Source organism: Orcinus orca, chromosome X (genome assembly GCF_937001465.1).
Source record: "Orcinus orca chromosome X, mOrcOrc1.1, whole genome shotgun sequence".
Lineage (NCBI taxonomy): Eukaryota > Metazoa > Chordata > Mammalia > Artiodactyla > Delphinidae > Orcinus > Orcinus orca.
This window is the reverse complement of record NC_064580.1, coordinates 73,717,662-74,006,019: the sequence shown is the minus strand read 5'-3', so window position 1 is coordinate 74,006,019 and position 288,358 is coordinate 73,717,662.

The following is a 288,358-nucleotide window of genomic DNA, read 5'->3' as shown; positions in this document are numbered from 1 at the left end:
ATATTTGTGTCTATGTTCATCAGTGTTATTGGCCTCTAATTCTTAATTTTATCTTTTACAACATATTTAAAATCTATAGGCATGTGGTCCATGTATCCACTTTCCATTTAACATTAAAATGTTATGATGGAGTTTTATTAAACATATGCCAAGGATAATAGTTATATTTTATGATTGCTGATTTCTTCTCTCATTTTTTTCAAGTTTCATTCTTCCATGAGAGCCTAAAAATAAAACATAAAAAAATACTCCTCTTCCCTAAGAAATCACTTTCTATTCAGAGCCTGTCACCTGACCACTTTTTCTGTTTGATTATTTCCAGCTCACATTCTCTTGAGCACTTCCCTTCTAACAGAATTATGATTGTTCTATCCTGGAATCTCCAGATGTCCAGTTAAGATATGATATGATACATGGCTCATTTTCAGAATTTGAGTCAGAAATAACCCTACTAAAAGTCATTACTCAACCAGTTACATAAAAACACATCTCTCTATGACCCCTAAAAACCTATGTTCCTTTTCAGTTTGATATTATAAAATATTACCAGAACCCATGCCTTAGGGACCATATAGACTTATATAATACCATATTTCATTGGAGGAGGAGAGGTTTTCGTACTATAAAATCTCTAAAATCAGGGTGCAATTGCTTATCCACGTGCAGAGAAAGCATTGGACTAGCTTAATTGTTAGCATTATTTTCTATCATAGTGGTAAATGAAATCATGGCACACCTCAACAATAGCATCTTAAATTCAATGAAATACAGTTTATAGCTTGGCTACTTAGATATAAAATCTTTAGTCAGACAGATCCCACACAAGAAAAACATAGTCATGGAACATTTAGAGGGTATAGTTTTTTAAGATCTTCAAGTTTATATATACCTCAAAAAACTTGACAGATGTACCAATGTATGCATTACAAATCTCTTTTCCTTTTTCATCAAAGGAAGCTCCTTTGAAACACGCTGCTTGGGGTGGGTAATATGATAACATAATCACAAAAATTAATTTATGAGATTTTCTAAGAACAAGGAACAATTGAGTTTTGATGCCAAGGTATTCTAGAGAATGGCTGGCTAACGGAGAAATTGATACTGTTAGAGTTTTTCCCTCATCACATGTTTTCAAATGATATTCTGCTCTGTAGGGAACAACTACTTGAACTCTCAATGTAATCAATAGTCTCTAGTATAAGCCTTCCATATATAAATAAACTGGTGTTTAAATAATCTAAGTGCTTGTTGTTAAAACTGAGATCTTTTTGGACTGCCCCGCAGTTTGTTCAGGCAGTGTGCAAGGATTCTCATGGTGTTTGTTAGGTAATAGTCTCAGTTGAATTCGTAACTTAATAGGATACAAAGTGTAATCAAATACACATATTGTCATAGTCTTGTAAAGTCTAACTAGAATATGAAGGAGAAGATACACAGAGACTTTATTTTTAAAAGGAGTACACACTCTGCTTACAGAAAAAGTGGAAGGATAAAATTCACCCAAAAGAGATATGGCATATTAGAATATTTAAAAATCTCTTAGAAATAAATTGTTTTTAAGCCTGTCAAATGAAACTCATTAGACACAATTAAACATATAACATTACTTGAGTTACTCAAGTAATCAAATGTCCACAATAAATATTTGTTGAATTGATGGGTGGATTTTAGCATATTCACAGGCCTGAAATAATGAAAAACTCCAAGCTTTCTTTATCTTTGTTAAATAGTTATAGGTTTGCCCTTTGTATTTATTAGTGAGTTTTTGGTTGACTTGACTATTATATAAAATGGCAATTCTATTTCTAAATGCAAAAACAGCTGTCTGGAATATCATATCTGGCCTTGATAACTCCCTCATTATTCTTTTGTTCATTGTGAGCCTCAGTAGATATAGCTGCCTTTTTCATCCTTTGATCTTATAGGAATTTTTAAGCTAATTTCCAAGATCCTCCATCTCTGACATTCATTTCTGGGAGAAAGTATCTTTATGAAGATGATCCTTGAGTTTTCCCAAGAATGATGGGACACATCCTCCTCAAGGAAGAGCAAGAAACAGCAACCTCTTCAGAGAGTGCCATGATTCAAATATAGGAATGAAAGGGGCCCACAGAATTCTTAAGCAGAGTAATTAGAGACCATATCAGTCACAATTACTTTTGAACTGGAAAGGCAGAAAAACTGAAATTTACTATAAACCATGTAGCACACTTCTTCCATTTAATTCAATTTTTTCTGAACTAAAAAGACAGGCAATAATAGTACAGTGCTATACTCACCTTTTTATAAATATTAGCGACTGCTTTTAATATGATACCCCGGTGGTCAGTCCGGATTATGCCGAGTTCATTAAGTTTTTGCCAGGTGATGTTAAGTAGTTTCTCCCCATTTATTACTACTCTTTCAAAGTTTTCTCCATATACAAGAAAACTATAATCCAACTCTGAAATAAGACACAAAAGAGTTTTAGAAGATGTCAAGGAAAGTAGAGACTATACATCCTTGTGAAGATAACTACACAATTCTACTGGAATAGACTTGCTTGTGGATCTTTTGTCATTATCAATGAGCTGTTTACACTTTCTATTCCACCACTCTATTTTAAATTCAGCATCTTTAGTGAGAAAGGCTTAGGAGGGACAAAGTTTTGTAGGTCTTTACAGAAATGCTTAGGTACAAAATTTAACTAACAAAAGAGACCCTATTAAATATGCAAGTACAGTCAGAGAGGATAACTGAAACATATTTAGAATCTGTTATAATACTACATAAAAAGGACTTAATTGAAATGAGATAAAATATAGTTTTTGATTTGTGAGTGCTTTAATATTTGGAATTTTATCAACAACAAATCTATATAGTTAATATATGTAGGGGCTTCCCTGGTGGCGCAGTGGTTGAGAATCTGCCTGCCAATGCAGGGGACACGGTTTTGAGCACTGGTCTGGGAAGATCCCACATGCTGCGGAGCAGCTAGGCCCGTGAGCCACAACTACTGAGCCTGCACGTCTGGAGCCTGTGCTCAGCAACAAGCGAGGCTGCGATAGTGAGAGGCCCACGCACCGTGATGAAGAGTGGGTCCCGCTTGCCGCAACTAGAGAAAGCCCTTGCACAGAAAAGAAGACCCAACACAGCCAAAAATAAATAAATGTGAACAATTTTGGGAGGGTACAACCTCTTGGGTAAATGGCTTCAAAACTATATTCAAAACAGAAAAAATATCCAAACTTCTCAGATATATGTTTTAGTGAACTGCTTCTGCCATATCTATTTAGATCTATTTAGAGAGAAGAAATTAGAGGAACGAGAAATAACATGATACAATGTATTATATGTTGGAGAAAATAAATAATATAACCTGACATGAAAGGTTGCTGAGCTATGAATCAAGTCATCAGAAGTCTAAATAAATTATGAAATTATCATGCTTATCCACATTAACAGTAGGAGTTTAGTGGAAATAGTAAAATATTAACTTATAATTTGTTTGAAATTCGATATTGAACATCCCTGTGATAGTGAGCATGGCTAGTTAATATTCTGGGAAATAATAGTATAAGCTAATGAATACAGATTTCATTACTTTGTTTTTTAAAAATTATTAAGTCAGGGGAATGTTTACCTTTACAACACCTTTAGAAAATTTGCTAACTAATAAGATAATGTAAATAAGATTTCATGAGGAATAGTTAAACTGCTTTTAAAAACTTGTCAAGTACTTTACAAGTATATATTTAATTATGCTGATATGCTAATTAAATCATGTTTACATTCTTATCTATTTATTAAAGCAAAGCTTACTAATAACCTCTATTAATTTACTTTGTTAGCTTCATTCTCATTATAATCTGCCCTTTAAAGGCATACAAGTATATTTCTTTTATTTTAAATTTGTATAATTCTCTACTGCTACATATTCAGGCAGGCCTTACCCTTGATTACTCGTAAATTAGCAAGGTTTCTTATTGCATTTTAAGTTTAAAGAAATGAAATCACCTGGAGTAACCCAACTCCTATCAGTGTAGATATGTATTCAGATTTCCCATTTCCCCCACTTGGAGCTTCATAATAGAGAAAACTTCTCTGCTCCAATGTAGAAAATAACCAGCAATATTATTCAGACATGTGCAAAGTATCTACCTAAACTTGAGTGTCTTTCTCTAAGTTTATTGTTCAAGCTTATGATTTCTTTTCATTAAAGGAAGAAAAATAAATGTTTGATTACTAGATTAGAAATATCAAGGGGAAACTGTGTAACTATGTCAAAGAAATTTGAAAGCTAAATTACTCACGGTAATATTCCTATTAATTTATAGAAGACTTTAGTGAACTTATTTCATTACAGTGATTAAGTATGATAAAATGATAAACTGAAATTTGTATGGGTAAGTTTTAATAGTAGCAATTGTCTAGGGTAAAATTATATATAGTTATGTTCAGTAGAATGAGATAACCATTCTTATGGATGGTGTTCATGTGTACTTAAAACGTCACTCAGTAACTATACTTGAAAGATTGATGACTTACCAGAGAGGATTTTGGCTTTCCTTTACTCCTCATATATGTATGAGAGTAAATTATATTGCTCAGAATATTACATACACACCACGTTTCACATTCTATTTTATGAACCACAGCAGGTATTTGCACTAGAATATAATATACTGTCAACAAGACTGTAAAAATAAATTAAGGAATTGTGATGTATACAAATTTATTAAACTAACTTGCTTTCTGTAGGTGACTTAGTATTTGTTATAGTAAATGACACTTATTTCTACTAGGTTACTTTGCCTTTGCTTTTTCAAACCCTTTCATTAAAACTTACTTAGAAAGGATATGGACCAGATAATGGCTATGGACCTCAAACAAGTTCCATAGTTTCACTAGCCAATAGCCTGCATCCTTAGATCACTAGATTTTGGATGAAGTCCATATATATCATTTCGGGCTTCATTTATACATGTGACATTTTGACCCATTAATGACATAAATAACAAGCTTGTTGGATTAACATATGTCAGGCTATAAGCATGAAAACTTTGTGTGTGAAAACTTTGCTAATCAGAGACATGGTCATTTCTTTAAGGAAGCATGAAGGCTAAATAGGCTAAATGCCATGATGTATAAAATCCATTGCAAATATCCAAGGAGATATTTAGGAAGCCTAAGAATTGATTAAAATTCCACAATCAGCATGTCCCTTCAAAATGAGACCATAGATTAAAGACAGAAAGCTCATTCTCAATATTTGTCACACAACCTTCTAGGTTTTAAAACCATCTGTACTTTTATATACATTATTGCAGACATAGTGGTGATGTTCACTGTATCTCAACCAGAGGCAGCCCTTAATTCTGCCAGTGTAGTATGGAAATATATAGGGGCATCGTTGTTTATCAAAACAACTGTAAAGCACCACTGGTATTTAGTGGGAAGGAGTCAGCCATGCTAAACATTCTGCACTGTTCAGAGCAGTCCCTCAGAAGGTAGATTCATGTCACCCCGTCTACACCCACATTCCCCCTCTTTAGAAACATTGGCTATGTTCTTGGATATTTGGATGGTAATTTTGTCCTAAAAATTAAATTTTGTAGAAACCAATGGTTAACACTGATAGAAAACTTCAAGATGTATGTGACATTATTGGTACTACTAGAGACTATCCAACTTAAAGTCATGAGCCTCTCTAAACTAGAAGAGTTGTTACACATTTGCCTTTACTCTATTGATGAATAAATCACCATACAGGGACTCAGCAACTACAGTATTGTTTTAAGTACTGTATTAACCACTGAGGAGACATGCAGGGACAAATGAAAGATTGTTCCCAAGGAACAGAGAACTTTTTCAAGAAAGAGAACATGTCCACTGAGAGTCTAACAATAACAAGAAAGCACCAGCAGACATCATGTCCCAGAACAAACTATATATTTGTAAAGAGTAGACCTCTCTAACCTTGTATATTATTGAGACATTTGTGCCATAACCTTAGGGGCATCTTATGATTTCCCTATTGAAGGTCAGAAGATAGAACATTTTCATGCACATCTTGTTGTTTTTTCCCAGAAAAAATTTCTCAAACTCTTTTGAAAAACACTATGCTCTAACCAGTTAGTAATCACCCACCTTATGAAGGTGAATTTCAATGGTTCTTTTAGACTGTTATTTAGTGTACTGAAATAGCACTTTGTGTCTGAGACTAGGTGAGTTTCACTGGTCTAAAGCTGGCAATATGAAATTGTCACTACACACATTGCACTGCTATGAGCCACTTATACCAACAATTTATATTTCAGTTGTCACTGTGGAATCTAGGAATTCTGTAAGAAAATTGCCCACTATATTTTCCCGAAGTGCAATATGAGGAATTGAGATGTCTCTCAGGGTGTCCTCAGTACAGTCTGACTGGTCCATAAATTAATGAACTTAGAAAGAAAATCCATTATTCTGGCCTCAGTGTCACAAATGTTAATAATTTACTCTTAATTTCTGTTCTGCAGAGTTTATATATTCCCACAAAGGAGACAAGTTCACAGTTTTTCACAACTAAAATTCACTTTAATGTTAAAGTTTTTATATACTTTAAAAAAAAACTATGCCTCTAAACACTTTCAAGAAAAAATAGGAAAAAAACTATGCTTCTAGACACTTTTAAGAAAAAATAAGATGCTATTTTAAAAGTGTCCTGAACACAGGCACATTAGCAAAGGTTCTTAATTTCTGTCTAACACATAAGTAGATTTACATTTACTCTTGACTCTAATACAGAGGCATAGATAGCACTCTAATCCCATTTCAGCTCACAGATTCTATTCTTTCACTAATCAAGTAACCTAGTAATAACTTTAACCTTTTTACTTTGTTTGAATTCTTTTCACTTTTTGCATTGACACTTAACTGAAAATGATAAATAAATAGGAAATGAAGTAGACAACCTTGTAGATTATTTCGAAGTATTTCTGTCATTCCAAAAGATGAATAGAAGTGCAACATCACAATGTATGATTTTGCAATTGAGCAAAGGTGAACAGGATATACAGCAAATGGGAATTAAAATTCAGTTGTACTCTGCCTTTTAAGCTATGGTCCCATGTAAGGCTATATTTCCTTTGGTGGAAATGGCTCCTATTTCTTCACCTAAAGACATACATAGTCGGTTCTCTAAGTTGTGCTCCCAAGGGGCTTATGTCTGCTCAGGAGAGCCTATTATTTCTAAATTCCCAAAGGGGGCAACTTGTAATACACATCAAGGTGCCCTAAAGGTTAGCTGTGCTTTGCAGAGAGGAGCCTTAATCCGATATTGGGCAGTTGATATTGCAATTAACACCCATCATATACATTCTTTAGCTGTAAACTGTTAGTTTTATTTTCATCTCTGCATGCTTTATTTACCCAGCTCATATGCATTATAACTGTTTTTCACAGTATTCCCCTACAGCATCTAGCTATGTACACAATTAGCACTAAATAAATATCTGTTTATTGACTGAAAACACTAAATTTAGATTTATGCCTCAGATGAGAATAGGGGCATGGGAAGTAGGACAACTCTCATGCCTCCAGTAACTACAAATCCATCAAAAGTGTTACTTTCTTGAGTTTTTAAATGTGTTTTGACTTTTTTTTTGTGAGGTGAGGCTAGAGATACTCCTTAATTAAGTGAGCTTCAAATCTCATCTATTTAGGGGATAGTTATTTGGAATCAAGTACTGCAAAAGCATTCTAGATCTCTTAATGGGGTAAATTGTGTCCTCTGTGATTAATTTATGTTGGTAGTGTGTAGATAACCCTATTTCAACATGAAATCTTAATAAATAATGTTGCAAAATAGAAAATACACATGATTCTTAAAGGGAAATATTTACACTAAAAAATAAAACACAGAATTTCTCATTCAAGCTGGAGATGTAGGACACACTGAATCTACAGCTACACATGGAATAATTTCCTCTGGGGACTTGGGGAGGAACTAGCTGAGTGACTCCTATACATTGAGCAAATGAGAAAAAACCCACATCAAAGCAGGTAAAAGAGGATGAGACACAGTCTTTCCATAAACCTCACTCCTAGTGAAGTGACCCATAATCTGAAGGGAAGTCACAGCTCTGAGCTTCTCCCTGAGGAGCAAAGGTATTTAACCCCACATCTGGTACCCTAACATTTAAGACCTGCACCTGAGAGATGAGCCTCCAAACATCTACCTTTGAAATACAACAGGCCTTGTGTCCAGGAGATCTGCAAGTCTATAACAAACTGAGAAACAGTTCTTAAAGAGCTTACACAGACTCACTTACCCCAAGGCCCAGCACAGAGGCAGCCACTGAAAAGTATCCAGACTTTCTGTGAAAGAGCCTTATTTGCTTATATTAAATCATCAGTCTGATGGCTAGGCATCTAATTTAACACACATCTGGGGGCCTAGTGAAATACTTTCCAAAGGTGGTTGCCAATTTTGCACTCTCCCTCTGCCTCACTTTAGGTCACTGCCATCTCCCAAAAAGGAGCTTGTACACTCATCTAATACCCCAATTGTTGAAGGTGTCAGCAAGAGAACACCTCTAGATGGCCTGGCTCTAGTGGCCAGTGGGGCATAAGTTCATAAGTCCCACAGGAGCATTATAAATGGAGAAAGAGTTCTTAACTCTCTATAACCTCCAGGATACAACAGAGAGGCAACAGACTGAGGCACCCAGTCTTTTATTGAACGATGCTTATATCTTCATAGCTGTGGCCTGAGAGACAGGCTTCTAATTAAACACACAGTAAGGGGCTCATTACAGTCCTCTTTAGAAACTGGGGAGGCTAGTGGATACCGTCTTTGTGGTCTCTCTCCACCCTACTCCAGGATTTCAGTGTCTCCAAGAAAGCAGCTTGTGTACACATCTGGTACCCATCTTTTGTATCTGCCACACAGAGGACACATCCCTTGAGAGCCTGGCTCTTATGGCCAGTGGGGTTTATATTTGCAAGTATAGTGGGACAGTAGTAAAGAAAGAAACAGTTCTTAACTGGCTATTACCCCAGGCCTCAGGGAAGAGGGAGCAGACATAAATGCTCATCTCCCAGTCTTCCTTTAAAAGAGGTATACTTGTGTACTTTAAAGCTGCTGCCTGAGCATCTGGCTTCCAATCAGCCTAAATCTAGGTGCTAATTGACATCGTCACCTTTGAGCCAATGACATGTCTTGCCACACACTCAACTAATGGGGCCAACAAAAAATAAAGTCAGCTGCTTGGACAATCTTAAAGGTTGGGGAAAAACAAAAGCTAGGTCAGGGTTGAATGAAAAGGTTAAGAGCCTACAATGAATCCACTCCTTCAAGACTGGGAGAAGTGGCTGTTTTATCTAATGCACAAAAACCAACATAGAGAGTCAAAGAAAATGAAGAAAGAGAAGAATATGTTCCAAAAGAAAGAACAAGATAAAACCTCAGAAAAAAACCTCAATGAAATAGAGATGAATAATTTACCTAAGGAAGAAATCAAAATGATGGCCATAAAGATGCTCACTGAGCTCAGGAGAACAAGGAAAACACAAACTGACAATTGCAACAAAGACATAGAAAATATAAGAAAATAACAAATAGAAAGTCACAGAGTTAAAGAAATTAACTGAACTGAAAAATACAGTAGAAGAGTTCAACAACAGACTAGATGAATCAGGAGAAAGCGTTAATGAACCCAAAGACAGGGCAGTAAAACCTACTCAATCAAAGTAGTAAAAAGGAAGAAGAAAAAAAGAAACTAAAACAGGGAAGATAGCTGGAGACACTTATGGGACAACATTAAATGGACCAGCAATTGTATTATATGAGTCCCAGAGCTGAAGAAAGAGAGAAAGGGGTGGTAAATTTATTTGAAGAAATAATGGCTAAAAACTCCCCTAACCTGTGAAAGGAAACAGACATCCAGAGAGTTTCAAATAAGATGAACTCAAAGAGAACCACACTGAGACATATTATAATTAAAGTGCCAAAAATTAAAGACAAGGAGAGACTTAAAATCAGCGAGAATAAAACAACTTGTAACATACAAGGGAACCCTCAAAGAATATGAGCAGATTTTCCTGCAGAAACTTTCCAGGCCAGAAAAGAGTGTCACAATGTATTCAAAGTGCTGAAATAAAGAAAAAAAATGTCAACCAAAAATATTCTACCCAACAGAATTGAGGAGAAATAAAGAATTTTCCAGACAAGCAAAAGCTAAAGGAATTCATCACCACTAGACTGGAGTTACAAGAAATGTTAAAAAGTTTCTTCAAGCTGAAACAAAATAAAATTAATTACTAACAGGAAAACAAAAGAAGGTATAAATATCACAAAAAAGGTAAATGTATAATGAAATAAAAAATAATCTAATGTTGTAAAGGCAGTGGATTAATCACTTATAAAGCTAGTATGAAAGTTAAAAATCAAAAGTAGTAAAAATAACTACAGTAATTTAAAGGATAAAATAAATGAGATGTAACTTGTGACATCAAAAACATAAAAGTTGGGGGAGGGAGTAAAAATGTAGAGCTTTAAAATGCATTCAAACATAAACTGTCACTAGTGTAGAATAAACTGTTACAAATATATATATATATATATTTATAAGCCACATGAGAACCTCTTTAATTTGTGTACAGTAGATAAACAAAAGATAAAGAGAAATGACCTAAAACATACTATTACATAATATCATCAAATCACAAAGTAAGACAGCAAGAGAAGAACAGAACAGAAAAATTACAAACAGCCAGAAAATAATTAACAAAATGGAAGGTCATATCTATAAATAATTAATTTAAATGTAAATGGAACAAATGATCCAATCAAAAGACAAAGAGTGACTGAATGGATAAAAACATAAGAACCATTTATATGCTGCCTGGAAGAGACACACTTCAAATCTAAGGACACACACAGAGTGAGAGTGGAAGGATGATAAAAGATATTTCATGTAAATAGAAACCAAAAATAAGCTGGGGTAGCTATACTTATATCAGACAAAATATACCTTAAGATAAAGATTGAAATTAGAGTCAAAGGAGGTCATTATATAATGATAAAGTGGTCACACAAACAAAAGGAAATAAAATTTATAAATATGTATGCACCCAACGTAGGAGCACCTAAGTATATAAAGGAAATGTTAACAGATATAAAGGTAGAAATAGAGAGTAGTATGATAATTTTAAGGGGAATTAATACCCAACTTTCTTCAATGGACAGATAATACAGTCAGAAAATCAGTAAGGAAACATTGGCAATAAATGACACATTAACCCAAATAAACTTAACAGAAACGTACAGAATATTCCAACCAAATGCAATAGAATACACATTCTTCTCTGGCATATATGGAACATTTTTCAGGATAGATCATATGTTAGACCACAAAATGAATTTTTGGTCTAAAAAATGGTCATTTTGGTCATTAAATTTGGCCATTAAATTTAAGATTTAAGTCATATCAAGCATCTTTTCTGACCATGGTAGTATGAAACTAATAATGAATTATAAAAGAAAACTGGAAAATTCACAAGTATGTGGAGATTTACTACTATGTGACTGAACAACCAGTGGGTCAAAGAAAAAAACAAAAGAGAAGCTAAAAAATGCCTTGAGATAAATGAAAATGGAAATGCAACATAAAATGTATGCAGTGAAGTAAAAGAAACTAAGAGGGAAGTTCATAATGATAAATGCCTATATCAAGGGACAAGAAAGATCTCAAATAAACAACATAGCTTTGCACTGCAGAACAAGAAGAAAAAAAAATGAAGCCTAAAATTAGTAGAAGGAAGGAAATAACAAAGATCAGCGCAGAAATGACTTAGAGACTAAAAAGATAACAGAAAAGATCAATGAAACTACCAGGTAGCTTTTGGAAAGATAAACAAAATTGATAAAACTTTAGGTAGACAAACCAGGAGAAAAAAAGAGAAGACTCAGATAAATATAAATGGCAATGAAATAGGAGACACTACAACTGATATCACAGAAATACAAAGGACCAAGAGACTTACACCAGTAAACTGAACAACCTACAAGAAATGGATAAATTCCTAGAAATACAGCCCTCCATGACTGAATAATGAAGAAATAGAAAATCTAAACAGACTTATTAATAGTAATGAGATTGAATCACTAATCAAAAACCTCCCAACAAACAAAAATCCAGAACCAGATGGCTTTCTTGGTGAGTTCCACCAGACATTCAAAGAGTTAGTACCAATCATTCTCAAACTATACCAAAAATAGAAAAGGAGAGAAAACGTACAAACTCATTTTATGAAGCCAGCATTACCTGGATAACAAGACTAGACAAGGATACCATGAGAAAGACAACTACAGGTAAATATCCCTGATAAACATACATGGAAAAATCCTCAACCAAACATTAGCAAACCAATTCAATATCACATTAAAAGGATCATACATCATGATCAAGGGGGATTTATTTCAAGTATGCAAAGATGCTCCAACATCCTCAAATCAATCAATTGATACACCACATTAACAAACAGAAGGATAAAAAAATCATGTGATCATCTCAATCGTTGCAGAAAAATCATTTAAAAAAATTCAACTTCCATTTATGATAAAAACCCTCACCAGGATGTGTATAGAGTGAAATCTTAAAATGAAGGCCCTATTGAAAGGGAGAACAGGCAGGCATGCCACATGAAGATTAACCTTTAATAAGGTATAAGAAATGGCAGACAGACTTGTTGCTTCAAAACTTTTCTCAGGGCCAGATCTGCCTATTTTCTATGTTGAAATAATAAAACATAAATATTAATTATATGGTTGTATGATTATATAATACTTAAATTGAAAGACACAAGTACATGTGTTCATGCATATACTCAAACATGGCACATTGTAGGTATGTCTTAATTTATGTCATAGATTGTATAATAAGACACTTGGTTATGAACACTAGTCATGTAAACTGAATATTATTTTGCAACCAGATTCCATGAAAAAAACTGAGGGTGTGCACACTTAGGAAAAAAAGTACTTCCAGAGATTAAGTGATAAACAACTGGTGTGGGGGTAATCTCTAATGTATATTAGATATTGAATTACAGATTCTATGCCAAAACTGCAAGGAACTGTATTTCCTTTGGGGCACCTTCCCAGTTTGGGACTTACATTGGGTGAACCTGATAAATAAGACACCAGATGTTTTCTGATTTAAAGCTCGATAAGGTGGGGTTGTGACCAAGATTGAAGAGTAGGAAATCCTGAGCTCACCTCCTCCATGGGCACACAAAAATTACAACTATTTACAGAGAAAGTATTGATGAGAACTACTTGAAAATTAGCACAAAAATATTTTCCACGACAAAAGATTAAAAAATGAAAACACAACAAGAAGGATGAGAAGGGCAGATATGTAGTATAGTCAGACCCACACTCCTGGGTAGGTGACCTATAAATGGGAAGATAATCACAGTTGAAGAGCTTCTCCCAGAGGATCTAGGTGTCCAAGCCCCACTTAGGGTTACCCAGCTAAGGGATCCTGCACCTGGAAGACAAACATCCAGAATATCTGTCTTGGAAGATCAGTGGGGCTTACATATAGGAGAGCCAGAGGGCTGTAGGAAATAGGCTCTGCTCTTAAAGGTTTCATGGAAAAGATCACACACTCTGAGGCCCAGCATGGAAGCAATAAGTGGAAAGGAGTATGAGTCCAATACACTTGTTGATTTTGGAGATCCTCTAAGAGAGGCAGAAGGCAACTGGAACTCCCTATGAGGATAGATGTTAGTGGCAGCCATTTTGAAGATCATTCTATCACGAAGACACTGGTGCTGCAAGTGCCACTTTGGACTGCTCACTCTAGCCCATTACACATGGGTATTGCCCACCTACAAGCCAGCCAGCACTAGTCCCAGGACACACCAGGCCCAGGACACACCAGGACAGGAAGGTAGAAATGTGGGGACACAACCCCATCCACTAGTGGTCCAGCAACAGCCCAGGAATTACCTGGTGCCTGCAAACAGCTGTCCTGAGACTGGTCACAACCACCAGTGGGCTAGTGCCTCGGCAGGAGGCAGAGGATGGCAGCCAACTGGGCCGGGGAACATTTCCACCTACTGGCATGTCCGCAGTAGTCAGCCCTGCCACAACAGAAGAGCCCACATAGGGGGAACCACTAGAGCATATAGTTTTGGTGACCAGAGGGCAGTGTGATGCTGGGCCTCATAAGACCTCTCTTACATAAAGCCACTTCTCCAAGACTGGGAAAAGTAACTGCCCTAGTTAATATATAGAAATAAAAACGAAGAATTAGACAAAATGAGGTAACAATGGAATATGTTCCAATGCGGGAACAAGATGAAATCCCAGAAGAACTAAGCATAGTGGAGATAAGCAATCTAACCAACAAAGAGTTCAATTTAATGATTATAAAGATGCTCAAAAAACTTGGGATGAGTGAAAATTTCACATAGAGTAAGAAAACATAAAGAGGAACAAAACAGATACAAAGAATGAAATGAATAACTAAAATAAAATAACTAGAAGGAATATGCAATAGATCAGATAATTCAAAGGAATGGCTCAGCAAACTGGAAGACAGACCGGTGGAACTCAACTAAGCTGAATAGAAAGAAAAAAAGATTTTTAAAAACTGAGGATAGTTTAAGAGACTTTTGTGACAACATCAAGCATACTAACATTTGCATTATAGGGGGTCTCAGAAGGAGAAGAAAGAGAGAAAGAGGGCAGAGAATATATATCAAGAGATAATAGCTGAAAACTTCTCTAACTTGGAAAGGAAGATGGACAGCCAGCCCCAGGAAGCACAGAGTCAAACAAGATGAAACCAAAGAGATCCACACCAAGACACATTGTAATTAAAATGACAAAAATTAAAGATAAAAAGAAAATCTTAAAAGTAGCAAGGGAAAAGCAACTAGTTACATGGAAGGGAACTCCCATAAGGCAATCAGTGGACTTTTCAGCAGCAACTTTGCGGGCCAGAAGGAAGTGACATGGTATATTCAAGATGATGAAAGGAAAAACCTAACACCAAGAATACTCTGTCAGGCAAGACTATCATTCATATTTGAAGTATAAATAAAGAGTTTCCCTGACAACAAAAGCTAAAAGAGTTCAGCACCACTAAATTGGCTTTCCAAGAAATGTTAAAGGAACTTCTTTAAGTATAAAGGTTAAAAGACAAAAATCAGTAAAATTATCTACACCCACAATAAGGGCTTAAGTATGCACAAAACAAGAAGATGTAAAATATGATGTCAAAAACATTAAATGTGGAGAGCGGAATGAAAAGGCAGTTTTTAGAATGTGTTTGAACTTAAAGGATCATCAACTTAAATATATATACCTCATGCAATCAAAAAACAAATATCTATAATAGATACATGCAGAAGAAGAAAAAATAATCATCCAAGCATAACAGTAAAGTCAGTCATCAAATCACAAGGGAAGAGAGCAAAGAAGAAAGGCACAAAAGAGAACCACAAAACTCCATGAAAACAATAACCAAAATGGCAATAACTACATACCTATCTATAATTATTTTAAATGTAGATGAACTAAATGCTCCAATTAAAAGACACAGAGTGGTTGAATGGATAAAATAACAAGGACCATCTATATGCTGCCTACAAGAGACTCACTTCAGATCTAAAGCACCCACAGACTGATAGTGAGGGGATGGAAAAAGGTATTCCATACAAATGTAAATGAAAAGAAAGCTGGAGTAGCAATACTTATTATCAGGAAATCTAGACTTTAAAACAAATAACTTAGCAAGAGACAACAAAGGACATTACAAAATGAAAAAGGGATCAATTCAATAAGAAACTATAAGAATTGTAAATATATTTGCACCCAAGGTAGAAGTATGTAAATACATACAGTAAATATTAACAAACCTAAAGGGAAAAATTGAAAGTAACACAACAATACTAGGGGACTTTAGCACCCCATTCACACCAATAAACAGATCATCAAGACAGAAAATCAATAAGGAAGCACTGGTCTTAACTGACACATTAGACAAGATAGATTTAATAAGTATATATAAAACATTCCATCCAGAACAACATAATACACATTTAGCACTATAAAAAGGCACCAGTCAGAGCTGAATAATGCAGTAAATGAAATGAAAGACATACTAGAAGGAATTAACAGCAGGTGATACAGAAGAATGCATAAGTGATCTGGAAAATGGAATGCTGGAAATCAACCAATCAGAAGAGCAAAAAGAAAAACAAATAAAAAATGAGAACAGTTTAAGAGACCTCTAAGACAACATCAAGTGTACCAATGTTGACATTATATGGGAACCAGAGGGAGAAGAGAGAAAGCCACCAAAAATGTATTTGATGAAATTATTGTAGAAAACTTCCCAAACCTGAAGAAGGAAAGAGATGTCCAGGCACAGGAAGCACAGAGAATCCCAAACAAGATGAACCCAAAGAGACCCACCCCAAGATAAATCATAATTAAAATGGCAAATGATAAGGTAAAGGGAAAATTCTAAAGGAAGCAAGAATAAAACAAAGAGTCATATAAAAGGGAACCTGTATAAGGATATCAGCTGATTTTTCTGAAGAAACTTTGCAGGCCAGAAGGGAGCAGAAAGGTATATTTAAAGTAATGAAAGGGAAAAAAACCCTGCAATGTTAGGAAACTCTAACCAGTAAGATTATCACATAGAATTGAAGGAGACATAAATAATTTCTCAGACAAGAAAACCTAAGAGTTCATCAAATACTAAACCTACCCTAAAAGAAATGTTAAAGTGTCCTCTCTATGTGGAAAACAAAAAAGGCTAGAACAAGAAATAAGAATTTATAGAAAAGGAAAAATCCCACTATTAAAGCAAATATATAGTAAAGGCTGTGGTACAACCACTTAAATAAGCTAGCAAGAATATTAAAAGACAAAAATTGTAAAAACAATTATAACTACAATAATCAGTGAAGTGATAAACATGAAGATATAAAAGATGACATCAAATGGTGGAGAAGGGGATCTGTAGCTTTTCTATACAGTAATAATGAACTATCAAAAAGAGAAAGTAAAAAAAAACCCAAAACAATCTCATTCAAAACCACATCAAAATGAATAAAATATCTAGGAATAAATTTAATCAATGAGGTGAAAAACCTATACTCTGTAAACTATAAAACATTGATGAAGGAGATTGAAGATGATATAAGGAAATTGAAAGATATCCCATGTTCTTGGATTGGAAGAATTAATATTTTTAAAATGTCCATACACCCATGACATTTTTCAAAGAACTAAAAAAAAAACAAAAATCCTAAAATTTATACATAACCACATAAGACTCCAAATTTCCAAAGAAATCTTGAGGGGAAAAAAAAAAGCAAAGCTGGAATTATCATGCTCCCTGACTTCAGACTATGCTACAAAGCTACAGTGATCAAAACAGCATGGTACTGGCACAAAAGCAGACTCATATATTGATGGAACAGAATTGAGAGCCCAGAAATAAACCCACATGTCTATGGTCAATTAATCTATGAAAAAGGAGGCAAGAATATACAATGGAGAAAAGACAATCTCTTCAACAAGTGGTTCTAGGAAAACAGGAAAGCTACTTATAAAAGAATAAGATTAGAACATTTCCTCACACTATATACAAAAATATACTCAGAATGGATTAAAGACCTAACTGTAAGACCTGAAACCATAAAACTCTTAGAAGAGAACATAGGCAGGACACTCTATGACATAAATCACAGTAACATTTTCTTGGATCAGTTTCCTAAGGCAAAAGAAATAGAAGCAAAAATGAACAAATGGGACCTAACTAGCTGAAAACTTTTTGCACAGGAAAGGAAACGATCAACAAAATGAAAAAACAACCTATGGAATGGGAGAAAGTATTTGCAAATGATGAGACTGACAAGGGGTTAATATCCAAAATATATAAATAGCTCAAAAAACTCAAACACCCCAATTAAAAAATGGGCAGAAGACCTTAATAGACAGTTTTCCAAAGAAGATATACAGATGGCTGACAGGCACATGAAGGATGCTCATCATTGCTAAGTATCAGAGAAATGCAAATCAAAACCACAAGGGTATACTGCCTCAGATCTGTCAGAATGGCTATCATCAAAATATTTACAAATAACAAATGTTGGACAGGATATGGAGAAAAGGGAACCCTTTTACACTGTTGGTGGGAATGTAAATTGGTGCAGCCATTATTGAAAACAGCATGGAGGTCCCTCAAAAGCTAAAAATAGAACTGTCATATGACCCAGCAATTCCACTCCTAGATGCATATACAAAGAAAATGAAAACACTAATTCAAAAAGATACACGTACCCCATTGTTCATAGCAGCACTATTACAATAGCCAAGACTTGGTAGCCACCCAAGTGCCCATCAACTAATGAATGGATAAAGAAGATGTGAGATATATATATGATGGAAAACTACTCAGCCATAAAGGAAAATGAAATTCAGTCAATTGCAACAACATGGATATACCTGTAGGATATTATGCTTAGTGAAATAAGTCAGAGAAAGACAAATACTGTATGTTATCACGTATATATAAACAATAAAACAAAGGAAATGAATATAAAAAACAGAAACAGATTCACAGATATAGAGAACAAACTAGTACTTACCAGTGGAGAGAGGGATGGAGGAGGGGAAAAATAAGGGTAGGGGATTATGATGTACAAATTACTATGTATAAAATAAATAAGCTACAAAGATATTTTGTACAGCAGAGGGAATATAGCCAATATTTTATATTAACTTTAAATTGAGTTTAATCTATAAAAATAGTGTCACAATGTTTACATCTGAAACTAATATAATATTGTAAATCAACTATACTTCAATTTAAAAAATTAAGAAAACAGCAGAGTGAGGATAAGAACCTAGATCATTTGTTTACATTTTGGCACTCTCCATTTCAACAAGCTTCTACTCCACTGTTCCCATTTAATTTTGAAAGCACTGTGTGTTTCTAAATTTTTACTAAGTAGTCTCAATCATGTAGTGAAGAGTGGCCTTAAGAATGGACAGAAACTTAAGCATATTTTTGTTGTTGTTTTTCTTAGAACTAGCAAGTGATACAATCAAATTATGTCTCTGGAGTCTTATTTAAGAGAGGAGGTGTGATATTAGATTTTGATAATATCTGTAGTTTTCAAGCCTGAAATTATGAGGGCTCAAGCAATCACACACACCACCAGCAGCTGCTGACCCTAGTTCAGAAATGTTTTTTGCTCAACATATATTAAACAGGTTCCATTTATAATAGCTGCTTGCTGATGCTTAAGGAAAAATGAAAGCGGTTCAATGGTTATCATAGTTGAGGTTGCAAAGGCAACACTCAATTAAGTCTCCTCCATGTAAGGCATTATTCCTAAAAGCTTATAAAAAACATAAGGGGTAATCAATCATCCTGTAAGGCAAGACATGCCAATTCACCTCCAAAACCTAAGATTTCATAAGAGATATAATTTGCTTTGAGATCTTCTCTGGACTTGCTCTACTTGGTTAGTGCCCCTTCTAAAATATAGTATCCAGAAGTGAAATAGTACTATAGTTATGATCTTCTCAGTGCAGAGTAGTGGAGCTATCATCTCTGTCATCGGGACTCTTTCCTCCCAGTGGTAAAGCCCAACTCCTCTTTTTCTTGCTACGGAGGAAGAGAGGTATAACAACTACCTTCTTCAATTTTACAGAGATGTATAAATGAAAATTAATAGTGTCCTACTCAAGATGACAGAGCATGTAATGCCTGTGGAATTTACTCTTTAAGTTGACATTCAAAGTCTTCCACAATCTGGCACCAACCTACGTTTACAACCTTGTCACTCGCAAACATACTCTCCCCTTCCAGGTAAGCAGGTCTATTTATTCACTGACCTCAAACACACATTACTTCTTATCTGCATGATTGTTCACACATCATTTGCTTTCATCAGAACATCATTCCTCCTTCTCTCCCTCTATTCAATTATACTTATTGAATTAAAAAAATTATACTTATTAAGTCCTAGCTATGCCATGAAGCTCTGCCTGAATAATGTAGCATAAAATAATCTTTCCCTTCTGTGGAAACTTATAGTTTCCATGACTTAACTGGTACTTTATACTTTCTTCTGACATTATGCACTGATTATATAATTTTGTTAAATCATTATATTTATTCTTGCCTCCCCCTATTAGACTGTAGAATTTTGAGATGAAGAGGCCATAAATATTTTATTGAAAATTGGTAAATAGGAGAAGGTACCTAAAATGCTGCTAGTCTATTAATTAATGATTCCCCCATTGTGTGTACACAGATGCTTCTGACTGGTCTTAACCCTTTAGACCAATATATGGGTACATAATAGAAAGAAAACTCCTGACTTGCTTAAGGAAGGATTCAAAGGATTTGAAGTGGTTTAGATACCCTTGATATTCTGGATCCATAAAAAATTAAACAGCAGACATTTTTTCCCAGTATCTAGACAAGGAAGGGGCAAAAAGATTCTTCTTTTGGACTATAGCAAGTCCTACTTTCCTGAAATATAACTTTGAAAGCCTCCTTCTCTCACTTTTTTAACCATCATTTCATTGGGTTTATGGATCTAAGTGATCAAAAAGTTATGACACTCCATGATTGTGAAAATAAAATATAGTTGAAAGTTGTATTATTATTTTTCTATTGCTGGATAACAAATTACCACAAAACAACAACCATTTATTATCTTACAGCTTCTGTGGTTTGGAACTCCATGCACAGTGTAGCTGGATTCCCTCCTAAGAGTCTCACAACGTTGAAATCAAGGAGTTTGACAAGGCTGAAATCTCATCTAAGGCCCAGGGTCCTTTTTCCAGCTCACTGGTTGTTAGCAGAATACTGTGTCATGTGGTTGTAGGACTGAGGTTCCAACTTTCCTTCTGGCTGTCAACTGGGTGTTATTCTCATCTTCTACAAGCTATTCACCACCTCTAGAAGACGGTAGTATTCTTCTTCAAGATGAGCAGGAGAATCTTTATAATGTTTTACCTTTTAGTAAAGGCTCATGTTATTAGGCCAGGCCTACTTAGGATAACCTTGTTTAAAAGGTAAATGATTAGCAATCATGGGAGTCACTGTGCATCATATTCACAGGCCTTATACACAACTCAAAGGATTATACAAAAGCATGCATCATTGGTGGTTATTACAGAATTCTTTCTACCACAAAAGTATATAGTCCTACATTACATAGAATAAGACAAAGGACCTAACAATATGGCTCCTTCAAAAGGCATAACTTCCTGATTATGGATAGAACCTGTCTCTACAGCCTTGGCTAATTACAGAAGACAGAGATTATCATAAGAATCAAAGTCAGGGCAAGAACCAACCCTACCACCAGGAAGCCTGCATAAGCCTCTTAGACAGCCTTATCCACCAGAGGACAGACAGCAGAAGCAAGAACTACAGTCCTGTAGCCTGTGGAACAGAAACCACAATCACAGAAACTTAGACAAAATGAAATGGTAGAGGAATATGTCCCAGATGAAGGAACAAGATAAAATCCCCAAAGAAAAACTAAGTGAAGTGGAGATAGGCAACCTACTAGAAAAAGAAGTCAGAGTAATGACACTGATGATAATACAAGATGTCAGAAAAAGAATGGAAGCACAGATTCAGACTATACAAGAAATGTTTAACAAAGTCCTAGAAGAACTAAAGAACAAACAGAGATGAACAACACAATAACTGAAGTGAAAAATATACTAGAAGGAGTTTTTCAAACATGGTGGAGGAATAAGACATGGAGATCACCTTCCTCCCAACAAATGCATCAAAAATACATCCACATGTAGAACAACTCCTACAAAACAACTACTGAATGCTGGCAGAAAACCTCAGACTGCCAAAAAGGCAAGAAAATCTCCATGTAACTAGATAGTGCAAAAGAAAAAAAAAGGAGACAATGGAATCAGGATGAGACCTGCACTTCTAGAAAAGAGCTGTGAAGGAGGAAAAGTTTCCACACACTAGGAAGCCCTTTCACTGGCAGGAATTGAAGGGGGGGAGCTGCAAAGCCTCAGAGAGAGCAGCAACAGGGGTGCAGAGGGCAAAGTGGAGAGATTCCCGCATAGGGGATTGGTGCCAACTAGCATTCACCAGCATGAGATGATTGTCTGCTCACCCACTGGGAGGGGTGGCGGCTGGGTGCTAAGGCTTCAGAAGTCAGACCCCAAGGAGAGGACTGGGTCAAACCCCAGGGAGAGGACTGGGATTGGCTGCGTGAAGACAGCCTGAGGGGGTTAGTGCACCACAGTTAGCTGGGAGGGAGTCCAGAAAAATGCCTGGGCCTTCCAGAGAGGCAAGAGACTGTTATTGCAGGATGCGCGAGGAGAGGGACAGGCCTGCCATAGGAGCTTCCTGCTCCTTGCACTCACAGATGGCAAGGCATTGCCTATGCAAGCTCCAAAGGTGGGCATGAGCCATGGTTGTTATCTCAGTCCCCAGAAGAGGGCAACTGCTGTCACCACTGCCACCAAGGGTCCTATGTGCAAGTGGAGGTCACTGCCCTCACCTTGCACCTTGTGCAACCTGCCACTGCCAAGTGTCCCACGATCCAGGGCCAACTTCCCCAGGAGCACAAACAGCATGCTTCAGGCTGTTGAAACTTCCTGCTAGCCTGTGCTGTCACAGGCACTCCCCACACATCCCAAATGTGAATGCCGTATCCCTCCACCTCTCCAGCCTGAGTGAGCAAGTGAGCCCTAATTAGCCACTGCTTTTGCACCTTCTTGCCTGGGTAGGAAACAGATGCCTAAGTGTGGCTGACATGCAGAGGCAGGGCCAAAAGCAAAGCTGAACTCCAGAGGCTGTGTGACCAAAGAAGAGGAAGGGACTCTCTCTGTGCAGCCACAGGAGCACTGGATTAATCATCACAGTTGACTTGGTAAACCCTGCATCTATGGAATATCTGAAGAGACAATGAGTATTCCCACAATTGAGGCTGTGGAAGTTGGGGGCAACTGTGGACTTTGCAGGTAAGTACATGCAGGAGTAAGGCCAGGTCAGAGTCTGAGCTGGCCCCACAGTGCCCACAGCATGTCCAGAGACTTACCTAGAAGTATTGGAAGACTTCCTGTGTAGGCAGGGATTGGCTGTGGCTCACTGTAGGAGCCAGGACACAGAGCTGAGGCCACAGGAAAATATTATTACCAATTTTTTTGCTTTGTTCTGTTGCTACTCTTTAAATTATTCTTATAATTGTTATTTTTACTGACTTTTCTTTTTTATGCTTTTATTTTTAATATATTTTTATTTCAGTTATTAATTTTCCTATTTCTACTGTAATTCTTCATTACATTTTTCCTTGTTTTTGTTTTTTCCTTTGTTTTGCTTTATCTTATTTTTACCTATATTTTATATTTTTCTGTTTCTACTTCTTTGTTGTTTTGTATTTTTCCTTTTGTTTTCATCTTTCCTTTGTTTACTTTTTTTCATCATTTTTGTGTTTTTTTATGCTTTCTTTGCCTTTTTTTACTTTGCTTTCTGCATTTGATTTGTTTTGGGGTATTTTGTTTTTGTTAGTTTATTTTTTACTGTCTGTTTTAAATTTGGGGTTTGTTTATTGGTTCGATTGCTCTCATCTTTTTTGTTTTCTCTTTCTTTTCTTTTTATTTTCTTTTCCTTTTGTGAGTGTGCGTGTAAGTTTCTTTGTGTGATTTTACCTGTTTAGTTTTGCTTTTACCATTCGCCTTGGGGTTTTGTCTGTTCATTTTTAATTTTTCTTTCTCTTGCACACAGTGCAGCTTGCAGGACCTTGGTGCTCCAACCAGGATATGGACCTGAGCCTCCAAGGTAGGAGAGCCAAGTCCAGGATATTGGACCACCAGAGAACTCTTGACACCATGGAATATTAAGTGGTGAAAATCTCCCAGTGGTCTCCATCTCAACACTAAGACCTGGCTCCACCTAACGGCAAGCAAGCCCCACTGCTAGACACCTCACACAAAACAACTAGCAAGACAGGACCATAAACCAACACAGTATCAGACAGGTTGCCTAAAGTCATACCATGCTCACAAACACTGCAAAACACCCCACTGGATGTGGCCCTGACCTTCAGAGGGACAAGATCCACTTCGACCCACAGGAACAGAGACACAACACCTCCCACCAGGAAGCCTACATAAACCACCAGATGAACCTAACCTACTGGGGGAAGGCAACAGAAATAAGAGGAACTACGACCCTGAAGCCTATGGAAAAGAGACCACAAACACAGTAATTTAAGCAAAATGAGAAGACAGAGAAATATGCAGCAGATGAAGGAGAAAGGTAAAAATCCACAAGACCAAACAAATGAAGAGGGAAGAGGCAACTTCCATAAACAAGAATTCAGAGTAATTATAGTAAAGATGATCCAAAATCTTGGAAACAGAATGGAGAAAACACAAGAAACAGTTTAAAAGGACCTGGAAGAACTAAAGAGCAAACAAACAGTGATGAAAAACACAATAAATGAAATTAAAAGAACTCAAGAAGGAATTAATAGCAGAATAACTGAGGCAGAAGAACAGATAAGTGAGGTAGAAGATAGAATGGTAGAAATAACTACCAAGAAGCAGAATAAAGAAAAAATAATGAAAAGAATTGAGAACAGTCTCAGAGACCACTGGGACAACAATAAATGCACCAACATTCAAATTATAGGGGCCAAAAATAAGAAGAGAAAAAGCAATGGTCTCACAAAATATTTGAAGAGACTATAGTCGAAAACCTCCCTAACATGGGAAATGAAAGTCAATCAAGTCCAGGAAGTGCAGAGAGTCATACACAGGATAAACCCAAAGAGAAACATGCCAAGACACATAATCAAACTATCAAAAATTAAATACAAAGAAAAAATATTAAGAGCAGCAAGGGAAAAGCAACAAATAATATACAAGGGAATCCCCATAAGGTTGTCAGCCAATTTTTCAGCAGAAACTGCAGGCGAGAAGGGAGTGGCAAGATATATTTAAAAGGATGAAAGGGAAAAACCTACAACCAAGATTACTCTACTTAGCAAGGATCTGATACAGATATGATGGAGAAATTAAAACCTTTACAGATAAGCAAAAGCTAAGAGAATTCAGCACCACCAAACCACCTCTACAGCAAATGCTAAAGGAACTTCTCTAAGGGGAAAAACAAGACGAGAAAAGGACCTACAAAAACAAACCTAAAACAATTAAGAAAATGGTAATAGGAACATACATGTCAAAAATTACCTTAAATATGAATGGATTAAATGCTCCAAACAAAAGACATAGACTGGCTGAATGGATACATAAACAAGACTCATATATATGCTGTCTACAAGAGACCCACTTCAGACATAGGGACACATACAGATTGAAAGTGAGGGAATGGAAAAAGGTATTCCATGCAAATGGAAATCAAAAGAAAGCTGGAGTAGCAATTCTCATGTCAGGTAAAATAGACTTTAAAATAAAGAAGATTACAACAGACAAAGAAGGACACTACATAATGATGAAGGGATAAATCCAAGAAGAATATATAACAATTATAAACATATTTCACCCAACATAGGAACACCTCAATAGATAAGGCAAATACTAACAGTTATAAACGGGGAAAATGACAGTAACACAATGATAGGGGGCCTTTAACATCTCACTTACACCAATTTGCACAGAAAATTAATTAGGAAACACAGCTTTAAATGACACAGTAGACCAGAGAGATTTAATTGATATTGATATGACATTCCATCTGAAAACAACAGAATATACATTCTTCTCAAGTGCACATGGAACATTCTCCAGGATAGATCATATCTTGGATAACAAATCAAGCCTTGGTAATTTTAAGAAAATTGAAATCATATCAAGCATCTTTTCAGATGAAAGGCAATGAGATTAGAAATCAACTGCAGAAAAAAAAATGTAAAATATACAAACACATGGAGGCTAAACAATATGCTCCTAAATAACAAAGAAATCACTGAAGAAATCAAGGAGGAAATCAAAAAATTCCTAGAAACAAATCACAACAAAAACAAAATGACCCAAAATCTCTGTGATGCAGCAAAAGCAATTCTAAGAGGGAAGTTAATAGCAATACAAACCTACTTCAACAAACAAGAAAAATCTCAAATAAGCAATCTAAGTTTACACGTAAAGCAACTAGAGAAAGAAGAAAAAAAGAAAAACTGAAAGTCAGTTTGAGGAAAGAAATCATAAAAATCAAGGCAGAATTTTTGAAATAGAAACAAAGAAAACACTAGCAAAGATCAATAAAACTAAAAGCTGGTTCTTTGAGAAGAGAAACAAAACTGTTAAAACTTTAGACAAACTCATGAAGAAAAAGTGGGAGAAGACTCAAATCAATAAAATTAGAAATGAAAAAGAAGTTACAACAGACACTGCAGAAGTATAGAGCATCACAAGAGACTATTACAGGCAACTATATGCCAATAAAATGGAAAACCTGGAAGAAATGGACAAATTCTTAGAAAGGCACAACCTTCCAAGACTGAACCAGGAAGAAATAGAAAACATGAACAGAAATCACAAGTAATGAAATTGAAACTGATTAAAAATCTTACAAGAAAAAAAGTTCCAGGACCAGATGACTTCACAGGTGAATTCTATGAAACATTTAGAGAAGCACTAACACCCATCCTTCTCAAATTCTTCCAAAAAATTATAGAGGAAGGAACACTTCCAGACTCATTCTATTAGGTCATCAACACCGTGATACCAAAACCAGGAAAAGATATTATAAAAAAAGAAAATTACAGACCAATAACAATGATAAACATAGACGAAAAAATCCTCAACAAAATACTAGCAAAGAGAATCCAACAACTCATTAAAGGGATCATACATCATGAGCAAGTTGGATTTATCCAGGGGATGCAAGTGTTCTACAATATACGCAAATCAATCAATGTGATACACCATATAAACAAATTAAAGAATAAAAACCTTATGATCAACTCAATAGATGTAGAAAATGCTTGTGACAAATTTCAAAATCCATTTATGAAAAAACTCTCCAGAAAGTGGGCATAACGCGAATATAATTCAACATAATAAAAGCCATATACAACACACCCACAGCAAACATCATTCTCAATGGTGAAAAATTGAAAGCATTTCCTCTAAGATCAAGAACAAGACAATGATGTCCACTATCACCTCTATTATTGAACATAGTTTTGCAAGTCCTAACCATGGCAATCAGAGAATAAAAATAAATAAAATTATCCACATAAGAAAAGAAGAAGTAAAACCGTCACTGTTTGCAGATGACATGACATTATACATAGAAAATCCTAAAGATGCCACTAGAAAACCATAGAGCTCATCAATGAATTTGGCAAAGTTGCAGGATATGAAATTAATGCACAGAAAGCTCTTGCACTCCTATACACTAACAACAAAAGATCAGAAAGAGAAATTAAAGAAACAATCTCATTCAGCATTGCAATAAAAAGAATAGGATACCTAGGAATAAACCTACCTAAGGAGGTAAAACACCTGTACTCAGAAAACTATAAGACACTGATGAAAGAAAACAAAGACAACAAAAACAGATGGAGAGATATACCATGTTCTTGGATTGGAAGACTGAATATTATGAAAATCACTCTACTATCGAAAGCAATCTAAAGATTCGATGCAATCCCTAGAAAATTACCAGTGGTCTTTTTCACAGAACTAGAACAAAATAATCTTAAAGTTTGTATGGAGACACAAAAGACACCGAAAAACAACAACAACCTTGAGGAAAAAAAACAAAACAAAACAAAAAATGGAGCTGGAGGAATCAGACTCCCTGACATGAGACTATACTAACCTGGAAGCTACACAAAGCTTTACAAAGCGACAGTAATCAAGACAGTGTGGTACTGGCACAAAAACAGAAATATAGATCAGTGGAAAATGATACAAAGCCCAAAGAAAAACCCATGCACCTATGGCTAACTAATCTTTGACAAAAGAAGCAAGGATATACAATGGAGAAAAGACAGTTTCTTCAATAAGCGGTGCTTGGAAAACTGGACAGCTACATGTAAAAAAATGAAACTAGAACACTCCCTAATGCCATGCACAAAAATAAAATCAAAATGGATTAAAGACCTAAATTTAAGGCCAGACACTATAAAACCCTTAGAGGAAAACATAGGCAGAACACTCTATAACATAAATCACAGCAAGATCCTTTTTGACCCACCTCTTAAAGAAATGGAAATAAAAACAAACAAACAAACAAAAAAACAAATGAGATCTAATGAAACTTAAAATCTTTTGCACAGCAAAGGAAACCATAAACAGGATGAAAAGACAACGTTCAGAATGGGAGAAAGTATTTGCAAATGAATCAATGGACAAAGGATTAATCTCCAAAATATATAAACAGCTCACGCAGCTCAATATAAAAACAGCAAACAACCCTATCAAAAAATGGATGGAAGACCTAAATAGACATTTTTCCAAAGAAGGTATATATATGACGAAGAAGCACATGAAAACATGCTCAACGTCAGTAATTATTAGAGAAATGCAAATCAAAACTACAATGAGGTATCAGCTCACACCAGTTAGAATAGTCATCATTAGAAAATTTACAAACTACAAATGCTGGAGAGGATGTGGAGAAAAGGGAGTTCTCTTGCACTTTTTGTGGGACTGTAAATTGATATACACCCTATGGAGAAAAGCATTAAGGCTCCTCAGAAAACTGAAAATAGAATTACCATATGACCCAGAAATCCCACTACTGGACATATACCCAGAGAAAACCATAATTCCAAAAGACACATGCACCCCAATGTTCACTGCAGCATTATTTACAATAGCCAGGTCATGGAAGCAACATAAATGTCCATTACAGACAAATGGATAAAGAAGATGTGGTACATATATACAATGGAATATTGCTCAGCCATAGAAAAGAATGAAATTGGGTCATTTGTAGAGAGGTGGATGGACCTAGAGACTGTCATACATAGTGAAGTAAGTCAGAAAGAGAAAAACCAATATCCTATATTAATGCATACATGTGGATTCTAGAAGAATGGTACAAATGAACAAGTTTGTAAGGCAGAAATAGAGACACAGATGTAGAGAATAAACCTATGGACACCAAGGGAGGAAAGAGGGGTGGTGGGAAGAATTGGGAGATTGGGATTGACATATATACACTCATATGTATTAAATAGATAACTAATGAGAACCTGCTGTATAACACAGGGAACTCCACTTCACTGTACAGTAGAAACTAACAGAACATTGTAAAAAACTACACCCCAGTAAAAAAAAGAAAAAAATAGGAAAAGAAAAAAAAAGAAAAAAATACACTAGAAGGAATCAATAGCACAATAACTGAGGCAGAAAAATGGATAAGTGAGCTGGATGACAAAGTGGTTTAAATCACTGCCATGGAAGATAATAAAGAATAAAAATGAAAAGAAATGAGGACAGACTAAGAGACCTTTGGGACAACATTAAAGGTACCAACATTTGCTTTATACTGGTTCCAGAAGGAGGAGAGAGAGAGAAAGGATCTGAGAAAATATTTGAAGAGATAAAAGCTGAAAATTTTCCTAACATGGGAAAGGAAACAGTCTCTCATGTCCAGAAGTGGAGAGAGTCCAAGGCAGGATAAAACCATGATGGAATAAGCTGAGACATATAGTAATCAAATTGACAAAACTTAAATACAAAGGAAAAATATTAAGAGCAACAAATAACATATGAGGGAACTCCCATAAGGTTACCTGCTGTTTTCTACTCCCATAAGGTTATCAGCTGTTTTCTCAGCAGAAACTCTACAGGCAAGAAGGGAGTGGCACAATATATTTGAAGTGATGAAAGGGAAGAACCTACAACCAAGATTACCCTATGCAGCAAGGCTCTCATTCAGATTCAATGGAGAAATCAAAAGCTTTACAGACACGAAAAAGCTAAGAGTATTCAACACCACCAGGCCAGCTTTGCAATAAATGCTAAAGGAACTTCTCTAAGTGGAAAAGAAAAGGTCACTACAAGAAACCATAAACTTATGAATGGAAAAGCTCACCTGTAATGGCAAATGTAAAGGAAAGGTAGGAAATCACCCACACACAAACATTATTTTAAAACCAGCAATTGTGAGAAGAGGAGAGCACAAATGCAGGTTATTGGAAATTCATTTGAAATGAAAAGACCAGCAATGTAAAACAATCTTGTTTATTTACAGACTTCTATATTAAAACCTCCTGGTAACTGAAATCAAAAATGTACAATAGCTACAGACACAAGAAAAGAAAATGTAAACCAGACACAACACTAAAGTTAGTCATCAAACCACAAGAAAAGAGAACAGAAGAGGAAAGGACCTATAAAAACAAATAGAAAACAATTAACAAAATGGCAATAGGAACATACATATCGATAATTACTTTAATGTAAATGGATTAAATGCTTCAATGAAAAGACAAACATTGGCTGAATAGATACTAAAACAAGACCCATATATGTGCTGTCTACAAGAGACCCACTTCAGATCTAGGAACACGTGCAAACTGAACGTGAGGGGATGGAAAAAGGTATTCCATGCAAATGGAAATCAAAAGAAAGCTGGAGTAGCAATACTCATATCAGACAAAATAGACATTCAAATAAAGACTGTTAACAAGAGACAAAGAAGGGCACTCCATAATGATCAAGGGATCAATCCAAGAAGAAAATAAAACAATTGTAAATATATATGCACCCAACATAGGAGCACCTCAATATATAGGGCAAATGCTAACAGCCATAAAGGGGAAATCAATAGTAAAACAATAGTGAGGGACTTAATCACCCCAATTTCATCACTGGAGAGATCATCCAGACTGAAGATCAGTAAGGAATCACAGGCCTTAAATGACACATTACATCAGACGGATTTGATATTTATAGAACATTCTATCCAAAAGCAGAAGAATACACTTTCTTCTCAAATGCACCTGGAACATTCTTCAGGATTGATCACATGCTGGGCCATAAGGCAGGCCTTAGTAAATTTAAGAAAATTGAAATCATATCAAGCATCTTTTCTTAGCACCATGCTATGAGATTAAAAATCAACTATAAGGAAAAAAATGTAGAAAACACAAACACATGGAGGTAAAAAATATATACTGCTAAACAACCAAGGGATCACTGAAGAAATCAAAGTGGAAATCAAAAAATACCAGAAGCAAATGAAAACAAAAGCACAACAATCCAAATACCTATGGGACGTGTCAAAAGCCATCCTAAGAGGGAAGTTTGTAGCAATAAATTCTTACCTCAGGAAACAATAAAAAGCACAAGTGAACATCCTAAGCTTACACCTAAAACAACAAGAGAAAGAAAAACAAACAAAACTGAAAGTAAGTAGAAGGAAAGAAATCATAAATATCAGAGCATAAATAAATGAAATGGATTGAATAAAATAATAGAAAAGATCAATGAAACTAAAAGTTGCTTTTTTGAAAAGATAAGCAAAGATGATAAACCTTTAGCCAGACTCATCAAGAAAAAAAGCGAGAGGGCTCAAATCAATAAAATTAGAAATTAAAAAGAAGTTACAGGGACTTCCCTGTGACACAGTGGTTATGACTCCATGCTCCCAATGCAGGGGACCCAGGTTTGATCCCTGGTCAGGGAACTAGATCCCACATGCATGCAGCAACTAAGAGTTTGCATGCTACAACTAAGGATCCAGTGTGCCACAACTAAGGAGATGGTGAGCTGCAATGCAGAAGCCCACAAGCTGCAACTAAGGAGCCTGCCTGCTACAATTAAGACCGGGTGCAACCAAATAAATAAATACTACAAAAAAAAGGAAAAATCACAACAGACACCAGAGAAATATAAACGATCATTAGGGACTACTACAAGAAACTATATGTCAATAAAATGGACAACCTAGAAGAAATGTACAAATACCTAGAAATGTACAATCTCCCAAGACTGAACCAAGAGAAACAGAAAATATGAACAGCCCAATCACAAGTACTAAAATTGAAACTGATTTAAAAACGCCCAAAAAACAAGAGTCGAGGGTCAGATGGCTTCACAGGCAAATTCTATCAAACATTTAGAGAAGAGTTAACACCTATCCTTGTGAAACTATACCAAAAATTTGCAGATGAAGGAATAATCTGAAACACATTCTATGAGGCCACCCTAACCTTGATACCAAAACCAGAAAAAGATACCACAAAAAAAGAAAAATTACAGCCCACTATCACTGATGAACATAGATGCAAAAATCCTCAAAAAATATTAGCACTCTAAATCCAGCAATACATTAAAAGGATCATACAGCATGATCAAGGGGGATTTATCCAAGGGATGCAAGGATTTTTCAATATTGGCAAATAAGTCAGTGTGATACATCACAACAAATTGAAAAATAAAAACCATATGATCACCTCAACAGATGCAGAAAAAGCTTGTGGCAAAATTCAACACCCATTTATGATAAAACTTCTCCAGAGGGCTTCCCTGGTGGTTCAGTGGTTGAGAGTCCACCTGCCAATGCAGGGGACACGGGTTCGTGCCCTGGTCCAGAAAATCCCGCATGCCGCGGAGTGGCCAGGCCTGTGAGCCTGCGCATCCGGAGCCTGTGCTCCATAGCAGGAGAGGCCACAACAGTGAGAGGCCTGCATACCACAAAAAACAAACAAAGGAAACCCCAAAACTCTCCAGGAAGTGGGCACAGAGGAAACATAACTCAATATAATAAAGGCCATATATGACAAACCTTCATGTAATATCATACTCTATGGTGAAAAGCTGAAAGCATTTCCTCCAAGATCAGGAATAAGACAATGATGTCCACCCTTGCCACTTTTATTCAACACACTTTTGGAAGTTCTAGCAATGGCAATCAGAGAAGAAAAAGAAATAAAAGGAATCCAAATTGGAGAATAAGAAGTAAAACTCTCACTGTTTGCAGATGACATGATATTACATATAGAAAATCCTAAAGATGCTACCAATTACTAGAGCTCATCAATGAGTTTGGGAAAGTTGCAGCATACAAAATAAATACACAGAAATCTGTTGCATTTCTATACACTAACAATGAAAGATCAGAAAGATAAATTAATGAAACACTCCTATTTACCATCTCATCAAAAAGAATAAAATACCCAGGAATAAACCTACCTAAGGAGACAAAAGACCTGTACTCTGAAAACAATAAGACATTGATGACAGAAATTGAACATGACACCAACAGATGGAAAGATAGACCATGTTCTTGGATTGGAAGAATCAATATTGTCAAAATGGCTATACTACCCAAGACAATCTACAGACTCAATGCAATCCCTATCAAATTACCAATGGCATTTTACACAGAACTATAACCAAAAATCTTAAAATTTGTATGGACATACAAAAGACCCCCAAATAGCTAAACCAATCTTGAGAAAGAAAAATAGAGCTAGAGGAATCAGGCTCCCTGGCTTCAGACTATACTACAAAACTACAGTAATCAAAACAGTATTATATGGCACAAAACCAGAAATATAGATCAATGGAACAGGATAGAAAGCCCAGAAATGAACCCATGCACCTATGGTCAATTAATCTATGACAAAGGAGGCAAGACTATACAATGGAGAAGAAACAGTATTTTCAATAAATTATGCTAGGAACACTACACAGCTACATGTAAAAAAATAAAATTAGAACATTCTTTAGCACCATACACAAAAATAAATTCAAATGGATTAAAGACCTAAATGTAAGACTAGAAACTATAAAACTCTTAGGGGAAAACATAGGCAGAACACTCTTTGATATAAATCCCAGCAATATCTTTTTCAATCTGTCTCCTAGAGTAATGGAAATAAAATCAACAATTAAAAATTGGACCTAATTAGACTCAAAAGCTTTTGCACAACAAAGGAAACCATAAACAGACAAAAAGATAACCCACAGAATGGAAGATAATATTTGCAAATGTTGCAACTCTTAAGAAATTAATCTGCAAAATTTGTAAACAGCTCATGCAGCTCTATGTCAGAAAAACAACCCAATCAAAAACTGGGCAGAAGACCTAAATAGACATTTCTCCAAAGAAGACATAAAGATGGCCAAAAAGTACATGAAAAGATGCTAAGCACCACTAATTATTAGAGAAATGCCAATCAAAACTACAATGAGGTATCACCTCACAGCAGTCAGAATGGCCATCATCAAAAAAATCTACAAACAGTAAATCCTGGAGAGGCTGTGGAGAAAAGGGAACACTCCTACACTGTTGGTGGGAATATAAGTTGGTACAGTCACTATGGAGAACAGTATGGAGGTTTCTTAAAAAACTAAAAATAGAGCTACCATATGATCCAGCAATCACACTCCTGGGCATATATTCAGAGAAATCCATAATTCAAAAATATACATGCACACCAATGTTCATTGAAGCACTATTTACAATAGTCAGGACATAAAAGCAACCTAAATGTCCATCAACAAAGGAATGGATAGAGAAGATGTGGTACATATATACAGTGGAATACTACTCAGACATTAAAAAGAATGAAATAATGCCATATGCAGGAACATGGAGATTGTCATACTGAGTGAAGTCAGGCAGATAGAGAAAGACAATATCATATGATATTGCTTTATGTGCAGAATCTATAAAAAAAGGTACAAATGAACTTGTTTACAAAACAAAATCAGACTCACAGACTTAAGACTATGAACTTATGGGTACCAGGGGGAAGGGTGGGAGGGATAGATTGGGAGTTTGGGACTGACATGTAAACACTTCTATATTTAAAATAGATAACCAATAAGGACCTTCTGTATAACACAGGGAATGCTGCCCAATACTCTGAAATAATCTAAATGATAAAGGAATTTGAAGAAGACTAGATATGTGTATAAGTATTACTGAATCACTTTGCTGTACACTTGAAACTAACACAATATTGTTAATCAACTATGCTCCAATATAAAATAAAAATTTAAAACAATTGACTGGAGGAAAAGAGAATTAACTATGTGGTAAATGATGCTGGGCATACCCATATGGCAAAAAGAAAAAAAAAATTATAGTAAGTCTCTTAATCATACCAAACAGAAAAATACATTCCAGGTATATTACAGAACTAAATCTGAAAGACAAAACTTTAAATATGCAGAAGAAAACATAGATATCAGTGTAGGCAAGAATTTCTTAAAACAAAAATTATAAAACATTTTGAAAATGACATATGTATTTATTCATCTCTGTTCCAGACCTTATGCTTGATGATAAAGTATATAGAGATTAAAAATATACACTCGGAAATCTCTGTACCTTCTGCTTAATTTTTTTGTGGACCTAAACCTGCTGTAAAAAATAAATTTTATTAAAAAAAAGAAGAATCAAAGTCAACACCGACCAACATAGAAAACAACTTATGTTTATCAGAGAGTATAGCGGAGTGGGGGGAGTAAATTAGGAGTTTGGAATTAACATATACACACTACTATGTATAAAATAAATAAACAAAAACCTACTGTATAGTATAGGGAACTATATTCAATTCCTTGCAATAACCTATAAGAGAAAATAATCTGGAAAAGAATATATATATATATATAAAACTGTATCACGTTGCTGTACACCTGAAGCTAACACAACATTGTAAATTAGCTATACTTCAATTTTTTTAAATGGTAAAAATAGTAATAATAATAATGAATTTTCCATCATACCTAAAAAAGTGAATCAAAGTCAAAATGGGAGAAAATAGAATGTTCTTGTTATTTGACTGAGAAAATACAATGCTGGGGCTCAAAAACTTTTGCAAGGTATCTTTATAGTAATCATAGTGGTAAATCATAGTGGTAATCATAGTGGTAAATATATGCTTTTCTTCTAGGAAAGAAGAGCACAATAGGTAATAAGACATGCAGCAAAACTTCCCTTTTATCTTGTGCAAATAATTAGCTTTTGAACTTGATGTCATGTCATTTAACTATGAGAAAAAAACAAAATTACTAATGACCACATTCTTAATCATGTTTCTTTTTCAACAAAGTGTTCTATAGACAATAAAATAACATGCTGTCAAGGAAATATGACACTAAAATGGGAAGTGTTGCACAAGCGTATTCACACCAGTTACTTTCTTGATTTATGCTTAAATGTGGAAATAAAGTGAGAAGACCAAGAGTCTTCAGCTAATTTTATTTTAGGTGCAATCAAAAAGTACACATAGGGCTTCCCTTGTGGCGCAGTGGTTGAGAGTCCGCCTGCCGATGCAGGGCACACGGGTTCATGCCCTGCTCTGGGAAGATCCCACATGCCGTGGAGCGGCTGGGCCTGTAAGCCATGGCCGCTGAGCCTGTGCATCCGGAGCCTGTGCTCCACAACGGGAGAGGCCACAACAGTGAGAGGCCCAGGTACCGTAAAAAAAAATAAATAAGTAAATAAAATAAAAATAAAAAATACACATAGAAATTTTCCTTGAAGCATGGATTTTATATTTGAAATTTAGCTCTGTGAAATCAAAGAAATTTAGAGCTGTATGGAAGCCTAGCAAACCTGGTAACACAGCTCGTTAGTAACATTTTTAGGACTAGAACTAGTGTTCTAACTCTGGCCAAGGATCTTTCTATTTTGTAATATTATACTATATCTGGTGGTATTACACTAGATTCAAATACTTCCATAAGGTTTCAAAAGCTCTCATAAATTTAACAAATTAAAAATGAACATCTGATAAGGATGCTTTTACAAGATATAGAACTAAAGAAAAATAGAACAATATATTCCAAACAGACTGGGAATTAGTCCCATGATGCCAGACCCTTAGCACATAGGAAGAACCTCTCGTAGTAAGAAAGCAACAGACTAAAAAAGTTATAATATTCTCCATACTCATTCACATTAATAATGCAAACTTTTCATATAAATTTATAAGCACATATTGGTTGATAGGTGTCAAATTTAGATCACCTGTAAGCACAAAAAGGAAACTGATGCAAGTAGTATTGATTTTTGAATCCTTAATTTTATTTAGAAGCTTTTCAGAAATTATCTTAGATAAAATAATTGCCTTTCTGCTCTTTCTTGAAAGGAAATTGTAGAATGGAAACTGTCTTCAGAGTCCTTTCCCTCTTTTATTTTCTTGTAATGCCCTGGATTTTCTATAATGGCAACCTACCAGACTACATGGTATCAAGCATTACTCTCCTTTCCCTTTTCTTGTCTTCAAAATGGACCAGTCCCATTCTCTTACATGAACAGGAAATGACCAGAGTGATCTTTCTTAAAGGCAAATCAGATTAGGTTATTCTCTTGCCTAATATATTTCAGTATTTCTCTATGATGAACCCAAGATAATATCAGTTATGAGTGAGAAAATAATTAGGGATTAGGCTTTATCATAAGCTTCTTTAGGTCATAGCATTAAAATAGGTGTCCTATCCAACTAATCTAAGATTTGTTCCATTAATGGGCTTTTAAATTCATAGACCACATTCTTGGTAAGCCCTATAACATTTCTAGTATAAGCTATTTTCCTTCCTATGAAGTGTTAAGGTCTTCCCTAATTTTCAGATTGAAAACCATTTATTAGGTTATGAAAAATTAACTTTACATCTCATTTCCACCTAAACTAATTTTCCAAATGTCATTAATACTTACATCTAATAAACTGATCAATTATGATTCCAAAACTGTTTTGTGATAAAAGTATGAGAATTACAGCTAATGAAACAAATTACTGAAATGATACACATAAGAAGCAATAACATAGAATTCAAAATTATACAGAAATAATGTCCATGCCCTTCTCTCTACTACCACTACTGCTGTGTGGTTGTTCTTTTTTAGACTCAATTTGATCTTAAGTAATAAATAATAAAATTCGACTAACTGAAGTCATAATTTAAGGTGAACTTAAAGTGGCCAAAATGATAAAATCATTTGTGATTTATCAGACAGTAAAAATCTGAGCTTATTTGGAGAAATTTAGGTACTGAAGGAAATGAAGAGTTCACTTTTAAAACATCTCTCTTTTTCCAAGAGAGAACTTGATAGAAAGAATGTAGATAATCACTTTCTGAAGATCAACCTATAGAAGCCCTGAGTATGTTCAAGACCACCTTTTCCACGCACCCAACTACATCTTGAAAAGTGTCCCCCAAGTTTTAAAACATCTCTCAGCTTCTCACTGCATGGAAATTGAAAATAAATGATTATTTATTTATTCCAGGATTTTTTTTTTATTCCAGGATTTTAGGCCTTCCTACTTTTATGTTTGGCATTTTATTTTTATGGACATAGTTTTCTACCTTTACATGTTGAATGAGGCAGAAAATCTATATACCACACGACATCAGAAAATATTCAATTTATTTTGTCCTTTCCTAAAAGAAATTGCTTACTTTGTGCTTTAATTTTCAACTGACCAATACATGGCTATCAAGCACTGAAGTAAATACAAAATGTAGGGCTCAATCCTTACCCTTAAGGATAGATAGATATAGATATATAGATACAGATATGATAGGGGCCCAAGTATTGTTGCCTGCTGAACCTGCCGAACCTATGAGTGGAGATTGGGTGGAGGAAGGGAGCTCCTAATCTCATGGCTGCACCTATGCCAAATATTTTTCACGGAATGAAAAATGCTTCCCTTTTTGGTGCCATATTGCTTGACTGGGAGCTGAAGGGAGAAGGAGTTCAATCTTTATGTCCACATCAGCTGAAGTGGAGCTTCCATCATCCGGAGTTGGTTAGGGGGAAGGAAGAGTGGGTCATGCATAGCTCAAGTGTTTCTCACTGTTCTTCCCAAGATTTAGTATATTTTCTTGAACAAATGTTTCTTAATTTGCTCTATGCCATTAGAACAACTTCCAGATAATTTAAATGTAATTTAAATGGTTTTGTTTTGTCTCACAATTATTATTAGTTATGATTATTTGTCTGGGGAATGGGTCTGTGGAGCTCCTCACACTGACTTTCTGGAAATGGAACCTACATGTTTTATATAGTATCAGAAAATAATTTTAGCCATGGTGTTCACAACTTTGAACAAATGAACATTCACTTATATGAATACATGTATTTGTGAATACAATGTGAATAAAAATATTCACTTACATAAATAACTTGTAATACAAATTTTTATTTCAGCCATACTAGTTAAAGATTACTCCAGAGTTTGGCTCTTGGACATATTTTACCTCCTGCTGCAAGAGGCATTTTGACTTTTAGCCCAGACATAAATACAAGCAATTTTGGAAACTATGTCAATCAAATTTCCAGAAATATTCTCTAACTCTGAAATCTACCATAGAAACCAGAATCTATTTCACATAAAATTTGGGCTGACATTTTAATTCATGGTGTTAGAGCAACAAGCCAATGGATATTTTTCATTCAGAGAGGAGTAAATGTATTTGAAAGCTCAAAAATAAATAAGGTGGAGGAGAATGAAAGAAGGAAACATGCCATTCTTCTTTGCACGTGTAGCAACAAAAATGTATCCAGAAATCCAATTTCTGGAAACATATTTTCTTGGGCAGAAAAGCACAGTTTTTTAGAAAATCAGTTAGAAAATACTATTTGACAGCGAAGATTGAAAGTATGTAAATGAACTAGGACCATCATGTATTCAAAGAGAATTAGGGATCTAGCAGTTTTACATACCAACTATATTGGATTATGAATTCACTTGATATTAACAGGTTTTTCTTTGTTCCCTTGAACATATGTATGGGCAAAAAAATAGAAATATTTTAAATGAATTTCTCATATTGGCAGATAAGTGAAATCATTCATATTACATTTTATATATATATATATATATATATATATATATATATATATTTCCAGGATTTTAGGCCCTCCTACTTTTATGTTTGGTATTTTATTTTTACAGATCTAGTTTTCTACTTTTTCCTGTTGCATCTGCCAACTTTCTGGAGAATTTAATTCATTTTCATATCAGTAAACATTCATTTTAATAAATGCCATTTCAATAGAAGGACCCATTTACGGAAGCAAATTCCATATCTTGGCAGAATATCCATAGTAGTGGGATTTTACTGGTATCAAAGTCTCAATAACTCCATTAAACAACAAAACAAGTGTAGAAATTCTTATATTTATGATCATTATGGTCATTTGATTTTTGACAAATGTGCCAAGACAATTCAATGCACAGAGAATATTTTTTCAACAAATGGTCTTGAGACAATTGGATAGCCATGTGCAAAATAATAAAAATAGACCTCTATATCTCACCATATGCAAAAATTAACTAACAATGGGTCAGAGACCAGAATATAAGGGCTAAGACTATAAAACTTTTAGAAGAAAACAAGTAAATCTTCATGGCCACAGATTAGGCAATGATTTCTTACATATGACATCAAAACCACAGAGGCAAAATAAACAGAATAGATAAAATGGACTACCAAAATTAAAAACTTGTGTTTCAAAGGACACTATCAACAAATTGAAAAGACAAGCCACAAAGTGGGAGAAAATATTTTCAAATCATGTATCTGGTAAGGGGCTTGGATCTAGAATCTGTAAAGTACTCCTACAACTCAACAATAAAATGACAAGTAATCTAGGTATTTTTTTTAATGGACAAAAGACATGAATAGACATTTCTCCAGAGATGATACACAAATGGCTAATAGACACCAGAAAAGGTGCTCAAAATGATTCATCATTAGGGAAAAACAAATCAAACCTACAATGAGATACCATTTCATACCCAGTAGAATAGCTATAATAAAAGACAATAATTAAATTATATAAATCAATAAAAGCATTTAATTAAATCTGACAGTAAAATTAATACACATTGAGAAGGATATGGTGTAATTGGAACCCTCATACACTGCTGGTGGGAATTTTAAATGGTGCAGCTACTTTGGAAAACAGTTTGACAGTTCCTTAAAAAGTTAAACATGGAATGACTATATGACACAGCAGTACCACTCCTAGCTATATACCCGAGAGAATTGAAAATATACATACACAGAAAAACTTGTAGAAGTGTATTTATAACAGCATCATTGATAATAGCCAAAAAGTAGAAACCACCTAAAAGTATATCACAGACTAAGCGGGAAAAAATAAAAGGTAGAGATATGGGAGGTCATAACCAAAAATTGACTAAACAATGGGCTTGGAATTTATGAAAGAGGTAGAGCAAAAAGTGGAATCACTCATATAACAACATTTATTACTCTCCTTTCCCCAGGATGCAGAGACATTTGTCTATTACTTTAGGAAGCCTTATCATCCTCCTGACTCTGCAAAAGTACACTTCAATCTCCAAAGGGAAGGTGTTGTTTCCAAATATGACTTAACTAAAGCATATGCTTGTTTACATCAAAAAGCAACTATCCTGGGAAAGAAAACAGGAGCTGGAGGAATCAAACTCCCTGACTTCAGACTATACTACAAAGCTACAATAATCAAAACAGTTACTGGCACAAAAACAGAAGTATAAACCAACAGATCGGAATAGAAAGCCCAGAAATAAACCCATGCAACTATGGTTAATTAGGTCAATTAATCTATGACAAAAGAGGCAAGAATATAAAATGAAGAAAAGAAAGTCTCTTCAATTAGTGGCACTGGGAAAACTGGACAGCTACATGTAAAATAATGAAATTAGAATATTCTCTAACTCCATACACAAAAATAAACTCAAAATGGATCAAAGACCTAAATGTAAGGACAAACACTATAAAACCCTTAAAGCAAAACATAGGCAGAACGCTCTTTGACATAAATTGCAGCAAGATCTTTTCTGATCCACCACGTAGAGAAATGGAAATAAAAACAAAAATAAACAAATGGCACTTAATTAAACTCAAAAAGCTTCTGCATAGCAAAGGAAACCATAAACAAAGTGAAAAGACACCCCACAGAATGGGACAAAATATTTGCAAATAAAGTGACTGACAAGGGATATATCTCCAAAATTTACAAACAGCTCATGCAGCTCTATATAAAAAAACAACAGAACAAACAACCCAATCAAAAAATGAGCAGAAGATCTAAATAGACACTTTTCCAAAGAAGATATACAGATTGCCAAAAAAGCACATGAAAAAAATGTTCAATATCACTAATTATCAGAGAAATGCAAATCGAAACTACAGTGATGTATCACCTCACACCAGTCAAAATGGCCATCATAAAAAGTCTACAAACAATAAATGCTGGAGAGGCTGTGGAGGAAAGGGAACATTCGTACACTGTTGGTGGGAATGTAAGTTGCTATAGCCACTATGGAGAACAGTATGGATGTTCCTTAAAAGAAAAACTAAAAATAGAGCTACCATATGATCCAGCAATCCCACTCCTGGACATATATCCAGAGAAAACCATACTTCAAAAGGATACATGCGGGTTTCCCTGGTGGCGCAGTGGGTGAGAGTCTGCCTGCCAATGCAGGGGACACGGGAAGATCCCACATGCCACGGAGCGGCCGGGCCCGTGAGCCATGGTCGCTGAGCCTGTGTGTCCAGAGCCTGTACTCTGCAATGGGAGAGGCCACAACAGTGAGAGGCCCACATACCACAAAAAAAAAATTAAAAAATATAAAAAATGATACAAATGAACTTATTTACAAAACAGAAACAGACTTACAGTTATTGAAAACAAACTTATGGTTACCAAAGGGGAAACATGGGCAGGGGGATAAATCAGGAGCTTGGGCTGAACATACACATACTACTATATATAAGATAGATAACCACCAAGGACCTACTGTATAGCACAGCAAACTCTACCCAATATTCTGTAATAACCTATATGAGAAAAGAATCTAAAAAAGAATGAATATATGTATATGTATAACTGAATCACTTTGCTGTACACCTGAAACTAAGAAAACATTGTAAATCTACTATACTCCAATAAAATTAAAATGAAAAAATGTAACTAACAAGAGGCTACTATTTCAACAGTATTAGTTTTAACATGTAACTAATGATGTCTGGTCAAATTTCCAAAATTGTTGGCTTAATCTCTGTATTGGAATCTAAGTCATGAATTCATTATATGAAAGTATCTGCATATGTATGCATTCTGCTCTTTTGTGGGCTTCTCCTCCCCCACCCCACCCCCCCAAAAAAACCCTAGAGCTTGAAATAGAAGAGAATGGTATCCAAACTTTCATCTTTTAAAAAAACACTGAGAAAGTTTTGGGTTCAAATCTTAATCATTTGCAATTTGCAAACTAACACCACACTACATTCACAGAGAAATTCATCTACAGGTCATCCATTTTCACAAGATTTCATATCAGGATCACAAGATTTCTTGGAAAAAGACCTGCTTAAGAGCATGTTTTTTTTCAATCTTTCCTCAACTGATGATCGATAACATGGTTTAATTGAATCAACACAAATATCTAATAACAACAAAAAATGAAGTCCTCCAATATGCAAATTTGACTCAGACTCTTAATTCCCACTACCTAATACCAGTTTTAGGAGAAACGGCTTAATCAATAATAATGTTTAATATTACTCAATTATTAGTTCATTATTATGTTTTCAAGTGATTTCATAAAGATCCCATAATTTCTGTGTCTGTGGATCCAGATAGCTAATCCATGAGAATGAGGCTAGCAACCTACTGAAAATGAATGAGAAAAAAAATATTTCCTTTACTTTGTGGCTTACATACTAGACTAAGAGAATAGACACATGCACACATATATAAACCCTAAGTAATTGTGCCTGCAACCAAGACTAGTCCAGGATACAGAATGGAAGGTTATGAAATTATGTATGTTGATGGAACACTGATAATGAATCATAAGGGCTGAACCAGGGAGAGGGAGTAAGGTCAATGAAAAGCCAGGCAAAAAGGAGATAGAAAGTTTCTCTATTTCACAATTTTTGGATAATTCAGCCATTTTATGGGCCAGCACTCCTGACTTGATTACTAATGATCCCATTTTTAGTGTAAAAGAGAAAATACTAAAGTATTCTTGCTAGGGATTTCTTGAGCATACCTTTAGCCTCTAGTTTTTATACCTCAATATAAATCACCAGACTTCCCCTATGTGATGTGTTCTCTTTATAATTTTTATACTAAGAATAAGGTTCAATTAACTTTATCCATATTCTTATTTTCCCACTTATAATAACTAATTTTCTTCATATCAAACTACAAAATATCAATTCTTAATTATCAAAAGACTACAAATTGTTTTAAACAATATAAAAAAAACAAATTATTTTTTTAAGTTCAAAAAACTAATAATTCCTCAAGATACCTCATGTACAAGTGTTGCATTCATTGTCAAAACTCTCAGTGTTGTTCACTGGTAACTTCATGCCCATGACAGAACTACATCTGAGAAAGATCAGAATGTTCCCTTGAAGCTAGCCTGGCACAAAGGACTGAAAAGGATGAATATTGAAGAGACTGTTCTTTGAAGCAAGCCAATAAAGCCAAACAGATCTTCCTCTGACTGTATTGATTCCTTTCTCTCCTTTCATGATTTTTTCCTTTTATGTTTTCACCAAATCCATAAGTCTACCCTGCCCTGATGCATCCTCATTATAGTGGTAATTGGCTAAAAAAATCTTGAGTCAAATTGAGTCAAATCTTGTGTCAAACCACACAATTGTCTCTTCAGATATTGAATCAAAATACCATTTTCTCTTTTTTTGTGAAGCTCTTTTAGATGTTAGCCAGCAGGAGTGGCCATCATAGCCCTTAGAATGATAACATAAAAGTGGAGGCCATATATTTTATTTTCTCTATCTATATATAGGTCTACATATTCCTAGAATCAATTATATGAAATTTCTCCTTTTTAAATGTCAAATATTCCGGGTAAAAGAGGGTTAGCTTTTGAAACTAATGAAGCCAAGGACATTGTGACCCTCTTTGTACTAAAACGCTTATTTGTTATTAAAAAATTCTTAATTTCAAAACGTTAAATAAAATGGAGCTTTAAAAAATAGAATTCTAGCTGGTTAAGTTAAAGTACTGAATGTTCCTAAAATATATGTCCTCTAGTCCTATAACATTTGATTGTGCATTAGAATATTTTTATTCATTATGAGTCTTCATCTCTCTGCATTTTCTCCTGATATAATGAAACCAATTATATTAGACTCAGAGTAACTAAATGCAATTTTAATCATCTGTCTATAGCACTTGTATTTCTGCCAGTTTAAAATGACTTTATGCAAAAACAGTTGATGCTTTTAATAAAATACTGATTTATCATATGTAAACCTAGTCTTCTATCACTACTATAATGAAATGGGTTCCAAACTTCAGAAAACTATCTAAGTGACTGCTTCAGTACATGTACTAAGCAAAAGGCTATCAATGGACATTCCTATGGTCTGAGGTTTTACAAAATGGTCTCTTCCCAAAGGAAATACAGCATAACACATTACTTTCTTCTGGCAATCATATTATTTGTCATATTAGTGCTTCAAGAAAGAAAGTCCAAAGTCAATACTATACAACCTTACTAGAAATTTGGCATTGCTTTGTAAAATGTAACACAAAAATGGGAAAAGAATTACAAAAAGTATCTGAAAGGATAAGGGATAGAAAATTCTATAAACTGAAAGAAAGAATGATAGCTTATTATAGTAAATCAGAGAGTAATAAATACTCAGAAAATAAAAGCATAATAACTGTAGAAATATTTTCTTTATTTCAAACAAACCAAAAATACACAATTTGTTTTTATCTAAAGTTTAATAGTTTCCAGAATATGTCCAATTTATCAGGAAAAACCAAACATGTCCCTGTATGAAAATATTAGGATTTAAACACTTTTTAGTAATAGATCTTTGAGAATTGGAACCTTGATATCCTCACTCTTTTGAGCAATTCATTCTAGCACTATGCAATGAACGTGATCCAGAAGAAGCACTAGACCACAAGTCAGAAAATGAGACTAGTTCTAGCATATGCTACTTTTGTTATAAAGAAAAATCACTGATTTCTCTTGTGTCAGTTTGCTTATTTATATAATAAGTGTGTATGTGTGAAAATATATGCATACATATATATTCTCTTGCTCTCTACTAGACTTTTATGAATGGTTCTATAAGGAACAGTGGAGTGAACATAGAAGATGGAATAAGATGTCATTTTTAATAGTGCTGCCATTACGAGTACAGGAAAATAGCTCCTCTCACCACCCCCATATGTGACTTAAATAGTCAACAAACATTTCAATTGTTCAGGCCTGTGAAGGAAAACCTGGGTAAAAATGCAAAGCCACTGTGCCTAGGCACCTAGTTATGCCAGATTACATTTAGAGCTTATTGATTCCATATGCACGCTTGTGGGAATATAACATACAGGGATAATGGAAAAAGGAGTGGGGTACTGCCCTATGAAAGCATGTCAGACCACTGGCTAAATTATTTTGCTTTTCATTAATGTGTACTTCAAGGAAAGAACCTTGAAAGAGAACTCCTTAGAAATTACTTTAATCCTACCTGTGCCAACAAATTACTAAATGCAATGTGATAAAATAACCAGCACTTTCCAAAAAAAATGATGAAGACTGTATTCTTTAGGTAATAGACCAGATCTTCTATTCACTTATTAATTCATTATTCTCAATTTTGTTAAAAAAGAGGGAAAAAAAGAAAAGAAAAAAAGCTTCATGTAGTCAAGAAAAGAAAGATTACTGACTTCTTTTCAAATGTTTTAACTGAGAGTGAAATAGCTACCTTACCACCAGATATATTTTTTAAAATAATTTTTTATCAAGAGTTAATTCAGGGGACTTCCTTGTGGTTAAGACTTCACCTTCCCATGTGGGCAGTGTGGGTTAGATCCCTGGTTGGGGAGCTGGGCTCCCACATGTCTTGTGGCCAAAAAACCAAAACATAAAACAGAAACAATATTGTAACAAATTCAATAAAGACTGTAAAATTGTCCACAAAAAAAAAAAACTTTAAAAAAAAGTAAAGGAGTTAATTCAGGACTTTCCAAGATGGCAGAGGAGTAGGAGGACATGGAGTTCATCTCTCCCCACAAACGGATCAAGAATACATCTACAAATGGAACAATTCTCACAGAGTACCTGATAAACACCAGCAGATGACTTCAGACACCTAAAATGACAAGAAAGATCCCCACGTAAGCAGGTAGGATGAAAGAAAGAAGAAGAGAAAAGGAAGAGGAGAGGAAGTGGGTTGGGACCTGAACCCCTGGTGGGGAGCTGAAAGTGAGGAGAGGTTCCCACATCTGGGGAAGCTCCCTCACCAGTGGGATCAACTGGGACAGAAGGGGAATTTGGGGGGCTTGGAGGAAAGCCCAGAAACTGTACTGCAGCAGGCAGGACAGCATGAGACCTATACAGATAGTCTGTGCCACAGCCCCGTGCACCTCAGCCTGATACAGGTGTCCACTGTTGTGCATGGGGGCGGGTGCTGGAACGTGGGCTTTGGAGAGCAGACCCGGGTAGGGGACTACTGTTGGCTGTGAGGAGACAGCTAGAGGGGATGGGAGTTAGGAGCTCTGCAACAAGGTATGCACATGGAGGAAGCCTGAACTGCCGCAGAAGCAAAGTGCCATTGTTGAGTGAAGCACAAAGGGAAGGGCCAACATTGCAGTCTCTCACCTCATGTGCTGCTCCTGCCTCCACAGGCACTGGGGAGGGCTCTGGCTAGAGCCAGATGGCATGCACCTCCCATCACCTTCTCCACCACCCCCATCCCCGGCTGGGTGACCGGCTCACCCCAATTGTCACCTGATTGGCTTGTGCATTCCAATCACTACCCCAGCACCCTCCCACCTGGGTGGCCTGCTCACTGCAATCATTGCCTCAGCTTCTTCTTGCCTGACAGGCTCATGTGCTACAGAAAATTCTGGAGCAGACTACGGTGGGAGGAAAATATGCAGAGGTGGGGATGAAAGCACAACTGAGCACCAGGGGCCATATAACTAAAGAAGAAGAGCAGAAATCTCTCCTCATGACTGCATGAACCATGGAGTTACACCTCCACTGACAGCTTGCTAAATTCACCACCTATGAGATATCGAAAAGGACAACAAGTACTTCTGAAGTTGGGACAGGTCTGGCTTTAGCAGCTTTGGGCTTTGTGGACACATTCATGGAGAGGTTGGGCCAGGTCAGAATCTGAGCTTCCTCCATAGCTCCCACAGTGGGTCCAGGTGCATGACTACTGCAGACCCTGGGACCTGACCTCAGTGGATCTGTGCTACTGGCTTGGTGTAAACAATGCCTGAGTGTCACAAGGGCCAACTGTTGGCATATGCATAGGTAAGGTGGGACCAGGAGCAGTGCCAACAACACTGTACTTTGTGAGCCCACACAGTGAGCGAAATGGGACACAACAGGGCACATTCACAAGTAAACAGCTCCAGAGAAGGAATAGCCAGTGACTTCTCTCCCAGTGGGAGTGCTCAAATCCCAACTACCTCACACCAAAAATCAGAAACACAGGTAAGAATCAGATCTTGGGTGCTCTACTCCAACAAATGGGAAGCAGACCCTACCCCTGATAGGGCATTAACAACCACAGAGAAAAGGGGAAGCCCCACTCAATATCCAGAGCAGGCTTTGGTCACCACAACACCAGTCAGCCCCCAAATATGAGGATAACAGCACAAGTCTCAGGAACAATCTCACCCACCAGTGGGCAGATACCAGAAGCAAGAGGAACAATGATCCTGCAGCCTGTAGAAAGGAAGCCACAAACACAGTAAGTTAGACAAAATGAAATGACAAAGAAATATGTTGCAGATAAAGGAGCAAGAAACAAACATACAAGAACAACTAAATGAAAATGAGATAGGCAATCTACCTGAAAAAGAATTCAGAGTAATGACAGTAAAGATTATCCAAGATCTCAGAAAAAGAATGGAAGCACCAATCAAGAAGACACAAGAGAGGAGCTTCAAGATGGCAGAAGAGTAAGATGTGGAGATCATCTTCCTCCTGACAGATACATCAGAAATACATCTAATGTGGAACTGCTCCTATAGAACACCTACTGAACACTGAAAGAAGACCTCAGACCTCCCAAAAGGCAAGAAACTCCCCACGTACCTGGGTAGGGCAAAAGAAAAAAGAAAAAACAGAGACAAAGAATAGGGATGGGACCTGCACCAGTGGGAGAGAGCTGTGAAGGAGGAAAAGTTTCCACACACTAGGAAGATCCTTCATGGGTGGAGACTGTGGGTGGCGGAGTGGGGAAGCTTCAGAGCCATGGAGGAGAGCACAGCAACAGGGGTGCAGAGGGCAAAGCAGAGAGATTCCTGCACAGAGGATCCACGCAGACCAGCACTCAACAGGCCGAGAGGCTTGTCTGCTCACCCGCCGGGATGGACGGGAGCTGGGAGCTGAGGCTCAGACTTTGGTCGGATCGCAGGGAGAGGACTGGGGTTGGCTGCTTGAAAACAGCCGGAAAGTGTTAGTGCACCACTGCTAGCGGGGAGGGAGTCCAGGAAAAGTTCTGGAACTACCGAAGAGGCAAGAGACATTTTCTTCCCTCTTTGTTTCCTGGTGCATTAGGAGAAGGGATTAAGAGCACTGCTTAAAGAAGCTCCAGAGACTGCCGTGAGCTGCAGCTATCAGCGCGGACCCCAGAGATAGGCATGAGATGCTAAGGCTGCTGCTACCGCCAACAAGAAGCCTGTGTGTGAGGATAAGTCACTATCCACACCTCCCCTCCTGGGAACCTGTGCAGCCCGCCACTGCCAGATTCCCGTGATCCAGGGACAATTTACCCAGGAGAACACACTGAGCACCTCAGGGTGGTGCAACGTCACAATGGCCTCTGCCACTGCAGGTTCACCCCGCATCCATACCCTGTCTTCTCGCCGGCCTGAGTGAGCCAGAGCTCCCGAATTAGCTGTTCCTTTAACTCCATCCTGTCTGAGCGAAGAACAGATGCCCTCAGGTGACCTAAACGCAGAGGTGGGTCCAAATCCAAAGCTGAATGCCCAGAGCTGTGCAAACAAAGAAGAGAAAGGGAAATTTCTCCCAGCAGCCTCAGGAGCAGTGAATTAAAGCTCCACAATCAACATGATGTACCCTGCATCTGTGGAATACCTTAATAGTCAACAAATCATCCCAAATTGAGGAGGTGGACTTCAGGAGCAAAGATATATTATTTTTTCCCTATTTTTCTCTTTTTGTGAGTGTGTATGTGTATGCTTCTGTGTGCGATTTTGTCTGTATAGATTTGCTTTCACCATTTGTCCTAGTGTTCTGTCTGCCCTTTTTTTTTTAGGTTTTTTTTTTTAATTTTCAAAATATTTTTCTTAATAATTATCATTTAATGTTCCTTTTAATAACTTTATTTTATCCTCTTTCTTTCTTTCTTTCTTTCTATTGTTTCACCCTTTTATTCTGAGCTGTGTGGATGAAAGGCTGTTGGTGCTCAAGCCAGGACTGAGTGTTGTGCCTCTGAGGTGGGAGAGCCAACTTCAGGACACTGGTCCACAAGAGGACTCCCATCTCCACATAGTGTCAAACAGCAAAAATCTCCCAGATATCTTGATCTCAACACCAAGACCCAGCTTCACTCAATGACCAGCAAGCTACAGTGATGGACATCCTATGCCAAACAACTAGCAAGACAGGAACACAGTACCATCCATTAGCAGAGAGGCTGCCAAAAATCATAATAATGCCAGAGAAACCTCAAAACACACCAGCAGACATGGACCTGCCCACCAGAAATACAAGATCCAGCCTCATCCACAAGAACACAGGCACTAGTCCCCTCCACCAGGAAGCCTAAACAACACACTGAACCAACCTTAGCCACTGGAGAGAGACACCAAAAACTACAAGAACTACGAACCTGTGACCTGTGAAAAGGAGACCCCAAACACAGTAAGTGAAACAAAATGAGAAGACACAAAAACACATAGCAGATGAAGGAGCAAGGTAAAAACCCACCAGACCTAATAAATGAAGAGGAAATAGGCAGTCTACCTGAAAAATAATTCAGAATAATGATAGCAAAGATGATCCAAAATCTTGGAAATAGAATAGAGAAAATACAAGAAACGCTTAACAAGGAACTAGAAGAACTAAAGAGCAAACAGTGATGAAGAACACAATAAATGAAATTAAATATCCTCTAGAAGGGATCAATAGCAGAATAACTGAGGCAGAAGAACGGATAAGGGACCTGGAAGAAAAAATAGTGGAAATAACTATGGCAGAGCAGAACAAAGAAAAAAGAATGAAAAGAAATGTGGACGTTCTCACAGACCTCTGGGACAATGTTAAAGGCACCAACATTCGAATTATAGGGGTTCCAGAAGAAGAAGAGAAAAAGAAAGGGACTGAGAAAATATTTGAAGACATTATAGTTGAAAACTTCACGAATATGGGAAAGGAAATTGTTAATCAAGTCTGGGAAGCACAGAGAGTCCCATACAGGAGAAACCCAAGGAGAAACATGGCAAGAAAAATATTAATAAAACTATCAAAAATTAAATACAAAGAAAACATATTAAAAGCAGCAAGGGAAAAACAACAAATAGCACACAAGGGAATCCCCACATGGTTAACAGCTGATCTTTCAGCAGAAATTCTACAATTCAGAAGGGAGTGGCAGGGCATATTTAAGGGGATGAAGGAGAAAAACGTGCAACCAAGATTATTCTACCCAGCAAGGATATCATTCAGACTTGATGGAGAAACTAAAACCTTTACAGACAAGCAAAAGTTGAGAGAGTTCAGCACCACCAGGCCAGCTTTACAACAAATGCTAAAGGAACTTCTCTAGGCAGGAAACACAAGAGAAGGAAAAGACCTACAATAACGAACAAAAAAAAAAAACAGTTAAGAAAATGGGAATAGGGACATACATATCAATAATTACATTAAATGTAAATAGATTAAATGTTCCCACAAAAAGACACAGACTCACTGAATGGATTGAAAGAAGACTCGTATATATGCTGTCTACAAGAGACCCACTTCAGACCTAGGGACATATACAGACTGAAAGTGAGGGGATGGAAAAAGATATTCTATGCAAATGGAAAACAAAAGAAAGCTGGAGTAGCAATTCTCATATGAGACAAAATAGATATTAAAATAAAGACTATTTCAGGAGACAAAGAAGGATACTACATAATGATCAAGGGATCGATCCAAGAAGAATATATAAAAATTATAAACATATTTCACCCAATATAGGAGCCCATCAGTACATAAGGCTAATACTAACAGCTACAAAAGGGGAAATCGACAGTAACACAATCATAGTAGGGGACATTTAACCCCACTTTCACCAATGGACAGATCATCCAAAATGAAAATAAATAAGGAAACACAAGCTTTAAATGATACATTAAACAAGATGGACTTAATTGATATTTAAAGGACATTCCATACAAAAACAACAGAATTAACATTCTTTTCAAGTGCTCATGGAACATTCTCCTGGATAGATCATATCTTGGGTCACAAATCAAGCCTTGGTAAATTTAAGAAAATTGAAATTGTATCAAGAATCTTCTCCGACCACAATGCTATGAGACTAGATATTAATTACAGGAAAAGATCAGTAAAAAGTACAAACATATGGAGGCTAAACAATACACTACCTAATAACCAAGTGATCACTGAAGAAATCAGAGAGGAAATCAAAAACTACATAGAAACAAATGACAATGGAGACACAACATCCCAAAACCTATGGGGTGCAGCAAAAGCTGTTCTAAGAGGGAAGATTATAGCAATACAATCCTAACTTAAGAAACAGGAAACATCTCAAATAAACAACCTAACCTTGCACCTAAAGCAGTTAGAGAAAGAAGAAAAAAACAAACAAACAAAATTAGCAGAAGGAAGGAAATCATAAAAATCAGGTCAGAATTAATGAAAAAGAAATGAAGGAAATGATAGCAAAGTTCAATAAATCTAAACGCTGGTACTTTGAGAATGTAAACAAAATTGATAAACCATTAGCCAGACTCATCACAAAAAAAGGGAGAACACTCAAATCAATAGAATTAGAAATGAAAAAGAAGTAAGAACTAACACTGCAGGAATACAAAGGATCATGAGAGATTACTACAAGCAAATCTATGCCAATAAAATGGACAACCTGGAAGAAATGAACAAATACTTAGAAATGCACAACTTGCTGAGACTGAACCAGGAAGAAATAGAAAATATGAACAAACCAATCACAAGCACTGAAATTGAAAGTGTGAATAAAAATCTCACAACAAACAAAAGCCCAGGACCAGATGGCTTCACAGGCGAATTCTATCAAACATTTAGAGAAGAGCTAACACCTATCCTTCTCAAACTCTTCCAAAATATAGGAGAGGTAGGAACACTCCCAAACTCATTCTATGATGCCACCATCACCCTGATACCAAAACCAGACAAAGATGCTACAAAGGAATAAACCTACAGGCCAATATCACTGATGAACATAGATGCAAAAATCCTCAACAAAATACTAGCAAACAGAATCCAACAGCACATTAAAAGGATCATACACCATGATCAAGTGGGGTTTATTCCCGGAATGCAAGGATTCTTCAATATATGCAAATAAATCAATGTGATACACCATATTAACAAATTGAAGGAGAAAAAACATATGATCATCTCAATCGATGCAGAGAAGTCTTTCAACAAAATTCACCACCCATTTATGTTAGAAATCCTGAAGAAAGTAAGCAAAGAGGGAACATTCCTCAACATAATAAAGGCCATATATGACCAACCCACAGCCAACATCGTCCTCAATGGTGAAAAACTGAAATCATTTCCACTAAGATCAGGTGCAAGACAAGGTTGCCCACTCTCACCACTATTATTTAACATAGTTTTGGAAATTTTAGCCACAGCAATCAGAGAAGAAAAAGAAATAAAAGGAATCCAAATTGGAAAATAAGTAAAACTGTCACTGTTTGCAGATGTCATGATACTAAACATATAGAATCCTAAAGATGCTACCAGAAAACTATGAGAGCATAATTTAAAAAATACATGAGCCCCCATATTCACTGAAGCACTATTTACAATAGCCAGGACATGTAAGCAACTTAAATGTCCATCGACAGATGAATGGATAAAGAAGATGTGGTATATATATATATATATATATATATATATATATATATATATATATATATATATATAATGGAATATTACACAACCATAAAAAAGAATGAAGTAATGCCATTTGCAGCAACATGGATGGAACTAGAGATTGTCATTCTGAGTGAAGTAAGTAACAGAAAGACATATATCATATGATATCGCTTTTATGTGGAATCTAAGAAAAGTGTACAAATGAACTTATCTACAAAACAGAAATAGAATTACAGAGAAAAAACAAACTTATGGTTACTGGGGGTAAGGTGATTGGAGGGATAAATTGGAAGGTTGGGATTGATATATACACACAATTATGTATAGAATAGATTACTAAGAGGACCTATTATACAGCACAGTGACTTCTACGCAATAGTCTGTAATGGCCTATATGGGGAAAGTATCTAAAGAGTGGATATATATATATATAATATATATATATTATATATATATATATTTATATAATATATATATGTATATCGGAATCATTTTTCTGCACATCTGAAACTAACACAACATTGAAATCAACTATACTCCAATAAAAATTAAAAATGAAATAAAACGAACAAAAAAAGAGTTAATTCAGTTGGCTTAGTTCAGCTGTACATATATCATCCATCACTTGTATCACTATATAACATCAGTCAATACATAATAACTTACATTATAAAAAGCGTGGCTTTACAACCATTTTCAACAATGCTTAAATACTAAAAATAGAGCAATTTTTTTAACTATGTGGTTACAACTATGTTATATCCTCAGTACCTTATATTTTCTTCACCCTTGTGAAATAAACCCACAAACCCTGAGGAGTACTTACTGCATCTTACTCTTCTGCCACCTTCCTCCTAAAGTAAGGAATTGTACCACTTTCTAAATGTATTACTACAAATTTAATGTGATGCTTAAAGATACTACAGCTAGATCCTTTCTGTGTGCAGATTTATAAACAGCCTAGTCATTGTCAGGGTAGGAAGATAAATGTTACTACACATCAGTACCTCAAATAAGTTAATCATGACATTTGTAAGTGTGTTGGTGAGGGGAAAATGCTCTAGAGTTTAAGACCACGCACTTTGCTTTTAAATATTTGATATGTTCCTGCTTTGGGGAACAAGTGAGTGAAAATTCTAATAAAAGTTTGTGTATAGTCGTCTATGCAAAGAGCAACACCATTATGAGTCTATAATTTCCTGACTACAGAACCCTGAGCAAGTAAATCATTCATCTACAATCACAGTTACTAGAAGACTAGTACACTTGCTCACCATCAGCATCACTAATAATTAGAGAAATGCAAATCAAACCTACAATAAGTTATCACCTCACACTGGTTAGAATGGCCATCATCAAAAAATCTACAAACAATAAATGCTGGAGAGGGTGTGGAGAAAAGGGACCCCTCTTGCACTGTTAGTGGGAATGTAATTTGATACAGCCACTATGGACAACAGTATGGAGGTTCCTTAAAAAACTAAAAATAGAACTGCCATACGACCCAGCAGTCCCACTATTGGTCATATACCCTGAGAAAACCATAATTCAAAAAGAGTCATGTACTACAATATTCATTGCAGCACTATTCACAATAGCCAGAACATGGAAGCAACCTAAATATCCATCATCAGATGAATGGATAAAGAAGATGTGGTACATATATACAATGCAATATTACTCAGCCATCAAAAGAAACGAAATTGAGTTATTTGTAGTGAGGTGGATGGACCTAGAGTCTGTCATACAGAGTGAAGTAAGTCAGAAAGAGAAAAAGAAATACAGTATGCTAACACACATATATATAGAATCTAAAAAAAATGGTCCTGAAGAACCGAGGGGTAAGACAGGATTAAAGACACAGATGTAGAGAATGGACTTGTGGACATTGGGAGGGGGAATGGTAATCTGGGATGAAGGGAGTGAGTGGCATGGACATATATTCACTACCAAATGTAAATTAGATAGCTAGTGGGAAGCAGCCTCATAGCTCAGGGAGATCAGCTCTGTGCTTTGTGGCCACCTACAGGGGTGGATTGGGGAGGGTGGCAGGGAAACACAAGAGGGAGGGGATATGGGGATATATGTATACATATAGATGATTCACTTTTTTAAACAGCAGAAACTAACAACATTTTAAGGCATTTATATGCAAATAAAGATATTAAGAAACAACAAAAAAATGATTAGTACGGAGGAAAGAATACTATCTAGGGAGTCAGAAAATTTGATCTTTAGTCCAATTTCTTCAGAACCTAGTCACTATGTATGCATCTCATTTTTCTCATCTATGTAATTAGGGTTGAATACTAACATAGGAATAATTCTAAACTTTAATCTTTGCGGTATTATAAATATATATATAATTCCTGCAAAGTGTTGCACATTGCTCATTTTCAATTTGTACCATGAAGAAAGGCAAATTGATAGCCAGAGCTATGGAGACATGAGATCTGAAGTCCCTATTTCTGCCTTTTAAAAATTAGACCAGGAGAGAGGAGGAAGGTGGCAGAAGAGTAAGATGCAGAGATCACCATCCTCCCCACAGATATATCACAAATACATCTAAACATGGAACAACTCCTACAGAACACCCACTGAACGCTGGCAGAAGACCTCAGACCTCCCAAAAGACAAGAAACTCCCCACGTACCTGGGTAGGGCAAAAGAAAAAAGAATAAACAGAGACAAAATAATAGGGACGGGACCTGCACCAGTGGGAGGGAGCTGTGAAGGAGGAAATGTTTCCACACACTAGGAGCCACTTCGTGGGCAGAGACTGCGGGTGGCAGAGGGGGGAAACTTTGGAGCCGTGGAGGAGAGCACAGCAAGAGGGGTGCAGAGGGCAAAGCAGAGAGATTCCCGCACAGAGGATTGGTGTCGACTGGCATTCACCAGCCTGAGAGGCTTGTCTGCTCACCTGCCGGTGTGGGTGGGGGCTGGGAGCTGAGGCTCCGGCTTTGGTCAGATCGCAGGGAGAGGACAGGCAGCATGAGTACAGCCTGAATGAGTTAGTGCACCACGGCTAGCCGGGAGGGAGTCCAGGCAAAAGTCTGGACCTGCCGAAGAGGCAAGAGACTTTTCGTCCCTCTTTGTTTCCTGGTGCACGAGGAGAGGGGATTAAGAGTGCTGCTTAAATGGGCTCCAGAGATAGTCGGGAGCCACGGCTATCAGCACAGACCCCAGAGACGGGCATGAGACACTAAGGCGGCGGCTGCTGCCACCAAAAAGCCTGTGTCTGAGCACAGGTCACTAACCACACCTCCCCTCCTGGGAGATTGTGCAGCCTGCCACTGCCAGGGTCCCATAATCCAGGGACAACTTCCCCGGGAGAACACACAGAGCGCCTCAGGCTGGTGCAATGTCATGCCGGCTTCTGCCACCGCAGGCTCGCCCCGCACTCCATGCCCCTCCTCCCACCAGGCCTGAGTGAGCCAGAGTCACAGAGTCAGCTGCTCCTTTAACCCCATCCTGTCTGAGTGAAGAGGAGACACCCTCAGGTGATCTACAAACAGCGGTGGGGCCAAATCCAAAGCTGAACTCAGGGAGCTGTGCGAACAAAGAAGAGAAAGGGAAATTACTCCCAGCAGCCTCAGGAGCAGCGGATTAAATCTCCACAATCAAATTGATGTACCCTGCAGAATTGGAATACCTGAATAGACAACGAATCATCTCAAATTGAGGAGGTGGACTTTGAGAGCAAGATACATAATTTTTCCCCTTTTCTTCTTATTGTGAGTGTGTATGTGTATGCTTCTGTGTGAGATTTTGTCTGTGTAGCTTGGCTTTCACCGTTTGTCCTAGGGTTCTGTCTGTCCATTTTTTTTTTCTTCTAAATAACAATTTTGTTTCTTAATAATTATTTTTTATATTAATAACTTTATTTATTTTATCTTACTTTATTGTATTTTATCCCCTTTCTTTCTTTCTTTCTTTCTTTCTTTCTTTCTTTCTTTCTTTCTTTCTTTCTTTCTTTCTTTCTTTCTTTCTTTCTACTTTTCTCCTTTTTATTCTGAGCCGTGTGGATGAAAGGCCCTTGGTGCTGCAGCCAGGAGTTAGTGGTGTGCCTCTGACGTGGGAGAGCCAACTTCAGGACAGTGGTCCACAACAGACCGCCCAGCTCCACGTAGTATCAAATGGTGAAAATTTCCCAGAGATCTCCATGTCAACACAAACACCCAGCTTCACTCAACGACCACCAAGCTACAGTTCTGGACACCATATGCCACACAACTAGCAAGACAGGAACAAAGCCCCAACCATTAGCAGAGAGGCTGCCTAAAATCATAATAAGGACACAGACACCCCCAAACACACCACCAGATGTGGAACTGCACATCAGAAAGAAAAGATCCAGCCTCATCCACGAGAAACCAGTCACTAGTCCCCTCAACCAGGAAGCATACACAAACCACTTAACCAACATAAGCCACTGGGGACAGACACCAAAAAGAATGGGAACTATGAACCTGCAGCCTGCATAAAGGAGACCACAAACACAGTAAGATAAGCAAAATGAGAAGACAGAGAAACACACAGCAGATGAAAGAGCAAGATAAAACCCCACCAGACCTAACAAATGAAGAGGAAATAGGCAGTCTACCTGAAAAAGAATTCAGAATAATGATAGTAAAGATGATCCAAAATCTTGGAAATAGAATAGAGAAAATGCAAGAAACATTTAATAAGGACCTAGAAGAACTAAAGAGGAAACAAGCAACGATGACCAACACAATAAATGAATTTAAAAATACTGTAGAAGGGATCAACAGCAGAATAACTGAGGCAGAAGAACGGATAAGTGACCTGGAAGATAAAATAGTGGCAGTAACTACTGCAGAGCAGAATAAAGAAAAAAGAAATAGGGGAACTGAGGACAGTCTCACAGACCTCTGGGACAACATTAAACACCACAACATTCGAATTATAGGGGTCCAGGAAGAAGAAGAGAAAAGAAAGGGACTGAAAAATTATTTAAAGAGATTATAGTTGAAAACTTCCCTAATATGGGGAAGGAAATAGTTAATCAAATCCAGGAAGCACAGAGAGTCCAATACAGGATAAATCCAAGGACAAACATGCCAAGACATATTAATCAAACTGTCAAAAATTAAATACAAACAAATATATTAAAAGCAGCAAGGGAAAAGTAACAAATAACACACAAGGGAATCCCCAAAAAGTTAACAGCTGATCTTTCAACAGAAACTCTGCAAGCCAGAAGGGAGTGGCAGGACATATTTAAAGTCATGAAGGAGAAAGACCTACAACCAAGAGTATTCTAACCAGTGAGGATCTCATTCAGATTTGATGGAGAAATTAAAACTTTTACACACAAGGAAAAGCTGAGAGAGTTTAACACCACAAAACCAGCTTTACAACAAATGCTAAAGGAACTTCTCTAGGCAAGAAAAACAGGAGAAGGAAAAGGCCTACAATAAGAAAACTAAAATAATTAAGAAAAAGGGAATAGGTACATACTTATCAATAATTACCATAAATGTAAATGGATTAAATGCTCCCACCAAAAGACACAGACTGACTGAATGGGTAAAAAAAAACAAGACCCATATACATGCTGTCTACAAGAGACCCACTTCAGACCTAGGGACATATACAGACTGAAAGTGAGGGGATGGAAAAAGATATTCCATGCAAATGGAAATCAAAAGAAATTTGGAGTAGTAATTCTCATATAAGACAAAATAGACATTCAAATAAAGACTATTAGAAGAGACAAAGAGGGACACTACATAATGTTAAAGGGATTGATCCAAGAAGAAGATATAAAAATTGTAAATATTTATGCACCCATCATAGGAGCACCTCAGTACATAAGGCTAATACTAACAGCCATAAAAAGATAAATCAACAGTAACATATTCATAGTAGGGGACTTTAACACTCCACTTTCCCCAATGGATAGATCATCCAAAATGAAAATAAATAAGGAAACACAAACTTTAAATGATACATTGAACAAGATGGACTTAATTGATATTTATAGGACATTCCATTAAAAAAAAAAGAACACAATACACATCTTTCTAAAGTACTCATGGAATATTCTCCAGAATAGATCATATCTTGGGTCACAAATCAAGCCTTGGTAAATTTAAGAAAATTGAAATTGTATCAAGTATGTTTTCTGATCACAATGCTATGAGATTAGATATCAGTTAATCTGTAAAAGATCTGAAAATATCTGTAATAAGTATAAACACATGGAGGCAAAACAACACACTATTTAATAATGAAGTGATCAATGAAGAAATAAAAGGGAAAATCAAAAAATACCTAGAAAGAAAACACAATGAAGACACAATGACTCAAAACCTATGGGATGCAGCAAAAGTAGTTCTAAGAGAGAAATTTATAGCAATACAATCCTACCTGCCAAAACAGGAAAAATCTCGAATAAACAACCTAACCTTGCACCTAAAACAATTAGAGAAAGAAGAACAAAAAACCCCAAAGTTAGCAGAAGGAAAGAAATCATAAAGCCCAGATCTGAAATAAATGAAAAAGAAATGAAGGAAACGATAGCAAAGATCAATAAAACTAAAAGCTGGTTCTCTGAGAAGATAAAAAAAAAAATGATAAAGCATTAGCCACACTCAAGAAGAAAAAAAGGGAGAAGACTCACATCAATAGAATTAGAAATGAAAAAGGAGAAGTAACAACTGACACTGCAGAAATACAAAAGATCATGAGAGATTACTAGAAGCAACTCTATGCCAATAAAATGAACAACCTGGAAAAAATGGAAAATTCTTAGAAATGCACAACCTGCCAAGACAGAATCAGGAAGAAATATAAAATATGAACAGATCAAACAGAAGCACCAAAATTGAAACTGTGATGAAAATCTTCCAACAAACAAAAGCCCAGGACGAAATGGCTTCACAGGCGAATTCTATCAAACATTTAGAGAAGAGCTAACACCTATCCTTCTCAAACTACTCCAAAGTATAGCAGAGGGAGGAACACTCCCAAACTCATTCTACGTTGGCCCCATCACCCTGATACCAAAACTAGACAAAGATGTCACAAAGAAAAAATACTACAGACCAATATTGATGATGAACATAGACGCAAAACTCTTCAACAAAATACTAGCAAACAGAATCCAAAAGCACATTAAAAGGATCATACACCATCATCAAGTTGGGTTTCTCCCAGGAATGCAAAGTTTCTTCAATATATGCAAATCAAACAATGGTGTATATGGTGTATATGTGATACACCATATTGACAAATTGAAGGAGAAAAACCATATGATCATCTCAATAGATGCAGAAAAAGCTTTTAACAAAATTCAACACCCATTTATGATAAAAACCCTGCAGAAAATTGACATAGAGAGAACTTTCCTCAACATAATAAAGACCGTATATGACAAACACACAGCTAACATCGTCCACAATGGTGAAAAACTGAAACCATTTCCACTAAGATCAGGAACAAGACAAGGTTACCCCCTCTCACCACTCTTATTCAACATAGTTTTGGGAGTTTTAGCTACAGAGAAGAAAAGGAAATGAAAGGAATCCAAATCAGAAAAGAAGTAAAGTTGTGACTGTTTGCAGATGACATGATACTATACTTAGAAAGTCCTAAAGATGCTACCAGAAAACTACTAGAGGTAATCAATGAATTTGGTAAAGTAGAAGGATACAAAATTAATGCACAGAAATCTCTGGCATTCCTATACACTAATGTTGAAAAATCTGAAAGTGAAATCAAGAAAACACTCCCATTTACCATTGCAGCAAAAAGAATAAAATATCTAGGAATAAACCTACCTAAGGAGACAAAAGACCTGTATGAAGAAAATTATGACACTGATGAAAGAAATGAAAGATTATACAAATAGATGGAGAGATATACCATGCTCTTGGATTGGAAGAATTAACATTGTGAAAATGTCTCTACTACCCAAAGCCATCTACAAATTCAGTGCAATAACTATCAAATTACCACTGGCATTTTTCACAGAACTAGAACAAAAAAATTCACAATTTGCAGGGAAACACAAAAGACCCCGAATAGCCAAAGCAATCTTGAGAACGAGAAATGGACCTGGAGGAATCAGGCTGCCTGGTTTCAGAGTTTACTACAAACCTACAGTAATCAAGACTGGCACAAAAACAGAAATATAGATCAATGGAACAGGATAGAAAACCCAGAGATAAACCCACGCACATATGGTCACCTTACCTTTGATAAAGGAGGCAGGAATGTACAGTGGAGAAGAGACAGCATCTTCAATAAATGGTGCTGGGAAAACTGGACAGGTACATATAAAAGTATGAGATTAGAACACTTCCTAACACCATACACAAAAATAAGCTCAAAATGGATTAAAGACCTAAATGTAAGGCCAGATACTATCAAACTCTTAGAGGAAAGCATAGGCAGAACACCCTATTACATAAGTCACAGTAAGATCCTTTTTGACCCACCTCCTAGATAAATAGAAATAAAAACAAAAATAAACAAATCGGACCGAATGAAACTTCAAAGCTTTTGCACAGCAAAGGAAACCATAAACAAGACCAAAAGACAACCCTCAGAATGGGAGAAAATATTTTCAAATGAAGCAACTGAAAAAATATTAATCTCTAACATTTACAAGCAGCTCATGCAGCTCAATAACAAAACACCAAAAAACCCAATCCAAAAATGGGCAGAAGACCTAAATAGACATTTCTCCAAAGAAGATATACAGATTGCCAACAAACACATGAAAGAATGCTCAACATAATTAATCATTAGAGAAATGAAAGTCAAAACTACCATGAGATATCATCTCACACCGGTCACAATGGTCATCTTCTGAAAATCTAGAAACAATAAATGCTGGAGAGGGTGTGGAGAAAAGGAACACTCTTGCACTGCTAGTTGGAATGTGAATTGGTATAGCCACTATGGAGAACAGTATAGAGGTTCCTTAAAAAACTACAAATAGAACTACCATATGACCCAGAAATCCCACTACTTGGCATATATCCTGAGAAAACCATAATTCAAAAAGTGTCATGTACCAAAATGTTCATTGCAGCTCTATTTACAATAGCCAGGAGATGGAAGCAACCTAAGTGTCCATCATCGGATGAATGGATAAAGAAGATGTGGCACATATATACAGTGGAATATTACTCAGCCATAAAAATAAATGAAATTGAGTTATTTGTAGTGAGGTGGATGGACCTAGAGTCTGTCATACAGAGTGAAGTAAATCAGAAAGAGAAAGACAAATACCATATGCTAACATATATATATGGAATCTAAGAAAAAAAATATCATGAAGAACCTAGGGGTAAGACAGGAATAAAGACACAGACCTACTAGAGAATGGACTTGAGGATATGGGGAGGGGGAATGGTAAGCTGTGACAAAGTGAGAGAGTGGCGTGGACATATATACACTACCAAATGTAAAATAGATAGCTAGTGGGAAGCAGCCACATAGCACAGGGAGATCAGATTGGTTCTTTTTGACCACCTAGTGGGGTGGGATAAGGAGTGTGGGAGGGAGGGAGACGCTAGAGGGAAGAGATATGCGAACATATGTATATGTGTAACTGATTCACTTTGTTATAAAGCAGAAACTAACACACCATTGTAAAGCAATTAGACTCTAATAAAGATGTTAAGGAAAAAAAAAATTGGATCATGTCCACTGCCCCCTATGAAGGAGTATGGACTATGGGATTTTCACTCTTGCTGCAAACACCTAAAACGACTAGACCAAATATCTGTACAACAGTTTTTAGGTGTTGGATAAGTAGCACAATATTATGAATCAACATATGAGATACAAAAGTGGTAAACCCTATAAGATTTTGTCTTCCTACCTGGAGGCAATCTCCAGACCACAGAAGAGGAAGGGAGAGCCCAAAAATTCCTGACACTCTTACTGAGATGAGGATACAGAAATGGACTTTGGGGAAGCTGAATTGTCTAGAATATGTAAACAGAGTACTAGAGAGAAGAACATCGTACTTAGAAAGAGATCCATAAATCTATGTCATGGCTACCTTGAGTATTTGGCTGAACACTATTCTCTGCAAGTGGAGGGTAAAATGCTATGAGTCCAGGAAAGAACAACAACTACCAAGAAAGACCAATTATTGGGAGATTTAAGCGGAATATTTCCCAGAGTACAAAAAGGACAGAGAATAGCTTGAGATCCTATGAGCAATAATGGAGAGACTTCGTTAAACAGGTGAGACATTCTGTAGAGACAAAAGAAGCGTCACACTTTAGTAGCAGAGTAAATTAGCTAAAATTAAGGGTTCTTTAGTGTCAACCTTAAAAAAAGTTTAAATACAAACACGGAAAGGATCAAGCTGATGTACTAGTAATTTAACCACCTGAGAGAAAAACAAACAAACCACCTTTTAAAGGATAAAACAAAATACAGCAATAAACAGCATAAAAATTTGTGATGTATTGCATCCAATAAAAGTTCACTAGATATGAGGAGAAGCATATAACCTACAACCAAGAGAAAAACCAATCAACAGATGAATGAATAAATAGTGGCGTATCCATACAATGGTATACTTTACAAAGATACAAAACATGAGCCACTAATACACATGACAACATTAATGGATCTTGAAAACGTTATGCTGAGCAGAAGAAGCAAGAAAGAAAATAGTACAAATTTATTTTGTATTCTAAATAATATAATAGTCATATAAAATGATAGAAAGCAGATCAGTGGTTATCTGGGGTAAAACATGGGGGCATGGAGGGCAAAAAGGCACAAGAGAACTTCTTGGGATGATTCTTCCTGATTGTGGTCATGTTACATGGATGTATGTGTGTGTCAAAACCCATTAAACTGTACATTTAAAATGGGTGCATTTTTATGTATATCAACTTATACTTCAATAAAATTGATGTAAATAATTAGGTGAAGAAAAATGTTTGTGACTAGTGAAATAAAACACCATTTTCCAAAAGGTCAATTGTTTGTTTACCTCCCTTTATAGTACTTGGGATTTTTCCTGGATGAAATAGCTACTTATTTTATTAAATTTATGTATTGTATTATATTTATGTTATGTTATTTTTGACCTCTTTAACACAGGCATAATTCAAGTAAGATAAATGAAAATATGTTCAAAGAGAACTTTAAGAAAAGTCATTTTGGGGTTAGTACACCATTACCTGAAATTATTTTAATGAATTCATCAGTCTATTCCCATAAGACTTATTTTCACAATTTTCCTCCAAGCTCAGCATATTTGATAACCTTCTCTATAAACTCAATTGCCCAAAAGTAGAATTGATTCATCAGCAAATAAATCAAGCTGGTTAGGAAAATACAACTCTATTACAACAAATGAAAAATGGTCAACAGAAGGGGAATCTAATAATAGTTCATCTATATAGTCCAACATCTCTCTGAGAATACCATTAAAAGTACACTTACTTGCCAATTTGTTTTATTATTAGATTTTTAAAATACCTTACCAGATATCCTAAATTTCGTCTTTGTGTGTTCTCATTTTCTAAATGTTAATTTCCATATCAACACAAAAATAGCTCTATAAAATGGCAAGTTATTTCTATGAGAGTTTATAATTGGAGTAAAATCTAGTTTTAGTACCTTAAGAGAAATACAAACTCCATCAAAAGCTGAACTTGTATCATTCCAAATGCAATGTTTTTAAGATGAGATTGTTTTGTTTTATGACCATAATGGAAGGCAAGCTGTCCTTTTCCATTATATTTTCATTGAATAATGAAAACAAATAGTGAGGCTGGTGATAAAAAGCACCATGACCATGTATAAGAATGGTATAACTGACAGTGTCCCATTTATAGCAGCACTTAAGTTAAATTAAAGAAAAAAAAACATAAAGAAGGATCAATGAAACTAAGAGCTGGTTTTTTGAAAAGATAAACAAAATTGTTAAACTTTTAGCCAGATTCATCGAGAAAAAAGAGACAGCCCAAAAAAATAAAATTAGAAATAAAGAAGGAGAGGCTACAACTGACACCACAGTAATGCAAAGGAGTAAAAGAGATCATTATGAATAATTTTATGCCAATAAAATGGATAACCTAGAAGAAATGAATAAATTCCTAGAAAAGTACAGTATCCCAACTGAATCAGGAAGAAATAGAAAATATTAATCCACCAATTACCAGTAATGAAATTGAATCAGTAATAATTTTTAAAACTCCCAACCAACAAAAGTCTAGGACTGGAACATTTCACAGGTGAATTCTACCAATCATTTAAAGAAGAGTTAACACCTATCCTTCTCAAACTATTCCAATGACTTGAAAAAGAAGGAACACTTCCAGACTCATTCTACAAGTACAAATCACCATGATACCAAAATCAGACAAAGACACCACACACAAAATTACTGGCCAATATCCCTGATGAACATGGATGCAAATATCCTGAACAAAATATTAGCAAACTGAATTCAACAACACATCATACAACATGATCAAGTGAGACTTATCTCAGAAATGAAGGATGGTACAATATCCACAAGTCAATGAATGTTATGTACCACATTAAAAAATTAAAGAATAAAAATCATAGGATCATATCAATAAATACAGAAAAAGCATTTGACAAAATTCAACAATTATTCATAATAAAAACTCTCAAAAAAGTGGGTATAGAGGGAACATACCTCAACATAATAAGGCCATTTTTGACAAGCCCACAGCTAACAACACTTTCAATGGTGAAAAGCTGCAAGCATTTCCTCTAAGATCAGGGAGAAGACAAGGATGCCAAGTTTTGCCATTTTTATTCAACATATTATTGAAAATCCTAGCCACAGCAACCAGACAAAAATAAATATAGTCATCCAAATCAGAATGTTAGAAATAAAACTGCCACTGTTTGCGTATGACTTGATACTATATATAGAAAATCCTAAAGATGCCAGCAAAAAACTATTAGAACAAATAAATATATTCAGTAAATTTGTAGGATACTAAATTAATATACAAAAATCTGTTGTGTTTCCACACACTAGCAACAAAGTATCAGAAACAGAAATTAAGAAAACAATCCCATTTACAACTGTAACAAAAATAATAAAATACTTAGGAGTTAATCCAACTAAGAGGCTAAAATATCTGTACTCAGAAAAATATAAGATATCAGTGAAAGAAATTGGAGATGATACAAACAAATAGAAAGATATACCATGGTCATGGACTGGAAGAATTAATGTTGTTAATATGACATACTATCCCAGGCAATCTACAAATTTAATGCAATCCTTATCAAAATACCAATGGCATTCTTCACAGAACTAGGACAAATAATTCCAAAATTTGTATGGAAGCACACAATAACCCAAAGAGCAAAAACGATCTTGGGAAAGAAGAATACAGTTAGAAGTATCATGCTCCCTGCTCTCAAACTATACTACAAAGCTACAGTAATCAAAACAGTATGGTACTGGCACAAAAACAGACACATAGAGCAATGGAACTGAATAAAGTGCCCAGAAATAAACCCATACTTATATGGTCAATTAATCTACTACAAAAGTGGTAAGAATATATAAAGCAGAAAAGACAGTCTTTTCAATGAATAGTGTTGGGAAAACTGGACAGCTGCAATGCAAAAGAATCAAACTGGACTATTTCTCACATCATGTACAAAAATAAACTCACACAGATTAAAGACTTAAATATAAGTCCTGAAACCAAAAACCTCCTAGTAGAAAATATAGGTAGTATGCTTTTTGACATTGGTCTTAGTAATAATTTTTTGGAATTGTGTCTTCAGGCTACGGAAACAAAAGCAAAAATAAACAAATGGGACTACATCAAACTAATAAGCTTTGTACAGTGAAGGAAAATGTCAACGAAACAAAAATGCCACCTATTAATGAAGAATATATTTGCAAACAATACACCTGATAAGAGGTTAATATCCAAAACATACAAAAACCTTATAAAACTCAGCATCTCAAAAACAAACAACCTGATTAAAACATGGGCAGAGGACCTGAATAGACATTTTTTCCAAAGGCAAACAGATGGCCAAGAGACACATGAAAAGCTGTTCAACATTGCTAATCATCAGGGAAATGCAAATCAAAACCACAGTGAGATATTACCTCACACCTGTAAGAATGGCTATTATCAAAAAAACAAATAACAAGTGTTGTTGAGGACATGAAGAAATGGGAATGCTTATGCACTTTTGGTGGGAATATAAATTGGTGCAGCCACTATGGAAAATAGTATCAAGGTTCCTCAAAAATTTAAAAATAGATATCACATATGCTCCAGCAATTTTACTTCTTGGTATTTTTCTGAAGAAAACAAAAATAGTAATTCAAAAAGACATGTGTACCCCTATGTTCATTGCTGCATTATTTACAAGAGCCAAGGTATGGAAGCAACCTTGTGTCCATTGATAAATGAATGTCCCTAAGTGTCTGTCGATGAATGAATGGATAAAGACAATGTGGCATATATATACATACAATGGAATATTACTCAACCATAAAAAAGAATGAAATCTTGCCATTTGTCACAACATGGATGGAACTAAAGGTCACTTTGCTAAATGAAATAAGACAGAGAAAGACAAATACCATATTATTTCACTTATATGTGGAATCTAAAAAACAAAACAAATGAACAAACAAACAAAAGAAACAGTCATAGATACAGAGAACAAACGTGGTTGTCAGAGGGAAAGGGGATTGGAAGATAAAAAGAAAAAACTGTACAAAAGAAAAATGTAACTGTTTGAAGCAATGAATGCTAATTAGCCTGATTGTTTCAATCACTTCACCATGTACATTTATATTAAAGCATCATATTGTATACTTTAAATATATACAATTTTGTTAACTACAGCTCAGCAAAGTTGAAAAAAATTAAAAACATTTTGATATAAAAACCGATAGAACTACAAAGAGAATTAGATGAATTCACCCTTATAGTTGGAGACTTGAAAATCCTCTGTCAGAATCAGACAGCAGCAGTATACAGAAATTCGGTAAGGACATAGCTGAACTTAAAAATCCATCAATCGACTAGATATAATGAACAGCTATAGACTACTTACTCCAACAAAAGCAAAATACACAGTCTGCTCAAACTCATATGGAACATCCACTTAGATCACATTCTGGCCTATAAAACACACCTTAACAAATTTAAAATAATATAAATCATACAATGTCTGCTATCAGACTACTATGGAATTGAACTAGAAATCAATAACAGATATCTACAGAATCCCAATATTCTTGGATATTAAGCAACAAACTTCTAAAAAACATGTGTCAAAGAAGAACTCTGCAGAGATATTGAACAAATATTTTGAAACACATGAAAATTGGAATACAACTTAAATTTGGGGGACGCAGAAAAAGCAGTGGTTAGAGGGAAATTTAGAGCATTGAATGCATGTATTAAGAAAAATGAAAGATCTAAAATCAAAGATATAATTTTCCAACTTAGAAAACTAGAAAAGGAAGAGAAAATTAAATTCAAGGTAAGCAAATCAAATAATAAGAATTAGAGCAGAAATCAGTAAAATTATTTAGCTACAGTAATAAAGACAGTCTCATATTGGTGAAAGGATATTCAAATAGATCGATCTCAGTATCTTCCACTCAATTTTTCTGTGAACCTAAAACTGCTCTAAAAATTAAGATCTATTAAAGAAATCTTAATTAAATAACTTCCTTACTCTTGACCTCACTGTTCCTATTTATAAAATGATGATCTCTAAAGTACTATCCAACTATACACATATTTAAAACATCTCCTAGCCAACTGATTACATAAAATCTGGCATCTTTTTGACCATTCCCAGGAGATCATTTAATCAATGAACTTTCTTTTCCTGTTGACAAATATCATTTATACCTAAGACCAGTCTTTCAAGGCTAAAAAAGTATAAGGCTAAATACCTAAAAGGAAACACCATCAGTGTTTTCTTTCTCATCCTTGCCTGATATTACCTAGTCATAATTTATCTTCTAACATTAGAAAAATGCTGTCAGTGTCAAAATGACACTTCAAAAACATATACATGTTTATACTGGGCCGAATCAAGCATTATTGTCAATTTTGGTTCTGCTAAAGTGTACTTACATAATGCTTGCTTACCTCTTATGGGTGGCCAAAACTAAATAGGCAAGGCTTCTGCTGTAATTTGGGCAAAGAGCATAAATACAACTGAACTTTTCATTTCTAGAGTTACAGAGATATTCTCTCTGTGGTCTCTACACAGGAGATCAAATTTGACAGGTACTACTGCCCATGTTCTGCACTTGGCTCAGTAATTTGTCTCATATCTTGTTATATTATAGCTTAAACTGTTGATATATATATATATATATATATATATATATATATAAACTTTTGTCCAAATAGTCTTGCATAGGATTAACCATATTCATGTTTTAATTTCATTTTACCTAATTGTTTTGAAACCCTGTAATGATCATTTAGAAGCAGGCAGAAAGACTTTTGAAGTTGAAATGCAACATTTTTCCTTTGCTCAGGAGTGAAATTTTACCCTCTCTTATAGTTCATCACTCAAACTTATTTAATCACAAACAAGTTTAGAAGAATGCTAGATTCTCAATGCAAAACATCTCACCATATTTTTATGTGTTTTATTTATTTAGTTTTTTGTCTAATTGCTGTGGCTAGGACTTCCAATACTATGTTGAATAAAAGTGGCAACCGTGAGCATCTTTGTCTTCTTCCTGATCTTAGAGGAAAAATTTCACCATCAAGTATAATGTTATCTGTGGGTCTGTCAAAAATGGCCTTTATTATGCTGAGGTATGTTCCCTCTATACCATCTTTGTTGAAAGATTTTTCATGAACAGATATTTAATTTTTTCAAAAGCTTTTTCTTCATCTATTGACAAAAACGTGATTTTTATCCTTCATTTTGTTTATGTGGTTATCACGTTGATTGATTTGCATATGTTGAATCATCTTTGCATCTATGGAATAAATCCCACTTGACCACCATGATGTATGAACCTTTTAAAGTATTATTGAAAATGATTTGCTAATATTTTGTTGAGAATTTTGTATCCATGTCCACCAGGGGTATTGGCCTATTGTTTTCTTTTTTATTGGAGTGTGTTTGTCTGATTTGGTTGTCAGGATAATGTTGGCCTCACAGAATGAGTTCAGATGTATTCCCTCCACTTCAAACTTTGGGAAGTTGAGAAGGATAGGTGTTAACTCTTCTTTGAATGTTTGGTAGAATTCACCTGTGAAACCGTCTGGTTCTGGACTTTCATTTGTTGTGAGTTTTTTGAATTAATAATTCAATTTCATTACTAGTAGTTGGTCTGTTCAGATTTTCTGTTTCTTCCTGCTTCAGTCTTGGAAGATTGTATGTTTTTAAGAGTTCATCCATTTTTCTAAGTTCTCTGATTTGTTTGCCTGTAATTGTTCTTAGAATTTTCTTGTAATTGTTTGTATTTCTGTAATATGGGTTGTGACTTTTCCTTTTTTCATTTCTAATTTTATTTATCTGGGCTCTCTCTCTCTCTCTCTTTTCCTTTTTTTTTGGTGAGTCTTGCTAAAAGTTTATCAATTTTTTTAACATTAAAAAAAACAGCTCTTAGTTTCTTTGTAGTGAGGTGGATGGACCTTGAGTCTGTCATACAGAGTGAAGTAAGTCAGAAAGAGAAAAACAAATATCGTATGCTAACACATATATATGGAATCCAAGAAAAAAAAAAAGGTCATGAAGAACCTAGGGGTAAGATGGAAATAAAGACTCAGACCAACTAGAGAATGGACTTGAGGATATGGGGAGGGGAAGGGTAAGCTGTGACAGAGTGAGAGAGTGGCATGGACATATATACACTACCAAACGTAAAATAGATAGCTAGTGGGAAGCAGCCACATAGCACAGGGAGATCAGCTCGTGGTTTGTGAACAACTAGAGGGGTGGGATAGGGAGGGTGTGAGGGAGGGAGATGCAAGAGGGAAGAGATATAGAAACATATGTATATGTATAACTGATTCACTTTGTTCTAAAGCAGAAACTAACACACCATTGTAAAGCAATTATACTTCAATAAAGATGTTAAAAAAACAGCTCTTAGTTTCTTTGATGTTTTCTATTTTTTTGTCTCTATTCCATTTATTTCTGCTCTGATGTTTATTATTTCATCCCTCTTACTATCTTTGGACTTTGTTCCTTTTATAATTAGGTGTAAATTTAGGTTGTTTATTTGACTCACTATTCTTTTTCTTCATATCAGTAAGATCATTGCTCAAACATTTCTCGCAAATTGCTCTATCCTCTAACCTTTCTGTCTGCAAAATTACACAATTGCCCTGCACACCATGACCCATTTGCACAAGAAAAAGTTGTTTAAAAATTTTAATAGATTTTATAACAAATTCACTCAATTTTGTCAAGACACCTCTGTAGTTATGTTCCTTCTCTGCTCTCTTGAAAAGTCACTGCCACAATCTTCTCTCACTACTTGAAGCTTAGGAGCCTGGAATCATCCATAACACTCCTTAGTCTCTATCTCCTTCCCACCATGACATTTTTCTTTCCTGATCAGTCTATTGCTTTCCTCAATCAGTCTTCCCTATCCTGCTGTACACCAAAAGATGAGTTTTAAGTCTTTCTTACTTTAGTGAGCCACATAACCCACATAGAAACTTTAGTAAAGATGAAAGTGGCAAGCTATGCCATATATTAACAGTGTCCTGGGTTCTAACTCTCTCTTCATCACTTGAACATTTTAGTAACTTAACCTCTTTGAGCCTCAGTTGTAATATACAAGAAATAAAAAATAATATACCTGTATGAAAAGGCAGTGCATCTGCTGATATTTACTTTTATTCTAAGATCTATGATTTTAATCTCATGTTTCCTATAATTCCAATCTTTTGTCACTGAAATTCAATACATTGTTGTTGATATAAAACTTTAAAAGATTGACAACTGATGTTTAAACCCCTATAATAGCCTATCTCCCACGTCACATACATTTGTACTCCAATTGCTACCCCTACTACCTCAACCCTAACCATCATTCTGAGAAAGAAACTGCGTTCTTCTATATACACAGTAAGTTTTAGAACAGAATATACTAGTATTTCCTTTTAAATAAACAAACAAATAAATCAACAAATATCTATTGAACCCTCATATCTACTATGTATTATCTTATAGTCTGTGGAGACAGCAAGTAAGTAGCGTGGTACCTGTGATTGAGGTGCTTAAAATCTATTTAATGATAAAAAGTCAACAAGTTGGGGCTTCCTTGGTGGCGCAGTGGTTGGGAGTTTGCCTGCCGATGCAGGGGACACGGGTTCGTGCCCCAGTCCGGGAAGATCCCACATGCCGTGGAGCGGCTGGGCCCATGAGCTATGGCCGCTGAGCCTGCGCGTCTGGAGCCTGTGCTCCGCAACGGGAGAGGCCACAAGAGTGAGAGGACCGTGTACCACACACACAAAAAAAAAAGTCAACAAGCAAGACAACAGTGTAAAAGACATTTCAAGGAGGTTTTTACTTGCCAAATAAGAGGTATAGACCATAAGTATTATGACTTAATAGAAGGGAGTGGTGTATCTGGGCTGAAGTGTTGAGAAAGTATCATACATAAAATAGGTCTAGAAGAAAAAAGGAGAAAATAGCTGAAGTCCATATTATTGTGATGAACCTACTTTGCCATAAATCTGAGGGCTCACTGTTACTCTTTGGCTTCCAGAGAGGGACTAGAATATTCCATGTGCTAGAAAAACTTGGCCTTGGAATACTTAAAGCATGTGTGCTAAAGTCTTATTTTTATTGAAATATAGTTGATTCGTAATATTATATTAGTTTCAGGTGTACAACATAATGATTCAATATTTTTATAGATAATACTCTATTTAAAATTATTATAGAATAATGGCTATATTTCCCTGTGCTGTACAATATTAACAGCAGAGCTAGAGCTATTCTGAAACAAATAATATAACTGTAGATTAATAAGTACATGAAGATTTAAAATTGTTCACTTCATTGTAGACCTTAGGGATCCATTTAGTATGTTTAAAGGTAAATGCAATCAGTTCCAAGGAGATAGGAACACATAAGAAAAGCCTATCATTATACTCAGAGCTGAGAAAGGATTAAGAAACAATGATTTAGAAAGAAATCCCAAATCTCTCAGAAAAATCTTTTCCAATGAATAATCTTTTTCAATGAAGATGAAATAGGCTTTTAATATCAAGATGATATTTATTTGCTTAGATAGAAGAGGAGATATTAAGAGGAGTGATAAAGCTTCGAGGGCTCTTATTATAAAATAGCTCAGGGACATGAAAGACACTTCAACCACCGGTACTTATTTGATATATCCAGCAATTAACTGTTCAATATTATCACCTCTATTTTAAGTAAAATGTTCCTAGCATGGCAAAAATGTTAAGGCTAGGTGTAAGGTTAGTTTGAATGCTGAGTGAGGGCAGTCAGTAGAATAAAGAAAGGATAACCTCATACACTACCAATCCATTTAAAACATTTAGAATGGTGATTAGCACATGGTAATTGCTCAGCAAATTTTAGAACACAACATAAAATAGTTGCTAAGATTTTTGACTCTGCAATAAAAGTGTTTATGTTTAAATCATAGGTGCAGTACATAATAACTATGTGACCTTGGTCAAATTATTTCACATCTCTGTGTCTCAGTTTCCTTAGTCAGTTATTGTGATGAATAAATGAAACAATACAAGCAATGTACTTAGAAGAGTGCTCAGAATAAGGTAGATGCTCATTAAAAGATACCCAGCAGTAATACTGTCCCTCAGCCTGAAACTCAGTTTATGAGTGTGTATAAAGTATGATTCTATCACAACCTCTACAAAGGCTTTAAACCAAAATAAGTGTTGGAATAACTATACACAAACCAAAGACAGCTTTCGGTGTGTGCTAGCCATTTAAATTATCAGGGCTGTGAAAACTGGTGATAAATGTACTGGTTTATAGAAAGTATTTATGGAGCTCACATATTACAGATTAAGATTTATGTTTAAGAAAAAAATTGCCTTGCTTATTCTCTGAAAGAAAAGAAGTCAATTGAATAAATGGTACAATTTATGCACATCCTGGCAAGTACATGAATTAACACAAGTTCTTGGACAGAGTCTAATGGACTTTGTAACTAAGCTAGAGAATAAGGACATCATGCAAGTTGGTCAAGAACAGAAAGTCCTTTTTCTTTCTTCATCAGAAGCATGTGTTTAACTCACTCTCTTGGAGAAAATTTTATTAGGCATGTAGTTTGTTATCACTTCAATTTATAATCTGATATAGGCTTTACTTTTTGAAAATGATTCCACTTAAGAAAAAAATAAAGCCAACATGTTCTTTGATGATAAGATACTATTCTAAAGGGATGAATAAAAAGAGTTTAATTAAAGAACATTATCCTTCCCAGCTAGTCATTTTGTGGATATTGACAAACTATATCTATACTTATATGGAGTCGTTAAATATCCAATATAGCCAACACAATATTGAAAAAGAACAAAGTTGGAGGATTGACAATACCCGACTTTAAGATTTAATATAAAGCTACAGTAATCAAGACAGTCTGATATTGGTGAAATAATAGACAAATATTGATCTAGAGAACAGAATACAGAGCCGAGACCTAGACCCACACAAATATAGTCAACAGATCTTTGCCAAAGGAGCAAAGGCAATACAATGAAGCAAAGGTAGTCTTTTCAACAAATGGTGTTGGGACAACTAGAGGTCCGTATGAAAAAAAATGACTGTAGATATAAATCTTACACCTTTCACAAAAATTAAATCAATGGATCATAAGCCTAAATGTAAAACACAAAATTATAAAACTCCTGTAAGATAACATAGGAAAATATTTAGATGACACTGGGCTTGGCAATGACATTTTAGATACACACCAAAAGATGATCCTTGAAAAAAAGAGCTGATAAACTGGACTTCATTAAAATTAAGAATTTCTGCTCTGCAAAAGATAATGTTAAAAGAATGAAAAGATAAACCACAGACTGGAAGAAAATATTTTCAAAACACATATCAAATAAAGGACTGTTATCTAAAATATACAAAGAAGTCTTAAAACACAACAATAATAAACATTTTGGATCAAAAATGGGACAAATATCTTGACAAAAATCTCACCAAAGAAGGTATACATATGGAAAGTAACCATATAAAAAGATGCTCCACATCATTTGCCATCAGGAAAATGCAAAATAAAACACCAATGAGATATGACTACACACCTATTAGAATAGCCAAAATTCTGAATACTGACAACACCAAATTTTAGTGAGGATGTGGAGCAAAAATAACTGTCATTCATTGCTAGTGGGAATGCAAAATGGTAGAGCTATTTTGTAAGACATTTTGGCAGTTTCTTAGAGAACTATACATACTCTTACTGTAAGATCCAGCAATCATTCTCCTTGGTATTTATACAAAAGAGTTGAAAATTTATGACCACACAAACCTGCATATGCACATTCATAGTAGCCTTATTCACAACTGTCAAAATTTCAACCAAGAGGTCCACCAAAATGTGAATGAATTAATAAGCTGAGTTGCATCCAGACAATGGAATATTACTCAGTGGTAAAAGGCAATGAGTTATCAGGACATGAAAACACATGGAGAAACTTTAAATGCATATTACTAAGTGAAAAATCCAACCTTAAAAGACTACATGTTGTGTGATTCCAACTATATGACCTTCTGGAAAAAACAAAATTATGAAGACAGTAAAATGATCAGTGGTTGCCCGAGGTTGGGGGAAAGGTGGGAAGGAATGAATAGGCAGAGCACAGAGAATTTTTAGCGCAGTAGAAATACTCTGTATGACACTATAATAATGGACATAGCATTATATATTTGCCCAAATCTATAAAATGTACAACATGAAGAGTGAATCCTAACGTAAACTATGGACTGGGTGATTATTATGTGTCAATATCTGTTCAGCAAATGTAACAAATGTCCTACTCCAGTGGGGGATGTTGATGATGGTGGAGGCTATGCATGAGGTGTAATGCATGAGGTGTAACGAGTGAGAGGGGGTATATGGGAAATCACTGTGCCTTCCTCTTAATTTTGCTGTGAACCTAAAACTACTCTATATGAATCATTTTTAAGAAAAAAGTTCCCACATGACAGTAAAATAATGTTTAGATTATAATTTTACTTAAGAAGCCAATACTGAATTCTGTTTTTTAGGTTCCATGAGGAAAGTGTTTCTTGGAAGCCTAGCCTAGAAGAGCCTATTCTCCCAAAAAAGGTGGAAACAAGTAGCTAGTCTGTGGTATAGGTGAATTTCAACTAGGTTAGTCTCGGTCCACAGCCCACGCTCTTAAGTACTATGCTATAATGGAGATGGTTCCCCTAGAAACCTAACCTTGAGGCTGAACTGTGGTTCTATAGTTGAACTATTAGGCTTGCAAGGAGACTCTTGGAAAAGGTACTTGGCTTGAACTGGGAGTAATTTTCTCCCTTCATTTGTAACAATAAAGATAAAGAAACATCTCTATTTAAAACTGCAAAATATAGAATGAATAACAGCTGATTTACTATATAGGTTTTTGAATAGGGAAATAAAGGATAGAGTAAAGAATATTTAAATTGGAGCATATAATCCAACTTTTAGGATGGTTTTTTTTTATCACTGTATATTGTTATGGATACTGCTTTGGATAAATCTGAGTTGGGTTAAACTGTGGACACAATAATAACAATTATCTTCATTTTTGTGCAAGGCTTTATGATTCTAGAAACACTTTTAATAGTATATTAATTTTCTACAACTCTTCTGTGAGTTTGAACATGGAAAGAATTATACATTTCAGTTTTACAGAAAGGCTAAGTGATTTTCTTAGACCTTCTGACTTTCAGTCCAATAATCATTCCATTACAATTTTTTGGAATTAAAATTTTATATATCCACTTTAATTTTAACAGACCACCTCTCCCCTGAAGTTTCAAAGTTTTATTCTACACAGAGTACAATTAGGACAACATTTAAAAACTGACCTATTTTCACACTTTCCAATTGAAATGTCTATGAATGCTACACCTAGGTATATCATATTCGAACATAGAAAATCAAAGGTAAAGAAAAAAATCTTGAAACAAACCAGATTAGAAAAAAAAAAACCTTTCCTTATAAGAAAAGCAAAGATAAGAATTACATCTGACTTCTCAGAAACCATGCAAGCAAGAAGGGAATGGAGTGAAAAACTGTGCTTCAAAAGTGAAGGAGAGAATTCCATATATATGTGTTAGCATACGGTATTTGTTTTTCTCTTTCTGACCTACTTCACTCTGTATGACAGACTCTAGGTCCATCCCAGAGGGGTGGAATAGGGAGGGTGGGAGGGAGACTCAAGAGGGATATGGGGATATATGTATACATATAGCTGATTCACTTTGTTATACAACAGAAATTAACACAGCATTGTAAAGCAATTATACTCCAATCCCAATAAAAAATGTTAAAAAATAAAAAAAATTTAAAAAGAGGTCCAAAAAAAGAAAAAAAGTTGAAGGAGAAATAAAATCTTTCTCAGACAAAAATTGAGGAAATTTATTGCCAGTTGGCATATCTTGAAGGAAATGCTAAAAGAAATTCTTCACAGAGACGGAAAGTGATATAGTTGAGAAACTTGAACTTACATAAGCCTCCTTCCTGTGACTATTCTTTATAACAAATATTACAATGAAGTGAAAAAGGGTCAAGACTTGGGAGGAGAAAACTCATGATCCCATTCTGACCTTACTGGGGAAAATCAGCTTCCCTGTGTCTTGGTTTCTCCATCCATGAAAGAGGAATTCTATCTGCTACATACTGAAGGAAGGACCACGTAAGTGGCAGAAAACCTCTACAGCCGTAAGTTCATGAGTACAAGGATATATTTTTTCCGTTTCTCACTTTATGCCTTCCTTTACAGAACTGTGCCTGGAACTTCAGAGGATGGGACTATTTTCTCTCTTTACCTGTACAACACATGCGCCAGAGGTTTGCACACTGAGATCTCTAACTCATATTACAATAAACAAAAAATCCATTAAATAAATAAATGTCTATGAACTTATGATAGATAGAAGTTATGAAATACTAGACTACATTTGAACTAAACTCAAATCATTCCCTGATTTTTTTTAAATCATGATTTACAAGTTTTTTTTGAAACATAGGCATATACAACGGAAAATGCAATTATTTCAGAGTTTCAGTTGTTTAAATTGAAAGCAGATTTGCTGTACTTCTTTTCTAACAGTGAGATCATGTGTATTTTTTATTACTGAATCTGATAATATGTCTTCAGATTCTGTTGTCAAAGTAAATTAAATTCCCCAACTTTCAAAGAAAAGGACTCAAAATATCTTGATAAATTATTAGATTCAATGGATAAGAGGCAAATTTAAACTTTTATCACTGATACAAATAAAGGAAAATGTAAAAATATAACACAACACAGAAGAAATTATGCACAAAATAACTATCTTATCCCACATTTTAAAACAACATAATAGACTTTTTTGTTGCAAATAAATTATTAGTATGACTACATGTATTCATTTTATTCTGTTAAATATTTCCAGATCTTTAAAAAATTTGACTGTGCTTCACAAATAACTTTGGTGTATGTAGGTAGGAGATAAAAATTGCTTTTTAATCATTATTAGAATTAAAAGAAATAAAGGAATTTCCAAAGGCCTGTTCTAAAACAATTTTATCTTAAAATTCTCCTTTTGCTTATGACTAACACATAGGAACTTACTTCTCACTTGTTAAGTAATACTCCATTTGGTATTTCAACAGATAAGTGGGAACCACCCATTTGGATACCCTGTATAATAAAAAAGAACTCACTTGGAAATCAGGCTTTAAAATAAAACTAAATGCTACATTCTGAGATAAATTTAAAAGATAAAATTATTCAGCTAGATACTTTTGAATAGTGTTTTTGATTGTTTAAACACTGGCCAACTTACTAGCAATTTGAAAATGAGTTTTACTACTTCCATCATGGTCAAACCAACCTGCTACTCTTTCAGGAAAAAAATAAAATAAAAAAGGAAACACACTCTGCACTTCAATACTTCTACCAAGGGTAAACACGATCCAAAGTCATATAGTCACATTTTCTAAAGATGATGTGTAACATTGGCTGGTACACACTGAATTTCATCTCCTAGCAAAGGTAGGAAATGAAAAAGAAAATGCTATACTAAAGCATAAAAATGGAGGTATAATTACATGCTCCCTATATAATTCAAGGCAATTAATTATTATAAATAAGCTCCCAATTTATTGGACATTGTCATAAACTGAAGGGAGTTATAAAACGAGAAAATATTGTCCCTTAAGTTGAGGAACAGTTGAAAAGGTTTTAGGGGTCAGCTACTCCAACCTCTTCATTTTTGGCTAAGCCACTGAAAACCCAAAATAATTAACAAAAGATGGAGAAGTTGAAAGACCCTGAGCTCACCTCCTCTCACAAGCACACAAAAATCACAACTATATGCAGAACAATCATCAATGAAAAGATCTTCTACAACAGAAGACATAAAGAAGGAACCAAAACAAGATAGGTAGGAGAGGTGGATTCATGATATAACTAAGTCCCATACCCCAAAGTAGACAACACATAAACTTGGGAATAATTATATTGCAGAATTCTCCCACAGGTGTGACAGTTCTGAGTCCCAAGTCAGGATCCCCAGGCCATGGGTCCTGCACTCGGAAGATGAGCCCCCAGAGCATTTGGCTTTGAAAGGCAGTGGGGCTTATTTTCAGGAGCATTGCAGAACTGGGTGATGAAGAGACTTCACTCCTAAAGAGTGCACACAAAATCTCACATGCACTGGGACCCAGGGCAAAAGCAATAATTTGTTAGAAGCCTGGACCAGACCTACCTGTGGGCTTTGGAAAGACTCCCGGAGAAGTGAGGGTGGCTGAGGCTAACCCTGGGGACATAGACACTGGTGACAGCCATATTTAGGAGCTCTGTTCTACTCCTCGGAAGCCAGCACTGGTGGGTGTCATCCTGGGATCCTCCCTCCAGTTCATTAACACCAAGACCTTGTGCAAACCAAGAGGCTCTAGGTGTCAGTGCTGGGAAGCCTCAGACCTAATAACTAACTGGTTGGGGACACAGACACACTCATTAGCAGAAACAAGTTGCCTAAAGTCTTCTTGAGACCACAGCTGCATCTAGACATGTCCCTAGGCATGGTCCCGCTCACCAGAGGGCCAACACCCAGCTCCACTCACCAGTGGGCAGGCACCATTCTTGCCGTCCAAGAAGCCTGCACTAGCCTCTAGACCAGACTCATCCACAAGGGGGCAGACACCAGACACAAGTAAACTGTAAAACCACAGCCTGCAGACCCAGCCTGCCCACAGAAATCCAGACCCTACCCTGAGACCAGTTGGGACTTGACCCTGCCCTCTAGTGGGTCAATGCAAGCTTCAGGACATCCTGGGGCCCCCAGGATGTGTCAGGAACCACACCACAAACCAACAATCTGACACTAGCTCTGGGATCCCTGGGCCCTGAATCCAGACTCCAGGACCTGTCTCTTCCTTCCAGTAGTTTGGCACTCACCCCATGACTTTGCTTCACACACTAGTGGGTAGGCAACAACCCCAGAGTCTTCTGGAACCTGACTCTGCCTACAAATGAGCCAGCACTAACCCTGGGGTTCTGCAGTCAGCTGCCTGGTGGCCAGGCCCCACAAGCCAGCAGCCTCCAAAAAAGATAGGGTCTCATATGGTCTGTCAACCAACTGGATAGGGCCCAAACCACGACCATCAGACCACCCACATAGTCAGCCTACCGCAACAGAAAAACACACAGCACTCTTAGGGGGAAACCCTAAAGCATATAGCTTGGGTGATGAGAGGGAAGTGCACTGCAGGGATGCATAGGAAATCTCCTATAGAAAGCCACTTCTCAAAGGTTGAGAAATGTAAACAACCTACCACATACATGAAAACACAAATAAAAACTTAGACAAAAATGAGGTGGCAGAGGAACATGTTCAGATGAAGGAACAAGATAAAACCCCAGAAGAAGAACTAAGTGAAGTGGAGATAGGCAATTTACCCAAGAAAAAGTTCAGAGTAATGATTGCAAAAATGATCAAAGAACTCAGGAGAATAATGTATGCACAGAGAATTTAGAAGTTCTCAACAAAGAGTTAGAAAATATAAAGAACAACCAAACAGAGATGAAGAATACAACAACTGAAGTGAAAACTACATTAGAAAGAATCAACAGTAGACTAAATGATACAGAGGAAAGAATGAATGAGCTGGAAGACAGAGTAGTGGGAATCATTGCCACTGAACAGAAAAAAGAAAAAGAATGAAAATAAATGAGGACAGTTTAAGAGACTTCTGGGACAGCATCAAGTGCACTAATATTCTCATTATAGGCGTCCCAGAAATAGAAGAGAGAGAGGAAGGCCCTGGTAACGTATTTGAAGACACAACACCTGAAAACTTCCCTAACCTGGAAAAAGAAACAGTCACACAAGTCCAGGAAATGCAGAGTCCCATACATGATAAACCCAAAGAGGAACACAACAAGACACACTAATTAAAATGACAAAAAATAAAGATAAAGAGAGAATATTCAGAGCAGCAAGGGAAAAGCAACAAATAACATACAAGGGAACTACCATAAAGCTATCAGCTGATTTTTCAGCAGAAACTCTGCAGGCCAGAAGGGAGAGGCACAATATACTTAAAGTGATGAAAGGGAAAAACCTACAACAAAAAATACTCTTCTCAGCAAGGCTCTCATTCAGATTTGATGGTGAGATCAAAATCATTACAGGCAAGAAAAAAACAAAAGAATTCAGCACTATGAAACCAGCTTTACAACAAATGTAAAGGAATTTCTCTAGGTGAAAAAGAAAAGGTCACAACTGGAAATAAGAAAAAATATTAAATGAAAAACTCACTGGTAAAGGCAAACAGACAGTAAAAGTAGGAAATCAATCACATGCAAAGCTAGTGGGAGGTTAAAAGACAAAAGCAGGAAAATCGTCTACATCTACAATAATCAGTTAAAGGATACACGAAAAAATTAGATGTAAAATGTGATATGAAAGGCAGTGATCATGAGGAAAAGACAGTACAAATGCATGGTTTTTAAAATGTATTTGAAATTAAGAGATCAGCAAGTTAAAACAACCATGTATATATATATAGATTGATACACAAAAACCTCATGGTAACCACAAACCAAAAATCTATAATAGACATATATGCAAAAGAAAGAAAAACAAATCCAGCAAAGATAGGCATTAAATCACAAGAGAAGAGAACAAAAGAAGAAGAAAGGGAAAAAAGACCTATGAAAACAAATCCAAAAATATTAACAAAATGGCAACAAGAACATACATATCAATAATTACCTTAAATGTAAATGGACTAAATGCTAAAACCAAAAGATTAGAGTGGATGAATGGATACAAAAATAAGACCCATATATACACTACCTACAAGAGACTCACTTCAGATCCAGACACATAAATACACAGACTCAAAGTGAGGAGATAGGAAGTGATTCCATAAAAATGGAAACCAAAAGAAAGCTGGAGTAGCAATAATTAGACAAAATAAAATTTAACACAAAGACTGTTATGGATAGAAAGCACAGAAATACACCCACACATCTATAGTCAATTAATCTAGGACAAAGGAAGCAAGAATATATAATGGGGAAAAGACAGCCTCTTCAATAAGTGGTGATGGGAAAACTGGAAAGCTACATGTAAAAGAATAAAATTAGAACACTCCCTAACACCATACACAAAAATAAAGTCAAAACTGATTAAAGATCTAAATGTAAAGCTAGACACTATAAAACTCTTGAAGGAAAACACAGGAAGAACACTCTGACATAAGCTCCAGCAAGATCTTTTCTGATTCACCTCCTAGAGGAATGAAAATAAAAACACAAACAAATGGCACCTAATTAAACTTAAAAGCTTTTGCACAACAAACGAAGCAATAAACAAAACAAAAAGACAACCCACAGAATGGGAGAAAATATTTGCAAATGAAGTGACTGACAAAGGATTAATCTCCAAAATATACAAACAGCACATGCAACTCAATATCAAAAAAGCAGACAAACCAACCAAGAGATGGGCAGAAAATCTAAATTGACATTGTTCCAAAGAAGATATACAGATTGTCAAAAAGCACATGAAAAGATGCTCAACATCACTAATTATTAGAGAAATACAAATCAAAACTACAATGGCATATCACCACACATGGGTCATAATGGCCATCATCAAAAAGTCTACAAACAATAAAGGCTGGACAGGGCGTGGAAAAAAGGGTACCCTCCTACACTGTTGGTGGTAATGTAAATTGGTACAACCACTATGGAGAACAGTATGGAGGTTCCTTACAAAACTAAAAATAGAACTACCATATGACCCAGCAATCCCACTCCTGGGCATATATCTGTAGAAAACCATACATACACACCAATGTTCATTGCAGTACTATTTACAATAGCAAAGACATGGAAGCAACCTATATGTCCATTGACAGAAGGCACACATAAAGAAAAACATATAACAAAAAACGAAAATTACAGATGACTATCAATGATGAACATAGATGCAAAAATCCTCAACTAAATCCTAGAAAAGCAAATCCAATAACACATTAGATGGATCACAAACCATGATCAAGTGAGATTTATCCCAGGGGTGCAAGGATTTTTCAATATCTGCAAATCAATCAATGTGATACAACACATTAACAAATTGAAGAATAAAAACCATATGATCATCTCAATAGATACAGAAAAAGCTATTGACAAAATTCAACATCCATTTATGATAAAAACCCTCCACAAGTGGGTTTAAAGGGAAGAAACCTCAATATAATAAGAACCATATATAACAAACTCACAACTAACAGTATACTCAATGGTGAAAACCTGAAAGCATTTCCTCTTAGATCAGGAACAAGACAATGATGCACACTGTCATCACTTTTATTCAACATAGTTTTGGAAGTCCTAGTAACCAGAGAAGAAGAAGAAATAAAAGTAATCCAAATTGGAAAGGAAGAAGTAAAACTGTCACTTTGTGCAGGTGACATGATACTATAAATAGAAAATCCTACAGATCTTACTAGAAAACTACAAGAGTTTATCAGTGAATTTGGTAAGGTGCAGGGTACAAAATTAATATACAGAAATCTGTTGCATTTCTATTCACTAACAATGAACCATCAGAAAAAGAAACTGAGGAAACAATACCATTTACCATCACATAAAAAATACCTAGGAACAAACATACCTAAGGGAACAAAAGGCCTGTACTCTGAAAACTATAAGACACTGATGAAAGAAATTGAAGCGGACACAAACAAAGATATACTATGATCTTGGATTGGAAGAACACATATTGTTAAAATGACCATACTACTCAAGGCAATCTACAGATTCAATGCAATCCCTATCAAAACACCAATGGCATTTTTCACAGAACTAGAAGAAATAATTTTAAAATTTGTATGGAAACACAAAAGCCCCTAAATAGCGAAAATAATCTGAGAAAGAAGAACAGAGGTGGAGTAATCATGCTTCCTGACTTGAGACTATAATACAAACCTACAGTCATCAAAACAGTATGGTACTGGCAAAGAAATATACACATAGATCAATGGAACAGGATAGAGAGCCCAGAAATAAACCCACACACTTATGATCAATGAATCTACAAAAAAGGAGACTAGAATATGCAGTGAAGAAAAGACAAGTCTCTTCAATAATTGGTGATGGGAAAATTGGGCAGTTACATGAAAAATAATGAAATTAGACATTCTCTCATACCATATACTAAATAAATTCAAAATGGATTAAAAACCTAAATGTGAGTACAGATATTATAAAACTCCTAGAGGAATACCTAAGCAGAGCACTCTGACAAATTGTAGCAATATTTTTTTGGATCTATCGCCTGAACTGAAGGAAATAAAAGTAAAAAATAAATAAATAAGACCTAATTAAACTTAAAATATTTTTCACAGCAAAGGAAAACATTGATAAAACCAAAAGACAGGTTACTGAATGGGAGAAAATATTTGCAAATGATATAACATAAAAGGGATTAACATCCAACATATATAAACAGCTCATACAATTCAAAACAAGAAATGGGCATAAGACCTGAATAGACATTGTTCCAAAGAAGAAATGCAGATGGCCAACAGGCACGTTAAAAGGTGCTCAACATTGTTAATCATCAGGGAAATGCAAATCAAAACCACAATGAGATATCACCTCATACTTGTCAGAAAGGCTATCATCAAAAAGAACACACATAACAAATGTTGGTGAGGATGTAGAGAAAAGGGAACACTTGTACCTGTTGGTGGGAATGTAAGTTGCTGCAGCTGCTGTGGAAAACAGTATGGAAGTTTCTCAAAAACTAAAAATAGAACTACCGCATAACCCAGCAATTCCATTCCTGGGTATATGTCAAAAAGAAAAAACACAAAGACACTTATTCAAAAGATACATGTACCCCATGTTCATAGCAGCATTATTTACAACTGCCAAAATATGAAAGCAACCTAAGTGTCCATCAAGAGATGAATGGATAAGGAAGATGTTGTGTATATAAAAACAGTGGAATACTACTCAGCCATAAAAAATAATAAAATTTTGCCATTTGCAGCAATATGGATGGACTTGGATGGCATTATGCAAAATGAAATACATTAGACATGGGAAGACAAATACTGTATGATATCACTTACATGTGGAATCTAAAAAATACAACAAACTAGTGAATATAATGAAAAAAAAAAGCAGACTTACAGATACAAACACCAGGTGGGAGAGGGAAGGGTGGAGGGACAATATAGGGATGGGGCAGTAAGAGGTACAAATTATTAGGTATAAAATAAGCTAAAAGGATATATTGTACAGCATGGGGAATATGGGAAATATTTCATAATAACTATAAATGGACCATAAACTTTAAACATTTTAAACCAATAAAACTCGTCAGTCTTTATTCAGTTAAGGTATATGCTTAACATTAAATAAAAGATCTAAAATATTAACAAAAGATCTATCAAAGGGAAAGTTCCAGCATCACAAATAAGGAATCCATTCTCTCTTCCAAAGTCTACTTCATGATATCTTTTCTTTGATGAGGCATATCTCCAAGGCACCAAATAGTCTTAAAGCATAGATTAAACCTTGAACAAGGGAATCAAATGATGTACATACAAGGTGTTTTGATCACCCACCAAACCTCATCTCCCCCAGCCCAGAGGCAATGCCGATCTTGACTATTTTCCATAGTCTTCCAGTTCTTTTGCTTTCTTTCTTAAGAGATAAAAATTAACAGATAAAGTAAATTTCTGTTAACTGCTGATCCCAACATCTCAATACCATTTCTCTCCCTCCCATCATTAGAATGAGTTTGCAGTTTACCTTCCTAAATATTTTTTTCTTTCTTTCTTTTTATTTAAGTAGAATTGATTCACAATATTATATTAGTTTCAGGTGTAGAGCATAGTGATTCGAAATTTCTATAGGTTATCTAATCTTTTTTACTGTAGTATAGTTGCTTTACAACATTGTGTTAGTCTGTGCTGTACAGCAAAGTGAATCAGTTATAAATATACTTATTTGCATTACTTTTCTGATTTCCTTCCCAATTAGGTCACCACAGAGCATTGAGTAGAGTTCCCTGTGCTATACAGTAGGTTCTCAATAGTTATCTATTTCATACATAGTAGTGTATATAAGTCAATCCCAATCTCCCATTCATCCCACACCCTCTTTCCCCCTTTGGTGTCCATAGTTTGTTCTCTACGTCTGTGTCTCTATTTCTGCTTAGCAAGTAGGTTCATCTTTAACATTTTTAGAGATTCCACATATATGAATTAATATACGATATTTGTTTTCTCTTTCTGACTTACGTCACTCTGTATGGCAGTCTCTAGGTCCATCCCCATCTGTGCAAATGGCACAATTTCCTTCCTTTTATGGCTAAGTAATATTCCATTGTATATATATATGTAACATATCTTCTTTATCCATTCCTCTGTTGATGGACATTTAGGATGCTTCCATGTCCCGGCTATTGTAAACAGTGTAGCAATTACCATTGGTGTGCATGTATCCGTTTGAATTATGGGTTTCTCTGGGTATATGCCCAGGAGTGGGATTGCTGGGTCATATGGTAGTTCTTTTTTTAGTTCTGTAAGGAACCTCCATATTGTTCTGCATAGTGGCTGTATCAATTTACATTCACACAAACAGTGTAAGAGGGTTCCCTCTTCTCCACACCCTGTCCAGCATTTACAGTTTGTAGGTTTTTTTGATGATGGCCATTTTGACTGGTGTGAGGTAATACCTCACTGTAGTTTTGAGTTGCATTTCTCTAATAATCAGTGATGTTGAGCGTCTTTTTATATGTGTCTGGCCATCTGTGTGTCTTCTTTGGAGAAATGTCTATTTAGGTCTTCTGCCACTTTTTGATTGAATTGTTTGCTTTTTAGATATGGAGCTGCATGAACTGTTTGTATAAAATTTGGAGATTAATCCCTTGTCAGTTTCTTCATTTGCAAATATTTTCTCCCATTCTGAGGGTTGTCTTTTCACGTTCTTTGTGGTTTCCTTTGCTCTGCAAACACTTTTAAGTTTAATTAGGTCCCATTTTTTAATTTTTGTTTTTATTTTCATTCCTCTAGGAGGTGGGTCAAAAAAGATCTTGCTGTGATTTATGTCAAAGAGTGTTCTATGTTTTCCTTCATGAGTTTTATAGTGTCTCATCTTACATTTAGGTCTTTAAACCATTTTCAGTTTATTTTTGTGTATGGTGTTAGGGAGCGTTCTAATTTCAGTCTTTTACATTTAACTGTCCAATTTTCCCATCACCACTTATTGAAGAGACTCTGTTTTCTCCATTGCATATTCTTGCCTCCTTTGTCATAGATTAGGTGCCCATACGTGCATGGGTTTATCTCTGGGTCTTCTATCCTATTCCACTGATCTATATTTATTTTTGTGCCAGTATCATACTGTTTTGATGACTGTAGCTTTGTAGTATACTCTGAAGTCAGGAAGCCTCATTCCTCCAAATCCATTTTTCTTTTTCAATATTGCTTACCCTATTTGGGATCTTTCATGTTTCCATACAAATTATAAAATTTTTTGTTCTAATTTTGTAAAAATTGCCATTGGTAATTTGATAGGGATTGCATTGAATCTGTAGATTGCTTTAGGTAGTATAGTAATTTTCCCAATACTGATTCTTCCAATCCAGGAACATGGCTTATCTCTCTATCTGTTCATATCATCTTTGATTTCTTTCATCAGTTTCTTATAATTTTCTGCATACAGGTCTTTTGTCTCCTTAGGTACATTTATTCCTAGGTATTTTATTCTTTTGTTGCAATGGGATCATTTCCTTAATTTATTTTTCTAAATTTTTGTCATTAGTGTATCAGAATGCAAGAGATTACTGTATATTAATTTTGTATCCTGCAACTTTACCAAATTAATTGATTAGCTCTAGTAGTTCTCTGGTGTCATCATTAGGGTTTTCTATGTATAGTATCATATCATCTGCAGATAGTGAGATTTATTTATTCTTTTCCAATTTGCATTACTTTTATTTCTTTTTCTTCTCTCATTGCCATGGTTAGGACTTCCAAATCTATGTTGAATAATAGTGGAGAGAGTAGAAATCCTTGCCTTGTTCCTGATCTCAGAGGAAATGCTTTCAGTTTTCCACCATTGAGAATGATGTTGGCTGTGGGTTTGTCGATTATGGCCTTTATCATGTTGAGGTAGGTTTCCTCTATGCTCACTTTCTGGAGAGTTTTTATCATAAATGGTGTTGCATTTTGTCAAAATCATTTTCTGCATCTATTGAGATGATCATATGGTTTTTATTCTTCAATTTGTTAACATGTTATATCACATTGATTGATTTGCATATATTGAAGAATCCTTGCATCCCTGGGATAAATCCCACTTGATCATGGTGTATGAAACTTTTAATATGTAGTTGGCTTCTGTTTGGTAGTATTTTTTTGAGGATTTTTGTGGCTCTGTTCATTAGTGTTATAGGTCTGTAATTTTCTTTTTTTGTGATAATTTTCTGTGGTTTTGGTAGCAGGGTGATAGTGACCTCTTAGAATGAGCTTGACAGTGTTCCTCCTTCTGCAAGTTTTGGAAAATTTTGAGAAGGATGGGTGTTAGCTCTTCTCTAAATGTTTGACAGTATTCACCTGTGAAGCCATCTGGTCCTGGACTTCTGTTTGCTGGAAGATTTTTCATCACAGTTTCAATTTCATTACTTGTGATTGGTCTGTTCATATTTTGTCTTTCTTCCTGATTCAGTTTTGGAAGGTTATACCTTTCTAAGAATTTGTCCATTTTTTCCAGGTTGTCCATTTTATTGGCATATAGTCACTTGTAGTAGTCTCTTATGATCCTTTGTATTTCTGTAGTGTCAGTTGTAACTTCTCCATTTTCATTTCTAATTTTATTGATTTGAGTCCTCTTCCTTTTATCCTTGATGTGTCTGGCTAAAGGTTTATTGACTTTGTGTATCTCCTCAAAGAACAAGCTTTTAGTTTCATTAAACATTTTGAATAACAATTTTGTACACCTGTAAATTATACATTATATAAGTTATAAAATATATATTATATAAATTATATAATATATATTATATAAGTTATATATTGCTGAAATACAGCAACTGTATTTCAATTTTAAAAAAGAGAAAGAAAGAAAAACCCAATAAAATTTCAATCACTTGTTAAAAGTCATTCAAATTAAACTGGTACAGAAATAAAGCTCCCAGTCCAGTGTTCTTTCTATGTACATCACAATGTGTTTTACTCTGAACCTTTTTTTTATCACCTAAACAATTAATATCTGCTCATTGGATAGAATTTTGGAAGTTACATAAAGACACAAGGAAGTAAATGGTAATTACTTTTCAAAGTATTTTTTTGTGTATATCCATACTGCTTATGCAGTTTTGTAACTAGTCTTCCTTAACATTAAAGTTACGTCTTGAGCATTTTCCCACAGCATTAATGTTCTTCAGAAAAGACATTTGAGGAGGAGATTCCAGATCAAGACGTCAGATTTCACCTAACATCTTGAGTTCACCTGAGTTCACCTCCTTCCAAGGACACACCAAAACCACAACTATACATAGAACAACTACCTCTGAGAATGGCCTGGGTGTAACAGAACAAATTTTCTACCACTAAGGATATAAAGAAAATGTCATATCAAGATGTGTAGGAAGGCCAGAGATGTGGTCTATTCAGAACTTGGTACAGTAACTCATATGCACGAGCAATATTACAACCAGACGTCCTCCCTGAGAACTGAGGCGTCCAAGCCCCACATAAGACTCCCCAGTTTGGAAGACTTGCATGAAAAAGACAAGTTCCTATAACATTTGGCTTTGTAAACCAGCAGATTTTATGTCCAGGAGAGCCAGGGGGGTGTGGGAAACAGACTCTGTTCTTGAAGGGCTCCCACACAAACTCACTCAATCCTAGTCCCAGTACAGAGCAGCTTGAAAAGCACCTGGGTCATATGCAAAGGAGATTCATTAACTAATTTTAAGGCATGTACTGGCAGGGTGGCAGGAACCTGGTGGAACATTCTCCAAGGATGGAAGTCCTGGCGGGTGCCATTTTTTTTTACATTCCTTCCACCTAGCTGACTTGCCACCTGTCGGGGCCACTTCTGTCTCCACCAACTTGGCTAACACTGTGTGCCCCACCCCACTTAGCAAGTGGCCTTTGCTGGCATTAGCCCCCCTCTAAAGCAGCTCCTGCTCTGGGGGGCCAGTCCCACACACCAGCACACCTGTGGCACTGGTGATCCAACCACTACAGGGGGGTACGTGTAGCCTACACAAGGCACTCCCCTGGAGCACCTAGCTCTGATGACCAGAGGAGATTGTGCCACTGCGCTCCACAGGATATCTTCTACATAAGTCCACTCTTTCAAGACCAAAAGACATAGCTCAGGAGGCTTCCAGGAAGATGGTGGAAGAGTAAGATGTGGAGATCACCTTCCTCTGCACAGATACACCAGAAATACATCTACACATTGATCAACTACTACAGAACACTTACTGAACAATGGCAGAAGACCTCAGACCTCCCAAAAGGCAAGAAACACCCCACGTACCTGGGTAAGGCAAAAGAAAAAACAGAGACAAAAGGATAGGGACAGGACCTGCACCAGTGGGAGGGAGCTGTGAAGGAGGAAAGGTTTCCACACACTAGGAAGCCCCTTCGCGGGCAGAGACTGCAGGTGGCGGAGGTGGAAAGCTTCGGAGCTGCGGAGGAGAGCAGAGCAACATGGGGGCGGAGGGCAAAGCAGAGAGATTCCCGCACAGAAGATCAGGGCTGGCCGGCACTCAGCACCCTGAGAGGCTTGTCTGCTCACCCGCCGGGGCAGGCGGGGCTAGGAGTAGAGGCTCGGGCTTCGGTCAGAACGTTGGGAGAGGACTGGGGTTGGCAGCATGAACACAGCCTGCAGGGGGGTTACTGCACCACGGCTAGCCGGGAGAGAGTCCGGGGAAAAGTCTGGACGTGCCGAAGAGGCAACAGACTTTTTCTTCCCTCTTTGCTTCCTGCTGCACGAGGAGAGGGGATTAAGAGTGCTGCTTAAAGGAGTTCCACAGATGGGCTGGAGCTGTGGCAAAAAGCGCGGACCCCAGAGACGGGCATGAGACACTAACACTGCTGTTGACACCACCAAAAAGACTGTGTACTAGCACAGGTCACTATCCACAATCCCCTTCCGGGGAGCCTGTGCAGCCCGCCACTGCCAGGGTCCCAGGATACAGGGACAACTCCCCCAGGAGAACACACGGCACGCCTCAGGCTGGTACAACGTCATGCCGGCCGCTGCTGCTGCAGGCTCACCCTGCACTCCGTGCCCCTCCCTCCCCCCAGCGTGAGTGAGCCAGAGTCCCCAAAGCAGCTGCTCCTTTAACCCCGTCCTGTCTGAGCAAAGGACAGACACCCTCAGGCGACCTACACGCAGCGGCGGGGCCACATCCAAAGCTGAGACCCTGGGAGCTGTGAGAACAAAGGAGAGAAAGGGAAATCTCTCCCAATAGCCTCAGAAGCAGAGGATTAAAGCTCCACAATCAACTTGATGTACCCTGCATCTGTGGAATACATGAATAGACAACGAATCATCCCAAATTAAGGAGGTGGACTTTGAGAGATTTATGATTTCTTCCCTTTTTCCACTTTTGGTGAGTGTGTATGTGTATGCTTCTGTGTGAGATTTTGTCTGTATAGCTTTGCTTCCACCATTTGTCCTAGGGATCTATCTGTGCGGTTTTTTTAAATTTTTTTTTCCTTAATAATTATTTTTTATTTTAATAAATTTATTTTATTTTACTTTAACTTTTTTCTTTCTTTCTTTCTTTCCTTCCTTCCTCCTTTACACAGTGAATCATCCCAAATTGAGAAGGGGGACTTTGAGAGAGAGAGATTTATGATTTTTCCCCTTTTCCTCTTTTTGAGAGAGTGTATGTGTATCTTCTCTGTGAGATTTTTTCTGTATAGCTTTGCTTCCACCATTTGTCCTAGGGTTCTAACTGTCCGTTTTTGTTTGTTTGTTTGTTTGTTTGAATGTTTTTCTCTTAATAATTATATATTTATTTTAATAACTGTACAATATTTTACCGTACTTTATTTTATTTACCTTTATTTTCTTTTTTCCTTCCTTCCCTCCTTCCTTCCTTCCTTCCTCCCTCCCCCACTCCCTCCTTTCTTTCTTTCTTTCTTTCTACTTCTACTAATTCTTTCTCTCTAATTTTTCTCCCTTTAATTCTGAGCCATGTGGATGAAAGGCTCCTGATGCTCCAGCCAGGAGTCAGTGCTGTGCCTCTGAGGTGGGAGAGCCAACTTCAGGACACTGGTCCACAAGAGACCTCCCAGTTCCACATGATATCAAATGGCAAAAATCTCCCAGAGATCTCCATCTCAACACCAGCACCCAGCTTCACTCAATGACCAGCAACCTACTGTGTTAGACACCCTATGCCAAACAACTAGCAAGACAGGAACACAAATCCACCCATTAGGAGAGAGGCTGCATAAAATCAAAATAAGTCCACAGACACCCCAAAACACACCACGAGATAAGGACCTGCCCACCAGAAAGACAAGGTCCAGTCTCATCCACCAGAACATATGCACTAGTCCCTTCCACCAGGAAGCCTACACAACCCACTGAACCAAACTTAGCCACTGGGGTCAGACACCAAAAATAATGGGAATTAACAGCCTGCAGCCTGCAAAAAGGAGACCCCAAACACACTAAGATAAGGAAAGTGAGAAGACAGAAAAACACACAGCAGATGAAGGAGCAAGATAAAAACCCACCAGACCTAAAAAATGAACAGGAAATAGACAGTCTACCTGAAAAAGAATTCAGAATAATGATAGTAAAGATGATCCAAAATCTTGGAAATAGAATAGTCAAAATGCAAGAAAAATTTAAGAAGCACCCAGAAGAATTAAGATGAAACAAACAACGATGAACAACACAATAAATGAAATTGAAAATACTCTAGATGGGATCAATAGCAGAATAACTGAGACAGAAGAACGGATAAGTCACCTGGAAGATAAAATAGTGGAAATAACTACTGCAGAGCAGAATAAAGAAAAAAGAATGAAAAGAACTGAGGACAGTCTCAGAGACCTCTGGGACAATGTTAAACGCACCAACATTCGAATTATAGGGATTCCAAAGAAGAGAAAAAGAAAGGGACTGAGAAAATATTTGAAGACATTATAGTTGAAAACTTCCCTAATATGGGAAAGGAAACAGTTAATCAAGTCCAGGAAGCACAGAGAGTCCCATACAGCATAAATCCAAGGAGAAATACACCAAGACACATATTAATCAAACTGTCAAAAATTAAATTCAAAGAAAACATATTAAAAGCAGCAAGGGAAAAACAACAAATAAAACACAAGGGAATCCCCTAAGGTTAACAGCTGATCTTTCAGCAGAAACTCTGCAAGCCAGAAGGGACTGGGAGGACATATTTAAAGTGATGAAGGACAAAAACCTGCAACCAAGATTACTCTACCAGCAAGGATCACATTCAGACTTGATGGAGAAATTAAAGCCTTTAGAGACAAGCAAAAGCTGAGAGAGTTCACACCACCAAACTAGCTTTACTACAACTGCTAAAGGAACTTCTCTAGGCAAGAAACACAAGAGAAGGAAAAGACCTACAATAACGAACCCAAAACAATTAAGAAAATGGGAATAGGAACATACATATCAATAATTATGTTAAATGTAAATGTACTAAATGCTCCCACCAAAAGACACAGATTGGCTGAATGGACACAAAAACAAGACCCATACATTATGCTGTCTACAAGAGAACCACTTCAGGCCTAGAGACACATACAGACTGAAAGTCAGGGTATAGGAAAATATATTCCATGCAAATGGAAATGAAAAGAAAGCTGGAGTTGCAATTCTCATATCAGACAAAATAGACCTTAAAATAAATACTATTAGAAGAGAAAGAACTAATTGGAAAGATGGCGGAAGAGTAAGACGCGGAGATCACGTTCCTCCCCACAGATACACCAGAAATACATCTACGCGTGGAACAACTCCTACAGAGCATCTACTGAACGCTGGCAGAAGACCTCAGACCTCCCAAAAGGCAAGAAACCCCCCACGTACCTGGGTAGGGCAAAAGAAAAAACTAAACAGAGACAAAAGGACAGGGATGGGTCCTGCACCAGCGGGAGAGAGCTGTGAAGGAGGAAGAGTGTCCACACACTAGGAAGCCCCTTCGCGGGTGGAGACTTCGGGAGGCGGAGTGGGGGAGCTTGGGAGCCATGGAGGAGACCACAGCAACAGGGGTGCGGAGGGCAAAGCGGACAGATTCCAGCGCAGAGGATCGGGCCGACCGGAACTCGCCAGCCGAGAGGCTTGTCTGCTCGCCCGCCGGGGCGGGCGGGACTGGGAGCTGAGGCTCCGGCTTTTGTCGGAGCGCCGGGAGAGGACTGGGGTTGGCGGCGTGAACACAGCCTGCAGGGCATTAGTGCACCGCGGCTGGCCGGGAGAGAGTCCCGGGAGAAGTCTGGACCTGCCGAAGAGGCAAGAGACTTTTACGTCCCTCTTTGTTTCCTGGTGCACGAGGAGAGGGGATTAAGAACGCTGCTTGAGAGAGCTCCAGGGACGGGCGCGAGCCGCGGCTAAAAGTGCGGAGCCCAGAGACAGACATGAGACGCTAGGGCCGCTGCTGCCGCCACTGGGAGGCCTGTGTGTGAACACAGGTCACTAGCCACACGCCCTTCCGGGGAGCCTGTGCAGCCCGCCACTGCCAGGGTCCCGGGATCCAGGGACAACTCCCCCGGGAGAACGCACAGGCGCGCCTCAGGCTGCAACGTCTCGCCGGCCTCTGCCGCCCGCAGGCCCGCCCCACACTCCGTGCCCCTCCCTACCCCCGGGCCTGAGTGAGCCAGAGCCTCCGAATCAGCGGCTCCTTTAACCCCATCCTGTCTGAGCAAAGAACAGACGCCCTCCGGCAACCTACACGCACAGGCGAGGCTAAATCCAAAGCTGAGCCCCTGGGAGCTGTGAGAACAAAGAAGAGAAAGGGAAATCTCTCCCAGCAGCCTCAGAAGCAGCGGATTAAAGCTCCACAATCAACTTGATATACCCTGCATCTGTGGAATACCTGAATAGACAACGAATCATCCCAAATTAAGGAGCCCTGTGGATGAAAGGCGCTTGGTGCTGCAGCCAGGAATCAGTGCTGTGCCTCTGAGGTGGGAGAGCCAACTTCAGGACACTGATCCACAAGAGACCTCCCAGCTCCACATAATATCAAACAGCAAAAATCTCCGAGAGATCTCCATCTCAACGCCAGCACCCAGCTTCACTCAACGACCAGCAAGCTACAGTGCTGGACATCCTATGCCAAACAACTAGCAAGACAGGAACACAATCCCACCCATTAGCAGAGAGGCGGCCCAAAATCATAATAAGTCTACAGACACCCCAAAACACACCACCAGACGTGGACCTGCCCACCAGAAAGACAAGATCTAGCCTCATCCACCAGAACACAGGCACTAGTACCCTCCACCAGGAAGCCTACACAACCCACTGAACCAACCTTAGCCACTGGGGACAGACACAAAAAACAACAGGAACTATGAACCTTCAGCCTGCAAAAAAGGAGACCCCAAACACAGTAAGATAAGCAAAATGAAAAGACAGAAAAACACACCGCAGATGAAGGAGCAAGATAAAAACCCATCAGACCTAACAAATGAAGAGGAAATAGGCAGTCTACCTGAAAAAGAATTCAGAATAATGATAGTAAGGTTGATCCGAAATCTTGGAGATAGAATGGACAATAGAATGGACAAAATGCAAGAATCAGTTAACAAGGACCTAGAAGAACTAAAGATGAAACAAGCAATGATGAACAACACAATAAATGAAATTAAAAGTACTCTAGATGGGATCAATAGCAGAATAACTGAGGCAGAAGAACGGATAAGTGACCTGGAAGATAAAATAGTGGAAATAACTACTGCAGAGCAGAATATAGAAAAAAGAATGAAAAGAACTGAGGACAGTCTCAGAGACCTCTGGGACAATATTAAACGTACCAACATTCGAATTATAGGGGTTCCAGAAGAAGAAGAGAAAAAGAAAGGGACTGAGAAAATATTTGAAGAGATTATAGTTGAAAACTTCCCTAATATGGGAAAGGAAATAGTTAATCAAGTCCAGGAAGCACAGAGAGTCCCATACAGGATAAATCCAAGGAGAAATACGCCAAGACACATATTAATCAAACTGTCAAAAATTAAATACAAAGAAAACATATTAAAAGCAGCAAGGGAAAAACAACAAATAACACACAAAGGAATCCCCATAAGGTTAACAGCTGATCTTTCAGCAGAAACTCTGCAAGCCAGAAGGGAGTGGCAGGACATATTGAAAGTGTTGAAGGAGAAAAACCTGCAACCAAGATTACTCTACCCAGCAAGGATCTCATTCAGATTTGATGGAGAAATTAAAACCTTTACAGACAAGCAAAAGCTGAGAGAGTTCAGCACCACCAAACCAGCTCTACAACAACTGCTAAAGGAACTTCTCTAGGCAAGAAACACAAAAGAAGGAAAAGACCTACAATAACAAACCCAAAACAATTAAGAAAATGGGAATGGGAACACACATATCGATAATTACCTTAAATGTAAATGGACTAAATGCTCCCACCAAAAGACACAGATTGGCTGAATGGATACAAAAACAAGACCCATATATTTGCTGTCTACAAGAGACCCACTTCAGACCTAGAGACACATACAGACTGAAAGTAAGGGGATGGAAAAAGGTATTTCATGCAAATGGAAACCAAAAGAAAGCTGGAGTAGCAATTCTCATATCAGACAAAATAGACTTTAAAACAAAGACTATTAGAAGAGACAAAGACGGACACTACATAATGATCAAGGGATCGATCCAAGAGGAAGATATAACAATTGTAAATATTTATGCACCCAACATAGGTGCACCTCAATACATAAGGCAAATACTGACAACCATAAAAGGGGAAATCGACAGTAACACATTCATAGTAGGGGACTTTAACACCCCACTTTCACCAATGGACAGATCATCCAAAATGAAAATAAATAAGGAAACACAAGCTTTAAATGATACATTAAATGAGATGGAGTTAATTGATATTTATAGGACATTCCATCCAAAAACAACAGAATACACATTTTTCTCAAGTGCTCATGGAACATTCTCCAGGATAGATCATATCTTGGGTCACAAATCAAGCCTTGGTAAATTTAAGAAAATTGAAATTGTATCAAGTATCTTTTCCGACCGCAACGCTATGAGACTCGATATCAATCACAGGAGAAGATCTGTAAAAAATACAAACACATGGAGGCTAAACAATACACTACTTAATAACGAAGTGATCACTGAAGAAATCAAAGGGGAAATCAAAAAATACCTAGAAACAAATGACAATGGAGACACGACGACTCAAAATCTATGGGATGCAGCAAAAGCAGTTCTAAGAGGGAAGTTTATAGCAATACAATCTTACCTTAAGAAACAGGAAACATCTCGAATAAACAACCTAACCTTGCACCTAAAGCAATTAGAGAAAGAAGAACAAAAAAACCCCAAAGTTAGCAGGAGGAAAGAAATCATAAAAATCAGATCAGAAATAAATGAAAAAGAAATGAAGGAAACGATAGCAAAGATCAATAAAACTAAAAGCTGGTTCTTTGAAAGGATAAACAAAATTGATAAACCATTAGCCAGACTCATCAAGAAAAAAAGGGAGAAGACTCAAATCAATAGAATTAGAAATGAAAAAGGAGAAGTAACAATTGACACTGCAGAAATACAAAAGATCATGAGAGATTACTACAAGCAACTCTATGCCAATAAAATGGACAACCTGGAAGAAATGGACAAATTCTTAGAAAGGCACAACCTGCCAAGACTGAATCAGGAAGAAATAGAAAATATGAACAGACCAATCACAAGCACTGAAATTGAAACTGTGATTAAAAATCTTCCAAAAAAAAAAAGCCCAGGACCAGATGGCTTCACAGGCGAATTCTATCGAACATTCAGAGAAGAGATAACACCTATCCTTCTCAAACTCTTCCAAAATATAGCAGAGGGAGGAACACACCCCAACTCATTCTATGAGGCCACCATCACCTTGATACCAAAACCAGACAAGGATGTCACAAAGAATGAAAATTACAGACCAATATCACTGATAAACATAGATGCAAAAATCCTCAAGAAAATACTAGCAAACATAATCCAACAGCACATTAAACGGATCATACACCATGATCAAGTGTGGTTTATTCCAGGAATGCAAGGATTCTTCAATATATGCAAATCAATCAACATTATACCCCATATTAACAAATTGAAGGAGAAAAAACATATGCTCATCTCAATAGATGCAGAGGAAGCTTTTGACAAAATTCAACACCATTTATAGTAAAAACCCTTCAGAAAGTAGGCATAGAGGGAAATTTCCTCAACATAATAAAGGCTATATATGACAAACCCACAGTCAACATCATCCTCAATGGTGAAAAACTGAAAGCATTTCCACTAAGATCAGGAACAAGTCGAGGTTGCCCACTCTCACCATTCTTTTTCAACATAGTATTGGAAGTTTTAGCCACAGCAATCAGAGAAGAAAAGGAAATAAAAGGAATCCAAATTAGAAAAGAAGGACTAAAGCTGTCACTGTTTGCAGATGACATGATACTATACATAGAGATTCCTAAAAATGCTACCAGAAAACTACTAGAGCTAATAAATGAATCTGGTAAAGTGGCAGGATACAAAATTAATGCACAGAAATCTCTGGCATTCCTATACACTGATGATGAAAAATCTGAAAGTGAAGTCAAGAAAACACTCCCATTTACCATTGCAACAAAAAGAATAAAATATCTAGGAATAAACCTACCTAAGGAGAAAAATGACCTGTATGCAGAAAAGTATAAGACACTGATGAAAGAAATTATAGATGATACAAATAGATGGAGAGATATGCCATGGTCTTGGATTGGAAGAATCAACATTGTGAAAATGATTCTACTACCAAAGCAATCTACAGATTCAATGCAATCCCTATCAAACTACCACTGGCATTTTTCACAGAACTAGAACAAAAATTTCACAATTTGTATGGAAACACAAAAGACCCCGAATAGCCAAAGCAATCTTGAAAACGGAAAATGGAGCTGGAGGAATCAGGCTTCCTGACTTCAGACTATACTACAAAGCTACAGTCATCATGACAGTATGGTACTGGCACAAAAACAGAAAGATAGATCAATGGAACAGGATAGAAAGCCAAGAGATAAACCCACGCACATATGGTCACCTTATCTTTGATAAAGGAGGCAGGAATGTACAGTGGAGAAAGGACAGCCTCTTCAATATGTGGTGCTGGGAGAACTGGACAGGTACATGTAAAAGTATGAGATTAGATCACTCCCTAACACCGTACACAAAAATAACCTCAAAATGGATTAAAGACCTAAATGTAAGGCCAGAAACTATCAAACTCGTAGAGGAAAACATAGGCAGAGCACTGTATGTCAAAAATCACAGCAAGATCCTTTTTGACCCACCTTCTAGAGGAATGGAAATAAAAACAAAAATAAACAAATGGGACCTAATGAAACTTCAAAGCTTTTGCACAGCAAAGGAAACCATAAACAAGAGCAAAAGACAACCCTCAGGATGGGAGAATATATTTGCAAATGAAGCACCTGACAAAGGATTAATCTCCAAAATTTACAAGCAGCTCATGCAGCTCAATAACAAAGAAACAAACAACCCAATCCAAAAATGGGCAGAAGACTTAAATAAACATTTCTCTAAAGAAGATATACAGACCTCCAACAAACCCATCAAAGAATGCTCAATATCATTAATCATTAGAGAAATGCAAATCAAAACTACAATTAGATATCTCACACCAGTCAGAATGGCCATCAACAAAAATTCTAGAAAAAATAAATGCTGGAGAGGGTGTGGAGAAAAGGGAACACTCTTGCACTGTTGGTCGGAATGTAAATTGATACAGCCACTGTGGAGAACAGTATGGAGGTTCATTAAAAAGCTACAAATAGAACTACCATATGACCCAGCAATCCCACTACTGGGCATATACCCTGAGAAAACCATAATTCAAAAAGAGTCATGTACCAAAATGTTCATTGCAGCTCTATTTACAATAGCCCGGATATGGAATCAACCTAAGTGTCCATCATCAGATGAATGGAAAAAGAAGATGTGGCACGTATATACAATGGAATATTACTCAGCCATAAAAATAAACGAAACTGAGCTATTTGTAATGAGGTGGATGGACCTAGAGTCTGTCATACAGAGTGAAGTAAGTCAGAAAGAGAAAGACAAATACCGTATGCTAACACATATATTTGGAATTTAAGAAAAAAAATGTCATGAAGAACCTAGGCTAAGACAGGAATAAAGACACAGACCTACTGGAGAATGGACTTGAGGATATGGGGAGGGGGAAGTGTAAGCTGTGACAAAGCGAGAGAGAGGCATGGACATATATACACTACCAAACATAAGGTAGGTAGCTAGTGGAAAGAAGCCCAGTAGCACAGGAAGATCAGCTCAGTGCTTTGTGATCACCTGGAGGGGTGGGATAGGGAGGGTGAGAGGGAGGGAGATGCAAGAGGGAAGAGATATGGGAACATATGTATATGTATAACTGATTCACTTTGTTATAAAGCAGAAAACTAACACACCATTGTAAAGCAATTAGACTCCAATAAAGATGTAAAAAAAAAAAAAGACATAGCTGATATGCCTAATACATAGAAACGAACACAGAGTTAATCAAATGAGAAGACAAAGGTATAGTTTCCAAATGAAAGAACAGGACAAAACTTCAGAAAAATCACTGAACAAAATGGACATAAGTGATTTACCAGATAAAGTGTTCAAAGTAATAGTCATAAAGATATTAACCAAAATTGGGAGAAGAATGTATGAACACAGTAAGAACTTCAACAAAGAGATAGAAAATATAAAAAAGAACCAATCATCACTGAGGAATACAATAACAGAAATAAAAAATACAAGAGCAGATTAGAGGGTGCAGAAAAATGGGTCACCAATCTGGAAGACAGGATAGTAGAAATCTCCTAATCCAGACAGCAAAAAGAAAAAAAATAATTAAAAGATGATGATAGTTTAAAGGGCCTCTGGGACAATTTCAAGCACTAAGATTAACGTTGTAGGGATCTTAGAAGAAGAAGAGAGAAATAAAGGATTAGAAAGCCTATTTAAAGAAATAATAGCTGAAAACATCCCTAACCTGGTGAAGGACACAGACATCCAAGTCCAGGAAGCACAGAGAGTCTCAAAGAAGATGAACCCAAAGAGACTCACACCAAGACACATTAAAATTAAAGTTTTGAAAGTTAAAGAGGGAATCTTAAAGGCAGCAAGATGAAAGTAGCTAGCTTTGTACAAGGGAACCCCCATAAGACCATAAGCTGATTTTCCAGCAGAAACTTTATAAGTCAGAAGAGACTGGCATGATATATTCAAAGTACTGGAAGGGAAAAAAAAAACTTACAGCTAAGAATACTCTACCTGGCAGGTTATCATTCAGTATTGAAGAACAGATAAAGAGTCTCCCAGACAAACAAAAGCTAAAGGAGCTCATCAACACTAAACCAGCCTTAAAAGAAATATTAAAGGAACTTTTCTTCAAATAGAAAAGGCCATAACTAGAAATAAGAAAATTAAGAAAGAGGAAGGCGGAAGATGGCGGAAGAGTAAGACGCGGAGATCACCTTCCTCCCCACAGATACATCAGAAATACATCTACACGTGGAACAACTCCTACAGAACACCTACTGAAGGCTGGCAGAAGACCTCAGACCTCCCAAAAGGCAAGAAACTCCCCACGTACCTGGGTAGGGCAAAAGAAAAAACAGAGACAAAAGAATAGGGACGGCACCTGCACCAGTGGGAGGGAGCTGTGAAGGAGGAAAAGTTTCCACACTCTAGGAAGCCCCTTCGCGGGCGGAGACTGCGGGAGGCGGAGGGGGGAGCTTCGAAGCTGCGGAGGAGTGCACAGCAACGGGTGCGGAGGGCAAAGCGGGGAGATTCCCGCACAGAGGATCGGTGCCGACCGGCACTCACCAGCCCGAGAGGCTTGTCTGCTCACCCGCCGGGGCGGGCGGGGCTGCGAGCTGAGGCCGGAGCGCAGGGAGAGGACTGGGGTTGGCGGCTTGAACATAGCCTGAAGGGGTTAGTGCACCACAGCTAGCCGGGAGGGAGTCCGGGGAAAAGCCTGCACCTGCAGAAGAGGCAGGAGACTTTTCCTTCCCTCTTTGTTTCCTGGGGCGTGAGGAGAGGGGTTTAAGAACGCTGCTTAAAGGAACTCCAGAGACGGGCGCGAGCCGCGGCTAAAAGCGCGAACCCCAGAGACGGGCGCGAGCCGCGGCTGAAAGCGCGGACCCCAGAGACAGGCGCGAGCCGCGGCTGAAAGCGCGGACTCCAGAGACGGGCGCGAGCCGCGGCTGAAAGCGCGAACCCCAGAGACGGGCGCGAGCCGCAGCTAAAAGCGCGGACCCCAGAGACGGGCGCAAGCCGAGGCTAAAAGCGCAGACCCCAGAGGCGGGCGGGAGACGTTAAGGCTGCCGCTGCCGCCACCGAGGGGCCTGTGTGCGAGCACAGGTCACTCTCCACACCCCTCTTCCGCGGAGCCTGTGCAGCCCGCCACTGCCGGGTTCCCGGGATCCAGGGACAACTTCCCCGGGAGAGCGCACAGCGCGCCTCAGGCTGGTGCAAAGTCACGCCGGCCTTTGCCACCGCAGGCCCGCCCCGCACTCTGTGCCCCTCCGTCCCCGCCGGCCTGAGTGCGCCAGAGCCCCCAATCAGCGGCTCTTTTAACCCCATCCTGTCTGAGCAAAAAACAGACGCCCTCCAGCGATCTACACGCAGTGGCAGGGCCAAATCCAAAGCTTAGCCCTGGGAGCTGTGAGAACAAAGAAGAGAAAGGGAAATCTCTCCCAGCAGCCTCAGAAGCAGCGGATTAAAGCTCCACAATCAACTTGATGTACCCTGCATCTGTGGAATACCTGAATAGACAACCAATCATCCCAAATTAAGGAAGTGGACTTTTTAGAAGCAAGATCTATGATTTTTTCCCCTTTCCTCTTTTTGTGAATGTGTATGTGTATGCTTCTGTGTGAGATCTTGTCTGTATAGTCTTGCTTCCACCATTTGTCCTAGGGTTCTATCCGTCCATGTTTTTTTTTTTAATTTTTTTTCTTAATAATTAATTTTAATAACCTTATTATACTTTACCTTCATTCTTTCTTTCTTTCTTTCCGTCCTTCCTTCCCTCCTTTAGACAACGAATCATCCCAAATTGAGGAGGTGGTCTCTGACAGCAAGATTTAGGATTTTTCCCCATTTACCTCTTTTAGTGAGGGTGTATGTGTATGCTTCTGTGTAAGATTTTGTCTGTATAGCTTTGCTTCCAACATTTGTCCTAAGGTTCTTTCCATCCCTTTTTTTTTTTTTCCTAAATAAGAAGTTTTTAATTCAATAACTTTATTATACTTTATTTTATTTTTACTGTATCTTCTTTCTTTCTGTCTTTTTTCCTTCTTTCCCTCCTTCCTTCCTCCCTCCCTCCTTTCTTTCCTTCTTTCCTTCTTTGCTTCTTTCTTTCTTCCTTCCTTCCTACCCTCCTTTCCTTCTTTCTTTCCTCATACTTCTACTAATTCCCTCTACTTTTTCTCCCTTTTATCCTGAGCCTATGGATGAAAAGCTTTTGGTGCTCCAGCCAGGAGGCAGGGCTCTGCCTCTGAGGTAGGACAGCCAACTTCAGGACACTGATCAACAAGAGACCTCCCAGCTCCACATAATATCAAACGGCGAAAATCTCCCAGAGACCTCCATCTTAACACCAGCACCCAGCTTCACTCAACGACCAGCAAGCCACAGTGCTGGAAAACCTATGCCAAACAACTAGCAAAACAGGAACACAACCCCACCCATTAGCAGAGAGGCTGCCTAAAATCATAATAAGGCCACAGACACCCCCAAACACACCACCAGACGTGAACCTGCCCACTAGAGAGACAAGATCCAGCCTCATCCACCACAACACAGGCACTAGCCCCCTCCACCAGGAAACCTACACAACCCACTGAACCAACCTTAGCCAGACATCAAAAACAGGAGGAGACAGACATCAAAAACAGGAGGAACTACAAACCTGCAGCCTGCAAAAAGGAGACCCCAAACACAGTAAGATAAGCAAAATGAGAAGACAGAAAAACACACAGCAGATAAAGGAGCAAGATAAAAATGCACCAGACCTAACAAATGAAGAGGAAATAGGCAGTCTACCTGAAAGAGAATTCAGAATAATGATAGTAAGGTTGATCCGAAATCTTGGAGATAGAATGGACAATAGATTGGACAAAATGCAAGAATCAGTTAACAAGGACCTAGAAGAACTAAAGATGAAACAAGCAATGATGAACAACACAATAAATGAAATTAAAAGTACTCTAGATGGGATCAATAGCAGAATAACTGAGGCAGAAGAACGGATAAGTGACCTGGAAGATAAAATAGTGGAAATAACTACTGCAGAGCAGAATAAAGAAAAAAGAATGAAAAGAACTGAGGACAGTCTCAGAGACCTCTGGGACAATATTAAACGCACCAACATTCGAATTATAGGGGTTCCAGAAGAAGAAGAGAAAAAGAAAGGGACTGAGAAAATATTTGAAGAGATTATAGTTGAAAACTTCCCTAATATGGGAAAGGAAATAGTTGATCAAGTCCAGGAAGCACAGAGAGTCCCATACAAGATAAATACAAGGAGAAATACGCCAAGACACATATTAATCAAACTGTCAAAAATTAAATACAAAGAAAGCATATTAAAAGCAGCAAGGGAAAAACAACAAATAACACATAAGGGAATCCCCATAAGGTTAACAGCTGATCTCTCAGCAGAAACCCTACAAGCCAGAAGGGAGTGGCAGGACATACTGAAAGTGATGAAGGAGAAAAACATGCAGCCAAGACTACTCTACCCAGCAAGGATCTCATTCAGATTTGATGGAGAAATTAAAACCTTTACAGACAAGCAAAAGCTGAGAGAGTTCAGCACCACCAAACCAGCTTTACAACAAATGCTAAAGGATCTTCTCTAGGCAAGAAACACAAGAGAAGGAAAAGACCTATAATAACGAACCCAAAACAATTTAGAAAATGGGAATAGGAACATACATATCGATAATTACCTTAAATGTAAATGGACTAAATGCTCCCACCAAAAGACACAGATTAGCTGAATGGATACAAAAACAAGACCCTTATATATGCTGTCTACAAGAGACCCACTTCAGACCTAGAGACACATACAGACTGAAAGTAAGGGGATGGAAAAAGGTATTCCATGCAAATGGAAGCCAAAAGAAAGCTGGAGTAGCAATTCTCATATCAGACAAAATAGACTTTAAAATAAGGACTATTAAAAGAGACAAAGAAGGACACTACATAATGATCAAGGGATCGATCCAAGAAGAAGATATAACAATTGTAAATATTTATGCACCCAACATAGGAGCACCTCAATACATAAGGCAAATACTAACAGCCATAAAAGGGGAAATCGACAGTAACACATTCATAGTAGGGGACTTAAACACCCCACTTTCACCCATGGACAGATCATCCAAAATGAAAATAAATAAGGAAACACAAGCTTTAAATGATACATTAAACAAGATGGACTTAATTGATATTTATAGGACACTCCATCCAAAAACAACAGAATACACATTTTTCTCAGGTGCTCATGGAACATTCTCCAGGATAGATCATATCTTAGGTCACAAATCAAGCCTTGGTAAATTTAAGAAAATTGAAATTGTATCAAGTATCTTTTCTGACCACAACGCCATGAGACTAGATATCAATTACAGGAAAAGATCTGTAAAAAATACAAACACATGGAGGCTAAACAATACACTACTTAATAATGAAGAGATCACTGAAGAAATCAAAGAGGAAATCAAAAAATACCTAGAAACAAATGACAATGGAGACACAACGACCCAAAACCTGTGGGATGCAGCAAAAGCAGTTCTAAGGGGGAAGTTTATAGCAATACAAGCCCACCTTAAGAAGCAGGAAACATCTCGAATAAACAACCTAACCTTGCACCTCAAGCAATTAGAGAAAGAAGAACAAAAAAACCCCAAAGCTAGCAGAAGGAAAGAAATCATAAAAATCAGATCAGAAATAAATGAAAAAGAAATGAAGGAAACAATAGCAAAGATCAATAAAACTAAAAGCTGGTTCTTTGAGAAGATAAACAAAATAGATAAACCACTAGCCAGACTCATCAAGAAAAAAAGGGAGAAGACTCAAATCAATAGAATTAGAAATGCAAAAGGAGAGGTAACAACTGACACTGCAGAGATAAAAGAGATCATGAGAGATTACTACAAGCAACTCTATGCCAATAAAATGGACAATCTGGAAGAAATGGACAAATTCTTAGAAATGCACAACCTGCCAAGACTGAATCAGGAAGAAATAGAAAATATGAACAGACCAATCACAAGCACTGAAATTGAAACTGTGATTAAAAATCTTCCAACAAAGAAAAGCCCAGGACCAGATGGCTTCACAGGCGAATTCTATCAAACATTTAGAGAAGAGGTAACACCTATCCTTCTCAAACTCTTCCAAAATATAGCAGAGGGAGGACCACTCCCTAACTCCTTCTACGAGGCCACCATCACCTTGATACCAAAACCAGACAAGGATGTCACATAGAAAGAAAACTACAGGCCAATATCACTGATGAACATAGATGCAAAAATCCTCAACAAAATACTAGCAAACAGAATCCAACAGCACATTAAAAGGATCATACACCATGATCAAGTGGGGTTTATTCCAGATATGCAAGGATTCTTCAATATACGCAAATCTATCAATGTGATAAACCATATTAACAAATTGAAGGAGAAAAACCATATGATCATCTCAATAGATGCAGAGAAAGCTTTTGACAAAATTCAACACCCATTTATGATAAAAACCCTGCAGAAAGTAGGCATAGAGGGAACTTTCCTCAACATAATAAAGGCCATATATGACAAGCCCACAGCAAATATCATCCTCAATGGTGAAAAACTGAAAGCATTTCCACTAAGATCAGGAACAAGACAAGGTTGCCCACTCTCACCACTATTATTCAACATTGTTTTGGAAGTTTTAGCCACAGCAATCAGAGAAGAAAAGGAAATAAAAGGAATCCAAATTGGAAAAGAAGAAGTAAAGCTGTCACTGTTTGCAGATGACATGATCCTATACATAGAGAACCCTAAAGATGCTACCAGAAAACTACTAGAGCTAATCAATGAATTTGGTAAAGTGGCAGGATACAAAATTAATGCACAGAAATCTCTGGCATTCCTATATACTAATGATGAAACATCTGAAAGTGAAATCAAGAAAACACTCCCATTTACCATTGCAACAAAAAGAATAAAATATCTAGGAATAAACCTACCTAAGGAGACAAAAGACCTGTATGCAGAAAATTATAAGACACTGATGAAAGAAATTAAAGATGATATAAATAAATGGAGAGATATACCATGTTCTTGGATTGGAAGAATCAACATTGTGAAAATGACTCTACTACCCAAAGCAATCTATAGATTCAATGCAATCCCTATCAAACTACCACTGGCATTTTTCACAGAACTAGAACAAAAAATTTCACAATTTGTATGGAAACACAAAAGACCCCGAATAGCCAAAGCAATCTTGAGAACGAAAGAAGGAACTGGAGGAATCAGGCTCCCTGACTTCAGACTATACTACAAAGCTACAGTCATCCAGACGGTATGGTACTGGCACAAAAACAGAAAGATAGATCAATGGAACAGGATAGAAAGCCCAGAGATAAACCCATACACATATGGACACCTTATCTTTGATAAAGGTGGCAGTAATGTACAATGGAGAAAGGACAGCCTCTTCAATAAGTGGTGCTGGGAAAACTGGACAGGTACATGTAAAAGTATGAGATTAGATCACTCCCTAACACCGTACACAAAAATAAGCTCAAAATGGATTAAAGACCTAAATGTAAGGCCAGAAACTATCAAACTCTTAGAGGAAAGCATAGGCAGAAGACTCTATGACATAAATCACAGCAAGATCCTTTCTGACCCACCTCCTAGAGTAATGGAAATAAAAACAAAAATAAACAAATGGGACCTAATGAAACTTCAAAGCTTTTGCACAGCAAAGGAAACCATAAACAAGACCAAAAGACAACCCTCAGAATGGGAGAAAATATTTGCAAATGAAGCAACCGATAAAGGATTAATCTCCAAAATTTACAAGCAGCTCATGCAGCTCAATAACAAGAAAACAAACAACCCAATCCAAAAATGGGCAGAAGACCTAAATAGACATTTCTCCAAAGAAGATATACAGACTGCCAACAAACACATGAAAGAATGCTCAACATCATTAATCATTAGAGAAATGCAAATCAAAACTACAATGAGATATCATCTCACATCAGTCAGAATGGCCATCCTCAAAAACTCTAGACTTCTGTTTGCTTAAATTAACATTTTCATGGTGTGTCTTTTCTATCCTTTTACTTTCAATCTATGTCAGTGAAATTGAAGTTAGTTTCCTGTAACCACCATTTAACTGGATCATACTTTCTTTTATCCACTCTGCCAATCTCTTCTTTTCAGTTGGTATATATTAGGCTATTTATATTTAAGTAATTATTAATACATTAGAGCTTAAGTCTGCCATTTTACTATTTGTTTCTATCTGTTTCCTCTATTTCTCATTCCTCTATTTCCCATTTCTTGCCTTCTTGTAGGTTATTTAAATATTTTCAGTGTTTCTAAGTGTATCTCATTGTGTGGTTTTCTTAGTGGTTGATGTGGGTATTACAATATACATATGTGATTTATCACACTCTATTAAGTGTATCAACATTTTACCACTCCAAGTGATGTGTAGACACTTTACTTTCATTTAGGTGTCTACTCTCCCCACTTTTAAATAGCATTGTCTTGAGTATCAGATTACACAATTTTTTTCACAATCATCAAACATAATTCCTAAAACTCCTGAGGAGAGGGACAGTCTGTGTATGTACCCATATTTGTGTTCTTTCTTTGATTTTACTTCCTTCCTGATGCTCCAAATTTCCTCTTTTCATCATTTCCTTTCTGTTTAAAAATTTCCTTTAGCAACACTTTTAGGGAAAAATTATTTTAATTTTCTTTCATCTAGAATATTTTTATTTCCTTCATTCACTTTCACCAAATATAGAATTCATGGTTGACAATTTTCTTTCAACTATTGAATATGCTATGATACTTTCTTTTGACCTTTACAGTGTCAGATAAAAAATCTGCTGTTAATTGAATTGATGTTCACCCATAAGTAATGCATCATTTCTCTCTGGCTGTTTCTAGATATTTTCTTTGTCTTTAGTTTGCAGAAAAGTAGTTATGATGTGTCTTCACATGCATTTCTTTGTGTTAATCCTAAAGATGAACCATCCAAAATTTCCTTTTCTTTGGGGTTATTTCAGATTCTTTTACGTGTAGGTGTATATCTTTTCCCAAACTTGGGAAGTTTCTAACCATTATTTCTTTAATACTCTTTCAGCCATACTCTCTTTCTCTTCCCCTTCTGGGACTCTGATGATATGAGTGTTGGATTTTTAATTATTGTCCCATGAGTTTCTGAGGCTCTGCTCATTTTTTTAGTCCCATTTTCCCCACTTTTTCAGAGGAAAATATAAAACACTGATGAAAAAAATTGAAGACGACACAAACAGTTGAAAAGATATACCATGTTCTTGGATTGGAAGAATCAACATTGTTAAAGTGACCATACTACCAAAGGTAATCTACAGATTCAGGGCAATCTCTGTCAAATTACCAATGACATTTCTCGCAGAACTGGAACAAAGAAACTTAAAATTTGTATGGAAACACAAAAGATCCTGAATAGCCAAAACAATCTTGAGAAATAAGAATGGAGCTGGAGGAATCACTCTCTCTTACAAGACTAAAAATAGAGTTACCATATAATCCAGCAATCCCAGTCCTGGGCATATATCTGGAAAAGATGAAAACTCTAATTCAAAAAGATACATGCACCCCAATATTCATAGAAGCACTATTTACAATAGCCAAGACATGGAAGCAACCTAAATGTCCACCTACAGATGACTGGATAAAGAAGATGTGGTATATATATATATATATATATATATATATATATACAATGGAATATCACTCAGCCATAAAAAATAATGAAATAATGTCATTTGCAGTAACATGGATGGACCTAGAGGTATCATACTAAGTGAAATAAGTCAGGCAGAGATAAACAAATATCATATGAGATCACTTATATGTGGAATCTAAAAAAAATGTACAAAGGAACTTATTTCCAAAACAGTAATAGACTCACAGACATAGAAAACAAACTATGGTTACTAAAGGTGCAAGGGAGGTGAGGGAAAAATTAGGGATTTGGCATTAACAGATACACACTACTATATATAAAGTAGATAAACAACAAGGACCTGCTCTATAGTACAGGGAACTATACTCAATATCTTGTAATAACCTATAATGGAAAATAAACTGAAAAACAATATATATATACACATACATGTATAGCTAAATAACTTTGCTGTACACTTGAAACATTGTAAATCAACTATATGTCAATATAGAAATTTTTAAATAAAAAACTGAAAAAGAAAATATTGGTGAATAATAATAAAATAGCCCATGTTGTTCCATTGAATGTGTAAGTATATATAGATAATGCCTCTGAAAATGTTGATTGTTGCTTTTTTTTTTTTTTTTTTTTTTTGCAGTGTGTGGGCCTCTCATTGTTGTGGCCTCTCCCATTGTGGAGCATAGGCTCCGGACGCACAGTATCAGCAGCCATGGCTCACAGGCCCAGCCGCTCCGCAGCATGTGGGATCTTCCCAGACCAGGGCACGAACCCGTGTCTCCTGCATCAGCAGGCAGATTCTCAACCACTGCACCACCAGGGAAGCCCTGTTGCTTTCATATTATGTCTTAATAAAGATGATTTAACTTAGAAAGGTACATTCTTGATATAGTATATTTTATAAAATCAGTTAATAATGAGAAGAATGTGGCTTTTCCCAGTATTATATGTGTATATTGTATAATATATTTACATACAAATATTGCATTTAAGTTTTAAATCATGAAAAATGAAGCTGCAGAAAAATCCCCTATTCCAAACAATATATACTGAAGTCCAGTTAATGTTTTAATTTCTATTGTGTGATATATATTAAAAGTTGTCAATTTATAAAATAAAATCTCATAAATTTAAGATGAATAAATACACAATCATTATTTCTAATAAATCATATAGCAGCTAGATTTACAAGTGCCCAGGTAAACTTATTAGTCTAATCTAAATGTTTGCTTCTCCAACATAAATTGGAGTGAAAGGTGACATTTCCACTTGAAAAAAAACTCTTTCAAAACCATGGCCCTGATTAATATATTTTTAACATTAAGAAACAATACACTGCAATGCATAATTTTATGAATAAGTGGATTAATATTAACAATAAGAGATTTTAGTCCAAATAGTACATAATAATATACTATTTCTAGAAGGTGAAATGAAGTAATGAATAATCCAGAAGTCACCTTTTTCTATTACCCACAGCAAAATTATTGGGAGAATTTTTCTTTGGAAATTCACCTGAATAAGGCATTTTACAATGTGTCAAAAGTCACTTACGTTTTAAGTTAGGATTTGAACAGTCATAAGAAAGCATTAACATGGTTAAGCAAAAATACTAAGGCAATATTTCTTTTATTTTTATTTGTTTATTTGTTTATTTTTTTGGCTCTGTTGGGTCTTCGTTGCTGCATGCAGGCTTTCTCTATTTGTTGCAAGCTGGGGTTACTCTTCGTTGTGGTGAGTGGGTTTCTCATTGCAGTGGCTTCTCTTGTTGCAGAGCATGGGCTCTAGGCAGGCGGGCTTCAGTAGTTGTGGCTTGCGGGCTCTAGAGCGCAGGCTCAGTAGTTGTGGCGCAAGGGCTTAGCTGCTCCACGGCATGGGGGATCTTCCCGGACCAGGAATCAAACCTGTGTCCCCTACATTGGCAGGCAGATTCTTATCCACTGAGCCACCAGGGAAGCCCTAAAGTGATATTTCTCAATTGGGTGAGATTAGATCATTCATATTTAATTAACTCAACATATGATATCCAATATATTATGTTACAGAGATATGGTTTTACTATAGTATTGATGACAAAGCCTATGTACTAAAATGGAAATTTTAAAAAATGGATACGCCCAAATTCCAAATCGTTGGAAGAACATGTATAAGTGCAAAGAAAGTGTCAATTCACCACTATACTCCATTCCCCAGTATAGTGCCTTGTGTATATATATTCAACAAATATTTGAGAAAAAATATGAGACTAAGGGAAAGAAGGAAGGAAAAAAGAAAGAAGGGAAAGAAGGAAGAGCAATTCAAGACACTTTCACTTTCAGATTGGCCAGATCACCTCCTATAACAATGATGATGGTGTTGATAATTGCTATTTTTTTCATCTGGACTTTAATAATATGTAACATAATAGTTAAGCTCCTGAGCTTTGATGATGGGCAATAGAAGATTTATATCTCTATTATAGTTGACTCTTGAACAACATGGGAGTTAGGGGCACTGACCTGCCACACAGTTGAAAATCACGTAAAACTTTACAGTTGGTCCTCTTTTTCCAAGGTTCCGCATCCATGAATTCAACCGACCTTGGATCAGTAGTGCTATAGTATGAGTTTTTTGAAAAAATCTGCTTATATATGGATCCGCACAATTCAAACCTGTATTGTTCGAGTCAACTGTACTTGGTACATGTGAGATTTCATATAATTTGTTACTTCTATTGCAACCATCACCACCACCACTACCATTACTATTACTACTAATACTATAATAAAAAAAATTCTTTACAAAGCTACTATTATTAGCTGCCTTAAGTAATGAGTCTATATAGTATATTTGAAATAGAATTTTATGCCCAAAATTTCAACTTTAGACAATTGTCCCAGAAAATATTTGCTATGGACTAAATTGTGTTCCCCTAAAATTCATAGGTTGAAACCTAATCCCCAGTGTGACTGTATTTGGAGATACAGATTTTAAGGAAATATAGTTAAATGATGTCATCCACAAGGATGTGGCCCCAATCCAATAGGATTAGGTGTCCATATATGAAGAGGAAGAGACATCAGAAGTGTGTAAATGAACAGAGGAAAGACCACATGAAGGCCCAATGAGAAGGTAGCCATCTGCAAGCCAAGAAGAAAGGCCTAACCAGAAACCAATCTTGCTGGCATCTTGGTCTCAGATTTCCAGCCACAAGAACTATGAGAAAATAAATGCTTACTGTTTCATTTACCTTGTATGTGGTCTTCTCTTATGACAGGCTTAGCAGACTAATACAGATTTTGGTACCAAGAAGTGAGGTGCTGCTCTAACAAATACCTAACACCGTGGAAGTGGCTTTGGAAGTGGGTAATAGATAGATGCCAGAAACGCTTTGTGATGTATGTAAGAAAAAGCCTAGATTTATTTGAAGAGACTGTTGATTAAAAAATGAAGAAGAAGAACTTTAAAAGTGCTCCTGGTGAGGCCTCAGAAAGAAATGAGGAACTTGTTATTGGAAACTGGAGTATAGGCAATCCTTGTTACAGAATGGCAAAGAACTTGGCTGAATTTTATCTATTATTTTATGAAAGACAGAACTTGTGAGTGACAGTCTTGGACACTTAGCAGAGGCAGTTTCTAAGCAATGTGTTCAACGTGTGACCTGGTTCCTCCTTACTACTTATAGTAAAAGGCAAAGGGAGAGAAAGAAATTGAAGGAATTGTTAAGCAAAAAGGAGCCAGAACTTGAAGATTTGGAAAATTATCAGCGTATCCATTTTGCAAAAATGAGAAAGCATGTACTGGAAAGAATACCAAGAATGTGGCTAGATAATCACTCTATAAAGAGACTACCCATGGATTTAATCAGCCATCTCATCAGAAACCAGGATTAAATATGGGATTATACCAGCAGAGACCCTACCAATTTGGGCTAAGAGGAACAGAAACAGGACAAAATAAGGAGGGCTTTTGAAATTCTGGAAATCTAGAGGATGGAAAAAATTGAGCTATGTAGCTGCAACATGTCAAGAAAAGGGAAGAATGACTGTGAGGATGATTTAGAGATTGGCAAGGCTACACTGCCACCACAGGCCCAGAACACACAGCCTTGTGGGGCAAAGCTATTTGTTTCCTCCTTAGTTTTGGGGAAGTAAGGCCACCACTTCACTTTCAGCAGAACATGTTACCCTTGCTCAGAGTCTCATGGACAAAGCTACCACCCATCACAAAGGGGATGGGGTCACAGCCCATGGCCAAGGGGGTGGGGCCACTACCCCAGTGGGCCCAGAGGGAAGATAATTGAAACTAAGGGATTATTCTTGATATTTAAGACATAATGGAATTTGTCCTGCTTGGTTTTGGCTTTACTTAGGACATGTCACACTTTCTTTCTGATTTCTCCCTTATGGAATGGGAATGTCTATCCTACACTTATCCTACCACTGTATTTTAGAAGTGCATACGTTTTCTGTTTTCACAGGTTCACAGCTGGAGAGGAATTTTGCCTCAGGATGAATCATATCTCAAGTCTCACCCATGCCTGATTTCAAGGATAAATAGATGAGAATTTGGACTTGGAGTATGCTGGAATGGGTTAAAACTTTTGGGGCTGTTGGACCGGTGTAAGTGTATTTTGCATGCTAGAAGGATGTGAATGGGGAGCAAGGATGGAAAGTTATAGACTGAATTGCATTGCCCCAAAATTCATAGGTTGAAGTCTAACCTTCAATGTGACTCCATTTGAAGATAGGACCTTTAGTGAGATAAAGATAAATTAAGTCATAAAGTTATAGTGGCCTTATAAAAAGAGGAAAAGATGCCAGGTATGTGCATGTGAACAGAGAAAAGGCCACGTTAGGTCACACAGTGAGAAGGCAGCCATCTGTAGCCAGGAAGAAAGGTTTCACTAGAAACCATCTCTGCTAGCACCTTAATCTTGGACTTCCAGCCTCCAGAGCTATGAGAAATAAATGCCTGTTGTTTAAGTCACCCAGTCTGTTAAATTCAGGTATGATAGCCAAAGAATATTAAAACAGTATCTCTTATTCAAAATGAGGTCTAAAAATGAGGTCTAAAATTTATACCCACTTTCTCTGGTTACAGGAACACTGGATGTTTATTTTTGTAATAATAAATGGCCAAATGTACCTGGTAGTTTTGGGGTATTTTCTTAGGTTGAGGGGAGAGTCTTTAAGCCGATTCCATACAACCTAGTTAAAATCAAATATTACACTCTGCAGTTAGAATTTACCTTGAAGAAAACTTAGGCCAACGCTCTTATTTCAAAAATGAAGAAAATAAGGCTTAAAGAGGTCATATATTGCAGTCAGTTACTGGTAGAGCAGTGATTAAGTGGCCATCTTTCTAAAATCTAGTCCAGTGACATTTCTACTATAATGCATTACAGTATTTCAAGAAAATGAGAGCTTCAAAGGGTCTAATGAGTCTATCATTTAGTAGGGTTATTCATGGTCATTATATATTATTATTTCCACAAAAATGAATCCTTAACTTATTGCTAAGGAGTATGTTATGAATTATATAATCATGACTAGATGTTAACTAACAAGGGATATTAAAAGTTCATAGCAATCCAAATGATATTTTATCTTATGGGAAATGAAGTTATTGACAAAAGCCATGGCCACATAGATCAAATACTGATTTCAGTACAGCCTAATCATAATTATTATATATTTGCTAAAGCTACAACTTACAGACTTTTTCCTTAAATGATAATTATACATCAAAATCAGCCCTACTTCAGCCATGAGTATTTGTATATCATGAAAACAACAACATGGTAATATAAAGGATTAATGGACTTCTCCACTCACAAATCTCCACCCTCGGAAAATTTCTTAATTCTTTAAATTCAACCTAAAATTCCTTTTAAAACAATAACTTTACTGAGGTGTAAGTCACATACCACAAAGCACCCTCTTTTAAAGCACAAAACTCAATGGTTTTTAGTATATTCAGTTATGTACACCCATCAAAGCAGTCAATTTTATAACATTTCATCACCTTAATAAGAAACACCATACCCATTAGCTCTCACCCTCCATTTCTCTATCATCCCCAGCCTTAGGCAAACAGTAATCTACTTTCTGTCTCTATGAAGTTGCCCATTCTTGACATTTCAAATAAATGAAATCATATAATTGATGGCCTTTTATGTCTGGCTTCTTTCACTTGGCATAATGTTTACAAGGTTCATCCATGTTGTGCATGCATCAGTATTTTATTCCTTTTTGTGGCAGAAAAATATTCTAATGTATAAACATCCATTTGTCACTTGATGGACATCTGGGTTGGTTCCCTTTTTTTTTTTTTTTTTTTTTGGCAGTCACCGTTTTTTAATTATTCTAAAATGCTAAAAATAGAAAGCTCCTACAAACCAACAGCATATTTACTAAGTTCACGTACACATTTTATTCAGTTACTAGAAAGCCATCTGGATTTCTCTACACCTGTAGCATTAGCCATACTTTGCATTCTCCTTTATTTTCTCCTATGTTGTCTCCCTGTCTTCCTTACTTCAACATTTATTATCTTATTGGGATAACTGTTAAGTTTTGGTAAGTGAGGAGAAAAGGGCATAAGATCCATGCTTTAGTAAAGAATTTTCATACCACTGCAGAAAATAATGCAAGAAAACACTTCCTCTTCAGACATAGTGGGAAAAATATACAATTAAACTCATGTTGTGCTTTTAAACCATTTTTTTTTAATTAAAATTCTGAGTGAAAAATTTTCCTGTGAGGTTGTAATTCATGCCTCAAAGTTGAAGACAAGCACTTGGTACCTCTCCAGCTTTTAACACCTTCCTCAGCTGACATGATTCATTATTGCAGGGTGAGGTTTTCTTTTTTTAACATTTTTATTGGAGTATAATTGCTTTAAAATGGTGTGCTAGTTTCTGTTCTATAACAAAGTGAATCAGTTATACATATACATATGTTCCCATATCTCTTCCCTCTTGCATATCCTTCCCTCCCACCCTACCTATCCCACCGCTCTAGGTGATCACAAAACACCGAGCTGATCTCCCTGTTCTATGTGGCTGCTTCCCACTAGCTATCTATTTTACCTCTGGTAGTGTACATATACCCATGCCACTCTCTCACTTTGTCACAACTTACCCTTCTCCCTCCCCATATCCTCAAGTCCATTCTCTACTAGGTCTGTGTCTTTATTACCATCTTACCCCTAGGTTCTTCATGACATTTTATTTTGTTAGACTCCATATATATGTGTTAGCATATGGTATTTGTTTTCTCTTTCTGACTTACTTCACTCTGTATGACAGACTCTAGGTCCATCCACCTCACTACAAATAACTCAATTTTGTTTCCTTTTATGGCTGAGTAATATTCCATTGTATATATGTGCCAAATCTTCTACATCCATTCATCTGCTGATGGACACTTAGGTTGCTTCCATGTCCTGATTATTGTACATAGAGCTGCAATGAACATTGGGGTGCATGTGTCTTTTTGAATTATGGTTTTCTCTGGGTATATGCCCAGCAGTGGGATTGCTCGGTCATATGATAATTCTATTTTTAGTTTTTAAGGAACCTCCATACTGTTCTCCATAGTGGCTGTATCAATTTACATTCCCACCAACAGTGGAAGACGGTTCCATTTTTTCCACACCCTCTCCAGCATTCATTGTTTCTAGATTTATTGAGGATGGTCATTCTGACCGGTGTGAGATGATATCTCATTGTAGTTTTGATTAGCATCCCTCTAATGATTAATGATGTTGAGCATTCTTTCATGGGTTTGTTGGCAGTCTGTATATCTTCTTTGGAGAAATGTCTATTTAGGTCTTCTGCCCATTTTTGGATTGGGTTGTTTGTTTTTTTGTTATTGAGCTGCATGAGCTGCTTGTAAATTTTGGAGATTAATCCTTTGTCAGTTGCTTCATTTGCAAATATTTTCTCCCATTCTGAGGGTTGTCTTTTGGTCTTGTTTACTGTTTCCTTTGCTGTGCAAAAGCTTTTAAGTTTCATTAGATCCCATTTGTTTATTTTTGTTTTTATTTCCATTTCTCTAGGAGGTGGGTCAAAAAGGATCTTGCTGTGATTTATGTCATAGAGTCTTCTGCCTATGCTTTCCTCTAAGAGTTTGATAGTGTCTGGCCTTACATTTAGGTCTTTAATCCATTTTGAGGTTATTTTTGTGTATGGTGTTAGGGAGTGTTCTAATTTCATACTTTTACATGTACCTGCCAAGTTTTCCCAGCACCATTTATTGAAGAGGCTGTCTTCTCTCCACTGTATATTCTTGCCTCCTTTATCAAATATAAGGTGACCATATGTGCGTGGGTTTATCTCTGGGCTTTCTATCCTTTTCCATTGATCTATCTTTCTGTTTTTGTGTCAGTATCATACTGTCTTGATTACTGTAGCTTTGTAGTGTAGTCTGAAGTCAGGGAGCCTGATTCCTCCAGCTCCATTTTGCATTCTCAACATTGCTTTGGCTATTCTGGGTCTTTTGTATTTCAATACATATTGTGCAATTTTTTGTTCTAGTTCTGTGAAAAATGCCAGTGGTAATTTGATAGGTATTGCATTGATTCTGTAGATTGCTTTGGGTAGTAGAGTCATTTTCACAATATTGATTATTCCAATCCAAGAACATGGTATATCTCTCCATCTATTTGTATCATCTTTAATTTCTTTCATCAGTGTCTTATAATTTTCTGCATACAGGTCTTTTGTCTCCTTAGGTAGGTTTATTCCTAGATATTTTATTCTTTTTGTGGCAATGGTAAATGAGAGTGTTTCCTTAATTTCACTTTCAGATGTTCATCATTAGTGTATAGGAATGGCAGAGATTTCTGTGCATTAATTTTGCATCCTGCCACTTTACCAAATTCATTGATTAGCTCTAGTAGTTTTCTGGTAGCATCTTTAGGATTCTCTATGCATAGTATCATGTCATCTGATATATGATGACAGCTTTACTTCTTCTTTTCCGATTTGGATTTCTTTTATTTCCTTTTCTTCTCTGGTTGCTGTGGCTAAAACTTCCAAAACTATGTTGAATAATAGTGGTGGGAGTGGGTAACCTTGTCTTGTTCCTGATCTTAGGGGAAATGCTTTCAGTTTTTCACCATTGAGGACAATGTTGACTGTGGGTTTCATATGTGGCCTTTATTTTGTTGAGGAAAGTGCCCTCTATGCCTACTTTCTGCAGGGTTTTTATCATAAATGGGTGTTGAATTTTGTCAAAAGCTTTCTCTGCATCTATTGAGATGATCATATGGTTTTTCTCCTTCAATTTTTTTATGGTGTATCACGTTGCTTGATTTGCATATATTGAAGAATCCTTGCATTCTTGGAATAAACCTTACTTGATCATCATGTATGATCCTTTTAATGTGCTGTTGGATTCTGTTTGCTATTATTTTGTTGAGGATTTTTGCATGTATGTTCATCAGTAATATTGACCTATAGTTTTCTTTCTTTGTGACATCTTTGTCTGCTTTCGGTATCAGGGTGATTGTGGCCTCGTAGAATGAGTTTGGGAGTGTTCTTCCCTATGCTATATTTTGGAAGAGTTTGAGAAGGATTGGTGTTAGTTTTTCTCTAAATATTTGATAGAATTCACCTGTGAAGCCATCTGGTCCTGGGATGTTGTTTGTTGGAAGATTTTTAATCACAGTTTCAATTTCAATGCTTGTGATTGGTCTGCTCATATTTTCTATTCCTTCCTGGTTCTGTCTCAGAAGGTTGTGCATTTCTAATTATTTGTGCATTTCTGCCAGGTTGTCCAATTTATTGTCTTAGTGTTGCTTGTAGTAATCTCTCATGATCCTTTGTATTTCTGCAGTGTCAGTTGTTACTTCTCCTTTTTCATTTCTAATTCCACTGATTTGAGTCATCTCCCTTTTTTTCTTGATGAGTCTAGCTAATGGTTTATCAATTTTGTTTATCTTCTCAAAGAACCAGCTTTTAGTTTTATTGATCTTTGCTCTCATTTCCTTCATTTCGTTTTCATTTATTTCTGATCTGCTCTTTATGATTTCTTTCCTTCTGCTAACTTTAGGGTTTGTTTGTTCTTCTTTCTCTAATTGCTTTAGTGCAAGGTTAGGTTGTTTATTCAAGATGTTTCCTGTTTCTTAAGGTAGGACTGTATTGCTATAAACTTCCCTCTTAGAACTGCTTTTGCTGTGTCCCATAGGTTTTGGGTCATCATGTTTTCTTTGTTATTTGTTTTCAGGTATTTTTTGATTTTATCTTTGATTTCTTCAGTGATCTCTTTGTTATTAAGTAGTGTATTGTTTAGCCTCCATGTGTTTGTAGTTTTTACGTATCTTTTCCTGTAATTGGTATCTAACCTCAAAACATTGTAGTCAGAAAAGATACTTGATACGATTTCAATTTTCTTAAATTTACCAAGGCTTGATTTGTGACCCAAAATATGATCTATCCTGGAGAATATTCCATGAACACTTGATAAAAATGTGTATTCTCTTGTTTTTGGATGGAATGTCCTATAAATATCAATTAAGTCCATCTTCTTTAATGTATCATTTAAAGCTTGTGTTTCCTTATTTATTTTCATTTTGGATGATCTGTCCATTGGTGAAAATGGAGTGTTAAATTCCCCTACTATGATTGTGTTACTGTCGATTTCCCCTTTATGGCTGTTAGTATTTGCCTTATGAATTGAGGTGCTCCTATGTTGGGTGCATAAATATGGTTCCACTCTTTGAGTATTATCTATACTAAAGTTCCTTTTGAGAATGAAAATTTCAAAAACACATATTATCCATAAATATTAGTTCCTCCCACCCATAACTTTCACTAGTGTGATGTCTAAAAAATTTTCAATGCAATGTGTATAAAGGATAAAATTAATCTACAAGTTACCAAGTCTGAACTATATACAAATATTTATATGCATGCTTGGTTTAATAGAATATATTAATACTATACTATGCTAATCAATATTTAATTAAATTAGAAATTAGTAAATTGAGTCAAAATAGCTCATCTAATTGTTAAAGTGAATACAACCAGATTGTCACATGTAAAGTTTCACACTTCAAATTGTTTTTCAATACTCAAACACATCCTACTCAGAAAACTATTCCAGTTAATCACATCTAGCTTGACTAAATGTTGCTAAAGTCTCTCATTTGCTTAAAGTACCAATAGATCACATCATATGATGACTATATGTCATACAATAATACTATATAAGTCTACTGCAAAGGCTAGGTATTCAGTGGAAGGCTATTCCCAAACCCAAGGCACATTATAATCCTATTCACTAATAAGATAAAATCCAAATGCTTTTCAAAGCTGTAAATCCTTGTTTCAGGAAGTTTATTTGGCATTTCTTGTAGTCAATAGCATAATGAAAAAAGAAAAGAGAAGTGACAAAGAAGTACATTCTTCTGTTTTTTTTTTTTTACTCCCGATGGCATTCATAAATAAAATGTTTGTGGTATTTTATGTCCCTGTATCTCTCATGGTCTCATATTGAGGAGCCAGCCCAGAAGCTTATGGGAACTCAGAAAGATGGGCTGCAAGCATGCCCAATGTAAATAGCGCTCTTTAAAGGAGAAGTTAGTCAAATGTGTGTACACACAGATTGATTTATATAAACTACTGCAAACATGAAATGTTCCAAAATGTCTAAAATATGATGAAATTTAAATATAACAATAACTATATAATGGAATTTAAATAAAACAATAGCTTAGATTCACCAGGATTTAAATATATATACCAAGGAAACTTGTAATACCAGATAAACTGATAACTAATTTTAAAAAGGATTGGAGATGCACTATTTTCATCTTGGCTGCATTGCATTCAGCATACATTTTTTTAGAAGATCACTAAACACTAAACATTTTACTGTTCCTTCATGGAAACATACTTATTCTTGAATATATTGTTGAAACATTTTGTATACATGAAATTATGACATTTATATAAGTGAAATTATGCTGGATTCTTTTCACCCTTTTCTCTAACTCTATCCCTTTTTCATTTTTATTACTAGGCAGGGATCTACCAACTAATTGAATACAACCTAAGATGATGTTAATGTCTTATATTTTTGCATGGAGTACAACTTTCTCTTCCACCTTAGTCTGTACCATTTCCCCCGGTAGCCTGGAGCATAGAGAACGGCTGCTGTTGTGTTTATTTGTATAATATTATACAATTATAATTTATTTATCATATAAATAATGTAAGTTATAACTTATTTATTATGAAAATCATTTATATAATAGTTATGTCAATAATAAATAAAAGTTTATATAATACTGTTGAATTTATATTTAATGCTGCTGTCCTATTTGTGTCATAATATTTCCCTCCGAAACCTGGACAGCGAGGCTACTCTGGAAAGTTAGTTAATAGAACAAGGTATGATTTTTAGTGTGCCAAAATATCTTGTCTTGCCAAAAATAATTGTCCATAATTCCCATCATTAGAGATTAGAAGACACATGCTGAAATTTATATTTATTTGGGTGTGACCCACTAGCCCAGTGGGTCTTTAAGTTTAGGGTACATTATAATCACCTGGGATACTTGTTTCAAACACAGAATCTCAAGCCCAATCCCCAGAAAGTCTATGGCAATAGATCTAGTGCATGATCCTGTATCCTGGATTCTGAATTTTTTAAAAGTATCTTACTTCCTCACATCCTGAAATTCAGATGTTTAACTGAATGAACTTTGAGAAACACTGTCTTTGCCTCTCCCACTGGCTTTGATCTGTTACCTAATATTTTCATCGTTGGAATGAAATACCCTGAGTGCCAAAGTCAGGAGATCTGAGTTGTGTCATGCTCTGCTTATACCTGCAGATTTGGGCAAGTTAACCTTGCTGGACTTTACTAAATGTATTGTAAAACAAGAGGAATGCACTAAATCATCTTCATGTTCCTTTCCAATTCCAATATCCTACAACTCTCAGATAAACAAGTGAAAAATCATTGCATAACTTTTTTTGGTTTGGGGGGAGGTTTTCTTTGTTACAAAAGTGCCAGAAATTCTAACCCTGTTTGGGTGAGATCATAGTCATGTTTACTATCATAACAGAGAGAAATTCCATTAACTGAGCAAGAAACTGACCTACCAAGTACATGTCAGAGAGCTGTTAAGAAAGGATTTGCTCCAGAGAACTGGCTTCAACAAGGAATCAGGCTATCCCACCATTCTCTGTAGCTCTACATATCACAAACATTTCTCCACCTATATCCCAAATTCTAAAATAGTGAAAAGACTTCAGAGATTTATATTAGAATGAAAACTGGCCCAGGGAACGCTTATTTTTACCCACCATTAGTATTTGTTCCTAATTGTATCAGACTATTATGGAGTATTTACTACTTCTGTTAAAGCACATTTGGAAATCTCATGTAAAGTTCCAAATTTAAAACCCTGATTATTGCATCAATAAACAATTTTTTTGTTATTGTTTTCTTTGGTCCCTAAAAGGCTCAAATTTACAATAAAAATAGCTATTTCTTCCCCTTTTTCTCTCTTCAGGATAAATAATGTATTTATACAAAAGGAAAAGAACATGTTATACATATTACTTTTTACTCAGAATGTCAATGAACCAGCTTTATATTAATTCAATAAAATACAGACCTACCTTCCCAGATGCAGGTGTCAATCAATAAGTGTTTCAAAGTTGCTTTACTTTAAAGTAAATTTATCATCCACAAAAGATTTGGGCTTAAAGGGACTCAGTTTTTGTTTGCTCTAAACAAATGTCAGAGCAGGGTTAGAATGTTCCCCCTAAAAAAGCCAAGTAATCTTTAAGGGAACCAACTGAGTCTGAAGAATTCTTTAAATCTTAAAATCTCCAGTGCTAACGTATATAAAGAGATAAGAGTTGGCAGAGACATATTGAAGGATTAGCAAATATGTCTATGTCTGCCTTAAATTCCAAAAGAGTAGAAGATGCTTTTCATAATTTCTTCCTCTAAAGAAGTGGAATTTATTTAGAATTGGAATTTCCTTGGTCAGAGAGTGAATTAAAGTACTGAATCTGAGAGCATTCACAAAGAATGGTGTTTGGAGTAGAATGTGACTTTATATTCACCATTCTGTAGACAAAAATGTATGGAACAACAAAAACCTGTGCATAAATATTTTTAGTAGATCTATTCATAATTGCCAAGCACTGGGAATAACCCGAATGTCTTTCAATGGGTGAATCCATAAACAAAACATGGTACTTCCATACCATGGAGTACTACTCAGCAGTATCAAAGAATAAGCTATTGATACACATAACAACTTAGATGAATCTTAATGCATTTGCTGAGTAAAATATGCCAGTCTCAAAAAGTTACATACTGTATGATTTCATTTATATTTCATTCTCAAAAAGACAAAAGTATGGTAATGGAAAAGATCAGTGGTTGCCAGGGGTTAGGGGTGATGGAAGCATGTGATATAACACAAGGGAGATTTTTTTGAACAGTGGAACTGCTCTATATCCTGATTGTGCTGGTGGTTACATGACTGTATATATGTATTAAAATTCATAGAATTTTACAGGCATACCTCATTTTATTGTGCTTTGCTTTATTGCAATTCACAGCTACTGCAGTTATTACGAACTGAAAATTTGTGGCAACACAGTGTTGTCTGATGATGGTTAGCATTTTTTAGCAATAAAGTATTTTTAATTAAGATATGTGCATTGTTTTTTACACATAACGCTATTGCACACTTAAAAGACTACAGTGTAAACATAACTTTTGTATGCACTGGGAAACAAAAAATCTGTGCGGCTTTGCTTTATTGCAACATTCACTTTATTGTGGTGGTCTAGAACTAAACCTGCAGTGTCTCCAAGGTATACCTGTACATTAAAAAGGCCAATTTCATTTTGTGTCAATTTTAAAAATAAAACTTTTTTAAAAATTACAAGTGTGGAGACTCTATTCTGCAAAAAGTTTATCATAAGTTGAGGTCAAGGGTATTTATCATAACTTTTTATTGTTTATAATTCTGATGCTATGACATTTGGGACTTTGCTGACCCTAGAGAGATCGACCCTCCCAGGGCTAGCCAATTGCTAGAGATAGTAAAGGACAACTCCTCTATAAGCACACTTTCACATGAAATCTAACCAACCCAGAGCCCACACCCCCCACACACACCATTTCCTCTATCTGGATTTTACACTCTGTGAAGCTATTTTCCTACCTTCATCACGCCAGATTATCAGAAAACTAGAGACAGCTCCTACACCACACAGTCTGATGAAATTATTCAAATTAGCCAATTCTATACCTGCTCACCCCTTCACCTGTTCCTTTTTGTGGAAACATCAATAAGGCTCTTGCCCATGTTTTTTCCTCACTCTTTCTCCCTCCTGGCTGACCCAGTTGCTTCCCTAAATGACCCTGAATGGTGGGGTGTTTTCCCCTCTCCACTTGGGAAGTATAACAAACTACCTTCTCAATGGCAATCATCTCCTGATCTTTTGGCCTCATCATACCTGAATAATAATAAAAGCTACATTTTAAAACAGCAGGTAAAGTTCATGTGTTACCCTTGGGCATGGAAAAAGGATCTCTTCACCACTTCAGAGAGACCCCTGATAAACCACCAGATTTCCTTTGTGCTACTTAGGGAAGTATTTATTTATTTGGTTTTCTCTCCATTCTTAGGAATTAAAAATGTCATTCTTAGTAGAGAAAAAATTTCAGAAACTGTCTTTTTAAGTACTTGTAATTAACTTTGTCAATTGACACAGTAATAGCCATAATTATATGAAACTAGGGTATTCTGAGATAAATCACCTCCTGCATATTCTTTTTGATGCTCAACCTAGAGAAGAGAGATAAGAACACCAAAGATGATGGAGTCTCAGAGCAGGGTTTGTATTTGGGGCAGGGAAAGGAACTAGTTAACATCAAAACTCATTGCGGGACAGAACAAATGGTAAATTATACATAGAAAGATCATATTGTGGGAGGAAACTAAAAATCCACAGTTTCCCAGTTGTTGAATGTTTTTGCAGTGAAGCGAATTCCCTGTGATCTGCCATGTTTATTTGGTACATATTATGGTAGAATTTGCTAAGATGGTCTACAGCCCCTGAATCCTACAGTTGTACGAGAAGCTAGAACCCAAGAAGGCACATAACCATTTAATAAAAAATAATAATTACATAGAAATATTAGTGTTCTATAAAATTATGGCAAACCCATGTATATTTTACTTCTTTTCAGTTATTTTATTCTAATGGCTTTTCATCTCTCTACCTCCCTTTTCTTACTACTAAACTCATCCTGTGACTTTCTACTTATCGTATATAATGCCTCAACCCTCAAGATAATTTTATGAATTTTAGAACATCACTGAAGGGTAATGGCTCATAAATTGGAAAATATGTTACATTAAGTATTTTGAGAGATGCACTAACCCTATTCTGGCCATTAGAGTACTGGGGTAGGCAGTTTCCAAATCCTGGTATCCATGTCCTTCTGTATTTACCTACTCTTGAGTATGGGCTGGACCTAGATCCTTGCTTATAACCAACAGAATATGGTGAAAGTGATGGGATGTCACTTTCAAAATTAGGTCACAAAATTCTCTAACTCCCATCTTGCTGGCACTCTCTTTTATGCTTGTTCACTGATGAAGACAGTCACCATATTGTGAGCTTCTTTATGGAAGTGTCCACATGCTGAGGAACTGAGGGCAGCCTCCAGCAAACAGCTAGCAATGAACCAAAGCCCAAGATCTAACAAAACAGAAGGAACTGAATCCTGGCAACAACCACATGAGGGGTTTAGAAGTGGATTGTTTCCAGTCAAGCCTTGAGATGACTAGAGTCCCCAGCCAACACCATGACTGCAGCCTTGTGAAAGACTGAACCAGAGAAACTAGATACGACATGCAAAGGTTCCTGAATAACAGAAAATATCAGATAAATAAATGTTGTTGAAATTTGAACACTTCCTAACACCATACACAAAAATAAACTCAAAGGGATTAAAAACCTAAATGTAAATTCAGACACTATAAAATTCTTAGAGGAAAACATAGACAGAACAGTCTATGACATAAATCACAGTAAGATCCTTTTTGACCCACCTCCTAGAGAAATGGAAATAAAAACAAAAATAAACAAATGGGAACTAATGAAACTTAAAAGCTTTTGCACAGCAAAGGAAACCATAAACAAGACTAAAAGACAACCCTCAGAATGGGAGAAAATATTTGCAAGCGAAGCAATGGACAAAGGATTAATCTCCAAAATATACAAGCAGCTCATGCAGCTCAATATCAAAAAAACAAACAACCCAATCCAAAAATGGGCAGAAGACCTAAATAGACAATTCCCTAAAGACGATATACAGCTTGTCAATACATAGGAAAGGATGCTCAACATCACTAATCATTAGAGAAATGCAAATCAAAATTACAATGAGGTATCACCTCACACCAGTCAGAATGGCCATCATCAAAAAATATACAAACAATAAATGCTGGAGAAGGTGTGGAGAAAAGGGAACCCTCTTGCACTGTTGGTGGGAAGGTAAATTGATACAGCCACTATGGAGTACAGTATGGAGTTTCCTTAAAAAAGTAAAAGTAGAACTACCATATGACACAGGAACCACGTTACTGGGCATATACCATGATAAAACCAATATTCAAAAAGAGTCATGTACCACAATGTTCATTGCAGCACTATTTACAATGGCCAGGACATGGAGAAAACCAACGTGTCCATAGGCAGATTAGTCGATTAAAAAATATCACACATGTGTACAATGGAATGTTTCTCAGCCATAATAAAATGAAGTTGAGTTATTTATAGTGAGGTGGATAGGTGAAGTAAGTCATAAAGAGAAAAACAAATACCATATGCTAACACATATATATGGAACCTAAAGGGAAAAAATGGTTCTGAAGAACCTAGGGGCAAGACAGGAATAAAGGTGCAGATGTAGAGAATGGACTTTAGCACACGGGGAAGAGGAAGGGCAAGCTGGGACGAAGTGAGAGAGTCGTACTGACATACACTACCAAATGTAAAACAGATAACTAATGGGAAGTAGCCGCATAGCACAAGGAGATCAGCTCAGTGTTCTGTGACCACCTAGAGGGGTGGGATAGGGAGAGTGGGAGGGAGGCGCAAGAGGGAGGGATTATGGGGATATATGTATACATATAGCTGATTCACTTTTTTATACATCAGCAACTAACACAACATTGTAAAGCAATTATACTCCAATAAAAGTGTTTAAAAAATTAAAAAAATAAAAGAATCATGTATGGCAGTGTTCATTGCAGCACTATTTAAAATAGCCAGGACATGGAAGCAACATAAGTGTCCATCGACTGACGAATGGATAAAGAAGATGTGGCACATTATACAATGGAATATTACTCAACCATAAGAAGAAACGAAACTGAGTTATTTGTAGTGAGGTGGATGGACCTAGAGTCTGTCATACAGAGTGAAGTAAGTCAGAAAGAGAAAAACAAATACCACATGCTAACACATATATATAGAATCTAAAAGAAAATGACTCTGAAGAACCTAGGGGCAGGACAGGAATAAAGACACAGATGTAGAGAATGGACTTGAGGACACTGGGAGGGGGAAGGGTAAGCTGGGACGATGTGAGAGAGTGGCATTGTCCTGTATACACTACCAAATGCAAAATAGACAGCTAGTGGGAAGAAGCCACATAGCACAGGGAGATCAGCTCTGTGCTTTGTGACCACCTAGATGGGTAAGATAGGGAGGGTGGGAGGGAGACGCAAGAGGGAGGGGATATGGGGATATATGTGTACGCATAGCTGATTCACATTTTTATACAGCAGAAACTAACACAACAGTGTAAAGAAATTATACTCCAATAATGATGTTAAAAAAGAATATACATACCAAAAGTTATTTGTATACTGTACAATAAGACAGAAAATTGGATGAACATGACATCTTGAACCTCTCCCAAAACTAAATATAATTTGATTTATATTCATTTATGTGACCCTCTATTATAATTAGTTTTTGTATGTCAGTGACTGATAATCACCCTTGATTTCAATTTCCATCATGTGACTTATAAATTAATTTTATATATATATATAAAACTAAGTCTATGAAACTCCTAGAAGAAAATATAAGAGAAATTCTTTGTGATCTTGGATTTATGGAAAGGTTTCTTAGATATAACACCAAAAGCATAATACATAAAAGAAAAACTGATAAATTGAACTCCATTAAACTATAAAACGCCTTTTCAAAAGACACCATTAAGAGAATGAAACGACAAGCTACAGACTGGGAAAGTCTATGTGCAAAACATGTATCTCATGGGCTTTTAATCAGAATTGATAATTGTTCTTTTATACAAATTTCTTATTTCTTCTGTTTTGTCTACATCTAATAGTAAAGAAAAATATAATAAATAAAACTTTCTACTGAGCTAAGAATTCCAGACAGTTGGGGTCAAGTTAATTGAAGTGTTATTCAACTTAAGGTGGTTCAATTCTTTTATGACAGTAGACTCTTATCCTAGCCTAAACATATTATACCATCTAAATATTAATCAGTGATGGAGACTGAATTAAATGATATTAGATGAAAATGAATTACAGAATCATTGATTTTTTGTTGAATGGAGCTAAAATTCCACTTAATTCATTCTCATATTTAAAATATTAAATATATTTTTAAACTTAATTCTGGATATTCTTGAAAGGCTGATATCACCAAGTAGCTGTTAAAGTGCCCCATGTATAAATATGGAATATTTGCTTCACATTATTGGTCAATCCAACATGATCATAAAACATAGTAATTAAGAACAGGGACTCCAATCAGACTATCTGAATTTGCATTTCCCCTTACTTCCTGAATTACTGTAAACAAACTATTTCATACCTCTAAATCTCAATTTACACATTTGTAAAATGGGGATAATAGTAGCACTTACCTCACTGAAGAAATTTAAGGGTTAATACCCAAAAAACAGGTGTAAAACACTAATATAGCCTAAATGATTGTGTCCCCCACAAAAAACTCATATATTGAACTTAATCTTTAATGTGATGGGATTTGGAGGTGGGGCCTTAGAGAGGTGCTTATGGCATGGGAGTGGAGACATTATGAATGGGAATAGTACCCTTATAAAAGAAGTCTTAAAGATCTCCCTCCCCCTTTCTTCTATGTGAGGTTTTAGTGAAAAGATGGCCATCTGTGAATCAGGAAGTTGGTCCTCACTAGACACCAAATGTGCAAGCACCTTGATCTTGGACTTTCCAGCCTCTAGAACTCTGAGAAATAAATTTCTGTTGTTTATAAGCCACACAGTCTATGGTATTTTGTTATAGCAGTCTGAACAGACTAAAACAAACACTTAACAGACCACCTACCACAGAGTAAATGATAGTTATTATTATTGCTCCCTTTTCTTTCTTCCCTGCTGATAGCATGAGGTGAGTCAAGTGCAGAAAGGGGTGAGCAAGTGTTAAACTTTACAGAGGCAAAGTTTTTGTTGATGAAGATGTACATAATATTATGAAAATAAAATGTTCCATCAAAACACTGTGAACCACAGTTATAAGTATTCAAAGACAAGATGATTGTCTATGGTTTGGCATGTAATTTTCAAATAAAGTTGTTTTGTGTCAGCGGTGCTACTGGCATTCATGGAATGAAAAGGTTAAGTGGAAAATCTCAAAATACTGAACTGATAAATGACAGTGACAAAAACCTTTTAGAGTGTTAGAGAAACTAAAAAATGCCCCTCATCACTTCAGTCATATTTCTCAACATGCTGCTCTTGATGCATTCAAGGCCATGATTATCTTTGGAGGAAAATACTATGGGGAGCTAAGTAAATCTAACAACCAATCTCCAAACAAAGCAAAGTAGCATTCACTACTTAATTCTGCACCCATACTTTATGCTTTGTAGCTATCAATCAGTTCCCAAGTGGCACTATGATAAAAGGCCTCTAAGCATAAAATCAGCACATGGAAGTCTTAGAGATGATCTACATGCATTCATTATAGCTACACCTGAAACAGAAATCAATGTAATTAGTAAATCAATTTAACTCAAGACTTGAAAATTAACCTGTCCAAAAGACAAATTATTGATATGATAGCCTTTTATTCACCTCTCAGATTCCTTTCTATGAATCAAAAAACACAGTTCTAGCCTCGAGACCCACTGCCTTTCCCAAGAAAGAGCAACTACTTGGTTTCAGATTACAGCCTCCAGGCTCTGAAAGTACTATGATTATTTAGAGTTGTAGTTTGGCAGTCCAATGTCCAATGGAGTATGTCACCTTTGAAGGCTTGTTTTTATGTACATTAATTCCTCTGTAACTGAGGACCTCCAGACTCACTGGTTATTAATCTCAATATTTAAATCCAAATGATGACAGGATCCATTCTAGATAAGGAGAACGTAGCTCTTATCATGATTTTAAATTCCCAGTGAAACCAAATTTCATTCACCAGTTACAAATATATTAAAGAGCTTCATCAAAAATCCTCTATGAAAATAATTTGTCAAGAATATTATGACCTGAAATTAAATAATCACTTTCAAACCAAAGAAAAATGTGCATAAATTTGCATATTCTACCATATCTCTCTATACTACTTTCCACTGAGGTTCCACCACCACCAAAACCAACACATGCATATGTTCATACCTCCACAAACAGCACTCCATATACATTATACTTAATGTCAGTAGGAAAAGAAAACTGTAAGTCTTAATTATACACATTTTGCATCTCCATTTTGTGAATATCCATAGTCCCTTGAACTTTTGCTACCATTATTCAGTATGAGGACTAAGATTGCAAACAGGAACCTCAGCAAATTGAACATCATCGGGAAGGTCAAATTGCCCCCTTTCCAAAAGCATAAGCATTATAAAGCAAACACAAATAATTTTCATTTTATTCATTTCAGAGGAGCCAGTCACTGCTCTCTCTCTGTTAACATGAATATTTGGTGACAAGCTTTCCTTCTAACTCCAGATTATATGAAACGTTACTGCTCACTTATGCTATTTGGTCCTAATCCTTTCTTCTCCACTGTTAGCAAAATGACTCCCAACAGTTTAACTGATGACTTTTCCTTTTGTCCATAGTATTCCTGTGATCATATATGCAATCACTTCTATTACTGATAATACAGTTGTGAATTATTTTTTCTGGGTATATCTGACTCCATATCAAATAAGTATAATATATTGGTAAAATAGCATTCTCTCAGTCCCAGATTCCAACACTTTCATTGACATTCATTAAATATGTCCAGAACACACAGGGGCATATAATTAATTCTTAAAATTTAGTGGCAGTTTATCACATTTATAGAAGAGCTGTCCTTCTTGGTGACACTAGCTGAATATGTCAGGCAGTATTATTCTACATCTCTATCTCATTACCACTTCCTATTTGATGCCATAAATTTTCTATATACATTTATTCTGATGTTTTCTCTAAAGAAAATTCGTTCTGATTTTATCATTATATTTGATGAATTTGTGTATAATTGAATCATAATCCAACTCTAGTATCTTGAAAGTAGACCAATGTTTCCCCATTCCCTTTTATCTAAGATGTAGATAAATGAAAATTTCACAGTCATTTATCCTTGTAAATGGCAAAGGAACTATGTTGAATAAGCAAAATCTCTCATGGAACCTATTTTTGGTTTAATTTCAAAAACCTGTTTGAGAAATCAACATCACATTGTAATCACATTTTCCATTTCAGGAAAAGTAGTAGCTTAATTTTCAGATGGCTAGAAAATTTAAGTGGATTGGTGAATAACTATGTTAAATTAAAAACTGTAGAATTTTTCATTTTCCACAAAAATTAGTTATAATTTATCTTTTTAAATACTGCAAAAGAGACTGGGATCATTGAACAAGCCTCTTGCTCGCCGCTAAGGATGGGATACAAATAGGGAGAAATTGTTTTTCCATAAAATGTAAAGTGCAGGTTATTGTATTTGATCACCAGGAAGGCACATTACATATTATTAGAGAATGGGTGCAAACTAATAACGGAAAATAACATTTTTCACATTGTTCTTTTATCCTAATGAGTTTCACTGTTCATAATACCATACAATAATTAGGGCCACAATTTAAAAAGTGAAACCCTGCACTATTTTCTAATTTGAGAACTTTAATTTATTCCTGAGTTGCATGATTCCACTTATATAAAGTTCAAAAACAGGCAAAACCAATCTGAAGCATTAGCAATCAGGATAATAATTACTCTTCCACGGGAGGTAGTGACTGGAAGATGGTGTTAGAGTGGTTTCTTGGTTGCTGGTATTGTTCTATTTCAGGATCTGATTTGGGATTGCACAGGTATATATATTTCATGAAAATTCATCAGCTATGTACTTATTAGTGAGCCATTTCCTGTATGGGCATTACATTTAAATAAAAAGTCTCTTTAAAAGATGAAAGTCTTTTTCGTACAGTTTGCTTTTCTAAAATACAAAACAAAAAATTAAACAAATCTTTTATCTCATTTCCTCTACAAGGTATGACAAAATTTCATACTCATTAATTTGAGGCCTTCTTTTTTTATTTGATCTTAAGAGACTTTCACTTGGAAACCTAAATTATCTATGTCTTAATGGCATTTACTCTAGCATCTACATTTTGAAAGTGGTAGTTATGGTATATTTGGAAGAATAATGGGGATCAGATTTGAAAGACCTTAGTTCAAGCATCTGTTCTGGAAGTTTATAACAGTGTAAGCAAGAGAAAATCGCAGTCTTTCTGAACTATCTATTAAATCAACTAAATAAGGATTATACAAACAACCTTAATTGAATATTGTGAAGGTGAAATGAGATACTATGTGTGAAAGCTCTTTGTAAATTATGTAATTTCTACTCAGTATCAGAAGAAGACAGTGCCCATACTATCAATTTAATAAGTTACTACTCTTTCTTCTAAATCACTATTATATAGTCATCAAATTTATTAGAGAGGAAACAATATAAGTAGGCTTCGTGATAGTTTTAACTTTATACTTTCTCTTATCTATGAATTCAAAGTGTTTTAGACAATGGAGAGAAAACTAAGTTTTCTAGTTCTGAGTTTTTTAGATAAGTTTGGTTTCGTGAGAGTGGTGACTTAGTTCTGCTAAACGTTTAATGGTGAAGTATATATTTAAAAAACTTGATTTTCAATATTCATCTGACAACTACTCAACTCAGAGCTAAATTAGATCAACAGAAAAGATCATCATTATTCCTAATTTGGGGTATAGTGCTTTCCAATTGGCTGAAGTCTGTTATACTTCTCTCTACAACTGTATTGTGTGGTCTTTTGAGAAGAAAGACCATGACTTACATGTCTTATATTCCCTATATCACTATTAAGTGTTGGACACACAAGTTGGTGCTCAGTAAATTAATGTTTGATTGACTAGGTTTGGGGAGAACTCTGCTCTCTAGCCTGGTAAATACTCACAGAATTCACCATTCTAAAGTTTTCCCCCATTAAAAGTACAGCCAACTGATATGCAGCTACACCAATGCTTTACATTAAACATTTTCTTCTTTATTCTGGCTTAACTTAAAGAGGGGAGTATATGATGTAATGGTGCTGTATAATGGAGAGGGATAAAGAAATGACAGGACAAATATATAATGACAAAAAATCTTACCAGAAATCAATTTCAAATTAGTGAAACTGGAGATAGATAACATTACCCACAATTAAATGAACAAACCAAATATCAGGTGCAAACTGTCTGCTATAAGTTGGATGACCACAGAAAAGATCTGCTCTTTGATACACAAAGTACAATCTCTTGAGAATATCTGCATCACTTGTTTGAAATACAGCGACTCAGAAAAAAATAATCATTAATAATTTATCTTCAATTAGAACAATGCTTTTCTTCTTTGGAGGTCTACCGGAGTAATGGCTAGTATTTTAAACACAGCTCTTTTGGTTATTTGAATGCTAAGCCCTACATCACCTAAATGGGTGGTATAAGGTTACTCCCCAGGATTAAGCCTTGCTGTTTTCTCAATTTGGCACCTCATTATTGCTAGAAGTTAAGAATATAATGTTTTGTTTCTTCACTTAAGAAAAAGCTGTATTAAAGTGTGAAATATTTACAGTGTGCTCAGGTGAAGTGAAAAGCAGGGCTAGAGACTAAAATGTGGTGGTTTCTTCCTTTAAAGCAAGCTAGGAATGACCCTTCTACCATTTCCAAAGTTATTCAATTGAATCTCATTAAAAAAAAAACAAAAACCTTGCAGAAGCCTGTTCTTTATATCTTTAAAACTTTTCTTTTTTTTAATCCTGAGAAATGTTGGGTCAAAAGGTGGTTTTGAAAACTATCCTAAGCAGCAAGATTTGAATCCTGAGTTCCAAATGAACCAGTGTGGAGTTTGAACAGCTAGGGGAGAGCATGAGAGTTCAGGGCAGCTGAGTGGTCAAAAGGGACATTATTACCAAAGGCAAACATCATGATATAACTAGGAGTAGGCCCTGCAAATGACTGCTGTTATGCCACCATCTACCACACTTTCAATGTACTCATTTCTCAATGAGGTTCTCTTCACAGGTCCACCAGATTTCTCACACTAATTAAAAAAACTGAAAATGCTATATAAACTTTTGAAAATACTGGACAATGTTCAACCGAATTAAATGAAGAAATGAGGTAAAGGAACGGAGTAAAGGAATGTTTAATAAAGATGAATAAAACATATTGGTAAAGAAATCAAATACCTTGCTTGCTTATTTTTAGAAGTAAATCCCAAATTCTTCAAGGGTCTTCCCTTGATAGCATTACAAATCTAAGAATGTATTCAGTACTTAATCGGGATTATATTTGATTTATACCTTAGAAATGCTCATTCCAAAGGCACAACGGAATCAAAATTCTATATCCTCTTGACACTAAATCATTTAACCTGACTAAAATATAACCCTAAAATGTAAAACTTAGGCTATAACTATTTTATTTTATTTATTTATTTTTTCTGTTAGAAAATTCTATTGATTTTTTTTTAATATCTTTCTTGGAGTATAATTGTTTTAAAACGGTGTGTTAGTTTCTGCTTTATAACAAAGTGAATCAGCTATACATATACATATATCCCCATATCTCCTCCCTCTTGTGTCTCCCTCCCACCATCCCTATACCACCCCTCTAGGTGTTCACAAAGCACTGAACTGATCTCCCTGTGCTATGCGGCTGCTTATCACTAACTATCTATCTTACATTTGGTAGTATATATAAGTCCATGCCACTCTCACTTTGTCCCAGCTTACACTTCCCCCTTCCCGTATCCTCAAATCCATTCCCTATGTCTGTGTCTTTATCCCTGTCTTGCCCCTAGGATATCCATAACCAATTTTTTTTGAATTCACTATATATGTTTTAGCATACAGTATTTGTATTTCTCTCTCTGACTTACTTCAATCTGTATGACAGACTCTAAGTCCATCCACCTCACTACAAATAACTCAATTTCATTTCTTTTTCTGGCTGACTAATAGTCCATTGTATATATGTGCCACATCTTCTTTATCCATTCATCTGTTGATGAACACTTAGGTTGCTTCCATGTCCTGGCTATTATAAATAAAGCTGCAATGAATATTGTCATACATGACAATTTTGGAATTATGGTTATCTCAAGGGATATGCCCAGTAGTAGGATTGCTGGGTAATATGGTAGTTCTATATTAAGTATTCTAAGAAACCTCCATAATCTTCTCCAGAGTGGCTGTATCAATTTACATTCCAACAAACAGTGCAAGAGGGTTCCCTTTTCTCCACACCCGCTCTAGCATTTATTGTTTATAGATTTTTAGAGGATGGACATTCAAACTGGTGTGAGTTGATACCTCATTCTACTTTTGATTTCGTTTCTCTAACGATTAGTGATGTTGAAAATTCTTTCATGTGTTTGTTGGCAATCTGTATATCTTCTTTAGAGAAATGTCTATTTAGGTCTTCTGTCCATTTTTGGATTGCGTTGTTAGATTTTTTTGATATTGAGCTGCATGAGCTGCTTGTAAATTTTGGAGATAGTCCTTTGTCAGTTGCTTCATTTGTGAATATTTTCTCCCATTCTGAGGGTCGTCTTTTGATCTTCTTTATGGTTTCCTTTGCTGTGCAAAAGCTTTTATGCTTCATTAGGTCCCTTTTGTTTATTTTTGTTTTTACTTCCATTTCTCTAGGAGGGGGGTCAAAAAGGATATTGCTGTGATTTATGTTATAGAGTGTTCTTCCCATGTTTTCCTCTAAGGGTTTTATAGTGCCAGGACTTACATTTAGCTCATTAATCCATTTTGAGTTTATTTTTGTGCATGGTTTAGCGGAGTGTTCTAATTTCATTCCTTTAGATGTAGCTGTCCAGTTTTCCCAGCACCACTTATTGAAGAGGCTGTCTTTTCTCCATTATATATTCTTGCCACCTGTGTGTGGGTTTATCTCTGGGCTTTATATCCTATTCCATTGACCTATATTTCTGTCTTTGTGCCAGTATCATACTGTCTTGATTACTGTACGTTTGTTGTATACTCTGAAGTCCGGGAGCTTGATTCCACCAGATCTGTTTTAATTTCTCAAGATTGCTTTGGCTCTTCAGGGTCTTTTATGTTTCCATACAAATTGTGAAATTTTTTGTTCTAGTTCTGTGAAAAATACCATTGGTAATTTGATAGGGATTGCATTGAATCTGTAGATTGCTTTGGGTAATATAGATATTTTCACATTGTGGATTATTCCAATCCAAGAACATGGTATATCTCTCCATCGGTTTGTATCATCTTTAATTTCTTTCATCAGTGTCTTCTAGTTTTCTGCATACAGGTCTTTTGTCTCCTTTGCTTGGTTTCTTCCCAGGTATTTTATTCTTTTTGTATCAATGATAAATGGGACTGTTTTCTTAATTTCTCTTTCTGATTTTTCATCATTAGTGTGTAGGAATACAAGAAATTTCTCTGCATTAATTTTGCATCCTGATAATTTACCAAATTCATTGATTAGCTCTAGAAGTTTTTTGGTAGAGTCTTTAGGGTTTTTTATGTATAGTATCATGTCATCTGCAAACAGTGACAGGTTTACTTCTTTTTTTCTGAATTGGATTCCTTTTATTTCTTATTCTTCTCTGACTGTTGTGGTTAAAACTTCCAAAACTTTGTTGAATAATAGTGGTGAGAATGGGCAACCTTGTCTTGTTCCTGATCTTAGTGGAAATGCTTTCAGTTTTTCACCACTGAGAACGATGTTGGTTGTGGGTTTGTCATATATGGCCTCTATTATGTTGGAGTAAGTTCCCTCTATGTCTACTTCCTGAAGGGCTTTTATCATAAATGGGTGTTGAATTTTTTCAAAAGTTTTTCTGCATCTATTGAACTGATCATATGATTTTTCTCCTTCAATTTGTTAATAAGGTGTATCACATTGATTGATTTGCAGGTATTGAAGAATCCTTGCATTTCTGGGATAAACGCCACCTGAGCATGTTGTATGATCGTTTTAATGTGCTGCTGGATTCTGTTTGCTAGTACTTTGTTGAGGATGCTTGCATCTGTGTTCATCAGTGATATTGGCCTGAAGTTTTCTTTCTTTGTGACATCTTTGTCTGGTTTTGGTATCAGGGTGATAGTGGCTTTGTAGATTGAGTTTGGGAGTGTCCCTCCCTCTGCTATATTTTGGAAGAGCTTCAGAAGGATAGGTGTTAGCCCTTCTCTTAATGTTTGATGGAATTCGCCTGTGAAGCCATCTGGTCCTGGGCTTCTGTTTGTTGGAAGATTTTTAATCACAGTCTCAATTTCAGTTCTTGAGATTGGTCTGTTTACATTTTCTATTTCTTCCTGATTCAGTCTCGGAAGGTTGTGCTTTTCTAAGAATTTGTCCGTTTTTTCCAGGTTGTCCATTTTATTGGAATAGATTTGCTTGTAGTAATTTCTTATGATCCGTTGTATTTCTGCAGTGTCAGTTGTTACTTTTCCGTTTTCATTTCTAATTCCATTGATTTGAGTCTTTTCCCTTTTTTTCTTGATGAGTCTGGCTAATGGTTTATCAATTTTGTTTATCTTCTCAAAAACCAGCTTTTAGTTTTATTGATCTTTGCTATTGTTCCCTTCATTTCTTTTTCATTTATTTCTGATCTGATTTTTATGATTTCTTTCCTTCTACTAACTTTGGGGTTTTTTGCTCTTCTTTCTCTAATTGCTTTATTTGTAAGATTACGTCGTTTATTTTAGATGTTTCTTCGTTCTAAAGGTAGGAGTGTATTGCTATAAACTTCCTTCTTAGAACTGTTTTTGCTGCATTCCATAGGTTTGGGGGCATCTTGTTTTCATTGTCATGGTTTTCTAGGTAGTTTTTGATTACCTCTTTTTTTTTTTTCAGTGTTCTCTTGGTTCTTAAGTAGTGTATTGTTTAGCCTCCATATGTTTTTATTTTTTTAGAATTTTTTCCCTTAATTGATATCTAGTCTCATAGCATTGTTTTCAGAGAAGATACTTGATACGACTTCAATTTTCTTCAATTTACCAATGCTTGATTTATGGCCCAGGGTATGATCTATCTTGCAGAATGTTCCGTGAGCACTTGAGAAGAAAGTGTAGTCCATTGTTTTTGGATGGAATGCCCTATGAATATAAATTAAGTGCATCTTTTTTAATGTTTCGGTTAAAGTTTGTGTTTCCTTACTTTTTTACATTTTGGATGATCTGTCAATTGGTGAAAGTGGCGTGTTAAAAACCCCTACTATTACTGTGTTACTGTCAATTTCCCCTTTTATCGCCGTTAGCATTTGCCTTATCTATTGCAGTGTTATGTTGGGTGCATAAATATTTACAATTGTTATATCTTCCTTTTGGATTGATCCCTTGATCATTATGTAGTGTCCTTCTCTGTCTCTTGTAATCATTTTTATTTTAAACTCTATTTTGCCCTATATGAGAATTGCCTCTCCAGCCTTCTTTTGATTTCCACTTGCATGGAGTATGCTTTCCCATCCTCTCATTATCAGTCTATACGTATCTGTAGGTCTTAAGTGGGCCTCTTGTTGACAGCATATATACGGGTCATTTTCTTTTGTTTTTTTGTGTTTTATTTCAAATGGTAGAAGTGTTTTTTTTTCTTTTTTCTTTTTATTTATTTTTTTATATTTTTTAACATCTTTATTGGGGTATGATTGCTTTACGATGGTGTCCTAGTTTCTGCTTTATAACAAAGTGAATCAGTTATACATATACATATGTTCCCATATCCCTTCCCTCTTGTGTCTCCCTCCCTCCCACCCTCCCTATCCCACCCTTCCAGGTGGTCACAAAGCACCAAGCCGATATGCCTGTGCCATGCGGCTGCTTCCCACTAGCTATCTACCTTACGTTTGTTAGCGTATATATGTACATGCCTCTCTCTCGCCCTGTCACAGCTCACACTTCCCCCTCCCCATATCCTCAAGTCCATTCTCCAGTAGGTCTGTGTCTTTATTCCTGTCTTACCCCTAGGTTCCTCATGACATTTTTTCCTTTAATTATATATATATATATATGTTAGCATACGGTATTTGTCTTTTTCTTTCTGACTTACTTCACTCTGTATGACAGACTCTAGGTCTATCCACCTCATTACAAATAGCTCAATTTACTTTCTTTTTATGGCTGAGTAATAATTCATTGTATATATGTGCAACTACTTCTTTATCCATTTATCCGATGATGGGAACTTAGGTTGTTTCCATCTCCGGGCTATTGTAAATAGAGCTGCAATGAACATTTTGGTACATGACTCTTTTTCAATTATGGTTTTCTCAGGGTATATGCCCAGTAGTGGGATTGCTTGGTCATATGGTAGTTCTATTTGCAGCTTTTTAAGGAACCTTCACACTGTTCTCCGTAGTGGCTAAACCAAATCACATTCCCACCAGCAGTGCAAGAGTGTTCCCTTTTCTCCACACCCACTCCAGCATTTATTGTTTCTAGAGTTTTTGAGGATGGCCATTCTGACTGATGTGAGATGATATCTCATTGTAGTTTTGATTTGCATTTTTCTAATAATTAATGATGTTGAGCATTCTTTCATGTGTTTGTTGGCAGACTGTATATCTTCTTTGGAGAAATGTCTATTTAGGTCTTCTGCCCATTTTTGGATTGGGTTGTTTGTTTTTTTTTTGTTATTGAGCTGCATGAGCTGCTTGTAAATTTTGGAGATTAATCCTTTGTCAGTTGCTTCATTTGCAAATATTTTCTCTCATTCTGAGGGTTGTCTTTTGGTCTTGTTTATGGTTTCCTTTGCTGTGCAAAAGCTTGGAAGTTTCATTAGGTCCCATTTGTTTATTTTTGTTTTTATTACCATTTCTCTAGGAGGTGGGTCAGAAAGGATCTTGCTGTGATTTATGTCATAGAGTGTTCTTCCCATGTTTTCCTCTAAGAGTTTGATAGTTTCTGGCCTTACATTTAGGTCTTTAATCCAGTTTGAGCTTATTTTTGTGTACGGTGTTAGGGAGTGATCTAATCTCATACTTTTACATGTACCTGTACAGTTTTCCCAGCACCAGTTATTGAAGAGGCTGTCTTTTCTCCACTGTACATTCCTGCCACCTTTATCAAGGATTAGGTGTCCATATCAGTGTGGGTTTATTTCTGGGCTTTCTATCCTGTTCCATTGATCTATCTTTCTGGTTTTGTGCCAGTACCATACTGTCTTGATTACTGTAGCTTTGTAGTATAGTCTGAAGTCAGGGAGCCTGATTCCTCCAGCTCCATTTTCGTTCTCAAGATTGCTTTGGCTATTCGGGGTCTTTTGTGTTTCCATACAAATTGTGAAATTTTTGTTCTAGTTCTGTGAAAAATGCCAGTGGTAGTTTGATAGGGATTGCATTGAATCTGTAGATTGCTTTGGGTAGTAGAGTCATTTTCACAATGTTGATTCTTCCAATCCACGATCATGGTATATCTCTCCATCTATTTGTATCATCTTTAATTTCTTTCATCAGTGTCTTATAATTTTCTGCATACAGGTCTTTTGTCTCCTTAGGTAGGTTTATTCCTAGATATTTTCTTCTTTTTGTTACAGTGGTAAATGGGAGTATTTTCTTGATTTCATTTTCAGGTTTTTCATCATTAGTATATAGGAATGGCAGAGATTTCTGTGCATTAATTTTGTATACTGCTACTTTACCAAATTAATTGAGTAGCTCTAGTAGTTTTCCTGTAGCATATTTAGGATTCTCTATGTATAGTATCATGTCATCTGCAAACAGTGACAGCATTACTTCTTCTTTTCCAATTTGGATTCCTTTTATTTCCTTTTCTTCTCTGATTGCTGTGGCTAAAACTTCCAAAACTATGTTGAATGAGAGTGCTGAGAGTGGGCAACCTTTTCTTATTCCTGATCTTAGTGGAAATGCTTTCAGTTTTTCGCCATTGAGGATGATGTTGGCTGTGGTCTTGTCATATATGGCCTTTATTATGTTGAGGAAAGTTCCCTCTATGCCTACTTTCTGCAGGGTTTTTATCATAAATGGGTGTTGAATTTTGTTGAAAGCTTCCTCTGCATCTATTGAGATGATCATATGGTTTTTCTCCTTCAATTTTTTAATATGGTTTATCACATTGATAGATTTGCATATATTGAAGAATCCTTGCATTCCTGGAATAAACCCCACTTGATCATGGTGTATGATCTTTTTAATGTGCTGTTGGATTCTGTTTCCAATATTTTGTTGATTATTTTTGCATCTATGTTCATCAGTGATGTTGGCCTGTAGTTTTCTTTCTTTGTGACATCCTTGTCTGGTTTTGGTGTCAAGGTGATGGTGGCCTCGTGGAAGAAATTTGGGAGTGTTCCTACCTCTGCTATATTTTGGAAGTGTTTGAGAAGGATAGGTGTTAACTCTTCTCTAAATGATTGATTGAATTCGCCTGTGAAGCCATCTGGTCCTGAGCTTTTGTTTGTTTGAAGAATTGTAATCACAGTTTCAATTTCAGTGCTTGTGATTGGTCTGTTCATATTGTCTGTTTCTTCCTGATTCAGTCTTGGCAGGTTGTGCATTTCTAAGAATTTGTCCATTTCTTCCAGATTGTCCATTTTATTGGCATAGAGTTGCTGGTAGTAATCTCTCATGATCTTTTTTTATTTCTGCAGTGTCAGTTGTCACTTCTCCTTTTTCATTTCTAATTCTATTGATTTGAGTCTTCTCCCTTTTTTTCTTGATGAGTCTGGCTAATGGTTTATCTATTTTTTTATCTTCTCAAAGAACTAGCTTTTAGTTTTATTGATCTTTGCTATTGTTTCCTTCATTTCTTTTTCATTTATTTCTGATCTGATCTTTATGATTTCTTTCCTTCTGCTAGCTTTGAGGTTTTTTGTTCTTCTTTTTCTAATTGCTTGAGGTGCAAGGTTAGATTGTTTATTTGAGATGTTTCCTGCTTCTTAAGGTGGGCTTGTATTGCTATAAACTTCCCCCTTAGAACTGTTTTTGCTGCATCCCATAGGTCTTGGGTCGCTGTGTCTCCATTGTCATTTGGTTCTAGGTATTTTTTTGATTTCTTCAGTGATCACTTCGTTATTAAGTAGTGTATTTTTTAGCCTCCATGTGTTTGTATTCTTTACAGATCTTTTCCTGTAATTGATATCTAGTCTCATGGTGTTGTGGTCATAAAAGATACTTGATACAATTTCAATTTTCTTATGTTTACCAAGGCTTGATTTGTGACCCAATATATGATCTATCCTGGAGAATGTTCCTTGAGCACTTGAGAAAAATGTGTATTCTGTTGTTTTTGGATGGAGTGTCCTATAAATATCAATTAAGTCCATCTTGTTTAATGTATCATTTAAAGCTGGTGTTTCCTTATTTATTTTCATTTTGGGTGATCTGTCCATTGGTGAAAGTGGGTTGTTAAAGTCCCCTACTATGAATGTGTTACTGTCGATTTTCCCTTTTATGGCTGTTAGTATTTGCCTTATGTGTTGGGGTGCTCCTATGTTGGGTGCATAAATATTTACAATTGTTATATCTTCTTCTTGGATCAATCCCTTGATCATTATATAGTGTCCTTCTTTGTCTCTTCTAATAGTCTTTAATTTAAAGTCTATTTTGTCTGATATGAGAATTGCTACTCCAGCTTTCTTTTGGTTTCCATTTGCATGGAACATCTTTTTCCATCCCCTTACTTTCAGTCTGTATGTGTCTCTAGGTCTGAAGTTGATGTCTTGTAGAGAGCATATTTAAGGGTCTTGTTTTTGTATTCATTCAGGCAATCTGTGTCTTTTGGTGGGAGCATTTAGTCCATTTATATTTAAGGTAATTATCGATATGTATGTTCCTATTCCCATTTTCTAAATTGTTTTGGGTTCGTTATTATACATTTTTTCCTTCTCTTGTGTTTCTTGTCTAGAGAAGTTCCTTTAGCATTTGTTGTAAAGCTGGTTTGGTGGTGCTGAACTCTCTCAGCTTTTGCTTGTCTGTAAAGGTTTTAATTTCTCCATCAAATCTGAATGAGATCCTTGGTGGGTAGAGTAATCTTGGTTGCAGGTTTTTCTCCTTCATCACTTTCAGTATGTCCTGCCACTCCCTTCTGGCTTACAGGGTTTCTGCTGAGAGGTCAGCTGTTAACCTTATGGGGATTCCCTTGTGTGTTATTTGTTGCTTTTCCCTTGCTGCTTTTAATATATTTTCTCTGTATTTAATTTTTGACAGTTTGATTACTATGTGTCTTGGCGTATTTCTCCTTGGATTTATCCTGTATGGGACTCTCTGTGCTTCCTGGACTTGATTAACTATTTTCTTTCCCATATTAGGGAAGTTTTCAACTATAATCTCTTCAAATATTTTCTCAGTCCCTTTCTTTTTCTCTTCTTCTTCTGGAACCCCTATAATTCGAATGTTGGTGCATTTAATGTTGTCCCAGAGGTCTCTGAGGCTGTCCTCAGTTCTTTTCATTCGTTTTTCTTTATTCTGCTCTCCAGTAGTTATTTCCACTATTTTATCTTCCAGGTCACTTATCCATTCTTCTGCCTCAGTTATTCTGCTATTGATCCCATCTAGAGTACTTTTAATTTCATTTATTGTGCTGTTCATCATTGCTTGTTTCATCTTTATTTCTTCTAGGCCCTTGTTAAATGTTTCTTGCATTTTGTCTATTCTATTTCCAAGAATTTGGATCATCCTTACTATCATTATTCTGAATTCTTTTTCAGGTAGACTGCCTATTTCCTCTTCATTTGTTAGGTCTGATGCATTTTTATCTTGCTCCTTCATCTGCTGTGTGATTTTCTGTCTTCTCATTTTGCTTATCTTACTGTGTTTGCGGTCTTCTTTCCGCAGGCTGCAGGTTTGTAGTTCCCGTTGTTTTTGATGTCTGTCTCCAGTGGCTAAGGTTGGTTCAGTGGGTTCTGTAGGCTTCCTGGTGGAGGGGGCTAGTGCCTGTGCTGTGGTGGAAGAGCATGGATCTTGTCTGTCTAGTGGGCAGGTCCACGTCTGGTGGTGTGTTTTGGGTTGTCTGTGGACTTATTATGATTTTAGGCAGCCTCTCTGCTAATGGATGGTGTTGTGTTCCTATTTTCCTTGTTGTTTGGCATAGGTTGTCCAGCACCATAGCTTGCTCATCGTTGAGTGAAGCTGGGTGCTGGTGTTAAGATGGAGGTCTCTGGGATATTTTCATCATTTGATATTATATGGAGCTGGGAGGTGTCTTGTGGACCAGTGTCCTGAAGTTGGCTCTCCCACCTCAGAGGCAGAGCCCTGATTCCTGGCTGGAGCACCAAGAGCCTTTCGTCTACATGGCTCAGAATAAAAGGGAGAAAAAGTAGAGAGAATTAGTAGAATTATGGGGAAAGAAAGACAGAAAGGAGGGAAGGAAGGAAGGAAGGAACGAGGGAAGGAAGGAAGAAAGAAAGAAGAAGGAAAGAAAGGAGGGAGGGAGGGAGGAAGGAAAGAAGGAGGGAAGGAAGGAAAAAAGACAGAAAGAAAGAAGATACGGTAAAATAAAAGAAAGTATAATAAAGTTATTGAATTAAAAAATAATTAGGGAAAAAAAGGGACAGATCGAACCTTAGGACAAATGTTGGAAGCAAAGCTATACAGACAAAGTCTTACACAGAAGCATACACATACACCCTCACAAAAAGAGGTAAAGGGGAAAAAATCATAAATCTTGCTGTCAAAGTCCACCTCCTCAATTTGGGATGATTCATGGTCTAAAGGAGGGAAGGAAGGAAGGAAGGAAGGAAAGAAAGAAAGAAAGAAAGAAAGCAAGAAAGAAAGAAAGAAAGAAAAGAAAGAAAGAAAGAAGATAAAGTATAATAAAGTTATTAAAATTAATTATTAAGAAAAAAAATTTAAAAAAAACAATGGACGGATAGAACCCTAGGACAAATGTTGGAAGCCAAGCTATACAGACAAGATCTCACACAGAAGCATACACATACACATTCACAAAAAGAGGAAAGGGGGAAAAATTATAGATCTTGCTCTCGAAGTCTACCTCCTCAATTTGGGAAGATTCGTTGTCTATTTATGTATTCCACAGATCCAGGGTACATCAAGTTGATTGTGGAGCTTTAATCCGCTGTTTCTGAGGCTGCTGGGAGAAGTTTCCCTTTCTCTTCTTTGTTCTCATAGTTCACAGGGGCTCAGCTTTGGATTTGGCCCTTCTTCTGCGTGTAGGTCGCTTGAAGGCGTCTGTTTTTTGCTCAGACAGGATGGGGTTAAAGGAGTCGCTGATTCGGCGGCTCTGGCGCACTCAGGCCGGGGAGAGGGAGGCGCACGGCATGCGGGGCGGGCCTGCGGCGGCAGAGGCCAGTGTGACATTGCACCAGCCTGAGGCCCACCCTGCGTTCTCCCTGGGAAGTTGTCCCTGGATCCCGGGAACCTGGCAATGGCAGGCTGCACAGGCTCCCCGGAAGAGGGGTGTGGATAGTGACTTGTGCTCGCACACAGGTCCCTTGGTGGTGGCAGCAGCAGCCTTAGCTTCTCCCGCCTGTCTCTGGGGTCCATTCTTTTAGCCGCGGCTCACACCCATCTCTGGGATCTGCGCTTTTAGCCGCGGCTCGCGCCCGGCCCTGGGGTCCACGCTTTTAGCCACGGCTCGTGCGCGTCTCTGGAGTTCCTTTAAGCAGCGCTCCTAAACCCCTCTCCTCACGCACCAGGAAACAAAGAGGGAAGAAAAAGTCTCTTGCCTCTTCGGCAGGTGCAGACTTTTCCCTGGACTCCCTCCTGGCTAGCCGTGGTGCACTAACCCCTTCAGGCTATGTTCAAGCCACCAAACCCAGTCCTCTCCCTGCGCTCCGACCGAAATCCAAGCCTCAGCTCGCAGCCCCGCCCACTCCGGCGGATGAGCAGACAAGCCTCTCGGGCTGGTGAGTGCTGGTCAGCACCGATCCTCTGTGCGGGAATCTCCCCGCTTTGCCCTCTACACCCCTGTTGCTGTGCTCCTCTGCAGCTCCGAAGCTCCCCCCTCTGCCTCCCGCAGTCTCCGCCTATGAAGGGGCTTCCTAGTGTGTGGAAACTTTTCCTCCTTCACAGCTCCCTCCCACTGCTGCAGGTGCCGTCCCTATTCTTTTGTCTCTGTTTTTTCTTTTTTTCTTTTGCCCTACCCAGCTACGTGGGGAGTTTCTTGCCTTTTGGGATGTCTGAGGTCTTCTGCCAGCATTCAGTAGGTGTTCTGTAGGAGTTGCTCCACGTGTAGATGCATTTCTGGTGTATCTGTGGGGAGGAAGTTGATCTCCACCTCTTACTCTTCCGCCATCTTCCCAGCACCCCCTCTTTTTTAATTTTATTTATTTTTGCCTGCACTGGGTCTCCATTGTGGAGTGTGGGCTTCTCATTGTGGTGGCCTCTCCTGTCACAGTGCATGGGTATCAATAGCTGCGGCACACAAGATCAGTAGCTGTGGCTTGCAGGCTCAGACGTTGTGGCCCATGGGACTAGTTGTTCCATGCCATGGGGGAACATCCCGGACCAGGGCTCAAACCCGTATCCCCTGCATTGGCAGGCAGACTCCCAACCACTGTGCCACCAGAATAGCCCTGGGTCTTGTTTTTGTATCCATTCAGCCAGTCTATTTATTTTGGTTGGAGCATTTATTCCATTTACATTTAAGGCAATTATCGATATGTGTGTTCCTATTAACATTTTCTTAATTGTGTTGGGTTTGTAATCATAGGTATTTTCCTTCTCTTATGTTTCCTGCCTAGAGAAGTTCCTTTAGCATTTGTTGTAAAGTTGGTTTGCTGGTGCTGAATTCACTTAGTTTTTCTTGTCTGTAAATATTTTAATTTCTCCGTCAAATCTGAATGAGATCCTTGCTGGGTAGAGTAATCTTGGTTGCAGGTTTTTCCCTGTCATCACTTTAAATATGTCTTGTCACTTCCTTCTGGCTTGCAGTTTTTGTGCTGAAAGATCAGCTGTTAAACTTATGGGGATTCACTTTTTTGTTATTTTTCCCTTGGTGCTTCTTTTTTTTTTGTGGTATGCGGGCCTCTCACTGTTTTGGCCTCTCCCATTGCAAAGCACAGGCTCTGGACACGCAGGCTTAGCGACCATGGCTCACAGGTACAGCCGCTCCGTGGCATGTGGGATTTTCCTGGTCCAGGGAATGAACCTGTGTCTCCTGCGTCAGCAAGTTGTCTCTCAACCACTGCACCACCAGGGAAGCCCCCTTGGTGCTTTTAATATTTTTTTCTCTGTATTTAATTTTTAATAGTGTGATTAATATGTGTTTTGGTGTGTTTCTCCTTGGATTTATCCTGTATGGGACTCTCTGCACTTCCTGGACTTGAGTAACTATTTCCTTTCCCATATTAGGGAAATGCTCAACTATAATCTCTTCAAATATTTTCTCAGTCTCTTTCTTTTTTTCTTCTTCTTCTGGGACTCCTAGTATTCGAATGTTGGTGCATTTAGTGTTTTCCCAGAGGTCTCTGAAGTTGTCCTCAAGTCTTTTCATTTTTTTTTCTTTATTCTGCTATGCAGTAGTTATTTCCACTATTTTATCTTCCAGGTCATTTATCCGTTCTTCTGCCTCAGTTATTGTACTATTGATTCCTTCTAGAGAATTTTTAATTTCATTTATTTTGTTGTTCATCATTGTTTGTTTGATCTTTAGTTCTTCTCGGTCCTTGCTAAATATTTATTGTATTTTCTCTATTCTATTTTCAAGATTTTGGATCATCTTGACTATCATTACTCTGAATTCTTTTACAGGTAGATTGCCTATTTCCTCTTCATTTGTTTGGCCTGGTGGGTTTTTACCTTGCTACTTCTTCTGCTATGTGTTCCTCTGTCTTCTCATTTTGCTTAACTTACTGTGTTTGGGGTTTCCTTTTCACAGGCTGCAAGTTCATAGTTCCCGTTGTTTTCGGTGTCTGCCCCCAGTGGCTAAGGTTGATTCAGTGGGTTGTGTAGGCTTCCTGGTGGAGGAGACTTGTGCCTGTGTTCTGGTGGATGAGGCTGGATCTTGTCTTTCTGGTGGGAAGGACCGTGTCTGGTGGTGTGTTTTGGGGTGTCTGTGACCTTACTATGATATTTGGCAGCTTCTCTGCTAATGGGTTGCATTGTGTTCCTGTCTGCTATTTGTTTGTCATAGTGCGTCTAGCATTGTAGCTTGCTGGTCATTGAATGTATGTGGGTGTCGGCATTGAGATGGAGATCTTGGGAGTTTTTTGCCGTTTGATATTATGTGGAGCTGGGAAGTCTCTTGTGGACCAATGTCCTGAACTTGGCTCTCCCACCTCAGAGACATAGCCCTGACACCAGGACGGAGTGCCAGGACCATCAGCCACACGAGAAAAAAGAAAGAAATAAAGAATAAAATAAAATAAAATAATCTTATTAAAGTAAAAAATAAAAAATAATTTTTATAAATTAAAAAGTAATAAAAAGGAGAAAGAAAGAAAGAAGAGAGCAACCACACTGAAAAACAAATCCACCAATGATAAAATGTGCTAAAAATTTTACCAAAAAATGAAAATAAAAAAAACAAATGGACAGATAGAACCCTAGGACCAATGGTAAAAGCAAAGGTGTACAGACAAATTCACACAAATTTGCATACACAAACACACTCACAAAAACAGAAAAAGGATAAAAATATATATTGTTGCTCCCAAAGTCCATTGACTCAATTTTGAGATGATTTGTTGTCTATTCAGTTATTCCACATATGCAGGGTACATCAAGTTGATTTTGGAGATTTAATCTGCTGCTTCTGAGGCTGCTTCGACAGGTTTCCCTTTCTTTTCATTTTTCACACAGCTCCTAAGGTTCAGCTTTGGATTTTGACCCTCCTCTTTGTGCTGGTCACCTGAGGGCATCTGTTCCCCACTCACACAGGATGGGGTTAAAGTAGCAGTTGATTTGGGGCTCTGGCTCACTCAGTCCAGGGGGGAGGGAAAGGTACAGAATGTGTGGCAAGCCTGCAGTGGCAATGGACATCGTGACATTGCAACAGCCTGAGGTGTGCCTTGTGTCCTCCTGGGGAAGTTGTCCCTGGATCACAGGACCTCGGCAGTGGCAGGCTGCATAGGCTCCCAGGAAGGGAGGTGTGGATAGTGACCTGTGTCTGTACACAGGCTTCTTGGTGACTGTAGCAACAGCCTAAGCATTTCATGCCCATCTCTGTTGTCCACACTGATAACCGTGTCTGGTGCCTGTCTCTGGAGCTCGTTTAAGCGGTGCTCTGAATCACCTCTCCTTGCGCATCCTGAAACAATTGTCTCTTGCCTCTTAGGCAGGTCCAGACATTTTCCAGGACTCCCTCCAGGCTACCTGTGGTGCACTAGCTCTCTTCAGGATGTGTTCATGAAGCCAACCCCAGTGTTCTCCTTGGGACCTGAACTTCAAGCCTGAGCCTCAGCTTCCAGCTCTCAATTACCCTGACGGGGGAGCAGACAAGCCTCTCAGGCTGGTGAGTGCTGCTCGGCACTGATCCTTTGCGGGAATCTCTCCACTTGGCCCTCTGCACCCCTGTTGCTGCGCTCTCCTCCGCGGCTCCGAAGCTTCCCCCCGCCCACCCCATCTCCACCAGTGAAGGGGTTTCCTAATGTGTGGAAACATTTCCTCCTTCACAGCTCCCTCCCACTGGTGCAGGTCCCATCCCTATTCTTTTGTCTCTGTTTTGTCTTTTTTCTTTTGCCCTACTCAGGTATGAGGAGCGTTTCTTGCCTTTTGGGAAGTTTGAGGTCTTCTGCCAGCGTTCAGTAGGTGTTCTGTAGGAGTTGTTCCCCATGTATATGTATTTCTGATGTATTTGTGAGGAGGAAGGTAATCTCCACGTCTTACTCTTCTGACATCTTGAAGGTCTCCCCTATAACTATTTTAAATATATCACAACCTTTGGTAAGCATAGATAAAACTTAAAAAAAATCTAAATATAATAAAGGTAAGTAAATTTATAGATCATTCCATTATGTTGCAGGAACAATGCTACATGCTTTACAAGCATTATAATTTTTAATACTCCAAGATATCCTATAAGATAGATATCATTGTCAACATTTGACAAGTGAGGATACTGAGGCAGAGAGGATAATTTTCTATTATGTGGAGGAACTTGAATTCCAAACCCAGTACACTGGTATCCAAACCCACAATCTTACTTGTTATAATATTGTGAGATACCTAATTATTACTCTGGTCTTATTTAGACATAGGAAATTTTAAAAGATATACATAAAATCAATGATTCAATCAATAATAAAATATTAATTTAAAAGCAACACTCTAAGCATATTCTACAGTTGAGATCTTGTAATTTTAAATGTCAAATAAATTAATCCTAAACTTCTTGTAATTTACAGTAAGAAATAAAAATTGAATTGTAGAGTATTTTACTGTGGTTGTTAGATGAGTAGGGGTATCAATTTTCCATTCTCACTTTTAGTACTTCATTATGCAATAGCTTGTATCACTTTTTAATAATTCTGTGAGGGTTAATCCTATCCTTATCCTTAGAGCAAATTTCTCAATGATGGATATTGTCAGGCACTGGTAGACAGAAGACCTAGGATTAATCTGTGTAAATACTGATTTACCATTTCATTTACCTGTGCCTTAATTTCCTCATCTGTAAAATTGAGACATTAATGCCTTCCTATCTTATTAAGGCCAAATTAGATAAAGGACATAAAAGTGCTTTGAAAATCATAAAGAACAATTCCAAACAGTCAGTATTGAAATAAGGGGATATATCCCAATCCCAACCACACCTGCTGAGTACCTATTAGGTACTCAATATGTTCTAATTGGCTGATGAAATCTGGGGTATAATCCTTAGCCTCTTTTATGGGATCTATATTACTACAAGTTGACTTGATCAAATAGCACTACAGGAGGCACTGGGCTTTTTGTTTTTTTTATTTCATGGCCAGAGTAAGATATCCAGAGGCCCTAAGTATTGTAAAATATGTTCTCCCCTTCCAATACTATGTAATTCAAAACAAAAACACTGTGGGAATTCCCTGGTGGTCTAGTGGTTAGGATTTGGCACTTTCACAGCTGTGGCCCAGGTTCAAACCCTGGTCAGGGAATTGAGATCCTGCAAGCCATGCAACCTAAATATATATATATATATATATATATATACTACCAAAAGCATAAAATGACTCTAAGGAAATCCACAAAATTTTGTTTTTCCTATGATGAACACTTTTACTCTTTAAAAAAACAGTTTCCACTTCCTCAAAGATAGAATAGATATACTTTTCCCTATTTGTTCTGTTAAGTGCAACTAAAAACCCCGGATATTACATACAAAGCAAACATAGGAAGATTCTGAAATGTGCAGAGAATAAGGTAGACTGACTAGCAACCTAGGTATCTGAGGAATGAAATGGTAGTGACTTCCCCTGGTTTTCCTTTTGACTCATATATTCCATACTTGGAGCTAAAGAATCTAGGAACTCAGAAACACCAACAGGTGCAGATAAAGCAAGCCCTAACAGAAGCCTGCTCTCTCCAGCCAAAGGACCAAGAAAAAGACATCCAAATACAGAAAACCTTTAGCTGCTCTAATCTAGCCAAACACCACAGTGAAAGCTGTCACAACTCCCACTCATGCCAGCAAAGGCCCAGTAGGAAGCCTACACATCCAATCTCACCAGGCTAACAAGTTGTTTCACTTCCCCTTACCCGCCATTCCCACCAGGGAGGTAACAGAAAAAACAGAATAGGGAATCAAGACTTTTATCTTCACAAATCAGTAATGAGCCCCAACCCTGACAACCATGATGTCCACGGAGACCTCTTGGGGAACTGGGATCCCTAGCCAGCAGTAGCAAGATGTCCTCACTATGGTGTCAGCAGACGTTGAGTGAAGAAACTGGATTTCTACTACCACCTAGAAATAGTGAATTCATGTCCCCACCCCTTCCACTGCTGGAGTCCAGGAAAATCAGTTAAAGCAGAAGGCTTAAATAAGATCCAGAATCTCATAACACAATGTGACAATGTCCAGGTTTCAATTTTAAATCACTCATAATACAAAGAACCAGGAAGATCTCAAACTGAGTGTAAAAAAGACAATTAATAGATGCCAACACTGAGATGACAGATATGTTAGAATTATCTGACAAATACTTTAAACACAGTTATAAGACTAATAAGTTCTATGCTTGAAAGCTGCTAAAAAAGTAGATCCTAAATGTCCTCACCACACACACACACACACACACACACACACAATGATAACTATGTGAGGTGATAATTGTAGTAAATAACCTTATTTTAATTATTTCACAATATGTATGTGTATCAAATCATCACGTTGTACTCCTAAAATTTCCAAAATGTTATGCTAATTATATCTCAACAAATCTTGGAAAAAAATCTTGAAAACAGTGAGAGAGAAACAGGACCTCACCGATAGTGGAAAAACAATTAAAATCAGAGCAGATTTCTCATTAGAAGAAGCCAACAGGGCCAGAAGGAAGTGGCACAGTATATTTCAAGGGCCAAAAAAAAAAAAAAAAAAAAAAAGACTGTCAACCCATAATCTTTTAACCAGTGAAAATATCCTTCATGAATGAAGGAGAAACCAAGATATCTTCAGATGAAGGAAAACAAAGAGAATTTGTTACGAGAAGATGTACCCTAAAAGAATGGCTAAAGAAAGTTTTCTAACTAGAAAGGGAAATATAAGAAGGATACTTGGACTATCAGTATGGAAAAACAAATATGGTAAGCAAAAATATGGGTAAATTCATTAGGCTTTCCTTCTCTTGAGTGTGCTAAATTATGTTTGATGTTTGAAGGAAAATTATAACACCGATGTGGTCCTAAACATATAGCAGAAATATTCAAATCAATTATATTTTAAACAGGGGAGGGTAAAAAGACATAAAAGAGGTAAGGTTTCTATATGTCACTCAAACATGTAAAGTGATGACACCAGTAGACAGTGGTAAGTTATGTACATAAAATGTATGTGTGTTTGCATGTGCGTGTGTGTACACCTAGAGCAACGACTTAAAAGACTATACAGAAAGATACACTGAAAAACACTATAGATAAATTGAAACTGAATTCTGAAAAACAATCATGTAATCCACAGGAAAGAACTATAAAGGACACAGAGAAATGAAAAAGAGAGAGAACAAACAAAATTGATATGACAAACCTAAGCTAATATATCAATAATTACATTAAATATAAACGTTTAACATGACCAATTGGGATTTATATCAGGAATGCAGTTGTTTCAACACGTGGACATGAGTCAATGCAACAAATCATATCAAGTAGATGCAGAAAAAACATTTGACAATATCTAACATTCTTTCATGATGAAACAGTAAACAAACTAGAAAAGGGAATTATACACTCAATGTATAAAGGGAATCTGCTACAAACCAAGAGAACATCCTACTTAATGTTGAAAGATTAGATGCTTTCCCCCTAACATCAAGAAAAAGACAAGTATGTTTGTTCTTGTCAACTCTATTCAACATCGTACTGGAGGTTCTAGCCAGGGCAACTAGGAAAGAAAAAGAAATAAAAAACATCTACTTTGGAAAGGAAGAACTAAAATTATCTCTTTTTGCAGAGTGCATAATCTTGCATGTACAAAATCCTAGATAACACACATACACACACACATACACACACACACACACACTTATTACTGATAAACAAGTGCAATAAGGATGCAAAATTCAAGATCAACATAAAAATAACTTGTTATTTCTATGCATCATCTAAGAACAATCAAAAATGAAATTAAGAAAACAACTGCATTTACAATAGAATCAAAAGGAGTAAAATATTATCAAAAGAAGTGTATGACTTGTACAATGAAAAATATAGAATATTGTTGAAAGAAATTAAAGAATACCTAAATAATGGAAAGATGTCTCATGTTCATGGATGGGAATACTTAATGTTGTTAAGATGGCAATACTTCCCAGAACAATCTACAGATTCAAAACAATCCCAATCAAAATACCAGCTGGATTTTTTGCAGAAATTGACAAACTGATCCTCAAACTCATATGGAGGTGTAAGTAACCCAGAATGGACAAAACACTTTGAAAAAGAACACAAAAGTTAAAGGCCTCACACTTCTCGATTTCAAAACATACTATAAAGCTACAGTAATCAAAAGAGAGTAATACTGGCATAAAGCTAGGCATATAGATCAATGCAATATTTAGAACTCACTAATAAGCCCTTACATTGGTGATAAATTCATTCATAATAATTATGATAAGATAATTTAATAAGAAAAATAGTGCTCTTTAAAAATTAGTAGAATTTCAGTTTCTTAGAACAGATTTATATAGGTTTACAGAAAAATTGATTGGAAAGTATAGAATCCACACATATCCAATCTCCTCACCCCACACACAGTTTCTCATATTATTTGCATCTTGTATTAGTGCAATTATTTTTTTTTAACATTTGGTGAATCAACTTTGATACCACTTTATTAACCAAAGTCCATGGTTTACATTAGGATTCACACTTTGTGTTGTATATTTTACGGGTTTTGTTAAATGTATAATGACTTGTTTCATCACTGTATTATATAGAATATTTATACTGCTCTTAAAAGCCCCCGTGCTCCACACCTTTGTCCCTTCCTCCTTCCCCATGAAACCTTTGTAATCAGTGATCTTTTTTACTGTCTCCATAGTTTTGCATTTTCCAGAATATCATATACTTGAAATCATACAATATGTAGCCCTTTCATACTGTCTATAACAATAGCCTTTTCAACAAATGGTATTGAGACAACTGAATATCCATACTCAAAAGTATGCATTTGTACCCCTATCTCACACGATACACAAAAATAGCTCAAAATAGATTCTGGACCTAAATGTAAGAACCAAAACTACACAAAACTTTTTTTTTTTTTTTTTTTTTTTTTTTTTGCGGTACATGGGCCTCTCACTGTTGCGGCCTCTCCTGTTGCAGGACACAGGCTCCGGACCCGCAGGCTCAGCAGCCATGGCCCACGGGCCCAGCCTCTCTGCAGCATGTGGGATCCCCCCGGACCGGGGCGCCAACCTATGTCCCCTGCATCGGCAAGCGGACTCCCAACCACTGTGCCACCAGGGAATCCCATATACAACTCTTAAAAGAAAACATAGAAGTAACTATCTGAACTTGGATTAGGCAATGTTTTCTTAGATATGAAATAAAAAGCACAAATTACAAAAGAAAAATAGATAAATTGAGGCTTAAAAAAATTTAAAAACTTTTCTTCTTCAAAGAATACCATCAAGACAGTGAACAAAGAACCTGAAGAATGGAAAAAAATATTTGCGAATTTTATATTATTTGCAAATAATTATTATATATTTGCAAATTATATATTATATGAGACTTGTACCCATAAAATTAAAAAATTAAAACCTACACAAAGGATTTCTAGAAAAAGTTCTCAGAATAGAATAAATACAAATGGTCAAAACCACCTAAAAAGACACTCATCATCATTAACCATTAAGGAAATACAAATAAAAACAATGAGTTACCATTTCACATCCACTAGGGTGGCTATAACAAGAAGACCAACAATAACAGACAGACAAGTGTTGGCAAGAATGTAGAGAAACTGAAGCCCCCATACATTGCTGACAGGAATGCAAAATGATGAAGCCACTCTGGAAAACAGTTAGGCAGTTCTTCAAAATGTTAAACATAGAGTTACTATATGACTCAGCAATCCACTCCTAGGTATATACCCAAATAATTGAAAACATATGTCTACCCAACAACAGGTACATAAATGTTCATAGCAATGTTATTATTCATAATAACCAAAAAAATATGGAAACAAACCAAATGTCCATAAACTGATAAATGGGGAAATAAAATGTGGTATATCTATAAAGAGGAATATTATTCATCCATATAAATTAATGATGTACTGATAAATGATACAACATGGATAAACATTATGCTAAATGAAATAACCCAGAATTAAAAGGCTACATGTTACATGATTCCATTGACATGAAATGTTCAGAACAGCAATTCCACAGAGACCAAAAGTGGTTGCCATGGGCTGGAGAAGAGGGGAATGGGGAGTGACTGCTAATTCATGTGAGGTTTCTTTTAAGGGTTATGAAAATCTTCTGAAGGTATACAGTGATGATCATTGCATAACTCTGTGAATATATTTCAAAACACTGAATTATGTACTTTTAAAGGATGATGGTATGTATATTTTATCTCATTAAAGCAGTTATGAAATATGTAAATGGTTATATACCAAATAAAAGACAGATTGGCAGAGTGGATTAAAAACATAACCCAACTATATGTTTGTACAAAAAAACCTCACTTCAAATATAATGATATAGGTAAGTTGAAATTTAAAAGATGGAAAAGATATATCAGTGGAAGTAAAGCAGGAGTGGCTATATTAATATCCAATAAAGTAGGCATCAAAGCAAAGAAAATTACCAGAGACAGAGAGGAACATTATATGATAATAAAATTATCAATCTGCCAAGATCCAATACCACTCCTCAATATATATGCCCCAAACAATAAAATTACTAAATATATGAATCAAAAACTAACAGAACTGAGAAGAGAAAAAAACAAATCCACAATTATTGTTGGATGTTTCAAAACACTGCTCTCAGTAATTGACAAAACAAGTAGAAAATTACTAAGTATAAGAGAACTCAACAACATCATCCATCAACCAGATCTAGATATCAGTATTTCTAGAATGGATCACCCAAAAGCAAGATTACACATTCTTTTCAAGTGCCCATGGGAAATATATCAAGCTAGGCCAATATCCTGAGCCATAAAAAAACTTTAACAAATTTAAAAGAATAAACGTCATACAAATTATGATCTCAAACAACAAGGAAATCAAAAGAAAAATCAATAACAGAAAGATAGAAAAAATCTCCAAACAACTGGAAACTAAACAACACATCCGAAATAAATCATGAGTCAAAGAGAAGGTCTCAAGAAAAACACATACACTGAGCCAAATGAAAATAAAAATGCAACATGTCATAATGTATGGGACAGTAAAATACTGCTGAATTTGAAGGCATCCCTAAAACAGGAAATGGTTTGAATGAATAACCCAAGTTCCTATCTCAGGAAGCTACAAGAAGAGCAAAATAGACCCAAAGAAGAGAGAGGGAATGAAATAATATAGATTAAAAGAAAAAAATATATGAAATTGTAAACAGGAAAATAAACAGTCAATTAAATAGAACTGGTTCTTTGAAAATATAAATAAAATTGACAAACCTCTGACAGTACTAAGAGAAAAAGAAAGAAGACACAAATACCTGGAATGAAATATTAACAACAGGAATTAAATGGGGGATATCACTACAGAACATAACCTCAAAAAGATAATAAGAAAGTACTATGAACAACCCTACACACATAAGGTAGACAACTTTGATGAAAATAACCACTTTCTCAAAAAGCCAAAACCAGCGTAACTCATCCAATATAAAGCAGGCCCACATGATTTCACTGCAGAATTCTACAAAATGTTTAAAGAAGAAATAACATCAATTCTACACAATCTCTTCTGGAAAATATAAAAGGAGTGAAGACTTTTCAATTAATTTTTTAAAGCTAGAATTACCTTGATATCAATACCAGAGAAAGACAATATGAGAAAGAAAACTAAATAGTTGCAAAAATCCTTAACAAAATATTAGCAAATAAAATTCATCAATACATCAAAAGAATTAAACACCATGACCAAATGGGTTTCATTCCATAGATGCAAGCCTAGTTCACTATTTAAAAATCAACTGATTAATGCTATTCACCATATAAACTGACTAAAGTAGGAAAATCACATGATCACATCAGTTGGTGTAGAAAAAGCATCTTACAAAATCTAATACTCAGAATTAGATGTTGAAACCAGGAACATGGAGGACTTTCCTCAACCTGATAAGAGATTCTTTAACAAAAGAAAAAAAAACAAAACAAAAACAAAAACGACAGCAACTTCTGGTTTCCAGTCTAACATATTAGGACCTGAGATGACACCACACCATATAAATAACGAGTAAAAAGCCGAAAAATCTAATAAATTAACAACTCTTCTTACAATTGTCAGAGAAGTCAGGTCACAGGACAAACTGTTTCCCTCAAAATTGGAGAGACAGATACGCAAATACAGAGACTCACAACAATTGGAGCAGAAATCCACCAGCAGAAAACTCTGTGAGAACCAGTGCCAGATAGAAAAACACAAACTGTAATTGATGAATTGCAGTAGGCTCAGTGTGGACAAGTATGAGAGTTAAAAACTCCAAGGAGACCCAATCATAGAGAGGATCCTATGCTTTTCTAAGTCTTACCCCCAAGACCTCTACCACGTCTTCACATTCAGAATCTGGGGAAAACCCTTTTATGCTTGTGGCAGTGGAAGAGGATATATAACCATTCTGAAACAATCCAGAGCATTGTGGTCTTCTTAATAATTTCTGCTCTCAGGAAAATCTATTTTACTAGAACTTAACATACCTGAGGGAAGTGTAATTCCTTACTCCAGCCTGCTTAAGCCTTTCACATGGTGGAAAAGAAATGCAATCATCTCCTGGTATCCACAGGGAATTTGTTCCAGGAAACCCATCATATACCAAAATTCACAGATGCTAAAGTCCCTTATATAAAATGGCATAGTACAATGAATACAGTTGGCCCTCCATATCCACAGGTTTGACATCCACAGATTCAACCAGCCATGGACAATAATTTCAATCCCTAGTTGGTTGAATTGTGGATGCAAAACTCACAAATTTGGAGGGCCAATTGTATATTTATTGAAAACAATCTGCATATAAGTGTACCCATGCAATTCAAACATGTGTTGTTCAAGTGTCAACTGTGCTCAAGTCCAGTTCCCTCTAGCCTTTCATGTAAGGGAAGGGGAATACCCAACAAAAGCATCCTCTAGCTATCCTTTCTGACTTAAGGTATGGGGGGGGAATACAGAGAAGCACTGATGAAGTTCACAGTTCAGAGGCACAGACTCAACAAAATACTGAGACCTAATCACAGATGTTCCCCCTTCCCCTAAACCTCACCAGCATACTGCTGAAGGCCTACTTAACTGGAGTTCCCTTAACCCAGCACATCATGTCCAGATTTCAACAAAAAAAAATTTAAGTTATAATAAAAGGCAAAAAACACAGTTTGAAGAGACTGAGCAAGCATTAGAACAAAAGTAAGATATGACAGGGATATCAGAATTATCAGACTGAGAATTTAAAACCACTGTGATTAATATGGTACAGGCTCTAAAGGGAAAAAACTAGACAATGCAAGAACAAGTGACTTGAATTTCACTGATGATTAGTTATTTTGAGCACCTCTTCATTTACTTGTTGGTCATTTGTACATCTTCTTTGGAAAAATGTTTATTAAAGTTCTCTTTCCATTTTTTAACCAGGTTATTTGATTTTTTTGTTATTGATTTATATGTGTTCCTTACATATTTTAGATATTAATCCCTTATCAGATACACAGCTTTAAAATATTTTCTCCCATTCCATAGGTTACATTTTCATTTTGTTGATTGTTTCCTTTGCTGTGCAGAAGCTTTTCATTTTCATGTAGTCCCACTTATTTATTTTTGTTTTTGTTGCCTGTGCTTTTGATGTCATATTCATGAAATAGCTGCCAGGATCAATGTAAAGATTTTTCCCTATATTTACTTAGAGAAGTTTTATAGTTTCATGTCCTACATTTAAGACTGTAATCGATTTTGAGTTAATATTTTGTATGGCATTTTAAGATAAGGATCTACATTATTTTGCATATGGATATCCAGTTTTCTCAACAACATTTATTGAAGAGACTGTCCTGTTCCTATTGTGTATTCTTGCAGCCCTTGCCAAAGATTAGTTGACCATATATGTGTGGGTTTATTTCTAGGCTCTCTGTTCTGTTGCATGGGTTTATGTGTCTGTTTTTATACAATGCCATACTCTTTTGATTAATACTGCTTTGTAATATAGTTTGAAATCAGGAAATGTGATACCTCCAGCTTTGTTCTTCTTTCTCAAGATTGTTTTCATTATTTGGGTTCTCTTATGGCTCCATACAAATTTTAGGATTTTATTCTATTTTTATAAAAGGTATATTGGAATTTTGATAAGGGTTACATTAAATCTGTATATTGCTTTAAGCGGTATGGACACTTCAATAATATTAATTCTTCCAATCCATGAATAAAATATACCTTTCCATTTATTTGTGTCTTCAATCTCTTTCATCAGTGTCTTATTTTTTCAAGTGTACAGATATTTCACTTACCTGGTTAAATTTATTTCTAGGTATTTTAAAATTTTTGATTCAATTATAAATGGGATTGTTTTCTCTATTTTTCAGATACTTTATTGTTAGTATACAGAAATGCAACTAATTTGTGCATGTTTATTTTGTATCTTTCAAGATTACTGAATTACTTTATTAGTTCTACCAGTTTTTTGATGAGATCTTTAGGGTTTTCTATATATAAGATTATATCATCTGCAAACAGAGACTATTTTATGTCTTCCTTTCCAATTTAAGTGTCTTTTGTTTCTCTTCCTTGCCTAATTGCTGTGGCTAGGACTTCCAGTACTGTGTTGAATAGAAGTGGTTACAGTGCGCATCCTTGCACTGTGCCTAATCTTAGAGGAATATTTTCAGTTATTCATCCTTGAGTATGAGGTTATCTGTGGGCTTATAATATATGGCCTCTGTTATGTTGAGCTACATTCCTTCTATATCAAATTTGTTGAGTTTTTAATCATGAAATAATGTTAAATTTTAAAAATGCTTTTGCTACATCTAACACAAATATACGATTTTTATCCTTCATCCTGATAATATGATGTATCACATTTATTGATTTGCATATGTTAAACTCTTCTTGCATCCCAGGGGTAAATCTCACTTGATTATGATGTATGATACTTTTCATTTGCTCTTGATTTTAGTTTGCTAGTATTTTTTGAGGATTTTTGCATCTGTGATGTAAAAAAATAATAAACAGAATCTTCAAATAATGTTAGGAGACCAGAAGGGGAAGCTCTCATACCCTGTCATGATACAGCCCAAGGAGAAGAAAGGCTCCCGTTCTTTCCTGGCAAGGCTCAGCCATTGAAAAAACATGGACTCTTTGTTTACTGTATCCTCCCAACTCCCTTTTTCTCTATATTAAGAAATGTTCTCCTTCCCTTGCCATATGGGGCCTTGCACATGTCTTGCCATGGTTGAAGACTTGAATTAAATTCTCTGCTGACCCCACATAAACCATCTTTGTTGGAGAAATATCTCTCAGTCTATTCGGTTCAGATCAACAGTGGTATAGTGTTATTTGAAAATGGACATGGATTAGTGGTAAACATATAGTGCAAACTCTAGGGCAAATACTAAAAAAAGAAAAATAACTGATATGAAAAGAAAGGAGAAAAGTGGAATCATATAAAATACTCAATTAAAACCACAAAAGCAGAAGAAAAAAAGTGTGGAAGACAAAAATGGGGAAAAGAATAAAGGCAATGAATAGAAAATAGTAAGAAATATGGTAGATATAAATCAAATCATACCAATAATGACTTTAACTGTGAATGGTCTAAATACTTAAAAGACAAAGACTGTCAGAGGGAATAAAAATAAGACCCATCTATATGTTACCTATAAGAAACTCACAGGAATACAATGACAATTATTCCTGAAAGATACCATGCTGACACTGACCAAAATAAGTTGGGTATAGCTGTATTAATATCAGACAGAGCAGACTTCAGATCAAGGAAAGGCATCAGTGATAAAAAAAAAAAGGGCATTACAAAATGATAAAGGGGTCAACTGCCCAAGATGACATAACAATCCTTAATATGTATGCACCTAAAAACATCATCAAAATACGAGGCAAAAAGTGATAAAACTACAAAGAGAGTTAATAAATCTACTGCTATAGTTGGAGACTTCAAAACCCTTCTATTAGAAATGGACAGATTGAGCAACCAGAATATCAGTAAAGATATATTTAAACTCAACAGCACCAGCAATCAACTGGATATAATTGACATCTATGGACTTGTTCATCCAAATACAGAAAAACACACATTTTTCTGAAGCTTTCATGGAATATTAAGCAATATAGACCACATTCAGGATCATCAAAAACACCATCACAAATTTAAAATAATAGAGGTCATAATATACCCACCCTCAGGAAACAATGGAGTAACACTAGATGTCAATAACAGAAAGGTAGCTGGAAAATCCCAAAATATTTGGAGATCAAACAACACATTTCTAAGTAACACATGTGTCAAAAAAGACTCACCAGAGAAATTAAAAACATTTTGAACTAAATGAAAATGTAAACACAACTTAACATTTGTGGGATATAGCAAAAGCTGTGCTTAGAGGGAAATTTAGAGCATTGAATGTATGTACTTTAAAAGAAGAAAGACATAAAATCAGTAATCTAACCTTCTACCTTCAGTAACTAGAAAAAGAAGGGCATTTAAATCCAAAGAAAGCACAATAAAAAAAGTATTAAAAATTAGGACAGAAATCAATGAAACTGAAAACAGGAAATCAATAGAGAAAATCAACAAAACCAAAAGTTGATTCACTGAAAAGATCAATAAAATCTATAAATCGCTAACCAGAATAAATAAGAAAAAAATGAGAGTATACAAATTACTAATATCATAAATAAAGACATAATATTAAAAATATAATACACAAATATTATGAAAGACTCTGTGCCCACAAATTTAATAAACTATATAAAATGAGCCAATTCTTTAAAAGACACAGTCTGCCAAAACTCTCACATGAAGAAATAGACAATCTGAATAAAACTATATCTATTAAAGAAATTGATCAATAACTAATAGCATTTAATAAAAGAGAAAACACCAGGACCAGATGGGTTCACTGGTGATTTCTACCAAATATTTGAGGAAGAAATTACAACAGTTCTCTACAGTCTCATCCAGAAGGCAAAATCAGAGGGACTACTTCCTAACTTATTCTATGACACCAGAATTATCCTAGTACCAATCCCAGACAAATAAATTGCAAGTAGGTGAAGTCATACCTGCCCATTAGAATAGCCTAAATCCAAAACACTGACAGCACCAAATGCTGGTGAGGATGTGGAGAAACAGGGACTCTTATTCATTGCTGCTGGAAATGCAAAGTCGTACAGCTCTGTGGAGACAGTTTGGCAGTTTCTTACAAGCTAAGCACATTATCACCATACAATCCTGCAATTGAACTCCTTAATATTTACCCAAATGAATTGAAAACTTGTGTACAAACAAAAACCCACACAAAGCTGTTTCTAGCAGCTTTACTCATAACTGCCAAAACTTGGAAGTAAACAAGATGTCCTTCAGTAGGTGAATCTAGACAATGGAATACCACTCACCACTAAAAACACATATGCTATCAAGACTTGAAAAAACATGGAGGAAGCTTACATGCATATTACTACATGGAAGAAACCAATCTGAAAAGGCTATATACTGTATGATTCCAACTATATGACATTCTAGAAAAGGCAAAATTATGGATACTGTAAAAAGATCAGTAGTTGTTAAAGGTTATGTGGGAAGGGAGGGATGAACAAAAGTGAAGAGAGGATTTTTAGGGCAGTGAAATTATAACATGAAGCAATGGTGGAAACATGTCATTATAAATTTGTTCAAACCCATAGAATGTGCAACACCAAAAGTGAACCCTAATATAAACTGCAGACTTTTGGTGATAATGATGCATCAACATAAGTTCATTGATTGTAATAAATGTACCACTGTGTGGAATATTGGTAGGGGTGAAGGTTGTGCATCTGTGGGGAGAGGGGTTTTATTGGAACTCTCTGTTCTTTTTGCTCAAATTTGCTGTGAACCTAAAATTGCTGTAAAGCGTAAAGTTCATTAATAAATTAAAAAAACTACTGCTGACATTTTACTTAATGGATAAAGACTGAATTCTTTATCCCTATATTTGAAACCAGTTACTGATGATCTCTCTCTCACCAATATTATTTAAAATAGTGCTGGAAGTTCTAGCCAGTGCAATAGAGCAAGAAAATGAAATAAAAGTTATCTAGACTGAAAGGTAAGACAGTAAACTATTCCTATTAACAGATGACATTAGTGTCTGCAAAAAAACTCTCAAGAAATCTACAAAGAAAATCCTCCTATTACTAATAAGTCAGTTCATCATGGTCACAGAATACAAGATAAATGTAGAAAATTAATTGTATTTCTATTTATTAATAAAGAACAACTATGTCTATAAAGAAATATAGACAACCAAAATCAGAAATGTAATGATATATATAATTGCTCAAAAAATGACATACTTAAGTGCAAATGAAATAAAAAATGAATAGGAATTGTATTCCAAAAACTACACAGTGCTGATGGGAAAAAAAAAAATCAAAGATCTAAATCAATGGAGAAGCATACAATGTTCATGGATTTGAAGGCTCCACATAGGAAAGATGTCAATTACCCCAAAAGTGATATACAGGTTTACAAAATTCTTAACAAAATTCTAATAAAATGTTATAGATATAGACAAGATTATTCTATAATTTATGTGAAAAGTCAAAGGAACAAAAATAATTTTAAAATAATGTTTAAGAAGAAAGTTAAGTGGAAGAAATAACTCTAATGATTTCAAGTCTCATATAACTACAGTAATCAAGACTGTATGGAGGGGACGAGGGGAAGATGGCAGAAGAGTAAGATGCAGAGATCACCTTCCTCCCCACAAATACACCAGAAATACATCTACACGTGGAACAACTCCTACAGAACACCTACTGAACGCTGGCAGAAGCAGCCAGACCTCCCAAAAGGCAAGAAACTCCCCACGTACATAGGTAGGGCAAAAGAAAAAAGAATAACAGAGACAAAAGGATAGGGATGGAACCTGCACCAGTGGGAGGGACCTGTGAAGGAGGAAAGGTTTCCACACGCTAGGAAGCCCCTTCGCAGGCAGAGACTGCGGGTGGCGGAGGGGGAAAGCTTCAGAGCCATGGAGGAGAGCACAGCAACAGGGGTGTGGAGAGCAAAGTGGAGAGATTCCTGCACAGAGGATCAGTGCCCACTGACCCTCACAGGCCTGAGAGGCTTGTCTGTTCACCTGCCGGGGCGGCATGGACTGGAAGCTGAGGCTTGGTATTTGGTTGGAGCGCAGGGAGAGGAATGGGATTGGCCGTGTGAACGCAGGCTGCAGGGGGTTAGTGCACCACGGCTAGTCGGGAAGGAGTCCGGGGAAAAGTCTAGACCTGCCAAAGAGGCAAGATACTTTTTCTTCCCTCTTTGTTTCCTGGTGAAGAGGAGAGGGATTAAGAGCGCTACTTAAAGGAGCTACAGAGAGGGGCGCGAGCCTCGGGTAAAGCGCGAACCCCAGATATGGGCTCGAGATGCTAGGGCTGCTACTGCCGCCATCAAGAAGCCTGTGTGTGAGCACAAGTCACTATCCACACCGCCCTTCCAGGGAGCCTGTGGAGCCCACGACTTCCATGGTCCCAGGATCCAGGGACAACTTCCCCGGGAGAACGCACGGCACACCTCAGGCTGGTGCAACGTCATGCTGGCCTCTGCCATCACAGGCTCGCCCGGCATTCCATAACCGACCCTCCCCGTGGCCTCAGTGAGTGAGAGTCCCCAAATCAGCTGCTCCTTTAACCCCGTCCTGTCTGAACAAAGAACAGATGCCGTCTGGGGACCTACATGCAGACGCAGGGCCAAATCCAAAGCCGAGCCCCGGGAGATGTGAGAACAAAGAAGAAAAGGGAAATCTCTCCTAGTAGCCTCAGAAGCAGCGGATTAAATCTCCACAATCAGCCTGATGTACTCTGCATCTGTGGAATACATGAATAGACAATGAACCATCCCAAATTGAGGAGGTGGACTTTGAGAGCAAGATTAATGATTTTTCTCCTTTTCCTCTTTTTGTATGTATGTGTATGATTCGGTGTGAGAGTTTGTCTGTATAGTTTTGCTTCCCCATTTGTCCTATGGTTCTATCCGTCCATATTTTTTCCTTTTTTAAAAAATAATTTCTTTCTTAATAATTAGTTTTTATTTTAATTATTTTATTTTATTTTACCTTTATTTTATCTTCCTTCCTTCTCTCCTTCCTTCCCTCCTTCCTTCCTTCCTCCCTCCCTCCCTCCCTCCCTTCTTTCTTTCTTTCTTTCCTTCCTTCTTTCTTTCTTTCACTTTTTCTCCCTTTTATTCGGAGCCATGTGGATGAAAGGCTCTTGCTGCTGCAGCCAGGAGTCAGTGCTATGCCTCTGAGGTAGGAGAGCCAACTTCAGGAAACTGGTCCACAAGAGACATCCCAGCTCCACATAATATCAAAGGGTGAAAATCTCACAGAGATCTCCATCTCAACACCAGAACACAGCTTCACTCAACGACCAACAAGCTACAGTGCTGGACACCCTATGACAAACAAATAGCAAGACAGGAACACACCCCCACCCATTAGCAGAGAGGCTGCCTAAAATCATAATAAGTCCACAGACACCCCAAAACACACCACCAGATGTGAACCTGCCCACCAGAAAGAAAAGATCCAACTTCATCCACCAGAACACAGGCACTAGTCCCCTCCACCAGGAAGCCTACACAAACCACTGAACCAAATTTAGCAACTGGGAAGAGACACCAAAAACAACGGGAACTACAAACCTGCAGCCTGCAAAAAGGAGACCCCAAACACAGTAACATAAGCAAAATGAGAAGACAGAAAAACACACAGCAGATGAAGGAGCAAGATAAAAACCCAACAGACCTAACAAATGAAGAGGAAATAGGCAGTCTACCTGAAAAACAATTCAGGATAATGATAGTAAAGATGATCCAAAATCTTGGAAATAGAAGAGACAAAATGCAAGAAACATTTAATAAGAACTTGGAAGAACTAAAGAGGAAACAAGCAACGATGAACAACACAATGAATGAAACTAAAAATACTGTAAAAGGGATAAATAGCAGAATAACTGAGACAGAAGAAAGGATAAGTGACCTGGAAGATAAAATAGTGGAAATAGCTACTGCAGAGCAGAATAAAGAAAAAAGAATGAAAAGATCTGAGGACAGTCTCACAGACCTCTTGGACAACATTAAACTCACCAACATTTGAATTATAGGGATCCCAGAAAAGAGAAAAAGAAAGGGACTGAGAAAATATTTGAAGAGATTATAGTTGAAAACTTCCGTAATATGGGAAAGGAAACAGTTAATCAAGTCCAGGGAGCACCGAGAGTCCCATACAGGGTAAATTCAAGGAGAAACACGCCAAGACATATTAATCAGACTATCAAAAATTATATACAAAGAAAACATATTAAAACCAGCAGGGGAAAAACAACAAATAACACAAAAGGACATCCCCATAAGGTAAACAGCTGATCTTTCAGCAGGAACTCTGCAAGCCACAGGGGACTGGCAGGACATATTTACAGTGATGAAGGAGAAAAATGTACAACCAAGAGTATTCTACCCAGCAACGATCTCATTCAGATTTGATGGAGAAATTAAAACCTTTACAGACAAGGAAAAGCTGAGAGAGTTCAGAAACACCAAACTAGCTTTACAACAAATGCTAAAGGACCTTCTATGGCAAGAAATACAAGAGAAAGAAAAAACCTACAATAAGAAACGTAAAACAATTAAGAAAATGGGAATAGGAACATACATATCGATAATTACCTTAAATATAAATGGATTAAATGCTCCCACCAAAAGAAAAAGACTGACTGAATGGGTACAAAAACAAGACCCATATACATGCTGTCTACAGGAGACCCACTACAGACCTAGGGACACATACAGACAGAAAGTGAGGGGATGGAAAAAGATATTCCATGCAAATGGTAATCAAAAGAAATCTGGAGTAGCAATTCTCATATCAGACAAAATAGAGTTTAAAAGGAAGACTATTACAAGAGACAAAGAAGGACACTACGTAATGATAAAGGGATCAATCCAAGAAGAAGATATAACAATTGTTAATATTGATGCACCCAACATAGGAGCACCTCAATACATAAGGCAAATACTAACAGCCATAAAAGGAGAAATCGACAGTAACACATTCATAGTAGGGGACTTTAACACCCCACTTTCACCAATGGACAGATCATCCAAAATGAAAATAAATAAGGAAACACAAGCTTTAAGTGATACAAAAAACAAGATGGACTTAAATGATATTTATAGGACATTCCATCAAAAAACAACAGAATACACATCTTTCTCAAGTGATCATGGAACATTCTCCAGGATAGATCATATCTTGGGTCACAAATCAAGCCTTGGTAATTTTAAGACAACTGAAATTGTATCATGTATCTTTTTTGACCACAACGCTATGAGATTAGATATCAATTAATCTGTAAAAGATCTGAAAAGATCTGTAAAAAATATAAACACATGGAGGCTGAACAACGCACTACTTAATAACGAAGTGATCACTGAAGAAATCAAAGAGGAAATCAAAAAATACCTAGGAACAAATGACAAAGAAAATACGATTACGCAAAACCTAGGGGATGCAGCAAAAGCAGTTCTAAAAGGGAAGTTTATAGAAATACAATCCTAGCTTAAGAAACAGGAAACCTCTCGAATAAACAACCTAACTTGCACCTAAAACAACTAGAGAAAGAAGAACAAAAAAAACCCAAAGTTAGCAGAAGGAAATAAATAATAAAAATCAGATCAGAAATAAATGAAAAAGAAATGAAGGAAACGATAGCAAAGATCAATAAAACTAAAAGCTGGTTCTTTGAGAAAATAAATTTGATAAACCATTAGACAGACTCATCAAGAAAAAAGGAGAGAAGTCTCAAATCAATAGAATTAGAAATGAAAAAGGAGAAGTAACAACTTTCACTGCAGAAATACAAAAGATCATGAGAGATTACTACAAGCAACTCTATGCCAATAAAATGGACAACCTGGAAGAAAAGGACAAATTCTTAGAAATGCACAACCTGCCAAGACTGAATCAGGAAGAAATAGAAAAGATGAACAGACCAATCACAAGCACTCAAATTGAAACTGTGATTAAAAATCTTCCAACAAACGAAAGCCCAGGACCAGATGGCTTCACAGGCAAATTGCATCAAATATTTAGAGAAGAGATAACACCTATCCTTCTCAAACACTTCCAAAATATAGCAGAGGTAGGAGCACTCCCTAACTCATTCTACAATGCCACCATCACCCTGATACCAAAACCAGACAAGGATGTAACAAAGAAAGAAAACTACAGGCCAATATCACTGATGAACATAGATGCAAAAATCTTCAACAAAATACTAGCAAACAGAATCCAACAGCATATTAACAGGATCATACAGCATGATCTCGTGGAGTTTGTTCCAGGAATGCAAGAATTCTTCAATATATGCAAATCAATCAACGTGATACATCATATTAACAAATTGAAGGAGAAAAATCATTTGATCATCTCAATAGATGCAGAGAAAGCTTTTGTCAAAATTTACAACACATTTATAATAAAGTCCCTCCAGAAAGTAGGCATAGAGGGAAATTTCTTCAACATAATAAAGGCCATGTATGACAAACCCACAGCCAACACCATCCTCAATGGTGAGAAACTGAAAGCATTTCCACTAAGATCAGGAACAAGACAAGGTTGCCCACTCTCACCACTCTTATTCAACATAGTTTTGGAAGTTCTAGCCACAGCAATCACAGAAGAATAGGAAATAAAGGAATCCAAACGGGAAAAGAAGAAGTAAAGCTGTCACTGTTGGCAGATGACATGATACTATACATAGAGAATCCTAACAATGCTACCAGAAAACTACTGGAACTAATCAATGAATTTGGTAAAGTAGCAGGATACAAAATTAAAGCACAGAAAGCTCTGGGATTCCTACACAGTAATGATGAAAAATCTGAAAGTGAAATCAAGAAAACACTCCCATTTACCACTGCAACAAAAAGAATAAAATATCTAGGAATAAACCTACCTAAGGAGACAAAAGACCTGTATGCAGAAGATTATAAGACACTGATGAAAGAAATTAAAGATGGTACAAATAGATGGAGAGATATACCATGTTCTCTGATTGGAAGAATCAATATTGTGAAAATGACTATACTACGCAAAGCAATCTGCTGATTCAATGCCATCCCTATCAAACAACCACTGACATTTTTCACAGAACTAAAACAAAAAATTTCAAAATTTGTATGGAAACACAAAAGACCTTGAATAGCCAAATCAATCTTGAGAACGAAAAATGGAGCTGGAGGAATCAGACTCCCTGACTTCAGATTATACTACAAAGCTAAGTAATCAAGACATTATGGTACTGGCACAAAAACAGAAAGATATATCAATGGAACAGGATAGAAAGCCCAGAGATAAACCCACGCACATATGGTCACCTTATCTTTGATAAAGGAAGCAGGAATATACAGTGGAGTAAGGGCAGCCTCTTCAGTGAGTGGTGCTTAGAAAACTGGACAGGTACATGTAAAAGTACGAGATTAGATCACTACCTAACACCATACAGAAAAATAAGCTCAAAATGGATTAAAGACCTAAATATAAGGTCAGAAGCTATCAAACGCTTAGAGGAAAACATAGGCAGAATACCCTATGATATAAATCACAGCAAGATCGTTTATGACCCACCTCCTAGAGAAATGGAAATAAAAACTAAAATAAACAAATGGGATCTAATGAAACTTCAAAGCTTTTTCACAACAAAGGAAACCATAAACAAGACCAAAAAGCAATCCTCAGAATGGGAGAAAATATTTGCAAATGAAGCACCTGACAAAGGATTAATCTCCAAAATTTATAAACAGCTCATGCAGCTCAATGACAAATAAACAAACAACCCAATCCAAAAATGGGCAGAAGACCTGAATAGACATTTCTCCTAAGAAGATATACAGACTGCCAACACACACATGAAAGAATGCTCAACATCATTAATCATTAGGGAAATGCAAATCAAAACTACAATGAGATATCATCTCACACCGGTCAGAATGGCCATCATCAAAAAGTCTAGATACAATAAATGCTGGAGAGGGTGTGGAGAAAAGGGGACACTCTTGCAGTGCTGGTGCGAATGTGAATTGGTACAGCCACTATGGAGAACAGTATGGAGGTTCCGTAAAAAACTACAAATAGAACTACCATATGACCCAGCAATCCCACTACTGGGCATATACCCTGAGAAAACCATAATTCAAAAAGAGTCATGTACCAAAACGTTCATTGCAGCTCTATTTACAATAGCCAGGAGATGGAAACAACCTAAGTGTCCATCATTGGATGAATGGATAAAGAAGATGTGTCACGTATATACAATGGAATATTACTCAGCCATAAAAGAAATGAAATTGAGCTATTTGTAATGAGGTGGATGGACCTAGAGTCTGTCATACCGAGTGAATTAAGTCAGAAAGAGAAAGACAAATACCGTATGCTAACACATATATATATGGAATTTAAGAAAAAAAATGTCATGAAGAACCTAGGGGTAAGATAGGAATAAAGATTCAGACCTAGTAGGGAATGGAATTGAGGATATAGGGAGGGGGAATGGTAAGCTGTGACAAAGTGAGAGAATGGCATGGACGTATATACACTACAAAACTTAAAATAGATAGCCAGGGGGAAGCAGCCGCATAACAGAGTGAGATCAGCTAGGTGGTTTGTGACCACCTAGAGGGGTGGGATAGGGAGTGTGTGAGGGAGGGATATGCAAGAGGGAAGAGATATAGGAACATATGTTTATGTATAACTGATTCACTTTGTTATAATGCAGAAACTAACACACTTTTGTAAAGCAATTATACTCCAATAAAGATGTAAAAAAATAATAAAAATGAAAATAAAGTGGACAGTTCAGTAATATTAAGTTAACAAATTTTTAAAACTTTCAGATTGCACCTGAATAAAAGATGTGTTGTCCATTGTTGATTTCAATGTATCTGGTATAGAACTAATGTCACCACAAAACTTTTTCTGGGAAATTGGCAGATCATAAACATAAAACATTAAAAAAAATACATATTTTCTAGCTCTGACCACTGAAAATATCTAGAAACTACTGATGTCATGTCAAAAGGACTCAGGCGTCAGTGAGAAGCTCCAACTGGCCAACAATAGCGCCTCAGTTAGAATAATAACTGTAACGGAGTCCACAGTGATATGAATAAATAAATTTAAAAAACTGGTCACCACTGGAGGATATTTGTTAATCAACTCATTATTTTGAACACTGTTTAATAAGAGAATCATGCCTCTACCACTGGGCAACAAAATAGTTGATGAGGGGAATCTTCTCCTGATAGAAATATACCCAGCTAATAAGTGAAAAAAAGAACAATAGAATTCACCATTTTTTGAAGTCTCAACTGAATTAATGGATGTAGGTATGAATCATCAGTGACTGCTAATGTCACAGAAAGAGACAATTATATGTCTCCATGGAAGAACATATCATCACCTATCAAACTGTCTTGCCAAAACAAAACATGCAAGCTTCATTCTGATCAACTACCAATTTACAGGAAATAAAAGGATTGAAGAATATGTTAACAACACATGGAACATAGTCATCAAAATCTAGCTGGGACAAGTTACCTAGTTTCTTTAAAAATAAAATGCAAGGAGGAAAAAGAAAAGTGAGAGAGACATGGAGGGAAAGCCTATAAGATTAAATAAGACTTCAGAGACCTAACAACCAAGGAGAAAGTGTGGACCTTATTTGGATCTAATTCAAAATTCTTAAAAACATTTTTTATGACATTTAGGAGACAACTGCAAATTTAGCACTCACTGGGTATTTAATATTAAAAATGATATTAAGGAATAAAAGTCCTATATTTTAAATATACATACCAAAAATGTATAGGTGTAATTACATGTTGTCTCGGAGATGCTTCGAGATAATATGGAATAGGGTGAAGCAGGTGGGGTTATAGATAAAACATGACAGCCATCAGTTGGTAAATAATAAAGCTGGATGAGTTCATGAGTATACAAGGAACACTCACAGTATTTTTATACTTTTGTATATGTTTAAAATTTGTGATAATTGTTTAAAAACAAGACAACACTGTAGAAAACAGTTTGGCAGTTTCTCAAAGGTTAAACATAGAGCCACCATATGATCCAACAACTCTGCTACTACCTACACTGCACATCTAAAAGAACTGAAAGCAGGGATTTGAACAAATATTTTTACACCAATGACCATAGCATCATGATTCACAATACCTACAAGGTGGAAACAATCCAAGTGTCAATCAACCGTTGAATAACAAACTATTGTATATACACACAATGGGATTTATTAAGCCAAAAAAGGAATGGCATTTCATTACATGCTATAACATGGATGAACCTTGAAAACACTATGTTTAGTGAAATAAGCCAGGCATAGAAGGACAAATATTGTAGATTCCACTTACACGAGGTACCTAGAATAGGCAAATTCATAGAGATAGAAAATAGAATAGAGGTTACTAGGGCTGGTGGGAGGGAAAATGGGGTTGTTACTGTTTGATGGTTACAGAGATTTTGTTGAGGATTATGAAAAAGTTTTGGTTATAGACAGTGGTGATGGTTACACAACACTGTGACTGTATTTAATGCCACTGAACTGCATAATTATACATGGTTAAAATAAATATGATTTATATATAGTTTACCACAATAATAAGAAATAGACTGTATGGTATTGACAAAGGTAAAGGCAAGTAGATGAATGGGAGAAAGCAGAGAATCCATGAATAGAATCATACAAATATACCCAATGGATTGTTGACAAAAGTACAAAATCAACTCATGTGGGAATGCAGCTTTTCTACAAATGATGTTGAGCAAATGGACATTCATAGGCAAAGTGATAAAACTCTACCTAAACCTCACACCATAAAAAATAATTACCTCAATATAGATCTTATGAGAACATCTTCAGGATATCTGGCTAGGCAAACATTTCTTAGACTTGACACTGAAAGCATGATCAATAAAAGTAAAAATTAATAAACTGGACTTCATAATTTGTTTTAAAAAAACAAACTTTTGCTCTGTAAAAGGCCCTATTAGGAGGACTGAGAGACAAGTTATAGAGTGGGAGAAGATATTTTTAAGTAACATATTTGAAAAAGAACTAATATCTAAAATATATAAAAACCTCAAAACAGCAAAAAATAAACAATCCAGTTAGAAAATGGTCAAAAAACATGAAGAGACATTTCACTGAAAAGAATATATAGATAACAGATAAGCACTTGAAAATATTTTCATTAGCCATTTGGAAAGTGCAAATTAAAACTACAATTAATAAAGCTCAGTTGGGGGATATACAAGGAAAAGATAAAACTACAATCAAATATCACTAAATACGTATAGTATGACTTAAAATTAAGAAAACAAAAATAGTGACAACACCAAATGCTGACAAGGATGTGGAAAAACAGGACTACTCATACTTTGCTGGTGAGACTGTAAAACGGTATAATTACTCGAGAAAAATTTGACAGTTGCTTAAAAATCTAAACATTCAACTACCATACAATTCAGGAATTGAACTCCTAGACATTTATCTCCAGAGAAATTGACATATTTACACAAAAACTTGTGCATGCATGTTTATAGAAGATTTAGTAGTAATAGCCAAAAACTGAAAACAAACCATATTTCCTTTAAAGAGTGATTTAACTGACCATTCCATTGACTATTAACCAGCAATAAAATGAATGAACTCTTGATACAAATAAAAAACTGGATAAAAATCACCACAGATTTCTGCTGGATGAAAAAAAAGAGGAACACAAAAGCTTACAAACTATATGATTCCATTTATATAACATACTTGAAATGATGAGTTTATAGAAATCGAGAACAGACTAATTGTTGCCAAAGGGTAAGGAGGTGGTGAGGTGGGAGGGAATTGGGTGTGGCTATAAAAGAACAGCATGAGAGATCCTTGTGGTGATAGAAATTTTCTATATCTTGTCTCTATCAATGTCAAAATTCCAGCTGTGATATTGTACTATAATGTTGTACTATAATGTTAAAAGATGTTACTATTGGTGGAAGATGCTTAAAGGTATATATGATCATTCTGTATTATTTCTTACAACTGCATGTGAACTACAATTATCTCAAAATAAATAGTTTAATTTTTAAAAGTCAAATAAAATACTATTTTCCAAAACAAATACTTTTGGGTGCCCCCAGTGTGCTAGTGTCTACTGAGTGAGCAGCACAATAGTTTTTGTTTGTTTTTTAACTTTTGTATCAAGGGCCTAAGCCATCAAAATATGCTTCAGAAATTATACATATTTTCTTTCCTTATAGTAAAATGAAACTACAACAAATACAAGGCAGATTGAGGATGATGTGAAAATGTTACACTTTGATTGTACTTAATTCTCAAAACTTCATTATAAATTTTCTAAGTCAAAGAAGGTATCATCTAGAGAATTATAATTTCTGCTAAATCATTTCTTCAGGAACCAGTAATGAAACATGATGTAGTGGCTCCATTTTCTTTGGTTCTTACAGTTTTAAAGGTCAGTCTTATGGATGATGATGCCTTACCTTACAGGGAGATGAAGGAGGCTGTGAGTTTGAAAGATTCTCTTCTTTAGTCATCCAACAGTTTTTGTCTCTCTGATTCAACTCATGACAGGAGAGTACTGTATATTATTAGCCTTGCTGTTTTTCTTTAGTAAAAATCCTTTCTCTTTGGGTACAACACTTGGCAATTATTTTCACTGAAAGAGTATATTTTCTTTCACCATGAGTGTTATGAATTTCTAATTAGCACATAGGAAAACAAAGAAAAGATACAGAAGCAGGAATAACGCTTAACTGGGAGCCAGGTGACATGGATTTTAATCTAATCTCTTCCAATAACACTGTTGCCTGGGCCTGGACCAAATAATTTACTTTATCTTTTCTGACCTTAATATCCTTTTCTGTAAAATGAAGTAAGACTAGCTGCTCTGTAAGATCTTAGAAGATCATTTTGACTCTGAATTTCTATGAATGCTGTTAATTTTCCCCCACTAGTCTGTGTACCTCATAAACACAGGGATCATGTGTGTTTGTTCACCATTGTATTGCCAGCACTTAACATTGTGTCTGACACATAGTAAATGCTCAATAAACATTTATTGTGTGATTCAATCACTTCTATTAAAAATATGGGAAAACAAAGCATAAGAGTATCACTACCTAGAATCTAGATTAATTTTAATGAACATTCCAGGCTAACAGAGAAACCCACAATGATATTATCTTCTTCATAAACAAACAAAACAAAAACAAATTATGATTCAATAAAGGAAAGATAGTCTTTTCAACAAATAGTGCTGAAAGAAACTGTATATCCACATGCAAACAAATGTATCTAGACACAGATATTACACCTTTCACAAAAATTTACTCAAAATGGATTATAGACATAAATGTAAAATTCTAAAACTACTAGAAGTTAACATAGGAGAATATCTAAGTGACTTTGGGTTTGTCTATGACTTATATATAGTATCAGAAGCAAGATCTATGAAAGAAGAAAATTGACAATTTAAATATCATTAAAATTAAAAAAATAAAAACTTCTCTGTGAAAGACAATACTAAGAGAATGAAAAGACAAGCCACATGCTGGAAGTAAATATTTGAAAAACATATATTTGCTAAAGGACTCATCCAAAATATACAAAGAATACTTAAAATTCAACAATGAGAAAATAAACAATCACATTTAAAAGTGGGCAAAAGATCTCAACAGACATCTCATCAAGGAAGATATACAGATGGCAAATAAGCATATGGAAAGATTCTCAATGTCATATGTCATCAGGAAATTGCAAATTAAAACAACAATTAGGGGGACGAGGGGAAGATGGCAGAAGAGTAAGACGCAGAGATAACCTTCCTCCCAACAGATACACCAGAAATACATCTACACGTGGAACAACTCCTAGAGAACACCTACTGAATGCTGGCAGAAGACCTCAGACCACCCAAAAGGCAAGAAACTCCCCACGTACCTGGGTAGGGCAAAAGAAAAAAGAATAAACAGAGATAAAAGGATAGGGATGGAACCTGCACCAGTGGGAGGGAGCTGTGAAGGAGGAAAGGTTTCCACACACTAGGAAGCCCCTTCGCAGGCGGAGGCTGTGGGTGGCAGAGGGGCAAGCTTTGGAGCCGCGGATGAGAGAACAGCAACAGGGGTGCGGAGGGCAAAGCGGGGAGATTCCCGCACAGAGGATTGGGGCCGACCAGCACTCACCAACCCAAGAGGCTTGTCTGCTCACCCACTGGGGCGGGCTGGGCTAGGAGCTGAGGCTCGGGTTTTGGTCGGAGCACAGATAGAGGACTGGGGATAGTGGTGTGAACACAGCCTGCAGGGGGTTAGTACACCATGGCTAGCCCAGAGGGAGTCCAGGGAAAAGTCTGGACCTGCCGAAGAGGCAAGAGACTTTTTCTTCCCTCTTTGTTTCCTAGGGCACGTGGAGAGGGAATTAAGAGCGCTGCTTAACGGAGCTCCAGAGACGGGCACGAGCCGTGGCTAAAAGCGCGGACACATGAGACGGCCATGAGACGCTAAGGCTAATGCTTCCACCACCAAGAAGCCTGTGTGTGAGCACAGGTCACTACCCACACAACCCTTCCGGGGAGTCTGTGCAGCCTGCCACTGCCAGGGTCCCGGAATCCAGGGAAAACTACCCCTGTTGAACACACGGTGTGCCTCAGGCTGGTGCAATGTCACGCTGGCCTCTGCTGACACTGGCTCGCCCCGCACTCCATACCCCTCCCTCCCCCAGGCCTGAGTGAGAAAGAGTTCCCGAAGCAGCTTTAACCCCATCCTGTCTGAGCGAAGAACAGTTGCCCTCCAGCAACCTACACACAGAGGCAGGGCCAAATCCAAAGCTGAGCCCCTGGGAGCTGTAAGAACAAAGAAGAGAAAGGGAAATCTCTCCCAGCAGCCTCAGAATTAAAGCTCCATAATCAACTTGATATACCCAGGGTCTGTGGAATATATGAATAGACAATGAATCATCCTAAATTGAGGAGGTGGACTTTGAGAGCAAAATTTATGATTTTTTCCCCATTTCCTCTTTTTGTGAGTGTGTATATGTATGCTTCTGTGTGAGATTCTTTCTGTATAGAAAAAATTTCTGTGAGATTTTTTCTTTGCTTCCACCATTTGTCCAAGGGTTCTATATGTCCGTTTTTTTTTAATTTTTTTTCTTAATAATCATTTTTTATTTTAATAAATTGACTTCATTTTACTTTATCTTCTTTCTTTCTTTCTTTCTTTGCTTCCTTCCCTCCTTTAGACAATGAATAACCCCAAATTGAGGAGGTGGACTTTGAGAGTAAGATTTATGATTTACTCCATTTTTCCTCTTTTTATGAGTGCGTATGTCTATACTTCTGTATGAGATTTGGTCTGTATAGCTTTGCTTCCACCATTTGTCCTAGGGTTCTATCCACCCAGTTTTTCTTTTTTATTTTCTTAATAATTATTTTTTATTTTAATAACTTTATTATATTTTATCTTAATTTATTTTATTTTACTTTATCTTCTTTCTTTCTTTTTTTGCTTCCTTCCCTCCTTCCTTCTTTACTTCCTCCCTCCCTCCCTCACTCTCTCCTATCTTTCTTTATTTCCTTCTTTCTTTCTTCCTTTCTTTCTTTCTTTCTTTCTTTCTACTTCTACTAATTATTTATTTCTACTTTTTCTCCTTTTTATTCTGAGTGATGTGGATGAAAGGCTCTTGGTGCTACAGCCAGGAGCCAGTGCTGTGCCTCTGAGGTTGGAGAGCCAACTACAGGACACTGGCCCACAAGAGACCTCCCAGCTCCAGATAATATCAAATGGCATAAATCTCCCAGAGATCTCCATTTCAACACCAGCATCCAGTTTCACTCAACGACCAGAAAGCTACAGTGCTGGACAACCTATGCCAAACACAAAAACACAAATCCACCCATTAGCAGAGAGGCTGCCGAAAATTATAATAAGTCCAAAGACACCTCAAAACACACCACTAGACATGGACCTGCCCACCAGAAAGACAAGATCCAGCCTCATCCACCAGAACACAGGAACTAGTCCCATCCACCAGGAAGCCTACACAACCCACTGAACCAACATTAGCCACTGGGGAGAGACACCAAAAACAACGGGAACTACGAACCTGCAGCCTGAAAAATGGAGACGCCAAACACAGTAACATAAGCAAAATGAGAAGACAGAAAAACACACAGCAGATGAAGGAGCAAGATAAAAACCCAACAGACCTAACAAATGAACAGGAAATAGGCAGTCTACCTGAAAAAGAATTCAGAATAATGATAGTAAAGATGATCCAAAATCTTGGAAAAATAATAGACAAAATGCAAGAAACATTTAACAAGGACCTAGAAGAACTAAAGATGAAACAAACAATGATAAAAAACACAATAAATGAAACTAAAAATACTCTAGATGGGATCAATGGCAAAACAACTGAGGCAGAAGAACGGATAAGTGACCTGGAAGATAAAATAGTGGAAATAACAAACACAGAGCAGAATAAAGAAAAAAGAATGAAAAGAACTGAGGACAGTCTCCCAGACCTCTGGGACAACATTAAATGTGCCAATATTCGAATTACAGGGGTTCCAGAAAAAGAAGAGAAAAATAAAGGGACTGAGAAAATATTTGAAGAGATTATAGTTGAATACTTCCCTAATATGAGAAAGGAAATAGTTAATCATGTCCAGGAAGCACAGAGAGTCCCAAACAGGATAAATCCAAAGAGAAATACACCAAGACACATATTAATCAAAGTGTCAAAATTTAAATACAAAGAAAACATATTAAAAGCAGCAAGGGAAAAACAACTAATAACACACAAGGGAATCCCCATAAGGTTAACAGCTGATCTCTCAGCAGAAACCCTACAAGCCAGAAGGGAGTGGCAGGACATACTGAAAGTGATGAAGGAGAAAAACCTGCAACAAAGATTACTCTACCCAGCAAGGATCTCATTCAGATTTGATGGAGAAATTAAAACCTTTACAGACAAGCAAAAGCTGAGAGAGTTCATCACCACCAAACCAGCTTTACAACAAATGCTAAAGGAACTTCTCTAGGCAGGAAACACAAGAGAAGGAAAAGTCCTACAATAACGAACCCAAAACAATTAAGAAAATGGGAATAGGAACATCCATATCAATAATTACCTTAAATGTAAATGAACTAAATGTTCCCATCAAAAGACACAGATTGGCTGAATGGACACAAAAACAAGATGCATATATATGCTGTCTACAAGAGACCCACTTCAGACCTAGAGACACATACACACTGAAAGTAAGGGGATGGAAAATGATATTTCATGCAAATGGAAACCAAAAGAAAGCTGGAGTAGCAATTCTCATATCAGACAAAATAGACTTTAAAATAAAGACTATTAGAAGAGACAAAGAAGGACACTACTTAAGGATCAAAGGATACATCCAAGAAGAAGATATAACAATTGTAAATATTTATGCACCCAACATAGGAGCACCTCAATACATAAGGGAAATACTAACAGCCATAAAAGGGGAAATCGACAGTAACACATTCTTTGTAGGGGACTTTACCACCTGACTTTCACCAATGGACAGATCATCCAAAATGAAAATAAATAAGGAAACACAAGCTTTAAATGATATATTAAACAAGATGGACTTAATTGATATTTATAGGACATTCCATCCAAAAATAACAGAATACACATTTTTTCTCAAGTGCTCATGGAATATTCTCCAGGATACTTCATATCTTGGGTCACAAATCAAGCCTTGGTAAATTTAAGGAAATCGAAATTGTATCAAATATCTTTTCTGACCACAACGCTATGAGACTAGATATCTATTACAGGAAAAGATCTGTAAAAAATACAAACACATGGAGGCTAAACAATACGATAATAAACAGCGAAGTGATCACTGAAGATATCAAAGAAGAAATTTAAAACTACCTAGAAACAAATGACAATGGAGACACGATGACCCAAAACCTATGGGATGCAGCAAAAGCAGTTCTAAGAGGGAAGTTTATAACAATACAATCCTACCTTAAGAAACAGGAAACATCTCAAATGAGCAAACTAACCTTGCACCTAAAGCAATTAGAGAAAGAAGAACAAAAAAAACCCCAACGTTAGCAGAAGGAAAGAAATCATAAACATCAGATCAGAAATAAATGAAAAAGAAATGAAGGAAACAATAGCAAAGATCAATAAAACTAAAAGCTGGTTCTTTGAGAAGATAAACAAAATTGATAAACCATTAGCCAGACTCATCAGGAAAAAAAGGGAGAACACTCAAATCAATAGAATTAGAAATGAAAAAGGAGAAGTAACAACTGACACTGCAGAAATACAAAAGATCATGAGAGATTACTACAAGCAACACTATGGCAACAAAATGGACAACATGGAAGAAATGGACAAATTCTTAGAAATGCACAACCTGCCAAGACTGAATCAGGAAGAAATAGAAAATATGAGCAGGCCAAACACAAGCACTGAAATTGAAACTGTGATTAAAAATCTTCCAGCAAACAAAAGCCCAGGACCAGATGGTTTCACAGGCGAATTCTATCAAACATTTAGAGAACAGCTAACACCTACCCTTCTCAAACTCTTCCAAAATATAGCAGAGGGAGTGTTGTAGTTTATTCTTATGACAGGGCCGAAAGTAAGCTCATCACATGAGATGAATTGTGCCAAAGCACAGCAGTAGAGGGCTGCCGCTCGCTCAGGCAAAACAGCGCTGTCTGTCTTGCTGTGGTAACTTTTATTAAAGCATTAGCTAGGTTTACACTTTAAGACTTGTTTTCTTAACATTTCAGAAGTGCCAAAGCAGCAACCTATATTTTTATTAATTATACAAGCAATAATTGGCTTTCGTGAGAACCTGCTGTGCTTCGTCCTTGAGCGCAAAAGCAGCACAAAGTTCCCACCATTATTTTGATTATACTGAAGTAGCACAAGGACATTTCCTTGCACTCCCACCACTCTGATTATACTGAGGACATCTCATGGATCAGTGCCCAAAGCACTCAATGCTTCTTTGCAGGCCCCCGGTTTGCCGGGGGGGCGCTCAAAGCATTCAGAACTGTTCACAACTCTGGCTTATTCGCATGCCCCCGGTTTGCCAGGGGGGCTCAAAGCAATCAGGACTGTTTGTAGTTCTGGCTTATTTGCCAGCCCCCAGTTTGCTGGGGTGGGGGGGCTCACGGGTCACGTCTCCTTTCCATGTCCTCAGTTGTTCCACTACATTTACCCCTTTTTGTTTTGTAATTTTTGTAGCATCAAGGAGAACATGGTAGCATTACTCTCGGTACTAAACTACATGGAATTATTTTGTAGCTTGTGCAGCATTAAGGAAAACACAGCAGCTTGTTGTGATGTTGTATGGCGGGTAGCTTTCATTCATCATTGGACTACAGTTAAACATATGATTATTATTATAATGAGCATTAGCAATCCTGCAGTAGAAGCTGTTATGGCTATAATACCCATGACAGCTGTAATCAACATTCTTATAAATCTTTTACTTCTTTTTAATGCAACAGCTAAATATTGCAAAACAGCCATAGGAAAAGATTCTTGCCATTCCCTTCCAAGGGAAGGGACAGGAAACCAAAGACCTGTCCAAGCTTGTAAGATATACAAACTTTCAGTAGATATGTTAAAAGATATACTAGAGTTAATACAGGTATACAGAGAGCAATTTTTACACATTATAATACCTTGAGTCTCATTCCATACAGCTGGTCCCTTTAACAATATATAAGGTAATTTCACACAACTACGAGTATACCGAGTAACATCTTTATGAAAAATCAAACTATGATTTTTAGATTTGTTAACCATATGTCCTACCCAGGCATTAATCTTTCTCAGAGCTGCCATAAGCTTCCACAAGTCCCTTTGGATAGGATATCCATTTAAATGAGGACCAGGAGGAGAAAACCCTCCAGCATGTCATACTATGGTATCATTAATAGTATTGCTATAAATAGTGTTATCCTCTCTATGCCAGTATGAATTCTTCAAACGCTTTTTTCCTCGGGCGGAGGCAAAAGGGTTCCAATCAATGACGCTTCCCCAAGAAGTATTAACAAGAACCCGAGCCATTTCTCCTCGGCATCGAGTCCAATGGACCCAATCCGATAATCGATCCACAAGAGGCACCTGGCATGGAGGCAAATAAGGTGTGGAAACATTTTCATTAAGAGTGGAATTAGAACTTTTAAAACTATAAGCACTCAAAAGATATAACCCATGATATCTGCTTTCATTTTTGACAACACTTAACCATGCCTGATAATTCATTTTAAGGCAATGATCTCCCTTTCCCATACAAATAGGAGGTCCATTAACACCCGCAGTGTAATTTTCTATTATCCTTCCTTCTTCCGGCTTCAAAGGGCCTCTATCATCAAAAGGACCAGGCAATCATCCAGACTCATTTACATATACAAGAATTGGGGCATCCCACCAGGTAACCCCCATATTAAGAGGAGGGTTAGGAATATAAGTCCAATAAGTATGGTTAGTACAATTTATCTCATTGGCTGATATGCTTATTACCTGTGCAGACAACATTGCCAACATAGCTACAAAAAGATCGGTGCTGGTGAGGGGTTTACCCTGCGAAATGACAAGATTTTCAGCAGTGCCTGCAAACTTTTTCACTTGCCCCCAGGTCAATGAAGGCGCCTTCTTTGTTCGATCCAATGGCACACGGAATGCTCTCTTGCTCAAATCCATCTCCACAAATCCCTTCGTCATTCCCGTCACATCAAGGCTACGCTTACTTGCCATCCTGAAGCTTTATCTTCTTAGCCGGCACCCAATAGGATTCAACTCCTGCAGAAACAAAAGCATATCCTCGGCCCCAACGAAGAACCTCGCCAGGTTCCCAAGTGTTAGTATTTTCATTTAATGTAAAAACAGGCTGTCTAAGTTCTTGTGTACTTATTTTTGTCCAATGTCTGTCAGCTGCACTAAGATCATCTTCTCCATGATTCAAAAAATTAAGAGTAAATAAAGCAAGACTTTGTATCTCATCTCCCCCTTTTTGTTTTATAAGCATTTCTTTCAAAGTGCGGTTTTGTCGTTCAATAACCACTTGTCCCGTACTGTTTCCTGGGATACCTGTAACATGCCGTATATTATGTGTGGCAAAAAAAGTCTGACAGTTTTGAGAATGATATGCAGAAGCATTATCAGTTTTTATGCTGTCAGGAATTCCCATAACAGCAAAAGTTTCTAATAAATGAGTTATTACATCATCAGCTTTTTCAGAAGATCATGGAGCTGCCCATGAGAAATGAGAGTAGGTATCTACAGAATGATGAATATATTTTAACTTTCCAAAACCAGGATATTGAGTTACATCCATTTGCCAGATAGCATTAGCAGATAAGCCTTTAGGGTTAACTCCAATATTCAAACAAGGTTGATTAATAGCAGCACATTGCGGGCATGTACGGAGAATAGTTTTTTCTTGTTTCCAAGTAAGATTAAATTTATTTTTCAATCCTCTGGCATTAGTATGATATCTATGATGTTCTGCTGTAGCTAATTGTACAGTACCCACTAAAGTATCAATAAAATCATTTCCATCTACCAATGGACCGGGTAAATGAGTATGAGCACGAATATGAGTAATATAAAGTGGTGCAGTACGTAGTCTAATTAATTATATGTTGTATTTGCAAAAATAAAGAATGCAGTTCTGATCCATTATCTGGGATAAAAGTGGTCTCAATATTTTTAACTGTAAATTCCACATACTGAGAGTCTGTAATTATATTAAGAACAATTGGATAATCTTGTAACAATAGTATTACAGTAAATAGTTTTGCTTTTTGAACTGAAACATATGGAGATTGTAACACCTTCTGATCATGACTGCTAGCATATCCTGCTCTTCCCGTTTTATTGGCATCATTAAAAAAAGTTGGTCCTATAACAGGATCTGATTGAACTATTTTTGTCAAAATCCAATGAGTCTTTTTCAAAAATTGTAAACGTTTATCAGAAGGATAATGATTATTTATTTTACCTATATAATGAGCACAGGCAATTTGCCAGTTATCCTCTAGTTGAAAAAGAGTTTGTATTTCTTTGTTTGAAAAAGGGACTATAAGTTCATGTGGGTCCCGACCACATAATTGCCTTAATCGTAACCTACCTTTAATAATAATATCAGCTATTTTTTGTACATAAGATTGTAATTTCTTTTGAGCATTATGAGCTAAAAATATCCATTCTATGAGATTATCTTGTTGTTGTAGTAAACCAGTAGGAGAATGAGGAGTATGAAATACAATAAGTCGTAAATGATCGAGAGATTCAATCCGATCCAATTGTGCATCATGTATATGTTTTTCTATCCATTTAAGTTCTTGTTCAGCCTGGGGAGAAAGTTCACGGTGACTATTTCAAGGTCTTTTATCTAGGTATGCTTCTGAAAACATATTAATTTTTTAACATGTTTTCAGTAGCATAACCAGACAAAAGTCCCCGAACATAATTAGAATGCATCCCATATGCATTAATGGCTTCTTTTAGCATTTTTTAAAATTTTTATATCATGATGGTTATACTCAACATTTACATATCCATTTGGAAATTGATCATTAGCAGGCATAGCTTGTCTAACAATAGGGAAAGCAAAAAATGATTCAGAATATTGCTTTTCTTGTTTATTCATCTCTTCTTCCAACAATAGTCTATTAGATTCAGGTTTTAGAGGAAAGCAAAACTGATGAGAGGCTCCAACAGGATAAGCTGCTAATTCTAAAGGAGGAGCCGAAGGAATAGTAGGACATGGCTCCTGATATAAAGGAGTGGTGGTATTGCTTTTATTTTCTTCCAATATAGTCATCAAATTTTTTAACTTTGAAAGTATATCAGAATCTCATTCTGTTGAGAAAGTGGCATTTCATTTTGTTTGCTAGTCTGCTCCTAACCTTTATCATCATCAGAAAAAGCCCCTTTATCATTGGATTCCGAAAAATCCTCTCCTGTCTCAGACACAAGGGGAGGAAGAGGCGGAGGAGGTCCTCTATAGGAGACTCACTGAGCAGCCGGGCTGTAAGGAGGTCGCGGCGCGGGGGGAGAAAAGTAGCAGAGTGATCAGGAGCAGAATTCGGACGCTGAGGATGCGCCCCATTGTCACTTTCTGTTTCAAATTGTAATGGTTCCAGGGCAAGGGAAATTAATTTACAAAGAGACCAAACACGGACAGATATAGGGTCTCCATGCTGATGAGCTCTTCTTAAGGCTTGCATAACCTGTTTCCAAACTTTTAAATTCAACTGCTTATGACCAGTAGATTGAAACCAGTAACAATGTTTACGTACCAGGGCAAACAATTCATCAAAAGATTCTGGTTTCACTTTTACTCCTGAACTCCATAATAACTGTTTCAGGAGTTTAATGTATTGAAATGCTACTGAATGGGAATTCCCCATTACAGTTACTCTACTGTTGCTGAAGGTTTCGCTTACTCTGAGCAGACCAATTTCCCCTTCGGTCCCGCGATCACGGGATTACTTACCTTCAAGTCCCTGTTCGGGCACCAAGTGTTGTAGTTTATTCTTATGACAGGGCCGAAAGTAAGCTCATCACACGAGATGAATTGTGCCAAAGCACAGCAGTAGAGGGCTGCCACTCGCTCAGGCAAAACAGCGCTGTCTGTCTTGCTGTGGTAACTTTTATTAAAGCATTAGCTAGGTTTACACTTTAAGACTTGTTTTCTTAACATTTCAGAAGTGCCAAAGCAGCAACCTATATTTTTATTGATTATACAAGCTATAATTGGCTTTCATGAGAACCTGCTGTGCTTCGTCCTTGAGCGCAAAAGCAGCACAAAGTTCCCACCATTATTTTGATTATACTGAAGTAGCACAAGGACATTTCCTTGCGTTCCCACCATTCTGATTATACTGAAGTAGCACAAGGACATTTACTTGCGCTCCCACCACTCTGATTATACTGAGGACATCTCATGGATCAGTGCCCAAAGCACTCAATGCTTCTTTGCAGGCCCCCGGTTTGCCAGGGTGGGGGGCGCCCAAAGCTTTCAGAACTGTTCACAACTCTGGCTTATTCGTATGACCCTGGTTTGCTGGGGGGGCTCAAAGCAATAAGGACTGTTTGTAGTTCTGGCTTATTCGCCAGCCCCCAGTTTGCTGGGGGGGGACTCATGGGTCACGTCTCCTTTCCATGTCCTCAGTTGTTCCACTACAGGGAGGAACACTCCCAAACTCTTTCTACGAGGCCACCATCACCTTGATACCAAAACCAGACAAGGATGTCACGAAGAAAGAAAATTACAGGCCAGTATCACTGATGAACATAGATGCAAAAATCCTCAACAATATACCAACAAACATAATCCAGCAGCACATTAAAAGGATCATACACCATGAACAAGTGGGGTTTATTCCAGGAATGCAAGGATTCTTTAATATACGCAAATCAATCAATGTGATATACCATATAAACAAATTGAAGGAGAAAAAAACATGTGATCATCTCAATAGATGCAGAGAAAGCTTTTGACAAAATTCAACACCCATTTATGATAAAAACCCTGCAGAAAGTAGGCATAGAGGGAACTTTCCTCAGCATAATAAAGGCCATATATTACAAACCCACAGCTCACATCGTTCCCATGGTGAAAAACTGAAAGCATTTCCACTAAGATCAGGAAGAAGACAAGGTTGCCCACTCACACAACTCTTATTCAACATAGTTTTGGAAGTTGTAGTCATAGCCATCAGAGAGGAAAAGGAAATAAAAGGAATCAAAATCAGAAAAGAAATAAAGTTGTCACTGTTTGCAGATGGCATGATACTATACTTAGAGAACCCTAAAGATGCTACCAGATAACTACTAGGGGTAATCAATGAATTTGGTAAAGTAGCAGGACACAAAATTAATGCACAGAAATCTCTGGCATTCCTATACACTAATGATGAAAAATCTGAAAGTGAAATCAAGAAAACACTGCCATTTACCATAGCAACAGTAAAATAAAATATCTAGGGTAAACCTACCTAAGGAGACAAAAGACCTGTATGCAAAAATTTATAAGACACTGCTGAAAGAAATTAAAGATGATACAAATAGATGGAGAGATATACCATGTTCTTGGATTGGAAGAATCAATATTGTGAAAATGACTATACTACCCAAAGTAATCAACAGATTCAATGCAATTCCTATCAAACTACGACTGGCATTTTTCACAGAATTAGAACAAAAATTTTCACAATTTGTATGGAAACACAAAAGACCCCGAATAGCCAAAGCAATCTTGAGAACAAAAAATGAAGCTGGAGGAATCAGGCTCCCTGACTTCAGACTATACTACAAAGCTACAGTAATCAAGACAGTATGGTACTGGCACAAAAACAGAAAGATAGATCAATGGAACAAGATAGAAAGCCCAGAGATAAACCCACGCACATATGGTCACCTTATCATTGATAAAGGAGGCAGGAATATACAGTGGAGAAAGGACAGCCTCTTCAATAAGTGGTGCTTGGAAAACTGGACAGGTACATGTAAAACTACAAGATTAGATCTCTCCCTAACACCATACACAAAAATAACCTCAAAATGGATTAAATACCTAAATGTAAGGCCAGAAACTATCAAACTCTTAGAGGAAAACATAGGCAGAGCACTCTATGATAAAAAGCACGGCAAGATCCTTTTTGACCCACCTCGTAGAGAAATGGAAATAAAAACAAAAATAAACAAATGGGACCTAATGAAACTTAAAAGCTTTTGCACAGCAAAGGAAACCATAAACAAGACCAAAAGACAACCCTCAGAATAGGAGAAAATATTTGCAAATGAAGCAACTGAGGAAGGATTAATCTCCAAAATTTATAAGCAGCTCATGCAGCTCAATAACAAAATAAGAAACAACCCAATCCAACAATGGGCAGAAGACCTAAATAGACATTTCTCCAAAGAAGATATACAGACTGCCAACAAACACATGAAAGAATGCTCAGCATCATTAATCATTAGAGAAATGCAAATCAAATCTACAATAAGATATCGTCTCACACCTGTCCGAGTGGCCATCATCAAAAAATCTAGAAACAATAAATGCTGGAGAGGGTGTGGAGAAAAGGGAACACTCTTGCAGTGCTAGTGGGAATATGAATTGGTACAGCCACTATGGAGGTTCTTTAATAAACTACAAATAGAACTACCATATGACCTAGCAATCCCACTACTGGGCATATACCCTGAGAAAACCATAATTCAAAAGTGTCATGTACCAAAATGTTCATTGCAGCTGTATTTACAATAGGCAGGAGATCAAAACAACCTATGTGTCCATCATTGGATGAATGGATAAAAAATATGTGGCACATATATACATGGCACATATCAAACTACCAAAAGACATGAAGGAATTTTAAAAGCATATAGCTAAGTGAAAGAAACCATTCTGAAAAGGCTGCATAGTGTATGATCCCAACTACATGGCGTTCTGTAAAATACAAAAGTATGGAGATCAGTGATTGCCAGGAGTACAGTGCTTTCCAGGGAAGGATGAATAGGTTGAGCACAGGGTTTTTTTTTAAGGCACTGAAACTTTTCTGTATGATTAAAATAATGATTAACAAAAGTCATTAATATGTTTGTCAAAACCCATAGAATGTGAAGCACAAATAGAAACCCTAATGCAAACAAATGACTTTAGTTAATAATAATGGATTAATATTGACTCATCTATTGTAACGAATGTACCACACTAATATAAGATGCAAATAACAGGGGAAATTGTGTGTTTGGGAGAGGGAATATGTGGGACCTCTCTGTACTTTCTCATCATTTCTTCTGTAAACCTAAAGCTGTTCTAAAACTAATTATTTTATTATAAATTAATTTTGAAATCTATTAATTTAATTTATTAAATTGTATTGATTAATAGATGTATGAATTCTTTAAAAAGTCAGTGTGATAGTTTGTGATTTAGCCTCAAGTTTAACTGATTCAATGGGGTTCATTTACTCACATAAAACCTTAGAAATCATGATTTTTGCTTAGTAATTTTTGGCAATGTTTTTCCAATAATATGCTCAGGTCCCTGCACTGACTATAACTGTAATTTTGTCAGTTATTTTAATACATCAATAGCATACATATTAAATATTTTCCAAATAGTATTCATGACTGTGAACTTTACAGACTTTCAAAGAGAATGAAAAATCTACCTTTTCTGTAATCTACATTTAATTAACTGCCTTATAAACCAATGTCTTCATTTGGTATCTTCTCAGAAAATTTTGAAGCTTCTCTCCACTCAGAAGCAACAGTGATTATTTACTCCTCCATGGAAAGGCCACATGAGCTCTCAGAAAGTGTGCAAATGAAAGGATCTTGAAAGCCAAGAATTTGGTTTAGACAGGAAGTGAAGTAAAATAAACTATTACACATTTGTAAATACCATTTGTATATTGGTAAAGCAATATTCTTACTCTACCAATTCTTAGTAGTAAGAATACTGCTCTACCAGCCATCTTGCAACAAACACAAAGTGTTATATATTGTTTAATATTATTTAATAATTTTTTATTATTTAATACAGGAGAAATCTGCAAAACCATTTGGAAATGAACTTAAATAGAAGCTTATTTGAGAAGATGAAGTTTTACAGGATTAACCTGAAGATATTTTATTTCCTTAAGCATACTTGGATGAATTGTATAGTGGAATATATAAAGTGGATTCATTAATGTTGTTATGAGTTTCAAAGCTATTTTCAGTATTTTAGAAAACTTAACAGAAATCAGACATTTAGATGTAATAAAGATACACAGGTATACTAAAAGCCAAATTTTTTGTTTTAAGTTGAATTTATATTAACTTACTATGGTTGCACCTTACTGATCAAATGTTGTGGACAGAAATCATGTTGGCTTATAACAACTGACACAATTATTTAATAAATGTATTTTTGGTTAAAAACATATTTTACTATATGGGGACCTTGGAGAAAAAACAGATAATAAGAGGAATCTTAATGGTGAAAAATGTTAACAACCATTTCCTTAGACTAGAAAAGGGGGAAAGAATATGTTGGAAATAGACTTATAAAAAACACGTTAAGGAGTGGAATATTTCTAAAAATGCAAACTGTCTTTCAATCACAATTTGTGCCAATTCTCTATGTATGGTGTTAAATGTATAGCATACCTTGACAGAGCTCCGAATAAGTTCCTTCTTACTGGGTGTGGTGTCTGGCATAAGGACTTAATATATGGCTTTAAAAATGTACAACAAAAGGACCATACAGAAATGTAAATTTATTGTCTATTTTCTCCTGTGATTCCCTTCGTACATTCACCAAAACAGTGCAAGATTTCCCAAGCAGAAAATTAGCGCTAAAAGCCCCACAATATTCTTGTTGCCTGTTAGCGTCAAGACTGTGCCAGGGACTTCTCTGGTGGCGCAGTGGTTAAGAATCCGCCTGCCAATGCAGGGAACATGGGTTCGATCCCTGGTCTGGGAAGATCACACATGCCGCGGAGCTACACGCACTCTAGGGCCTGCATGCCGCAACTGCTGAGCCCGTGTGCTGCAACTACTGAAGCCCGCATGCCTAGAGCCCATGCTCTGCAACAAGAGAAGCCACTGCAATGAGAAGCCTGCGCACCACAACGAAGAGTAGCCCCCTCTCACCGCAGCTAGAGTAAGCCCGTGTGCAGCAATGAAGACCCAATGCGGCCAAAAAAAATGACTGTTCTAAAGGAAAAAAATATTAGGCAAGTGTGTATTACATGGTGATATTAATTATAAGTGATTCTGAGAAGAAAAACATACTTTTATGAGAAATGCTGAAGTCATTGATATTAAAGAATAATTAGTAATAGGACCAAGGACAGAGAAAGTGGAGTACTCATGACAGTTACAACAGGTAGGAAGAAGGAGAGAGAGATTAACCTTAAACTGAATAATCAGGACCACCCCCTCTGATACCCTCCTATTGTTTTGCCCACCTTAAAAACTACTAATGTTATCACAAAAGTGTATTAACTCCAAAGCTAGGATTGGCTCTAAAAATTGTATTACTATTATTTTACATGTTTTTGTATTCTCTAAATTTTGGTGCCCTGGGGGAATAATCTCATTTATACACCCTATTTATGGCTTGATTAGCTCTGGTAGGTCAATTTTACCCAATTTTTCAAAAGGCAACTTAATCCCAATGTCTTAAGTAAATCTCAAGAGCTCTGATGTTTGAATGTTAAATTGTGATGTCTAGAGTAAACTATAAGTACTATTTGAAATCACTGGTGAAGGGAGATCAAACAGGTATTTTTGTGAGTCACCATATGGTGATCACAGTAAATTAGACAAAGTCACTGAATGTTATAATGGGAAAAAAAAGGTTTCATGGAAGGGATAGGTTTCGAGCTTGACTAATGAGTCATATTAAATGAATGGAGGTCATTTCATGTGAGGGGAGTAATGAATCAAAGCACAAACTTCACAAGTATTTTATGAAGAGAATAAGCAATGTATCAGTAGGCTGGAATCCATTCTGGAATGAGCACTGGTCACGTATTATTCAAATAACATCTTAGGATTGGCATTTAAAATTAACCCAAATTTTCAAATATGGTTTGCATATCTTTAATAGGTCTCTCTCTCTCTCTCTCTCTCTCTCTCTCTCTCTCTATATATATATATATATATATATATATATATATATATATATGTATCTCACATGGAAAACTAAATTTTAAACTAACTAAACTTTAAAGCATATGGGATTATGTCTTATCCCAGGATAATATTTTTAAAGAATTGACTGTTATTTAAATTTCATACACTACTAATCAAAAGCTATCAAAAAAGAACAATATGTGTTGTTTTAAAAGCACTAGAATTCAGAAAAACTGGATTCTAAACACAGCTCTGCCACTACCCACCACCCAACTCAAAAGATGTGTGAACATTCTGAGCTTCAGTTTCTATATCCATAAAAATAAGTAAGTTGAACTAAAATATCTCTAAGATTTCTTCTAGCACTGGCATTCCATGTATCTGATTTGCTATTCCTCAATATTGAGACCAAAAAATATGGAGGCTATAAAAATTTTCTAATTTGCATTTTTATAATTTTTAATCTATTAATGGACTTTATGATAAAAGTTATATAATCTCTAAATGGAATCTACAGTTTCCACAGTTCTATAATGTACATTCTTCTCATTAAAGAGGAGAAAGCACTACAGCTTCTCAGAGATAAAGTCTTTGTGATTCATACATTCATGTTGTATAACTCCTGAAAATAAAAATGGCTCTCCTATTCTAGTTGCAATTACTTGGGAATAATAGGTTTGCTCTCCTGGAACAGGGAACCACACTTATTCAAAATCAAATAATTGCTATCCATATTTATTATAGGCAATCTCTATGCTGTTAAACAAAAGGAGAGTACCCTCATTTCAAAAGCCAATAATTATTTCACCTCTATCTTCAAAGCCTAGTAGATTGGTATCTCAGTATGGCATGATATAAAAGCAAACTGACACTTAACTACATAAAGTAGTTATTCTAGATTAATTGAGGCAAGCAGAGATCTCCACCACCTGCAAATATGGGATATTTTTTCATTTCCTTACTGCCTCAACCCCAATGCATAGAATTGGTGCAGGCCAATGAGCATGATTTCTCTTCCAATATTATTATGGTGCACCATGCCCACTTGCCTGTCAATTTCAGATTATTAATGAATGAACAACATTGATTTGTCAATATAATCAACAATTATGCACTAACATTATATCACTGTAAAAACAAATACAACTTGAAGTTTTAAATTCTCATTTCTCTCTCCTGGTCCCAGAATTGAATTTATTGTTTCCAAATAAGGCTTCTCTTTACCCTGTCTCATATTACTAAGACTTGGCATTTTGTGTCTCAAGATTTTCAGGTTCTGTAACAATTAAGAAATGTATACATACAAGTTAGCACTTGTCAACTCCTGTGTGTAATATTTTTAACAGTCTGCAAACAAAATTCCATTTGTTGACAAGTTTGTTTAATGACTGTATTACAGTATTTTGTGCTCATATTAATATAAAAGGCTTACTATTGTACGATGTCATTTTAACACAGCTGGCAAATATTTCCTTTTTTCTCCTGTTTTCTCATATTTACAAATAATCACCCCAGTACCTGTTTAGCTCCATTCACATGCAATATGTATTACACTAGCGTACAAGTAAGATTTTCTTTGAAAAAGTAGGTCTTGCCTTTATAGTCTCACTTAGACAATGAAATGGAAAGAACAGTAAACCTGGAATCAGAAGACCTGAGTTCTGATCTCTAGTTATCTTATGCTCCCATGACAACTCAGTTAATATTCTGAGCCTCAGTTTCCTCTCTACTAAGAAAGGCTGATCACTAGAGCAAATGAACAAAAAGCCTTGGCAGGAAAAAGTCAAACTACTATAGGTGCACTACAAATAAGTTAGTGCCAAATCTTTAGAACTTACACTGACTGGTGGTACACAAAGTATAGTATATATATGGTCCAGCTATTATAATTACTTAATTAAAGGGGAAACTTAGAAGCAGAGTTCATGACTATGAGTGAGTGAATATTTCTCTTTTCTTAATTAAACTCTTTGACAGATATATAGATGATGGATTAGATTAGTTAGATGATAGATAGATAGATAGATGATAGATAAATGATAGAGATATAGAGTTCCACAAGCAGTGTCTCACATAATCTTCACAAATCTATGTAACATTAGTATTATCCCTGTTTTAATGGGTGGTAAAATTGAGACTCAGAGGGGTAAGTGACTAGTCCAAGATGACACAATTATATACGATTAGAAGCCCTTTCCACAAGTTCCTATCACCTCAAGCACTTATAATTATTTGCAAAGTCTTACAAATAACATTTTAAATTAGTTTGCATGGCAATAAAAACAAACAGCTGAAAACTAAAGTGATTCCTGTCATTTCTTTTTATTCCATCTAATGCAATATTTAGCTTATTTCTAGATGTTTCACTAAACTTTTGTATGCCAAGAATTATAAAAGTGACAAACGGATATTTGGGATAGATTTCTCTCTTGTATCTTACATGAGGAATAAAAATATAGAGCTATTTAAAATAACAGATTTGTGATCTAACATCTACATATAACAAGGAGTCTACAGGAAATATAGGGAACAAATTAATATGTTACAAGATTCTATAAGGATGAAAATCAGTTGATTCAACACCAAAAATTTGCAATAAAAAATGAAATAGAGATGCAACATAGATTAAAAGAGACGTCAGTCAATGGCAATATATGGGCTTTATTTGGGTTTCTATTTACACAAACAAGCTAAACAATTTTTGTAAGATAATTGGTAAAATGTAAACAGTGAGTAACTATTTTAAAATAGTAAGAATGACTGATAATTTTAGGTGGAATGGTATTATAGTGCTGGTGAAACATTTTAACCATAACTTAATTATTGAAGCTAAATGATGGGTGTTTCCAGTTTCATTATACAATTGTCTCTACTTTGTATACATTTGAAATATCCACAAGTTAAAAAATAAAAACATTAGATTTGGGTTTTAAGGGAAATTGATTGTCAAAAGATACAAATATATGCCACTGCTGAACATCCTTTATTCTCAAAGTAATTGTAAAATTAGTAGTTGCTTGTCATTACTTACATTCTAAAGGTTACTGCTGAGTCTTAATGAAGTGACATGACTGTTACAATGTGTTGCAGAATGTACCTTATTAGAGTGAATATAAATCCACTAGAAATCTACTAAAAGTGATAAATCATGCCAAGCTGATACTTCCCCTACCACCACAAAAAATAATCTACATGAAATTCAGTAGACACGTTTTACTAAAAAAAATATAGGCATCATTCATTTATGGAATTAGCTAAAGAAGCCTATATCTGAATCTCCCCCCACACACTCATCTTCCCACACACTCCCTTTTCTCCTCATTTTTTACTTTAAAGTGAAAACAAACAAAAACCAATATGAAACAGTCCTCTGTAGAGTTAAAACTTCTTCAGAATTCATTAGCTGTTTATCACCTTGGATGACAAAAGGGAAGCCTAAAACCAATTGTCCTCTATATCACTTTTCTTAAACGTTCTAGTTAGTCAGTCCCCTGGTAGTGTGCACAAATATTTATGCTGTTAATTATACTATATTGGTTTTTCATTTGAATCATCAACTCAGGCAATTCTTAACACTTATTCAAACACTCCAGTACCTCCTTGAAAAGCAGTGCTATGATTCCTCAGTTAGCTACTTTTGACTATTTTTGCTTCTCTATGAAAAGAGTGGCTCTTTCAATTCAATTCAAATCTAGATTTAAAGAAATAGTTTTCTCCCCCTGAAATGCTGTATTTTTTTCACTGCTGCTATTATTCTCTAGCATCAAACTTTCCTCCAACCTTCCTTCACTAGAGACTTTCCTTGTATTTAAACATTGCTTATGTAGCCTTACAAATAAAAGCCAAGAAAAGCAAACTTCATGAAAATTTTTATTCTACAGTATTTTCAAATTCTTGATATTGCTTGCCTACTTCTTGCTCGCTATGCCATCCTCATCTATATATTTTCTATTCTCACAAAAGTAGACTCCATAAACCATGAACAAGGTTATGCATTATAACATATTTATATATGTCTTTCAATCCCCAAAGTGGAAACTCCTGCCTAGGATCCTATTACATGCAACACACATTACATGTAAATACATGTAGTAGGCTGAATAATGGCACCATAAAATATCCATATCCAAAACCCTGGAACCTGTGAATGAATGGCAAAAGGGACTTTGCTGACATGATTAAGTATCCTGATATGGGAATATTCTGGATTATCTGAGTGAGCCTTAAGGTAATCACAAGTGTCTTTTAAGATGGAAGGAGAGGGAGATAAAATAGTAGGAGATGTGACAATGAAAGCAAGAGGTTGGAGTGATGTAGCCAAGGAATTTAGGAGGCCTCTAGAAGCTATAAAATGCAGGGAAACAGATTCTCCCCTTAGAGCCTCCAGAAAGAGTCAGCCCTGCTGACACTTTGACTTCGCTGCAGTGAAACTGTATTTGGACTACTGACCCCCATAACTGTATTATAATAAACTTGGGTTATTTCAGTCCACCAAGTCTGTGGTAATTTGTTACAGTTACCATAGAAAACTAATATGATATACATTTAAGAACTATACTTATGAGAACTAGTTACCATTTGGGAAGTATAGAGAACTATAAAGTAATGACCAAAAGAAAAAGAAAAGATGCAGAGTGAAGTCAGCCAGATGGCATAATAGGAAGCCTTGGACCCTCCTTCCCCTCATGAGCACACTGATTTAACAATTCATGGACAGATTTCCATTGTGAGAAACCCATAAATTAACTAAAGAGGCTCTAGCACCATGGACAGGAACAAAACCAGCCACATTGAACCTAGTAGGGAAATTCCAGATATCCTCTTGCCATAATCCCTGCCACCAGCACAGTACCATATGATTGAGATAAAACCACCCAGCTCCCAGCTTCTCCGTGGGGTAGGAAAAAGGTGTACCATATATCCAATGCCCCAACTTTTCCATGGGTTCCCCAGAGAACTGACTACTGTCTAGCCTGTCTCAGATTACTGAAGGGACAAGGGACACGGCATATTCTAGCCACTCAGTGCCAGTGAGAACAGAACAGCAGTTTGGACTGATGGTCACCATAACTAATACCCCAGCTCAGCAAAGAGCAAGCAGTTGAAAAAACCCAGCTCCCAGCTTCTCCCTGGAGAGGGAAAGAGGTACATTAAATGTCTTATGCCTCAACTATTCTGGGGGCTATCAAGAAGACTAGCATCTGTCAAACATGTCTCAGATCACTAATGGGACATGGGATACATCATACTCTAGTCACCCAGGGCCAGTGAGAAAAGAGATGGGGTTTCAGTCTGGCAGTCCCCATAGCCACTCCCTGGCTCAACAGAGTGAGTGGGAAAAAAAACAGCTCCCATCTTACTCCTGGTGAAGGAAATAGGTGTACCATGTGTCAAAAATTACAACTTTCAAAGGGACCACCCAGAGGACTGACATCTATATATCTGTCTTGAAATGCTGGGACCTGGCATAACTCTAGCCACTCAGGGCCAATGAGAATGGAGATGGCAGTTCAGGCAGTCTCCATAACAATGCCCCTGGCTCAATAGAACTGGACAGATGAAAAACCTCTGCTCCCAACTTCTACTTGAGGGAAAATGGTGCACTGTACATCCAACAACTGAACTTATCTGGAGGCTGCCTGAGGAACTGACTTCTTCTTCAAGTCTTGCTTGTCACAGATTGCTGACAAGACTTGGCATACTGTAGTCACCTGGGGGCTGCTAAGAACAATGAAAGAATGTTGGACTAGCAAAAAGTTTGAGAGCTCTTGAAAATCTCTAGACAGGCAGATTGGTGGGGGTTTCTCTGGTACAAAGCCAGTCTGAAGAATAGGAGGAGTGGCTGTTTTTTTAAATGTACAAATACCAACAGAGTTATAGAAAATGAATAAACAGGGAAATATTTTCCAAACATAAAATATTCCAAAGGGAACAAGAAAATAATCCAGAAACTGAACCTAATGAAACAGATATATAATTTCCCTGACTGAATACACAAAATAACCATCAAAAAGATGCTCACTCACCAAAGTGAGGAAGGCAATGCATTTAAAAGTAAGAATTTCAACAAAAATATATAAAACTTTTAAAAGTACTAAGAAGAAATCATAGGACTGAAAAATACAATAATTGACCTGATAAGTTAACTAGAGGGTTTTAACAGCAGACTACATCAGGTGAAAGAAGAATTAGTAAACTCAAAGGTAGGGCAATGAGACTCAACCAATAAGAAGAGCAAAAAGAAAAAATAAAAAGGAGTGAAGATAGCTTAAGGGACTTATGGGGCACCATTAAGCAGACCAATATTCACATTACAGGGGATCCAGGAAAAGAGAGAAAGTTGCAGATAGCTTTTTCAAAGAAATAATGGCTGAAACTTCCCTAACATGGGGGAAATTATACTCATCCAGATTTAGGAAGCCTAGAAAATTACCAATAAGACAGATCCAAAGAGACACACAACAAGGCACATTAAAATTAAACTGTCAAAAGATAAAGACAAGTAGAGAATCTTAAAATCAGCATGAGAAAAATAACTTGTTTATCACAAGGGAACCCCCGTTAAGACTATCAGCAGATTTTTCAGCAGAAATTTTGAAGTCCAGAGTGTGTGACATGATAAATTAAAAGTACTGAAAGAAAAAAAAAAAACGGTCAAACAAGAATACTCTTCCTGGCAAAGCTGTCATTCAGAATTGAAGGAGAGATGAAAAATTTTCCAGACAAGCAAAACTTGAAAGAGTTCATAGCCACTAGATTAGCCTTACAAGAATGTTCAAGGGAATTATTCAAGCTGATGGAAATATACTAATTAGTAACAAGGAAAAAATAAAAGTATAAATATACTGGCAAATGTAAATATGGAGTTAAATTCAGGATACTTTAATGTTTTAAGGGTGGTGGGTGAATCACTTGTAAGCTAGTATGTAGGTTGAAAGTTAAAAGTAGTAAACAAATCTAGAGCTACAATAATTTATCAATGAACACAGAAAGTAAAAAGATGCAAACTTTAACAGCAAAAACATAAAACATGGGGGCAGAGTAAAAATATACAGCTCCTGTATGCATTCAATCTTCAGTTGTCATTAGCTTAAAATAGACTATAATTAATATAAGTTGTTTTATGTAAGCCTCATGGTAACCACAGAGCAAAAATCTGTAACAGATACAAAGAGAAAAGAATATCAGCATATCACAACAGAAAATAGTCAAGTCACAAAGGAAGAGACAAAGAGAAGAAGAAAAGAACAAAGGAATTACAAAACAGCCAAAAATCAATTAACAAAATGGCAATAAGTATACACCAATCAATAATTACTTTAACGTAAATGGACAACATTCTCCAACCAAATAACATAGAGTGGAACAATTAATGAATCAATGAAGAAATCAAGAGAAATTTTAAAAAATACCTGGAAACAAATGAAAATTAAATACAACATGCCAAAATGTATGGGATGCAACAAAAGCAGTTCTAAGAGGGAAGTGCATAGCAATAGATGCCTACCTCAAAAAAAACAAACAAAAAGACTCAAACAAAAAGCCTAATTTTACACCTCAAAGACATAGAAAAGGAAGAACAAACAAAGCCCAAAGTTAGTAGAAGTGAGGGAATAACAAAGATAAGAGCAGAAATACATTAAATAGAGACAAAAAAGACAATAGAAAAGATGAATGAAACCAAGAGCTGATTCTCCGAAAAGATAAACAAAACTGACAAACTTTTAGACAGACTTGTCAGGAAAAAAAGGCAGAGAACTTATATAAATAAAATCAGAAATGAAAGAGGGAAGGTTACAACTGACATCACAGAAATACAAAGAATCATACGAGACTACTCTGAACAAGTATACACCAACAAATTGGACAACCTAGAAGAAACAGATGAATTCCTAGAAACATACAACCTTCCCAGACTGAATCATGAAAAACAGAAAATCTGAACAGGCTTATTACTAGCTAGGAGATTGAATCAATAATCAAAAACTTTCCAACAAAAAACGCCCAGGACCAGATGGCTTCACTGGTGAGTTATACCAATATTTAGAGAAGAATTAATAACAATTCTTCTCAGTCTTTTTCAAAAGTAAAAGAGGAAGGAACACTTACAAACTCATTCTATGTATCCAGGATTATCCTGACACTAAAACCTGACCAGGACACAACAAAACAAGAAAACTACAGGTAAAAATTCCTGATGAACATAGATGCAAAAATCCTCAATGAAATATTAGCCAAAAAATTCAAAAATAAATTAAAAGATCACACACTATTACCAAGTGGGATTTTATTCCAGGGATGCAAGCATGTTTCAACAACCACAAATCAAACAGTGTGATATACAGCATTAACAAAATGAAGGATAAAAATCATATGATTGCTCAATAGATGCAGAAAAAGCATTTGACGAAGTTCAATATCTATGATAAAAACCCTCAACAAAGTGGGTATAGAGGGAATGTACCTCAACATAATAAAGGCCATATATGACAAGCCCACAACAAACATCAGACACAATACTGAAAAGCTGAAAGCTTTTCCTTTAAGATGCAGAACAAGCAAAGGATGCCCACTCTCACCATTTTTATTCAATGTAGTATTGGAAGTCCTAGCCAGAGCAATTAGGCAAGAAAAAAATAAAAGACATCCAAATTAGAAAAGAAGATGCAAAATTGTCACTATTTGCAGATACTCGATACCATTACATATAGAAAGTCCTAATGATTCAAGCAAAAAACTGATCCAATAAATAAATTCAGTAAAGCTGCAGGATAAAGAATCAATGTACAAAATATCTGTTGAGTTTCTATACACTAATAACAAACTCTCAAAAAGGAGAAATTACAAAAATCCCACTTACAATTGCATCAAAAATAGTAAAATACCTAGGAACAAATTTAACCAAGGAGGTGAAAGCCCTGTACACTGAAAGCTATAAGGAGTTAATGAAATAAGTTGATGAAAACACAAATAAATGGAAGATATTCAGTGCTCATGGATTAGAATAATTAATATTGTTAAAATGGTCATACTACCCAAAGCAATCTACGGAATCATTTCAATCCCTATCAAAATTCCAAAGATATTTTTAACAGAAATAGAACAAACAACCCTAAAATTTGTATGGAACCACACACAGAGAAAACAATACAGAGCAATCTTGAGACAGAAGAATAAAGTTATAGGCATCATGCTCCCTGATTTCAAACTTAATTACAAAGCTATAGTGATAAAAACACTATGGTATTGGCATAAAAACAGACATATAGATCAATGGAACCAAATAAGGAGTCCAGAAACACTCATGCATTATGGTCATTTAATTTCCAACAGAACAGACAAGAATATACAGTGGGGAAAGAACAGTCTCTTCAATAAAAGGTGCTAAGAAAACTGGATAGATGCATGCAAAAAATGAAAATAGACCACTATTTCACACCACACACAAAAATTAACTCAAAATGGGTTAAAGACTTGACTTGAATATAAGACCTGAAGCCATAAAACTCCTAGAAGAAAATGTCGGCCATAAGGTCCTTGATATCAGTCTCGGCAATGATTTTTTGGATGTGACACCAAAAGCAAAGGCACAAAATCAAAAATAAACAAGTAGGACTACATCAAACAAAATAGCTCCTGCACAGCAAAGAAGGCCATCAATAACTTTAAAAGGCAACCTACTGAATGGGAGAAAATATTTATGAATCATACATATGATAAGGGGTTAATAGCCATATATATTAAAAAACTCATACAACTCAATAAAAAAACAAACAATCCAATTCAAAAGTGGTTAGAGGATCTGAGTAAACATTTTTCCAAAAACAACATGCCGATGTACATGTACATGAAAAGATGCACAACATCACTAATCATAAGAGAAATGTGAATCAAAGCTGCAATATGATATCACCTCACATCTGTTAGAATGGCTATAATCAACAAGACAAGAGTAACAAATGTTGAGGAGGATGTGGAGAAAAGGAAACCCTTATGCAATTTTGTGGGAATGTAAATTGGTGCAGCCATTATGGAAAACAGTACGGAGGTTCCTCAAGAATTAAAAATAGGACCACCATATGATCCAACAATTCCACTTTGTCCAAAGAAAATGAAAACACTAATTCAAAAACGCATATGCACCCCATGTTCACTGCAGCATTATTTACAATAAACAAGATATGGAAACAATGTACATGTCTATCAATGGATGAAGGAATAAAGAAAATTATATATATATATATACATATATATATATATGTATATATATATATATATACACACACACACACACAAAATGGAATATTATTCAGCCATAAAAGGAATAAAATCTTGCCACTTGTGACAACAAGGATGGACCTTGGGGACATTATGCTAAATGAAATAAGTCAGTCAGAGAAAGACAAATACTGCATGATCTCACATACATATGGCATACAAAGACAAAACAAAACAAACTCTTGGAATACAGAGTACATATTGGTTCATGCCAGATGTGGAGGGTGGTGGGTATGCACAGTGGGTGAAGGGAGTCAAAAGGTACAAAGTTCCAGTTATAAAATAAATGTCATGGGAATGTAATATACAGGGTGACAACTATATACTTAATAATACTGCATTGCATATTTAAAAGTTGCTAAGAGAGTAGGTCTTAAAAGTTCTCATCATTCTGTAACTATGCATGGAGATGGATGTTAACTACTTATTGTGGTGATCTTTTCCCAATACATTTGACCCTTGAACAACACGGGTTTAAAATGTGGGTATCCACTTATACTTGATTTTTTTTCAATAAATATAGAGTCAGACCTCTGTATTTGTGGGTTTTTTATCCACGGATTCAACCAGCCACAGACTGAAATTTCCATTCGTGTTTGGTTGAATACCCAGATGCAAAACTCGAGGACACAGAGGGCTGACTATGGGTCTTGAGCACCTGCAGATTTTGGTATACGTGGTGGCTCCTGGGACCAATCCCTTGTGGATACCAAGGGGTGACTATATATACAAATGTTGAATAAAAATATCAATAATTTATAAAAGTTTATTAAATGTGAATTTTTATATAATATTAAATATTTTCATAATAAATTTGTAGTAAAACATACAATGTTCATGTAATACAGATTTGATTTAATGTGTTTAGAGTTTGACACAGAGTTAATAACAAGTCCTTCTTGATTGAGCTCTCTTTGATAATTCTATAGAAGTCTGAGTCTATTCTGCTGTCTTAGTAAGTATAGTCTAACTATAATTAAACCTTTGTTTTACAACAAAGACACTCTAGGATCTTCAGGACATTAAACTGAAAATCAAAACACTGAGTAAGGCTATAGCTGTCCATGATATAAAAGACTGAATTACCTGTGTACCAACTTTGAGATAAACCCAAAGGTTGCTGCTTTCAACATTTATTTTATGTCCATATTCTTGTGATATTTCTAATAAAAATTCTGTAGTCTAAAATAATTACAACCAACTGCAGCATGTAGTTAATTACATTTTATGATAATAAATGTACTAGCTCAGACTGCTATAAAAAATACCAAAGACTAGGTGGCTTAAACAACAGAAATTTATTTCCTAACAGAAATGGAGGCTGGACGTCTGAGATCAGGGTGTAAGCACGGTCAGGATCTGCTGAGAGCTCTCTTTCTCCTGACTTTCAGACTACTGCTTTCTTGCTGTGTCTTCACATATGAAAGAGTGAAAGAGTTCTGGTCTCTCTGCCTCTTCTTATAAATACAGTAATCCTATTGGATTTAGGGCTCCATCTTTATCACCTCATTTAACCTTAATTACCTCCTAAAGGCCCTATCTCCAAATACAGTCAAAATGGGGGTTAAGGTTTCAACACATGAATTATAGGGGGACACAATATGTCCACAGCAATAAATAACAATCTCTGCTACACCCACTCCTAAGTCCTTCACTAATTTCTTTACCATAATTTTCAAAAATTGAATTCTTACAGGAAGCAAGGGGAAAACAAGAAAAGATAAGCAACACTAGGAGAAACATCTGCAATTACATGAAAATAATTACACGAAAAGCCCACAGTTCCTTGTTCTCCAGAAATAAGCCTGCTCATGTGAGATAAGAAAGTAAGACTTGGAACCAGGAATTCATTCTCAGTGTAGAAGATCTAGGCAAGACTCCATCCCAGAGCTTTAGAGCTGAGGCAAAAGAGACACAAGATAGAACAATTATTTTACTTGCTTATCATCTCTCACAGGCAACAGAAAAAGACCACATTACAGTAGTCATTCTCATTTGAAGATTTATCTTTGGACTTTGTGCAGAAAAGATAGCAATTTCTGGGCCCCTATTAGAAGGACTTATACAAGAATCTCATGATGGATAATTCGTTATGGAACTATGTATAATTTCCACGTTGGATCAAAGAGAAGAGCCATGGATAGGAGATGGAGAAATACCATCAGACTTTTCAGGCCTTCAATAAAGGAATGTCCAAAGGATGAACTTCGGAAAAACATAGAACAATACCAGAAATATGGTCTGAAGTAAAAGAAGGGATGATGGAGACAAGAAGGAAATGTGGGTACAGCTAAACATTTTCAGTAGAAAGTAAATATAACTCTGTATAAAAACATAATGTCAAATTTGGGGAGTTATCAGAAGTACCAAACTAAAATACTGAACAAAGCACATAAAATAAGGAGAGGATGACTGAAGCTAATATGTTTGGAGTTCCAAATTGTTTGGAAAATGGTTTAATTGTTCAGTTTTAGACTTTGTGAAATTAACTGTTTAGGGTTAAATTTCCAGAATAATCTCTAAAAGCATAGAGTACATATATTTCAAACCAGGGGAAAGGAAAAAAATATGTGAAAAACATATTTAAAAGAATTTAAAATCAGAAACATAAAAACAACATAGATAAAAGGCACTGAAATTATTATGCAAGCATCTATTATATTAATAATTTCATTTAAAAAACAGAATAAACTCACAATTTTGAAGGCACAGGTTGTAACACTGGATTTAAAAATCATGTAAAATGGTACTTATGAGACACAGCTAAGGCACGTGGAAAGGGAAAGATGGAACATAAAATGATGGGAAAAGAAATAACAGGCATAACCGGACCATAAGACACTTCTTATAACTATTTTATTATAGAAAAAAATAGATTTTAAGACACAAGCACAAAATTTTCTGAATGGAAAAGATGTAAAAGTCTGACAATACAACATGTTGTTCGATATATGAAGCAACTGAAACCCTCATATATTATTTTTATACAACTTTATTGGAGTATAATTGCTTTACAATGTTGTGTTAGTTTCTGCTGTACAACAAGGTGAATCAGCTATATGTATACATATATCCCCATATCCCCCCCATTTTGAGTCTCCTTTCCACCCTCACTATACCACCCCTCTAGGTGGTCACAAAGCACTGATCTGATCTCCCTGTACTTTGCAGCAGCTTACTACTAGCTTTCTATTTTACATTTGGTAGTGTATATATGTCAGTGCTACTATCTCACTACTTCCCAGCCTCCCATTCCCCCACTGTGTCCTCAATTCCGTTCTCTATGTCTGCGCCTTTATTCCTGCCCTGCCACTAAGTTCATCAGTACCATTTTACTAGATTCCATATATATATGTGCTAGCATATGGTATTTGTTTTGCTTTCTGACTTACTTCACTCTGTATGACACTCTTGGTCCATCCACCTCACTACAAATAACTCAATCTCATTTCTTTTCAATGGCTGAGTAATATTCCATTGTATAATTGTAACATATCTTCTTTATCTATTCTTCTGTTGATGGGCATTTAGGTTGCTTCCATGTCCTGGCTATTGCAAATAGTGCTGCAATGAAGATTGGGGTGTATGTATCTTTTGGAATTATGATTTTCTCTGGGTATATGCACAGTAGTGGGATTGCTGGTTTGTATGGTAGTTCTATTTTTAGTTTTTTATGGAACCTCCCTACTGTTCTCCATCGTGGCTGTATCAACTTACATTCCAACCAACAGTGCAAGAGGGTTCCTTTTTCTCCACACCCTCTCGAGCATTTATTGTTTCTAGATTTTTTGAAGACAGCCATTCTGAATGCTGTGAGGTGATAGCTCATTGTAGTTTTGATTTGCATTTCTCTAATAATTAGTGAAGTTGAGCATCTTTTCATGTGTTTGTTGGCAATCTGTAAGTCTTCTCTGGAGAAATGTCTATTTAAGTCCTCTGCCCATTTTTGAATTGGGTGTTTGTATGTTTTAAAAGTTAATTTTAAAAGAATTTTAATACATCTTTATTGGAGTATAATTGCTTCACAATACTGGGTTTTATCTTTTGAGATTGAGTTGCATGAGATGCTTATATATTTTGGAAATTAATCCTTTGTCAGTTGTTTCATTTGCAAATATTTTCTCCCATTCTAAGGCTTGTCTTTTCATCTTGTTTATGGTTTCTTATGCTGTGCAAAAGCTTTTAAGTTTCATTAGGTCCCATTTGTTAATTTTTGTTTTTATTTTCATTAGGAGTTGCATCAAAAAAGATTTTGCTGCTATTTATGTCAAAGAGTGTTCTGCCTATGTTTTCCTTTAAGAGTTTTACAGTATCCTGCCTTACATTTAGGTCTTTAATCCATTTTGACTTTATTTTTGTGTATGGTGTTAGGGAGGGTTCTAATTTTTCTTTTACATGTAGCCGTCCAGTTTTCCAAGCACCAGTTATTGAAGAGGCTGACTTTTCTTCACTGTATATTCTTGCCTCCTTTATCAAAGAGAAGGTGACCATATGTGTGTGGGTTTATCTCTGGGCTTTCTATCCTGTTCCATTGATCTGTATTTCTGCTTTTGTGCCAGTACCATACTGTCTTTATAGCTTTATAGTATAGTCTGAAGTCATGGAGCCTGATTCTTCCAGCTCCATTTTCCTTTCTCAAAATTGCTCTGGCTGTTCAGGGTCTTTTATGTTTCCACACAAATTGTAAACTTTTTCCTAGTTCTGTGAAAAATGCCATTGGTAATTTGATAGGGATTGCATTGAATCTGTAGATTGCTTTGGGTAGTACAGTCAATTTCACAATGTTGATTCTTCCAGTCCTAGAACACGGTATGCATCTCTCCATCTGTTTGTATTGTCTTTGATTACTTTCATCAGTGTCTTATAGTTTTCTGCATACAGGTCTTTCACCTCCTTAGGTAGGTTTATTCCTAGGTATTTTATTCCTTTTCTTGCAATGATGAATGAGAGTGTTTCCTTAATTTCTCTTTCTGATTTTTTTCCAAGACTGAACCAGGAATAAATAGAAAATATGAACAGACAATCACAAGCCCTGAAATTGAAATTGTGATTTAAAATCTTCCAACAAACAAAAGCTCAGGGTCCGATGCCTTCATACGTGAATTCTATCAAACACTTAGAGAAGAGCTAACACCTATCCTTCTCAAACTCTTCAAAATATAGCACTCCCAAACTTCTTCTACAAGGCTACCATCACTTTGGTACGAAAATCAGACAAAGATGTCACAAAAAAAGAAAATTACAGGCTAATATCACTGACGAACATAGATGCAAAAATCCTCAACACAATACTAGCAAACAGAATTCAACAGCACATTAAAAAGATCATACACCATGATCAAGTGGGGTTTATCCCAGGAATGCAAGGATTCTTCAATATACACAATTCAATCAATGTGATACAGCATATTAACAAACTGAAGGAGAAAAACTGTATGATAATCTCAGTAGATGCAGAAAAAGCTTTCAACAAATTCAACACCCATTTATGATAATAACTCTCCAGAAAGTGGGCATGGAGGGAACTTACCTCAAAATAATAAAGGCCGGGCTTCCCTGGTGGCGCAGTGGTTGGGAGTCCGCCTGATGATTCAGGGGATACGGGTTTGTGCCCCGGTCTGGGAAGATTCCACATGCCGCGGAGCGGCTAGGCCCGTGAGCCATGGCCGCTGAGCCTGCACGTGCAAAGCCTGTGCTCTGCAACGGGAGAGGCCACAACAGTGAGAGGCCCACATACCGCAATAAAAAAAAATAAAAAATAAAAAATAATAATAAAGGCCATTTATGACAACCCACAGCCAACATCATTCTCAATGGTGAAAAACTGAAAGCATTTTCTCTAAAATCAGGAACAAGATAAAGATGCCCACTCTCAACACTATTATTCAACATAGTTTTGGAAGTTTTAGCCACGGCAATCAGAGAAGAAAAATAAATAAAAGGAATCCAAACTGGAAAAGATGTAAAACTGTCACTGTTTGCAGAAGACATGATACTATAACTAGAAAATCCTAAAGATGCTACTAGAAAACAACTAGAGCTAACCACTGAATTTGGTAAAGTAGCAGGATACAAAATTAATCACAGAAGTCTATTGCATTCCTATATACTAACAAGGAAAAATCAGAAAGAGAAATTACAGAAACACTCCCTCATATATTATTGATGGATATGTAAAATGTTTCAACCTCTCTGGACCACTTTTTCATACTACCTACTGAAACCAAGCATATGCCTATCATATAACTTAGCAGTTCCATTCCTTGGTGTATATCTAAGAAAAATGAGGGCATATGTCTACCAAAGACATGTATGATAATGCTCATAGCATGTTTATTTGTTATATCATTGTAGTATCTCTATTCATATCATAAATAAATAAATAAACTCTGGCATGTACACAGCAGAAATGGACAAACTTCTAACACATCCAACAGCATGGATTAATCTCACAGATACACTGTTGAATGAAAAAAGCCAGACACAAATAGCATAAACTGTACAATTCTATTTATATGAAGTTCGAGGACAAGCAAACTATCTAACAGTCATAGAAGTAAGAATATTAATTATCTCGGGGAATGCACTGGGGAGTGGCACAATGGAAAATTTGGGGATGTTGGAAATGTTCTGTATTTTTTTAATTGTCTTTTTTTAATTTTATATTGGGGTATAGTTGATTTACAATGTTGTGTTATTTTCAGGTCTACAGCAAAGTGATTCAGTTACACATATACATATATCCATCATTTTTCAGAATCTTTTCCCATATAAGTTATTACAGAATATCGAGTAGAGTTCCCTGTGCTATACAGTAGGTCCCTGCTGACTACACAGTATATATAATAGTACATATATGTCAATCCCAAACTCAAAATTCATTCCTCCCCCCCACCATCTTTCCTCTTTGGTAACCATAAGTTCATTCTCTAAGCCTGTGAGTCTGTTTCTGTGTTGTAAATAAGGTCATTTGTATCATTTTTTTTAAGATTCCACATATAAGAGATACTATATGATATTTGTTTTTCTGTGTCTTACTTTGGTTAGTAGGATAATCTCCAGGTCCATCCATATTGCTGCAAATGGCATTATTTCATTCTTTTTTACAGCTGAGTAATATTCCATTGTATATATGAACCATATCATTTATCCATTAATTAATTTATTTTACATCTTTATTGGAGTATAATTGCTTTACAATGGTGTGTTAGTTTCTGCTTTATAACAAAGTGAATCAGTTATACATATACATATGTTCCCATATCTCTTGCCTCTTGCATCTCCTTGCCTCCCACCCTCCCTATCCCACCTCTCTAGGTGGTCACAAAGCACCGAGCTGATCTCCCTGTGCTATGTGGTTGCTTCCCACTAGTTATCTATTTTAAGTTTGGTAGTGTATATATGTCCACGCCACTCTCTCAATTTGTCAAAGCTTGCCCTTCCCCCTCCCCATATCCTCAAGTCCGTTCTCTAGTAGGTCAGTGTCTTTATTCCTGTCTTGCCCCTAGGTTCTTCATGACATTTCTTTTTCTTAAATTCCATATATATGTGTTAGCATACGGTATTTGTCTTTCTCTTTCTGACTTACTTCACTCTGTATGACAGACTCTAGGTCTACCCACCTCATTACAAATAGCTCAATTTCATTTCTTTTTATGGCGGAGTAATATTCCACTGTATATATGTGCCACATCTTCTTTATCCATTCATCCAATGATGGACACTTAGGTTGCTTCCATCTCCTGCCTATTGTAAATAGAGCTGCAATGAACATTTTGGTACATGACTCTTTTTGAATTATGGTTTTCTCAGGGTATATGCCCAGTAGTGGGATTGCTGGGTCATATGGTAGTTCTATTTGTAGTTTTCTAAGGAACCTTCATACTGTTCTCCAAGTGGCTGAACCAATTCACATTCCCACCAACAGTGCAAGAGTGTTCCCTTTTCTCCACACCCTCTCCAGCATTTATTGTTTCTAGAGTTTTTCATGATGGCCATTCTGACTGGTGTGAGATATCTCATTGTAGATTTGATTTGCATTTCTCTAATGATTAATGATGTTGAGCATTCTTTCATGTGTTTGTTGGCAGTCTGTATATTTATCTGTGGTATTATGCATGCATATACATATAAAAATTCATTGAGCTACACAGTAAAATTGAATGCATTTATGTATATTACTTCAATAATATAAACAATTTAAAAAGATACACACACACACACACACACAAACATGCAAGTTGGTTAGGAAAAAGCATACATAACAACTTCTCTCCTGAAGTGACTGCTGTCTACTAAAAATTGTACTAAAATCTATTAACTCAAATACACACAGACAAGCCCCTCCTTTTTACTTAACTTGATCTACATTTTTTTTTATGATTGCTTATTCCTTCAGCAAGATTTTTTAAAGGCAAGAAGGAAGACATTCACAGGGAAAGGGAAATAAAGTAGATGAAAACAATGTAAAAATATTATCATAAAATTATGAAGCACTAGAAAAATAAAAATGTGTAGCACCAGTTATCCATAGTTCTTAAAAAGAAAATGTATCCCCAAATGATACAAATATTTTAATACAATTAATATTTTACACACTGCACTTCATAACATACAAAGGGCTTCCATGTACATTATCATCTTTTCTCATTCCGGCAAATACCCTGCTATGCAGGCAGGTTATGTATTATTCTCACTTAACAATGAAAAACCTGAGGCTCAGAGTAGTTAAATGATTTGTATCAGGCAACTGGCAAGATATACTATTAACTCCATTCTCATTATACTACAACATTAAACAGAGAAGATTGAGTGAGAAGGGCAGGAAATGAAGAGGGAAGATGTTTATAATTATTACTGCTACTTACTAAACAATATTTTCTTTTATTGATTGTCCCCATAGAAATATGATTTGATGTGCCTTTAAAGGAAGAAAACTGGCTCCAGTGCTCCTTGAACTATAATCTACATAATCCTAACTTCACAAGAATGGACAACTCTTTGGTCATACAACACTAATACCGTAATTAAAGCACATCGTATCTTTATTAAAGTACATCTTCCTTCCTGATTGATTTTCTTCAAGATTATATATCTTTACTTGAAGAATAAATAGAACCTGCTGGAAACTTATACTCAAAATATCACTTCTATAAATTCATCCTAAAAAAGAAATAGTTATTAAAGACAGAAAAACACCGAGTTTTGCTCAGTTTCACCTAAAAATACTTAAGTGGTAAAAGTACATACATTCTGACCTACATATCAAATTCTATACCCCCAAGAAAGTGTTTCAGAGCATGTCCTTTCCCTTTTACAATTACACAATATAGAGATCTTTTCCACATGCTAAGGAAGGTCAGACAGCACTTAATGCCTACAGATAGAACACAGAAATATATCTAATTGTATTTCTTGAAGCAAATTTTTTTCTCATTGAGAAATAGCACTATCCTCATAAACAAAATTCAAGTGCTATGTTGAGAAAAAGTTTCTGCTTATTAAATGCTAAGCATTCATGAAACAAGACGAGTGGTTGAATAGATTTGTATTTTGTGTAGAGAACTTAAAACACATTTTCTTAGTTCTTAACAGCAGAAAATTGTACAAAATATCTCTGCAAAGTTTAGTTTTGTTTTAGTTCATTCTCTCCAAACTTATTTCATTGAATGTTGGGAACTATATGAGAATTATATACTAATTGTTTTTCAATCTGCTTCCCCACCCATGTTTTTGACACTTCTCCATTGTTTTTCAGTTTGGCTGACGCCGAAGGTCTTTGTAGACGCTGATTATCTCCTACAGTATTCTATTGAGAAGACAGATAGATACAGACGAATCTGATTCTAAAACTAAGTATTTTCTCCCTCACCTCTTCCATCTCTTATTACAACTGACCTGTGAAGGTCACAAACTTCTCCTGCACTGTATCATGATTTAGAAAAAAGAATGCAGTGACTGGCATAAAGGAAATTCCCTTTAAAACTGTATTACAGGGCTTCCCTGGTGGCGCAGTGGTTGAGAGTCCGCCTGCCGATGCGGGGGACACGGGTTCGTGTCCCGGTCAGGGAAGATCCCACATGCTGCGGAGTGGCTGGGCCCAAAAGCCATAGCCGCTGAGCCTGCGCATCCAGAGCCTGTGCTCCATCCGTAACGGGAGAGGCCACAGCAGTGAGAGGCCCGTGTACCGCAAAAAAAAAAAAAAAAAAAAAAAAAAAAAAAAGAATTATATCCAACTTCTCAGAAAACATGCAAACAAGAAGACAATAGATTGAAATATTTAAAGTCTTAAGAGAAAAAAACCCCACTAACCTAGAATTCTTTATCTTGTGAAATTATCTATCCTTCAAAATTGAAGGATAAATAAAGACCTTGAGGCAAAAAATTTGAGGGAATTTTTACAAGAAATGTTAAAAGAAGTTCTTCAGAGAGAAGGAAAATGATACAGGTCAGAAACTTGGATCTATATATATATATAAGAAGAATACTGGAGAAGGAATGAGTGAAAGTAAAATATAAGCTTTTATTTTTATTATTCAGAATTGATCTAAGAGATACCAGTTTGCTCAAAATAATAGTAGCAAAAATACATTGAATATTTATAGCTATTGTATAAGTGAAATGGGTAACAGCAATGGTATAAAAGAATAGAGGAATTAGGACCATTTTGTTATTATAAGATACTTGCACTAACCAGTGATGTGGTAGAGTGTTATTTGAAAATGGACTTGGATTAATTGTAGATATATATTGCAAACTCTAGGGCAACTGTAAAAAAGTTTAAAAATATAATTAAACTAAGACAAGACAGAAAATGAAATCATATAAAATGCTCAGTTAAAACCACAAAGGCAGAAAAAGAGTGAACAACAAAAATCTGAACAAAGAACAAGGATAATAAATAGAAAACAGTAAGAAATATAGTAGATATTAATCAAGATATATCAATAATGACTTCAAATGTCAATGGCTTTAAATACCCCAATTAAAAGAGATTGTCAGAGTGAATCAAAACAAACGACCCAACAGGTTGTCTATCAGAAGCACTCTTTAATATACAGGTACATATAAAATAAAAGGAAAATAATGGAGAAAGATATACTAAATTTACAGTAATCAAAAGAAAGCTACAGTAGCTACAATAATTTCAGGTAGAGTAGAATTCAGAGCATGGAATTACATAATGATAAAGAGGTTAATTCTCCAAGAGGACATAACAGTCTTTAATGTGCCTAACATAACATTATCAAAACATGTGAGGCAAAAATTGATATGAGTGCAAGGATAAAGAGAAGAATCCAATAGTGTACTTGGAGGCTTTAACATCCTTTTATCAGAAATGTAAAATTCAAGCACCCATTAAAATCAATAAGGATTTAGATGAACTCAACAGCACCATTGATCAACTATATATAATTAACACCTATAGACTACTACATCCAAATACAGCAAAGTACACATTCTTCTGAAGCTCACCTTGGACATTCATTAATATAGATCACACTTGAGATCATCAAACACACATTAACAAATTTAAAAGAATAAAAGTCATATGACATCTGCTCTTGGGAAATAATGGAATTAAATTGGAATTCAACAATAGAAAAATTCAAAAATTAAACAGCACATTTCTAAATAACACAATGGGTCAAAGTAGAAATCTCCAGAAAAAAAATTTAAATATCTTGAACTAAATGAAAATGAAAGTAGAACTTATCAAAATTTATGAAATACAGTGAAAGCAGTGATTAGAGGAAAATTTAGAGCTAGGAAGAGTAAAAATTAAATCTAAGGTAAGCAGAAGAAAAGAATAAATAAAAATTAGAACAGAAATCATAGAATTGAAAACAAGAAAAATCTATAGAGCAAATCAACAAAACCAAAACCTGGTTCTTTGAAAAGATCAATAAATTTGGTACTTCTCTATATGAGCTACTCAAAAGAGAGAGAGAGAGAGAAAGACAGAAATCAAATTACTAGTATCAAAAATGAAAGATGGGATATCACTACAGATCTCACTACCATTAAAAGGATAATAAAGCAATAATATGAACAGCTTTATGGCCATAAATTTGATAACCTAGATGCAATGGACCAAATCCTTGAGAAACACAATCTGCAAAAACTCACACGGGAAGGAAGAGACAATATAAATAGTATTATATTTATTAAAGAAATTGAATCAATATTTAATAATCTTCCAAAGGAGAAAGCACAGGCCCAGATGTATTCACTGGTGAATTCTGCCAAATATTTGAAGAGAAAATTATACCAATTCTCTACAATCTTTTCCAGAATATAAACATAGAGAGAATACTTCTTAACTCATTCTATGAGGCCAACATTACTTAATACCAAAGCCACACAAAGCATCACAAGAAAACTAGAGACCACCACCCCTCATGTACATAGTTGCAAACATTTTCAACAATATATTAACAAGTTGAATCTAACAGTGTATAAAAAATAATTATACACCACAGTCAATGGGATTCATCCTAGGTATGTGAAGCTGGTAATACATTAGAAAAATCAATGAATGTTATCCATCATATTAACAAATGAAGGAAGAAAAATTATACAATCATATCAAAAGTTGCAGGAAAAGCATGAGACTCCAACACCAATTCATGATGAAACTCTCAGCAAACTATGAATAGAGAGAACCTTCCTCAACTTGATAAAGAACATAGAGAAAAAAAAATCCTACAGCAAACACCATACTTAATAGTAAGAAACTTGAAGCTTTTCCCCTAAGAGGAGGAGCATGACTAGGATTTCCCTTCTTACCCCACATTTTCAACATCATACTGGAAGCCCTACACAATGAAGTAAGAGAAAAAAATGAATTAAAAACTACACAGATTTGGAAGGAAGAAATACAACTATATTTTTCCATAGATACATGATTGTCTATATAGAAAATATGAAAGAATTGGGAAAAGCATCTCCTGCCAATTAGTGAATTTAACAAGTTTGTAGGATGCAAGTTTAATGTACAGATATCACTTGCTTTCCTATATACCAGATATTAACAAGAAGAATTTTAAATTAAAGACAAAATATCATTTATATTAAAGACTCCAAATAATGGAATTGGTATAAATCTAACAACATCTGGAACTAATAATAACAATCATTATTAGTTACTACTACTAATAACAATTATTATTGTTATTACTAATAACAATTACAGCAAGGTTGAGGATACAATGGTAATATATAAATGTCAATCACTTTCCTATATATCAACAATGAACAAGTGGAATTTGAAATTAAAAACACAATGCTGGGACTTCCCTGGTGGCTCAGTGGTTAAGAATCCACCTGCCAATGCAGGGGACACAGGTTTGTGCCCTAGTTTGGTAAGATCCCACATGCCGTGGAGCAACTAAGCCCGTGAGCCACAACTACTGAACCTACGTGCCACTACTACTGAAGCCCACATGTCTAGAGCCCATGGTCTGCAACAAGAGAAGTCACTGCAACGAGAAGCCCATGCACCACAACAAAGAGTAGGCCCCACTCGCCACAACTAGAGAAAGCCCGCATGCAGCAAGAAAGACCCAACATAGCCAAGAAAGAAAGAAAGAAAGAAAGAAAGAAAGAAAGAAAGGAAGGAAGGAAGGAAGGAAGGAAGGAAGGAAGGAGGAAGGAAGGAAGGAAGGAAGGAAGGAGGAAGGAAGGAAGGAAGAAGGAAGGAAGGACAGAAGGAAGGAAGGATGGAAAGAGGAAGGAAGGAAGGAAATAAAGTCCCTACTAAAAATAGATAAATAAATAAATACACAATGTCACTAAATTATCATTTAGAATAGAAGCAGAGAAAAAGAACTTCTCAGACAAGAAAAACTAAAAGAATTCAGCAACACTAAAGCTACCCTAGAAGAAATGTTGAAAGGTCTTCTCTAAATGGAAAAGAAGTAAGAATCTATAGGAAAGGGAAAATCCCAGAAAGGGAAACATATAGAAAGGATTGAAGATCACTTAAATAAGCCAGTATGTCGATTAAAAGACAAAAAAAAAAAATGTGAAAACAACTATAACTACCATAATCAGTTAAGGGATAAGCATGAAGATGTAAAATATGACATCAAAAACAAAATTTAGGGGAGGGGAGTAAAAATGCAGATCTTTTAGAATGTATTTGAACTTACATGACTACAAGTTCAAATCAAGTAGATACAATTATGGGTCAATATATATGAACCCCATGGTAACCATAAATCAAAAACCTACAATAGATACACAAAAAGCATCAAGAAAGGAATCCAAGCATGCTACAAAACAAAATCATCAATCCATAATAAGAAACAAAAAGAATAAGAAAGGAACAAGGAATAACTACAAAAACAACTGAAAAACAAGTAATAAAATGGCAATAACTACATGCCTCTCAATAATCACTTTAAATATCAATAGAATAAATGCTCTGATCAAAAGACATAGGAGAAATATTATACTAGGAGAGGATCAGCCAAGATGGCAGAGTAGAAAGAACATGAGCTCCTCTCATGAGCACAGAAAAATCACAAATACACAATACAAATTCACAATGAAAAAGACAGGAAGCTACAGGAAAGATCTTCTACAACAAAGACACAAAGAAGGAACCACAAGAAGACAGGAAGGATGGGCAGATTTGTGATATAATCTAGTCCCATATTCCCAGGTGGCTGACACAAAACTGAAGAATAATTACATTGTAGAGGTACACCCACAGTAATGACAGCTCTAAGCCTGGGGTCCTCCGCCAGGGAGACGAACCCCCAGAGGATTTGGCTTTGAACGCTAGTGGGGTTTACTTTTGGGAGTCTCACACAGCTGAGGAAAGTAGAGACTTCACTCTTAAAGGGCACAAACAAAATCTCACATGCTCCAGGACCCAGGGCAATAGCAGTAATTTTATAGGAGCCTAGACCAGACCTACCTGCTGATTTTGAAGCATCCCCCAGAGAGGCAGGCAGTGGATGCAGCTCACCCAGGAGACGCAGACACTGATGGCAGCCATACTTTGGAGTTTCTTCTACCTCATGGACACTGGTGCAGGCTGGTGCCATTATGGTATCTTCCCCCTAGCTCATTAGCACCAAGACCTGGCCCCACCCAACAGGCTATAGGTGTCAGTGCTGGGACACAACAGGCCTAGCAGCTAACTGTGCAGGGACACAGCCCCATCCATCAGCAGACAGGCTGCCTAAAGACTTCCTGAGTCCACAGCTGCTTCTAGACATAACTCTATGTATGTCTAGACAGTACTGCCCAGAAGAGGGCCAGGACCCAGCTCCACCCACCAGTGGGCAGGCACCAACCCTGCCCTCCAGGAAGTCTGCTTTAACCTCTGGATCAGGCTGATCCACAAGGGGGCAGATACCAGAAGCAAGAAAACCACAATCCCACAGCCTTCAGACCCAGCCCACCCACAGCAAACCAGACCTTACCCTGGGACCAGCTGGGCTCTGGCCCTGCCCACTAGCAGGCTAAAACAAGATTTGTAACACCCCAGATGATGTACCCATCTGTGTCAGGAACTGTGCCCCTTCCATAAGTAATCTGATACCAACACGGGGATCCCCAAAGTTCTCAGACAAGTAAAAATTAAAGACACGGTTCTGCTTGCCAGTAGTTCAGCCATAAGCCCAGGACATGGATTCACCTACCAGTGGGAGAGCAACAGCCCCAGAGTCTTCTGGACCTTGACTCTACCCATTACTAAGCCAGAACTAGCTCCAGGTACCCCTGGGATGCTCCAGTCAGCCTCCTCGTGAAGAGGCCCTGCCAACCAGCAACCAGCAGCCTCTGCATAAGGCAGGACCAGGAAACCAACAAGACTAGGGGCCAACTGAGCCTACCAGACCACCACATAGTTGGCCCACTATAGCAGAAGGACCCATGCAGCCCTCAAAGCGGGAAACCCTAGAGCATATAGCATTGGCAATGAGAAGAGAGTGCATTGCTGGGACAAATAGGATGTCTCCTACAGAAGGCCACTTGTCCAAGGTCAGGAGAATAACTAACCTACCAGATAAATAAAAATACAAGCAGCAACTCAGGAAAAATGAGGTGGCAGAGGAACATGTCCCAGAAGAAAGAACAAGACAAAACCCAAGAAGAAGAGCTAAGTGAAGTGGAGATAAGAAATCTACCAGAGAAAGAGTTCAGTGTAATGATCATAAAGATGAAAGAACTCAGGAGAAGAATGCACAGAGCAAGAAGTTGGAAGATTTTAACAAAGAGTTAGAAAATATAAAGAATACCAAATAGACATGAAGAATACAATAACTAAAATGAAAAATACACTAGTAGGAATCAACAGTAGACTAAATGATACAGAGGAATGAATCAGTAAGCTGGAAGAGACAGTAGTAGAAATCACTGAAGCTGAAAAGAAAAAAGAATGAAAAGAAATGAAGACAGCTTAAGAGACCTCTGGGACAACATCAAGTGCACTAATATTCTCATTACAAGGGTCCCAGAATGAGAAGGGAGAGAAAAAAAGGGACCAAAAATATATTTGAAGACATAATGGCTAAAAACTTCCTGCACATGGGAAAGGAAACAGTCATCCAAGTCCAGGAAGCTCAGAGAGTCCCATACAGAATGACCTCAAAGGGGAATACACTAAGACACACTGTAATTAAAATGACAAAAAAATAAAGTTAAAGAGAGGATACTAAAAGTAGAAAGGGGAAAGCAATAAATAAGAAACATGGGACTTTGCAAAAAGCTATCAGCTGATATTAAGCACAAACTCTGTAAGCCAGAAGGAAGAGGTATAATGTATTTAAAGTGATGAAAGGAAAAAACCAAGAACAGTCTACCCAGCAATGCTCTCATTCAAATTTGAAGGAGAGATCAAAAGCTTCATAGACAAGCAAAAGCAAAAAGAGTTCAGTATCACTAAATAAGCTTTACAACAAATGTTAAAGAAACTTCTCTAGACGAAAAGGAAAAGGGTACAAAAAGAAACAAGAAAATTACAGAATGAAAAAGCTCCTTGGTAAAGGCAAACATACAATAAAGGTAAGACATCATCCACAGACAATGTTAGTAGGAATGTTAGAGGAAAAAGTAGTAAAATCATCTATATCCACAATAAGGAAACAAGAGATACCCAAAACAATTAGATGTAAAATATGATATCAAAAACAGTAAGCATGAGGGGAAGAGAATACAAATGCAAGGTCATTAAAAATGCATTTGAGGGCTTCCCTGGTGGCGCAGTGGTTGACAGTCCGCCTGCCGATGCAGGGGATTCGGGTTCGTGCCCCGGTCCGGGAGGATCCCACATGCCACGGAGCGGCTGGGCCCGTGAGCCATGGCCGCTGAGCCTGCGCGTCCGGAGCCTGTGCTCCGCAACGGGAGAGGCCACAACAGTGAGAGGCCCACATACCGCAAAAAAAAAAAAAAAAAAAAAAAAAATGCATTTGAAATTAAGAGATCAGCAACTTAAAACAATCATATATATATGATTGCTATATACTGCTATAGATATATATATAGGACCTTGGCTCCACCTACATATATATATGGCTATATTAAAACCTCACAGTAATCACAAATGAAAAATCTATAATAGATATACACAAAAAACAAAAAGGAATCCAGACATACCACTAAAGATAGGCATCAAATCACAAGAGAAGAGAACAAAAGAAGGAACGTTAAAAAACAAAGACCTACAGGGCTTCCCTGGTGGTGCAGTGGTTGAGAGTCCGCCTGCTGATGCAGGGACACGGGTTCATGCCCTGGTCTGGGAAGATCCACATGCCGTGGAGTGGCTGGGCCTGTGAGCCATGGCTGCTGAGCCTGCACGTCTGGAGCCTGTGCTCTGCAACGGGAGAGGCCACAACAGTGAGAGGCCCACGTACCACAAAATAAATAAATAAATAAATAAAAGATCTACAAAAACAACCCCAAAACAAGAAACAAAATGGCAATAAAAACATACTTATCAATAATTACCTTGAGTGTAAATGGATTAATCCTCCAACCAAAAGACAAAGAGTGACTGCTGAATGGATACAAAAAGACATATATATATATATACTGCCAGAAAAAGACTCACTTCAGAGCTAAAGACACACACAGACTGAAAGTCAGGGGATGTAAAAAGTTATTCTATGCAAATGGAAATCAAAAGAAAGTCAGAGTAGCAATACTTATATCACACAAAATAGGCTTCAAAATAAAGACTGTTACAAGAGACAAAGACAGACACTACACAATGATCAGGGGGTCAATCCAAAAGGAAGTTATAACAATTTAAAATATATATGCACCCAAAATATGAACACCTACTATATAAGGTAAATATTAATGTACATAAAGGGAAAAATCCATAGTAGCACAGTAATAGAGGATTTAACATCCCACTTGTAATCAATGGACAGATCATCCAGACAGAAAATCAATAAGGAAACTTTGACTTTAAATGACATATTACACGAGATAGATCTAATTGATATATAGAGAGAAATACATCTGAAAGCAGGAGAATACACATTCTTTTCTAGTGCACATGGACTCCAGGACAGATCACATGCTAGGCTACAAAACCAGCAGCAGTAAATTTTTAAATATTGAAATCATATCAAGCATTTTTCCAACCAAAAATCTATGAGACTAAAAATCAACTACAAGAAAAAAAACTGTAAAAGAACACAAACACATGGAGGCTAAACAATATTCTACTAAACAACCAATGGATAATTGAAAAAATTAAAAGGAAATCAAAAAATACCTAGAGAAAATGAAAAGTAATACATGACTATCCAAAACTTAGGGGACACAGCAAAAACACTTTTAAGAGGGAAGTTTATAGCCATACAATCTTACCACAGGGCACAAGAAAAATCTCAAATAAAAAACCTAACCTTACACCTAAAGGAACTAGAAAAAGAATAATCAAAACCCAAAGTGAGCAGAATGAAACAAAACATAAAGATCAGAGCATAAATAAATGAAATAGTGACAAAAACAGTATAAAAGATCAATGTAACTGAAAGTTGGTTCTTTGAAAATATAAACAAACAAAATTGATAAACTTTCAGCCAGACTTATCAGAAAAAGGGGGCAGGCCCAAATAAATAAAATAAGAAATGAAAAAGAAGTTACATACAACCCCACAGAAATACAAAGGATATTAAGAGATTACCATGAACAACTATACACCAATAAAATGGACAATCTAGAAGAAATGGAAAAATTAATAGAAATGTACAATCACCCAAGACTAAACCAGGAAGAAATAAAAAAGACTAATATACCAAATACCAGCAATGAAACTGAATCAGTAGTTTCAAAATTCACAACAAAAAAACCTCCAGGACCAGAGGGCTTCACAAGTGAGATTTACCAAACATTTAGAGTTAACACCTATCCTTCTCAAACTATTCCAAAATTGCAGAAGAAGGAACACATCTAAACTCATTCTATGAGGCCAGCATGAACCTCATAACAAAACCAGACAAATGCAGCACACACACACACAAAAAAACCTACAGGCCAATTATCACTGGTAAATGTAGATGCAAATATTCAACAAAATATTAGCCAACTGAATCCAAAATAACATTAAAAGGCTCATATACCATTTTCAAGAGGGACTTATACTACGAATGCAAGGATTTTTCAATATCCACAAATCAATTAATGTAATACACCACATTAACACACTGAATAAAACCCATATGATATCTCAGTAGATGCAGAAAAAGCTTTTGACAAAATTCAGCATCCATTTATGATAAAAAAAAAAAAAACCTCTCCAGAAAGTGGGAATAGAGAGAGCATACCTCAACATAATAAAGGCCATATATGACAAAACTACAGCTAACATCATTCTCAATAGTGAGAAGCTGAAAGCATTTCTTCTTAGATCAGGAACAAGATAAGGAGGCTCACTCTCACCACACTTATTCAACATACTATTGGAAGTGCTAGCCACAGCAATTAGACAAGAAAAATAAATAAAAGAAATCCCAATTGGAGAGCAAGATGTGAAACTGTCACTGTTTGCAGATGACACGGTACTATATGTAGAAAATCCTAAAGACACCACCAGAAAACTATAGGAGCTCATTAATGAATTTGGTAAAGTTTCAGCATACAAGACTAATATACAGAATTCTATTACATTTCTATACACTAACAACAACCTATCAAAATAAGGGATTAAGGAAACAATCACATTTACTATCACAGAAAAAGAAATATAATATCTTGGGATAAACCTAAGGAAGTAAAAACCTGTACTCAGAAAAGTATAAGAAACTAATGAAAGAAACTGAAGATAACACAAACAGATAGAAAGATATATTGTGTTGTTGGGACTTCCCTGGTGGTCCAGTGGTTAAAATTCCATGCTGCCAATGCAGGGGGCCCAAGTTTCATCCCTGGTCATGGAACTAGATCCCACATGCCACAGTTAAGAGTTCACATGCCACAACTAAGGATCCCTCATGCTGCAACTAAAGATCCTGCATGCCACAAGTGAAGATCCGCATGCCACAACGAAGATCCCACATGCAGCAACAAAGACTTCATGTGCTGCAACTAAGACCCGGCACAGCCAAATAAATAAGTTGTTTTAAAAAAGAAATATAATATATCTTGGTTTGGAAGATTTAATATACTACTCAAGGTAATCTACAGATTCAATGCAAACCCTATCAAAATATGATAGGCATTTTTCACAGAATTAGAGGAAATTATTTTAAAACTTGTATGGAAAGACAAATAACCCTGAATATCCAAAGCAATCTTAAGAAAGAAAAAGAGAGCTGGAGGAATCGCACTCCCTTACTTCAGCCTATATGATATAGCTACAGTAATCAAAATAGTATCATACTGGCACAAAAACAGGCACATAGACCAATGGAACAGAATAGAGTGACCAGATATAAACCCACTAACTGAAGACCAAGTAATCTACCACAATGGAGGCAAGAATATATCATGGGAAAAGACCTTCAATAAGTGGTGCTGTAAAAACTGGACAGCTACATGTAAAACAATGTAAATAAAATATTCGCTAACACCATATATAAAAATAAACTCAAAATGGATTAAAGACCTAAAGGAAGACCAGATACTGTAAAGTTCCAAGAGGAAAACATAGGCAGAATACTCTTTGACATAAGTCATAGCAGTATTTTTTTGATCTGTCTCCTAAAGCAAAGGAAATAAAAGCAAAAATAAACAAATGGGACCTATTTAAACTTAAATGCTTTTGCACAGCAAAGAAAAACATCAACAAAATGAAAAGACAACTGACTGAATGGAGAAAATATTTGCAAATTATATGACTGATATGAGTTAATATCCAAAATACATAAACAGCTGATACAACTCAACATAAAAAAAGAAAAAAAAACAACCCAATTAAAAATAGGCAGAATAAGCATTTTTCCAAAGAGGTCATGAAGATGGCCAACAGGCACATGAATAAGTGATCAACATTGCTAATCAACAGGGAAATGCAAATCAAAACCACAATGAGATATCACCCCACAAGTGTCAAAATGGCTATCATTAAAAAAAACACAAATAGTAAATGTTGGTTGAGATGTGGAGAAAACCAAACTTGTACACTATTGGTGGGAACATAAATTGCTACAGCCACTGTGGAAAACAGTACAGAGGTTCCTCAAACAACTAAAAATATAACAACCATATGACCTGCAATACCACTCTTGGGTATGTATCCAAAAGAAACAAAAACACTAATTCAAAAAGATACATGTATCCTAATGTTCACAGCAGCATGATTTACAATTGTCAAAATATGGTAGCAACCTAAGTGTCCATCAACAAATGAAAGGATAAAGAAAATGTGGTTTACATATACAATGGAATACTACTCAGCCATAAAAAAGAATGAATCTTGCCATTTGAAGCAACATTGATGGATCTGGAGGATATTATGCTAAGTTAAATAAGTCAGACAGAGAAAGGCAAATATTGTATATCACTTATATGTGAAATCTAAAAAATACAACAGACAAGTGAACATAACAAAAAAGAAACAGACTTGCAGATATAGAGAACAAATTAGTGGTAACCAATGAGAAGAGGGAAAGGGGAAGGAACAATACAGGTGTAGGGAATTAAGAGGTGCAAACTATTACGTATAAAATAAGCTACAAGGATATATCGTACAACACAGGGAATATAGCCAATATTCTATAACAACTATAAATGAACTTGGAGTATAACATTTAAAAACTGTGACTCACTATATCATACATCTGTAAATTACATAATATTCTATGTCAAACATACTTCAATAAAAAAATACCAAAATCAAATCTTAAAAAAAAGACATAGGGAGGATGATTGGATTAAAAAGTGACGTTTCATGAGCTATTTGTAATGAGGTGGGTAGACCTAGAGTCTGTCATACAGAGTGAAGTAAATCAGAAAGAGAAAGACAAATACTGTATGCTAACACATATATATGGAATTTAAGGGAAAAAAATGTCATGAAGAACCTAGGGGTAAGACACAGACCTACTGGAGAACGGACTTGAGGATATTGGGAGGGGGAAGGGTGAGCTGTGACAAACCGAGAGAGAGGCATGGACATATATACACTACCAAACGTAAGATAGATAGCTAGTGGGAAGCAGCCGCATAGCACAGGGATATCAGCTCGGTGCTTTGTGACTGCCTGGAGGGGTGGGATAGGGAGGGTGGGAGGGAGGAAGATGCAAGAGGGAAGAAATATGGGAACATATGTATATGTATAACTGATTCACTTTGTTATAAAGCAGAAACTAACACACCATTGTAAAGCAATTATACCCCAATAAAGATGTTAAAAAAAAAGTGGGGTAGCAATACTCATATCAGAAATAGATAGATAGAAATAGAAATAGACTTAAAATAGACTTAAATAGAAATAGAAATAGACTTAAAAACAAAGTCTATAACAAAAGACAATGAAAGGCATTATATAATGATAAAGGTATCAATACAAGAAGAGGATGTTATACTCATTAACATGTATGCACCAAATAGAGGAGCACCTAAGTACATACAAAAAATACTATCTGACATAGAGGGAGAAACTGACAATAATACATTAACAGTATGGGATTTTAACACCCACACTGACTTCATTGGAAGGATGATCCAGAGAGAAAAGTAACAAGGCAACAGTGGGTTTTTTTGGGTTTTTTTTTACAACTTTATTGGAGTAAAATTGCTTTACAATGGTGTGTTAGTTTCTGCTTTATAACAAAGTGAATCAGTTATACATATACATATGTTGCCATATCTCTTCCCTCTTGTGTCTCCCTCCCTCCCACTCTCCCTATCCCACCCCTCTAGGTGCTCAGAAACCACTAAGCTGATCTCCCTGTGCTATGTGGCTGCTTCCCACTAGCTATCTATTTTACGTTTGGTAGTGTATATATGTCCATGCCACTCTCTCACTTTGTCACAGCTTACCTTTCAGCCTCGCCATATCCTCAACTCCATTCTCTAGTAGGTCTGTGTCTTTATTCCTCTCTTACCCTAGGTTCTTCATGACATTTTTTCCCTTAAATTCCATATATATGTGTTAGCATACGGTATTTATCTTTCTCTTTCTGACTCACTTCACTCGGTATGACAGACTCTAGGTCCATCCACCTCATTACAAATAGCTCAATTTCATTTCTTTTTATGGCTGAGTAATATTCCATTGTATACATGTGCCACATCTTCTTTATCCATTCATCTGATGATAGACACATAGGTTGTTTCCATCTCCAGGCTACTGTAAACAGAGCTGCAATGAACATTTTGGTACCTGACACTTTTTGAATTATGGTTTTCTCAGGGTATATGCCCAGTAGTGGGATTGCTGGGTCACCTGGCAGTTCTATTTGTAGTTTCTGAAGGAACCTGCATACTGTTCTCCATAGTGGCTGTACCAATACATATTCCCACCAGCAGTACAAGAGTGTTCCCTTTTCTCCACACCCTCTTGAGCATTTATTGTTTCTAGACTTTTTGATGATGGCCATTCTTACTGGTATGAGATGATATTTCATTGTAGTTTTGATATGCATTTCTCTAATGATTAATGATGTTCAGCATTCTTTCATGTGTTTGTTGGCAGTCTGTATATCTTCTTAGGAGAAATGGCTATTTAGGTCTTCTGCCCATTTTTGGATTGGGTTGTTTGTTTTTTTGTTATTGAGCTGCATGAGCTGCTTGTAAATTTTGGATATTAACACTTTGTCAGTTGCTTCATTTGCAAATATTTTCTCCCATTCAGAGGGCTGTCTTTTGGTCTTGTTCATGGTTTCCTTTGCTGTGCAAAAGCTTTGAAGCTTCATTAAGTCCCATTTGTTTATTTTGTTTTTATTTCCATTTCACTAGGAGGTGGGTTAAAAAGGATCTTGCTGTTATTTATGCCATAGAGTGTTCTCCCTATGTTTTCCTCTAAGAATTTGATAGTTTCTGGCCTTACATTTAGGTCGTTAATCCATTTTGAGCTTCTTTTTGTGTATGGTGTTAGGGAGTGATCTTATCTCATACATTTACATGTACCTGTCCAGTTTTCCCAGCACCATTTATTGAAGAGGCTGTCCTTTCTGCACTGTACGTTCCTGCCTCCTTTATCAAAGATAAGGTGACCATATATGCGTGGGTTTATCTCTGGGCTTTCTATCCTGTTCCATTGATCTATATTTCTGTTTGTGTGCCAGTACCATACTGTCTTGAATACTATAGCTTTGTAGTATATTCTGAAATCAGGGAGCCTGATTTCTCCAGCTCTGTTTTTCATTCTCAATATTATTTGCCTATTTGGGGTCTTTTGTGTTTCCATAGAAATTGTGAAAATTTTTGTACTAGTTCTCTGAAAAATTCCAGTGGTAGTTCGATAGGGAATGCATTGAATCTGTAGATTGCTTTGGGTCGTAGAGTCAATTCCACAATATTGATTCTTCCAATCCAAGAACATGGCATATCTCTCCATCTATTTGTATCATCTTTAATTTCTTCCATCAGTGTCTTATAATTTTGTGCATACAGGTCTTTTGTCTCCTTAGGTACATTTATTCCTAGATATTTTATTCTTTTGTTGCAATGGTAAATGGGAGTGTTTTCTTGATTTCACTTTCAGTTTCTTCATCATTAGTGTAGAGAAATGCCAGAGATTTCTGTGCATTAATTTCGTATCCTGACACTTTACCAAATTCATTGATTAGCTCTAGTAGTTTTCTGGTAGCATAATTAGAATTCTCTATGTATAATATCAAGTCACCTACAAACAGTGACAGGTTTACTTCTTCTTTTCCAATTTGGATTGATTTTATTTCCTTTTCTTCTCTGATAGCTGTGGCTAAAATTTCCAAAACTATGTTGAATAAGATTGGTGAGAGTGGGCAAACTTGTCTTGTTCCTGATCTTAGTGGAAGTGGTTTCAGTTTTGCACCTTTCAGTATGATGTTGCCTGTGGGTTTGTCATAGATGGCCTTTATTATGTTGACAAATGTTCCCTCTATTCCTATGTTGTGAAGGGTTTTTATCATAAATGGGTGTTGAATTTTGTTGAAAGCTATCTCTGCTTTTATTGAGATGACCATATGGTTTTTCTCCTTCAATTTGTTAATACGGTGTATCACATTGATTGATTTGCATATATTGAAGAATCCTTGCATTCCTGGAATAAACTCCACTTGATCATGGTGTATGTTCCTTTTAATGTGCTGTTGGATTCTGTTTGCTAGTATTTTGTTGAGGATTTTTGCATCTATGTTCATCAGTGATATTGGCCTGTAGATTTCTTTCTTTGTGGCATGCTAGTTTGGTTTTGATATCAAGGTGATGGTGGCCTTGTAGAATGAGTTTGAGAGTGTTCCTCCCTCTGCTATATTTTGGAAGAGTTTGAGAAGTACAGGTGTTAGCTCTTCTCTAAATGTTTGATTGAATTCGCCTGTGAAGCCATGTGGTCCTGGGCTTTTGTTTGTTGGAAGATACTTAATCACAGTTTCAATTTCATTCCTTGTGATTGGTCTGTTCATATTTTCTATTTCTTCCTGAATCAATCTTGGCAGGTTATGCATTTCCAAGAATTTGTCCATTTCTACCACGTTCTCCATGTTATTGACATAGGGTTGCTTGTAGTAATCTCTCATGATCTTTTGTATTTCTGCAGTGTCAGTTGTTACTTCTCCTTTTTCATTTCTTATTCTATTGATTTGAGACTTCTCCCTTTTTTCCTGATGAGTCTCGCTAATGGTTTATCCATTTTGTTTATCTTCTCAAAGAACCATCTTATAGTTTTATTGATGTTTGCTATTGTTTCCTTCATTTCTTTTTCATTTATTTCTGATCTCATCTGTATGATTTCTTTCCTTCTGTTAAATTTGGGTTCATTGTTGTCTTCTTTCTCTAATTGGTTTACCTGCAAGGTTAGGTTGTTTATTCAAGTTGTTTCCTGTTTCTTATGGTAGGATTCTATTGCTATAAAATTCCCTCTTAGAACTGTTTTTACTGCATCCCATAAGTTTTGGGCCATCATGTCTCCATTGTCATTTGTTTCTAGTTATTTTTTGATTTCTTCTCTGATTACTTCAATGATCACTTATTTATTAAGTAGTGTATTGTTTAGCCTCCATTTGTTTGTAATTGTTACAGATCTTTTCCTGTAATTGATATCTAGTCTCATAGCGTTGTGGTCAGAAAGGATACTCGATACAATTTCAATTTTCTTAAATTTATCAAGGCTTGATTTGTGACCCAAGATATGATCTATCCTGGAGAACGTTTCATGAGCACTTGAGAAAAATGTGTATTGTGTTGTTTTTGGATGGAATGTCCTATAAATATCAATTAAGTCCATGTTGTTTAATGTATCATTTAAAGCTTGTGTTTCCTTATTTATTTTCATTTTGGATCATCTGTCCATTTGTGAAAGTGGGGTGTTAAAGTCCCCTACTATGAATGTTTTACTGTCGATTTCCCCTTTTATGGCTTTTCGTGTTTGCCTTATGTATTGAGGTGCTCCTATGTTGGGTGCATAAATATTTACAATTGTTATATCTTCTTCTTGGATTGATCCCTTGATCATTATTTAGTGTCCTTCTTTGCCTCTTCTAATAGTCTTTATTTTTAGGTCTATTTTGTCTGATGTGAGAATTGCTACTCCACCTTTCTTTTCATTTCTATTTGCATGGAATTACTTTTTCCATTCCCTCACTTTCAGTCTATATGTGTCTCTAGGTCTGAAGTGGGTCTCTTGTTGACAGCATATATATGGGTCTTGTTTTTGTATCCATTCAGCCACTCTGTGTCTTGTGGTGGGAGTGTTTAATCCATTTACATTTAAAGTAATTATTGATATGTATATTCCTATTCCTATTTTCTTAATTGTTTTGGGTTTGTTATTATAGGTCTTTTCCTTCTCTTGTGTTTCTTGCCTAGAGAAGATCCTTTAGCATTTGTTGTAAAGCTTGTCTGGTGCTGCTGAACTCTGTCAGCTTTTGCTTCTCTGTAGCGGTTTTAATCTCTCCATCAAATCTTTATGAGATCCTTGCTGGTTAGAATAATCTTGGTTGTAGTATTTTCTCCTTCATCACATTAAATATGTACTGCCAGTCCCTTCTGGTTTGCAGAATTTCTGCTGAAAGATCAGCTGTTAACGTTGCAGGGTTCCCTTGTGTGTTATTTTTCCCTTGCTGTTTTAATATGTTTTCTTTGTATTTAATTTTTGACAGTTTGATTAATATGTGTCTTGGCGTGTTTCTCCTTGGATTTATCCTGTATGGGACTCTGTGCTTCCTGGACTTGATTAACTATTTCCTTTCACATATTAGAGAAGTTTTCAACTATAATCTCTTCAAATATTTTCTTAGTCCCTTTCTTTTTCTCTTCTTCTTCTGGAACCCCTATAGTTCGAATGTGTTTGCGTTTAATGTCCCAGAGGTCTCTGAGACTGTCCTTACTTCTTTTCATTCTTTTTTTTTATTCTGCTCTGCAGTAGTTATTTCCACTATTTTATCTTCCAGGTACTTATCCGTTTTCTGCCTCAGGTATTCTGCTATTGATCCTTTGGAGAGTATTTTAAATTTCATTTATTGTGTTGTTCATCATTGCTTCTTTCATCTTTAGTTCTTCTAGGTCCTTGTTAAATGTTTCTTGAATTTTCTCTATTCTATTTCCAAGATTTTGGATCATCTTTACTATCATTATTCTGAATACTTTTTCAGGTAGACGGCCTATTTCTTCTTCATTTGTTAGGTCTCTTTGGTTTTTATCTTGTTCCTTCATCTGCTGTGTGTTTTTCTGTCTTCTCATTTTACTTATCTTAGTGTGTTTGGGTCTCCTTTTTGCCAGCTGCATGTTCGTAGTTCCCGTTGTTTCTGGTGTCTGTCCCCAGTGGCTAAAGTTGGTCCAATGGGTTTTGTAGGCTTCCTGGTGGAGGTGATTAGTGCCTGTGTTCTGGTAGATGAGGCTGGATCTTGTCTTTCTGGTGCGCAGGTCCACGTCTGTTGGTGTGTTTTGGGGTGGTTGTGGAATTATTATGATTTTAGGCAGCCTCTCTGCTAATGGGTGGTGTTGTATTCCTCTCTTGCTAGTTGTTTGGCATAGGGTGTACAGCACTGTGGCTTGCTGGTCATTGAGTGAAGCTGGGTGTTGGTGTTGAGATGGAGATATCTGGGAGATTTTTGCCATTTGAAATTACATGGAGCTGGGAGGCCTCTTGTGGACCAGTGTCCACAAGAGTTGGCTCTCCCATCTCAGAGGCACAACATTGACTGCTGGCTGCAGCACCAAGATACTTTCATCGACATGGCTCACAATAAAAGGGAGAAAAAGTAGAAAGAAAGAAAGAGGATAAAAGAAAATAAAATAAAGTAAGGTAAAATAAAATAAAGTTATTAAAATAAATAAATAATTATTAAGAAAATTTTTTTTTAAAAAGTAAGAAAAACATCAAACAAATAAATGGAGAGATAGAAACCTAGGACAAATGTTGAAAGCAAAGCTATACAGACAAAATCTCACACAGAAGCATACACATACACACTCACAGAAAGAGGAAAAGGGGCAGAAATCATAAATCTTGCCCTCAAAATCCACCTCCTCAATTTGGGATGATTCATTGTCTATTCAGATATTCCACAGGTGCAGGGTACATCAAGTTGATTGTGTTGATTTAATCCACTGCTCCTGAGGCTGCTTGGAGAGATTTCCCTTTCTCTTCCTTGTTCACACACCTTCCAGGTTTCAGCTTTGGATTTGGCCCCATCTCTCCATTTAGTTCGCCGTAGGTTGTCTCTTCTTCGCTCAGACAGGATGGGGTTAAAGGAGCCACTGATTCTGGGGCTCTGGCTCACTCAGGCCGGGGGGAGGGAGGGGTACAGAGTGTGGGGCGAGCCTGCGGCTGCAGAGGCCAGCATGAGGTTGCACCAGCCTGAGGCATGCCATGCGTTCTCCCGGGGAAGTTGTCCCTGGTTCCCGGGACCCTGGTAGTGGCGGGCTTCACAGAATCCCTGCAAGGGAGTTGTGGAGAGTGACCTGTGCTCGCACACAGGCTTTTCGTTGGCAGCAGCAGCAGCCTTAGTGTTTCATGCCCATCTCTGTGGTCCGCACTGTTATCCGAGGCTCTCACCTGTCTCTGCAGCTCCTTTAAGCAGTGCTCTTAATCCCCTCTCCTTGCGCACCAGGAAACAATGTGGGAAGAAAAGTATCTTGCCTCTTCAGCAGGTCCAGACTTTTTCCTGGACTCCGGCAACAGTGTTCTTAAATGACACAACACACCAACTGGACTTATTATCTACAGCACATTATATCCAGAAACAGTAGAGTGCACATCATTTTCAAGAATATGAAACTAGAAATCAATTATAGAAAATAAACAGGAAAAGGACAAACACGTGGAGACTAAACAACATACTACAAAAAACCATTTGGTAATGATGAAATCAAATGGGAAATTAGAAAATACCTCAAAATAAATGAAATTGGAAACAAACCTTCCCAAACTCTATGGGATACACCAAAAGCAGTCCCAGGAGGGAAGTTTATAGTGAAACAGGCCTTCCTCAAGAAACAAGAAAAATCTCAAATAAACCACTAACATACTACCTAAAAGAATTAGACAAAGAATAATAAACAAAATTCAAGTAAGCAAAAGGAATGAAATAATAAAGATCCGAGAAGAAATAAATAAAATAGATATCAACAAAATTTAAAAAGATCAGTGAAACATGGAGCTGGCTTTTTGAAAAGGTAAACAAAGGAAATAAACACTTAGTGTCACCAAGAAAAATAGAGAGGACCCAAATTAACAAAACATGAAATGAAAGAGTAGAAATAATAATTGATAAAAGAGAGATACAAAAAAAATCATAAGAGAATACTATGAAAAGTTATATGCTAACAAATTAGACAATCTAGAAGAAATGGACAAATTTCTAGAAACACAGCCTGCCAACACTGAGTCAAGAAGAAACAGTGAATTTAAAGAGATTGATCACTAGAACTGAAATTGAAATTCTAATAAGAAAACAACCAGCATACAAAAGTCCAGGGCCATACAGCTTAACAGGGGAATTCTACCAAACATATAAGGAATCACTAACACCTATCCTTCTCAAACTATTCCGAAAAAACTGAAGAGGAGGGAACACTAAAAAATTCATTCTACAAGGCCACCATTACCTTGATACCAAACCAGACAAAGACACTACAAAAAAAAGAGAAAGAAATTTACATGCCATTTACATCTTTGACGAATACAAATGCAAAAATCCTCAATAAAATATTAGAATCCAAGAATGTATTAGTGGATGTATCCTTTTATTGAGGAATGTATCCTCAATAAAATATTAGAATCCAAGAATGAATCCAAGAATGTATTAATGGATCATATGCTATAATCAAGTTGGAATTATTGTAAGATCACAAGGACAGTTCAACAGTCAGAAATCAATAATGTGATAAATCAAAATGACAAAAGTAAGGACAAAAATCACAAGATCATCTCAATAGACACAGAAATAGAAGTTGATAAAATTCAACATCCATTCATAATAAAAGCTCTCATCAAAGTGAGTATAGAGGGAATGTATTTCAACATAATAAATACCATTTATGACAAACAAACAACCAACATAATACTCAAAGCCTTCCCTCTAAATTCAGGAAAACACAAGGATGCCCATTCTCGCCACTTCCATAGTAGTGGAAGGCTTAGCCACAGAAATCAGACAAGAAAAATAATACACTATCCAAATTAGAAGGGAAGTGGTAAAAATCTCATGGTTTGCAGATGACATGATATGTTATATAGAGAACCCTAAAGTCTCCATTCCAAAATATTGGAACTAATAAATGAATTCAGCAAGATTGCAAGACACAAGATTCATATACAGAAACCTGTTGCATTTCTATACACAAATAATGAAATATTAGAAAGAGAAAGCATGAAGAAAATCCCATTTAATGTTGGATCAAAAAGAATAAAATACCTAAGAATAAACTTAACTAAAAAGGTGAAAGATCTGTACTCTGAAAAATATAAAATATTGATGAAGGAAATTGAAGATGACACAAAGAAATGGAAATATATCTCCTATTCTTGGATTGGAAGAATTAATATTGTTAAAATTGTGATACAACCAAAAACAATCTAAAGATTTAATGCAATTTCTATCAAAATATCCATGACATTTTTCACAGAACTAGGACGAATATCCTAAAATTCATATGGAACCACAAAAGACCACAACTGCCAAAGCAATCTTGATAAAAAGAACAAATCTGGAGGTATAAACCTCTTAGACTTCAGACAATATTACAAACTACAATCATCAAAGTAGTGTGGAGGGAGTTGAGGAAGATGGCGGAAGAGTAAGACACAGAGATCACCTTCCTCCGCACAGGTACATCAGAAATACATCTGCACGTGGAACTGTTCCTATAAAACACCCACTGAACGCTGGCAGAAGGCCTCAGACCTCCCAAAAGGCAAGAAATTCCACATATACCTGGGTAGGGGAAAAGAAAAAACAGAGAAAAAAGAATAGGGACTGGACCTGCACCAGTGGGAGGGACCTGTGAAGGAGGAAAGGTTTACACACACTAGGAAGCCCCTTCAAGGGCGGAGACTACAGGTGGCCGAGGGGGGAAGCTTCGGAGCCATGGAGGAGAGGGCAGCAAGAGGGGTGTGAAGGGCAAAGCGGAGAGATTCCCACACAGAGGATCAGTGCCGACCAGCACTCACCAGCCTGAGAGGCTTGTCTGCTCACCCACCAGGGCGAGTGGGGGCTGGGAGCTGAGGCTCAAGCTTCAGTCGGATCGCAGGGAGAGGACTGGGGTTGGCAGTGTGAACACAGCCTGAAGGGGTTAGTGCACCACGGCTAGCCGGTAGGGAGTCCGGGAAAAAGTCTGGACCTGCCAAAGAGGCAAGAGAGGTTTTGGTCAGTCTTTGTTTCCTGGTGTGCGAGGAGAGGGGATAAAGAGCACTGCTTAAAGGAGCTACAGAGACAGGCGTGAGCCGTGGCTATCAGCACAGACCACAGAGACAGGCATGAGACGCTAAGGCTGATGATGTTGCCACCCAGTAGCCTGTGTGCAAGTACAGGTCACTTTCCACACATCCCCTCCTGGGATCCTGTGCAGCCTGCCACTGCCAGGGTGCCATGATCCAGGGACAACTTCCCCAGGAGAACACACAGTGCACCTCAGGCTGCTGCGTTAGGCTGGCCTCTGTGCCGAAGGCTTGACACACTTTGGTACCCCTCCCTACCCCAGGCGTGAGTGAACCAGAGCACCTGAATCAGCTGCTCCATTAACCCTGTTCTGTCTGAGCGAAGAACAGATGCTCTCAGGCGACCTACACAGAGAGGCCGTGACAAATCCAAAGCTGAAACCTGGGAGCTATGCGAACAAAGAAGAGAAAGGGAAATCCCTCCCAGCAGCCTCAGGAGCAGCGGATTAAATCTCCACAATCAACATGATGTACCCGGAAACTGTGGAATATCTGAATAGACAACTAGTTAACCCAAATTGAGGAGGTGAACACTGGGAACAAGATATATTATTTTTCTCTCTTTCCTATTTTTGTGAGCATGTATGTGTATGCTTCTGTGTGAGATTTTGTCTGTATAGCTTTGCTTTCACCATTTGTCCTAGGGTTCTGTCTGTCCGTTTTTTTTTTAACTTTAAATTTTTTTTCTTATTTTTTATTTTAATAACTTTATTTTTTCCTCTTTCTTTCTATTTTTTCTCCTTTTTATTCTGAGACATGTGGATGAAAGGCTCTTAGTGCTCCAGCCAGGGGGCAGTGCTCTGCCTCTGAGGTGGGAGAGCCAACTTCAGGACATAGATCCACAAGAGACCTCCCAGCTCCACATAATATCAAAAGGTGAAAATCTCCCAGAGATCTACATCTCAACACCAAGACCTGGCTTCACTCAACAACTTCACTCAACGACAGCTATAGTGCTGGACATCCTATGCCAAACAACTAGCAAGACAGGAACACAACCCCACCCATTAGCAGAGAGGCTGCCTAGAATCATAACAAGGCCACATACACCCCAAAACACAGCACGAGACGTGGATATGCCCACCAGAAAGACAAGATCCAGCCTCATCTACCAGAACACAGGCACTAGTCCTCTCCACCAGGAAGCCTACACAACCCACTGAACCAACCTTAGCCACTGGAGAGAGAAACCAAAAACAATGGGAACTACAAAACTGCAGCCTGCAAAAAGGAGACACCAAACACAGTAAGATAATCAAAATGAGAACACAGAAAAACACAGAGCAGATGAAGGAGCAAGGTAAAAAACCATCAGATGTTACAAATGAAGAGGAAATAGGCAGTCTACCTGAAAAAGAATTCAGAATAATGATAGTAAAGATGATCCCGAATCTGGAAACACAAAAGAGCAAATGAAAGAAACATTTAACAAGGACCGAGAAGAGCTAAGGAGGAAAGAAGCAATGATGAAAAACACAATAAATGAAATTAAAAATACTGTAGAAGGGATCAACAGCAGAATAACTGAGGCAGAAGAACGGATAAGTGACCTGGAAGATAAAATAGTGGAAATAACTACTGCAGAGCAGAATAAAGAAAAAAGAATGAAAAGAACTGAGAACAGTCTCAGATACCTCTTGGACAACATTAAATGCACCAACATTCGAATTATATGGGTCCCAGAAAAAGAAGAGAAAAAGAAAGTGACTTAGAAAATATTTGAAGTGATTATAGTTGAAAATTTCCCTAATATCATAAAGGAAATAGTTATTCAAGTGCAGGAAGAACAGAGAGTCCCATTCAGGATATATCCAAGGAGAAATACACCAATACACATATTAATCAAACTTATCAAAAATAAATGCAAAGAAAACATATTAAAAGCAGCAAGGGAAAAACAACAAATAACACACAAAGGAATCCCCATAAGGTTAACAGCTGATCTCTCAGCAGAAACCCTGCAAGCCAGAAGGGAGTGGCAGGACATACTGAAAGTGATGAAGGAGAAAAACCTGTAACCAAGATTACTCTACCCAGCAAGGATCTAATTCAGATTTGATGGAGAAATTTTAATCTTTACAGAAAAGCAAAAGCTGCAAGAGTTCAGCACCAACAAACCAGCTTTACAACAAATGCTAAAGGAACTTCTCTAGAAAAGAAACACAAGAGAAGGAAAAGACCTACAAAAACAAAACAATTAAGAAAATGGAAATAGGAACATACATATCGATAATTACCTTAAATGTAAATGGATTAAATGTTCCCACTAAAAGACACAGACTGACTGAATGGGTACAAAAACAAGACCCATATATATGCTGTCTACAGGAGACCGACTTCAGACCTAGGGACACATACAGACTGAAAGTGAGGGGATGGAAAAAGATATGCCATGCAAATGGAAATCAAAAGAAAGCTGGATTAGCAATACTCATATCAGACAAAATAGACTTTAAAATAAAGACTATTACAAGAGAAAAAGAAGGACACTACATAATGATCAAGGGATCAATCCAAGAAGAAGATATAACAATTGTAAATATTTATGCACCAAATATAGGAGCACCTCAATACATAAGGCAAATACAAAAAGCCATAAAAGAGGAAATTGCCAGTAACACAATCATACTAGGGGAATTTAACACCCCACTTTTACCAATGGACAGATCATCCAAAATGAAAATAAATAAGGAAACACAAGCTTTAAATGATACATTAAGCAAGATGGACTTAATTGAAATTTATAGTACATTCCATCCAAAATCGACAGAATACAGAATTTCTCAAGTGCTAATGGAACATTCTCCAGGATACATCTTATCTTGTGTAACAAATCAAGCCTTGCGAAATGTAAGAAAATTGAAATCCTATCAAGTATCTTTTCTGAATACAACATAATGAGACTAGATATCAATTACAGGAAAAGATCTTGAAAAAATACAAACACATGGAGGCTAAACAATACACTACTTGATAACCAACTGATCACTGAAGAAATCAAAGAGGAAACCAAACAATACCTAGAAACAAATGACAATGGAGTCACTACGACCCAAAACCTATGGGATACAGCAAAAGCAGTTCTAAAGGGAAGTTTATAGCAATACAATTCTACATTAAGAAACAGGAAACATCTCAAATAAACAACCTAAACTTGCACCTAAAGCAATTAGAGAAAGAAGAAATAAAAAAAAACTCCAAAGTTAGCAGAAGGAAAGACATAAAGATCAGATCAGAAATAATTGAAAAAGAAATGAAGGAAACGATAGCAAAGATCAATAAAACTAAAAGCTGGTTCTTTGAGAAGATAAACAAAATTGATAAACCATTAGCCAGAGTCATCAAGGAAAAAGGGAGAAGACTCAAATCAATAGAATTAGAAATGAAAAAGGAGAAGTAACAACTGACACTGCAGAAATACAAAGGGTAATGAGAGATAACTACAAGTAACTCTATGCCAATAAAATGGACAAACTGGAAGAAATGGACAAATTCTTAGAAATGCACAACCTGCAATGACTGAACCAGGAAGAAATAGAAAATATGAACAGACCAATCAGAACCACTGAAATTGAAATGGTGATTACAAATTTTCCAACAAACAAAAGCCCAGGACCAGATAACTTCACAGGAGAATTGTATCAAGCATTTAGAGAAGAGCTAACATCTATCCTTCTCAAACACTTCCAAACTATAGCAGAGGGCCCCAAATCATTCTACGAGGCTAACATACCGTGATACCAAAACCAGACAAAGGTGTCACAAAGAAAGAAAACTACAGGCCAATATCACTGATGAACATAGATGGAAAAATCCTCAACAAAATACTATCAAACAGAATCCAACAGCACACTAAAAGGATCATAAACGATGATCAAGTGGGGTTTATTCTAGGAATGGAAGGATTCTTCAATATATGCAAATCAATCAACATGATATGCCATATTAACAAACTGAAGGAGAAAAACCATATTATCATCTGAATAGATGCAGAGAAAGCTTTTGAAACAATTCATCACCTATTTATGATAAAAACATTGCAGAATGTAGGCATACAGGGAACTTTCTTCAACATAATAAAGGCCATCTTTATGCAGCCAACATTGTCCTCAACAGTGAAAACTTGAAAGCATTTCCACTAAGACCAGAAACAAGACAAAGTTGCCCACTCTCACCACTATTATTCAACCACTATTATTCAACATAGTTTCAGAAGTCTTAGCCAGAGCAATCAGAGAAGAAAGAGAAATAAAAGGAATCCAAATTGGAAAACAAGAAGTAAAGTTGTCACTGTTTGCAGACAACATGATAGTATACATAAAGAATCCTAAAGATGTTACCAAAAAACTACTACAGCTAATCAATGAATTTGGTAAAGTAGCAGGAAATAAAATTAATGCACAGAAATATCAGGCATTCCTATACACTAATGATGAAAAATCTGAAAGTGAAATTGAGAAACCCTCACATTTACTGTTGAAACAAAAAGAATAAACTATCTAAGAATAAACCTACCTAAGGAGACAAAAGACCTGTATGCAGAAAATTATAAGACACTGATGAAACAAATTAAAGATGACACAAATAGATGGAGAGATATACCATGTTCTTGGATTGGAAGAATCAACATGGTGAAAATGACCCTCCTACCCAAAGCAATCTACAGATCCAATGTAATCCCTATCAAACTACCACTGGCATTTTTCACAAAAGTAGAACAAAAAACTTCAAAATTTGTACAGAAACACAAAAGACCCCGAATAGCCAAATCAATCTTGAGAACGAAAAATGGAGCTAGAGGAATCAGGCTCCCTGACTTCAGACTATACTACAAAAGAACAGTAATCAAAACAGTATGGTACTGGCACAAAAACAGAAACATAGTCAATGGAACAGAATAGAAAGCCCAGGAATAAACCCACCAACATATGGCCACCGTATCTTTGATACAAGAGGCAAGAATATACAGGGGAGAAAAGACAGCCTCTGCAATAAATGGTGCTAGGAAAACTGGACAGGTACATGTAAAAGTATAAAATTATTACACTCCCTAACACCATACACAAAAGTAAACTGAAAATGTATTAAAGACCTAAATATAAGGCCAGACAATATCAAACTCTAAGAGGAAAACATAGGTAGAACACTCTATGACATAAATCACAGCAAGATCCTTTTTGACCCACCTCCTAGAGAAATGGAAATAAAAACAAAAATAAACAAATGGGACCTAATGAAACTTAACATCTTTTGCACAGCAAAGGAAACCATAAAAAAGACCAAAAGACAACCCTCAGAATGGGAGAAAATATTTGCAAGTGAATAAACTGACAAAGGATTAATCTCCAAGATTTACAAGCAGCACATGCAGCTGAATAACAGAAAAACAAGCAACCCATTCCAAATATGGGCAGAAGACCTAAATAGACATTTCTCCAAAGAAGATTTACAGATTGCCAACAAACACATGAAAGAATGCTCAACATCATTAATCATTAGAGAAATACAAATCAAAACTACAATGAGATATTATCTCACATCAGTCAGAATGGCCATCATCAAAAAATCTAGAAACAATAAATGCTGGAGTGGGTGTGGAGAAAAGGGAACACTCTTGCACTGTTGGTGGGAATGTAAATTGATAGAGGCACTATGGAGAACATTATGGAGTTTCCTTAAAAAAACTAAAAATAGTACTACCATATGACGCAGCAATCCCACTACTGCGCATATACCCTGAGAAAACCATAATTCAAAAAGAGTTATGTACCAAAATGTTCATTGCAGCTCTATTTAAATTAGCCAGTACCTGGAAGCAACCTAAGTGTCCATCATCGGATGAATGGATAAAGAAGATGTGGCACATATATACAATGGAATATTACTCAGCCATAAAAGGAAATGAAATTAAGTTATTTGTAGTGAGGTAGATTGACCTAGAGTCTGTCATACAGAGTGAAGTAAGTCAGAAAGAGAAAGACATATACAGTATTCTAACACATATATATGGAATCTAAAAAAAATAAAAAAAGGTCATGAAGAACCTAGGGATAAGATGGGAATAAACACACAGACCTACTAGAGAATTGACATGAGGATATGAGGAGGGGGAAGGATAAGCTGTGACAAAGTGAGAGAGTGGCATGGACATATATACACTACCAAACGTAAAATAGATAGCTAGTTGGAAGCAGCCACATAGCACAGGGAGGTCAGGTACGTGGTTTGTGACCACCTAGAGTGGTGGGATAAGAAGGGTGGGAGGGAAGGAGATGCAAGAGTGAAGAGATATGGGAACATATGTATATGTATAACTGATTCACTTTGTTATAAAGCAGAAACTAACACACCATTGTAAAGCAATTATACTCTAATAAAGATGTTTAAATAAATAAAAAATAAATAAATTTAGTAAAAAAAAAAAAGGCAGTGTGGTATTGGCACAAAAACAGGCACATATATCAATGTTATAGAATAGAGATCCCAGAAATAAACCCATGCCCTCATGGTCAATTCATCTATGTTAAAGTAGTCAAGAATATACAATGGAGAAAAGACAGTCTCTTCATCAAGTCGTGCTGGGAAAACTGGACAGCCACACATAAAACAATGAGATTAAAACAGTCCATTACACCATATACAAAAATAAACTCAAAATGGTTTAAAGACCTAAATGTAAGACCAGATACCATAAAACTCCTAAAAGAAAACATAGGCAGAGCACACTTTGATATAAATTGCAGCAATATTTTCTTGGATCAGTCTCCTAAGAAAAAAGAAATGAAAGCAAAAATAAATGAATGGAACCTAGTTAAACTTAAAAGCTTTTGCATGGCAAAGGAAACCACTGACAAAATGAAAACTCTACCTACAGAATGGGAGAAAATATTTGCAAATGATGAGACTAATAAGGGGTTAATATCCAAAATATACAAACAGCTCATATAACTTATCATCCAAAAAATAAACCCAGTGAAAAAAATGGCCCGAAGACCTGAATAGACATTTTTCTAAGGAAGACATATAGATGGCCAGCAGGCACATGAAAAGATGTTCAACATTGCTAATTTTTAGAAAAATGGAAATCAAAGCAACAATAAGATATCACCTCACATCTGTCAGAAGGGCTATCATCAAAATGTCCACAAATTACAAATGTTGGAGAGGATGTGGAGAAAAGGGAACCCTTGTACACTGTTGGCGGCAATGTAAATTGGTGCAGCGACTGTGGAAAATAGTATGGAAGGGTCTCAAAAAACTGAAAATAGAACTACCATTTTAGCCAGCAATTCCAGTCTTGAGTACATATCCAGACACTAATTAGAAAAGATATATGCGCCCCAATGTTCATAGCAGAACTATTTACAGTAGCAAAGGTATGGAAGGCACCCATCCATTGTATACATATATATGTATATGCATATATATGTATATGATGGAATATTACTCATCCATGAAAAAGAATAAAATTCTGCCATTTGCAGCAACGTGGATGGACCTACAGTATAGTATGCTGAGTGAAATAAGTCAAAGACAAATGCTGTATGATATCACTTATATGTGAAATCTAAAATATAATACCAATTAATGTATATGCAAAACAGAAACAGACTAACATATAGAAAACAAACTTGTGGTTACCAAAGGGGAGAGGGAATGTGGGAGGAACAAATTAGGTGTTGAGGTTAACAGACACAAACTACTATGTATAAAATAGATTAGCAACAAGGATATGCTGTATAGCGCAGGGAATTATAGCCATTATCTTGTAATAACCTGTTGTGGTTATTGGAGTATAATCGGCAAAACTACTGAATCACTATGCTGTACACCTAAAACTAACATAATATTATAAATCAAATATACTTCAATAAAAATAATGCCATTTATATTAGCACCCCCCCAGAAATGAAATATTTAGGTATAAGTGTAACAAAATATGTACAAGATCCATACGAGGAAAATGACAAAATTCTGATGAATGACATCAAAGAAGGACTAAATAAATGGAGAGATATTCCATGTTCAGGGATAGGAAGATCCAAAACTGCCAAGATGTCATTTCTTCCCAAATTGATATATTTATTTGATGCAATCCCAATAAACTCTCAGCAAGTTATTTTGTGGATATCAACAAACTGATTTTAAAGTTTATATAGAGAGGTAAAAGACCCTAAATAGCCAATACAATATCAAAGGAGAACAAAGTTGAAAGACTGATGCCACCTGACTTTAAGACTATCTATAAAACTAAAGTAATCAAGATACTGCTATTGGTGAAAGAACAAAAATAAAATAGATCAATGGGACAGAATAGAGAGCCCAGAAATAGACCCACAGACATAAAATAAACTGGTCAAAGGAGCAAAAGCAATAAGATTGATGAAAAGACTGTCTTTTCTAAAACATTAGGGAACTGTAAATTAAAACAATGAGATATCACTATACCTAATAGAATGGTTCAAATCCAAATCACTGATAACAAACAAATGCTGTGTGGTTGTGTAGTAACAAGAGCTCTCATGATTGCTGGTTAGAATGCAAAATGGTACCACCACTTTGGAAGAGAGTTTGGCAGTTTCTTACAAAATTAAACATATTTTAGCATTTGATCCAGCAATGACCATCCTTGCTATTTATTTATTGAAAGGAGTTGAAAACTTACCTCTACACAAACCTGTACATGGATGTTTATAGAAGCTTTATTCAAATTGCTAAAACTTGGTAGCAACCAATATGTTCTTCAATAGGTGAATGGATAAGCAAACTGAGACATTAAAAACTGATATCAAGCTACCAAAAGACAGGAAGGAATCTTTAAAGCATATAGCTAAGTGAAAGAAGGCTACATGTTGTATATTTCCAACTATATGACATTTTGGAAAAAGCAAATCTATGGAGATAGTAAAAGGATCAGTGGCTGTAAGGGGTTAGGGCAGAAAGAGGGATGAATAAGCAGAGCAGTGGATTTTTAGGCCAGTGACACTATTTCATATGATTCTATAATGGTAGGTACATGTCATATACATTTGTCAAAACTCATAGTATGTACAACACCAAGGGTGAACCCTAATGTAAACTATGGGCTTTGAATGCTATTGATGTGTCAATGTTGGTTGACCAATTGTAACAAATGCATCACTCTGTTTTGGAATGTTGACAGTGGGGGAAACTGTGCATGTGTTGGGGCAGAGGATACATGAGACCTATCTGTATTTTCTGCTCTATTTTACTGTGAACCTAAAACTGCCCTGAAATATAAGGTATATTTTAAAAACTCAAATCTCTGGCTTCTTTTATGACTCCGGGAGAAAATTGGTTTCCACAAATAAGTTTGATTCCTTTTATTAGGAATTCACTATTCAATTCATATTCCTGATATTAAGATAGTCTCAGTCCTCTTATACACAGTCTATCAGCAGAAATTATTGAAGACACCTTAATCTTGTCAAAGAGTTCAGCTTAGGATTTTGAGGGGTGTGGTGGGAATTGGGGAAAGCACAGAAGGCTTATTATAATGCCAAGCTTTCTGTTGAATAACTGTAGTCTTTGATGAGCCTAAGAAGATATGCTTTGGAAGAAAACTGTAAAAAAAAAGACAGAAATCACTGGAAATATGATCTCTTTTCCATCAACCATTCAAGGAAAAAGCAAAAAGCCCACAAACAAGCAAAATGAAATTGATGGAAACAAGAACACTTGGATAAATTATTTCAAATTGTGGTAGATAGTACTACAGTCAAAATATTGGAGATATATAACTATATATGTAGTGCATTAACCCCCTGGTAGCTGACAACCAGTAGGGGAAATGGGCTGTTCTTCATGGTGAGAATCTACTCCTAGTCTTTGTACTTCCATGCATCTTCTGCTTTATGCATACCATACAACTATAACTTCTCAAAAGAGACTGCTTAGGTACTCTAAATCTGAGCAATAGACTTAGAAGTGTGGGAGAAGTTTGCGGACAGAAGGGTAGAAAGAGCTGCTAATCACACATTAATGACTCATTACCTAGTGAAGAAGTCTGGAATCCCTGGTAAATAAACTATCTGATTTTTCTTATATACAAAACAGAATGCCTATTCTAAATGAAATAGCCTATAGTTATCATCAGATTTTCAAAGGGATTATGATTTGTGACCCTTAAATGTTTAAGTCATCTTCTATGCAATGCCAAAGGTCACTGACACCTATAACACAGACTGTTAAATTAAACAGTTGCATCATTATACCCAGTAATAGCATCTGGAACTCTGAAAGCTAAGGCAGTTCTCCAAGTGCTCAACTTACAATCTGAAAATGTAACTTACTTTGGTGAATCTGGTACAAGCTGTTTATAAAAAGCAGCTGTAGTCATCCCAATCTGGTATTAATTATCAGGTCCAAATCTCCATCCCCAGAGCTTGAATAAGGATAGAGATCAGGAAGGGTGGCATCCTTTTTTTTTTTTTTTTTTCCAAAAGTGTGTATAGTTATCCTGCTATTCTATGCCAGCCTTAGATATAAGATAAAGACACCACAGTCAGTCAATGGTGAAATATAATTTAAGGGGCATCTGAAAGACTCTTACCCACAAATAAAAATTTTCTCTCCTGTTAATGCAATCAAATTTCATAACTGGTGATTTAAACCCAACGTCATCCAAAATATATGTATGTATTTTTATTATTTCAGGGAATAGGCTATTATTATTACTTGGTCTATTTCCTGATGTTTTGAGAACTATCACTCTTAAGTTATTTTTAATTTGAAGCCCTTCTGCTCATTCACAGATGTCTTCCAGAATGATAAATTCAATATTGTCATAGTCACTTTAACAAAGTGATTTCCCTATCAAATACATCCTGCATAGCCTATGATTTTGACAACGATGAATGTATGTCAGCAGTGAAAGGAGAGGTCCTTAAGTGCCCATTATCATGATCTTTCCTAATTTTCTAATTTTACAAGTTCTCCAATTTAATTCATCATTTCCCAACCAACAAATATTTTCTGAATGAAAATTACCCTATAATTAATGCTTTCTAAGCTAACATACACCTGATTTTGTTATTAAAATCCATATATAGATAGAGCTAACAATCATCTAAACCTGTAAGATCCAAGAAAATCCATGAAGAGTGACAAAATATGTTGGAACTGCTGACAGTGTAGCCACTAGCATAACAATAACAATAGTTTAATTGATAGAGGGATAAAAATAAGTAGAACAATGTTAAATACATCTCACATTTATGTTGTCATTTAACCCTCCTGAAATATTTCTGTTACTATTGATTTTTATTTTCATTACAATATACCTCTCAGACATACATATCTATATTGCCAATTTGAGAAAGAAAGAAAAAGAAAGAACTAAAGAAAGAAAGAAAGAAAGAAAGAAAGAGAAAGAAAGAAAGGAAGGAAGAAAGAAAGAGGGAGGGAAGGAGAGAAGGAGAGAAGGGGAGGGACGGAGGGAGGGAAAGAAGGAAAGGTAGAAAGAAACAAATAAATAAACATGAGGAATAAGGAAAAACAATTTAAATAAATAAAGACACTTTTAGAAATCTTTCTAAATGCCAAGTGGCTTGTCTAAGATCACAATAGAGTTTAGTGGTACAAGCAAACCTAGAAGTCAGATCTCCAAACTCTCAGCCTATATTCTTTCAATGGATTCAAGATGCTCCACCTGTTAAATTCAAATCACACTTTCTATTTTGTACTAAAATCCAGAAAATTCCTTTACTTAAAAACAAAATTTTAAAAATCAAAACTAATATATGTCAATTATTCCTAAATGAAAAAATAAATTTTAAAACCTCTGCAATTAAATCCACACCAAATGGAGTTTCTTTGGGAACTTTCGCTGGCCCTAACAGCTTTTTGAAAGTCCCAGGATCTGGGCTGGGCTGGAAATGGGATTTGAGGACATGGGACCCACCGTCTACATGACTTAAAAGAACAAAACAAAACAAAAACAAAATCAAAATGAAAGACTAAATAAGGATGTTTCCAAACACCAGCAATCTCAATACCAGAGAATTCCTCTAAAGTCCATTTTGAGTCTCAAAGTGCACCCAAACTTAAATAAACAGTGCTATATGAGTAATACTCCCATAGTAACCTTTTTATGCATGATAATATCTTTGATGTGCTAAAATAACAGCTACCTGAAACCCACCCCCACCACTAGCATTCTGTTTCAGTAGTGCTGGCTATTGATCTGATCTAGCTTTTTCCCTCTAAATTGTGTAAAAGGTTTCCAGTAAGTCAAATTGGAATTATCATCCTTGGTTTTATGTTCAAATAACAGAAACATTTTACCTTTCTAATAATGTTGTAACTTACCATGAATCAAAGACCAAAAAGAAGCTAGGATAGCAGTAAAGAAAAAGTATTTAATCTTATATTTGATGAGAGAGTTAAAAACATTGAGGTCAAATGCCTATAACTTATGGCCTGCTTAATTTAAATTACTTTCTTTTACAACTACTCTTATAAGAATATGCCAATATCATCCAAAAATTTAACAAAGAGCTGGAGAACCTGAAAGTTCCTGGTCATAAAGTCAATTTTATAGGAAAAATTGAGAAGGGAAAATTAAAGTCATTATTTTGTTAATAACAAAAAATATTTGCTAGGCACCTGCTTTTTGCAAAGTATTGTGCTGAGCACTGTCAGAGATACAAAGATGAACAAAACATTACCACTTGCCTTCAAGCTAATTACAGTTTGATAGGGAAAAGATAAAACACTCATATGCACAATTACGATAATAGGCAGAAAGTGCTTCAAGAAGCAAAGGAAATGTTATGGGAGCACAGGGGAGGAAGGCATTTCTTCTTGCATTAGCACTATTCTCAGTAGTTAGCAAATGTAAAGTCTGAAAATTAAAAGGAATAACTCAGAAGGAAAAAACAAGCAATAGTAGTTGAGAAAACTTGGAATTTCCTTCCAAAAGCAGGAACCAAAGTTTTATTCCCTAAACTACTGAATAAGGGTAACTTTAGAGTGTTTAAGTTTTCTGATGTTAAGAATTATAAAAGTTAGAATTAAAATATGAAGCAAAAAAACTAAAAATTACTTTTCATTTGAAATGCCTCTGCATAAAAATAATTTTATTGACATAAATGAAATTATTTTTATAATAAATTTTCACATAGGTTTTTGTGCTAGATAACTGTAATATTTCAACTTAATGTGAGGGAAAACTTATTGCACTGAAGCTATTTTATGGATGGGAATTAAAACTTTAATAAAGTTTAAAAAGTAAAATATAAAAAGATACTATAATTCTGTAATGATAATATATTATTTTCATCTGTGTAGTGCCTAAAACATTTTATTTAACAAAACAGAATATGCCAAACCATCTTTAGTAATTACTGTGTACAGAAAATACTGCAGTAAAGCAAAGCTTCAAAATAATCATCTTTAGAAGAGTTTCTATAATTAACAAAATGCTAAGAGCTGCCAATCTTCCCTAAAGTGCTCTGTTGTGCAATGCTAGTAAAGACACCTGATAAAAGAAGACTTTGGATTTTTCCTAACTCTTAAATCAGTCAACATATTTTTTTCAGTATCTATTAATGTGAAGAGCAAGTGATGGAGGAGGCATGGCCTTTGCTCTAAAAAGCTAAATATATTTTAAGTGTAATAAATTATAATAATAAAATTAATTTAATTAATAACATTTAATTTTTCCTTTCATTGCATGTACTACTCTATACCATCCATTCTCTTCAGTCAGCATTGGCTCCTTCCAATAGAAGAATGTAAATCATATCTGTTAGGTAGTGTATTTTACTGGTTGCCTCATATTATTATTTTAGAAGGTTCGATTGCTTCCAATAATTATATATTAATTTTATTAAGTCCAAATTCACATATTAATATAATTAAAATTTAATTAATACATTAATTCCAATAGTCATACAAGGAAGACACTAAACAAGACAAGGGGATTATTCTGAGAATGTGTTTATTAAAACATAATGCTATGACCTTAAATTTACAGTTTTCAGGTTCAAATCTTTAATATTGAAGCATGTTCTGTAAAAGACTGTAAAATTATTTGTTTTTATTTATTAATATTTTGTAAAATCTGGGCAGCTGAGCCTGTAAAAGATGAAATGTGATGTGCAGAGCTAAGATGTTTCAAAACATCTTCCCTTCTATCCACAGACGAACTTCAATGGGAGAGGATGTCACAATAGGATCTCGCTGGAAAAGATGAAACGATTGCGCCATGTCTCAGAATGGATAAATAGAGAAAATCTTCTGATGGTTAATGTTTAAGGTTTAGATAATCTGAGTAGCTAAGAATGAAATAACAGAACTTAATCAGGTTCAGGCTTTATCTATTCATACAGACTGCATTATATTAACATATGCTGTCAGGTGTGGGAGTTTGGGGTAAAACAGTCCACCATTAATTAAATAATTAAACTAATATTTATTGAGTATCTCTAGTAAAAAACAAAACTCAAATATAAATCTGAATGAAATACCAATATATGCTACAATGTGATTGAACCCTGAAAACATTATGCTAAGTGAAAGAAGCCAGACAGATAAAGTTGCATAGTGTATGATTCCACTTAGTTGAAATATTCAGAATAGGTAAATCCACAGACACAGAAAGATTAATGGTTGCCAGGGGCTGTAGTGAGGTGGGGAGGAGTGACTAATAGGTACAGCGTTTCGTTCTGGGATGATGAAATCTTTTGGAATTAGAAAGAAGTGATGGTTGCACAGCATAGTGAATATACTAAATACCTCTGAATTGTACACTTTAAAATAGTTAATTTTACATTATATGAGTTTTACCTCAATAAAATAAAATTAAAACTGGAAAAAACCCACAAATATACATCTGACACAACTTCTTTCCTACAGGATTTGTGAATCTATTAAGAAGGATCAAAAGCACATCAACAGCATTGCTAATTAGCTTAAGACATGTACCATACAGAGAAAGTGCTAAGGAGTTTACATTTAACTGCAAGGAAAAGAGGCAGCTTCATGCAGCAGGTGGCATCTGAGTCAAGGCAAAGAAGACTAGAAAGAAAAGAACCTTAAGAAAAGAATCTGTCCTACCTACAACAGGAGTGTCTTGTGAGACCCATGGAAAGAAAAATGAGAAGAACACTTTCTAAAATGTAAGACATTCATTATGGAAATGTGAATCATTATTAGTACTGATAGTTTTGAAGCTTAAATTTGTTGCAGCTTGCAGTGTTCCTACCTGTATTACTCAGTTCTTGAAACCCACAATAGGGAAGATACAAAGGACATATTAATGTCAGTTTAAAAAGTAACATTGTGATAATGCAGATGCTCTTAGAATCAACTGTTTTCCCCTTCCATTTACCATCTTTTAACTAAATTTTATGACCGTGTATGTAGAAATGCTTTACAAATGTAAATCACTGATGTTCATGTTAAAAAAAACAGTCTGGAATCATAGCCAAAGCCCTTCCTGAAAAACATTTGACTATAGGTCTCACTTTCCCAGCCTAAATAAGTATGACCAAATTAGATGAGTGGTGCTGCCATGTTTTTTTGCCCTCCATTCAGCCAGTTAACTCAAGTTCCGCCTTGTACAGCCACTTCTTGGACTACTAGAGTATATTTTGTGTTTACCTTAATCTTAATCATCAAGAAACCTGGGTTTGAATCTGAATACCTTTTAAACTGCAGATATGGCAAGGTGCTGACAGGCTTTCTAGAGCAGCAGTGTCCAAAAGAACTTTCTGAAGTTTTGGAATATTCTACATCTGAACTATTCAATACGTATGGTAACATATGTCTGTTAAGCATGTAAAATGTGGCTAGTGAGACTTGAGAACACAATTTTAAATTTTGTTTAATTTTAATTGATTGAAATTTTAATAGCCACATGTGGCCAGTGATTACTGGATTGGACAACAGAGTTCTAGAAACTCCAATCAAGTATTAGGGTAATCTATTTGGTAGGAGATCTCAGACTGAAAATGAGGGTTATTAGGGGAATGGGAAGATCTGAAAGAATCCTGATGCTTACTGTCAGATTATCTGTAGCCTTAAAATTCATGATGAAACTGGCAATGGGCCTACCAGCACCAGCAAGTCGCTGGTACTTCTCTGATTTCCCCTTCACCTGAGGTGTGAGGGTAAGAAAGGCTGCACAGAGGTCAGGGGATGGATAAAGGAAAGGTTTGGGTAGGCTCCAGTGGTGAACTGAACCTCCAATAAGTTTCAGTTACTCTGAAAAAAATAGAAATAAATAAAGTTAGTAAGACAGAAACCCTTAGTGAAGTTCTGGCATTCAGCAGAGAGCTTGTTAAAATAAAGAGGGAAAAAACTTCATTTCATTTGACCACATTCAACAACTGGGTAATATGTGCTTACTATGTGCCAGGCACAGGGAATTTCAGTAATTAAAATATGTGGTTGTGCTTTCTATGATTGTATAATATCACTTAAAATCCTTCAAGGGAAGCGGGTTTTGGTGTGTAGTGGTTTTCCTATTCTTTTTTGCTATTTAACATTTGTATAATTCCTTGAAATCTACCTAAATGACTTCTTCTTTTTTCTTTCTTTGTTTTGGTCTTTCCAGTTTCTATTGAAGTGTTGCCTGTTATATACTCTTGCAAATCCACATGGCTGTTTATGCAAAATATTCACGAAGATTTTTCATCTCAGCATTAAAAGACCACAATTTTTTAAAAAAGGAAAGGAGGGTAACAAAACTGACAAAACAAACAATAAAAAAAATTAATGATCAAATATAGTGGAAAGTTTCCCTTCTCAAGACCTCAAAGTGTATTCTTATGAATACGGACTAGCTTTGAAAATTGGTTTATTTCCAATTACTTTCCTTTATGTTGAAAGGCTTGGGTCTACAGCCTAAGTAGGAGGATAAACTACAAGCTGAATGGCCCCAATTGTTAATATTTTAATTAAGCTTAATGTATTTTAAACGCACAACCATAGAAGTCCTGTTATCCATAGCCAAGACAATAAGGTGTTAAGATTTCAAACAAAAAAAAAATTCTAAATGATATCATCAGCTTATCTGAGCAGGATGGATTTCTTTTTCCATAAGAAAATAATATAAATAATGCTGAGAGGGATTATTATATTATTATAACACAGGAAGAATAATCGACTCAGGGAATTACAAAAAAATACAGGTGATATCTAATCCTAAAGTTGGAATTCGACGGTTAGAATAGAGCTTGACGAGGCAGCAGTGCGCGTTTGCCAACAACTAAAATTCTGTGGGAAATTTTCCTCGTGTTGAGCTGAAGTCAGCCTCCTCTGAACTCGCGTCCCCACGACCCTATTATCGTCATTGCTCTGCCTCAGGTTGTCCCTGTGAGCGAATCTCTGAAGACGTTCACCTCAGAGAGACTCATCCAATCTATGGCTCCGTCCCACCAAGTTATCAGTTGGTCAGCCTAACCGTCCCCTCACTCCCTTTTTCCGTCCTCGGTTTTTCGTAGGACAGTTTCCCAGCCCTGTTCTCACCAAAAGGCCCCCCACTAGTCTGCCAGGACCTCCATCTGCAATGTGAAGCTCAGAGCTGAGTTGCGAGGCTAAGGCAGCCTGACCACCTGAGGCCGAGGGACCGAGGGCCTCCTGATTACCCTCAGACCCTCCCCGACCCTCTGCCCCGGCAGCCCGTTAGGCCTCTTCCCCTCCAGAACTACCGGTGTTTTGTCAGACCGCGTCGCCTTATAGGGCTTTCAAAGGGATGCTCCTCAGAACTGTAAACGCCTCCCCCTACAGCCGCACCTGAGGGTTACAGCAAGCCACCTTGCTACTTGCCTCGTTCCCTACCCTCTCAGGCCAGACGCCGCGGGGGTAGGATTCCCTCACGTACCAAGAGGGCAGTTGGGTAGGGGAAGGACGGGTTCCGGCTGCCCCGCGCCTGGCACGCCGGTTACCGTTGGCCCCCAGCCCCCAGAGCCCAGCGCGTATGGAGGAGCCGCTGGCTGCTGGTGACGTAGCTCTGGCCCTACCAGGCGCGCGAGCGTGGGGGCGGGGGAAGGTGGGGGGCGGCGGCGGATGTCGGGGGAGCTTGTCTTCGACCTTTACCCGCACTTACTGTCTGTTGAAAAAGTTTGTTTTCCCTGCGATACCGTACAAATGTCTGTGGGTGTGCTTTAATGGTTCTAACGAGAAGATTAAACACACATACACACTCGCGCGCAAGCACACACACACACAATCAGGATGAGCAAGAATTCAAGGCAGCAAGAAAACTAATCTGGAAGCAACAGGTGGTCAGATTTCTCAATAAAAGAGATGGTCGCTGGAATGCTGAGCCGATGTGAAGACATGCCCCTCTAGCATTTATGGAAATTCCACTTTTTTTTCCTTTCTTAATCTAAGATTATAGACCATGAAACTGAGGCCTAGAGTTGAGGGGGGCGGGGGATGGGGGAAGACTACAACTAGCGTCTCTAATAGCCTTGCACTCTCAGGATTAGTTCGAGTAGCTCCCATTTTGAAGTGCTATGGATTTAGATAATGCAGATTTGAAGCGGACCCACGCTGGTACTCAGTGTTCAAAATGAAACTTAGAAGAATATTTTGTTTCATTTGAACACAAATTATCACCAGAACACTGCATCCCTTGACCTTGTGAATTTATGAACACAGTTTTAAACAAAGCTGAAATTCTCCCATGCTATCAATCCTCAATATCATATCTGAATATTTCTTTTACTGCACCCAGTGTTCCTGAAGCTGTGTGCCCTGACATAGTACCATAATAGGCGAACATTTATGTTTAAACTCGTTTATCAAAGCAAACGTCTAAAAGCTGTAATGAACTAAATCAAAATTTCTATTAATAGCCCTATTCACTGGAAAACATTTCCCTAGGTATTCCATATCACCGAAGGAGGTCATCTCGTCCACAAAATAGAATAAATGCTGAATGTAGCTAGAATAAACCTGAAAAAATAATTTTATCTAATTCCCTCATTTATTGATGAGAAAACTGAGGCCCAGAAAGAAGAGACTTGTTCCAAGTCACACAACAGTTTAGTGGCAGAACTAGAAAAAGAATCCAGACATCTGAACCTTAGTGCAGTGCTCCTTCCACCAAACCCCAAACATACTGGAATTAAATGGTATCTCAAGCAAATGGAGAAAGTTTGGGAAGAAGTCACACATGGTATCTGTCTCCTGGGATCTAGACACAAGAAGGGGTGAGAAAAATAAAACGGAACAACAACCAAGAAACATCCAAACACTAATGATGAGAGAGGAAAGCAGAATATAGTGAGTGGGAAGAGGTAGAAGCAAATAGAAAACAGTGAGTGTTTTACAATTGTGAACATATATGAATCACTTCTGACCAAATGAAATTATTACAATCAGTTAGCAAGCAGGGTGAAAGATTCTGGCTCCACTTTTACAAAGACAGATGTTTGCCACTTTAATCAGCTGTCTCAAAGCAGCTTCTCTCCTGTTTCCTCAACCTCTGAATCTTATACATATCTGCTATACAAATTAAGTAATTATTAATATTATTACTACTAATGACATAATCTTTGGATTCCTGCAGCCAAAAACTGTCTTTTCAGTAGTTGAATATGTCATTCAAAAGCCTATGTATTCACAGAAGCTAGATTAGAGCTGGCACATTCAAATTGTGGAAATTTTACTTTTTGTTATTTAATTAGTGGGATATATCTCTGTGGAGCTAGAACACACCACTTTATTTGCTGTTATTCTCCAGGATTTCAGCTTCATTCAAATTAATCTGGTAGACTAACCTGTGCTAATTTGTTAATAATTGTTGCCAACCTCCCTTGTAAGATATTTGTAATTTAGCAGTAGATTTGTGTACTGAATAGTGATCAGGGAAACCTGGCAAAATTTAATTACTCTTGAATCCTTTTTCTCTTTGTCCTTTAAAATTATATATTTAAAAATTATATATATGACACATATACATAATGTTTTAAAATTTTCATATTTATACATATAAATATTTAAGTATATATATTAAAGAAAACTAAGAATGTAAAACCCAGTAGTAGGGTTTATGAATATCACATCACAGATTTCAAAGGGCTTTCATGTGTATTTTCTTATTTCCTTCAGCCAATGATGTAGTATTTGCCAGAAAACAAGACTAAATTCTTATGAGTACATAGCCATTGCTACATTTTGTTAACAGAGCCAGTTAAATTCTTGACTTGATAATTACAGTGAACCAAAACTTAATAAAAGTCAACTCATTTTGATGAATATTAGAACTACATTGTATTTCATGAGCTTTGTATTACTACTGGAAAATATTTTCAAAGGATCTCTGGAACAATTTCCATTATAATAACCATATATACATTAGTGTAGAAATCATACTATACAAGCTTTTTCTGAGACATTATGGACTTGCCACTTCAAATGTATCATCTCATAATCAGAATATCTTGCTTTTTTCTTTCTCTTTAATTCATGTGCAAAATCCTGCCAAATATCAGGACAGGGATAAAACTGCTATTAGCACATTTTCCTATTTTATTAAGCTATAAATGAACTCAGGCATCCAATTTAATTGTGTAATCATACTTGATTCATATTTCCCATTTCCTCTTTTGTAAGACTCAAGTACCTCAGAAAAGATAGACCTCTAATTTGTTATAAGCAGAAAATATTCCATTAAAATATATCAGTTACAAAGTCTCATTCCCCAAACATTTAATCGTGAAATTTATATATAATTTCGAATAAAATGCAATTCTCCAGATTGCAAACTCACATATATCCTTCTGAGAATCTAAATAAAACACATCATTAGTTGATCTTTTAACTCCTAAAATATTTATTCTTCATTTTTACAATATTAGCTAATAAAAGCAATAGTAACAAAAACACCTCACTTTTTTCTTTCCTGTTTTCTTCACTGACCACCCCCCCCCATACAAGTCAGGCACAGTTGATTACCAGGATTTGATTTTGAATTTATAAGAAAGAGTGACTCACCTATGAATAAGCAGCAGGTTGTCACATTCAGGATGGAATTCAAACAACACTGACTCTTAAAAGCAAGAGAGCTCACCAACAGGTCTGTATTCCGGGAAATACCTCTCAAATCCAACCAACTCCCCTGAGTTACAGCCTGCATCCATCTACTGGTCATCACTCTCCTTGACATCATTTGCTGTAACGTAGTACCCAATCATATGGCAGGTGCATGGGAGGGGATATGTAACAAGTACCTTACAAATCATCTCCTGCATCTGTGTGATGCCATGTGAGCTGCAAAGCATCTTTACATATATTATCTTATTTGAGCCCCACAGAAACGTTTTGAAAATGATTGAGAGGAGAGACTATTATATCCATCAGAAAATTAGAAAACTGAAGCTCAGAGGCTTATATTATTTACCCAGTGCAGCACTGCTAGCTAAGTAAAACGGCTGATACTTATACCCAGATTGTCTAACTCCTGTTTTACCGATCTACTACTCCTCAAATGGAAATATTAGTGACTTTAATGATGTTTTGCATCTTTTGTTACAATAATTTCATTTTTATCTTCAGTGATTAAGGAACAATTAATTGTATATCACAAGCACAGGATTTGACTTTCCAAACAATACACTATCATGGCTCCAATACTACCACTCCAAATATTCTTTCCCTGTCCTCTCACTCCTATTCTTCTTCTTACTTTGTCTGACAAATATAAACTTGTTATACACTTCCTTGATGATACTCTTTAGTTCTTGTAATTAAACTATTACTCATCGCAAATGATTCCCAAATCCTAATTTGCATGCGTATCCATCTTTACATATGTTGTTATCAATTCAAATAACTCGTCAAAACCAACCCCTCTGACTAACTTCTTCAGAATGGCTCTGCAGTTCTTCTTACAAAAACAAGAATACTCTGTTTTATATATATATATATACAAAATTATGGAAAGTTCTGTGTATATATATATGAATTATAGAACTTTCCATAATTAAAATGAGATCTGCTAACAAAAGTATCGCTGAGTCAACTGGTATTTGAGTCGAATAGCCCAGGCATATTGAGGAAGACAAGGGAGGTAAAAGATTCAAAGTGATGGTGTCTATCTTCAAACAGGTAAAGGCATTGGATATATTGATTGGAGGTCACTGATGAACTTGGAATGGTTGAAGTGGAATCCAAATTGCAATCACTAATAATACAAATAATAACAGCCACAATTATTGAGCACTTATTACATGACAGAAACTTCACTATCATTTATTTAATTTCTAAACATATATACAAAAAGGGCACATGTTATAAGGGTACAACTCACTGAATTCTTCTGAACTGAACCCTCCTTTATAACCACACCAAGATCAAGAAGCAGAAAATCACCTACACTAAGCACGTTTTAAAGTATAGTATTTCATTTTTACAACAACTCAATGAGGTAGTTATTCTTATTCTCATTTTCTATATGAGAAATCTGTCTCAGAGATGTAAACATGTTCAAGATTACCCAGCTTACAAATTTCAGAGAGGAGTTTGGAATATTTCTCTCAATCTGCAAAGTTCATGCCACACTTTTACTTTTAAAAATTTAACAGTGATATAAAAACTAGATATAGGACTGAAATTTGAGTAACCAATAGAGCTGAGGGAAGATTTGAGAGGAAGAGAAGATCCTTGAGGATAGTTGCAGACTGAGCAGAAGGAACTAGTGGAAAGGGAAAGATCAAAGTTACAAGAAAGAAAAAAGTTAGATTGCTAAAGAGATGGGAGATAAGGGGCTAAACAAGAAAAAAAGGAACACATTCTTTTACAAAAGAAGGATAAGAAGATGAACCTATGAGGACATACTGATGTAGAATGGAGATTATAGAGTCAAGCAAGTCTATCTACATTGAGAATGAGAAGCACAGGTGTAAGGTAGAGTTTTAAGTATGATTTCAGGGAAAAAAATCCATGCTTTAATTAAAGCAAGATGGTGAAAGAAAGATAATACTCAACCGACATTTACTGAACACTTAAAATATTCCAGGCACACTTCTAAGTAGTTTATGTATTTTTGCTCACCCAGTCCAATAAACGACCCTGAAATATAGGAACTAATGATCTCCCCATTTTACAGATCAGGAAACTGAGTTAAATATCCGGCTTAATTTCACATAAATAAGCTAATAAGCGGCGGATTCAGAATTTTAACCTAAGCCATCTGGTTCCAGATTCCTTGCACATAGACAGATATGAAAGTGTTTGTTCACAAGAGAATGAGTGTCAAAACAAACAATAGATGACAGAGATGGACAGGTGAGGCAGGAGGAGAAGCATAGTGATAAGTAGAATTGAATTCAATGGGATTGAAAACATGGAAGAGAGAGGATCATGCCTTACATGAAAATTCTGATGTATTGGAAAGAATGGCTTTGTAGTCAGGCACTGAGACCTGAATTGAAGTCTCAGTATGGCACTTACTAGATGTATACTAGTAAGCCCAGAGAATGTGGAAATTATCCCAGCAAAAGCCATTCTGCAGAAGGTCTATGTGCTACTAATTCTAGAAATTATTACTATATGGATAAGTGTAAAATGTTTCATAATTTGAAATCAAGAGCATTAATTTGAGCTGTATCTCCCACTTTACCCCCTTAACACCCTTAGTTTTTTAATTGCCAGAATTTGCAGTACATATGTAGGCAGTGGGAATCTCTGTTCATAGTTTTATATGAGGGATCTGGAAAACACATAGTCCCTCAAATTCCCTAGTAGCCTGTCCCTGGTAGCCTAGTAGTTTAATTCCAAGAAGTAAAGAGTATCATCAAGGAACTGCATAAAAAGTTTATATTTGTTGGACAGAGTAAGAAGAATAGGAGTGAGAGGACAAGGAAAGAATATTTGGAGAGGTAGGATTGGAGTCATGATAGTGTATTGTTCAGAAAGTCAATGGGTAACATTTTCATTCCCTCCTTTGGGTTTAATGCCCAAATCTGAAGTTTCAGAAGATGACAGACTAAATCCCATTTGTGTTCATTAACAACTTACTGGTGGTATATCCATTCCCTAGCCAAGAGATTGAGGCAGATGACGTTAAAGTTTTAGTATGATAAGTGGATAAGGGGAAAAGATATCAGGAAAAGATACAGAACTTCAGATGCTATAGGGACAGAAAGGTGGGAAGGTGGGCTTAAAACAGACTTGTCTTATTTCACAGTTTGGCCAAGGGCCAGTCCTATGTCTCAGCTTTGCCATTTATCAGTTTTTGCTCTTTCAAATCTCAGCACAATTCCTTCAGAAGAAAAGCTCAGTGTTTGCTCAGGCTTCTTTCCTGAGTAAATCTGTTTTACAATCAAACAAATAGATTTCCTCCTCAACGAATATACTGCAAAAAATTAAAGGGAGAGGGCCTAATGTCAAAATAGCACATCCCAAAAATATCTAGAAGGTGGTACATAGAAATTGCTAAATATTTACTGTACTTTGTCAGTCTAAATCCTGCAAAAATACTCCCCCATCTATTTGTAAAGAAAGTTCCCAAGATTCTTAGTAACTCAATGTCATGGGAAAATAATATATTCATCATAGCAAAAGTATTTACATGTAAGGGAAAACTGGTTGCATTTTCAATATTCCTTGTTCACCAAGGAAATACCTTGATATCTATAATAACTTCAGAAAACATAAGTGTGTGTACACAGGGACAGTAGATCCCTTTTAGAATTTCAATAATAGTACTTTTGTCTATCCTAAAGGCCAAGTAATTTCTGACTAAGAATGTGACTTCACCTATTTCTTGACTAAACAAAATATTGATTTGTCTCTTCAAATAAGATGCTTCAAAAAGCATTGACATAGTGCACTGATTCTGAATGGATAGATTTAAAATCCTTTATTGTTTGTATATTTTGGAGATTAATCCTTTGTCAGTTGCTTCATTTGTAAATATTTTCTCCCATTCTGAGGGTTATCTTTTCATCTTGTTTATGGTTTCCTTTGCTGTGCAAAAGCTTTTAAGTTTCATTAGGTCACATTTGTTTATTTTTGTTTTTCTTCTCATTACTCTAGGAGGTGGGTGAAAAAGATCTTGCTACGATTTATGTCAAAGGCTGTTCTGCATATGTTTTCCTCTAAGAGTTTTTAGTGTCTGCCCTTACATTTAGGTCTTTAATTCATTTCAAGGTTATTTTTGTGTATGATGTTAGGGAGTGTTCTAATTTCATTCTTTTACATGTAGCTGTCCAGTTTTCATGCAGCTAAATATCAGAAAAACAAACAACCCAATCAAACAATGAGCAGAAGACCTAAATAGACATTTCCCCAAAGAAGACATACAGATGACGAACAAACACATGACAAGAAGCTCAACATCACTAATTATTAGAGAAATGCAAATCAAAACTACAATGAGGTATCACCTCACACTGGTCAGAATGGCCATTATCAAAAAATCTACAAACAATAAATACTGGAGAGCATGTGGAGAAAAGGGAACCCTCATGCACTGTTGGTGGGAATGTAATTATCAATTACAGCCACTATGGAGAACAGTATGGAGGTTCCTTCAAAAACTACAAATAGAATTACCATCTGACCCAGCAATCCCATTACTGGGCATATACCCTGAGAAAACCATAATTCTAAAAGACACATGCACCCCAATGTTCATTGCAGCACTATTTACAATAGCCAGGACATGGAAGCAACTTAAATGTCCATTGACAGATGAATGGATAAAGAAGATGTGGCACATACATAGAATGCAATGTTACTCAGTCATAAGAAAGAACAAAATTGGGTCATTTGTAGAGACACGGATGGACCTAGAGACTGTCATACAGAGTGAAGTAAGTCAGAAAGAGAAAAACAAATATCGTATATTAACACGTATATGTGGAATCTAGAAAAATGGTATAGAGGATTTTATTTGCAAAACAGAAATAGAGACACAGACGTAGAGAACAAATGTATGGAGACCAAGGGGGAAAGGTAGGACGTGGGAGGAATTGGGAGATTGACATATATACACTATTGATACTATGTATAAAATACATAACTAATGAGAACCTACCGTATAGCACAGGGAACTCTACTCAGTGCTCTGCGGTGACCTAAATGGGAAGGAAATACAAAAAAGAGTGGATATATGTATACGTATAGCTGACTCACTTTGTTGTACAGTAGAAACTAACACAATATGGTAAAGCATCTATACTCCAATAAAATAAATAAATACATAAATAAATAAATAAAATACTTTATTGTACTATTATTTTTCATAGGTGGGTTATAAAGGGAGATAGGACTGTGCTGATTTAAACTGAATTTAAAATAATTGCATTATCCTGGGGAAAAAAATACTAAGAGCCTATATCCCCTTGCCTCTGGAACTGACAAATGAATCTTCTCACGTTTCGTATGATCTAAATTATTTCTCTGGTCTGAGTTTCTCTTTACCTAGAAATCTAACAGTCTTATGCCTGCTATATTGCTGAATTGTCTTGGTCAAGTCATTTAAAATTTCTGATCCTCAAATTGCTTAATCTGCACAATGGGGCCAATAACCTCAAAGTGCTGCTTCAGGATCAAATGAGATAACTTATGAGAAAGTGTTTTGTACAGTAAATGTAAGGTAAACTATTATATCATAGAAATAGTACATAAGTAATGGATAAGACTTTTTTGTTCTTTAAAATTGGTTTCCCATTCTTGCTTAACAACATTAGAAGGGGAAAAAAGAAAACCTCATCTTTCATGTCAAAAAATAAGCAAGGCAGAATGGCCTCTAATATTTTTTCTGTCTCTGTGCCAAGAGGTAACTGAACAGGGACATTTAGAAGGGAGTGCTCAACACAATCTTCTCTTTCATGTACAAGACCCTAATGAGCCTCATTAGGGAAAAGAGACAAACACACAGATAAAAGCAGATTGCTCATCATGGTCTGGTTTTTATACTGACCTTTTATAATAATTTAACATTTTGCAGTAGCAGTACTTGGCAGAAAAATCCTGGCCTTCCTAGAGGGCCTGACAATTTAACTGGCTACAGTGTGGCAATAGGACTGCCATTTCAATTTTATATTAGGAAAAATAATGTAGTGGAGGAAGGGATATAAAGGCTAGAAATGAGCATAATGGCTGAGAACTCACATGTCCTGTTTAATCATGACTGCTGTTGGTACAAGGTCCTCATAACTATCATGCCTGAGTTCAGGCCAAGGGCACAGCTGACATAAAGGATAGGACTCTTACATATGTTCTCAAGCATTCCGGGCCTATTTTGGACTGGAACGGTAAATATCTCATTTTGTTTCTTTATTTGTATAGTAAGAAAAGCATGATGAAAACCTAAAGAAAAGCATCTATGCCTGAAATTGTGCTAATTCCCCACCCCGTCTCTCTCTCCCTCTCTCTCTCTCTCTCTCTCTCTCTCTCTAAGGTATTAAGTTACCCCTGAGCCTCATTTTTCTACTGAGTCAAATCTATACTTTTGGCTTCAGTTATAACAGTCACATATATGGCCCTGTGCCAGTTTTTAGTATTCTAAAAATGTATTACCTACTGTGGAGGATCAAAGAGATAGGGGTTTGAGCAACACATGATAAAGAATATTATATTCTTATATTTATCATTGTGCCCAAAATTTAAATCACTATTTAAAAATATTGCACATACTGAAGAGTTCACTATGCTTTAGGAACATAAAGCAAGTAGCTGATTTAATGAAAAGAAAAAAAAACTAAAGGGAGCCACAAGAAGCCTGTGTGATTGGAATGCTAATAAGATTGACTAGCATCACTAATCTCTGCTCCCTCTCGAACCCTTCCCCATTTATGAGCCAGTTTAAATCAGGGAATTACATTTTAAGGAAAAACTCTTATCTGAACTAAATTAGTCTGAACGGGGATCAATACAACAAAGTTAGTCAGTTTACCAACTGAATTAATTTATTTTATTTGAATTCCTGTCTCTGGATCACTCGTTAGGAATATAAAGATCAAGGAATAATACCAATGAAAAATAAGCTGCATTTGTTAAGGAAGTGTTTATATAGATCTGAAGATACCTTTCCTCCTAGCTGCTCTGCAGATAATCACTGGGATCAATCAGCACCAACTTGGAATAACTGGCTTTAAATGAAGTTATTACCAGATGGGGCACAGTTGAAGTATAGACCATTTTATTTTTTAAACTCAAAATTGATAACCATGTTCAAGTAAATATGTCAATACTATCAATTTTAAGGTAAAAATTGTTTTGATCTCTAACCACATATCCGATTGTCTTCCATTAAATGTACTTTATAACACAAAACATCTTTGCTAATCTACCCTAGAATTAGGAATCTTAGAAATTTGTTTAGATAGTATTTTAATTTATATAATTGTGGTTTTTTTGTATCATATCTCCATTTTCAAATTAAGTTATGGGTAGGGAGGCAATTTAAAGAACACATGACTATATTTCAGAAATTCTGAGTTCAAACTCCAAGCTTAAATTGTAACTTTCTGAGTAACCTTGGTAAAGTCATTTAACCTCTCTGTGCCAGTCTGTGACCTCATCTATAAAATAATGGGTTTGGATTAGGTGCTTCCTTGTGTGTAACATTCTATTTTTTTTGCCTCAACTTAAGGCCTAATCAAGTCAATAAAGAAATGTTTAAATAATTATCTCCTTAGCATCCCACCACAACCAACAAAGGAAAATAGTCATATTCTTATATTGTTTCTAATAAAATTATAGAATAAGTAGGTTATCAACATACCTAGAGAATCCCCTTCTGGCACTATTCCTCCCTTTGTCCCTTAATTCATTTTGGTATATGACACCATGACAAAGAGGACACCACAATGCCTGGCATTACAAAGTTATCTCTGAGAGTGCCTCTGCTTCTAAATCAGCATCTATCCAGGGTCAGTGAACCGCTCTGTCCACCATACGGCCCTTCTACTGTCATTGCAGGCCCTTACCATTGCTACTGCAATAATAATAATAGCAATAAAAACAACAGTAACTTAAAAAGGGTCAACACTTGAGTACTCACTAGGTGCCAAGCACTGGCTTAAAGACTTTGCATGTTTTATCTCATTTAGTTCTCACAAAATCTCTACAAGATACATATAATTGGAGAGGGGGAAGATGGCGGAAGAGTAAGACGTGGAGATCACCTTCCTCCCCACAGATACATCAGAAATACATCTACACGTGGAACAACTCCTATAGAACACCTACTGAACGCTGGCAGAAGACCTCAGACCTCCCAAGAGGTGCACGAGGAGAGGGGATTAAGAGCACTGCTTAAAGGAGCTCCAGAGATGGCAAGAGCCGCACCTAACAGCGCGGACGCCAGAGACAGGCATGAGACACTAAGGCTGCTGCTGCTGCCACCAAGAAGCCTGTGTGCGAGCACAGGACACTATCCATACCTCTCCTCCAGGAAGCCTGTGCAGCCCGTCACTGCCAGGGTCCCGGGATCCAGGGACAACTTCCCCGGAAGAATGCACGGCATGCCTCAGGCTGGTGCAACATCACGCCAGCCTCTGTCCCCGCAGGCGCACCCCGCATCAGTAACCCTCCCTCCCTCCAGCCTGAGTGAGCCAGAGCCCCCGAATCAGCTGCTCCTTTAACCCCGTGGTATCTGAGTGAAGAACAGACGCCCTCAGGCAACCTACATGAAGGGGCGGGGCCAAATCAAAAGCTGAGCCCCGGGATCTGTGCCAACAAAGAAGAGAAAGGGAAATCTCTCCCAGCAGCCTCAGGAGCACCAGATTAAATCTCCACAATCAACTTGATGTACCCTGCATCTGTGGAATACCTGAAGAGACAACGAATCATCCCAAAATGAGGAGGAGGACTTTGAGAGCAAGATTTATGATATTTTCCCCTTTTCCCCTTTTTGTGAGAGTGTATGTGTATGCTTCTGTGTGAGATTTTGTCTGTATAGCTTTGCTTTCACCATTTGTCTTACAGTTCTATCCATCCATTTTTGGTTTTATTATGTTAAAAAAATTGTATTCTTAATAATTATTTTTTTATTTTAATAAATGTATTTTATTATTGCTTACTTTATTTTATTTTCTTTTATCTTCTTTCTTTCTTTCTTTCTATATTTTCTCCCTTTTATTCTGAGCCGTGTGGATGAAAGGCTCTTGGTGCTCCAGCCAGGAGTCAGTGCTGTGCCTCTGAGGTGGGAGAGCCAACTTCAGGACACTGGTCCACAAGAGACCTCCCAGCTCCACATAATATCAAATGGCAAAAATCTCCCAGAGATCTCCATCTCAACATTAGCACCCAACTTCACTCAACAACCAGCAAGCTACAGTGCTGGACACAATATGCCAAAAAACTAGCAAGACAGGAACACAACACCACCCATTAGCAGAGAGGCTGCCTAAAATCATAATAAGTCCACAGCCATGCCAAAACACACCACCAGACGTGGACCTTCCCACCAGAAAGACAAGATCCAGCCCCATCCACCAGAACACAGGCACTAGTCCCCTCCACAAGGAAGCTTACAAAACGCACTGAAACAACTTTAGCCACTGGGGACAGACACCAAAGGCAACGGGAACTACGAGCCTGCAGCCCGCAAAAAGGAGACTGCAAACACAGTAATATAAGCAAAATGAGAAGACAGGAAAACACACAGCAGACGAAGGAGCAAGATAAAAACCCAACAGACCTAACAAATGAAGAGGAAGTAGTCAGTCTACCTGAGAAAGAATTCAGAATAATGATAGTAAAGATGATCCAAAGTCTTGGAAATAAAATAGAGAAAATGCAGGAAACATTTAACAAGGACTTAGAAGAACTAAAGATAAAACAAGCAATGATGAACAACACAATAAATGAAATTTAAAATACTCTAGAAGGGATCAATAGCAGAATAACTGAGGGAGAAAAATGGATAAGTGACCTGGAAGATAAATAGTGGAAATAACTACTGAAGAGCAGAATAAAGAAAAAAGAATGAAAAGAAGTTAGGACAGTCTCAGAGACTTCTGGGACAACATTAAATGCACCAACATTCGAATTATAGGGGTTCCAGAAGATGAAGAGAAAAAGAAAGGGACTGAGAAAATATTTGAAGAGACTGTAGTTCAAAACTTCCCTAATATGGGAAAGGAAAGAGTTAATCAAGTCCAGGAATCACAGAGAGTCCCATACAGGATAAACCCAAGGAGAAACATGCCAAGACACATATTAATCAAACTGTCAAAAATTAAATACAAAGAAAACATATTAAAATCAGCAAGGGAAAAACAACAAATAACACACAAGGGAATCCCCATAAGGTTAAGAGCTGATCTTCCAGCAGAAACTCTGCAAGCCAGAGGGACTGGCAAGACATATTTAAAGTTACGAAGGGGAAAAACCTACAACAAAGATTACTGTACCCAGCAAGGATCTCATTCAGATTTGACGGAGAAATTAAAACCTTTACAGAAAAGCAAAAGCGGAGAGAGTTCAGCACCACCAAACCAGCTTTACAACAAATGCTAAAGGATTTTCTCTAGGCAAGAAACACAAGAGAAGGAAAAGACCTACAACAACAAACCCAAAACAATTAATAAAATGGGAATAGGAACATACATATCGACAATTACCTTAAATGTAAATGTATTAAATGCTCCCACCAAAAGACACATACTGGCTGAATGGACACAAAAACAAGACCCACATGTATGCTGTCTGCAAGAGACCCACTTCAGAACTAGAGACACATACAGACTGAAAATGAGGTGATGGAAAAAGATATTCCATGCAGATTGATACCAAAAGAAAGCTGGAGTAGCAATTCTCATATCAGACAAAATAGTCTTTAAAATAAAGACTATTAGAAGAGACAAAGAAGGACATTACATAATGATCAAGGGATTAATCCAAGAAGAAGATATAACAATTGCAAATATTTATGCACCCAACATAGGAGCACCTCAATACATAAGGCAAATACTAACAGCCATAAAAGGAGAAGTCGACAGTAACACATTCATAGTAGGGGACTTTAACACCCCACTTTCACTAATGGACAGATCATCCAAAATGTAAATAAATAAGGAAACACAAGCTTTAAATGATACATTAAACAAGACGGACTTAATTCATATTTATAAGGCATTCTATCCAAAAGCAACAGAATACACATTTTTCTCAAGTGCTCATGGAACATTCTCCCGGATACATCATATCTTGGGTCACAAAGCAAGCCTTGGTAAATTTAAGAAAATTGACATTGTATCAAGTATCTTTTCCGACCACTGTGCTATGAGCCTACATATCAATTACAGGAAAAGGTCTGTAAAAAAGTACAAACACATGGAGGCTAAACAATACACTACTTAATAACGAAGTGATCACTTAAGAAATCAAAGAGGAAATAAAAAAATACCTAGAAACAAATGTCACTGGAGACACGACAACCCAAAATCTATGGGATGCAGCAAAAGCAGTTATAAGAGGGAAGTTTATAGCAATACAATTCTACCTTAAGAAACAGGAAATATCTCGAATAAACAACCTAGCCTTGCACCTAAAGCAATTAGAGAAAGAACAAAAAAAACCAAACTTAGTAGAAGGAAAGAAATCATAAACATCAGATCAGAAATAAATGAAAAAGAAATGAAGGAAATGATAGCAAAGATCAATAAAACTTAAAGCTAGTCCTTTGAGAAAATAAAAAAAATTGATTAACCATTAGCCAGACTCATCAGAAAAAAAAGGGAGAAGACTCAAATCAATAGAATTAGAAATGAAAAAGGAGAAGTAACAACTGACACTGCAGAAATACTAAAGATCATGAGAGATTACTACAAGCAACCCTGTGCCAAAAAAATGGACAACCTGGAAGAAATGGACAAGTTCTTAGAAATGCACAACCTACCAAGACTGAATCAGGAAGAAATAGAAAATATGAACAGACCAATCACAAGCACTGAAATTGAAACTGTGATTAAAAATCTTCCAACAAACAAAAGCCCAGGACCAAATGGCTTCACAGGTGAATTCTATCAAACTTTTATAGAAGAGCTAACAACTATCCTTCTCAACTCTTCCAAAATATAGCAGACAGAGGAACACCCGCAAACTCATTCTACAAAGCCACCATCATCTTGATACCAAAACCAGACAAGGATGTCACAAAGAAAGAAAACTACAGGCCAATATCACTGATGAACATAGATGCAAAAATCCTCAACAAAATATTAGCAAGCAGAATCCAAAAGCACATTTAAAGGTTCATACACCATGATCAAGTGGGGTTTATTCCAGGAATGCAATGATTCTTCAATATACACAAATCAATCAACGTGATACACCATATTAACCAATTGAAGGATAAAAAAACATATGGTCATCTCAATAGATGAAGAGAAAGCTTTCAACAAAATTCAACACCCATTTATGATAAAAACCCTTCAGAAAGTAGGCATAGAGGGAACTTTCCTCAACATAATAAAGGCCATATATGACAAACCCACAGCCAACATCATCCTCAATAGTGAAAAACTGAAAGCATTTCCACTAATATCAGGAACAAGACAAGGTTGCCCACTCTCCACTCTTATCCAACATAGATTTGGAAGATTTAGCCACAGCAATCAGAGAAGAAAAGGAAATAAATGGAATCCAAAATGGAATAGAAGAAGTAAAGCTGTCACTGTTTGCAGAAGACATGATACTATACATAGAGAATCCTAAAGATGCTACCAGAAAGCTAGTAGAACTAATCAATGAATTTGGTAAATTAGCAGGATAAAAATTAATGCACAGTAATCTCTGGCATTCCTATACACTAATGATGAAAAATCTGAAAGTGAAATCAAGAAAACAGTCCCATTTACCATTGCAAAAAAAAGAATAAAATATCTAGGAAAAAAATACCTAAGGATACAAAATACCTGTATGCAGAAAATTATAAGATGCTGATGAAAGAAATTAAAGATGATACAAATAGATGCAGAGGTATATCATGTTCTTGGATTGGAAGAATCAACATTGTGAAAATCACTCTACTACCCAACGCACTCTACAGATTCAATGCAATCCCTATCAAACTACCACTGGCATTTTTCACAGAAGTAAGTAGAACAAAAACTTTCACAATTTGTATGGAAACACAAAAGACCCTGAATAGCCAAAGCAATCTTGAGGATAAAAAATAGAGCTGGAATAATCAGGCTCCCTGACTTCAGAGTATACTACAAAGCTACAGTAATCAAGACAGTATGGTACTGGCACAAAAACAGAAATATAGATCAATGGAACAGGATAGAAAGCCCAGAGATATACCCACGCACATATGGTCACCTTGTCTTTGTTAAAGGAGGCAGGAATGTTCAGTGGAGGAAGGACAGCCTCTTTAATAAGTGGTGCTGGGAAAACTGGACATGTATATGTAAAAGTATGAGATTAGAACACTCCCTAACACCATACACAAAAATAAGCTCAAAGTGGATTAATGACCAAAATGTAAGGGCAGAAACGATCAAACTCTTTGAGGAAAACATAGCCAGAACACTCTATGACATAAATCACAGCAACATCCTTTTTAACCCACCTCCTAGAGAAATGGAAATAAAAACAAAAATAAACAAATGGGATCTAATGAAACTTAACATCTTTTGCACAGCAAAGGAAACCATAAAAAAGCCCAAAAGACAACCCTCAGAATGGGAGAAAATATGTGCAAGTGATGCAACTGACAAAGCATTAATCTCTAAAATTTACAAGCAGCTCATGCAACTCAATAAAAAAAAAAAAACAACCCAATTCAAAAATGGGCAGAAGACCTAAATAGACATTTCTTCAAAGAAGGTATACAGACTGCCAACAATCACATGAAAGAATGCTCAACATCATCAATCATTAGAGAAATGCAAATCAAAACTACGTTAGATATCATCTCACACCTACCAGGATGGCCATCATCAAAAACTCTATAAACAATAAATGCTGAAGTGGGTGTGGAGAAAAGGGAACACTCTTGCACTGTTGGTGGGAAGGTTTATTGGTACAGCCACTATGGAGAACAGTATGGAGGTTCCTTAAAAAACTACAAATAGAACTACCATATGACCCAGCAATCCCACTACTGGGCATATACCCTGAGAAAACCATATTTCAAAAAGAGTCATGTACCAAAATGTTCATTGCAGGTCTATTTGCAATAGCCAGGAGATGGAAACAACCTAAGTGTCCATCATCGGATGAATGGATAAAGAAGATTGGCACATATATACAATGGAGTATTACTCAGCCATAAAAAGAAACGAAATTGAGTTATTTGTAGTGTGGTGGATGGACCTAGAGTCTGTCATACAGAGTGAAGTAAGTCAGAAAGAGTTAGACAAATACCGTATGCTAACACATATATAGGATCTAAGGAAAAAAATTGTCATGAAGAACCTAGGTGTAAGAGAGGAATAAAGACACAGACGTACTAGAGAATGGACTTGAGGATATGGGGAAGGGGAAGGCGAAGCTGTGATAAAGTGAGAGAGTGACATGGACATATATACACTACCAAACGTAAAATATATAGCTAGTGGGAAGCTGCTGCACAGCACAGGGAGATCTGCTCCGTGCTTTGTGACCACCTAGAGGTGTGGGATAGGGAGGGTGTGAGAGAGGGAGGCACAAGAGGGAAGAGATATGGGAACATATGTATATGTATAACTAATTCACTTTGTTATAAAGCCAAAACTAACACACCATTGTAAAGCAATTATACTCCAACAAAGATGTAAAAAAAAGAAAAGAAAAAGAAAACTACTTAGCAAACTTCACCGGCTGTCTCACATCACAGGGTGATATTTTTCATTTTTGAAGCAAAAGAGAATTATCTCCAAGATATTCACAATTCACAATATTATATATTTAGTAAACATTCAGGTATTTCTTTTACAACCAGAAAATGAGCACATTCAAATGACAAAATATCAAAAGTTTGGAGCACATAAAGAAAATGTCAGTGTACATGAATGTGATAAATGAGACAATCAGGGAAACAAATACATTTATAGTATTCATTTCTTTGGAACAAAAAAAACCACTTCAATTACCAAATGAGAAATGCTTCATTTAACAAATACTGTTGGGAAATGAAGTGACATATACAAGTGAATTTTCTAGATAACTGGAGCTTATCTTTTTAAAATCAAAACCTTTTAATTTAGCCATTCAGATGAAAATCTCTCAAAAATCACATACGTCACTGTGGTTTAAAACACATTTCGAACATATCCAAGGTTTTCCTTGAAAACTCTAGGCCAGCATTCACTCACTCATTCAGCAAACTAGACTTGTCTTCAAAGAGTTTGCAATCCAGATATTCTAGATTATATAGTCTGATTAAGATAATTTTACAATTAGTTCATCAACTGAATTAAAAATAAAGTTCTACCAAAAATGAAAATATCTAAGCACTTCATCCCTGTATTATCTCCCACTTTCTCCCTAAATAAATCTTCTAGCCAAACTAAAAAAAAAAATACATATAATTTTTGAATCCTATTTCACAGATGGGGAAACTGAGATTTAGAGAAGTTAAATTACTTGCAAAAAGCAATATTTGGCAGAGCCAATATTCAAACCTAGAGATTCCAGGTCCAGAGCCATCATCAGTAGCCACTGTGCCATATTGAATACCTACTGTTGTATCCAGAACTGTCCTAGGTACTAAGAGGGTGGAGGCAGGAAAACATTTGAATTAAGCTATGGACCCTGTGATCAAAGAGCGTGGAATGTGCATAATTACAAAACTATGGATAACATTTTGGAATGCACTAAGTAGCTCCAGAATTTTCAGGGGAGAATACTATTGTGGTAGCTTTCTAAAGGGAACCTCCAACTTTATCAGAATCGTGCCATCACAAAGTGGTGGGGAAAAATATTATTTAAAAAATTTTTATGAAACAATTATTTTAGCTAATTAAAAAAAAGCTGTATCATCACTCACACTTACTATCAAAATTCATTCCAAATAGATCAAATAGTTCAATAAAAATCTTTAAAGAGAAGATAAGGGAAACTTTTGCTGGATCTAAGATTGGTAAGGACTTTCTAAGCATAAGAACTACTGAAAAAGTCTATGTGATGACAAAAGTTTAAAAAGTCTCCCTATATGTCAAAATGCCATAAACAACACTAAAAGTTAAATGAAAAACTGATAAAAATATTTGCAATAAATATAACAGATTAATATCTTTATTATATAAAATATTCTTACATATCAATAAGAAAATGTCTAACACTCATTAGAAAAGTGTACAGAGGACTTGAAAAAATAAAAATAAAAAAAGAAATACATGGACTAATAAATATACAAAGCAATTCAAACTCAATAGCAACAAGGATATTATCATTAAAACAATGAAATTGTGAGGTGTTTTATTTTTTCTTTTTAATTGGCAAACATTATATATATATATATAAAATCTCATAATATTTTCATACATTCCTAGTAAGATCATTAAGTGGTACAACCCTTCCAGAAAGTGATTTGGCAGCATATATGTATCCTTACAATTATTCATACCCATAGACTTAACTTTCTAACTCTTAAAATATAAACAGAGATTTGAGCTAATATTTTTGTATACGTATATGTTCAAAGACACAATTATTAAAAAGAAAAATATTAGAGGCAACATAAATAAATGAGTGTTTGTTAAATAAATTATGAGGCATCCAAGTGGAGTATTTTGCAGCCAAAACATCATGTCTGAATATTTAATGTCAATAGATAATGTTATTTGTGTTGAGTTGAAGAGTCAGGATTAAATTATTTATATTTATTTATATATACATATAAAATCCAATATTTTTTTACATCTTTATTAGAGTATAATTGCTTTACAATGGTGTGTTAGTTTCGGCTTTATAACAAAGTGAATCAGTTATACATATACATATGTTCCCATATCTCTTCCCTCTTGCGTCTCCCTCCCTCCTACCCTCCCTATCCCACCCTTCCTTAAAAAACTAACTTTTGTTTTTTAAAAATCATATATATGTTTAAAATACACTTAGTCAATGAAAAGTATGCTGGAATATACTAAAAGTTAACAGCTATTTCTATCTCTGGGTGGTGAGATATGACTTTATTTCTTCGTGTGTTTACAAAATTTTAATAAGAAGGCTTTCCATTTGGAATCAGAGTCACTCATCCACAGGCATCAGGCATTAGTTTTAGACAAGCCAAATGTTACCCCTTTACAGCCACAAACACAGGCTCAACAGCCAGACCATTTTTAAGCTAGTTAATTTTTCAAAGTTATCCTCTTTCGAATCTATTCAATTTTATTTTAATGAAAATTAATAGGATGAAACAAATTAATTAGAATGAGAAAAAGAAACTCCAAATGTACTCAGCACATGAAATAGAAAGAAATCAGCAGAATGGCAAAAAATGTTATATTGAAAAGTATATACAACTAGCATTCAGAAAGCTTGAGTTCTGGGCCATTAACTTCCTTTCTATAGACCTTAGAGTCTTCAATGGCTAAACAAGAGGACTGAATTAAATGGTCTGTAAGGTTCATCCCAACTCTACAGTTGAATGAATCTAATGTAAAGTACTTCAAATATTTTTTCTTTCTGTCAGTTTTCCCCCAACATCACTTACATTTTTTTTTTTTTTTTTTTTTTTTTGCGGTACGCAGGCCTCTCACTGTTGTGGCCTCTCCCGTTGCGGAGCACAGGCTCCGGAGGCGCAGGCTCAGCGGCCATGGCTCATGGGCCTAGCCGCTCCGCAGCATGTGCGATCTTCCTGGACCAGGACACAAACCTGTGTCCCCTGTATCGGCAGGCCGACTTTCAAACACTGCGCCACCAGGGAAGCCCCACTTACATATTTTCTAAAGGGGAAAATCAAAACTAGATTTTGCTTTTGAATCGTGACTATTTAAATAATAACATATCATTTTTATAACTCAGCCTAATAAAGAAAATTGTGTATGCCAAATTTCTTTTTATCCTGTGAAAATCTAAGTGTTATACTTAGATTTATGGTCAGTTTTACTGATGATGTGGGAATTTTGCTTGGTGTGTAACAACTAAAGTGAAGGATTAACAGAATAATTCTATTCTTTAAAAATGATATCCAAATAAAAATCTCTGTTAATGTTTCATTGCTATAAGATGTCAGTAATGGATCTTCAAATCTCTCTGGTAATACGATTTTCTCTCTTGTATATTAATGATTTCTTTCAGTTATTATAAAGTTTCTATTTACTTTTGGGTAGTTTATAATTATGGAAAGAAATTATGGTCAGTTTTATTGATTCTTTACCTAAAGACAGATTCAGTGATTCCACATCATTATCTAATATTCCTTTAAGTCCCACTATAATCATGCTTTATTAGGAAAAAGAATTCTAATGCTGGATTTTAATGTAATCAATTGAATCTGACAAGTAAAAAAAAGGCATAATTAAGTAATCTGTAGGTTTTGAAGTTCTCTAAATTGATACTGCTGTCTTCTCTCATAGCTTCTTCATGCAAATTGAGATATTTTATATTTATTTCTTTACATTTATTTGATAAGTATTAAATTTGTTGGTATAATTGCCACGACAAGGACAAGTCTCAAAAAGAACCAGAAAAATAATGAATGAACACATCATTAAACCTAACAAGAAAAGGATTATTTAAAATTCAAAGGGCCAACCTTTTAGCATAGGTTGAGATCAGGGTCTTATTTTAAAATTCTGACCTCAGAGAAAGGCAATATCTGGATTTAGTCACAAATAGAAGCAATGCAAATGCAAAATTTTAAGTCATTTTCTGTTGTTAACCACCCAATGCCAACAGACCCCCTCCTTTCATTCCTTCAAATACTCATTCTATCTTCCAATCTAAATGGGCCTTATTCAGGAAAATGAATTTCCAGTAAACTCTCATTTGATAATGGTTTGCTTTAAGGTGTTCCCCTGACTATTGGATATTTAAAATGTAGTAAGGGAGTCTAAGACACTAAATTTGTTCAAGGTTCAAAGAAGTAGTCTTTCATGGATGAATTTTAGGCAGTTACCAGAGATATTTTGATAAGTCCTCCCCACCTCCAAATCACTCCATACTGTTTATTCCTAAAGCAGATTTGGTCACAGTGCTAACACACAACATGAAAAATATTTCTCTGCAAAACCAAAAGTAGGTACATCAATATTGCTACTTATATCAGTAAATTACCTACACATTTGTTTAAACAAATGGTTGCTCAAAATTGAGGCAAAATATTATAACCCAATTTAGAAATTATGTTTTGTGATATTTTCCAGTTAAACAATGCCAAAAGAAAGCTGGGTATTGGGTAAACTGTCTAATAAGCTCTGGTCTCAGAATCATTTGGGAAACAAGAAAGGTCAGGCTGTTTGTATTGACAGTATTAAAAGGAAAGTATTTTGTTTATTTAAATAGCAGCTATGGACATTTTAAGATTTCTCTGTATACCTCTCCCCAAAATTATAAAGGACATTTAGAATTTCTTTCCATAATTATGAACCCAAAAGTAAATAGAAACTTTATAATAACTGTAAGAAATCATTAATATACAAGAGAGAAAATTGTATTACCAGAGAGATTTGAAGATCCATTACTGACATCTTATAGCAATGAAACATTAACAGAGATTTTTATTTGGATATCATTTTTAAAGAATAGAATTATTCTGTTAATTCTTCACTTTAATTGTTACACACCAAGCAAAATTCCCACATCATCAGTAAAAATAAACCTTCTCTTTTCAGATTTGTCATTTTAAAAATGAAGCATTTAATTGTTTAATGTTTAATGAACTTTAAACTCTTCAATTATTAAAATATTTAATAAAAAATTTCAGAAGATTCCTGGTCTATCCTTTCATAGCCCTCTGAAATTCTCCCTTGGTTCTTTTTTTCCTTTTTAGCTGTGTCTCTGAAGCACTCAATTGCTGCATTTATAACCACATCAAGAATGTAAATGAACAGAAGCTGCACTTTAGTTAACATACAGTCACCAAGTAAGTTTACAGTCTTGGTGACTTCATTCCTTTTATCCATTACAAAAGAGACCCCCGCTGTAGCAGAGAGCAATTGGGCTGTTATTATTTTATTATGTGTATATTAATTATTTGGCAAAGTTTTGGGTTAATTGCTGACATGACTGTGCCTGTCAGAATTGCAGTGCTTGACTGTTAAAAGGAACTAAAGCATAAAATAACTAACAAAAATAAATAAATAGAATGATCAGAAATGTCCTCAGCCAGAATTGGTGAGTTCTCAGAAAGGCTAAACATGAAGCGTGGTGATGCAAATACAGTGAAATTCCTACTTGCACTAGCCAGACACAATCTCTGACTCTAAGAAAACAGGGATTTTACTCAAGATGGAGTCATGGACAAATACGTTCATAGATGGTGTTCAAAATATGTTTGGAGTGTAAGTCATACAGATAAACACCTTCATGAGTGGAGAGAAAATATATCTGTGTGTACTACCCCACCCCCAACACTACCCCCGGTCCAACTACCACTCCTGCCTCCTTAAGGACTCCAGAATTTCCATGACTAACATGAATTCTGGCAAATTAATCCTGTTTTCTGTGACTGTAATGCATATTGATATATTCATAAAAACCTTACACCTTTAGAAATCTAGGTCATTTATGTTCTTTCAGTGTATTAAAATTGTACCCTCTGGTGATATCTGCATAAGCTACAAATATAAAAGAAAGCAGCTTTTTCAATGATTATTCAACAGAACATCAAGCAAAATGTCAAAATAAACAGGTAAGTCTCAATTAACTGCATATGTATTATCCATAGCATTTTTTATCCCAATCTGGTTCTCCCCTGCCACTTATCCTCTTTCCCTTGCCCTTGTAAGCTTAATATAATATGCAATTAGCAAGTTAAATTCACCATGTCCCACTCCAAAAGTAGTTTTGTAATATATAACAAATTTTGTTTAAATATACACAATTTCCAAATATCCATACCACTCTAAACCCCCATTCATATAGAAAATCAAGAAATGCTTATATTTTAAGAGTCATCCCTAGGATGTCATTCAGTAAAGTGAAGTTTGATTCATTTAAAAAGAGGAATCTCCCACCTTCGGCAAAAATTTCATCCACGTTGATGGTGTTTCCCAGGATTTGACTCTGATATTCTTGCTATTTTCTTTACTTACATGTTTCTTATATTTTTATAATTTATTGTCTTCTGTAAAATTGAATCTTCAGTAATGACAATATTTCAGCATCTGAAATTAGCAATTTCCTTTTTTACTTTTGATATTTACATGTAGGTTTAAAAAAGGGAGGGGATATTCAAACCCACCTGCTGTTGGCAGTTCTATATCATCTTATACATAGCCAAAACTGGTTTACAGTTCAGCAGAGTAAACACCATTGATGGTATCTGGAAACTTAGTTAATAATCTTTTCACTTATTACTAAGTGAATGTACTAGAGGCTCTGTCTTAAATGGTAATGTCTATTTTATTTGTGTTCTGCTAACATTCCCCAGCTGCTAATTAATGTGTTTCAAATCCTTGTGTTAGTTGTAAAATTCAATAAGGGCTTTATATGGTAGCAAAATTCTCCATGCTATCTGCTTTTCTGATTCTGTGTTTATGAAAGGTCTACTCACTTTTGAAATTATAACAAAAATATTGATGCTTTCTTTGATGTAACTGGCATGCTTCAGTTATATTTTGATATTATATTCAACTTCTACTGAGCCATGACACCAGTGTATAAAGATAGCACGGATAATTGAAATCAATTCACAGATTATCTTAAACATCATATTCAACTTCTTCTCCCATTAAATCATTTCCCATAGGAACTAATAAGTAGCAAAATGGAATGTATAATATAAAGTGTTACCTGTCCTGGCTTCATGGAGGGAAAAAAGGAGCAAAACACAGGATAAGAAAGAAGAAAAGTAATAATTTGTATAATTCAGAAACTGTACAATCAATCCCTAACCAAAGTTGACTGTTGCTAGCAACATTTTAAAAAATCCTGTAACTGCTTATTAAATTCATTTCTTTTATAATAGGTACTTTGTAATCAGTATGTAAAAATTGCCTTGACCACACATAGCCAATGTTTCTTAGAGTAAATGCACCATCTAAATAGACTTAACATTTAGCTGCAGCCTTTACTTAAACAATTAATTAACAGTTGAACAGAATATAGCACATGCAGTTTTATTCTACTTTTCCTACATGTACCCGGCACACAAAAAATGCTTAATAAATACCTGGTGATTTGAATTGTCACTGTGAATTAGCAATGGAACATGATGTATTCTGCTAAAACCCTTTGGAGCAGCCCTCTCTAAAGAAGTGTTCCCTCATCACTTTAGCTCTTTAGGATTGTCATTACACAGGTATATATGTATTTGAGACTCTGATCAAATGTTCTTTAACTGCCTAAAATTTCTATATCCAAATTATAATTTTATTCACAGAAAATAAAAACAGAAACCTCACTACCATCAGTGCTATGAAAACCTGATTATAATAATCAAATACCTGAATGCCAGACTTCACTAGTCTTAAATCCAGAATTGCATTTCTTCTTATACACCTATGATATTCTGGAAATGGCTGACTTCTCGTAGTTGCATTGTAGATCTTTAAAAAAAAATTATATAATTAACCCAAAACGTAGCCAGGATACGTCAGGAGACCGAACCAGGGTTTCTATTCAGTCTTTGACATTGCAATACATTTAAAAGGTAAATCCCAGCCAGTGGATGAGTCTGAGGCAATTCCTATGGAGTTGGAATCCTATGGTAAATATCACTTGAATATCAGTAATACTCTAGAATTTCATCGTGATTAGTAATGAAATATCCATCTGCCAAAAGCAGGCAGTAAAATGGCACTAATCAGGAAAATGACAGAAAAGTCACTTTGGAACTATTTGTCCTTCTGCTAAGTGAAAGACTAAAGCATGATTGTATTGCTTAAGTCTTTAAATGGCATTCTGTGCAATGAAAATGCACAGTAAAGACTCAGTGACATAAAATGTAAATATTTTAAAGCATAGTTTTGTAATTTTTTTCAGAGTCGGAAAATTTATCCTGGGCTTCATGTAGAGCCTGGAACCAGTACCTCTGAGATAGTTATGTCTCAAAAACAATGCATACAAATTAAGTAACAAAGTATTTTCGGTTTATGTATGCTTTCCCTTATATTTGCAAACCTACTGGGTACTATAGAAAGATAATCTCAAATTGTCTTATTTACCAAGAGATTTGCAGAGGGCATGTTAGAACATTGGAAAACCCAGGAGTCTTAAAATGATAAATGCTTTTGCCGTCATTTATATTAAAAAGAAAACCCTGGAGAATAGAAGGATAAAAAGTCTAATTACATATTAAGAAACAAAATTTATTATCTAGAGATGATTGCAGACTAAACACAGAGAAATATATAGATAGTTCCCAATAACAGACAAATACCTTAGCCAAGATTAAATTTGCTTCAAAGGTGTCATTGCAGATTTGAAAGGTAGCAACAAATGCTATTCAATTTGTCAACTGAATTTTATCACTCTAGGCTTTGACTCATCCTTTATTGTCATCATAAATTCTCTTTTTGCTCACTTCCCCTATACAATTTTGAAAATGACTTATATTGACGACATTTTTGGTATTTGACACATCTCGTCTTTCAACAGAGGGCTTGTTTCTGTCTGCGTGTGCGTGTGCAGGTATCCATCAACTATCTAGTCACACTTGAAATCAGTTTGGATGTATCACTTGGTAATTAGCATTTCAACTAGTCTGAGTTGACAGCCTCAGTACTCTGGAGGCAAACTCTTAACACTTGCATTTTGCTAGATAAGCTACGCATTGATATTAGTCATATATGGACTTTGCAAAGGAAAGTGTTAATAAAAAAAAACCAATCTTTTCTGCACTCATATTTCATCACAATAAACAAGATTAACATTAAAATGACTGTTTTTTTATGCATCATGAATTCTGAGAAGCCACAATCCCTATGAGTGAAAGTTGAATTATTTTCTTCCACACAGTGCAAATGCCTCTGACAAAATCTCCTTGTGTAACAGGTATGTAAGCAGTCTATTTGTGTCCTGTTCCAAAAATCAAACAACTCGACTCTCCGTGGCAGAAATAATATATATGTGCTTAATTATATTAGAATAGTATAAAATCATGCAAAAGAAAATAGATCTTTCTCCAATGTCATTTTCTGCCTCTAATTTTTAAACGCTGACTTCATTCATGTCCAGTAAGAGACTATAAACAATTTTACCCACTTTAAAAACCTTGCATCTAATGCAATTATCCATAAAAAGAAATATTTTCTATCCTTCTACCTACATATTATGAGCTACTGATATACAGCCAGATAACAGTTTCTAAGTTTTCCTAAGGAGTTTTCCTAGTGACTGTATACCCACAGAAAAGGCAGCCTCTGTCATTTTCTATCACAGTCCCTACACTGAGGAGACTGTGCTTTCCACCGTACTAGTGATTGTCCTAAAACATAGGCATTTTCAAAACAAATACACACTAAAAATGAAGAAACTGGACAACTTCACTGGCACTAGCAAAATATTTTATTGTCTCGTCGACATTCCCGTGATCCTGCCTGAAAACTCTCCACAAGTGCTGCATACACGCATGACCTCCGACTACACGACGTCATCTATTTTTTTTTCTGCTGTTATTCTTTTTTTTAAACATCTTTATTGTAGTATAATTGCTTTACAATGGTGTGTTAATTTCTGCTTCATAACAAAGTGAATCAGTTATACATATACACATGTTCCCACATCTCTTCCCTCCTGTGTCTCCCTCCCTCCCACCCTCCCTATCCCACCCCTCTAGGAGGTCACAAACCACCTAGCTGATCTCCCTGTGCTACGCGGCTGCATCCCACTAGCTATCCACTTTATGCTTGGTAGTGTATATGTGTCCATGCCACTCTCTCACCTCGTCACAGCCTCCCAATCCCCCTCCCAATTTCCTCAAGTCCATGCTCTAGTAGGTCTGTGTCTTTATTCCCATCTTACCCCTAGGTTCTTCATGACTATTTTTTTCTTAGATTCCACATATATATGTTAGCATACAGTATTTGTTTTTCTCTTTCTGACTTACTTCGCTCTGTATGACAGACTCTATGTCCATCCACCTCACCACAAATAACTCAATTTCATTTCTTTTTATGGCTGAGTAATATTCCATTGTATATATGTGCCACATCTTCTTTATCCATTCATCTGTTGATGGACACTTAGGTTGCTTCCATGTCCTGGCTATTGTAAACAGAGCTTCAATGAACATTTTGGTACATGACTTTTTTTGAATTATGGTTTTCTCAGGGTATAAAGGAGAAAAAAGCAACTAATATGAGAGATTAAAATCCAAGCAAATATAAACCGATATATCAGCCAGGACATAAAGAATTATATAGACTTGCCTGTGTTTTTCTACCGAAGCATTCGATTCCAACTGCACTTCTTGCTAAGCAGATTCCGACAGCATGCTTGCTGTGAAGCTCAATCAGCCCCATTTAATGGGGCTTAAGAGAAACTACTGTATGACATAGCATATGAATACACTCAAAGTGAACTCACAAGTGACTAAAACCAACAGGATGCACCATCCCAAACACAAAACCAGAGCAAAAAATTACATTAGAAGCAGAAAATGCAAGCCAAACGTGTAGAAAACATTACTTTCTGTTCAAGATATGCTGAGGTATCTTCCTTGCCTAACAATTCCGTTGATAATACTTTCTCACTGCTACTAAAGAATTAGGAGGGAACAGAAGAGGAGAGAATAGAAAAGAGAAAAGGGGAGGAGAGGGTAGGGAAGGGTTGGGAAGGAAAATAATGTTTCCCTCTCAGAGTATTGCAGGGAAGGGAGTGAAGGAGTGCTCTATCAGTTTAAAATGTAGCCCCCAAATAAGCCATGATCAGATATGTGTGTGTGCGTTTGAATTATTTTTGCACTAAACCAATAATGAGCACAATTAGCCCTACTAGTTGCCTATCACACTTCACCCACTACATAACAGCCTCAACCAACTTAGAGCAGCAATATATTTGATTGGAAACAAGTCTAATTTATATGCCTTTACAATTTGTTTCTACCCCAAGGTCTACTTATTAGACTCCTAGAAGTGTCAAAGTATAGGTCCCTTGGAACAATCCAGGCTTATGGGTCTCCAGGTTCAAAGTTGTCTGAATCTTTCTTATCTCAATGAATTTTAGAATATGAAAATAGCAGAACTACAACTTTCTAACTGACTATCTTATATTTGTTAGAAATAGGCTGTCATTCAAATTTAAAGAAATATATAAATGTAATCATTTAGTTAACATCAGCCATAAAGCTGCACAGTTCAACCTTTATAATTCAGAAAAGATGCATGAAGCTTAAGATACATGGTCCTAATTTGAATTTCAGAGTATTATTTTCAGAATTTAGGGACAGAGAGAGCTAAAATACACCATTTAAAGAATCTATTGCCAGTGTTGAATAAATGTCTTTCTCCCTCCCAAATTCTTTATTGCACCTTGGTCCTGCATGGAAGATTCTGTGTCTCTCTCAAAGGTAATTATTAAGTATACTAAGGAATTTATTTTAAAAATACTGAATTATATCTCTCTTCTACTCATCCTAGTATCATTTGTCACAGGTAGATAAGAGTACACACCCAGAATAACAAGAAGATGGATTAAAGCATTCTCAGCTACCTTGCTATGGGATGAAAGGATAAACAGGTTTTGTAATATAATAGGGCATAAATGTTTGGAAAGAGGTCACATACTATAAAAACAAATCCCCTTTTCTATATCTACAAGTTATACATACAATTTAGGCAGAAAACATTGCTTCTAGGAATGTACTGGTGTCTTTTGCACCTTTGTTTTTGTGATCCAAAACATTCTCTTTTGCTCAGAGTGATTTGCAGCCAGCTCAGCATTTGGTATTTCATTGCCTAAAGTGCTCTGCGATGTTACCATGCCCAGAAAGGAATTAATCTAGGGCAAATTTATCAGATATTTCAGTGTAGGCAATTTTCTCTCTGTGATGGCCAAGTTAGGGAAAAATCACTCATGCTGACTAATTTGATATATAAATGCAGTAAATTTCAGCTATGAAGAACCTTCAAGAATGAGTCATTCCAATCAGCACAGTTTTCCAATTAGCTGAGGTGGTTTTCTTAACCACTCTTCTTAAAGATAAAATAATCTTGCCCCCATCTTCATTTTGATTAAGGCTAATTTATACTGAAGTAAAAAGAAATAAAAAATAAAAATAAAACCTAATTAATAGGTGTCTTCCTTTATTTTCATGTTTCAGCCAAGTTAAATTTAGAACTTGAGAACATTGTCCCTCCTTAGAATTCTTTTCCCTGTCTTTTTAAGCAGGGAACAACATCTAACAAAATCTATAATTTTTATAACCTTTAATTTTTGGCTAATATTTTAATGAGTTAGGGACATCATTCAGAATCTGAATAGTGTACTATGTTATTATGCAACAATGCGCTCAGGGTCTGATTCCTCCCTCGGTAAATTAACCTAGATTGCGGTTCTTTGTGAGTTCTGGTTTCTGGGCTTTATTGCTTTTCGTCTTTTCCCCATCTTTTGTCACACTGTCAGCTGTCAGTTTGACTGTCAGTGTGCCTGCCTCTTGTAACCCCTGTTCTCACTTGTAATATGCTGAGGATTTAGACACCAGATAACCAGTGTCCTGAGAAGTGAGGGGAAGCATCAAAGGAATTCTGCTGTAAACAATGTGTCTTGGCTTTTAACAATCATTTTTATTGCTCAGATGATACATTTTTTTTACTACTTTCTTGGTTCCAAATGGTATTCTAAAAAGGTGAGGTTGCTGAATTGCCAAACCCAGTTAAATAGATAATAGTTATTGTAGATAATCCTAGACACACTTGTCTAGGAGGCATCTCCATTTAAAGGCCTCCGTCTACTTAAATGACTTGAATAAATTTGGTAAGAGGAAGATATTTCCACAGCATGGGTATTATAAAGAAACATCATTAAGATATTCACCCAGCCCTTGGGGGCTTATTATCCATTATAATGGTTACCAGATGATGCTTTTTGGTCTATGTAGTATATAAGAAGTTCCGTGCTCAGGAAAAAATAAAGAAAGTGACAGCTCTATTCTCTTAAAATAATGAAGATAAATCACCTTAAAAAGTAATGAAGTTACAGGTGATACGATTT